Genomic DNA, 244558 nt, shown 5'->3' on the forward strand with positions numbered 1-244558 from the left:
CTGGTCTGCACATGCGCTCCTCGGTAAGACGCCAGGAAGGGTCTGTGGCCTCCACACATGCCTTTCGATTGCCTGTTACTCACCTGAAGCCTTTGATTACCTTAGGGTATCAGTGGTGCTTAGCTACAGGCAATCAATTCATTATATAGTTGCCGTTTCCTGGGACTTCTCAACTTCCGGAAACACTGGACCAGCTTGTGGGTATCCCTTCACTGGGACACCATCCAGTTCAAGTCCAGCGAGAGTGTTAACAGTTGGACCACCTCCTGGAGCCAGGGCCTGTGTGGCCTTTGCCTGCCCCCAGGGATGGGGTCTCCTTGCCACCACAGGTTGGGAGTGACCCAGCTCCGAGTCCCCATCATGTGCCTCCTCTCCTGGACCGCTCCCAGAACCGCCACACGCTGGATTCTCAGCAGTGGACATGCCACCTCTCCCTCCCTTCTTTCTTCCCTCCTTCTTTTCTTTTTTACTGCTTTGGCCCAGAAAGTTTAAGGCAGCTGATGAAAATAACTAGGTAATAATAATAAAATGAGTAGATTAAAAATCTAGGAAATTCAGAGTAATATAGCAAGAGGTCAAGTTAGCAGTGCACACTTTGTACAGGGTGAGACTGTACAGAGCTGAGCTTCCTAGCAGCCAAGTAAATATGAATACATGTTTAGTTCCATTAAATACATTGTCCACAATGTTGAAATCCTACTTTGTAGAGAAGACTTTCAGGGGGATTAGTTGTTTGTTGATTTTAAAGAGAGAGGGAGGGATGAGAGAGAGAGACAAACACATCATTTGGTTGCCTCTCCCATGCCCCCAACAGGGGACCCAGCACACAACGCAGGCATGTGCCCTGACCGGGAATTGAACCGGTGACCTTTCAGTTTGTAGGACGACACTCATCCCACTGAGCCACACCAGCCAAGGCTGTCATATGTTTTGACCTTCATTATGGAGAGTTTTCCATGTGAATGCAGAAATCTACCTCATCTTTCCTCATGCTTTCCCCAAATTTCAAACTATGGATATACTATTCCCCTATTAAAGCATACTTCGCCCTGGCTGGTGTGGCTCAGTGGATTGAGTGCCGGCCTATGAACCAAAGGGTTACAGGTTTGATTCCCACTCAGGGCACATGCCTGGGTTGTGGGCCAGGTGCCTAGCAGGGGGCATGTGAGAGGCAACCACACACTGATGTTTCTTTTCCTCTCTTTCTCCCTCCCTCCCTCCCTCCCCCTCTCTAAAAGCAAATAAATAAAATCTTTAAAGCATAATTTGATGGGTTTTAATACTTTGATACGACCATGACCAAAGGGGTACCTTCCACACTGATTTTTGAGTAACCGTGTGAGGGTGTTTTTGTCTGATTTTTGATCATCTGAGTGAAGTCACCAGGTCAGTGGATATGTACAGTTAAGTGTACGTGCGTTAGATTTTAAATTATTCTAAATCATCCTCAGTCAACATATGAGACTGCCCACTTTTAACAACTTCCTTGACCCTGACAACGAAAATTTAATAAATTTGCTCCAAATAACGGACGGCATAGCTTATGTTAAAATGTTCCATTTTAAAAACCAAGCCATACAATAATCAACAATGACGTGTTGTATTTGAGAGAAATAAATACTTCCACCGTCCCCAGGCCACTGCTCCCTAACGCCCTTCTGTCCCTCCCCTGTTCCATGCACTCATGCTTGGTCCTTGGGGGTAGACCAGATCTCCCACCAAGGAGAGCGGCTCATCCTGGAGGCTGAAAGACTGGTCCTGACCCTCACGCCTGTTTTTTCTTCCACAGTCTGTAGATCAGTCTTGGCATTCCTGAAGGGTCAGAGGTTATAGGATTCCTCAGCTGCCTGTCAAAACAAAGCCTTTCCCTGACCACTCTGGCCAGTGAAGAAGTGATTGCTCTTCACGTGGGCGACGCCTTTTCTCCAAACAAGGCGCAGCCAAAGCTCCATGGTGACCGATGCAGCGCTGGACGTGGTGGGGACCCAGCAGGGCATTTGTGGGGAAGAACTTGCATTCAAATCCAGGTCCTGGTGAATCGCTTCCAGTATACGGGGTCCGGCAGAAGTCCCGCCTGCTTGAGTGTGGTTGCTAGGGTGGTAAGATGGGTATAATAATTTATAGATTCCATTTGAACATTTCACCGAAAATGTCACATGATTGTTGTTACAGAATTTCACACTTATGATTTTGTAAAAAAAGGGGGGCGTTATTTGTGCCAGACCCTGTAGATAGTCTTTGGCAAGTCAACGAAATTCTCAGAGAAACTCAAGCTTCCCCTCATACATATAATCCTTAAAATTTCTAATTAAAGTACGATGTAGCCCTGGCTGGTGTGGCTGAGTAGATTGAGCGCTGGCCTGCAAACTGAAAGGTGGTCAGGTTAATTCCCAGTCAGGGCACGTGCCTGGGTTAGGGGCCAGGTCCCCAGTAGGGGGCGGGCGAGAGGCAACCGATTGATGTATTACTTACACATGGATGTTTCCCTCTTTCTCCCTCCCTTCCCGTCTCTCTAAAAATGAACAAATAAAATCTTTTTGAAAAGAATCTATGGTGCTCTGTGTACTGATGAGAGCTGTTATGAATGTCCTTACATTCCAGAAGGTAGGGAGCAGTTTGATGCCTTGTTTGACCTCTCAGAGGCCTGAACATTCTGTTCAGAGATGGGACTCTCTCTGCGCGGACCATTGAACGGCCCATCACGGTGCCCTGGGGGCGGACGACGGCCTCCGGCCTGGTCTCTGCTCCACTGGCTCCCTGCTCTGACGTTTGCGTGCACTCAGTCTCCCCGACAGGGGTACTCGCATATCCTGCAGGTGCTGGGGCGGGGCTGTTGGAGTAAAAATATCTGGATTTTTTTTCAGACTCAACAGTTTTGTGCTGTAAACATCAATATAAGCAGAGCCACTTTAACATGGAGCCAGAGCGGCCACCTTAGAGGAACAGGTCTTGTGCCTCAAACCTCTGGATGTTAAAACTGGGCAAAGCGACCTAGAACAGGGCCTGAAGCAAACAGTTCTTTGCAAAGGTAACAAGAAAGCAGATATTATGACTCCTGGACTGATGACTACTGGACTGAATATTTAAAACATTGTTTAGAAATAAGATCACTACACCCTGGCTGGTGTGGCTCAGTGGATTGAGTGCCAGCCTTCAAACCAAGGGGTCGCCGGTTCGATTCCCAGTCGGGGCACATGCCTGGGTTGTGGGCCAGGTCCCTAGTAGGGGGCACATGAGAGGCAACCACACATTGATGTTTCTCTCCCTCCCTTCCCCCTGTCTAAAAATAAATAAATAAAATCTTTAAAAAAATTAGCATCGCTTTTAGCTTATAGATGCCAAGAGATACCTCATTGTCTTTTGTCTCCTACTCAGAACACTTTTTTTGCCTTCTGCCTGAATCAACGCTTCCCCAGTAGCTATTCCTCTTTTTGTTCGTTTGATCTGAAATAAACGCTTGTTGGCCCTCACTTGGAAAGCCCTTTTGTTTTTAGGTTAATGGTGTGTTAGTTTTGTATGTGCGGTTTGAGGATCGTACGGAATAGAAGCTCTGAATTCTGCACTGAGAACTTGCTGTTCCTGGAGGATGTCCTTCCCTCCCAGCTCCTTACACAGCCTAGACTCCGAGACCTCCACCCGGGTCGTGTGAGATTCTGAGTGGTGTCAGCTTCGGCTCTGCATGTCGGAACTGATGGGCGTTACAGGGCGAGGAAGACGCCTGTAGCTCCGGAGGGAGCCATGTGGCGTGGGATCAGAGAGCACTGTGTCCGTGGCCAAGGCTGCTAGTACCAATCGACACAACCTTGGGGGCGTAAATCAACAGAAGCTTATTCTCTTACAGTGGTGGGGGCCGGAAGCCCAAATCAAGGTGCACGCATGTGTGTGCCCCCTCTGAAGGCCCGAGGGGAGGGTCTGTCCGTGTCTCTTCCAGCTTCTGGTGGCTGCAGGCATTCCGCGGCTTGTGAATGCAATCCCGGCCTCTGTCTCCACATGACTTTCTCCTCTGCATGTCTGTCTTTTCCTCTTCTGTCTCTCCCTTTTAAAAAAGGATTTTATGTATTTATTTTTAGAAGGAGGAAGGGAGAGAGAAAGAGAAGGAGAGAGACACTGCCTCTCGCATGCCCACAGCTGGGGACCTGGCCTGCAGCCCAGGCATCTGCCCCGACTGGATTCATGTGTCGTTGTCCTGATTTTGTTGAATTTTCTTCCTTAAGGATGTGGGTTCCATCCCCAGCTGGGGTGCATATGGGAAGCAACCAATGGGTGATTGTCTCTCACATCGATGTTTCTCTCTCTCTCTCTCAACAGCAGTAAAACATATCCTTGGGTGAGGACTTAAGTAAATAAATATCACCTCCTCTTGGCACTTCGCCTGTCTCCTAAGTCTTAGTGAGCTGCTCTTCCATGTGTTTTTATAGGTCCCTTCACTTTCACCTTCCTGGAAGTTAATACACTGTTAAATATCGTCTGGTTTCTTGTCTTTCTCCCTCAAAGGCCAAAAGGAGCCTAAGGAGACATAACAGACAACTTGATGTAATGTGGTGTCCTGCAGGGGATCCTGGGACAGAAAACTGACATTTGGTATAAGCTAGGGAATTCTGAGTAAAGTATAGATTATGCAAATTGTCTATACTATCTTTGCAATTTTTCTGCATATCTAAAACCGTTCTGCCCTGGCTGGTGTAGCTCAGTGGACTGAGCGCCAGCCGGTGAACCAAAGGGTCGCTGGTTCAATTCCCAGACAGGGCACATGCCTGGGTTGTGGGTTGGGTCCTCAGTGGGGGGCGCTCCAGAGGCAACCACATATTGATGTTTCTCTCCCTCTCTGTCTCTCTCCCTTCCCCTCTCTAAAAATAAATAAAATCTTTAAAAAAAAAAACCCTGTTCTACAAATAAATTCCATTAAAAATATTTTTAATTCGCCCACATTTCTACATCCTTGCTTGGGCTTGTTGAATTCCTGCTTCCGTCCCATGAATTCAAAGCCAGGTTACCCCATCATGATGTCTTCACACTTGCTCGATCTCATTGGCCTTGCGATCACCCCTCGTTACAATATCTGCTCCTCTTTATCATCAGGCAACTGCTCAACAAACCCGGGAGGTTAATGGTTATTTTCTCTTTACTATAAAACGTGATGTCTCGGCAGCTGCCGCAGGCTCTCACTGTGGCTACGGCTGGAACTCTGAACGCCAGTTTCAAAGAGCTCGCTGTAATGTCACACGGGTACACGTGGTTTGAAGGGACCCCTTCCCTGTTGTGGGTTACACAGGGGAGCACCCGAGAGCACTGCAGAATTCTGTGTTTAAGGATGAAGGTGTCTTAACACTGTCTTTCCCCAAATCAGGTGAGGGAGCGGATCAGACGCCGAGACAGGCCGTGGCTGCCTCCCCCATCCATTCGCAAGTGCTTTCTCTTCGTCAGCCCATGTGCAGGGCTTGGGGGGCGAAAGCTGGGCCCTAATACCAATCGCATTCAGACAAAAGGAGTTAGCGAGGCACTTACATGGTAGGAGGAGTGTTCAGAGGGGGTAATCGAAGGTGTTGGGGAACCCGGACGAGCAAATCCCAAGGCAGATCTGGGCGCTTGTGTGGAGAAGTGGAGGGCGATGACCAGCCAAGTCCCCACAGAAGAGACAGGAAAGGAAGTAATTACGTGGGATGATGGGTCTGTTCATTAGCTTGAGTGTGGTAATCATTTCACAACGTATACATACAAACACCAACTCACCGAACCGTACTCTTTAAATGTGTGCCATTTTCATTGGTCAGGTACCTCTGAATGAACCTGGGAGGAAGGGGTGAATGAAACACATCCACCAGAGCCAAAAAATAAGGAGTAGATTAAAAAAAAAAAAAAAAGCATCTCAGTCGAGATGAAAACAATGAATGTGACACTGTGTAGTGCAAAGAGGGATTTTCAGTAAAGGCTCAGCATGGACAATGGGCAGGAGCTGGAAACGAGCCTGGCCAATTCGAGGGCCTGAAAGGGTGTGGATCGTGTCTCTAGGAGAAGAATGGGGAGCAGGAAAAACTGCAAGATGGGCACGGACTGAGGCTGGAGACGCTGGAAGAGGCGCAGTAGTGGAAAGTCAAGGGTGATGGATTTAGGCAAATAGCCAAAAGGTGGGAGAAACCTAAATGTCCTTTGGCAGATGAACGGATGACCGAAACGTGGTGTATACACACAATGGAATACTATTCGGCCTGAAAAAGGAGCAAAGTCCTGACATAGACTTCAACATGGGTGAACTCCGAGGACATCAGCTAAGTGAAATACACTGGTCACAGGAGGAGAAATACCACCCGATCCACTTTCATGAGCTCTGGAGAATAATCACACGCTAAAGAGCAGGAGGGTGGAGGTTGCCAAGGCCTGAGGGGAGGGGAAAATGGAGAGTTGTTGTTTAACGGGTACAGAATTTCGGTTTTGCCAAATATAAAGTTTCTGGAGATCGGTCGTGCACCAGTGTGAACATGCTTAACACCCCTGGACTGTGTGCTCAAAAATGGTTAAGGAGGCAGTTTATGTTACATTTTATCATGATATTTTTTAAAAAGTCAGATTAGCTCTGGCTGGTGTGGCTCAGTGGATTCAGCTGCGAACCGAAGGGTCGCCGGTTCGATTCCCAGTCAGGGTACATGCCTGGGTTGCAGGCCAGGTCCCCCCCAGTAGGGGATGTGCAAGAGGCAACCCCACATTGACGTTTCTCTCCCTCTCTTTCTCCCTCCCTTCCCCTCTCTAAAATAAATCAATAAAATCTTTTTTTAAAAAAAAGTCAGATTCCAAAAATGAGTGACCATCCTTTTTTCTTCTTTATCCAGGAACAAACTGATTGATTGAAATTCTCTGCCTGATTCACTCCAAGGGGGTTTCCACATAGATCCCATCTGTGCCCATTTGGGAATGCTCTCCCTGGTTGGAGACCACGCACGGCTGCAAAGTCCTAAAGGACAAGGGAGGCCCGCGCCTCATCACCTCCCACGCCCCGTCCAACTCTTCCCCAAGTCTCTCTTCAAGTCCAAGACCAAGGTCAGTGCACAATGGTTAAGATATGTTTGATTAACGCTTTTCAAATGTTAATGAGCCTGGGAATCACCTGGGGGTCTGGCTGAGGTGCAATCTCACTCAGTAGGTCTGACGGGGGGGGGGGGGGGGGGGGGGGCGGGGCCCGCAGACCTCAGATTCTGCATCGGGCGACGCCACGGTCCAAACCAGAAGCAAAGCGAAATGGTAATGCCAGAGTCTTAGAAAACTATGTTTTAAACCCAAGCAGAATTTATAACGGTGTTACATACCAGATAACCCCCCTTTGTTGCTGTAAAAAATAATAATAATTAGCCTGTTTTAATTAAATAAATACCTCCTGCCTCTCAGGCAGATGAGGCAGGCATAGAGCTGGCCATTTGGGAAGCAGAAAATTCAAAAATCAAGACTGAATCCAGGGTGATTGCTTCTTCATCGTGACTGGTTTCACTCAGCACTGTGCTTTGTTTAGGGGACAAAGACAAGAAACTAGACCTAGCTGTTTGTTGAGCTTAGCAGCCCCATGAGCCTCTCCTGGGGCTGTGGATGCCCCCGGAAGGGATCTCGGAAATCTTAGCACATCTCAGATGCTGTTTAGAAGCACACTGCCCTGGAAGGTGCTAACTGGTTTGTGGGGTTTTTTAAAAAGTGTTTTGTGCTTCGATTAGATTGCCAAGCTTAGAATAATATTCTCTTCTCTTGGAAATTTCACAATATGTCACAGCACGGGGAAGATTTTTTGTCAATTTTATTTTTCAATTACAGTCGGTATTCAATATTGTATCAGTTTCAGGTGTACAGCCTAGTGCTAGACATTTGTGTAATTTATGACGTGATCCCCCAGTAAGTCTAGTACCCACCTGGCGCCATACATAGTTATCATAATACATTGACTAGACTCCCTAAGCTGTACTGCGCATCCCCAAAGAAATCCAAAACACGAATTTGAAAAGTTACGCAAATCGCTACGTTCACTGCGGCCAAGACAGGGAAGCAACCTGAGTGTCCTTCTATAGAAGATTGGATAAAGAAAATGGAGGGGTTTTTACAACCCATCGCTTCTCAAGCTTATTTATAACACACCTATTGTAGTGTTACTCGCATTCACATCATGATTCCTCCGTGCTCTTTTGAATCCCTGCGTGAGGAAACCGAGGCTTAGAGAGTTGAAGCCTAGGATCATGTCAGGAAGAAAGTTGGTGCAGAATCCAGGGTGTATCTTCAATGTTCAAATGCCGAGGTTCTTGCAGGTGTGTGTATATTTGCACTAATCTGGAGTATTAGGTTGTCGAATCTTTACGTGTGTGCACGACTGGGCAGCTCCCTTCCAGATGCTGGTTTAGGAGATTGTTGCCCCCCGACAACATTCCCTCGGCACCTTCCCAGTCAATGCTCACCCACAGAGGAGATTACTCCACTGACTTCTAACTCAACAGATTATTTTTCCGCATTCTTTTTTTTTAATCCTCACCAAAAAATATGTTCATTGATTTTTAAATGATTTTATTTATTTATTATTTTAGAGAGAGGGGAAGGGAGGAAGAAAGGGAGGGAGAGAAACATCAGTGTGTGGTTGCCTCACATGCATCCCCAACTGGGGACCTGGCCTGCAACCCAGGCATGTGCCCTGGGCTGGGAATCACACCTGCAACCCTTTGGTTTGCAGGCCGGGAGTCAACCCACTGAGCCACACCAGCTGGGGCCCATTTCTTACAATCATTCTCTTTACAACACTTGATTCTTCTCTCTCTCTCTCTCTCTCTCTCTCCCTCTCTCTCTCTCTCTCTCTCTCCGTGGATTCTGCAAAGGGATAACCTGATAAAGCAATTTTGAATTTTCTATTCACAAACTCCACTCTTGGTGTGGTCTTCATGCTGACAGCTCTGTGTCTACTGAGTCCATCTGCTCCTCAGCAGAGCAGTGACTGAGGTTTGCATGTAGGAAGGAATCCCTTCATTCTCACTCCCAGAGACCCTGCTGAACCGGCCTGGGGCATAAGAATATTAAAAAGACAGAGGACAAAGTCAAAGCCCATGGCATCTGAGATGAAGCAAATGGCTAAACCTGAAGGTCCCCTGTGGGGTGCATGTCCTCTAGGGAAGAGCCTGGCAGACTTGGAGCTTGGAGGTGCCAGGTAATACGTCTGCTTGGAAGGGGCACCTGTGAGCAGACTCCAGGTGAGGTGTCCAATGCCCACCTTCCCCCTCGCCAGGATGAGAAGCAAGCACCCCTGGGTTTCAGACAGTGATTCTGTCTACTTCAAACAGCTCTCCATCCTCGGCACCACTCAAGGACCCCACTTGTCACTGCTGGAAAAAGGCTTACCTCTTCAATTTTCTCCAGTTGCCATCTTTGCATCCGAGAAACACAAGCTAGAAGCTGATCATCTGCCTGCCTGGCCCTGCAGTCCCTCGGATCTGGCTGCCTTCTTACAGTCTGGTCCAGATTCATTCCATCTGGAGAGTGGGACACCCCCTATCTCCGGGTCCCAGTCCATACCACGCTGTTCCCTAGCTATTTCTGCTGACTCGGACCTGCTGAATTCAGAGACCCTTCTGGCCCCTTCTGCCCCCTCATTCCTGGGCTCTCCGGATTTCCCTTTGGCTTCCTCCTCCCCTCTCTGATCATCTGACCAGGCAAGGACCCTTCTACCCGCACCACTGCCCTCTCCACCCCACTCACCCAGAACGGCCTTAAGCTTGAACTTCACCCGTGCGTTCAAGGTACAATGAACTCTCTTCCTATACGCCCTGAGTCTAAAAGCTTCACTTTCTCCACAGCAAAACGCACAGATTCACATCTTTACCATGGATGCCATGGAGACCACCTATAGGTCTGCAAGGACTGCCATGGCTACCATCAGAGACGGACCTGTGTGGTGCGCAAGGTCCCCGGTAGGCGTCAGCAACTTCAACAGGGAGCCCATAGCCATGTGACTGAGGGCGCAATTTTTTTAAATTAATTAATTAATTTTGCTACAGCTAGACAAACAGAAATTCTTGCTCTGGCACTACCCTGGAAGACACAGCTATGGGGAACTTAAGACCTGAACTGAGGGAGAAGCCCAGCCATTGCTATTGGGAATGGTCGGGGCACAGCCTGGGCTTGTGAGGAGACCCAGGGTGGAGCTTCCTAGGAGTTGGTATTATCCCGCGTGCAGAAAAAGGGTGTGTGGGGGGGAGGAGGGTTGGGGAAGGAGGTGGAACGGAACTGAGAAGATGAGCAAGGGACGTACCCTGTTTCACTTAATCCACTCACTTTCTACTCGGTCAGTCCGGACTTCTGCAAACTCTATCTCCATTCTTTAGAAAATTAATCCGGTTTCCATCCACGCCTGGTCGTTGCCTATCTGCATCCAGCTGTGGGCTCTACCCTCCCTCCCCCACCCCCACCCCCGCCTCTGCCTAGGGTGCAAATCCGAAACTCAGATCCTACCTCCTGCCCTCAAGAACTTCCCCAAGGACTCCCCCACCTGAGCTCCCTCTAGAGGGATAGATGGGAAATTCTTAGATTTCTTCCTGCGCCTCCTACGATGTCACGGTCAAAATGGAGTTGTGGTTCTACTGGTGTGGGTGTGTGGGTGTGTGTCCTTGCGCGTGCGTCCGTGCGCGCTCCAGCGGAACCCTACCTGGGTCTCTCCGGGAAGCGGGAGGGGCTTTCATTGCATCCCGCCAGTCCGCCTGTCCCTCCCGCACCCCCAGCACTCCCCGCCGGCAGTGCGCCCGAGACCGGCCGCCAAATCTGATCTAATTGTCTCTGTGCTCCGACGAGGCTGGCCTGGCCTGAGAGGGTTGGAGCCTTTGCTGTGTGGGACCAGGACCGGGTCAGGGAACCGGCTGGGGGAGACGCAGGGGCCAGCACGGCCACAAGGAGGCGGCAGAGGAAGCGGGAGGTGAGGCAAAGGAGCAGAGAGAAGGGGTCAGGGGCGCTCCCACCCTGCTGGACTGGGGGTACCCGAGGAGGAGGCAAACTCGCAGTCCCTGCAGGAAACAGTGTTTACAAGGTAACCATGCACTTTATTAATTTTCAAATCACAAATCCCCCCACAATGTCCAGGTAAGCCATTAGCACTTGAACAATTGGAGTCAGGTCCCTGCCTCAAAATAATAGTATCAACTGATAACAAAGTCGGTCAACTGAGTCCTATAAATAGGGCGTATTTGAAAATACCTTCCAAAAAGTCAGGCAATAATACAGCGCTAGAACTGAACCCACATAAATCTGTGCCTAAGCCCCTGACGATTAAAATCAAAACACTTTGTAGGGAACCTTTGTAAAATTCTAATGAAGAAACAAACGATACACTTAGATTGGGTTTTAAATTATTTTTATGAATTTATTTACTTGCTTATACACACAGGGGAGGGAGGGAGAAGGAGCCAGAGGGATACATCCTTGTACAAGAAAACACGGGTGGGCTGCCTCCTGTACGCCCCCACGTGGCCCTCGACCCAGGCATGGGCCCTGACACTGAATCACACGGGCCACTCATCAGTTCCCAGGCAGGCTCTCAATCCACTGAGCCACACCAGCAAGAGCTGAGTGTGATACTTAGACTGTAAATCTCAGCAGCGGACCTCTAACTCCCAAAGTTAGAGAAATACAAGTGGATTCACGCTGCACCAGAGTAACCCACCACCAAGCCCCGCCAGCCCTGCTTCCCGCACCCGCCTGGGCCCACGGTGCTGGAACAGACACCCTGGTCACTTCTGGTCCCACGGGGTCTGGAGGACTTCGCTGGGACAGATGCCCCGTTAGATCCAGGGACATCCTGGGGTCAGAGTCCTTCCCATCCACAGAGTCCATTCCTGGGTGCCCGGACGGAGGAGGCGAGGAAGAGGGTCCCTTCAATTGGTTTACAGGGAAAGCAGATTCATGAGATCACGGTCTTGCCAGAGATCCCCGTCGTTTGAGTCCTCAGCACAGACTGGGACCTCGGCTGGAGCTGGAACTGGAGCTGGAGATACAGCTGGAGTGGATGCGGCAGGGACCGGAATCTGGGCGTCCTGGGCAGGAGCCCCCCAGGTCTGCAGGGGGCTAGAGGCACTGGTCTCTGCTGCTGCGACACCTCCCAAGGTGTTGTGGAAACCTGAGCCCCCAGGAAGCATAGAGCCCCCGGAGGACTCGGGATCCTCGGGAAACAAAAGGTCCAAAAGGGACTCCAAGTCCTCAGTGAACCCGGGACCTGAGGTCAATACCGGGTCCTCTGCAAACCCAGGACCCGAGAGCTGTACTGGGTCCTCAGCGAACCCAGGACCTGAGGGCAGTACCGGTTCCTCTGGGAACCCAGGACCCACAGCTGCAGGTGCGGGCCCGGGGACTCCTGGGCCCTGGGACGAGGTGGGGGCTTTGGAGCCTGGCTGCCTGGTTCTGGTTCCTCTCTGCAGCCTAGTCTGTTTGGCCCGGCGGTTCTTGAACCACACCTGGGGTGAGAGGGGACAGGAGCAGGTGTAAGAGGACAGGGCCTTGGAGGACCCTCTTGTGCCCAGGGGTGAGGTGGCCCAGGTGAGGAAGGCCATGTGGCCTCACACGTCTCCCTCCAACCCCAGACCCAGCATTTGGCTCTGGGTTTCAGTGGCCACAGGAGGGGACACCCAGGGGCCAGGATGAAGTCTGCCCCAGAGCACCCCGGGTTCAGAGAGGCCCTGAGGCCCAGGCATGGGGAGACTCCAGGGCATTGCTTTGGGGATAGTTGCGTTGGCCGGTTTGCACCACACAGGGTGAGGTGGGCTTGGGGCTGGGCCCTGGGTCCACACGGGTGATCCCTTGCTATCGGGGTGAGCCCGGGTGCACTGGGCTCTCTGGCCCCTCGTCCGCCCCACCTGCGGCCCAGAGGGAGGGCAGGCGGCCTGTGGTCTCCAAGCTCTGGGATTGGGTCGGGAGGTACCTGCACTTGCTGTTCCTGGAGGTTCAGCCTGGCCGCCAGGGTCTCGCGCTCTTCGTAGGACGGGTAATGGTTGTTCTGGAAGAAGCTCTCCAGCTCATCCCGCTGTACCACGCTGTACACCGAGCGCTGCTGTCGCCGCCGCTTTGGGGGCTTTAGGGGCAGCGAGAAGCCTGGAAGAAGCGGAAAACGGGGTCAAAGGAGCCTCACAGACAGTCCCCAGGCCACCCCACCTGGGCCAGCCCTCAACTGCAGGTGAGGATGCGAGTGGGGGCCGAGGCCAAGGTCGGGGCCGCACTGTGGTGCAGCCTGGCATCCAGACCAGCCGCCCAGACCCTCCACCTTCCTGACCCGGCCCTCACCCATCTACACCTCAGTCTCCACATCTTCAAAATGGGAGCAAGAACAGCGCTCGCAGCCCGCACAAGCATGCGGGGACCCAGGCTCACGCAGCCTGGCGCCAGGGGGTTCCTGCCTCAATCGCTTCACCACCCTCCACTCGCTGCAGGGAGCCTCCCGCACGTGCAGGAGGCCGCAGGATCCAGGCCCTATTCTCATCACGCTGCTCCCAAATATCCTTCCAGCCCCAAACTCACTAGGCCCTCCCAGACAAGGGGTCCTCTTCTGCACGCCCAAGAGCCCGCTGGCACAGCCTCGGCCCTCCGCCTCTTCTCCCTTCCTGCCTCGGTGGGTCCAGACTCACCCTCCCAAGACCTGGGTTCTTGCATCCTGGATGCTGCTGAGTCTGCCGTGTTTGATGCTCTGTCTTCCAGGTCTGGGCTTTAAATACCCCCGAGTGGGACCTCAGGGTCCTCGGAAACCACCTTCACCCTTGGCCACGCCCCCTCAGGAGACGCATTCCTGGACTAATCCTTTTATTGAGGACCTACTGTGTGTGGGGCCTATCTTGGGGAATGGAACCTGAGAGGCCAGATAGCCTGGGGCTGTAGCTCGGGAAGGGGGTGGAGTAAGGTAGGGTGGGGTCACGTGGGGTGAGGAGTCGCGGGGACTTAACCATTCCTTGGTGGGGGGTAGGCATTGCTGGAAACGTCCCTCCCCGGGTCCAGCCAGTGCCGCGGGCCCACCCTCTCCCTGGCCAGTCCTGGGCGTCCCACCTGCCCCACCACCCAGCAGCCTCCTCCCAGGTGCCCAGAGCCCACGGGCATTTCTCCACGCTGTTGTCCGGTGGTCCCCAGGCCCGGGAGACGGGCAGGGTTCAGACACACTGGCCCTGACCGTGGCGTGAATTCGTAGGGGCTGGTTTTCCTCCCCGGTGGTGGTGCGAGGGGGCCAGGTGGACAGTGAGCCGATGTCGGCCGTGAACGAATGAACCGGGTCTGCTCTGTGTGTCCCTGGTCACTGCATCCAGCCCTTGCGAGCGGTGCAGACCCGCGTGGAAACGTCAGGCCGGGCTCCTCTCCTGTCCAGGGTCTGCTGGGGACTCGGGTCAGGAGACAGTTCAACTCACAGCGCTCACCCCCTGGGGACTTTTACTATCCTCGGTGCGAGTGGCGGCTCACTAGGGCTCAAGTACCGAGAGAGACGCGGCGGAGCGATCTGGTGGCTGGGGTCACCTCCCGCGCCCAACCGCGGCTTCCCGGCTCAGGGCGGCTTTCCTAGGTCCTCCCACGGTTCTCCCGCTTCTCGGGAGCGCGCTGGTCGCCAGACCCGAGGCGGGCCCTGATGGCAACGCGGGAAAACCGAGCAATTTCCGTGGTCTGCAACGTGTGACGAGAGGCCCCCTCTCGCTGCTGTCGAAAGGAGATTAAGTGTAACGTTGTGCTGATTCGATGGGCAAAGATGAGGAGAGGGGTCCACCCTGGGCTTGGCGGCTGAGGGGGTGGGGAGGCGCCAGTAAACCTCCCTCTGTCATATTTGGAGGGTGGGTTGTTTCTGCGAGGGACTCGGTGGTATCTGTCCGCGTCCCTCCGCCAACGACTATCAGGAAGACAGCGGAGATGAATCTGTTCTGGCCAGACCCCTAGGCGACCTCATCTTGTGGCAGGACCCTGGTGGGGCCTAGGGGTCCATTGTCAGGCTAAGCCTGGCTCACAAGGCTCACCGTCGGCGAGCTACAAATTTCTCGGGAGATCAAATTCAAACTGAATATAACATACAGACATGTTCATTGAGATTTCGCTCCTAATTTTGGCCCGCTACCTCACGCTCTATGCTGGCAAATGCCGCAAGCCATGGCCAGTGCTCGTCAAACAGGTTGACACGCCTATGACCCTGTAACCAGGCTGGGGCGGGGGGAGGGGCGGGAAAGCCCTCGGGGATTCGGGAGTGCAGCCCTGTAATCGGCCAGGAAAGGTGTGGGTGGATGGACAAGTTGACAGTTCACAATCGCCAGAAAAGCAAAGACAAACCCAAACCACTATCAACTGGGGAAGGGAGAAACCAAGCCTCGTGTATTCGTGCAACGGAATATTATTCAGCCATGAAAAGGAACGAAATGCTGACCGATGCCGCAACGCGGGGGAGCCTTCCAACAGGCCACAAAAGGGCGTATAGTGTCGGCCTCATTTAGCAAAAAATCCCGGGACAACTCCCTAGTGGCGGGGGCGGCTGGGGGGGGAGGGGTAGTCGGGAGTAACTGGAGACAGGTGTGGTTGGGTTGGGTTTCTACCTGGGGTGATGGAAATGTCCTCCGGTTGCTGGTGGTGGTGGTGGATGGGAGACTCTGCGGGTGAACTGAAAAACTCTGAATTGCCTGCTTTAAACGGGTGGCTTTTGCGGCAGGGGCATGTAGCAATACCGAGGAAAAGCAGACGTCACGCTCGTTTTCTTGTCCACTGGGCTGATCCGGGCGAAAGCAATGGGTTGCCTGCAGACCCGGTGGGGTGCGGGAGGAGGGAGTGGCCTTCGCTTCCCATCCATGGAGTGTAGGCTGGTGGAGGAATTTTTTCAGGGATGTGGGAGCCTGCGTCGGTAAGGTGGGTTGAGGGATCAGCCCTGGATAGTATCTTTGCCCCAACAGATTTATCGTCAAAAGAAAAAATTGCTCTGGGAGAATTCCTGTCCACTGGGAACAGGCACAAATATACATTTTTCGACATATCAGTGAACTGCGTTCATTGAATTAATTCATGTCCGGGAGCAAGAGAAAAATTAAATCATGCTTGGCAACGCCAGACTAATGAAGGGTTAAAAGGCGTGAGAGGAGGGACTTTTAGCAACAACTGAAGATTTTCCGCGTGCTGTTTGGGCTGTGCGCCTGGCGGAGGAGGTCTGACTTCCTGTTTCCAGCGGGTTCTGGGTCCTTGGGAGACTTTTGCTCCCTAACTCCGTTGTTTAGAATGAGAAAAGCTCCAGGTGACGACTAATGATGAGTTGTTGCCAGCGAGTAATGTCTCATTTCTGAGAAGGGACACATTTAATTAGCACATGCAAAAACAAAAAGAAAAGCAAAAACGCATGTATGCAGACACACCTAAGGTATTTGTGCGCACTCCTGGATTCTGCCCCACCCCCATGGTTGACCCACCTCTTGCCCCCAAGATGCAAACCTCCAGGAAAAGAGCTAAGGGCAACGGAGATAAGCAATCTATCAGATGCAGAGTTTGAAACGCTGTTTATAAAGATTCTCCAGGAACTCAGTGAGGACCCCAGCAGCATAAAAAAGACCTAGTCAGAACCCAAGGATACACTAATTGAACTAAAGGACCATTTACAGGGAAACAACAGTAGAGTGGATGAAGCCAAGTATCAAATCAATGATTTGGAACATAAGGAAGAAAAAAAATCAACCAATCAGAACAACAAGAAGAAAAAAAGAATCCAAAAAAAAAAAAAAAATGAGGACAGTGTAAGCAGCCCCTGGGACACCTTTAAGAGGTCCAACATTTGCCTCATAGGAGTGCCAGAAAAGGAAGAGAAAGGGCAAGAAATTAGAAATCTCTCTGAAAAAAACAGTGAAAGAAAGCTTCCCTAAGTTGGTGAAGGGAATAGACATACAAGTCCAGGAAGCACAGAGAGTGCCAATTATGATGGATGCAAAGAGGCCCACTCCAAGACACATCATAGTTACAAAACCAAAGGTTAAAGAGAAAGAGGAACTCTTAAAAGCAGCAAGAGAAAAGAAGTTAGTTACTGGAAGGTTGCCAGCTGTGAGGGGGAAGGGGCAGAATGGGGGAAGAGGTGAGGAGATTAAGAACAGATAGGCAGTTACAGAAGAGCCAGTGGGAGTGTAAAGTGCAGTAGGAAATGGAGAAGCCAAAGAACTTCGATGCACGACCCAGGGACGTGAACAATGGTGGGGGGATTGCCTGAGGGAGTGGGAGGCACGGGGTAGAGGGAGGCAAGGAGGACAAGTCAGGACAACTTTAATGACATTATCAATAAAATATACTTTTAAAAAAGATCTCATAAACCTCCATTGGTATTCAAATGTTCCTTATGACGAACCATGTTCCTTGATGGGACATTCAGCATTTGAAATCAACCCTTTACGTCTTTGTCAAGTCCTCCCTAAACCTCCCCTCGCTTAACCCACCTCGTACTTGTCCAGACGACATTCTAAAAGTCTCGTAAGAAAACCTACGCCGCCCTATATTTTACTGGCAAGGTGTCCCGAATTCAGTTACACTGGGAAATTCATGTGGACTCGGCCTTTTCCATAGTTGTTCTCTTTCTGTTTCCCTTCTTCCCTTTCTCCCTCCTGGTCACGTCCAACTCCACACTTCTGTGCTCTCCCTCTCCTCCTCTCCCTCCTTCTGCTCCTCCTCCTGCCATTTCTCCTTCCCGTCTCCTTTCCTTCGCCCTTTCCCTTCCCTACCCTCTCTTTGGCATTTTCTTCTTCCAGGACACAAGAAGCACTCTACAGAACATCTGCCGATGCCTGGGCAAGACATTAGAACCAGAAGAAGTTAACTTAGTCCTCAAGAATAGCCCCTTCCTGGTCATGAAGGAAAAACAAGATATCCAGTTACTTTCTCCCGCCCAATTGGCTTTTAGATGGGAAGAAGGGATCACTTACTCGAAAAGGCCAATGAAAACGGCCCTCCTTCAGAAGGCAGCGGAGTACGCACAGGGCATTCTTGTGCTCAGAGTAGGGCACTAACAGTCGGGACCAGGGAGTGTTTGAACTTGTCAACTTTAACTGCTCATCCCCCCAGAGAATTCACGTGATTGTTTTAAAGATTGTATTATTCATTTATTTTTAGACAGAGAGGAAGGGGAGGGAGAGAAACATCAATGTGTGGTTGCCTCTCTCGTGAGCTCCCTGGAGACCCGGCCTGCAACCCATTTGCCCTGACTGGGGATCGAACCAGAAATTCTTTCCTTCTCAGGCCGGTGCTCAATCCACTGAGCTACGCCAGCCAGGGCTCTTCATATACTCTTATCAGGGGGTCTCTTTTCCAAGGACTGGTGTGACCTGCAGACATTTGGAGGGGGTTGATTAGACCTGGAGTGGTCACCTGACTTTGCAGGCCATTCAGATTCTGTCTCCTGTGATTCTGGCGTGGGGGTGTCCGCTGTACACAGTGTCCGGGTGAACTTGCCACACCTGCCGACTTGCCAGCTGGGATTGACCAGGGAGGCGAGGACAGGAGTGGGGATGGTCGTGTTGGTGCTGCCGCGTTGCTGAGTTAGCACAAAGTCCCAGCCTGCACAGGGACGTGTGTAAACAATGACTCAGCTGGACAAAGGAGAGAGGAGAGACCTTGCACGCAGCTGAGAGCCGGTGTTGCTGTCAGACACTGTGGTGAGCGATTACTCACATCCATGCCTCTGGGCTAAAGGTGAATGAAGAGTGTCCCCTGCACCGGATAGGAGGAGCCTGAAATTCCCAGAGCCCTGAAATTCAAGACTGTCCAGGATGACCCATGGAAGGAAGAATGTAAATGATTCAAGAGACCACAAATGGTGGGGGCTGCCCCTCAGGGCAGATGGGATGCGGGCCACCACCCCAGTGGGCCAGAAGGTCAGAGCAGCGGGACAAAAAGGCGAATTCCCGATCCTTAAAATCTAGAGGGAGCCCCAGCTGGTGTGGCTCGGTGGATTGAGTGCGGCCTGCAAACTGAAAGGTGGTCGGTTCGATTCCCAGTCAGGGCACACGCCTGGGTTGCAGGCCAGGTCAGGCCCCAGCTGGGGGCGTGTGAGAGGCAACTGCGGTATATCCAGTCCATCGACGTTTCTTTCCCTCTCCTCCCCCCTCCCTTCCCCTCCCTCCAAAAATACACAAACAACACCTTTAAGAGAAATCTAGAGGGTTACGGGACTTACCATGATCACTCCATAAGATATATAAATGTCTCACACCTGAAACAAATATAATATTACATGCTAACTACACTTTAATTTAAAAAAATTTTAATTTAATGGACGATGACCTGCTAGATTGGATTGGCTTGGGACCCACGATGCCTTTCTTCTTTCTGATTTCTCCCTTTTGCAGTGGGACTGTCTACCCTGTGCCTTTCATACCATCGCATTTTGGAAGCAGACAACTTGTTGGATTTCTCAGGTTCGCCTGCCCAGAATCGTTCTCTCGGCTGATGTTTCCTCCGGGGCAGCCATACTGAATTTTCCGAGATTCTGGTACCTCAAGAGCCGCTTGTGGCTTACGACAAGTCGGGCGTGTTATGGAGGACACGTGAGCATAGGAAATCGATTCTAATAAGAATTGTTCCAGTAACGATGTTGATGAGCCCGAGAGTGACAGCACATGTGTATAGGACAGCAATTATTTACTAGACATTCTGCTCAATTATTTCTATGCACATAAGTGTATAATTTATATTCCTAATTTATATATAAGTATATATTATTCTGTTGTATGTTAATTTAACTAACGTGTTAAATTAGTTACCATATTAATATAATGCCCAAGTATTCATTTATAGGACCTGCAAAATAATAATATGATCATAAATTAAGAGTACGGCTTCTGGTGTCAAAATCTTTTGCTTCAAATCCACATCTCTATCGCTTTCTACCTGTGCAGCCTCTCACGGCCTCCGTCTCCTCACCTGTGTGTGCAACGGGGTAATAATAGAACATCCCCGATTCTGCCGTCACCCTGCCAACAAACACTTGAGTACTCGCCGTGCGTCCGTGCCTCGGAACAGTAAGCCTTTGGCGATTCAGAAAGCAAAGTGTATGACTTCCTAAAACACACAGTGGAGATACGCGCCACCCACTGAGAAAACCGCAATGGAGCGAAGACTTGAAAGAAGCCAACGGGCACCACAGGACTATTCCCGGACGAGCCGCATCCCAGGAAGAAGGATGGGAACTGCAAACCGTCTGAGAAGGGAGCGGTGCCTAGCAGGTTGGGGGCCAAATCAGAAGACTCAGCGTGAGGGAGTGGCGTGAGCAAGTGGACTGTCATAAGAGGCGGAGTCAGAGAAATGAGAGGGACCGAGTCACCTTAAGCCACCTGGAAGCCGTGGCACTTTCTCCGACTGACCCCAGAAGTCCTCGGAGAACCTGAGCAGGAAGTGACTTGTTGCTCTGGAGGAATCAGATGGCCACCATGCTGAGAACGACTTAGAAAGGAGAAAGATCCTAAACGGAGAGACTCATTACAAGTCTAACACCCTCCTAGTCCAGGTGAGAAATGGTGCTGGCGTGGGCCATGGTGGTGGTGGAAAGAGAGGTGGTGAGAAATGGCCAGATTCTAGATGCGTCTGAATGAGAGCTGCATTACTGTCGGTGAGTGGTGCGTGTGCAGGGTAGGCTGGGAGAGAGGAGAATGGAGGAGATCGTTTCCAGATGGAGGGAAGTGGGAATGCACCGCACAGGTGTGGCTGCAGGCAGGAAGAGGCCCACCAGTGGCCCACTGGTCATTCTGCGACATTAACTACCGAGCAGATGCGTTGGGGACTTGAGACCTGCCCCTATTCTGATCTGAGTCTTGTTTTACATTTTTCAGGCACTGCTGGGGACTGGAAAAGTCACTTCACGGTGACCCAAGCTGAAGTCTTTGAGAAAAGATTCCAGGAGAAGACGGCAGGTCTTCCTCGAGAGCTGTTCCCATGGGAATAATGTTGAAGGACTTCTACGTCTCATAAAAATAAATATTTGTTCTCCTGCTGTGAAAGGCTGGCCAAATCTGCGGGAAACCAATTATTTCATCCCGGAGGCTTCAATGATGAAATCTCTGGACTTTGACAACTTGATTGTTAAAAATTAACAGGCCACCTCTAGTTCACTGTGTGACATCCAAGCTCTTAAAAAACATGTAATACATTTAGAAGGATACAAAATAATATACATATTACCAAAGCTATTCCCAAAATTATTTTATAAAAATGAGAAATAAAATTACAAAAGCAGCTAAGGCTCCTTTTCTCTCCATCGCCTGTATCTCCCCAGTTGTTCATTCCTGTGACCTTGCGGTCTGTAAGTCCCAGCCTCACGTGATTGGACCGGAACCGATATATAGTATCAGTGGAAGCCTTGGAAACTTACATAAATGGCGTACCGTATGGTGCTGTCACCAACCGGCATTTTTACCCCGTATTTTATACGTGCTTTGCACCATGTTGACTACGTAACTAGTTCAGTATTTACTATGGAGACGCGTTTCAGTGACCCATGCTCCCGTGGGTGAATCTGGGCTCCTTCCCCACCAGCTTTTCCCTGTTTAAAACACGGCTTTGGCCAAAACGTGGGCTGTCCCGGAAAATGTTCGAGAGACGGGTGGATAAAGGCCATGCAATGTACACACAAATGGAGGATTAAGGAGCCTTAAAGGAGGAAATTGTGCCATTTGCGGCAACATGGATGAAACTGGTGGACAGTAGGCTAAGTGCCAGGAGCCAGAGAGAAGGACACGTAGTGCACAGCTTCCCCTGGGTGAGGAATCTAAAATAGGCCAGCTGCTGGACAGAGGGGACAGTGGGGGCTGCCCAGGGCTGCGGGTACCAAGTTCCGGTTACACCAGGTGCGTAAGGTCCAGAGACCGGCTATAGAGTTGTACCCACAGGTAACGATACCGTATTGTCCATCTACGATTCGTTAAGGTGGCGGATCTCACGTTAAGTGCTTGTGCTCACAAACAGTATGTTACGGAGCGACTGGAGCAAAATTTACTTCATTCGTTAGATGGTTGATGGGCGATTGGGAAGTTTCCAATTTGGACTATAATCCCTCACGCGCCTCGGAATGTGTGTCTCCGTGTGTCCCTCGGCGGACACCCCCATTGGGCAGACGCCCAGGGCTGGGACTGTGGATTCCAAAGGCGTGCGTGCAACAGGTGGTTCCAATTCAAATTCCCGGGTGACAGGGTTCCCAATCCTTGCCAAATTAGCATCCTCTGGCTCTTTTCGTTTTAGCTTCACATTAGACTCACAGAAACAAATAGAATCTTATCTGCGTGTCTTTTCTCCCACTTGAATGTGGAGCGTCTCTCCCATCCCACCCAAGGTCCCCGGCTCCGGAGCAGTGGTGTGGCGATGCCCCCTAGTGGTCCAGAAGCATTACCACAGGTATGGGGACACCCGGTATCTCCCGGCCCTGTGGGTTCCCCTGAATGAACCACATCTTCATCTGACCCAGCTGTATCTCTCGCAATGTGTTCACGGCAACAACAATTTTGAAATTCCACTACTTCAGGGTTATTTTCTATTAGGCATTTTATTTAGCAGAATTTCCAGTACAGAGTCAAACAACGGTTTAAATTTCTTTTTACAAGCAAAATTATGGGCACATAGTGTACTCATTTACTACAAAAACAACGATGGCCATTTTTAAACATTTTATTTATTTATTTTTAGAGAGAGGGGACGTGAGGGAGAAAGAGAGGGAAAGAAACCAATGCGTGGTTGCTTCTCCAAAATCCCCTACTGGGGACCAGGCCCACAACCCAGGCATGTGCCCTGATTAGGAATCGAAGGAGCAACACTTTGGTTTGCAGGCCGGGAGTCAACCCACTGAGCCACACCAGCTGGGACCCATTTTTTAAAATCTTTCTTTTTTGGCATTTAATTTGTGTGTGTGCCTCTCTCTCCCTTTTTTTAAATTTTTTTGTGGGTGTGTGTGTGTGTGTGTGTGTGTGTGTGTGTGTGAATTCTGCACAAGGATAACCAGATACAGCAATTTTGAATTTTCTATTCACAAACTCCACTCTTGGTGTGGTCTTCATGCTGACAGCTCTGTGTCTACTGAGTCCATCTGCTCCTCAGCAGAGCAGTGACTGAGGTTTGCATGTAGGAATGAATCCCTTCATTCTCACTCCCAGAGACCCTGCTGCATAAAAATGTTAAAACGGCAGGAGACAAAGTTGAGGCCCACGGCATCTGAGATGAAGCAAATGGCTAAACGTGAAGGTCCCCCTGTGGGGTGCGCGTCCTCTAGGGAAGGGCCTGGCAGACTGGAGTTGGAGGTGCCAGGTAATACGTCTGCGTGGAAGGGGCAACAGAGAGCAGATTCCAGGTGAGGTGTCCAATGCCCACCTTCCCCCTCGCCAGGATGAGAGCCAGCACCCCTGGATTTCAAACAGTGATTCTGTCTACTTCAAATAGCTCTCTATCCTCGGCGCCACTCAAAGACTCCACTTGTCACTGCTGGAAATCGGCTTGCCTCTTCAATTTTCTCCAGTTGCCATCTTTGCATCCGAGAAACACAAGCTAGAAGCTGATCATCTGCCTGCCTGGCCCTGCAGTCCCTCGGATCTGGCTGCCTTCTTACAGTCTGGTCCAGATTCATTCCACCTGGAGAGTGGGACACCCCCTATCTCCGGGTCCCAGTCCATACCACGCTGTTCCCTAGCTATTTCTGCTGACTCGGACCTGCTGAATTCAGAGACCCTTCTGGCCCCTTCTGCCCCCTCATTCCTGGGCTCTCCGGATTTCCCTTTGGCTTCCTCCTCCCCTCTCTGATCGTCTGACCAGGCAAGGACCCTTCTGCCCGCACCACTGCCCTCTCCACCCCACTCACCCAGAACGGCCTTAAGCTTGAACTTCACCCGTGCGTTCAAGGTACAATGAACTCTCTTCCTATACGCCCTGAGTCTAAAAGCTTCACTTTCTCCACAGCAAAACGCACAGATTCACATCTTTACCACGGATGCCATGGAGACCACCAATAGGTCTGCAAGGACTGCCGTGGGTACCATCAGAGACGGACCTGTGTGGTGCGCAGGGTCCCCGGTAGGCGCCAGCAAGTTCAACGGGGAGCCCATAGCCATGTGACTGAGGGCGCAATTTTTTAAAATTAATTAATTAATTTTGCTACAGCTAGGCAAAGAGAAATTCTTGCTCTGGCACTACCCTGGAAGACACAGCTATGGGGAACTTAAGACCTGAACTGAGGGAGAAGCCCAGGCATTGCTATTGGGGATGGTCGGGGCACAGCCTGGGCTTGTGAGGAGACCTAGGGTGGAGCTTCCTAGGAGTTGGTATTATCCCGCGTGCAGAAAAAGGGTGTGTGGTGGGGAGGAGGGTTGGGGAAGGAGGTGGAAAGGAACTGAGAAGATGAGCAAGGGACGTACCCTGTGTCACTTAATCCACTCACTTTCTACTCGGTCAGTCCGGACTTGTGCAAACTCTGTCTCCATTCTTTAGAAAATGAATCCGGTTTCCATTCACGCCAGGTCCTTGCGTATCTGCAGCGCGACGTGGGCTCTGCCCTCCCTCCCCCCACCCCCACCCCCACCCCCACCCCCACCCCCGCCTCTGCCTAGGGTGCGAATCCGAAACTCATCTCCTACCTCCTGCCCTCAAGAACTTCCCCAAGGTCTCCCCCACCTGAGCTCCCTCTGCAGGGATAGGTGGGAAATTCTTGGATTTCTTCCTGCAGTTCCTACGATGTTAGGGTCTAAATGGAGTTTTGGTTCCAGTGGTGTGGGGGTGTGCGGGTGCGTCCTTGCGCGTGCGTCCGTTCGCGCGCTCGCGCGCAACCCTACCTGGGTCTCTCCGGGAAGCGGGAGGGGCTTTCATTGCATCCCGCCAGTCCGCCTGTCCCTCCCGCACCCCCAGCACTCCCCGCCCGCAGTGCGCCCGAGACCGGCCGCCAAAATCTGATCTAATTGTCTCTGTGCTCCGAAGAGGCTGGCCTGGCCTGAGAGGGTTGGAGCGTTTGCTGTGTGGGACCAGGACCGGGTCAGGGAACCGGCTCGGGGAGACGCAGGGGCCAGCACGGCCACAAGGAGGCGGCAGAGGAAGCGGGAGGTGAGGCAAAGGAGCAGAGAGAAGGGGTCAGGGGCGCTCCCCCCCTGCTGGACTGGGGGTACCCGAGGAGGAGGCAAACTCGCAGTCCCTGCAGGAAACAGTGTTTACAAGGTAACCATGCACTTTATTAATTTTCAAATCATAAATCCCCCCGCAATGTCCAGGTAAGCCATTAGCACTTGAACAATTGGAGTCAGGTCCCTGCCTCAAAATAATAGTATCAACTGATAACAAAGTCGGTCAACTGAGTCCTATAAATAGGGCGTATTTGAAAATACCTTCCAAAAAGTCAGGCAATAATCCAGCGCTAGAACTGAACCCACATAAATCTGTGCCTAAGCCCATGACGATTAAAATCAAAACACTTTGTAGGGAACCTTTGTAAAATTCTAATGAAGAAAGAAACGATAGACTTAGATTGGATTTTAATTTTTTTAAATTATTTCATTTACTTGGTTTTACACACAGGGTGAGGGAGGGAGAAGGAGCCAGAGGGATACATCCTTGTACAAGAGAAACACGGGTGGGCTGCCTCCTGTACGTCCCCACGTGGCTCTCGACCCAGGCATGGGCCCTGACACTGAATCGAACGGGCCACCCATCAGTTGGCAGGAAGGCTCTCAATCCGCTGAGCCACACCAGCAAGAGCTGAGTGTGATACTTAGACTGTAAATCTCAGCAGCGGATCTCTAACTCCCAAAGTTAGAGAAATAGAAGTGGATTCACGCTGCACCAGAGTAACCCACCACCAAGCCCCGCCAGCCCTGCTTCCCGCACCCGCCTGGGCCCACGGTGCTGGAACAGACACCCTGGTCACTTCTGGTCCCACGGGGTCTGGAGGACTTCGCTGGGACAGATGCCCCGTTAGATCCAGGGACATCCTGGGGTAGGAGTCCTTCCCTTCCACAGAGTCCATTCCTCGGTTCCCGGACGGAGGAGGCGAGGAAGAGGGTCCCTTCAATTGGTTTACAGGGAAAGCAGATTCATGAGATCAAGGTCTTGCCAGAGATCCCCGTCGTTTGAGTCCTCAGCACTGACTGGGACCTCGGCTGGAGCTGGAACTGGAGCTGGAGATGCAGCTGGAGTGGATGCGGCGGGGACCGGAATCTGGGCGTCCTGGGCAGGAGCCCCCCAGGTCTGCAGGGGGCTAGAGGCACTGGTCTCTGCTGCTGCGACACCTCCCAAGGTGTTGTGGAAACCTGAGCCCCCAGGAAGCATAGAGCCCCCGGAGGACTCGGGATCCTCGGGAAACAAAAGGTCCCAAAGGGACTCCAAGTCCTCAGTGAACCCAGGACCTGAGGGCAGTGCCGGTTCCTCTGGGAACCCAGGACCCACAGCTGCAGGTGCTGGCCCGGGGACTCCTGGGCCCTGGGACGAGGTGGGGGCTTTCGAGCCTGGCTGCCTGGTTCTGGTTCCTCCCTGCAGCCTAGTCTGTTTGGCCCGGCGGTTCTTGAACCACACCTGGGGTGAGAGGGGACAGGAGCAGGTGTAAGAGGACAGGACCTTGGAGGACCCACTTGTGCCCAGGGGTGAGGCGGCCCAGGTGAGGAGGGCCATGTGGCCTCACACGTCTCCCTCCAACCCCAGACCCAGCATTTGGCTCTGGGTTTCAGTGGCCACAGGCGGGGACACCCAGGGGCCAGGACGCGGTCTGCCCCAGAGCACCCCGGGTTCAGAGAGGCCCTGAGGCCCAGGCATGGGGAGACTCCGGGGCATCGCTTTGGGATAATTGCATTGGCCGGTTTGCACCACACAGGGTGAGGTGGGCTCGGGGCTGGGCCCTGGGTCCACACGGGTGATCCCTTGCTATCGGGGTGACCCCGGGCAGCACTGGGCTCTCTGGCCCCTCGTCCGCCCCACCTGCGGCCCAGAGGGAGGGCAGGCGGCCTGTGGTCTCCAAGCTCTGGGATTGGGTCGGGAGGTACCTGCACTTGCTGTTCCTGGAGGTTCAGCCTGGCCGCCAGGGTCTCGCGCTCTTCGTAGGACGGGTAATGGTTGTTCTGGAAGAACCTCTCCAGCTCATCCCGCTGTACCACGCTGTACACCGAGCGCTGCTGTCGCCGCCGCTTTGGGGGCTTTAGGGGCAGCGAGAAGCCTGGAAGAAGCGGAAAACGGGGTCAAAGGAGCCTCACAGACAGTCCCCAGGCCACCCCACCTGGGCCAGCCCTCAACTGCAGGTGAGGATGCGAGTGGGGGCCGAGGCCAAGGTCGGGGCCGCACTGTGGTGCAGCCTGGCATCCAGACCAGCCGCCCAGACCCTCCACCTTCCTGACCCGGCCCTCACCCATCTACACCTCAGTCTCCACATCTTCAAAATGGGAGCAAGAACAGCGCTCGCAGCCCGCACAAGCATGCGGGGACCCAGGCTCACGCAGCCTGGCGCCAGGGGGTTCCTGCCTCAATCGCTTCACCACCCTCCACTCGCTGCAGGGAGCCTCCCGCACGTGCAGGAGGCCGCAGGATCCAGGCCCTATTCTCATCACGCTGCTCCCAAATATCCTTCCAGCCCCAAACTCACTAGGCCCTCCCAGACAAGGGGTCCTCTTCTGCACATCCAAGAGCCCGCTGGCACAGCCTCGGCCCTCCGCCTCTTCTCCCTTCCTGCCTCGGTGGACCCAGACTCACCCTCCGAAGACGTGGGTTTTTGCATCCTGGATGCTGCTGAGTCTGCCGTGTTTGATGCTCTGTCTTCCAGGTCTGGGCTTTAAATACCCCCGAGTGGGACCTCAGGGTCCTCGGAAACCACCTTCACCCTTGGCCACGCCTCCTCAGGAGACGCATTCCTGGACTAATCCTTTTATTGAGGACCTACTGTGTGTGGGGCCTATCTTGGGGACTGGAACCTGAGAGGCCAGATAGCCTGGGGCTGTAGCTCCGGAACCGGGTGGAGTAAGGTAGGGTGGGGTCAGGTGGGGTGAGGAGTGGCGGGGACCTAACCATTCCCTGGTGGGGGGTAGGCATTGCTGGAAACGTCCCCCCCGGGGTCCAGCCAGGGCCGCGGGCTCACCCTCTCCCTGGCCAGTCCTGGGCGTCCCACCTGCCCCACCACCCAGCAGCCTCCTCCCAGGTGCCCAGAGCCCACGGGCATTTCTCCACGCTGGTGTCCGGTGGTCCCCAGGCCCGGGTTCAGACACACTGGCCCTGACCGTGGCGTGAATTCGTAGGGGCTGGTTTTCCTCCCCGGTGGCAGTGCGAGGGGGCCAGGTGGACAGTGAGCCGATGTCGGCCGTGAACGAATGAACCGGGTCTGGTCTGTGTGTCTCTGTTCACCGCTTCCAGCCCCTGCGAGCGGTGCAGACCCGCGTGGAAACGTCAGGCCGGGCTCCTCGCCTGTCCAGGGTCTGCTGGGGACTCGGGTCAGGAGACAGTTCAACTCACAGCGCTCACCCCCTGGGGACTTTTACTATCCTCGGTGCGAGTGGCGGCTCACTAGGGCTCAAGTACAGAGAGAGACGCGGCGGAGCGATCTGGTGGCTGGGGTCACCTCCCGCGCCCAACCGCGGCTTCCCGGCTCAGGGCGGCTTTCCTAAGTCCTCCCACGGTTCTCCCGCTTCTCGGGAGCGCGCTGGTCGCCAGACCCGAGGCGGGCCCTGATGGCAACGCGGGAAAACCAAGCAATTTCCGTGGTCTGCAACATGTGACGAGAGGCCCCCTCTCGCTGCTGTCGAAAGGAGATTAAGTGTAACGTCGTGCTGATTCGATGGGCAAAGATGAGGAGAGGGGTCCACCCTGGGCTTGGCGGCTGAGGGGGTGGGGAGGCGCCAGTAAACCTCCCTCTGTCATATTTGGAGGGTGGGTTGTTTCTGCGAGGGACTCGGTGGTATCTGTCTGCGTCCCTCCGCCAACGACTATCAGGAAGACAGCGGAGATGAATCTGTTCTGGCCAGACCCCTAGGCGACCTCATCTTGTGGCAGGACCCTGGTGGGGCCTAGGGGTCCTTTGTCAGGCTAAGCCTGGCTCACAAGGCTCGCCGTCGGCGAGCTACAGATCTCCCGGGAGATCAAATTCAAACTGAATAAACCATACAGACATGTTCATTGCGATTTAGCTCATAGTTTTGGCCTGCTACCTCACGCTCTATGCTGGCAAATGCCGCAAGCCATGGCCAGTGCTCGTCAAACAGGTTGACACGCCTATGACCCTGTAACCAGGCTGGGCGGGGGGAGGGGCGGGAAAGCCCTCGGGGATTCGGGAGTGCAGCCCTGTAATGGGCCAGGAAAGGTGTGGGTGGATGGACAAGTTGACAGTTCACAATCGCCAGAAAAGCAAAAACAAACCCAAACCACTATCAACTGGGGAAGGGAGAAACCAAGCCTCGTGTATTCGTGCAACGGAATATTAGTCAGCCATGAAAAGGAACGAAATGCTGACCGATTCCGCAAGGCGGGCGAGCCTTCCAACAGATCACAAAAGGGCGTATAGTGTACGGCTCTGTTCGCACAAAATCCTGGGACAACTCCCTAGAGGCGGGGGTGGAAATGGTTGCCGGAGGCTGGGGGGAGGGGAAGTGGAGAGTAACTGGTGACATGTGGTTGGTTTGGGTTTCTACCTGGGGTGACTGAAACGTCTTATCCTTGCTGGTGGTGGTGGATGGGAGACTCTGCGGGTGAACTGAAAAACTCTGAATTGCCTGCTTTAAACGGGTGGCTTTTGCGGCAGGGGCATGTAGCAATACCGAGGAAAAGCGGACGTCACGCTCCTTTTCCTGTCCACTGGGCTGATCGGGGCGAGAGCAATGGGTTGCGTGCAGACCCGGCGGGGTGCGGGAGGAGGGAGTGGCCTTCGCTTCCCATCCATGGAGTGTAGGCTGGTGGGGGAATTTCTTCAGGGATGTGGGAGCCTGCGTCGGTAAGGTGGGTTGAGGGATCAGCCCTGGATAGTATCTTTGCCCCAACAGATTTATCGTCAAAAGAAAAAATTGCTCTGGGAGAATTCCTGTCCACTGGGAACAGGCACAAATATACATTTTTCGACATATCAGTGAACTGCGTTCATTGAATTAATTCATGTCCGGGAGCAAGAGAAAAATTAAATCATGCTTGGCAACGCCAGACTAATGAAGGGTTAAAAGGCGTGAGAGGAGGGACTTTTAGCAACAACTGAAGATTTTCCGCGTGCTGTTTGGGCTGTGCGCCTGGTGGAGGAGGTCTGACTTCCTGTTTCCAGCGGGTTCTGGGTCCTTGGGAGACTTTTGCTCCCTAACTCCGTTGTTTAGAATGAGAAAAGCTCCAGGTGACGACTAATGATGAGTTGTTGCCAGCGAGTAATGTCTCATTTCTGAGAAGGGACACATTTAATTAGCACATGCAAAAACAAAAAGAAAAGCAAAAACGCATGTATGCAGACACACCTAAGGTATTTGTGCGCACTCCTGGATTCTGCCCCACCCCCATGGTTGACCCACCTCTTGCCCCCAAGATGCAAACCTCCAGGAAAAGAGCTAAGGGCAACGGAGATAAGCAATCTATCAGATGCAGAGTTTGAAACGCTGTTTATAAAGATTCTCCAGGAACTCAGTGAGGACCCCAGCAGCATAAAAAAGACCTAGTCAGAACCCAAGGATACACTAATTGAACTAAAGGACCATTTACAGGGAAACAACAGTAGAGTGGATGAAGCCAAGTATCAAATCAATGATTGGAACATAAGGAAGAAAAAAAATCAACCAATCAGAACAACAAGAAGAAAAAAAGAATCCAAAAAAAAAAAAAAAATGAGGACAGTGTAAGCAGCCCCTGGGACACCTTTAAGAGGTCCAACATTTGCCTCATAGGAGTGCCAGAAAAGGAAGAGAAAGGGCAAGAAATTAGAAATCTCTCTGAAAAAAACAGTGAAAGAAAGCTTCCCTAAGTTGGTGAAGGGAATAGACATACAAGTCCAGGAAGCACAGAGAGTGCCAATTATGATGGATGCAAAGAGGCCCACTCCAAGACACATCATAGTTACAAAACCAAAGGTTAAAGAGAAAGAGGAACTCTTAAAAGCAGCAAGAGAAAAGAAGTTAGTTACTGGAAGGTTGCCAGCTGCGAGGGGGAAGGGGCAGAATGGGGGAAGAGGTGAGGAGATTAAGAACAGATAGGCAGTTACAGAAGAGCCAGTGCAGTGTAAAGTGCAGTAGGAAATGGAGAAGCCAAAGAACTTCGATGCACGACCCACGGACGTGAACAATGGTGGGGGGATTGCCTGAGGGAGTGGGAGGCACTGGGTAGAGGGAGGCAAGGAGGACAAGTCAGGACAACTTTAATGACATTATCAATAAAATATACTTTTAAAAAAGATCTCATAAACCTCCATTGGTATTCAAATGTTCCTTATGACGAACCATGTTCCTTGATGGGACATTCAGCATTTGAAATCAACCCTTTACGTCTTTGTCAAGTCCTCCCTAAACCTCCCCTCGCTTAACCCACCTCGTACTTGTCCAGACGACGTTCTAAAAGTCTCGTAAGAAAACCTACGCCGCCCTATATTTTACTGGCAAGGTGTCCCGAATTCAGTTACACTGGGAAATTCATGTGGACTCGGCCTTTTCCATAGTTGTTCTCTTTCTGTTTCCCTTCTTCCCTTTCTCCCTCCTGGTCACGTCCAACTCCACACTTCTGTGCTCTCCCTCTCCTCCTCTCCCTCCTTCTGCTCCTCCTCCTGCCATTTCTCCTTCCCGTCTCCTTTCCTTCGCCCTTTCCCTTCCCTACCCTCTCTTTGGCATTTTCTTCTTCCAGGACACAAGAAGCACTCTACAGAACATCTGCCGATGCCTGGGCAAGACATTAGAACCAGAAGAAGTTAACTTAGTCCTCAAGAATAGCCCCTTCCTGGTCATGAAGGAAAAACAAGATATCCAGTTACTTTCTCCCGCCCAATTGGCTTTTAGATGGGAAGAAGGGATCACTTACTCGAAAGGGCCAATGAAAACGGCCCTCCTTCAGAAGGCAGCGGAGTACGCACAGGGCATTCTTGTGCTCAGAGTAGGGCACTAACAGTCGGGACCAGGGAGTGTTTGAACTTGTCAACTTTAACTGCTCATCCCCCCAGAGAATTCACGTGATTGTTTTAAAGATTGTATTATTCATTTATTTTTAGACAGAGAGGAAGGGGAGGGAGAGAAACATCAATGTGTGGTTGCCTCTCTCGTGAGCTCCCTGGAGACCCGGCCTGCAACCCATTTGCCCTGACTGGGGATCGAACCAGAAATTCTTTCCTTCTCAGGCCGGTGCTCAATCCACTGAGCTACGCCAGCCAGGGCTCTTCATATACTCTTATCAGGGGGTCTCTTTTCCAAGGACTGGTGTGACCTGCAGACATTTGGAGGGGGTTGATTAGACCTGGAGTGGTCACCTGACTTTCCAGGCCATTCAGATTCTGTCTCCTGTGATTCTGGCGTGGGGGTGTCCGCTGTACACAGTGTCCAGGTGAACTTGCCACACCTGCCGACTTGCCAGCTGGGATTGACCAGGGAGGCGAGGACAGGAGTGGGGATGGTCGTGTTGGTGCTGCCGCGTTGCTGAGTTAGCACAAAGTCCCAGCCTGCACAGGGACGTGTGTAAACAATGACTCAGCTGGACAAAGGAGAGAGGAGAGACCTTGCACGCAGCTGAGAGCCGGTGTTGCTGTCAGACACTGTGGTGAGCGATTACTCACATCCATGCCTCTGGGCTAAAGGTGAATGAAGAGTGTCCCCTGCACCGGATAGGAGGAGCCTGAAATTCCCAGAGCCCTGAAATTCAAGACTGTCCAGGATGACCCATGGAAGGAAGAATGTAAATGATTCAAGAGACCACAAATGGTGGGGGCTGCCCCTCAGGGCAGATGGGATGCGGGCCACCACCCCAGTGGGCCAGAAGGTCAGAGCAGCGGGACAAAAAGGCGAATTCCCGATCCTTAAAATCTAGAGGGAGCCCCAGCTGGTGTGGCTCGGTGGATTGAGTGCGGCCTGCAAACTGAAAGGTGGTCGGTTCGATTCCCAGTCAGAGCACACGCCTGGGTTGCAGGCCAGGTCAGGCCCCAGCTGGGGGCGTGTGAGAGGCAACTGCGGTATATCCAGTCCATCAACGTTTCTTTCCCTCTCCTCCCCCCTCCCTTCCCCTCCCTCCAAAAATACACAAACAACACCTTTAAGAGAAATCTAGAGGGTTACGGGACTTACCATGATCACTCCATAAGATATATAAATGTCTCACACCTGAAACAAATATAATATTACATGCTAACTACACTTTAATTTAAAAAAATTTTAATTTAATGGACGATGACCTGCTAGATTGGATTGGCTTGGGACCCACGATGCCTTTCTTCTTTCTGATTTCTCCCTTTTGCAGTGGGACTGTCTACCCTGTGCCTTTCATACCATCGCATTTTGGAAGCAGACAACTTGTTGGATTTCTCAGGTTCGCCTGCCGAGAATCGTTCTCTCGGCTGATGTTTCCTCCGGGGCAGCCATACTGAATTTTCCGAGATTCTGGTACCTCAAGAGCCGCTTGTGGCTTACGACAAGTCGGGCGTGTTATGGAGGACACGTGAGCATAGGAAATCGATTCTAATAAGAATTGTTCCAGTAACGATGTTGATGAGCCCGAGAGTGACAGCACATGTGTATAGGACAGCAATTATTTACTAGACATTCTGCTCAATTATTTCTATGCACATAAGTGTATAATTTATATTCCTAATTTATATATAAGTATATATTATTCTGTTGTATGTTAATTTAACTAACGTGTTAAATTAGTTACCATATTAATATAATGCCCAAGTATTCATTTATAGGACCTGCAAAGTAATAATATGATCATAAATTAAGAGTACGGCTTCTGGTGTCAAAATCTTTTGCTTCAAATCCACATCTCTATCGCTTTCTACCTGTGCAGCCTCTCACGGCCTCCGTCTCCTCACCTGTGCAACGGGGTAATAATAGAACATCCCCGATTCTGCCGTCACCCTGCCAACAAACATTGGAGTACACGCCGTGCGTCCGTGCCTCGGAACAGTAAGCCTTTGGCGATTCAGAAAGCAAAGTGTATGACTTCCTAAAACACACAGTGGAGATACGCGCCACCCACTGAGAAAACCGCAATGGAGCGAAGACTTGGAAGAAGCCAACGGGCACCACAGGGCTATTCCCGGACGAGCCGCACCCCAGGAAGAAGGATGGGAACTGCAAACCGTCTGAGAAGGGAGCGGTGCCTAGCAGGTTGGGGGCCAAATCAGAAGACTCAGCGTGAGGGAGTGGCGTGAGCAAGTGGACTGTCATAAGAGGCGGAGTCAGAGAAATGAGAGGGACCGAGTCACCTTAAGCCCCCTGGAAGCCGTGGCACTTTCTCCGACTGACCCCAGAAGTCCTCGGAGAACCTGAGCAGGAAGTGACTTGTTGCTCTGGAGGAATCAGATGGCCACCATGCTGAGAACGACTTAGAAAGGAGAAAGATCCTAAACGGAGAGACTCATTACAAGTCTAACACCCTCCTAGTCCAGGTGAGAAATGGTGCTGGCGTGGGCCATGGTGGTGGTGGAAAGAGAGGTGGTGAGAAATGGCCAGATTCTAGATGCGTCTGAATGAGAGCTGCATTACTGTCGGTGAGTGGTGCGTGTGCAGGGTAGGCTGGGAGAGAGGAGAATGGAGGAGATCGTTTCCAGATGGAGGGAAGTGGGAATGCACCGCACAGGTGTGGCTGCAGGCAGGAAGAGGCCCACCAGTGGCCCACTGGTCATTCTGCGACATTAACTACCGAGCAGATGCGTTGGGGACTTGAGACCTGCCCCTATTCTGATCTGAGTCTTGTTTTACATTTTTCAGGCACTGCTGGGGACTGGAAAAGTCACTTCACGGTGACCCAAGCTGAAGTCTTTGAGAAAAGATTCCAGGAGAAGACGGCAGGTCTTCCTCGAGAGCTGTTCCCATGGGAATAATGTTGAAGGACTTCTACGTCTCATAAAAATAAATATTTGTTCTCCTGCTGTGAAAGGCTGGCCAAATCTGCGGGAAACCAATTATTTCATCCCGGAGGCTTCAATGATGAAATCTCTGGACTTTGACAACTTGATTGTTAAAAATTAACAGGCCACCTCTAGTTCACTGTGTGACATCCAAGCTCTTAAAAAACATGTAATACATTTAGAAGGATACAAAATAATATACATATTACCAAAGCTATTCCCAAAATTATTTTATAAAAATGAGAAATAAAATTACAAAAGCAGCTAAGGCTCCTTTTCTCTCCATCGCCTGTATCTCCCCAGTTGTTCATTCCTGTGACCTTGCGGTCTGTAAGTCCCAGCCTCACGTGATTGGACCGGAACCGATATATAGTATCAGTGGAAGCCTTGGAAACTTACATAAATGGCGTACCGTATGGTGCTGTCACCAACCGGCATTTTTACCCCGTATTTTATACGTGCTTTGCACCATGTTGACTACGTAACTAGTTCAGTATTTACTATGGAGACGCGTTTCAGTGACCCATGCTCCCGTGGGTGAATCTGGGCTCCTTCCCCACCAGCTTTTCCCTGTTTAAAACACGGCTTTGGCCAAAACGTGGGCTGTCCCGGAAAATGTTCGAGAGACGGGTGGATAAAGGCCATGCAATGTACACACAAATGGAGGATTAAGGAGCCTCAAAGGAGGAAATTGTGCCATTTGCGGCAACATGGATGAAACTGGTGGACGGTAGGCTAAGTGCCAGGAGCCAGAGAGAAGGACACGTAGTGCACAGCTTCCCCTGGGTGAGGAATCTAAAATAGGCCAGCTGCTGGACAGAGGGGACAGTGGGGGCTGCCCAGGGCTGCGGGTACCAAGTTCCGGTTACACCAGGTGCGTAAGGTCCAGAGACCGGCTATAGAGTTGTACCCACAGGTAACGATACCGTATTGTCCATCTACGATTCGTTAAGGTGGCGGATCTCACGTTAAGTGCTTGTGCTCACAAACAGTATGTTACGGAGCGACTGGAGCAAAATTTACTTCATTCGTTAGATGGTTGATGGGCGATTGGGAAGTTTCCAATTTGGACTATAATCCCTCACGCGCCTCGGAATGTGTGTCTCCGTGTGTCCCTCGGCGGACACCCCCATTGGGCAGACGCCCAGGGCTGGGACTGTGGATTCCAAAGGCGTGCGTGCAACAGGTGGTTCCAATTCAAATTCCCGGGTGACAGGGTTCCCAATCCTTGCCAAATTAGCATCCTCTGGCTCTTTTCGTTTTAGCTTCACATTAGACTCACAGAAACAAATAGAATCTTATCTGCGTGTCTTTTCTCCCACTTGAATGTGGAGCGTCTCTCCCATCCCACCCAAGGTCCCCGGCTCCGGAGCAGTGGTGTGGCGATGCCCCCTAGTGGTCCAGAAGCATTACCACAGGTATGGGGACACCCGGTATCTCCCGGCCCTGTGGGTTCCCCTGAATGAACCACATCTTCATCTGACCCAGCTGTATCTCTCGCAATGTGTTCACGGCAACAACAATTTTGAAATTCCACTACTTCAGGGTTATTTTCTATTAGGCATTTTATTTAGCAGAATTTCCAGTACAGAGTCAAACAACGGTTTAAATTTCTTTTTACAAGCAAAATTATGGGCACATAGTGTACTCATTTACTACAAAAACAACGATGGCCATTTTTAAACATTTTATTTATTTATTTTTAGAGAGAGGGGACGTGAGGGAGAAAGAGAGGGAAAGAAACCAATGCGTGGTTGCTTCTCCAAAATCCCCTACTGGGGACCAGGCCCACAACCCAGGCATGTGCCCTGATTAGGAATCGAAGGAGCAACACTTTGGTTTGCAGGCCGGGAGTCAACCCACTGAGCCACACCAGCTGGGACCCATTTTTTAAAATCTTTCTTTTTTGGCATTTAATTTGTGTGTGTGCCTCTCTCTCCCTTTTTTTAAATTTTTTTGTGGGGTGTGTGTGTGTGTGTGTGTGTGTGTGTGTGTGAATTCTGCACAAGGATAACCAGATACAGCAATTTTGAATTTTCTATTCACAAACTCCACTCTTGGTGTGGTCTTCATGCTGACAGCTCTGTGTCTACTGAGTCCATCTGCTCCTCAGCAGAGCAGTGACTGAGGTTTGCATGTAGGAATGAATCCCTTCATTCTCACTCCCAGAGACCCTGCTGCATAAAAATGTTAAAACGGCAGGAGACAAAGTTGAGGCCCATGGCATCTGAGATGAAGCAAATGGCTAAACGTGAAGGTCCCCCTGTGGGGTGCGCGTCCTCTAGGGAAGGGCCTGGCAGACTGGAGTTGGAGGTGCCAGGTAATACGTCTGCGTGGAAGGGGCAACAGAGAGCAGATTCCAGGTGAGGTGTCCAATGCCCACCTTCCCCCTCGCCAGGATGAGAGCCAGCACCCCTGGATTTCAAACAGTGATTCTGTCTACTTCAAATAGCTCTCTATCCTCGGCGCCACTCAAAGACTCCACTTGTCACTGCTGGAAATCGGCTTGCCTCTTCAATTTTCTCCAGTTGCCATCTTTGCATCCGAGAAACACAAGCTAGAAGCTGATCATCTGCCTGCCTGGCCCTGCAGTCCCTCGGATCTGGCTGCCTTCTTACAGTCTGGTCCAGATTCATTCCACCTGGAGAGTGGGACACCCCCTATCTCCGGGTCCCAGTCCATACCACGCTGTTCCCTAGCTATTTCTGCTGACTCGGACCTGCTGAATTCAGAGACCCTTCTGGCCCCTTCTGCCCCCTCATTCCTGGGCTCTCCGGATTTCCCTTTGGCTTCCTCCTCCCCTCTCTGATCGTCTGACCAGGCAAGGACCCTTCTGCCCGCACCACTGCCCTCTCCACCCCACTCACCCAGAACGGCCTTAAGCTTGAACTTCACCCGTGCGTTCAAGGTACAATGAACTCTCTTCCTATACGCCCTGAGTCTAAAAGCTTCACTTTCTCCACAGCAAAACGCACAGATTCACATCTTTACCACGGATGCCATGGAGACCACCAATAGGTCTGCAAGGACTGCCGTGGGTACCATCAGAGACGGACCTGTGTGGTGCGCAGGGTCCCCGGTAGGCGCCAGCAAGTTCAACGGGGAGCCCATAGCCATGTGACTGAGGGCGCAATTTTTTAAAATTAATTAATTAATTTTGCTACAGCTAGGCAAAGAGAAATTCTTGCTCTGGCACTACCCTGGAAGACACAGCTATGGGGAACTTAAGACCTGAACTGAGGGAGAAGCCCAGGCATTGCTATTGGGGATGGTCGGGGCACAGCCTGGGCTTGTGAGGAGACCTAGGGTGGAGCTTCCTAGGAGTTGGTATTATCCCGCGTGCAGAAAAAGGGTGTGTGGTGGGGAGGAGGGTTGGGGAAGGAGGTGGAAAGGAACTGAGAAGATGAGCAAGGGACGTACCCTGTGTCACTTAATCCACTCACTTTCTACTCGGTCAGTCCGGACTTGTGCAAACTCTGTCTCCATTCTTTAGAAAATGAATCCGGTTTCCATTCACGCCAGGTCCTTGCGTATCTGCAGCGCGACGTGGGCTCTGCCCTCCCTCCCCCCACCCCCACCCCCACCCCCACCCCCACCCCCGCCTCTGCCTAGGGTGCGAATCCGAAACTCATCTCCTACCTCCTGCCCTCAAGAACTTCCCCAAGGTCTCCCCCACCTGAGCTCCCTCTGCAGGGATAGGTGGGAAATTCTTGGATTTCTTCCTGCAGTTCCTAAGATGTTAGGGTCTAAATGGAGTTTTGGTTCCAGTGGTGTGGGGGTGTGCGGGTGCGTCCTTGCGCGTGCGTCCGTTCGCGCGCTCGCGCGCAACCCTACCTGGGTCTCTCCGGGAAGCGGGAGGGGCTTTCATTGCATCCCGCCAGTCCGCCTGTCCCTCCCGCACCCCCAGCACTCCCCGCCCGCAGTGCGCCCGAGACCGGCCGCCAAAATCTGATCTAATTGTCTCTGTGCTCCGAAGAGGCTGGCCTGGCCTGAGAGGGTTGGAGCGTTTGCTGTGTGGGACCAGGACCGGGTCAGGGAACCGGCTCGGGGAGACGCAGGGGCCAGCACGGCCACAAGGAGGCGGCAGAGGAAGCGGGAGGTGAGGCAAAGGAGCAGAGAGAAGGGGTCAGGGGCGCTCCCCCCCTGCTGGACTGGGGGTACCCGAGGAGGAGGCAAACTCGCAGTCCCTGCAGGAAACAGTGTTTACAAGGTAACCATGCACTTTATTAATTTTCAAATCATAAATCCCCCCGCAATGTCCAGGTAAGCCATTAGCACTTGAACAATTGGAGTCAGGTCCCTGCCTCAAAATAATAGTATCAACTGATAACAAAGTCGGTCAACTGAGTCCTATAAATAGGGCGTATTTGAAAATACCTTCCAAAAAGTCAGGCAATAATCCAGCGCTAGAACTGAACCCACATAAATCTGTGCCTAAGCCCATGACGATTAAAATCAAAACACTTTGTAGGGAACCTTTGTAAAATTCTAATGAAGAAAGAAACGATAGACTTAGATTGGATTTTAATTTTTTTAAATTATTTCATTTACTTGGTTTTACACACAGGGTGAGGGAGGGAGAAGGAGCCAGAGGGATACATCCTTGTACAAGAGAAACACGGGTGGGCTGCCTCCTGTACGTCCCCACGTGGCTCTCGACCCAGGCATGGGCCCTGACACTGAATCGAACGGGCCACCCATCAGTTGGCAGGAAGGCTCTCAATCCGCTGAGCCACACCAGCAAGAGCTGAGTGTGATACTTAGACTGTAAATCTCAGCAGCGGATCTCTAACTCCCAAAGTTAGAGAAATAGAAGTGGATTCACGCTGCACCAGAGTAACCCACCACCAAGCCCCGCCAGCCCTGCTTCCCGCACCCGCCTGGGCCCACGGTGCTGGAACAGACACCCTGGTCACTTCTGGTCCCACGGGGTCTGGAGGACTTCGCTGGGACAGATGCCCCGTTAGATCCAGGGACATCCTGGGGTAGGAGTCCTTCCCTTCCACAGAGTCCATTCCTCGGTTCCCGGACGGAGGAGGCGAGGAAGAGGGTCCCTTCAATTGGTTTACAGGGAAAGCAGATTCATGAGATCAAGGTCTTGCCAGAGATCCCCGTCGTTTGAGTCCTCAGCACTGACTGGGACCTCGGCTGGAGCTGGAACTGGAGCTGGAGATGCAGCTGGAGTGGATGCGGCGGGGACCGGAATCTGGGCGTCCTGGGCAGGAGCCCCCCAGGTCTGCAGGGGGCTAGAGGCACTGGTCTCTGCTGCTGCGACACCTCCCAAGGTGTTGTGGAAACCTGAGCCCCCAGGAAGCATAGAGCCCCCGGAGGACTCGGGATCCTCGGGAAACAAAAGGTCCCAAAGGGACTCCAAGTCCTCAGTGAACCCAGGACCTGAGGGCAGTGCCGGTTCCTCTGGGAACCCAGGACCCACAGCTGCAGGTGCTGGCCCGGGGACTCCTGGGCCCTGGGACGAGGTGGGGGCTTTCGAGCCTGGCTGCCTGGTTCTGGTTCCTCCCTGCAGCCTAGTCTGTTTGGCCCGGCGGTTCTTGAACCACACCTGGGGTGAGAGGGGACAGGAGCAGGTGTAAGAGGACAGGACCTTGGAGGACCCACTTGTGCCCAGGGGTGAGGCGGCCCAGGTGAGGAGGGCCATGTGGCCTCACACGTCTCCCTCCAACCCCAGACCCAGCATTTGGCTCTGGGTTTCAGTGGCCACAGGCGGGGACACCCAGGGGCCAGGACGCGGTCTGCCCCAGAGCACCCCGGGTTCAGAGAGGCCCTGAGGCCCAGGCATGGGGAGACTCCGGGGCATCGCTTTGGGATAATTGCATTGGCCGGTTTGCACCACACAGGGTGAGGTGGGCTCGGGGCTGGGCCCTGGGTCCACACGGGTGATCCCTTGCTATCGGGGTGACCCCGGGCAGCACTGGGCTCTCTGGCCCCTCGTCCGCCCCACCTGCGGCCCAGAGGGAGGGCAGGCGGCCTGTGGTCTCCAAGCTCTGGGATTGGGTCGGGAGGTACCTGCACTTGCTGTTCCTGGAGGTTCAGCCTGGCCGCCAGGGTCTCGCGCTCTTCGTAGGACGGGTAATGGTTGTTCTGGAAGAACCTCTCCAGCTCATCCCGCTGTACCACGCTGTACACCGAGCGCTGCTGTCGCCGCCGCTTTGGGGGCTTTAGGGGCAGCGAGAAGCCTGGAAGAAGCGGAAAACGGGGTCAAAGGAGCCTCACAGACAGTCCCCAGGCCACCCCACCTGGGCCAGCCCTCAACTGCAGGTGAGGATGCGAGTGGGGGCCGAGGCCAAGGTCGGGGCCGCACTGTGGTGCAGCCTGGCATCCAGACCAGCCGCCCAGACCCTCCACCTTCCTGACCCGGCCCTCACCCATCTACACCTCAGTCTCCACATCTTCAAAATGGGAGCAAGAACAGCGCTCGCAGCCCGCACAAGCATGCGGGGACCCAGGCTCACGCAGCCTGGCGCCAGGGGGTTCCTGCCTCAATCGCTTCACCACCCTCCACTCGCTGCAGGGAGCCTCCCGCACGTGCAGGAGGCCGCAGGATCCAGGCCCTATTCTCATCACGCTGCTCCCAAATATCCTTCCAGCCCCAAACTCACTAGGCCCTCCCAGACAAGGGGTCCTCTTCTGCACATCCAAGAGCCCGCTGGCACAGCCTCGGCCCTCCGCCTCTTCTCCCTTCCTGCCTCGGTGGACCCAGACTCACCCTCCGAAGACGTGGGTTTTTGCATCCTGGATGCTGCTGAGTCTGCCGTGTTTGATGCTCTGTCTTCCAGGTCTGGGCTTTAAATACCCCCGAGTGGGACCTCAGGGTCCTCGGAAACCACCTTCACCCTTGGCCACGCCTCCTCAGGAGACGCATTCCTGGACTAATCCTTTTATTGAGGACCTACTGTGTGTGGGGCCTATCTTGGGGACTGGAACCTGAGAGGCCAGATAGCCTGGGGCTGTAGCTCCGGAACCGGGTGGAGTAAGGTAGGGTGGGGTCAGGTGGGGTGAGGAGTGGCGGGGACCTAACCATTCCCTGGTGGGGGGTAGGCATTGCTGGAAACGTCCCCCCCGGGGTCCAGCCAGGGCCGCGGGCTCACCCTCTCCCTGGCCAGTCCTGGGCGTCCCACCTGCCCCACCACCCAGCAGCCTCCTCCCAGGTGCCCAGAGCCCACGGGCATTTCTCCACGCTGGTGTCCGGTGGTCCCCAGGCCCGGGTTCAGACACACTGGCCCTGACCGTGGCGTGAATTCGTAGGGGCTGGTTTTCCTCCCCGGTGGCAGTGCGAGGGGGCCAGGTGGACAGTGAGCCGATGTCGGCCGTGAACGAATGAACCGGGTCTGGTCTGTGTGTCTCTGTTCACCGCTTCCAGCCCCTGCGAGCGGTGCAGACCCGCGTGGAAACGTCAGGCCGGGCTCCTCGCCTGTCCAGGGTCTGCTGGGGACTCGGGTCAGGAGACAGTTCAACTCACAGCGCTCACCCCCTGGGGACTTTTACTATCCTCGGTGCGAGTGGCGGCTCACTAGGGCTCAAGTACAGAGAGAGACGCGGCGGAGCGATCTGGTGGCTGGGGTCACCTCCCGCGCCCAACCGCGGCTTCCCGGCTCAGGGCGGCTTTCCTAAGTCCTCCCACGGTTCTCCCGCTTCTCGGGAGCGCGCTGGTCGCCAGACCCGAGGCGGGCCCTGATGGCAACGCGGGAAAACCAAGCAATTTCCGTGGTCTGCAACATGTGACGAGAGGCCCCCTCTCGCTGCTGTCGAAAGGAGATTAAGTGTAACGTCGTGCTGATTCGATGGGCAAAGATGAGGAGAGGGGTCCACCCTGGGCTTGGCGGCTGAGGGGGTGGGGAGGCGCCAGTAAACCTCCCTCTGTCATATTTGGAGGGTGGGTTGTTTCTGCGAGGGACTCGGTGGTATCTGTCTGCGTCCCTCCGCCAACGACTATCAGGAAGACAGCGGAGATGAATCTGTTCTGGCCAGACCCCTAGGCGACCTCATCTTGTGGCAGGACCCTGGTGGGGCCTAGGGGTCCTTTGTCAGGCTAAGCCTGGCTCACAAGGCTCGCCGTCGGCGAGCTACAGATCTCCCGGGAGATCAAATTCAAACTGAATAAACCATACAGACATGTTCATTGCGATTTAGCTCATAGTTTTGGCCTGCTACCTCACGCTCTATGCTGGCAAATGCCGCAAGCCATGGCCAGTGCTCGTCAAACAGGTTGACACGCCTATGACCCTGTAACCAGGCTGGGCGGGGGGAGGGGCGGGAAAGCCCTCGGGGATTCGGGAGTGCAGCCCTGTAATGGGCCAGGAAAGGTGTGGGTGGATGGACAAGTTGACAGTTCACAATCGCCAGAAAAGCAAAAACAAACCCAAACCACTATCAACTGGGGAAGGGAGAAACCAAGCCTCGTGTATTCGTGCAACGGAATATTAGTCAGCCATGAAAAGGAACGAAATGCTGACCGATTCCGCAAGGCGGGCGAGCCTTCCAACAGATCACAAAAGGGCGTATAGTGTACGGCTCTGTTCGCACAAAATCCTGGGACAACTCCCTAGAGGCGGGGGTGGAAATGGTTGCCGGAGGCTGGGGGGAGGGGAAGTGGAGAGTAACTGGTGACATGTGGTTGGTTTGGGTTTCTACCTGGGGTGACTGAAACGTCTTATCCTTGCTGGTGGTGGTGGATGGGAGACTCTGCGGGTGAACTGAAAAACTCTGAATTGCCTGCTTTAAACGGGTGGCTTTTGCGGCAGGGGCATGTAGCAATACCGAGGAAAAGCGGACGTCACGCTCCTTTTCCTGTCCACTGGGCTGATCGGGGCGAGAGCAATGGGTTGCGTGCAGACCCGGCGGGGTGCGGGAGGAGGGAGTGGCCTTCGCTTCCCATCCATGGAGTGTAGGCTGGTGGGGGAATTTCTTCAGGGATGTGGGAGCCTGCGTCGGTAAGGTGGGTTGAGGGATCAGCCCTGGATAGTATCTTTGCCCCAACAGATTTATCGTCAAAAGAAAAAATTGCTCTGGGAGAATTCCTGTCCACTGGGAACAGGCACAAATATACATTTTTCGACATATCAGTGAACTGCGTTCATTGAATTAATTCATGTCCGGGAGCAAGAGAAAAATTAAATCATGCTTGGCAACGCCAGACTAATGAAGGGTTAAAAGGCGTGAGAGGAGGGACTTTTAGCAACAACTGAAGATTTTCCGCGTGCTGTTTGGGCTGTGCGCCTGGTGGAGGAGGTCTGACTTCCTGTTTCCAGCGGGTTCTGGGTCCTTGGGAGACTTTTGCTCCCTAACTCCGTTGTTTAGAATGAGAAAAGCTCCAGGTGACGACTAATGATGAGTTGTTGCCAGCGAGTAATGTCTCATTTCTGAGAAGGGACACATTTAATTAGCACATGCAAAAACAAAAAGAAAAGCAAAAACGCATGTATGCAGACACACCTAAGGTATTTGTGCGCACTCCTGGATTCTGCCCCACCCCCATGGTTGACCCACCTCTTGCCCCCAAGATGCAAACCTCCAGGAAAAGAGCTAAGGGCAACGGAGATAAGCAATCTATCAGATGCAGAGTTTGAAACGCTGTTTATAAAGATTCTCCAGGAACTCAGTGAGGACCCCAGCAGCATAAAAAAGACCTAGTCAGAACCCAAGGATACACTAATTGAACTAAAGGACCATTTACAGGGAAACAACAGTAGAGTGGATGAAGCCAAGTATCAAATCAATGATTGGAACATAAGGAAGAAAAAAAATCAACCAATCAGAACAACAAGAAGAAAAAAAGAATCCAAAAAAAAAAAAAAAATGAGGACAGTGTAAGCAGCCCCTGGGACACCTTTAAGAGGTCCAACATTTGCCTCATAGGAGTGCCAGAAAAGGAAGAGAAAGGGCAAGAAATTAGAAATCTCTCTGAAAAAAACAGTGAAAGAAAGCTTCCCTAAGTTGGTGAAGGGAATAGACATACAAGTCCAGGAAGCACAGAGAGTGCCAATTATGATGGATGCAAAGAGGCCCACTCCAAGACACATCATAGTTACAAAACCAAAGGTTAAAGAGAAAGAGGAACTCTTAAAAGCAGCAAGAGAAAAGAAGTTAGTTACTGGAAGGTTGCCAGCTGCGAGGGGGAAGGGGCAGAATGGGGGAAGAGGTGAGGAGATTAAGAACAGATAGGCAGTTACAGAAGAGCCAGTGCAGTGTAAAGTGCAGTAGGAAATGGAGAAGCCAAAGAACTTCGATGCACGACCCAGGGACGTGAACAATGGTGGGGGGATTGCCTGAGGGAGTGGGAGGCACTGGGTAGAGGGAGGCAAGGAGGACAAGTCAGGACAACTTTAATGACATTATCAATAAAATATACTTTTAAAAAAGATCTCATAAACCTCCATTGGTATTCAAATGTTCCTTATGACGAACCATGTTCCTTGATGGGACATTCAGCATTTGAAATCAACCCTTTACGTCTTTGTCAAGTCCTCCCTAAACCTCCCCTCGCTTAACCCACCTCGTACTTGTCCAGACGACGTTCTAAAAGTCTCGTAAGAAAACCTACGCCGCCCTATATTTTACTGGCAAGGTGTCCCGAATTCAGTTACACTGGGAAATTCATGTGGACTCGGCCTTTTCCATAGTTGTTCTCTTTCTGTTTCCCTTCTTCCCTTTCTCCCTCCTGGTCACGTCCAACTCCACACTTCTGTGCTCTCCCTCTCCTCCTCTCCCTCCTTCTGCTCCTCCTCCTGCCATTTCTCCTTCCCGTCTCCTTTCCTTCGCCCTTTCCCTTCCCTACCCTCTCTTTGGCATTTTCTTCTTCCAGGACACAAGAAGCACTCTACAGAACATCTGCCGATGCCTGGGCAAGACATTAGAACCAGAAGAAGTTAACTTAGTCCTCAAGAATAGCCCCTTCCTGGTCATGAAGGAAAAACAAGATATCCAGTTACTTTCTCCCGCCCAATTGGCTTTTAGATGGGAAGAAGGGATCACTTACTCGAAAAGGCCAATGAAAACGGCCCTCCTTCAGAAGGCAGCGGAGTACGCACAGGGCATTCTTGTGCTCAGAGTAGGGCACTAACAGTCGGGACCAGGGAGTGTTTGAACTTGTCAACTTTAACTGCTCATCCCCCCAGAGAATTCACATGATTGTTTTAAAGATTGTATTATTCATTTATTTTTAGACAGAGAGGAAGGGGAGGGAGAGAAACATCAATGTGTGGTTGCCTCTCTCGTGAGCTCCCTGGAGACCCGGCCTGCAACCCATTTGCCCTGACTGGGGATCGAACCAGAAATTCTTTCCTTCTCAGGCCGGTGCTCAATCCACTGAGCTACGCCAGCCAGGGCTCTTCATATACTCTTATCAGGGGGTCTCTTTTCCAAGGACTGGTGTGACCTGCAGACACTTGGAGGGGGTTGATTAGACCTGGAGTGGTCACCTGACTTTGCAGGCCATTCAGATTCTGTCTCCTGTGATTCTGGCGTGGGGGTGTCCGCTGTACACAGTGTCCGGGTGAACTTGCCACACCTGCCGACTTGCCAGCTGGGATTGACCAGGGAGGCGAGGACAGGAGTGGGGATGGTCGTGTTGGTGCTGCCGCGTTGCTGAGTTAGCACAAAGTCCCAGCCTGCACAGGGACGTGTGTAAACAATGACTCAGCTGGACAAAGGAGAGAGGAGAGACCTTGCACGCAGCTGAGAGCCGGTGTTGCTGTCAGACACTGTGGTGAGCGATTACTCACATCCATGCCTCTGGGCTAAAGGTGAATGAAGAGTGTCCCCTGCACCGGATAGGAGGAGCCTGAAATTCCCAGAGCCCTGAAATTCAAGACCGTCCAGGATGACCCATGGAAGGAAGAATGTAAATGATTCAAGAGACCACAAATGGTGGGGGCTGCCCCTCAGGGCAGATGGGATGCGGGCCACCACCCCAGTGGGCCAGAAGGTCAGAGCAGCGGGACAAAAAGGCGAATTCCCGATCCTTAAAATCTAGAGGGAGCCCCAGCTGGTGTGGCTCGGTGGATTGAGTGCGGCCTGCAAACTGAAAGGTCGTCGGTTCGATTCCCAGTCAGGGCACACGCCTGGGTTGCAGGCCAGGTCAGGCCCCAGCTGGGGGCGTGTGAGAGGCAACTGCGGTATATCCAGTCCATCGACGTTTCTTTCCCTCTCCTCCCCCCTCCCTTCCCCTCCCTCCAAAAATACACAAACAACACCTTTAAGAGAAATCTAGAGGGTTACGGGACTTACCATGATCACTCCATAAGATATATAAATGTCTCACACCTGAAACAAATATAATATTACATGCTAACTACACTTTAATTTAAAAAATTTTTAATTTAATGGGCTATGACCTGCTAGATTGGATTGGCTTGGGACCCACGATGCCTTTCTTCTTTCTGATTTCTCCCTTTTGCAGTGGGACTGTCTACCCTGTGCCTTTCATACCATCGCATTTTGGAAGCAGACAACTTGTTGGATTTCTCAGGTTCGCCTGCCCAGAATCGTTCTCTCGGCTGATGTTTCCTCCGGGGCAGCCATACTGAATTTTCCGAGATTCTGGTACCTCAAGAGCTGCTTGTGGCTTACGACAAGTCGGGCGTGTTATGGAGGACACGTGAGCATAGGAAATCGATTCTAATAAGAATTGTTCCAGTAATGATGTTGATGAGCCCGAGAGTGGCAGCACATGCGTATAGGACAGCAATTATTTATCAGCGATTCTGCTCAATTATTTCTATGCACATAAGTGTATAATTTATATTCCTAATTTATATATAAGTATCTATCATTCTGTTGTATGTTAATTTAACTAACGTGTTAAATTAGTTACCATATTAATATAATGCCCAAGTATTCACTTATAGGACCTGCAAAATAATAATATGATCATAAATTAAGAGTACGGCTTCTGGTGTCAAATCTTTGGCTTCAAATCCACATCTCTATCGCTTTCTACCTGTGCAGCCTCTCACGGCCTCCGTCTCCTCACCTGTGTGTGCAACGGGGTAATAATAGAACATCCCCGATTCTGCCGTCACCCTGCCAACAAACATTGGAGTACACGCCGTGCGTCCGTGCCTCGGAACAGTAAGCCTTTGGCGATTCAGAAAGCAAAGTGTATGACTTCCTAAAACACACAGTGGAGATACGCGCCACCCACTGAGAAAACCGCAATGGAGCGAAGACTTGGAAGAAGCCAACGGGCACCACAGGGCTATTCCCGGACGAGCCGCACCCCAGGAAGAAGGATGGGAACTGCAAACCGTCTGAGAAGGGAGCGGTGCCTAGCAGGTTGGGGGCCAAATCAGAAGACTCAGCGTGAGGGAGTGGCGTGAGCAAGTGGACTGTCATAAGAGGCGGAGTGAGAGAAATGAGAGGGACCGAGTCACCTTAAGCCCCCTGGAAGCCGTGGCACTTTCTCCGACTGACCCCAGAAGTCCTCGGAGAACCTGAGCAGGAAGTGACTTGTTGCTCTGGAGGAATCAGATGGCCACCATGCTGAGAACGACTTAGAAAGGAGAAAGATCCTAAACGGAGAGACTCATTACAAGTCTAACACCCTCCTAGTCCAGGTGAGAAATGGTGCTGGCGTGGGCCATGGTGGTGGTGGAAAGAGAGGTGGTGAGAAATGGCCAGATTCTAGATGCGTCTGAATGAGAGCTGCATTACTGTCGGTGAGTGGTGCGTGTGCAGGGTAGGCTGGGAGAGAGGAGAATGGAGGAGATCGTTTCCAGATGGAGGGAAGTGGGAATGCACCGCACAGGTGTGGCTGCAGGCAGGAAGAGGCCCACCAGTGGCCCACTGGTCATTCTGCGACATTAACTACCGAGCAGATGCGTTGGGGACTTGAGACCTGCCCCTATTCTGATCTGAGTCTTGTTTTACATTTTTCAGGCACTGCTGGGGACTGGAAAAGTCACTTCACGGTGACCCAAGCTGAAGTCTTTGAGAAAAGATTCCAGGAGAAGACGGCAGGTCTTCCTCGAGAGCTGTTCCCATGGGAATAATGTTGAAGGACTTCTACGTCTCATAAAAATAAATATTTGTTCTCCTGCTGTGAAAGGCTGGCCAAATCTGCGGGAAACCAATTATTTCATCCCGGAGGCTTCAATGATGAAATCTCTGGACTTTGACAACTTGATTGTTAAAAATTAACAGGCCACCTCTAGTTCACTGTGTGACATCCAAGCTCTTAAAAAACATGTAATACATTTAGAAGGATACAAAATAATATACATATTACCAAAGCTATTCCCAAAATTATTTTATAAAAATGAGAAATAAAATTACAAAAGCAGCTAAGGCTCCTTTTCTCTCCATCGCCTGTATCTCCCCAGTTGTTCATTCCTGTGACCTTGCGGTCTGTAAGTTCCAGCCTCACGTGATTGGACCGGAACCGATATATAGTGTCAGTGGAAGCCTTGGAAACTTACATAAATGGCGTACCGTATGGTGCTGTCACCAACCGGCATTTTTACCCCGTGTTTTATACGTGCTTTGCACCATGTTGACTACGTAACTAGTTCAGTATTTACTATGGAGACGCGTTTCAGTGACCCATGCTCCCGTGGGTGAATCTGGGCTCCTTCCCCACCAGCTTTTCCCTGTTTAAAACACGGCTTTGGCCAAAACGTGGGCTGTCCCGGAAAATGTTCGAGAGACGGGTGGATAAAGGCCATGCAATGTACACACAAATGGAGGATTAAGGAGCCTCAAAGGAGGAAATTGTGCCATTTGCGGCAACATGGATGAAACTGGTGGACGGTAGGCTAAGTGCCAGGAGCCAGAGAGAAGGACACGTAGTGCACAGCTTCCCCTGGGTGAGGAATCTAAAATAGGCCAGCTGCTGGACAGAGGGGACAGTGGGGGCTGCCCAGGGCTGCGGGTACCAAGTTCCGGTTACACCAGGTGCGTAAGGTCCAGAGACCGGCTATAGAGTTGTACCCACAGGTAACGATACCGTATTGTCCATCTACGATTCGTTAAGGTGGCGGATCTCACGTTAAGTGCTTGTGCTCACAAACAGTATGTTACGGAGCGACTGGAGCAAAATTTACTTCATTCGTTAGATGGTTGATGGGCGATTGGGAAGTTTCCAATTTGGACTATAATCCCTCACGCGCCTCGGAATGTGTGTCTCCGTGTGTCCCTCGGCGGACACCCCCATTGGGCAGACGCCCAGGGCTGGGACTGTGGATTCCAAAGGCGTGCGTGCAACAGGTGGTTCCAATTCAAATTCCCGGGTGACAGGGTTCCCAATCCTTGCCAAATTAGCATCCTCTGGCTCTTTTCGTTTTAGCTTCACATTAGACTCACAGAAACAAATAGAATCTTATCTGCGTGTCTTTTCTCCCACTTGAATGTGGAGCGTCTCTCCCATCCCACCCAAGGTCCCCGGCTCCGGAGCAGTGGTGTGGCGATGCCCCCTAGTGGTCCAGAAGCATTACCACAGGTATGGGGACACCCGGTATCTCCCGGCCCTGTGGGTTCCCCTGAATGAACCACATCTTCATCTGACCCAGCTGTATCTCTCGCAATGTGTTCACGGCAACAACAATTTTGAAATTCCACTACTTCAGGGTTATTTTCTATTAGGCATTTTATTTAGCAGAATTTCCAGTACAGAGTCAAACAACGGTTTAAATTTCTTTTTACAAGCAAAATTATGGGCACATAGTGTACTCATTTACTACAAAAACAACGATGGCCATTTTTAAACATTTTATTTATTTATTTTTAGAGAGAGGGGACGTGAGGGAGAAAGAGAGGGAAAGAAACCAATGCGTGGTTGCTTCTCCAAAATCCCCTACTGGGGACCAGGCCCACAACCCAGGCATGTGCCCTGATTAGGAATCGAAGGAGCAACACTTTGGTTTGCAGGCCGGGAGTCAACCCACTGAGCCACACCAGCTGGGACCCATTTTTTAAAATCTTTCTTTTTTGGCATTTAATTTGTGTGTGTGCCTCTCTCTCCCTTTTTTTAAATTTTTTTGTGGGGTGTGTGTGTGTGTGTGTGTGTGTGTGTGTGTGTGTGTGAATTCTGCACAAGGATAACCAGATACAGCAATTTTGAATTTTCTATTCACAAACTCCACTCTTGGTGTGGTCTTCATGCTGACAGCTCTGTGTCTACTGAGTCCATCTGCTCCTCAGCAGAGCAGTGACTGAGGTTTGCATGTAGGAATGAATCCCTTCATTCTCACTCCCAGAGACCCTGCTGCATAAAAATGTTAAAACGGCAGGAGACAAAGTTGAGGCCCATGGCATCTGAGACGAAGCAAATGGCTAAACGTGAAGGTCCCCCTGTGGGGTGCGCGTCCTCTAGGGAAGGGCCTGGCAGACTGGAGTTGGAGGTGCCAGGTAATACGTCTGCGTGGAAGGGGCAACAGAGAGCAGATTCCAGGTGAGGTGTCCAATGCCCACCTTCCCCCTCGCCAGGATGAGAGCCAGCACCCCTGGATTTCAAACAGTGATTCTGTCTACTTCAAATAGCTCTCTATCCTCGGCGCCACTCAAAGACTCCACTTGTCACTGCTGGAAATCGGCTTGCCTCTTCAATTTTCTCCAGTTGCCATCTTTGCATCCGAGAAACACAAGCTAGAAGCTGATCATCTGCCTGCCTGGCCCTGCAGTCCCTCGGATCTGGCTGCCTTCTTACAGTCTGGTCCAGATTCATTCCACCTGGAGAGTGGGACACCCCCTATCTCCGGGTCCCAGTCCATACCACGCTGTTCCCTAGCTATTTCTGCTGACTCGGACCTGCTGAATTCAGAGACCCTTCTGGCCCCTTCTGCCCCCTCATTCCTGGGCTCTCCGGATTTCCCTTTGGCTTCCTCCTCCCCTCTCTGATCGTCTGACCAGGCAAGGACCCTTCTACCCGCACCACTGCCCTCTCCACCCCACTCACCCAGAACGGCCTTAAGCTTGAACTTCACCCGTGCGTTCAAGGTACAATGAACTCTCTTCCTATACGCCCTGAGTCTAAAAGCTTCACTTTCTCCACAGCAAAACGCACAGATTCACATCTTTACCACGGATGCCATGGAGACCACCAATAGGTCTGCAAGGACTGCCGTGGGTACCATCACAGACGGACCTGTGTGGTGCGCAGGGTCCCCGGTAGGCGTCAGCAACTTCAACAGGGAGCCCATAGCCATGTGACTGAGGGCGCAATTTTTTTAAATTAATTAATTAATTTTGCTACAGCTAGGCAAAGAGAAATTCTTGCTCTGGCACTACCCTGGAAGACACAGCTATGGGGAACTTAAGACCTGAACTGAGGGAGAAGCCCAGGCATTGCTATTGGGGATGGTCGGGGCACAGCCTGGGCTTGTGAGGAGACCTAGGGTGGAGCTTCCTAGGAGTTGGTATTATCCCGCGTGCAGAAAAAGGGTGTGTGGTGGGGAGGAGGGTTGGGGAAGGAGGTGGAAAGGAACTGAGAAGATGAGCAAGGGACGTACCCTGTGTCACTTAATCCACTCACTTTCTACTCGGTCAGTCCGGACTTGTGCAAACTCTGTCTCCATTCTTTAGAAAATGAATCCGGTTTCCATTCACGCCAGGTCCTTGCGTATCTGCAGCGCGACGTGGGCTCTGCCCTCCCTCCCCCCACCCCCACCCCCACCCCCGCCTCTGCCTAGGGTGCGAATCCGAAACTCATCTCCTACCTCCTGCCCTCAAGAACTTCCCCAAGGTCTCCCCCACCTGAGCTCCCTCTGCAGGGATAGGTGGGAAATTCTTGGATTTCTTCCTGCAGTTCCTACGATGTTAGGGTCTAAATGGAGTTTTGGTTCCAGTGGTGTGGGGGTGTGCGGGTGCGTCCTTGCGCGTGCGTCCGTTCGCGCGCTCGCGCGCAACCCTACCTGGGTCTCTCCGGGAAGCGGGAGGGGCTTTCATTGCATCCCGCCAGTCCGCCTGTCCCTCCCGCACCCCCAGCACTCCCCGCCGGCAGTGCGCCCGAGACCGGCCGCCAAATCTGATCTAATTGTCTCTGTGCTCCGACGAGGCTGGCCTGGCCTGAGAGGGTTGGAGCGTTTGCTGTGTGGGACCAGGATCCGGTCAGGGAACCGGCTGGGGGAGACGCAGGGGCCAGCACGGCCACAAGAGGCCGGCAGAGGAAGCGGGACGTGGAGACAAAGGAGCAGAGAGAAGGGGTCAGGGGCGCTCCCCCCCTGCTGGACTGGGGGTACCCGAGGAGGAGGCAAACTCGCAGTCCCTGCAGGAAACAGTGTTTACAAGGTAACCATGCACTTTATTAATTTTCAAATCATAAATCCCCCCGCAATGTCCAGGTAAGCCATTAGCACTTGAACAATTGGAGTCAGGTCCCTGCCTCAAAATAATAGTATCAACTGATAACAAAGTCGGTCAACTGAGTCCTATAAATAGGGCGTATTTGAAAATACCTTCCAAAAAGTCAGGCAATAATCCAGCGCTAGAACTGAACCCACATAAATCTGTGCCTAAGCCCATGACGATTAAAATCAAAACACTTTGTAGGGAACCTTTGTAAAATTCTCATGAAGAAAGAAACGATAGACTTAGATTGGATTTTAATTTTTTTTAATTATTTCATTTACTTGGTTTTACACACAGGGTGAGGGAGGGAGAAGGAGCCAGAGGGATACATCCTTGTACAAGAGAAACACCGGTGGGCTGCCTCCTGTACGCCCCCACGTGGCCCTCGACCCAGGCATGGGCCCTGACTGCGAATCAAACGGGCCACCCATCAGTTCCCAGGCAGGCTCTCAATCCACTGAGCCACACCAGCAAGAGCTGAGTGTGATACTTAGACTGTAAATCTCAGCAGCGGACCTCTAACTCCCAAAGTTAGAGAAATACAAGTGGATTCACGCTGCACCAGAGTAACCCACCACCAAGCCCCGCCAGCCCTGCTTCCCGCACCCGCCTGGGCCCACGGTGCTGGAACAGACACCCTGGTCGCCTCTGGTCCCACGGGGTCTGGAGGACTTCGCTGGGACAGATGCCCCGTTAGACCCAGGGACATCCTGGGGTCAGAGTCCTTCCCATCCACAGAGTCCATTCCTTGGTTCCCAGATGGAGGAGGCGAGGAGGAGGGTCCCTCTAACGGGTCTCACAGGGACAGCAGATCCAGGAGATCAATGTCTGGCCAGAGATCCCCGTCGTTTGAGTCCTCAAGACTGACTGGGACCTCGGCTGGAGCTGGAACCGGAGCTGGAGATGCAGCTGGAGCGGCTGCGCCGGGGACCGGATTCTGGGCGTCCTGGGCAGGAGCCCCCCAGGCCTGCAGGGGGCTGGAGGCACTGGATTCCGCTGCTGCAATGCCTCCCAAGGGGTTGTGGAAACCTGAGCCCCCAGGAAGCATAGAGCTGCCGGAGGACTCGGGATCCTCGGGAAACAATAGGTCCCAAAGGGACTCCAAGTCCTCAGTGAACCCAGGACCCGAGGGCAATACCGGGTCCTCGGCGAACCCAGGACCCAAGGACAATACCGGGTCCTCGACGAAACCAGGACCCGAGGGCTGTACTGGGTCCTCAGTGAACCAAGGTGGCGAGGGCAGTACCAGCTCATCTAGCAACCCAGGTCCCACTGCAGCAGGTGCGGCCCTGTGTTCTCCTGGGCTCAGGGACGAGGCGCAGGCTTTCGAGCCAGGCTGCCTGGTTCTGGTTCCTCCCTGCAGCCTAGTCTGTTTGGCCCGGCGGTTCTTGAACCACACCTGGGGTGAGAGGGGACGGGAGCAAGTGTAAGAGGACAGGAGCTTGCAGCACCCACTTTTGCCCAGGGGTGAGGCGGCCCAGGTGAGGAGGGCCACGTGGCCTCACACATCTCCCTCCCCCCACAACCCAGCTTTTGGCTCCTGGGTTCAGTGGCCACAGGCGGGGACACCCAGGGGCCAGGACGCGGTCTGCCCCAGAGCACCCCGGGTTCAGAGAGGCCCTGAGGCCCAGGCATGGGGAGACTCCGGGGCATCGCTTTGGGGATAATTGCGTTGGCCGGTTTGCACCACACAGGGTGAGGTGGGCTCGGGGCTGGGCCCTGGGTCCACACGGGTGATCCCTTGCTATCGGGGTGACCCCGGGCAGCACTGGGCTCTCTGGCCCCTCATCCGCCCCACCTGCGGCCCAGAGGGAGGGCAGGCGGCCTGTGGTCTCCAAGCCGTGGGATTGGGTTGGGAGGTACCTGCACTTGCTGTTCCTGGAGGTTCAGCCTGGCCGCCAGGGTCTCGCGCTCTTCGTAGGACGGGTAATGGTTGTTCTGGAAGAACCTCTCCAGCTCATCCCGCTGTACCACGCTGTACACCGAGCGCTGCCGTCGCTGCCGCTTTGGGGGCCTTAGGGGCAGCGAGAAGCCTGGAGGAAGAGGAAAATGGTGTCAAAAGAGCCTCACAGACAGTCCCCAGGTAACCCCACCTGGGCCAGGCCCTTGACAGCAGGCGAGGATGGGAGTGGGGGCCGAGGCCAAGGTCGGGGCCGCGCTGTGGGTGCAGCCTGGCATCCAGACCAGCCGCCCAGACCCTCCACCTTCCTGACCCGGCCCCTCACCCGTCTACGCCTCAGTCTCCACATCTTCAAAATGGGCACAAGAACAGCGCCCGCAGCCCGCACAAGCATGCGGGGACCCAGGCTCACGCAGCCTGGCGCCAGGTGGTTCCCGCCTCACCTGCTTCACCACCCTCCACTCGCTGCAGGGAGCCACCCGCACTTGCAGGAGGCTGCGGGTGCCAGGCCCTATTCTCATCACGCTGCTCCCAAATATCCTTCCAGCCCCAAACTCACTAGGCCCTCCCAGACAAGGGGTCCTCTTCTGCACGCCCAAGAGCCCGCTGGCACAGCCTCGGCCCTCCGCCTCTTCTCCCTTCCTGCCTCGGTGGGTCCAGACTCACCCTCCCAAGACCTGGGTTCTTGCATCCTGGATGCTGCTGAGTCTGCCGTGTTTGATGCTCTGTCTTCCAGGTCTGGGCTTTAAATACCCCCGAGTGGGACCTCCGGGTCCTCGGAAACCACCTTCACCCTTGGCCACGCCCCCTCAGGAGACGCATTCCTGGACTAATCCTTTTATTGAGGACCTACTGTGTGTGGGGCCTATCTTGGGGAATGGAACCTGAGAGGCCAGATAGCCTGGGGCTGTAGCTCGGGAAGGGGGTGGAGTAAGGTAGGGTGGGGTCACGTGGGGTGAGGAGTCGCGGGGACTTAACCATTCCTTGGTGGGGGGTAGGCATTGCTGGACACGTCCCTCCCCGGGTCCAGCCAGTGCCGCGGGCCCACCCTCTCCCTGGCCAGTCCTGGGCGTCCCACCTGCCCCACCACCCAGCAGCCTCCTCCCAGGTGCCCAGAGCCCACGGGCATTTCTCCACGCTGTTGTCCGGTGGTCCCCAGGCCCGGGAGACGGGCAGGGTTCAGACACACTGGCCCTGACCGTGGCGTGAATTCGTAGGGGCTGGTTTTCCTCCCCGGTGGTGGTGCGAGGGGGCCAGGTGGACAGTGAGCCGATGTCGGCCGCGAACGAATGAACCGGGTCTGCTCTGTGTGTCCCTGGTCACTGAGTCCAGCCCTTGCGAGCGGTGCAGACCCGCGTGGAAACGTCAGGCCGGGATCCTCTCCTGTCCAGGGTCTGCTGGGGACTCGGGTCAGGAGACAGTTCAACTCACAGCGCTCACCCCCTGGGGACTTTTATTATCATCGGTGCGAGTGGCGGCTCACTAGGGCTCAAGTACCGAGAGAGACGCGGCGGAGCGATCTGGTGGCTGGGGTCACCTCCCGCGCCCAACCGCGGCTTCCCGGCTCAGGGCGGCTTTCCTAGGTCCTCCCACGGTTCTCCCGCTTCTCGGGAGCGCGCTGGTCGCCAGACCCGAGGCGGGCCCTGATGGCAACGCGGGAAAACCGAGCAATTTCCGTGGTCTGCAACGTGTGACGAGAGGCCCCCTCTCGCTGCTGTCGAAAGGAGATTAAGTGTAACGTCGTGCTGATTCGATGGGCAAAGATGAGGAGAGGGGTCCACCCTGGGCTTGGCGGCTGAGGGGGTGGGGAGGCGCCAGTAAACCTCCCTTTGTCATATTTGGAGGGTGGGTTGTTTCTGCGAGGGACTCGGTGGTATCTGTCCGCGTCCCTCCGCCAACGACTATCAGGAAGACAGCGGAGATGAATCTGTTCTGGCCAGACCCCTAGGCGACCTCATCTTGTGGCAGGACCCTGGTGGGGCCTAGGGGTCCTTTGTCAGGCTAAAGCCTGGCTCACAAGGCTCACCGTCGGCGAGCTACAAATTTCTCGGGAGATCAAATTCAAACTGAATAAACCATACAGACATGTTCATTGAGATTTCGCTCCTAATTTTGGCCCGCTACCTCACGCTCTATGCTGGCAAATTCCGCAAGCCATGGCCAGTGCTCGTCAAACAGGTTGACACGCCTATGACCCTGTAACCAGGCTGGGGCGGGGGGAGGGGCGGGAAAGCCCTCGGGGATTCGGGAGTGCAGCCCTGTAATCGGCCAGGAAAGGTGTGGGTGGATGGACAAGTTGACAGTTCACAATCGCCAGAAAAGCAAAGACAAACCCAAACCACTATCAACTGGGGAAGGGAGAAACCAAGCCTCGTGTATTCGTGCAACGGAATATTATTCAGCCATGAAAAGGAACGAAATGCTGACCGATGCCGCAACGCGGGGGAGCCTTCCAACAGGCCACAAAAGGGCGTATAGTGTCGGCCTCATTTAGCAAAAAATCCCGGGACAACTCCCTAGTGGCGGGGGCGGCTGGGGGGGGAGGGGTAGTCGGGAGTAACTGGAGACAGGTGTGGTTGGGTTGGGTTTCTACCTGGGGTGATGGAAATGTCCTCCGGTTGCTGGTGGTGGTGGTGGATGGGAGACTCTGCGGGTGAACTGAAAAACTCTGAATTGCCTGCTTTAAACGGGTGGCTTTTGCGGCAGGGGCATGTAGCAATACCGAGGAAAAGCAGACGTCACGCTCGTTTTCTTGTCCACTGGGCTGATCCGGGCGAAAGCAATGGGTTGCCTGCAGACCCGGTGGGGTGCGGGAGGAGGGAGTGGCCTTCGCTTCCCATCCATGGAGTGTAGGCTGGTGGAGGAATTTTTTCAGGGATGTGGGAGCCTGCGTCGGTAAGGTGGGTTGAGGGATCAGCCCTGGATAGTATCTTTGCCCCAACAGATTTATCGTCAAAAGAAAAAATTGCTCTGGGAGAATTCCTGTCCACTGGGAACAGGCACAAATATACATTTTTCGACATATCAGTGAACTGCGTTCATTGAGTTAATTCATGTCCGGGAGCAAGAGAAAAATTAAATCATGCTTGGCAACGCCAGACTAATGAACGGTTAAAAGGCGTGAGAGGAGGGACTTTTAGCAACAACTGAAGATTTTCCGCGTGCTGTTTGGGCTGTGCGCCTGGCGGAGGAGGTCTGACTTCCTGTTTCCAGCGGGTTCTGGGTCCTTGGGAGACTTTTGCTCCCTAACTCCGTTGTTTAGAATGAGAAAAGCTCCAGGTGACGACTAATGATGAGTTGTTGCCAGCGAGTAATGTCTCATTTCTGAGAAGGGACACATTTAATTAGCACATGCAAAAACAAAAAGAAAAGCAAAAACGCATGTATGCAGACACACCTAAGGTATTTGTGCGCACTCCTGGATTCTGCCCCACCCCCATGGTTGACCCACCTCTTGCCCCCAAGATGCAAACCTCCAGGAAAAGAGCTAAGGGCAACGGAGATAAGCAATCTATCAGATGCAGAGTTTGAAACGCTGTTTATAAAGATTCTCCAGGAACTCAGTGAGGACCCCAGCAGCATAAAAAAGACCTAGTCAGAACCCAAGGATACACTAATTGAACTAACGGACCATTTACAGGGAAACAACAGTAGAGTGGATGAAGCCAAGTATCAAATCAATGATTTGGAACATAAGGAAGAAAAAAAATCAACCAATCAGAACAACAAGAAGAAAAAAAGAATCCAAAAAAAAAAAAAAAAATGAGGACAGTGTAAGCAGCCCCTGGGACACCTTTAAGAGGTCCAACATTTGCCTCATAGGAGTGCCAGAAAAGGAAGAGAAAGGGCAAGAAATTAGAAATCTCTCTGAAAAAAACAGTGAAAGAAAGCTTCCCTAAGTTGGTGAAGGGAATAGACATACAAGTCCAGGAAGCACAGAGATTGCCAATTATGATGGATGCAAAGAACCCACTCCAAGACACATCATAGTTACAAAACCAAAGGTTAAAGAGAAAGAGGAACTCTTAAAAGCAGCAAGAGAAAAGAAGTTAGTTACTGGAAGGTTGCCAGCTGTGAGGGGGAAGGGGCAGAATGGGGGAAGAGGTGAGGAGATTAAGAACAGATAGGCAGTTACAGAAGAGCCAGTGCAGTGTAAAGTGCAGTAGGAAATGGAGAAGCCAAAGAACTTCGATGCACGACCCAGGGACGTGAACAATGGTGGGGGGATTGCCTGAGGGAGTGGGAGGCACTGGGTAGAGGGAGGCAAGGAGGACAAGTCAGGACAACTTTAATGACATTATCAATAAAATATGAGATCTTTTAAAAAAGATCTCATAAACCTCCATTGGTATTCAAATATTCCTTATGACGAACCATGTTCCTTGATGGGACATTCAGCATTTGAAATCAACCCTTTACGTCTTTGTCAAGTCCTCCCTAAACCTCCCCTCGCTTAACCCACCTCGTACTTGTCCAGACGACGTTCTAAAAGTCTCGTAAGAAAACCTACGCCGCCCTATATTTTACTGGCAAGGTGTCCCGAATTCAGTTACACTGGGAAATTCATGTGGACTCGGCCTTTTCCATAGTTGTTCTCTTTCTGTTTCCCTTCTTCCCTTTCTCCCTCCTGGTCACGTCCAACTCCACACTTCTGTGCTCTCCCTCTCCTCCTCTCCCTCCTTCTGCTCCTCCTCCTGCCATTTCTCCTTCCCGTCTCCTTTCCTTCGCCCTTTCCCTTCCCTACCCTCTCTTTGGCATTTTCTTCTTCCAGGACACAAGAAGCACTCTACAGAACATCTGCCGATGCCTGGGCAAGACATTAGAACCAGAAGAAGTTAACTTAGTCCTCAAGAATAGCCCCTTCCTGGTCATGAAGGGAAAACAAGATATCCAGTTACTTTCTCCCGCCCAATTGGCTTTTAGATGGGAAGAAGGGATCACTTACTCGAAAAGGCCAATGAAAACGGCCCTCCTTCAGAAGGCAGCGGAGTACGCACAGGGCATTCTTGTGCTCAGAGTAGGGCACTAACAGTCGGGACCAGGGAGTGTTTGAACTTGTCAACTTTAACTGCTCATCCCCCCAGAGAATTCACATGATTGTTTTAAAGATTGTATTATTCATTTATTTTTAGACAGAGAGGAAGGGGAGGGAGAGAAACATCAATGTGTGGTTGCCTCTCTCGTGAGCTCCCTGGAGACCCGGCCTGCAACCCATTTGCCCTGACTGGGGATCGAACCAGAAATTCTTTCCTTCTCAGGCCGGTGCTCAATCCACTGAGCTACGCCAGCCAGGGCTCTTCATATACTCTTATCAGGGGGTCTCTTTTCCAAGGACTGGTGTGACCTGCAGACACTTGGAGGGGGTTGATTAGACCTGGAGTGGTCACCTGACTTTGCAGGCCATTCAGATTCTGTCTCCTGTGATTCTGGCGTGGGGGTGTCCGCTGTACACAGTGTCCGGGTGAACTTGCCACACCTGCCGACTTGCCAGCTGGGATTGACCAGGGAGGCGAGGACAGGAGTGGGGATGGTCGTGTTGGTGCTGCCGCGTTGCTGAGTTAGCACAAAGTCCCAGCCTGCACAGGGACGTGTGTAAACAATGATTCAGCTGGACAAAGGAGAGAGGAGAGACCTTGCACGCAGCTGAGAGCCGGTGTTGCTGTCAGACACTGTGGTGAGCGATTACTCACATCCATGCCTCTGGGCTAAAGGTGAATGAAGAGTGTCCCCTGCACCGGATAGGAGGAGCCTGAAATTCCCAGAGCCCTGAAATTCAAGACCGTCCAGGATGACCCATGGAAGGAAGAATGTAAATGATTCAAGAGACCACAAATGGTGGGGGCTGCCCCTCAGGGCAGATGGGATGCGGGCCACCACCCCAGTGGGCCAGAAGGTCAGAGCAGCGGGACAAAAAGGCGAATTCCTGATCCTTAAAATCTAGAGGGAGCCCCAGCTGGTGTGGCTCGGTGGATTGAGTGCGGCCTGCAAACTGAAAGGTCGTCGGTTCGATTCCCAGTCAGGGCACACGCCTGGGTTGCAGGCCAGGTCAGGCCCCAGCTGGGGGCGTGTGAGAGGCAACTGCGGTATATCCAGTCCATCGACGTTTCTTTCCCTCTCCTCCCCCCTCCCTTCCCCTCCCTCCAAAAATACACAAACAACACCTTTAAGAGAAATCTAGAGGGTTACGGGACTTACCATGATCACTCCATAAGATATATAAATGTCTCACACCTGAAACAAATATAATATTACATGCTAACTACACTTTAATTTAAAAAAATTTTAATTTAATGGACGATGACCTGCTAGATTGGATTGGCTTGGGACCCACGATGCCTTTCTTCTTTCTGATTTCTCCCTTTTGCAGTGGGACTGTCTACCCTGTGCCTTTCATACCATCGCATTTTGGAAGCAGACAACTTGTTGGATTTCTCAGGTTCGCCTGCCCAGAATCGTTCTCTCGGCTGATGTTTCCTCCGGGGCAGCCATACTGAATTTTCCGAGATTCTGGTACCTCAAGAGCTGCTTGTGGCTTACGACAAGTCGGGCGTGTTATGGAGGACACGTGAGCATAGGAAATCGATTCTAATAAGAATTGTTCCAGTAATGATGTTGATGAGCCCGACAGTGGCAGCACATGCGTATAGGACAGCAATTATTTATCAGCGATTCTGCTCAATTATTTCTATGCACATAAGTGTATAATTTATATTCCTAATTTATATATAAGTATCTATCATTCTGTTGTATGTTAATTTAACTAACGTGTTAAATTAGTTACCATATTAATATAATGCCCAAGTATTCACTTATAGGACCTGCAAAATAATAATATGATCATAAATTAAGAGTACGGCTTCTGGTGTCAAATCTTTGGCTTCAAATCCACATCTCTATCGCTTTCTACCTGTGCAGCCTCTCACGGCCTCCGTCTCCTCACCTGTGTGTGCAACGGGGTAATAATAGAACATCCCCGATTCTGCCGTCACCCTGCCAACAAACATTGGAGTACACGCCGTGCGTCCGTGCCTCGGAACAGTAAGCCTTTGGCGATTCAGAAAGCAAAGTGTATGACTTCCTAAAACACACAGTGGAGATACGCGCCACCCACTGAGAAAACCGCAATGGAGCGAAGACTTGGAAGAAGCCAACGGGCACCACAGGGCTATTCCCGGACGAGCCGCACCCCAGGAAGAAGGATGGGAACTGCAAACCGTCTGAGAAGGGAGCGGTGCCTAGCAGGTTGGGGGCCAAATCAGAAGACTCAGCGTGAGGGAGTGGCGTGAGCAAGTGGACTGTCATAAGAGGCGGAGTCAGAGAAATGAGAGGGACCGAGTCACCTTAAGCCACCTGGAAGCCGTGGCACTTTCTCCGACTGACCCCAGAAGTCCTCGGAGAACCTGAGCAGGAAGTGACTTGTTGCTCTGGAGGAATCAGATGGCCACCATGCTGAGAACGACTTAGAAAGGAGAAAGATCCTAAACGGAGAGACTCATTACAAGTCTAACACCCTCCTAGTCCAGGTGAGAAATGGTGCTGGCGTGGGCCATGGTGGTGGTGGAAAGAGAGGTGGTGAGAAATGGCCAGATTCTAGATGCGTCTGAATGAGAGCTGCATTACTGTCGGTGAGTGGTGCGTGTGCAGGGTAGGCTGGGAGAGAGGAGAATGGAGGAGATCGTTTCCAGATGGAGGGAAGTGGGAATGCACCGCACAGGTGTGGCTGCAGGCAGGAAGAGGCCCACCAGTGGCCCACTGGTCATTCTGCGACATTAACTACCGAGCAGATGCGTTGGGGACTTGAGACCTGCCCCTATTCTGATCTGAGTCTTGTTTTACATTTTTCAGGCACTGCTGGGGACTGGAAAAGTCACTTCACGGTGACCCAAGCTGAAGTCTTTGAGAAAAGATTCCAGGAGAAGACGGCAGGTCTTCCTCGAGAGCTGTTCCCATGGGAATAATGTTGAAGGACTTCTACGTCTCATAAAAATAAATATTTGTTCTCCTGCTGTGAAAGGCTGGCCAAATCTGCGGGAAACCAATTATTTCATCCCGGAGGCTTCAATGATGAAATCTCTGGACTTTGACAACTTGATTGTTAAAAATTAACAGGCCACCTCTAGTTCACTGTGTGACATCCAAGCTCTTAAAAAACATGTAATACATTTAGAAGGATACAAAATAATATAAATATTACCAAAGCTATTCCCAAAATTATTTTATAAAAATGAGAAATAAAATTACAAAAGCAGCTAAGGCTCCTTTTCTCTCCATCGCCTGTATCTCCCCAGTTGTTCATTCCTGTGACCTTGCGGTCTGTAAGTTCCAGCCTCACGTGATTGGACCGGAACCGATATATAGTATCAGTGGAAGCCTTGGAAACTTACATAAATGGCGTACCGTATGGTGCTGTCACCAACCGGCATTTTTACCCCGTATTTTATACGTGCTTTGCACCATGTTGACTACGTAACTAGTTCAGTATTTACTATGGAGACGCGTTTCAGTGACCCATGCTCCCGTGGGTGAATCTGGGCTCCTTCCCCACCAGCTTTTCCCTGTTTAAAACACGGCTTTGGCCAAAACGTGGGCTGTCCCGGAAAATGTTCGAGAGACGGGTGGATAAAGGCCATGCAATGTACACACAAATGGAGGATTAAGGAGCCTCAAAGGAGGAAATTGTGCCATTTGCGGCAACATGGATGAAACTGGTGGACGGTAGGCTAAGTGCCAGGAGCCAGAGAGAAGGACACGTAGTGCACAGCTTCCCCTGGGTGAGGAATCTAAAATAGGCCAGCTGCTGGACAGAGGGGACAGTGGGGGCTGCCCAGGGCTGCGGGTACCAAGTTCCGGTTACACCAGGTGCGTAAGGTCCAGAGACCGGCTATAGAGTTGTACCCACAGGTAACGATACCGTATTGTCCATCTACGATTCGTTAAGGTGGCGGATCTCACGTTAAGTGCTTGTGCTCACAAACAGTATGTTACGGAGCGACTGGAGCAAAATTTACTTCATTCGTTAGATGGTTGATGGGCGATTGGGAAGTTTCCAATTTGGACTATAATCCCTCACGCGCCTCGGAATGTGTGTCTCCGTGTGTCCCTCGGCGGACACCCCCATTGGGCAGACGCCCAGGGCTGGGACTGTGGATTCCAAAGGCGTGCGTGCAACAGGTGGTTCCAATTCAAATTCCCGGGTGACAGGGTTCCCAATCCTTGCCAAATTAGCATCCTCTGGCTCTTTTCGTTTTAGCTTCACATTAGACTCACAGAAACAAATAGAATCTTATCTGCGTGTCTTTTCTCCCACTTGAATGTGGAGCGTCTCTCCCATCCCACCCAAGGTCCCCGGCTCCGGAGCAGTGGTGTGGCGATGCCCCCTAGTGGTCCAGAAGCATTACCACAGGTATGGGGACACCCGGTATCTCCCGGCCCTGTGGGTTCCCCTGAATGAACCACATCTTCATCTGACCCAGCTGTATCTCTCGCAATGTGTTCACGGCAACAACAATTTTGAAATTCCACTACTTCAGGGTTATTTTCTATTAGGCATTTTATTTAGCAGAATTTCCAGTACAGAGTCAAACAACGGTTTAAATTTCTTTTTACAAGCAAAATTATGGGCACATAGTGTACTCATTTACTACAAAAACAACGATGGCCATTTTTAAACATTTTATTTATTTATTTTTAGAGAGAGGGGACGTGAGGGAGAAAGAGAGGGAAAGAAACCAATGCGTGGTTGCTTCTCCAAAATCCCCTACTGGGGACCAGGCCCACAACCCAGGCATGTGCCCTGATTAGGAATCGAAGGAGCAACACTTTGGTTTGCAGGCCGGGAGTCAACCCACTGAGCCACACCAGCTGGGACCCATTTTTTAAAATCTTTCTTTTTTGGCATTTAATTTGTGTGTGTGCCTCTCTCTCCCTTTTTTTAAATTTTTTTGTGGGGTGTGTGTGTGTGTGTGTGTGTGTGTGTGTGTGTGTGAATTCTGCACAAGGATAACCAGATACAGCAATTTTGAATTTTCTATTCACAAACTCCACTCTTGGTGTGGTCTTCATGCTGACAGCTCTGTGTCTACTGAGTCCATCTGCTCCTCAGCAGAGCAGTGACTGAGGTTTGCATGTAGGAATGAATCCCTTCATTCTCACTCCCAGAGACCCTGCTGCATAAAAATGTTAAAACGGCAGGAGACAAAGTTGAGGCCCACGGCATCTGAGACGAAGCAAATGGCTAAACGTGAAGGTCCCCCTGTGGGGTGCGCGTCCTCTAGGGAAGGGCCTGGCAGACTGGAGTTGGAGGTGCCAGGTAATACGTCTGCGTGGAAGGGGCAACAGAGAGCAGATTCCAGGTGAGGTGTCCAATGCCCACCTTCCCCCTCGCCAGGATGAGAGCCAGCACCCCTGGATTTCAAACAGTGATTCTGTCTACTTCAAATAGCTCTCTATCCTCGGCGCCACTCAAAGACTCCACTTGTCACTGCTGGAAATCGGCTTGCCTCTTCAATTTTCTCCAGTTGCCATCTTTGCATCCGAGAAACACAAGCTAGAAGCTGATCATCTGCCTGCCTGGCCCTGCAGTCCCTCGGATCTGGCTGCCTTCTTACAGTCTGGTCCAGATTCATTCCACCTGGAGAGTGGGACACCCCCTATCTCCGGGTCCCAGTCCATACCACGCTGTTCCCTAGCTATTTCTGCTGACTCGGACCTGCTGAATTCAGAGACCCTTCTGGCCCCTTCTGCCCCCTCATTCCTGGGCTCTCCGGATTTCCCTTTGGCTTCCTCCTCCCCTCTCTGATCGTCTGACCAGGCAAGGACCCTTCTACCCGCACCACTGCCCTCTCCACCCCACTCACCCAGAACGGCCTTAAGCTTGAACTTCACCCGTGCGTTCAAGGTACAATGAACTCTCTTCCTATACGCCCTGAGTCTAAAAGCTTCACTTTCTCCACAGCAAAACGCACAGATTCACATCTTTACCACGGATGCCATGGAGACCACCAATAGGTCTGCAAGGACTGCCGTGGGTACCATCACAGACGGACCTGTGTGGTGCGCAGGGTCCCCGGTAGGCGTCAGCAACTTCAACAGGGAGCCCATAGCCATGTGACTGAGGGCGCAATTTTTTTAAATTAATTAATTAATTTTGCTACAGCTAGGCAAAGAGAAATTCTTGCTCTGGCACTACCCTGGAAGACACAGCTATGGGGAACTTAAGACCTGAACTGAGGGAGAAGCCCAGGCATTGCTATTGGGGATGGTCGGGGCACAGCCTGGGCTTGTGAGGAGACCTAGGGTGGAGCTTCCTAGGAGTTGGTATTATCCCGCGTGCAGAAAAAGGGTGTGTGGTGGGGAGGAGGGTTGGGGAAGGAGGTGGAAAGGAACTGAGAAGATGAGCAAGGGACGTACCCTGTGTCACTTAATCCACTCACTTTCTACTCGGTCAGTCCGGACTTGTGCAAACTCTGTCTCCATTCTTTAGAAAATGAATCCGGTTTCCATTCACGCCAGGTCCTTGCGTATCTGCAGCGCGACGTGGGCTCTGCCCTCCCTCCCCCCACCCCCACCCCCACCCCCGCCTCTGCCTAGGGTGCGAATCCGAAACTCATCTCCTACCTCCTGCCCTCAAGAACTTCCCCAAGGTCTCCCCCACCTGAGCTCCCTCTGCAGGGATAGGTGGGAAATTCTTGGATTTCTTCCTGCAGTTCCTACGATGTTAGGGTCTAAATGGAGTTTTGGTTCCAGTGGTGTGGGGGTGTGCGGGTGCGTCCTTGCGCGTGCGTCCGTTCGCGCGCTCGCGCGCAACCCTACCTGGGTCTCTCCGGGAAGCGGGAGGGGCTTTCATTGCATCCCGCCAGTCCGCCTGTCCCTCGCGCACCCCCAGCACTCCCCGCCGGCAGTGCGCCCGAGACCGGCCGCCAAATCTGATCTAATTGTCTCTGTGCTCCGACGAGGCTGGCCTGGCCTGAGAGGGTTGGAGCGTTTGCTGTGTGGGACCAGGATCCGGTCAGGGAACCGGCTGGGGGAGACGCAGGGGCCAGCACGGCCACAAGAGGCCGGCAGAGGAAGCGGGACGTGGAGACAAAGGAGCAGAGAGAAGGGGTCAGGGGCGCTCCCACCCTGCTGGACTGGGGGTACCCGAGGAGGAGGCAAACTCGCAGTCCCTGCAGGAAACAGTGTTTACAAGGTAACCATGCACTTTATTAATTTTCAAATCATAAATCCCCCCGCAATGTCCAGGTAAGCCATTAGCACTTGAACAATTGGAGTCAGGTCCCTGCCTCAAAATAATAGTATCAACTGATAACAAAGTCGGTCAACTGAGTCCTATAAATAGGGCGTATTTGAAAATACCTTCCAAAAAGTCAGGCAATAATCCAGCGCTAGAACTGAACCCACATAAATCTGTGCCTAAGCCCATGACGATTAAAATCAAAACACTTTGTAGGGAACCTTTGTAAAATTCTCATGAAGAAAGAAACGATAGACTTAGATTGGATTTTAATTTTTTTTAATTATTTCATTTACTTGGTTTTACACACAGGGTGAGGGAGGGAGAAGGAGCCAGAGGGATACATCCTTGTACAAGAGAAACACGGGTGGGCTGCCTCCTGTACGCCCCCACGTGGCCCTCGACCCAGGCATGGGCCCTGACTGCGAATCAAACGGGCCACCCATCAGTTCCCAGGCAGGCTCTCAATCCACTGAGCCACACCAGCAAGAGCTGAGTGTGATACTTAGACTGTAAATCTCCGCAGCGGACCTCTAACTCCCAAAGTTAGAGAAATACAAGTGGATTCACGCTGCACCAGAGTAACCCACCACCAAGCCCCGCCAGCCCTGCTTCCCGCACCCGCCTGGGCCCACGGTGCTGGAACAGACACCCTGGTCGCCTCTGGTCCCACGGGGTCTGGAGGACTTCGCTGGGACAGATGCCCCGTTAGACCCAGGGACATCCTGGGGTCAGAGTCCTTCCCATCCACAGAGTCCATTCCTTGGTTCCCAGATGGAGGAGGCGAGGAGGAGGGTCCCTCTAACGGGTCTCACAGGGACAGCAGATCCAGGAGATCAATGTCTGGCCAGAGATCCCCGTCGTTTGAGTCCTCAAGACTGACTGGGACCTCGGCTGGAGCTGGAACCGGAGCTGGAGATGCAGCTGGAGCGGCTGCGCCGGGGACCGGATTCTGGGCGTCCTGGGCAGGAGCCCCCCAGGCCTGCAGGGGGCTGGAGGCACTGGATTCCGCTGCTGCAATGCCTCCCAAGGGGTTGTGGAAACCTGAGCCCCCAGGAAGCATAGAGCTGCCGGAGGACTCGGGATCCTCGGGAAACAATAGGTCCCAAAGGGACTCCAAGTCCTCAGTGAACCCAGGACCCGAGGGCAATACCGGGTCCTCGGCGAACCCAGGACCCAAGGACAATACCGGGTCCTCGACGAAACCAGGACCCGAGGGCTGTACTGGGTCCTCAGTGAACCAAGGAGGCGAGGGCAGTACCAGCTCGTCTAGCAACCCAGGTCCCACTGCAGCAGGTGCGGCCCTGTGGACTCCTGGGCCCAGGGACGAGGCGCAGGCTTTCGAGCCAGGCTGCCTGGTTCTGGTTCCTCCCTGCAGCCTAGTCTGTTTGGCCCGGCGGTTCTTGAACCACACCTGGGGTGAGAGGGGACGGGAGCAAGTGTAAGAGGACAGGAGCTTGCAGCACCCACTTTTGCCCAGGGGTGAGGCGGCCCAGGTGAGGAGGGCCACGTGGCCTCACACATCTCCCTCCCCCCACAACCCAGCTTTTGGCTCCTGGGTTCAGTGGCCACAGGCGGGGACACCCAGGGGCCAGGACGCGGTCTGCCCCAGAGCACCCCGGGTTCAGAGAGGCCCTGAGGCCCAGGCATGGGGAGACTCCGGGGCATCGCTTTGGGGATAATTGCGTTGGCCGGTTTGCACCACACAGGGTGAGGTGGGCTCGGGGCTGGGCCCTGGGTCCACACGGGTGATCCCTTGCTATCGGGGTGACCCCGGGCAGCACTGGGCTCTCTGGCCCCTCATCCGCCCCACCTGCGGCCCAGAGGGAGGGCAGGCGGCCTGTGGTCTCCAAGCCGTGGGATTGGGTTGGGAGGTACCTGCACTTGCTGTTCCTGGAGGTTCAGCCTGGCCGCCAGGGTCTCGCGCTCTTCGTAGGACGGGTAATGGTTGTTCTGGAAGAACCTCTCCAGCTCATCCCGCTGTACCACGCTGTACACCGAGCGCTGCCGTCGCTGCCGCTTTGGGGGCCTTAGGGGCAGCGAGAAGCCTGGAGGAAGAGGAAAATGGTGTCAAAAGAGCCTCACAGACAGTCCCCAGGTAACCCCACCTGGGCCAGGCCCTTGACAGCAGGCGAGGATGGGAGTGGGGGCCGAGGCCAAGGTCGGGGCCGCGCTGTGGGTGCAGCCTGGCATCCAGACCAGCCGCCCAGACCCTCCACCTTCCTGACCCGGCCCCTCACCCGTCTACGCCTCAGTCTCCACATCTTCAAAATGGGCACAAGAACAGCGCCCGCAGCCCGCACAAGCATGCGGGGACCCAGGCTCACGCAGCCTGGCGCCAGGTGGTTCCCGCCTCACCTGCTTCACCACCCTCCACTCGCTGCAGGGAGCCACCCGCACTTGCAGGAGGCTGCGGGTGCCAGGCCCTATTCTCATCACGCTGCTCCCAAATATCCTTCCAGCCCCAAACTCACTAGGCCCTCCCAGACAAGGGGTCCTCTTCTGCACGCCCAAGAGCCCGCTGGCACAGCCTCGGCCCTCCGCCTCTTCTCCCTTCCTGCCTCGGTGGGTCCAGACTCACCCTCCCAAGACCTGGGTTCTTGCATCCTGGATGCTGCTGAGTCTGCCGTGTTTGATGCTCTGTCTTCCAGGTCTGGGCTTTAAATACCCCCGAGTGGGACCTCCGGGTCCTCGGAAACCACCTTCACCCTTGGCCACGCCCCCTCAGGAGACGCATTCCTGGACTAATCCTTTTATTGAGGACCTACTGTGTGTGGGGCCTATCTTGGGGAATGGAACCTGAGAGGCCAGATAGCCTGGGGCTGTAGCTCGGGAAGGGGGTGGAGTAAGGTAGGGTGGGGTCACGTGGGGTGAGGAGTCGCGGGGACTTAACCATTCCTTGGTGGGGGGTAGGCATTGCTGGAAACGTCCCTCCCCGGGTCCAGCCAGTGCCGCGGGCCCACCCTCTCCCTGGCCAGTCCTGGGCGTCCCACCTGCCCCACCACCCAGCAGCCTCCTCCCAGGTGCCCAGAGCCCACGGGCATTTCTCCACGCTGTTGTCCGGTGGTCCCCAGGCCCGGGAGACGGGCAGGGTTCAGACACACTGGCCCTGACCGTGGCGTGAATTCGTAGGGGCTGGTTTTCCTCCCCGGTGGTGGTGCGAGGGGGCCAGGTGGACAGTGAGCCGATGTCGGCCGTGAACGAATGAACCGGGTCTGCTCTGTGTGTCCCTGGTCACTGCATCCAGCCCTTGCGAGCGGTGCAGACCCGCGTGGAAACGTCAGGCCGGGCTCCTCTCCTGTCCAGGGTCTGCTGGGGACTCGGGTCAGGAGACAGTTCAACTCACAGCGCTCACCCCCTGGGGACTTTTATTATCCTCGGTGCGAGTGGCGGCTCACTAGGGCTCAAGTACCGAGAGAGACGCGGCGGAGCGATCTGGTGGCTGGGGTCACCTCCCGCGCCCAACCGCGGCTTCCCGGCTCAGGGCGGCTTTCCTAGGTCCTCCCACGGTTCTCCCGCTTCTCGGGAGCGCGCTGGTCGCCAGACCCGAGGCGGGCCCTGATGGCAACGCGGGAAAACCGAGCAATTTCCGTGGTCTGCAACGTGTGACGAGAGGCCCCCTCTCGCTGCTGTCGAAAGGAGATTAAGTGTAACGTTGTGCTGATTCGATGGGCAAAGATGAGGAGAGGGGTCCACCCTGGGCTTGGCGGCTGAGGGGGTGGGGAGGCGCCAGTAAACCTCCCTCTGTCATATTTGGAGGGTGGGTTGTTTCTGCGAGGGACTCGGTGGTATCTGTCCGCGTCCCTCCGCCAACGACTATCAGGAAGACAGCGGAGATGAATCTGTTCTGGCCAGACCCCTAGGCGACCTCATCTTGTGGCAGGACCCTGGTGGGGCCTAGGGGTCCATTGTCAGGCTAAGCCTGGCTCACAAGGCTCACCGTCGGCGAGCTACAAATTTCTCGGGAGATCAAATTCAAACTGAATAAAACATACAGACATGTTCATTGAGATTTCGCTCCTAATTTTGGCCCGCTACCTCACGCTCTATGCTGGCAAATGCCGCAAGCCATGGCCAGTGCTCGTCAAACAGGTTGACACGCCTATGACCCTGTAACCAGGCTGGGGCGGGGGGAGGGGCGGGAAAGCCCTCGGGGATTCGGGAGTGCAGCCCTGTAATCGGCCAGGAAAGGTGTGGGTGGATGGACAAGTTGACAGTTCACAATCGCCAGAAAAGCAAAGACAAACCCAAACCACTATCAACTGGGGAAGGGAGAAACCAAGCCTCGTGTATTCGTGCAACGGAATATTATTCAGCCACGAAAAGGAACGAAATGCTGACCGATGCCGCAACGCGGGGGAGCCTTCCAACAGGCCACAAAAGGGCGTATAGTGTCGGCCTCATTTAGCAAAAAATCCCGGGACAACTCCCTAGTGGCGGGGGCGGCTGGGGGGGGAGGGGTAGTCGGGAGTAACTGGAGACAGGTGTGGTTGGGTTGGGTTTCTACCTGGGGTGATGGAAATGTCCTCCCGTTGCTGGTGGTGGTGGATGGGAGACTCTGCGGGTGAACTGAAAAACTCTGAATTGCGTGCTTTAAACGGGTGGCTTTTGCGGCAGGGGCATGTAGCAATACAGAGGAAAAGCGGACATCACGCTCCTTTTCTTGTCCACTGGGCTGATCGGGGCGAGAGCAATGGGTTGCCTGCAGACCCGGCGGGGTGCGGGAGGAGGGAGTGGCCTTCGCTTCCCATCCATGGAGTGTAGGCTGGTGGGGGAATTTCTTCAGGGATGTGGGAGCCTGAGTCGGTGACGGGGGATGAGGGATCAGCTGTGGATAGTATCTTTGTCCCAACAGATTTATCGTCAAAAGAAAAAATTGCTCTGGGAGAATTCCTGTCCACTGGGAACAGGCACAAATATACACTTTTTGACATATCGGTGAACTGCGTTCATTGAATTAATTCATGTCCGGGAGCAAGAGAACAATTAAATAATGCTTGGCAACGCCAGACTAATGAACGGTTAAAAGGCGTGAGAGGAGGGACTTTTAGCAACAACTGAAGATTTTCCGCGTGCTGTTTGGGCTGTGCGTCTGGCGGAGGAGGTCTGACTTCCTGTTTCCAGCGGGTTCTGGGTCCTTGGGAGACTTTTGCTCCCTAACTCCGTTGTTTAGAATGAGAAAAGCTCGAGGTGACCGCTAATGATGAGTTGTTGCCAGCGAGTAATGTCTCATTTCTGAGAAGGGACACAATATGCAAAAAAAAAAAAAAAAAAAAACCCAAAAACCGCATGTACGCACACACATAAGCTATTTTCCGCACTCCTGGATTCTGCATCACCCCCATGGTTGACCCACCTCTTGCCCCCAAGACGCACACAAGTGGCAGACGCCTCCCGCCCTCTCTGCAGTGAGAGGCGTCACTCCGTGGTGGGGGAGGGGGCGCTCTAACAGGGCGCAGGGGAGGGAGGTCAAGCTGGGCTTTGAAACAATGATGGGCTGCTGGAGAGATGGTAGTCGGCTTCTGGCCTGGCTTTGTCCATTGGGGTTCCTCCCGATGTCTGTAGACATTGCCCTCTGCCTCTTCTTTCACTCAGAAGTACGGCCGATCCCCCATATTTGTGGATGCCATACTGGGGTGTTCCCTGCTGCCAGGGGGCACGCAAATAGTCTGCCTTCCTGCACTGGAGACACGGGTCCTCTGGGTATATTCAGTGCTGAAATGTTTGCATTTCTGAGCCTTTAAAATCGAGGTAGTATATGCACTACGTAGGATTTATCATTTCAGCCTTTCGTAAGAATACAGCTGAGAGGCATTGCGTACACTCACGATGTGAGCGACTATCACCGCCATCTACACCCAAAAGCTTTTGCATCATCCCCAGCAGAGACTCCGCCCCGTTCAACACCGACACCCCCTCCGCCTTCCGCACGGCCCCTCGGAACCTCTGTTCCACTTTCCGTCTCTGTGAATTTGACCAAGTACCCCACATAATGGAACATCCGTGTTGTAGCATCTATAAAATTTTCATCCCTTTTCATGGCTGAGTCATATTCCATTGTCTGTAAATACTATCTCTTGTTTCTCCATTCGTCCGCTGGTGGGCACTGGACTGCTCCGGGCTGTGGTGAATAGTACAGATGTGAACCCAGGCCCGTAAACATCTGAGTCCCTGCTTTCAATTCTTTTGGATATAACCCAGGGTGCGGGGAATTTTTCTACATTTTGTTGGTTATTTCATTGCTTACAATGGTCCCCAGGCATAGCTCCAAAATGCGGTCTTCTGTCCCTAAGCATCAGAAGGCTCTGGTGTGCCTTACCGAGAAAGACAAAAGTACACGGATGAGCTTCCCTCAGGCACATCTTTGCGTGCTGCCGTCCGTGAGTTCAGGTGACAGAGCCCATCACTTATATGCCATAAGGTGTCTATACGCAGAACCACACAAAACCAGGGCACGTGCTGAGCCGTTGGTGAAAACACAACCAGAGGCTCACCAGAGGCTCGGCAGGGGCAGAAAGGAAGCTGCTATTTCGGAGTTTCAGGTGACTGTATAGAATATAACTCCTCAGCCCTGGCTGGGCAGCTAAGTGGATTGGGGGCGTCCTCCCGTACAGCAAAGATTTCAGGTTGGAGCAGCAGTTGGGGTGCACGTCTAAGTTGCTCTTTGATGCACAGTTGGGGCTCATGGGGAGGCAGTGGATGGATGCTTCTCTCTCACATCAATACTTGTTTCTCTCTCGCGCTGTCTCCCTTCCCCAAATCAGTAAACATATCAGCATATCCTCGGGTGAAGAATAAAAACAGAAAGAATGAAACAATGCAAAGAAGCACAAAGTGGGAAGGTGAGCTGAGGCTGGAGCTGGGGGCCCCACTGGGAATCAAGTAATGGGGCGCAATCTTTTCTTCAAATGTGAACTCTTCCAGAAAGCTGGATCTTTTCAGATTGGTGGCGCCCTTCTCATAGTCAGGGGTTCGATTCCTGCCACTTCGGAAAAGCCCAAAGCTGTGGTTGCTCACAGCAGTGCAGATCGTGGCTGGGCTCTGGCCTCTGCTGCTGCACTGGAAGGAGTTCCTGCTTAGGTTGTGTTGCCTCAGACAGCTCCCAGCTGTGAACAAGTGGGACGACAAGCCCATGGAGCCTCTGTAGTGCTCAGGGAACAGAGTGAGGAGTCCAGAGAAAAAGTTACAAAACCAATGGTGGAAGAGCCCTGGCTGGTGTAGTTCAGTAGATTGAGCGTGGGCTGCGAACCAAAGGGTCACTGGTTCGATTCCCAGTCAGGGTACATGCCTGGGTTGTAAGCCAGGTCCCTGGTGGGAGGTATGTGAAAGGCAACCACACATTGATGTTTCTCTCCCTCTCTTTCTCCCAACCAGGATCCCACAGTGATGGCTGGGCAAGGGACAATTGCCACGGAAGTGCTGAACCCCAGGTTCCCTTGGTAGATGCATTGGTGCTACCTGTAGGAGGGGGAAGTTGCTGGAAGAGCAATTACAGTTACGGCTCTTAGACCTTGTGTGAAGGTAGGTATGAGCTGCCGAACCCTTGACTGCTACCAATCCCAACTGAAAGGGGAACTGACCCTCAACCCAACCCGGACCTTCCATAGCAGTTGGTGTCAAATTCAGCATAGGCTTAACCACCTGGCCTATTAGAAGGGACCTCGGGGCGATGTCTGCACCATCAGAGAGGATGGAATTAAGTATGCGACCCGGCTGGTGTGGGAGAGGATGGAACTGCTTATTGCACCCACAGCTGGCATTGGGGAGCTGACGTTGGTGTGGCTGCTCTTCTGCCTTTTGCAAACAATTTCCCCACAGGTAAGGAACGTTTGTATTGTGCTCGGTGGTGGAAATGTGGGCTTCACCTCCGTCCATTGGATGAAGCAGCCTGAAAGGCCAGTGCTTCCCAATCTGTTCTTGTTTAATTTGCCCATAAGCAAGAAATGGGGTTTGGTGTCTCCAGACACTTGCTGATTTTGTTTCCCTGTCACCATTAACTTCCCATCTTACTGTCTTAAACAGCTTTCAAAATCCTAAAATAAATAAATAAAAATTACAGAGCGGGTCAAAAGGGAACTCAGATCGTTCGAGGCGGTGCTGGGGCGGCTGTGCGAAGACAGGGCGAGGTCTGGGCGCCAGTCCGGTGCGGAGGAGGTGGGAAAACTCCCGGCCAAGTGCAGGGGTGCTGGGAAGGGCTGGTTCCCTGGACAAATAGCTTTCTGCCTCGGCATCTTCCCCCTGCCCTGTTCGGAAGGGCCAGGAAGGAATGCCGTTCCTCAGATTGGAGTTCCTGGGGCCTTCTGCAGAGCGGCGCGCCTGGGGCGAGGCCCTGAGCTTTCATCAGATGCTGAAGACAAAACTGCCCTCAAGGGCCACCTGCTGCCCTGCCGTGGAAATCTCGCCACTAACCAGGGTCCACCTGCAGCAGGCGGAGATCTGGGTGTTCCTCAGGGCAGCTGCGGGGCAACTTCGCTGCATCTCTCAAGACTTGTGCTTCCTCCCCAAGACGCCCCCCGCTGTGCAGGGACCCAAGGAACTGCCAATATCTGTTCCATAGAGGCACGCATGCTGCCCTGCCTGGTGGGGCTCAGTGCATGGAGCCTCCGCCTGAGAACCGAAAGGTGGCGGGTCCCATAGCCAGTCAGGGCACTGGCCAGAGCTACATGCCAGGTCCCCAGTAGGGGGCGCTCGAGAGGCAACCATCATTGTATCTCGCACACCGATGTTTCTCTCCTTCTCTTTCTCCCTCCCTTCCCCTCTCTCTAAAAATAAATAAAATCTTTTTTTAAGAAGACATACATGCCAAGAGGCAATCATTCCGGAGGAGGAAATGGGGCCCGTAGAGGGAGGAGGGATGTTCTAAAAGAGCAGACAGAAACGTTAGGCTCTGGGGTGACCACGAATGGAAGTGGGAAACCACTTCCCAGGCGTTGGGAACAGGACATCTCGGCTCCCAGGGGCCCTCTCTGACCCTGGGTCTCCCCTCTCACTGCTGCCTCTGTCTCCTCCTGGGGTGTCAGTGTGGCAGAAGCCTCAGACCCCCTCCTATCATTTCAGATAAGCAGAAGTTTTCATTCTACCTCACAGCCTGTCTGCTCTCCCCCCTCACCCAGCACAACGCACGTAGCCTGTCACTTGTCTGTCTCCCAAATCTGATCTAATTCTCTCTCCGCTCTGCGGCGGCTGGCCTGGCCTAAGAGGATTGGAGCATTTGCTAAGTGGGACCAGAACAGGGTCAGAGAACCTGCTGGGGGAGACGCAGGTCCCAGGATGGCCACAAGGGGGCGACAGAGGACATGGAGCAGCGGAAGCAGAGGGAAGGGTGAGGGAACAGAGGTGTCGCTGTCCCCGCTGGGCAGGCAACATCATTTAAAGGGTTAGGAGGATGGGAATACTGTTGATTTTTTAAATTTTATTACGGGCCTAAATCCTGATTTCCTACCCACTCTCCCCTCTCTTTCCCTCTGGGGGCCACAGGCGGTTCTGGAGATGGGGGGAAATAAGGATCTGGGGGTGTCTGACCAGGGCCCTCAGAGATGACCTGGATGTTGGTGGCCTGGGAATGTTCTGGAAGAATCTGATCTGCCAGGAATCAGGGCAGAGCCCTGGGGTCTCTGACATGATCTTTCTTGCAGTTTTAGGGTGTCCAAGTAAAGCATTGAAGAGAAAAAAATATTCTTTAATCCTCACCCAAAGATATGTTTATGGTTTTTAGAGAGAGAGAGAAACATTGATCCGTTGCCTCCCGCAGGTGCACGGCAGGGCGTGGACCCCGAAACCTTTTGGTGCTGGGGTGACCTCTAATCCATTGCACCACCCACCAGCCAGGGAGAGAGAAAAATGTTAATGCACAATGTTCAATATATTCTTAATCAATTGAAATATATATATCTTAAATTCCTCCATTTTAACTTGTAGTGCAGTAAGCAGTGAGTGAGGCAACTGATACCAACAGAAATCCTCTGCGTCCTCCACAGCTTTGCAGAGCTGCAGAGGCCCCAGGTGTGTCTGTCCCAGAGAAAGTCCCCCTGCGGCCCTGGGCCGGTGAGGCAGGGCCGTCGAGGGCCCGGTTTGGACGGGCAGACAAGCCTAGGCCCAAATGCTGTTTCTTCCGTCATTAGCTGTGTGTCTCTGGAGGACACTCACTTCTCCGAGTCTCAGTTTCCTCCTGTGAAGACCGGGGTGATGATCCTCAGCTCCCGAGCTGACCGCCTGCCCAGTACCAGGACCACCTGCACGGAGGTTATGGTCTGTAGGTGTGTGGGAACGCGCCCCTGAGTTTGTCCCACTCCGGCGCCCTCCTGTCTCTGGGTTCCAGGCCCCAGGGATGTGGGACTTTGGGCCGGTCATATGGGACACTGCGTGTCCCCGTGGTCCGGTCACTGCAGCGTTGATGTCCCTAGGACCTGTTCCAGCCCCACAGGCTCCTTCAACCCTGGTGGGGCCCAGGAAGTGTTATCTATAATATATAAAAATAATAATATAATAACTATAACATGTATTAGGTATTATATGTAATGCACAATAACACATGTATGTGTACATCTCTCTGTCTGTATCTCTTTCATGTGTGAGAAGAAGTACATCATGATGAATCTTCACACGGTGAACACAATTTACCAGCACCTACAACAAGAAGCCAACAGGATCGGTGTCCCGGGAGCCCTTCTCAGGTCCCCTGACCTGCTCCTTCTGCCCCCACCAAAGGCAGCAGGGTCTTGACTTCTAATGCCAGAGGCAGGGGTGCTGGATTTTGTCATTTGGGTAAACTGGAGCATACCATGCCCCCCCCTCTCTCTCTGCCACATGCTCTTTTCTGTCTGGTGTCTTTTCTTCAGCATCGAGGGTGGGAAATCCTTTTGCATTTTGTGTGTCTCATTATTCATTTCTTCTTGTTGCAGAAAAGCAGCTAATCCTCAAAGGTGCTTTGACAGGTTCTTTTCTCCTGGGGCCTATCAAAACACAGAGCATTCCACCACCCAGAAAGTTCCCACAGGCCACTTTGCAGCCCATACCCCATCTCCTCTGCAGGCGATTAATTTGCCGATATCAAACATAGTACATATTGATGAACAACAATAAGAAGTGTGGAAAAATAAAAAAAGGAAAATTTTAAAAAGAAATTTAAAAAATAAATAAAGTAAAACACGTATCGCTTGAGAGCGCATACCATAGAATGCACCCCTGTAAAGTGCGCCGTTCACGGGCACTCAGCACATTCGCCGTGCTGCACAGCTGCCCCCTCTGTCTAACTCTGGAACACCTTTCCCTCCCCCAGAAGAAACCCTCGTCCATTCCTCGCTATTCTCCCCACTACCCCGGCCCCTGGCAACCATTTTCTTATTTAACTTTTTTTGATTATTAACTAGAGACAGAGAGAGAAACATTGATGTGAGAGAGAAACATAGATGGGATGTCGCCTGTACACACCTTGACCCAGGGGTCAAACCCGCAACCTAGCTGCGCGCCCCGGCTGGTAACAGAACCTGCAATTCGATTTTTGGTGTACAGGTCAACGCCCCAACCAACCGAGCCACCCAGCCAAGGACTTGTGTGTTCTTGAACTTGGGAAGTGTACAGTCTGCTCTGGGTTTTCCAACAACACCAAGCAGTTAACTCAGCTCCGACACCGTGTATGTGGAGACACTGTTAACTTGGACATCAAAAGTCTCCCCAAACCAAGAGGCAAATGAATGTTTATTGGAGAGCCATAAGAACAGCTATTCGGACGCACTGATTGGGGCAGAAGCCCAAATAGTGTTCCAATGTGGAGACAAAGGCGAGGCGGGTGCGTGGGAATGGCAAGGGGACAATTACAGCAATAGAAGGAAGGCATTTCTATTAGTGCAGGGGGCATGGTCCCGTCAATTCCAAACAGTGTTCTTAATTTTCAGTCCTGTAGTTATGGGTCTGGTGGCCAACTTGTTACCTTTGTAAGCAGACCATGCTTGGGGACCACAAGGCCGCTGAGGCCCAGGTCAAGGGTCATTTCGCCCTGCTTTTAACATCCCAGAGGTCTGGGGAATAAAATGCTCCAGGCAGTTCTCTGGAAGGGCCACTCAGGCTCCGTTTCCAAGTGGCTCTGTTTCTCTCTTTGTCTCCAGGAGCAACCTGTCTCACAGGTTTTATGGCTCAAGCCCACGAGACTGCCCCCCCCACACACACACCTGCAGAAAGCCTGGCAAGTCCTGGTCGTCACCTGTGGTCCTGAGCAACAGGCCATACACCGCCTGGTCCCATGACCTCCTCTTTGGTGCCGTCCACCTAAAACTCCTAGGAAGCAGTAAGCAGGCAAAAGTGTTTATTTGGGATCAAGGAATTGCAATCTGGAGTCACAGGTTTGGGCAGCAACCTGAAGAGTATCCCACTCAGGAGTAAAATCAGGGTGTTTTTTTGTTTTGTTTTGTTTTTTTAAGGAATGGGGGGGGAGGAATATTTGCATGAGTTGTTTAGAAAGAGGTTTGATTGCTGTGGGAGGCAGAAAGCTAGTCTGGGCGGAACGTGGGCAGTCCAGGTACTACAGCCAGTTGCAGGTGCTTTCTGCTGAGACCTTGACGTTTTTGTGGCTTGGCGCCAAGTTTAAAAGCTCACAGTCCCACCCTGTGAGGACGTGCAGGAGGCCCACTTCTTTCATGGCCTCCCCGCTCCACCTAAAATCCCTTGACACTAGAGACTGCATTTCACCATTCACAGGTTTGAGGGATTTACTTAGAGCATCTCACAGAACTCAAGATAACATTTACTAACAAGATTACCAGATTATTAGAAAAAGAGATTAAAGGATAAGAACAGCTAGTTGAATGCAGTACACTCCGCCAGGTGCCAAAGGGTCCCAAAGGTAGGAACTAACGAGCTGGGCAAATTGGGGCATGACACCCTCCAGGCAGGCAGACAATTGGGGCGTGACACCCTCCAGGCAGGCAGACAATTGGGGCGTGACACCCTCCAGGCAGGCAGACAGAGTTCTGGTTCACCCTCTGGAAGCTTTCGGAACCTCATCTTTTTGCTTTGTTCTGGCGGCTCCATTACATCCGCATGGTTGGTCAAATCATTGGCTGTTAGCAATTAAATGTTGCCGATAACAATCTCCAGTTCCTCTCCAATCTCCGGAGGTAGGGAATAGGAGGGACTAAAATTCGCACCCTCTAATCCTGTGTTGATTTCCCTGCAACCAGCCCACCGATAAGTCACTGGAGGCTTTCTCAAAATAATCTCATTAACGTAACAAAAGATACCTTCCTCACTCTCCTCCAAGAAAACTCCAAGGGCTTTCGAAACTCTGCCCAGGGCTGGTTCTGAGACAAAGGTGTGCTCCTTACTTATGAATCACAATGGGACCTGTGCCCTGTGCTCTGGACGCTGCCTGCAGTAAAGGGTTCCTTGTGCTTTTCTGAGGACTATTCCATTCTATGGCTGGGCCAAAATCTACTCCTTTCCCGCCTGATAAACACTGGAGTTCTCTCCCCATTGGGACTAGCATTTTTTTTTTTTAAAGGCTGCTATGAACTTTTCTGTCCAACTCTTATTGTGCACATAACTTTAATTCTCTGGGATAAATACAGTCGCGTCCCACTTAACAGTAGGGATGCATTGTGAGAAATGCCCCTTTGGGTGATTTGGTCCCTGTGTGCACATGGTGGACTGTACTCGCGCAAACCCAGTTGGTAGTGCTCGCCCAAGCTGTATGGCCTGGCTGGCCTGTCGCTCCTGAGCCACAAATCTGTTACCGCACAAAAGAAACAAACATTTCCATCAAGAGAGACGGTAAACACGAGATGTGGGAGGTTGCTGCTGGCGGAACACGGTGCACTGTCGTGCTGCACATTTTTTTTATAAGTATAAAGAGCACGCTCCAAAATCACGATAAGAAGACCCAGGCTGATATGGTTCAGCTGGTTGGCCATGAACTGAAAGGTCACTGGTTTGATTCCTGGTCCGGGCACGCGCCTGGGTTACGGGTTCGGTCCCCTGGGGTGTGGAGGAAAGGTAAACCCATCAATGTTTCTCTCTCACATGGATATTCCTCATGCTCTCTTTCTCCCTCCCTTCCCTTCTTTCTAAACCAAAAAATAAATAAATAAATATATATATACACACACACACACACACACTATGTAAAATCACGATAAAAAGTATAGCATAGTAAACACAAACAGGAACACTGTAACGTATTATCCAGCATCACGAACTGTACCTCACTGTACGTGCGAGACTTTGATGTGACCAAGAGAGGAGAAGGCGTGGGGACACCATGAGGAGGGAGCCAACCTACGACTTTAAGATGCTACAAGGTCGTTAGGCAATAGAATTTTTCAGCCCCTTTGTAATCCATGGGACCCTGTGGTACATGCAGTTCACTGTTGACCTTGTTGACCGAGACATCCTTCAGTGGCCCGGGCCTACACCCCGGGGTGAAGGAGCTACCGGACCCACCCCCGGGAAAATAGCTCCACTCTGTAGAGAACAGCTGAGCAGCTCTGCAGAGGGACTGCACCCCCGAATTCCCGCCAGCGGGGTGGGGGCGTTCCAGGCGCTCCACCACCCAACCAGCGTTCGCGATGGCACTTTTTTGTCTTAGCCGCTTTCCTGGGCATGTGGCGGCTTCTCATGCAGCGCGTTAATTTGCATTTCCCTAAGGACACATAATATTGAGTGGTTTGGTTTTTTGTTTGTTTGTTTTGAAATGGGCGAGTGTATTACGGATGCACTGGACGCGGGAGGTGAGTCACGGGTGTAGGTGAAAACAGAAAGCGGCTTGCCCCAGGGTGTCCACTGTGGATTTGGACTCACGGTAACTGACCTCAGGGCCCTGTGAAGGAGTTTCCAAAACCCACCCCTCCACCCCTCTCACCCAGGGACGGAGAGCCAACTAGAGCCCAGATTCCAGAAGAGGTAACATAGACCAGCTGAGTAGCTGACCCTTCTCCCGTGAGCCTGCAGGGGCCTCGCTGCTCTTCCCTCTTCCCGCCTGGCCACCTCTCCATCCCTGCTCTGGTGGCAGGCAGGGGCTGTTACAGGAAGCATTCTCCCAGCCAGTGGCCTCCTGACTGGCCTGAGGGTCAGACAGCCCCTCCCTCGCTCCCTGTCACCCCTGGCTCCTCAAGCTAATGAAACCTGCTCTGATTCCCCAGCCAGGCTGCTGGCCTTAATCTCTCCTAGCAGGGGGGGAGGGGGGGGAGACCAAGGAATAAAGGGCCCCTTATGGGGAGATACAAGGACCCAGCCACAGGGTGGGATTCCCGTGATCTCTTGCACGTCTGTATATGTCTGTGCTGCATATTCATGTATATGGGGAAGTAGAGCAGACCCACACCCACGTGGGGACCTGGGGCTCAGCGAGACAGAGAGAGGAAAACACAGAGTGAGAGGGATAAGCACCATCGGGAGTGCAGAGCAAGAGAGGTTTAAGATAGGGAGAAAGAAATGACGGGAAGGTTAGAAAGAACAAGAATCGGAGGAAGAAGCAGGGAAAAGAGAAAGCAACAGGGAGAGAGGTTGGAGCTTAACAGACTGGATGAGAAAGGACAGAGGTTCTGAGGGTAGCCTGAGTTACAGGGAGAGGCAGACAGACAAGGGGATGGGGACAGAGAGACACAGAGGCTGAGAGATACAGAGAGAGACTGAGTCACAGAGAAAGAATGAGACACAGAGACTAAGAGAGACCAAGAGGAGCACAGGTAAGTTGAATAGGACAGGAATAGAGACAGAGATAGAGAATGAGGGAGGGGCACACTGGCCCTGGTTGGTGTGGCTCAGTGGACTGAGCACTGGCCTGCGAACCAGAGGGTCTCTGGTTCAATTCCCAGTCGGGGCACATGCCTGGGTTGCAGGCCAGGTCCCCAGTAGGGGGCCACAAGAGGCAACCACACATTGATGTTTCTCTCCCTGTCTCTCTCCTTTCCCCTCTCTAAAAATAAATAAAATTTTTAAATAAATAAAAAGAGAGGGGCACACTGGCAAATTGGCAGAGGTGGTGTAATCTGAGGCCCAAAGAAAAAAGAAACTGAGGCACAGAGAACCCAAACAAAGACCAAGCATTGGAGGGAGGGAGGGAGGGATGGAGAGAGAGACAGAGGGAGGGAGAGAATGCAAGCAAGAGAGAAAAGAGGACGTATGAGAAGTTCATGTGCAAAGGGAGATTCAGGAAAGTCAGAGACGAGAGGGATGGAAGTTGAGGCTGAACAAAGGAAGCGAAGGGAAACAGAGGCAGGACAAGAGAACACCGGGACATAGCAGAGATGAACTCACTGGCACACGGACTGTGGGCACAGAAAGGTGACCCAGGAAGCCCTGCTTTCTTGTTTTTCAAGTGACCTCTCAGGAACACCCAGCGCGTTTGTCTTCCTCTTTCATGGGATAGTAGCCGAAGCTGGAAGGACAGCAGTTAGACCTAAGGAAGAACTTCCCTGAGGGGTGGGGGCCCCTGGTCACAGCAGGAGAGAGGGCCTCCCTTCCCCATCAGCCCTAATTGCCCAGATGGCACAGTGGGGAGAGAGGAGGATTAGGCAGATGGGTGCCCCTCCCCCTCCCAGCCAATGTCACCTCCCCATGCCCAGTCCAGTCCCCCACCCGGGGCCGGGATTACCCTTCGAGATCCAAGCCACACAGCAAATGACATCACTCCCGGCCAGGGCTTAAAATCTGCCCCTGTGAGGGGACCCGCTTCCTTCAGCCCCTGCCCTCAGACAAGTCTGCCCAGGACGCACTGCGGAAATAGGCTCCTTCCATTCAACACTGCCTTGGAGTCCGGCGCAGGGGCTGGTAAGGAGTGTGCGGTCTTTGCGGGACAATCCCACAGGGAACAGGGGCTCCATCCTGACCTTCAGGGGCACTGCTGGGCTGGGACCGCCGCAGGGGAGAATGAGGGTAGACGGGGGAACTGGCCCGTGGTATAGGGACACTGGAGGACTCAGGGGACATGAAGCAACCAAGCTGTCTCCGACTGGGGCTTCTTACCCCTTGGAAGGCACCTGGCTCAGCTCCCCACGGTATTTTCTTTAACGGTCATCGCAGCCAGAAATGGTCTCATCATTTGCACCCGGCTCCCTAGAAGTGACGTGACGCCCCCAGAGGGCCAGGTTTTGCGGCTGCAGCAGGAGGGAGGGGCGCCTGAGAGGTGCCCAAGGGGACTGGGAGTGGGGCGATTTGGGGATCGGGGTGCTGGTGGATTGAATCCGTGGGGGCCTCCCTGCTTCCAGAGGCTCTGGCTTTCCCCATGTTCCGTCTCTAGTAGGGGCACACGAGTCTCAGATCTTTGTCCCACTGGATGGAGGAGCCCATGGGGCCACCGAGGTCTGGCAAAGGAGGACCTTGAACGAGGGGAGGCTGGCCCAGGCTGATGTGCAGCCATATGAGTCTGCCCTTCCTCACTGCGCAGCCTTGGGCCCTTCTCGTGGTCTCTCTGGGCCTCGGTCTCCTCATCTGCAAAGCGGGGACAATGACAAGTTGCCACAGTGCTTCAGTCAGATGAGCCATGGCCAGCCCGTGTCTCAGTCGGGGGACGGGGCTGGCCTCGTCCTGCTTTGGGGGATCCCAGGTAGAGCTGAGGGTCAAGGACAGGGCTCTGGGGCCTGAGGCATCTGGGCTCTGTTTCTGGCTGTGCCACACACACCTGTGTGACCTTGAGAACCAACAGAACCACACTCAGCCTCCGTTTCCTCGTCTGAGAAATGGATGTCTGAGCTCTGGGGAGGCTGTGGTCAGCGTCCCTGAGAGGCCATGTCGCGCAGTGACCGGGAGGGCACAGGCCTAGGGCTCAGGGCTGGCTCAGCCCTGGCTCTGCCACTGACGTGCAGCTCAGGCCTAGGGACCCTCCTCCAAGCCTCCGTCCCCTCCTCTGGCAAGTGGGGCGATAACAGGAAGTTCTCACTGTATTATTGCTCCCCCAGACCTTGTTCCGGGGCCCTGCCCGCAGTGGTTGAGCAGCTGGGGATTTCAGCTGGAGGTCGTTCCTGTGCTCAGCTGCCTGACCTGGGGCGGGCACCTTCCTCCCCACCCTGAGCCTCAGTTTCCCCGCCTGTAGAATGGGGTGATCTCCATGAATACCCACCAGGTGGGTGTGAGGCTTCAGGCCTCACCTGTCCAAGCACCTGCCCAGGTGGGAACCCAGGCCCCACAGGCTGCTGAACCCCAGGAGCCCTGAACACCCTGCAGGTTGGCCCCCAGGGCAGGGACAGCGGTCTCCCTGCCCTGCTCTTCAGGACCATGAGCCATCATTTCTCCAACAGCACAGTCACAGGGCTGGGGTCAGGCCCGTCACAAAGTCCCCACAAGAGGCGAACGCTGCTGTTTTCTGTGACCCTTCAGGCCAGACTCCCAAAAAGCCTTTGGCAGGCACGCTGTCTGCCGAGGGGAGGAGACCTGAGGTTCTGGTGCCATCAGCTGCCTCATCATTTTTTTATTTATTGATCTTAGAAAGAGGAAGGGGGACAGAGAGTGGACCACTGATATGCTATTCCACTTATTGATGCATTCATTGGTTGATTCTTGTACGTGCCCTGACTGGGGATCGAACCCGCAACCTTGGCACATGGGGATGTTGCTCCAACCAAATGAGCTACCCAGCCAGGGCTCAGCAGCCTCATCTTATTGCCAAACCCAGAGACAGTTACTTTTGTAACTTTTTGTAACTTTTGTTACTATTCTTTGCTCAAATCTTACCCACTCTTATTGGAGGTCTCCTGTCTTGAAAGTCATTATCACTATCAGCTGCTTGGTCCAGCGCCAGCCAGTTCCTCCCCAAGGCTCAGATTCCCCAGCCATAGGTTGGAATCACTGGGGGTTGGGGGGCAAATTCTAGGCTTTCAGGAAGACCAGCGGCTTGGCAGGATAACCTGAGGCAGATTCCCCCACGAAGACTTTTGATCTGGGCCTGCAAACGGTCCTGAGCAGAACGTGTTCACGATCCTCTGCTTCCACTCTCTCCAGAGGTTCCGATGGGATGTCATTGCCCCCTGGAGAAGAGAGAGGGGATGTGGGCTAGCCCAGCTGGGGGCCGGGAGAACAGGGCCCCGGGGAATTCAGGGTTGGAATCCTACAGCCTGTGTGTGACCCTGGGCAAGTCACAGTGCTGGAGGCTGAAGGTGTTCTCATTTGTAAAATGGGAGCACAACAGTATAGCCCCCGCCTCCCTAGGCTGTGCACAGGACTCGGGGGCGCCCTGTGCCGGGAAGGCCTGGGTAGGGGCCATCTGTGTCTGTGTAGCAAACCAAAGGCAGTAACTGTTCACGATGTTGTACCGTTTCCGAGGGACCGGAATCCAGGAGCAGTGTGACTACAGGACCCTGGCTCAGCTCGGGGTGTCTCACGCCGCCCTGCCCAGAGGTCCGCCAGGGCCGCCGTCGCTGGGGGGCTCGCTCCCATGGCTGGTGGCCGGAGGCTTCAGTTCTTGGCCACGGAGACCTGTCCACAGGTCGGCTGGAGCATCCGCCAGCTGGAGAGCCAGCCTCGGGGGCCACACCGTCACTTCTGTGACATCCTATGAGTTGCACCTGTCAGCCCTGCTCAGTGGGAAGGACAATTCAAGGGTGTGAAGACCAATATCAGGCTCTGCCGGGGACATCAATAGATTCTCGTGGTCTGATGTTGTTTTTGTTTTTTTATTATCAGCACGGAGCCTCTCCGTTTTCCTCCTATCGGGTCCTACATAATCTTACTCCACTTTGCCCCGTGTTTACTCGTCCCAGTCACAGTGCCCTGGCTGGTGTGGCTCAGTGGATTGAGTGCTGGCCTCTGCATCAAAGGGTTGCCAGTTCGATTCCCAGTCAGGGCACATGCCTGGGTTGCAGGCCAGGACCCCAGCTGGGGGTGCACAAGAGGCAACTACACACTGATGTTCCTCTTCCTCTCTTTCTCCCTCCCTTTCCCTCTCTCTGGAAATAAATAAATAAAATCTTTTAAAAAGATAAAAGAAAAAAACATTTCAGACTCCAGGCCTTTCTACCTACTGTTCCCTCTGCCTGGAACACCCTGGACCTGAGACGGTGCCTTGGCTGCTACGGAGGCCTTCACCTGGCGAAGATCGCCCCATTGCCAAGGGCCCTTCTCTGATCTGAATTAGATACTCGCCCTCACCCCCACCCCGTCGTTATGCTCTTGCCCCCATTTCACTTTCCTGGGAGTTCTTGAAACTCTCAGAAGGCGTTTTGATTCTCTAAAAACCACCTTACTTCTTTGCTCACTGTCTGTCTCTCTGACTTGAACTTGGAAGTTCACTCCTGTGGGAACAGGGATGCTGCCTGTCTTATTTCTTGCTACGTCCCCTGTTCCTAGAGCGTGGTAAACTCTTGGAAAATATTTCCCGAAGGGACAGAAGAACCCCGATTTATAATAAATAGAACTCTCCCCTCAAGTGAGAGAGGAGAGGAACGGGACAGTGAGGGAAGGAAAGGGTGGAGCAGAAATAAATGTCCCTTTTTTATTCATGTACTTCTTTTTCAAAGATGTATTGGGGGTGCTGGGGACACAGCAGGGATGGAAACAGGCCCAGTCCCTGCACTTGGGTAGCTGGCAGAGCTGGGGAAGACAGGCAGGTAAAGAAACTTATACAGGTGTTCCATTTGAGATGTGCCAAGCCTTGAACAACAGGAGAGGGAAAATGAGTATGAGAGAGAGAGAGAGAGAACCAGAGACAGCTGAGGGTGGGGATGGCCACCCGGGAGGCTATGTGTGAGCTGACACCTGTACGAGGAGGGGTTCACTGGGGAGCGGGCACTTTGAATTGGGGGAACAGGCACTCCTGGCCCCAGGAACCGCTGGTACCACTGCCCCGAGAAGCTGCGAGGTTTCCCGAGGCACCTTAATGAGGGCAATAGGGGGCCATGGAAAGGTTCCTGTGTCTTTTGCTTTCCTTTTTTTTTTTTTTTTTAAATTTTTTTAGAATTTATTGTTGTCTTTGTTTTAGAAAAGACTACACATATTTATGGTTAAAAAGTTATCCAGCCCCGGTCAGTGTGTCTCAGTTGGTTGGGCATCACCCCGTAAACCAAAGTGTCGCTGGTTCAATTCCCAGTCAGGGAACATGCCTGAGTTTTGGGTTCAATCCCTGGTCAGGGTGCAGGCAGGAGGCATGGATTAGTGTTTATCACGTTGGTATTTTTCTCCCTCTCTTTCTCCTTCCCTTCTCCTCTAAAACCTCTCTCCCTTCCCCCCTCTCTAAAACCTCTCTCCCTTACCTTCTGTCTAAAACCCCTCTCTCCTCCTCTCTCTCTAAAAGCAATGGGGGAAAAAGTCACCAAAGGGCCGAAATAGTTTTCGGACTGTATCAGTGTAACTACTCCTTAACTGGTAAGGAGTTGAAATTACATTCGGCCCTTTGAAAGCAACCGCAGGCCGATGTGGCCCCCGGTGAACATGACTTTGACACCCCTGCCTTAGGGTCATCCACCAGCCCAGTTTGTCTGGGGCTCTCCCAGGTTTGGCCCTGAAATCCCACATCTTCAGAAAGCCCCTCTGTCCCAGCCCCACCGGGCCAGCTGGCCAGCCCGCTCTCCGTGTTTCTGCGTGAGGCTGAAGGTCCTCTCCAGGGTCAAAGAAGGAAAGGTTTTGGAGAGGGAAGGAATAGGATCAGATATTTTTTTAATCCTCACCTGAGGATATGTTTGGGGTTTTCTAGAGAGAGGAAGTGAAAGGAAGAGAGGAACCTCAGTGTGACAGAGAAACATCCATCGGTTGCCTCCCGTAAGCGCCCAACCAGGGATGGAACCCGTAGGCTAGGGATGTGCTCTGGCCCTGGAGCGTGCTCTCGACCCTTCGGTGCGTGCGCCATTCGGCCAGGGGAGGGTCAGGTCGTCTAAAGGACAGAGCAAGAAGAAGAGCTTTTCTTTACAGCGTCCATGGCAGCTTTGGCTCTGCTTTACAGAGTCTCGGTGAAACCTTGAGGACCCTGACCCCAGGGCCAGTTTTATAGGTGGGGAAACTGAGGCACCGAGGCCCAAGGCCGTGTATCTACAAAGAGACCGGGGCGGGATTTGAACCTAGGCCTTCCTGTCACCTCGAGGGTGTCAGGGGGGTGTCTGAGCCTTGTCTGCCCTTCTCTTGCAGGCCCGCTGGCCCGGGCCCCAGCGTCCCTGACGAACATGATGGCGTACATGAGCCAGGGGCCCCACTACTCTGTGAGCACCTTAGCCCTGGGCGGCCCCGGTGTGGATCTGGCGCACCAGGCTGTGTCCTATCCAAGTGAGTACAGCCCTTCTCCCCGCCAGCCCACTGGCCCCCGCCTCTGGGGGCCTCTGGGGGCCCTGGCCCCCGGGAAAAAGATGGGCACTTACAGGGGTGACAGCAGGGCTACACGCAAATGCAAAGCACCACTCTCTGTCACATGTGGAAAAGCATACGGACTTTCATAGAAAACAGGAAACTTGGGAGCAGGGGGAGTGATCTGGAAGCAGGACCCAGAGAAATTCCCGTCAGCAACGCTTTATTTCTAAGAGAAGGGAGCTCTCCTTTTTTTTTTTTTTTTTTTTTTTTTTTTTTTTTTTTTTTTTTTAGTGTGGCATTATTTTTTAGCTTTTTTTTTCCGTTACATGGAACATTACGGACCTGCCGCTTTGACAGGCTAGAAATGGTTGAAAGTCCACAATTCCTTCAGTGCCTAACACATTTTAGAAAGGGGCCAAAAAACAAATCCATGTACCTCCGTACAAGGCTCAAGCCAGGTGTCCATGGGGTGTGGCATGAGCCCTGGAATGACAGACAAAGAGGGGCCCACTCCCAGGGGGGCAGGGAGGGCCTGAAGGTCAGGGCAGATGAACACCTTCGGGGCCTCACACCAGCTGCAGAAGAGCACAGCAGGCCCAGGCCACCCACCAGTCCCTCTTTCCTGCCCCGACCCAGGCGCCCCAAGAAAGCAGCGACGGGAGCGGACCACCTTCACCCGGAGCCAGCTGGAGGAGCTGGAGGCCCTGTTTGCCAAGACCCAGTATCCGGATGTGTACGCCCGAGAGGAGGTGGCTCTGAAGATCAACCTGCCCGAGTCCAGGGTTCAGGTGAGATGTTCTGGTCCCCAGGCCCCTCCCAGCCCTTCCTGGGACCCAGAGCTGTGGGAGGAAGGAGAGGTCCCAGAGGGAACAGCTGCTGTCAGAAAGGACCCTTAAAAATTCCTCACTGGCCTTGTCTCTTACCACCCTACACTTCCCGCCACCCTCCCCAGCCAACTGCCCCCCACCACCGCTCTTCCTCTAACATGCCTGCCAAACACACTCCTGCCTCAGGACCTTTGCACTCTCTGTTCCCTCTACCTGGAAGGTTTATTCCCCATCACTCTGTTTAAGACCTCTACCGACCAATCAAGTCACCTTGCCAGTCAGTGAGACTTACACCAACAGTGGAATTTCAAGTTGCAATCTTGCCCTGACCGGCATGCTCAGTTGGTTGAGCGTCAACCCCCAAAGCGAAAGTTCACGGGTTCGATTCCCAGTCAGGGCATATGCCTGGGTTGCAGGCTGGTCCCTGGTTGGGAACCTGTGCAACAGATCATTGTTTCTCTCACAATCAGTGTTTCTCCTGTCCCCTGCCCTCCCCTCTCTCCAAAAATAAATGAAAAGAATCGTTAAAGTTGCCATCTTTCTCCACCCCGCCCCCCACTCTACTGCTCTCCCTTATCCCATGCAGCTGGGTCTTCTATAGTATTTATCACCTTCTAAGATACTGTGTGATTCACTTGCTTACTGTTTATTTATACTCGGTCTCTCTCAACTAGAATGTCAGCATCGCTGATGTGGAAGGCAGTGAATGTGTGTCTATTGACTGATTGCATGGATGTGTGAATGTGTGTGTGTGTGTGTGGATACGGATGACTGTATGTACGTATTGGATGAGTGCGCTTGTGTGTATGTGAACGATTGGGTGGATGGATGGATGGATGGATGGATGGATGATGGATGGATGAGTGGATGGACAGACGGACGGACTGCCCATAACTGACTGCAAAGTGGAGAGGTGTGACACTGGCGTGTCTCACCAATAAGCAGCATCCTTCCTGAGCCCCATGAGGGCTTCCCTTCGCTTCCTCCCCACTCAAGCACCCGCTCTCTCCTCTTGCCCCCCAGGTTTGGTTCAAGAACCGCAGGGCTAAGTGTCGGCAGCAGCGGCAGCAGCAGAAACAGCAACAGCAGCCCCCAGGGGCACAAGCCAAGGCCCGTCCTGCCAAGAAGAAGGCAGGCACATCCCCAAGGCCCTCCACTGATGTCTGTCCAGACCCACTGGGCATCTCGGATTCCTACAGCCCCCCTCTGCCCGGCCCCTCAGGCTCCCCCACCACAGCAGTGGCCACCGTGTCCATCTGGAGTCCAGCCTCGGAGTCCCCTCTGCCCGAGGCCCAGCGGGCTGGGCTAGTGGCCTCCGGGCCTTCTCTGACCTCGGCGCCCTACGCCATGACCTACGCCCCAGCCTCTGCTTTCTGCTCTTCCCCCTCAGCCTATGGGTCTCCCAGCTCCTTCTTCAGTGGCTTGGATCCCTACCTGTCTCCCATGGTGCCCCAGTTGGGGGGCCCGGCTCTCAGTCCCCTTTCAGGCCCCTCCGTGGGCCCCTCCCTGGCCCAGTCCCCCACCTCCCTGTCAGGCCAGAGCTACGGCTCCTACAGCCCAGTGGACAGCTTGGAGTTCAAGGACCCCACAGGCAGCTGGAAGTTCACCTACAACCCCATGGACCCTCTGGACTACAGAGACCAGAGTGCCTGGAAGTTTCAGATCTTGTAGAAGCAGCTCGTCTCCGTCCCTTGCTGGGGTCTGCCTCCCTGAAGCTTTGAGACTGGGACAACAGCTCTGAGAAAACAGCAGGAGCCAGCCGTGCTGCGGAAGGCTGTGGCCCCTGAGCAGCTTAACACAGCGGGGTCCACCCCTCTGCCCCCTGAGGTGGAGGCTCCTCCCGACCCCACCCGGGGCAGCTCAGTACTTCTCCCAGCCCACACCTGTTCTAACTGGTCCATGAGCCCCAGGCTGTCGACATGGGGCTGAGAACTTGTCCCAAAACCAAAGGAAACCAAGCTTGCTGTTGACTTGGGGGTCATATTTAGGTCGGAATCGAGATGCCATTGAACAAACAACTAGAGGGGCTCAATTCCTTAACTTTCCATGTGACGCACTTCTTTAGCATGGGGCTAGAGATCCTTCTAGAACTTCCAAAGGCAGACTTGAAGAGGCCCCCGTCATGGAAACTTGGGCCAATGATATACAGTTAAATAAAGAACATTTCCTCGGCAACTCGAGCAGACTCCACCAATGTCAGGTTTGCCGGGTAGGGTTAGGGGGCTGTTCACTGTGCATCAGGCATCTATTTCCTCTTAGTTTCTCCTTAAAGAGACTTCATCATTCAGCCGCTCATTCATTCGGACATTGGGCAAGGACACATTTGGTAGAACGGAAGGCAGGTTGCCTGTGCCATGTCTATTGGTTTTTCCTTTTGGTTCAGGCTGTGTTCAAGGTGAAGTTCCCCCAGACTTTGGAGGGATTGTGGTAGTTGCAAAGAACGTACCAGCTACAGTTGGGGGTGCTTCAGAAAAGAAGAGGAGGTAGACAGGCTTCCCACCCATAAATATACAAAAGCCAGAGGGGGGGCGGGGGGGAGGACAGATTTGGAGGAAGGCCCCTATGTCAAACAGACAATCCCTCTTTCAGATTTTTGCCTGAGGTTTCGATAGTGAGACTGGACCCCAGGGCTTGGCCTGAGGACGCTTTCTTGGGGCAGCAGCATGATTTTCAATACAATTTGACCCACAGCCACAGAGGGCACGGTGAGGGCTTTAGGAAGGAGTCCGGCATTGGGATACTCCTGGAAGTTTGGTGTTTTGGCTTCTGCCACCTCAGCCTGGCTTCTCCTTTCATTTCTGGTTTGGGGGAGTTTCAGTCATGGATGTCACGAGGCTCGAGGTGAAAGAGAGTGAGGTGGGAAGGCTGGGGGAAGCTGGTGCATGGCTAACGGCTGGCTCCCCAGGAAGAGGAAGGGCCCCGATTTGTAGTGCTTGCCAATTTCCGTGGTGTAAATACTCCTGTTAGGGCTGAGTTCACCAAACTCAGAGTTGGGAAGAGATGTGTATGAGCCTCGGAGCTCATGAGTGGGTAGGAGCTGGCTCCAGACCCCCAGAGTGGGAAGGGGTACCAGGAGGAAGCTGCAGTGTAAAGAGAGGCATCAGGTGATTTTTCTGGGTTCAGGCTAAGAGAGGTCCCCACACGCTGAACCCCCTGTGGGCACAGTGCTATCACTGGAGCCCACAGAGATGGTTTTACTCAACATGCCACTTGGTCATCTCTTGTAAGCCTGAGTCCTGCTGGGCTCTGTGACCTTAAACCTGGGAGAGGCACAGAGTCCAGCGTGGGCCACTGATACACAGGAGGATGGCACATGTTGGGGTGCAGGATGGGGGGGTCCAGACAAGATTCACAGGAGAGGGGCAGGCAGAGGTGAAACTGTGTTCTGGGTTGGGGCCAGAATGCATGGTTAGTTACTCATGTGGTAGACACTCCCGGGCTCTGTGGGGAGTGCAAAGTGGAGCTCCCCATCCACCGGGGAGGGCACGTCTGTGCAAGCGATTCAGAGGCAGCTCGATGAGGGGTCCAGGGAGGGCTTGGTGGATGGGCGTGATGTTCTGAAGGAGGCTGGAAGGCAGTAGAAGCTGGGAGACACAAGTGACCCCTATCTCGGAGTCTCCCAAGATTTCATGAGGAGTCGGAAAGAGCGAGGAGTGGAATCCTCTCAGGAGCTTTTTGGGCTAACCAAAGGGTCAAAGGGCTCACCTTCCAAGGCCCAGAAGAGCGACGAGGGAAGTGGGGACATAATGAAGGGGCCACCGTCCCTCAGTCGCCCCCCCCCTTTCCCACCCCCGGGGAACTCCAGGTGTCCCTTCCCTGGCCCCTCTCAGAGTAAAAATGATTAAAATGTTGAATCCCACTTAAAGTCTGGGTGATTTATTTTTATTTCCACAGCAGGGCAGACCTGAAGGGTAGAAACAGGAATTGCTCTGTCCCTTCCCTCTCCCCCCACATTCTGTCTCTGGAAGCATGAGCCATCCAGACACATCCTCTGTTTGGTCACTGTCTTTTCCTCCCGAAAGCCCGTGAAGCAGGGACAGGGGCCCAGACGGCTGGCCTCCACCCGCACTGGCCTCGCTGGGCGCCCCAAACTTCCTGTCTCCACAGCCCACGCAGGGATGAAGCCCTCCCCGCCAACCTCTGCGGCTTCACCCCACCGTCCTCCTCCTTCCGTCTCTTGTCCCTGGATCATTTCAAGCTATTTCTCACCATTTCTCTCTAATCTCTTCCTTTCTCTCTCTGACTCTGGACTGTCTCTCAGGCTCCCAGTCCCTGTTTCTTTTTGCTCTTTTTGTCTTTTTCCTTCTCCTCTCATTCCCTTTGTCTCCGACTTCCTGTTCCTCCACCTCTAAGTCACCTTTCTCTGCTTCTGTTCCTCTCGTCGCTGAGTCCCAAGGGGGTTGAACACAGGATTGATGGGGTCAGGCACACTTGCTGTCCAAGTCTGGTGCAGCCACGCTGGTCACGTGACCGTAGGGGATTCATTTTGCCCAGCCTCAGTTTCCCCACACAGGGCATCAAGAAGACCTACCCTGAGAGAATTAAATGAGATTGTTATATATTAGGTAGGTGGTCCTGAAGGCTGGTCCATGCTCATAGGCCAATATATATTGATTTCTTTTTGTGGTTAAAATAATATACATTCCCCCTGGCTGGGTAGCTCAGTTAGTTAGAATGCTGTCCTGATATGCCAAGTTTGTGGGTTCAATCCCCAGTCAGGGCACATACAAGACTGTATAAACCAATGCATGTAGAAGTGGAATGCAATAGGCAAATCCATAGGGACAGAAAGCAGATGCATGGTCCCTGGGGGCGAATGAGGTGAGATAAAGAGGGCCTGCTTCATGGGTACAGGTTTCTATTTGGGTGGCAAAAAAGATCTGAGATCAGATAGCGGCCCAGCAATTCCACCCCAAAGAACTGAAAACAGGCATTCAGACAAAAACTCCTACCCCTGTTCATGGCACCTCCAGTCACAAAAACCAAAAAAATGGAGCCCTGGCTGGGTGGCCCACACACCTCGAGGTTGCTGGTTCCACCCAAGGTCAGGGGGCGGAAGGGAGGCAACTGCACTTGTGTCTCACTCCCATTTCTGTGTTCCCTTCCCTCTTTCACTTCCTCTGTTTCTGAAATCCATGGCATGCCCTCAGGTGAGGATTAAAAGGACAAAAAAGCACAAGGAAGTGGCAAATAGAACAACAAGGGTGGAGAGACAGTACCGAGGGAAGGACTCCAGGCTCCAGGAGGTCCACACTGTGTGATCGAATATACGTGACTTTCCAGGAAGGGGGGTGTTATAGAGGCGGGAAGCCAACCCGGGTTGCCAGGAGCTGGGGGTCAGCAGGCAGGACTCACCACAAGGGAATCTGGGGAGCTAGAAATGTTCTGTATCTTGGTTATGGTGCGGTTCCGTGACTGTCTACAAACGCCCACACTGTACCCTTCAAACGGGTTCATTTTACAGTGTGTGTATTTTACCTCCGTACATCAATCGGCCAGAAAAGCGAAGAAAGACGAATTTACTGAGCAGGCACCATTCACCACACACTGGTGAAAGCCAGTCCTAACGCTCTGAATGCTCACAACAACCCAGCAGACACACGCTGTTATACTCAGGCAGGTGTTATTATTCCCCCCATTTCCCAGATGGGAACCTGAGGCAGGGAGGTCAGGGAACCTGCCCGAGTCCACAGCTAGGAAGAGGTAGCCCTGCGATTTCTGTGTGTCTTGTTGGGATGCACCCCCTGCGATTTCCCCCTGCCCCCATTTTTGGTCCCACCTTTCACATCTACGGCCCCCTTCCCAGTTCCTTCCTTCCTCGGCAAGAGCTCGGGCTGGCCAAAGAGTCTGTTCAGTTTGTTTCCATAAAAATAAAAGACACATTTTTCATTTTCACCAGTAGTAACTCTATTGCTTTGGATATTTTGAGTAGGTCAGCTGTCTCCCATGAGATAGAACGTTCATGGTTCTCAATAAATGTCTCGATTCGATCGCTACCAACTTCACTGGGTCCCCCCAACCAGAGAACCGCCCAGCGAGGAATCTCCAGCAGGAAACGTCGCAAACCACCTTTGACACGTTCGACCAGTCACAGCACCTTCTCCACACACTACACAAATCTTTTTTTTGAGTGTTGCAGTTATGTTTTTACCTTCCTTGAAATAATAAAGCATAATATGCCAAAAATAATGTGCATTTCCTGTATTTTCTTCCATCTTCAATGTTAAAATGGCTACCCCAAAATTCACCAGTGTTGACAAGGTTCTCTTAAACGCACGTTGATGTGACAGCTGCTACAATACACTCTAACAAAACGGTTTCGGAGGAAGTTGAAGACAACCAAGCGCTGCTAGACCATCTTCCGCAAAAAACCCAAACCAACTTTTTGGCCATCCCGATATGTCTCTGCTGTCTTCACCTCTCTCCGTCTCTCCTCACCCCCTTGGCTCCGTTCTCCCTCCTGTCCCTCCTGATCTCTGGACCCCTCCTGCTGTTTCCTCTGTCCCCGAACAGGACTAATTTAGCAAATGCTCCAATCCTCTTACCCAGAAGGCCCAGCCTCAGCAGAAGGGCAGGGGAATTAGTGGGGATTAGGTTCAGACTCCTGACCCACAGCGAAGGGGACTTCGTGGGGACATCCGAGTTTTCACTAGGGGGTGCCATCCCCACTCCCATCCCCTCCGTGTGAAGTCGTGCCTGCAACACATAATGACAACCGCATCACAGCTAAACTCTAGCAGGCCCTTACCCCGTGCCCAGCGCCCTTACACCTCCCTTGTGATTTTTCCCTCTTTGAGATAGGGGCCATATGGATTAGGGGGGCTCAGTGACTTTCCCAAGACAAACAGAATCCAGCCCCCGCTTTCCCGGGTGTCTCAGGTGAAGGATGAGGAAACAGAGGCTGGGAGATGAGAATGGGGTGACCCTGGGGCCACACAGCCTGGAGGGCAATTCCAGTTCCATGACTTCAGAGACAAGCTTTCAACCCTGGCCAGGTGGCTCAGTGGGTTGGAGCATGGTCCCATGCACCAAAAGGTTTGGAGTTCAACCCCCGGTCAGGGCACATGTGGGAGGCAACTGACTGATTTCTCTCTCTCTCTCTCAAATCAATAATTTAAAAAAAACCATATGCTCAGATAAAGATTAATGGTAATAAAAGCTTTCAGTGCTCTCAAGATAGAGAAGGGATGAGAGAGTGAGGGAAACTAGACTGAGCGAAAAACCGAGGAGAAACCATATCCCAAGAAGGAGAGGCAGGGAAGGAAGAGCCCAGACAGAGGGCGGGAGGGCGGTCTGCAGTAGGCAGTGTTTCTTCCTTAAGTACGTGACAGACTTCGCCAGCAGAACATCTGAGCCCCGAGCTGTTTGTAGCAAGGCTAAGTATGTATTTAATTGATTGACCAGATATACAATTGCTCATCTTTCACACTTTCCCCAGGAACTTGCATTTCTCAAGGAATTTGTCCCTCTCCTCTAAGGTGTATCGCATTCATTTGCTCATAATGTCCCGACCTCCATGCTGTTTTCCTCTAGCATTAAATGCTGTTATCAGATATCAGATAAGAACAAAGACTGAAGTTCACCTTTTGAAACATTATCAAGAGGCAGGACAGTAAGAAGCTAGAAAAATTCCTTGACTGTTGGAATAAGGAAACTAAGGCAGAGAGCTGAACACACTGGCTGAGCAATTTATAGCCAAAAGCACAAGCTCCCCTCCCTGGAGATAACATCTAAGCCTCAGCTGTATCATCTCCAGGCCCAGAAAAGCAGCAAAAGCAGACAAGCTGAGCTAAGACCAGCTACAGTGACAAGGGCCCCCTGGCCCTGGAGCTGACCCATCAGTGGAGACCAGGACCCTGAAACAGCACACCTGGAAAACTGATGAATGTTCTACTGAACCCTCCCCTGAGACCTCCCCTAAGATTCCACCTGCAAGAGAGAGAGAAAATCTCAAGACTAAGTACCCAGCATGCAGGCTCACTCTCTGGGGAGCAGCTCATGCCATTCCCTTCCCCCTCCTTCCCTCTCAGGCAGCATCTCCTAAACTCTGAGGGTCCCCAGAAGACTTGCAACCAGGGGAGCAGTGGGCAGTGGCAGTTCCACCCAGGTTAATCCGCTGCACCTGTCCCCAAGGCCCTCTTTTCTCTGACTTCCCAGTGAGCTAAGACAGCCCCGCCTGGGCTCTCCTGTTGCTTCTTCTATGCTAAGCCCCTCCCTGTTTCACTGTCCCCAGCTTTAACAAATGCACCCTCAAATTCACCTGGGCTGGTGCTGTGAAATCTTTCCTACCCAGACTCAAGAACCCACACACTGCCGGCTGGCCCTGGGCAGACCCGCTCAGGGCCAGGTCCCCTGTCTGGTGACAATGTCAACAAGTTAGAGCAGAGGGAAGAAGAAAATGAGAACAGAAACTGGTAAAATGGAAACATGTACAATAGAAAAAACAACAAAGGCATATTTTGTTTTAAAAAAACTAATAAAACCAATAGCTCCCATAAACACTAACAAAGAGAAAAGGGGAGAAACTACAATATCCAGAATGAAAACGAGGACATTACTAACAATCCTACGTTAAAGACACTAAGGATGGCAAGAGGATATTATGAACAATTTTATGCCAAGACATTTGAAAACTTACATGACAAATTCCAGCAAAATACAGGGAATGCAAACACAACTACCCAAAGCAAACACACACACAAAATAGGAAATCGACTAAAGAAGAATAATCCATCATTTGAAATTTTCACTGAAAAACACTCCTTGAGCATTTGGCTCCCTCAAAGGACGTCCCATAACAACTAAGAAAGGAGTTACAGTGGTCTTGTGCAAACTTTTGAGGTCTTGAAAGAGAGAAAAGCTTTCTCCTTTTATTTCAGGAGGCCTGCGTGGCCTCGCTATCAAAAACCTGGCAAGAACATTAAAATAAAGGAAAAGTACAGGCCGTGAGCTCAGAGAGCCAAGTCCTACGCAAAATGCCACGGCATGGGCCCCAGCGTGTGTGAGGGGGGAGCAGCACAGCTCCCCCTGACCAGGCTGAGTGTATCGCGGGAATAACATCTCAGGAACTCAGACCAAGGAAGGTAATTTGCCGCTTCATTACCATAAAGAGAACGTCCTAGCAGTTCAACATCCACAACAGAAGCATTTGATAAAACTCAAATCCCACTTTTTTCCTCTTTTTTTAAAGCTTGTGCTCTTTTTTATCTTCCTTTTTTCCCAAAGATTTTGTTTATTTACTTTTAGAGAGAGGAAGGGAAGGAGAAAAGAGAGAGAGAAACATCAATGTGTGGTTGCCTCCTGCACGCCCCATACAGGGGACCTGGCCCGCAACCCAGGCGTGTGCCCTGACTAGGAATCGAACTGGCAACGCTTTGGTTTGTAGGACAGCTCTCAATCCACTGAGCCAAACAGCTTCTTCAAAATCTTTTTTTTATTAAAGATAACAAACTCTTAGAAATAAAGACGAATAACGAATCCCTTAACTCGATGAAGGGCGCCCGCAGAATTATCCTACAGGAAGCACCGTGTTTGACACTGAAGGGCTGCAAGAGTTTCTTCTGTTCCTGGGAGCGAGACGGGACCGCCTGGTCCTCGCCACCTCTCTGCGCCGCCCTGACGGGCCACGCAGCGGGAAGTAAAGATGCAATCGAGGAAGGAAAGGAAATAAAGGGTCTTATGGTTTAGAAAGAAAGAAAGAAAACTACAATTTTTTAAAGGATATCACAGGTGTTTAGGTAGAGAAACCAGAAGAATCTATATATAATTATTTAACATTAATGTGAAAATGTCACGGGATTACTGGATACAAGTCAATAAAACATATTTAGTTTGCTCTGGCTGGTGCAGCTCAGTGGACTGAGTGCCCGCCTGAGAACTGAGAGGTTGTTAGTTCAATTCCCAGTCAGGGCACATCCCTGGGTTGCAATGGAGACTCAATCACGTGAATATCTCTCTTCCTCTCTTTTCCTCTCCCTCCCACTCCCTCTAAAAGTAAGTAAATAAAATCTAAAAACAAGATCACATTATTTTTCTATGCTCCAACCACAAACAATTAGGGAACAAATTTAAATAAACAAATACAATTTACAATAATATCAAATACTTTGGGTAGGAGGGAGAAATCTACTAAAATCTGGGTGTGATCTCTACATAGAGAACTCTACAAGAGAACAGAAAAAAAAAAAAAAAGATTTAAAATAGACCATAATGAAGGGAAAGGTGTTCAACTTCCATGCACTGGTCATGAGCAAATACAAAGTATAAGCACAGAGACCTCACACCCTATCACACAGAAAACCGCGAATGCGTGTGTGTGCGCTGTCCAGGGTGCTCAGCTGGTTGGCCGTCGTCCCATAAAGCAAAACATCACTGATTAGATTCCTGGTCCACCCTCTCTCTCTCTAAAAAGAAATAAGTAAAATCTTTAAAAAAAAAAAAAAAAAAGACAGACAAGACAATACTAAATTTTGATGGGAACATGAAGTAAAATAACTTTGGAAATCTGTTAAGCATTACCTACCAAATTGGAGCCAATGTCTCCTCTGTGGCCCAGAAATTCCACTCCAAGGAATATGCCCACAGAAATGCATGCATGCATGGGTGAGAAGACAGGCATGGAAGGGTCCAGGCATCCTTGTGTGTGATAACCCAAACCAGACCCAACCCAGATACCCATCACCCAGAGACCAGATGTGGAAATGGTGCTCTACCATGCAGGCCGAAGAACACCAGCACACAATTGCTTATCTGTCTTTTATTCTTTCTCCCTCTCTCTCTCTCTCTCTCTCTCTCTCTCTCTCTCTCTCTGTTTCCCGGGAATAACATCAGAGTTCCTCCACACTCCGGCCCTGGTCACCCCTTCACTGGTCCACTCTGTCTAGCTGGCCTCTTCCCACCCTGAAACAAGCCAAGCTCTAGGGCCAAGGCCAGGGACAGGGTGGAAGTGGTTCTCAGGGTGTATTCTCTGATCTGGAGCCTCAACCTTGAGCCTGCTAAATCTGGGGGTGAGGCCCAACCGATCTGGGTTTAAACAAACCCCCAGGGGGTTCCTGAGAGGCACTAGAATGTGGAAATTGCTGGCTCTGAGATAGTAGGTAGACAGGCTATGTTTGCAGGAACTAGGTTTGATCCTTTAATCCTATCCCCTGTAGAGTGCAGACCAGGCTGGCCATGCCTTTGACTGGGGGGCACTCCCTTTGGAGGCAAGAGTGAGTTCTCTCAGCTGGATGAATCCTTCAATCCCATCTCGTGGGTGGGGAAAACCAGGAGGGGCTGGGAGGGGAAGCAGCTGAGAGGACCTCAGGAATTCAGAGTTCAACAGACCCCATCACAAGAAAGACAAAAGCAGTCCTCACAGGACCCCCGCCTTGCCAACCCCCCACCCCGCCCCGAGCTTGAGCTTCTCTGGCCCCGCCTGGGTGCCCTCCTACTGAATAGAAATGCTTTCCCAGAACACAGGGACGCAGCCAGGCTTCCATCCCGCTGGAGCAACCTCTCAGTGATCTTCTCTGAACAGAGAGAAACATGAGTCTTGTCCAAACCACAAGTCAGCAATGTCACCCTCCCAGACTCACCTGAGTGACACTTTCTATACAAAACACACGGTGACCACACTCCATCCTTCTCAGCTTCTGCATAAGATACCCCACCCTGCAATTGCCTCAGGCCCCTGACGACATACTGCCCAGGGCTGGGCCACTCTGACTTCCTTTTAACTGGGGTGCAATGGACAGAACGTGAGAGGAACCACTTCAACCATCTGGAGGTGACGCTCAGTGGCGGTAAGCCCATTCACGCAGCTGGGCCACTGTCACCACCACCCACCTCCAGGGCTCTGGCCACCATCTCAAAATGAGACTCTGTCCCCACTAGACACTAATGCCCTCACCCTGATCATGTGGTGCAGTTGGTTGGAGGATCGTCCCCGTACACCAGTGTCAGGGGTTCAATCCCCAGTCGGGGTGCACGCAGCAGTGAATGGATAGATGTTTCTTTCTGATGTCGATTTTTTTTTCTCTCGCTATCTTCCTTCCTCTTTCTCTAAAATCAATATAAACTATGCTCATGTGAGGGCTAAACACTAAGTCCCTTTTTTTGCCCCACCCCAGGCCCTGGCAGCTTCAAACCTCCTTTCTGTCTCCCTGAATTTGCCTATTCTAGGTACTGCACAGAAGTGGCATTGCGCAATACTTGTCCTTTGCATCTGGTTTATTGCACTTACAGAGAAACTTCCAGGTGTCTCCCTGTGGCAGTATGTATCCGAACGCCCTTCCCCCCTAAGGCTGAACAGTGCCCGTTGTACAGATGGACCCCATTCTCTTCCTCCCTTCACCCGTCAGTGGAAACTGACACTGTTTCCACTTTCCAAAGACCCTCCGCTGAGACACCTCTGCAGCTTCTACGATGTGTGACTCTCCCCAGCCCACGTCACCGCCTTGAGACAATAAACCCAAATATGCTTAACGACTGGGGTCCTCCTAATGGTTGATGGCGGAGGGACGTGGACGGATGTCACCAAGTCCCTCGCAGACACAACCCACCCTCCAAATATGACAGAGGGAAGTTTACTGGCGCCTCCCCACCCCCTCAGCCGCCAAGCCCAGGGTGGAACCCTCTCCTCACCTTTGCCCATCAACTCAGCAAAACGTTACACTTAATCTCCTTTCGACAGCAGCGAGAGGGGGCCTCTCGTCACATGTTGCAGACCACGGAAATTGCTCGGTTTTCCCGCGTTGCCATCAGGGCCCACCACGGGCCTGGTGACCAGCTCACTCCCAAGAAGTGGGAGAACCGTGGAAGGACCTAGGATGGCCGCCCTGAGCCGCAAAGCCGCGGTTGGGCGCGGGAGGTGACCCCAACCACCAGATCGCTCCGCCGCGTCTCTCTCGGTACTTGAGCCCTAGTGAGCCGCCACTCGCACCGAGGATAATAAAAGTCCCCAGGGGGTGAGCGCTGTGAGTTGAACTGTTCCCTGACCCCAGTCCGCAGCAGACCCTGGACAGTCCAGTAGCCCAGCCTGACGTTTCCACATGGGTCTGCACCGCTCGCAGGGGCTGGACGCAGTGACCAGAGACACACAGACCAGACCCGGTTTATTCGTTCAAGGCCGACATCGGCTCACTCTCCACCTGCCCCCCTCGCACCGCCACCGGGGAGGAAAACCAGCCCCTACGAATTCACGCCACGGTCAGGGCCAGTGTGTCTGAACCCTGCCCGTCTCCCGGGCCTGGGGACCACCGGACAACAGCGTGGAGAAGTGCCCGTGGGCTCTGGGCACCTGGGAGGAGGCTGCTGGGTGGTGGGGCAGGTGGGACGCCCAGGACCAGGCAAGGAGAGGGTGAGCCCGCGGCACTGGCTGGACCCAGGGAGGGACATTTCCAGCGATGTGGACCCTGCACCAAGGCCACTCTTCACCCCACCCCACCCCACCCTACCCCACCCCCTTCCAGAACTCCAGCCCCAGGCTGTCTTGCCCTTGAGGTTTCCAGTCCCCAGGATAGACTACTTATGCAGTGTGTCCTCCATGAAAGGATTAGTAGAGAATTGTGCCTCCTATGGGGCGTGGCCAAGGACAAGCTTGGTTGGTCCCAGGACCCCTTAGATCCCCCCTGGGGGTATATAAAGCCCACACCTTGAACTCAGAGCCTCAAGCTCAGCAGACTCAGCAGCATCCAGGATGCAAGTACCCAGGTCTTCGGAGGGTGAGTCTGGACCCACCGAGGCAGGAAGGGAGAAGAGGCGGAGGGCCGAGGCTGTGCCAGCGGGCTCTTGGGCGTGCAGAAGAGGACCCCTTGTCTGGGAGGGCCTAGTGACTTTGGGGCTGGAAGGATATGTTGGAGCAGCGTGATGAGAATAGGGCCTGGCACCCGCGGCCTCCTGCAAGTGTGGGTGGCTCCCTGCAGCGAGTAGAGGGTGGTGAAGTGGGTGAGGCGGGAACCACCGGGCTCCAGCCTCGCTGAGCCTGGGTCCGCACCTGCTTTTGCGGGCTGCGAGCGCTGTTCTTGCTCCCATTTTGAAGATGTGGAGACTGAGGTGTAGACGGGTGAGGGGCAGGGGCAGGAAGGTGGAGGGTCCAGGCGGCTGGTCTGGATGCCAGGCTGCACCCACAGCGCGGCCCCGACCTTGGCCTCGGCCCCCACTCCCATCCTCACCTGCAGTCGAGGGCCTGGCCCAGGTGGGGTGGCCTGGGGACTGTCTGTGAGCCCCCTTCGACCCCATTTTCCTCTTCGTCCAGACTCCTCGCTGCCCCCAAGCATGCTGAGGGGACGGCAGCGGCAGCAGCGCTCAGTATATAGCGTGGAACAGCGGGATGAGCTGGAGAGGTTCTTCCAGAACAACCATTACCCGTCCTACGAGGAGCGCGAGACCCTGGCGGCCAGGCTGAACCTCCAGGAAAACCAAGTGCAGGTACCTCCCAACCCGCTCCCAGGGCATCGAGACCACAGGCCACCTGCCCTCCCTCTGGGCCGCAGGTGGGGCGGACGAGGGGCCAGTGGAGCCCAGTGCTGCCTGGTGTCACCTTGATAGCAAGGGATCACCCGTGTGGACCCAGGGCCCAGCCCCGAGCCCACCTCACCCTGTGTGGTGCAAACCGGCCAACGCAATTATCCCCAAAGCGATGCCCCGGAGTCTCCCCATGCCTGGGGCTCAGGGCCTCTCTGAACCCGGGTTGCTGTGGGGCAGACCCATCCTGGCCCCTGGGTGTCCCCGCCTGTGGCCACTGAACCCCAGAGCCAAGTGCTGGGTCTGGGGGCGGAGGGAGATGTGTGAGGCCACGTGGCCCTCCTCACCTGGGCCGCCTCACCCCTGGGCAGATGTGAGTTCTCCAAGGTCCTGTCCTCTTACACTTGCCCCCGTCCCCTCTCACCCCAGGTGTGGTTCAAGAACCGCAGGGCCAAATTCAGGAAGATGGAGGAACAAACCCCGCATCATGGCCAGGCTGACGGTGGTGGGATCCATGGCCACGGAGTCCGGGCGCGGGGGCGGCCGCGGGCGCTGGCTCCTGCGCCCGCACCTGCGACCGCTCCTGCGTCGGCTCCTCCGCCTGCAGCTGTGGGCCACGGGTTCCTTGACGACCTGGTATTGGACTCGGGTCCTGGATTTTCTGGGGGTGCTACGGCCCCTGGGGGAGCTGTGTTCCAGGGGGACCCGGGTTTCTACGGCCCGCCTCCGCCCAACCCCTTCGGAGGCGTTGCAGCAGCAGGAACCAGCGCCTCCAGCGACACGCAGGCCTGGTCGGGTCTCACTCAGGACACCCAGAATCCGGTCCCGGCCGCCGCCGCAGCTGCATCCGCAGCTTCGGCTCCAGCTGCGGACCCAGTCTGGCCTGAGGACCCCAACGCCTCGAGTTTCTGCCCAGATCTTTTTGAGACTCCTACTTTTGCAGACCTGCTCTCAGCCGAGTCCTTAGAGGGTCCCTCCTCCCTGCTGTCTGGGTTCCCAGAAGGAGAGGAATCTGGGGGTGAGGACGACTCGGGCCCCAAGGTGTTACAGGATCTTTAGGGCGTCTGCCCGAGCGCCTTGGGCCCGGGCTTGTGCGGGATGCAGGGCCCCCGGGTCTTGGTGGTGGGTTACTCTTGCGCAGCGTGAACGCACCTCTATTTCTCTGGCTTAGGGAGTGGTGTGCACTGTATTCATTGTGCTGTTCTGAAGCCACCGCCGCAGCGTTCGGGGGGCACGTGGTATTTCTAGGGGTTCTCAGGTCTGGGAGCGGGATTTGCTGCTCGCGGTGGATGCCCGGCTTTCTTGAGGCTGCCTGTGAACTTCCCGGCCTCGGCGCTTTCGCAGACATGTAGGACTGAGGAATCTTCTAATGTTTGCAGATCTGCTGACCGGGTGGGGAAGGCAGAGAGGTTGAGAAGTATAAATAGTCAGTTATGATATAGGCGTGGGCATGTCAAGCTCCGTGTAAGAAATATAGCCAATAACATTGGAACAGCAAGGGACGGTGTTAAGTAGGTACCAGACTCGTTGGAAGTTATGTAAATACGTAAATTCTATGTCGTGCACCTGGAGCTAATGCGCTGCCAATGAAAATCTTTAAATAAAGTGTTAAGTCAAGGGCCCAGCAATTTCGTGTCATGATGTCTATACTTTAGCCCTGAGTGGCGTGGGTTGGGTGCCGGCCTGCGAACGAAAGGGTTGGGGGTGATTCCCAGTCAGGGCGCCGCCAGCCTGGGGTGCGGGCCAGATCCCCAGTAGGGGGTCTGCGAGAGGCAACCACACATTGAGGTTCTCTCCCTCTCTTTCTCCTTCCCTTCCCCTCTCTCTAAAAATTAAAAAAAAACCTTAAAAAAGTAAAAAAAAAAAAAAAAAAAAAAAAAAACCCTGTCTACAATTTGGGTCTGTGGTCCCAACGAACTTGACCAACTACGTTCCCTCGGCCTCCTGTCTCCAGCTTCCTCTGCCGCCCCCTTGTGGCCATCGTGGGACCTGCGTCTCCCCCAGCCGGTTCTCTGACCCTGTCCTGGTCCCATTTACAAAAGCTCCAATCCTCTTAGGCCAGGCCAGCCTCAGCAAAATATAAGGAGTCTTAACAGGGATTTGGAGGGACATGTGATCGACGGTGGCTGAGGGGTGAACAAGATCGCAGGATATGTGAGACCCTTCCCACTTATATTAGAGAGCTCCCTGGAAAACATGTACAGGAAAACCCCCAGAAACCCCATAAAGACACAGAGGGGCAGAGAGGGGGGCACAGAGGAGCAGGCAGAAGGGGAAACATGGGGGCAGAGAGGGGGGAGGCAGGGGATAGGGAGAAGGGGAAACTGAGGCATTGGGATTTCTTGATCTCAAAACCAGAACGGGCAGATTGCCCCCAACAGGGGTCCCTTCCCATGTGACAAAAGCTCTGCTGTGTACTTAACATCCTCAGAAAACGTCCTTTAAGGCCAGCAGCCTAATCCCTTGCCTCCAGGAGGTCACGCCAAACATCAGAGCATTCGCATGCCCTTCTGAGAAGATGGGGCGGGGCATCTGCACTGGGCCTGAGCCAGGCTGCCTGGCTGCGGAGCCCAGCCTCTGCCCCTGCTCAGGCCAGCTGGGTGAACCCATCTGCCTCTTGGACTATTTGGAGAAAGACGTGTGGACAGCTGGATGTCCATGAGACTCTGGGTAATGACCCCACCTTCTCCACACGTGTGGGTGTGGATTACAGGGACTGTACCAATTGTCCCGCTCAGCACAGAGCTGAGCCGCAGGTGCTGAGTCCATGGGAGGCCTTACTATTCTGCCCTCCATATCTCCACCCTCCTCTGGCTCGCCCTCCTGCCCCTCTCCGTGCGTTTACTCCCATGCTTCCCCTTCCCTCTCCTTCTCTGGTCTCTCTCCCTCCTCCTCAGGCTCTGCGCTTCTCCCCAGCAGGCTTCCTTGGCCTATTAAGAGTGGTTTTTCTTAAAGTATGCCGGGTCCTGGCCGGGTAGCTCAGTTGGTTAGAGCATCACCCCGATTCACCAAGGTTACAGGTTCCATCCCTGGTCAGGGCACACACCAGAAGCAACCAATGAATGCATAAAAGAAATAGCCCTGGCTGGTGCAGCTCAGTGAATTGAGTTCAGGCTGCAAACTGAGAGGTCGCTGGTTCAATTCCCAGTCAGGGCACATGGCTGGGTTGTGGGCCAGGTCCCCAGTGGGGGCATGTGAGAGGCAACCACACATTGATGTTTCTCTCCTTCTCTTTCTCCCTCCCTTCCCCTCTCTCGAAAAATAAAATCTTTTAAAGTTTTTGAAAAAGTGAAATAACAAAGCAATGTTTCTCTGTGTGTTTCTGTCTCTCCCCTTCCCTCACTCCCTTCTTCTCTCTCTAAAATCAATATATAAAAATACATATATTTAAAAGAATCAACCAACGAATGCATAAATAAATAGAACAACAAATTGATATTTCTGAAAATACATATATGTGTATATATCAATAAAAAGAAATTTAAAAGCATGCCACCTTGCAGGCGGCCCAGCTGCAACACCTCAGCCTGAGTCGGACTCGTTTATGGTAAAGTAGTTTGAATTCATGTTCTCATTGCTTATCACTGACATTGGCTTTCATGTGCTTAAGCAGCTGCCCTTGGTTATTTATTAGGCTCCCCCCACTCCAAGTTGTCTTTTCCTTAAACAAAGTGTTTTGCTTCCAAGAAAATGTTTTGGGTTTTTTTTGGCTCCACTCAGCTCTCCACCCAGGTCTCTTCTCTGGGAATGGGGGTGGGAAGGAAATGTGTGTTGTGCTGTGTACATTTCCTTTTGTATATTTAACTTTCTTGCCAGAGCAGTGAGGCTGTTTAAAAACAAACAAAAAAGTCTCGTGAGTGAGGTCACACTATAATGCTTGTAGCTGAAATAGGAAAACCACACACCAACTGCGGAGACTAATAAATGACTTTTGCAAAGTCCCAGGATGCAAAATCAACCAACAAATATCTGTTGTATTTCTATATGACAGCAATGAAAAATGGGAAAAGGGTATCTTAAAAATAATGCTATTGAATGCAATCCCATGAAAAACCCCAGCAAACCCTTTCGAAGCAAGGATTAAATGGAGGCATGAAAGGTTTTACGGGAAAACCCCGTGTGCTTCTTTCAGCTCCCAGTGCCCTGGCATATTTGTACATACGAGGCTCGTGAGGAGTCAGCGGGACTCCGCCCGTGCGGTGCTCTGCGCAGTGACTAGCACATTTTAATTGTGTCCCTTGGTCCCTCCATCATGCGGTATTCATTGGTATCATTCACATTACTTCAGTATATTTTACCTTATTTTTTAAATGTACATCAGGCGACCAGGTAAATACTGTTAAAGGTCACAGCCAGGGAGCATGTTCCCTCCTTCACCGTCTCCCCGCTCCCTCTATCTCTCCCCCTCCAAGGCGGAAGCACCCCTCACACTTCTCTGCTCCTTTGTCTCCACCTCTCGTTTTCTCTGTCGCCCTCTTGTGGCCATCCTGGCCTCTGCGTCTCCCGACAGCAGGTTCTCTGACCAGCTCCAGGTCCCACTTAGCAAATGTTCCAATCCTCTTAGGCCAGGCCAGCCTCGTGGGAGCAGAGAGAGAATTAGATCGGACAACTGGGAGGGAAGGAGGAAGGGGGAACTGGTCAGATATAACGGTGGACAGCTCGGGTGGCTGCCAGGCTGTAACAAAAGCGCCCCCCACCCCACATCTGACGCCCTGGCCAGTGTGGCTCAGTTGGTTGAGTGTGGTCCAGCAAAGTGAAGGGCCATAGGTGTGATTCCTGATTAGGGCATGTGCCTGAGATGTGGGTTCACTGTCCTTCAGGATGAATGCGAGAGGCAACCTATGGAGGTTTTTCTCTCACATCGAAGTTTCTCCCCATCTCTGTCTCCTTCCCCCTCTATCTAAAATCAGTAAGCATGTCCTTGGGTAAGGATTAAAATTTTATTTTATTTTAAAAGTAAAACTTAGTTCTGGCTGGTGTGCCTGTGTGGATTGAGTGTGGGCCTGTGAAATGAAAGGTTGCTGGTTCGATTCCCAGTCAGGGCACATGCCTGGGTTGTGAGTCAGGTTCCTGGTTGGGGGCATGGGAGAGGCGGCCAATCAGTGTTTCTCTCTCTCATATCAATGTTTCTCTCCCTCTCTCCCCTCTCTCTAAAAAGAAATAAAATTTTCAAAAAAAGTTTTTAATAAAAATAAAAATAGCATTTAACCCCCCAAAAAGGAAACAGATGCTCAAACAAAAAAAATTGTCCACACATGTTCATAGTGGTCCTATTAACAATCACCAAAAGGTGGAGACAACCAGATGCCCTTCAGCCGATGAACAAATAAACAAACTGGGTTATCCACGTGATGGAATACTATTCAGCCACAAAAAGGAATGGAGTTCTAACATTGTCTACGACATGGATGAACACTGAAAAACATCATTCTAAGTGAAAGAGGCTAGGCAAAAAAGTGCACATGTTTGTGGTTTCATTTCAGTGACATTCCGGAGGAGACAATCTGCAGAGACAGAAAGTGGGTTAGCAGGCACCAGAGGCAGGAGGGAGGGGAGAGCAGAGAGTGGCAGTTCAAGGGCTTCGAGGTTTCTTTTTGGAGTGAAGAAATATTCTACAACCAGAAAGTGGTGATAGCTGGACATCCCTGGCAATTTACTGAAGCATATTAATTGTTCACTTTAAAGTGGTTCAAATGTAAGGGCTTTTTCAAGATTTTATTTATTTATGTTTAGAAAGAGGGGAAGGGAGGGAGAAAGAGAGGGAAATATCAATGTGGGAGAGATACATCAATTGGTTTCCTCTTGCACACGCCCCAACTGGGGACCTGACCTGCAACCCAGACATGTGCCCTGACTGGGAATCGAACCGATGACTCTTTGGTTCACAAGCCAGCATTCAACCCACTGTGCCACACCAACCAGGACCAAATGTAAGTTTTATGGTATGCGTATTTTACCTCGATAAAATAAAATGGCAGGAAGACAGGCACAAAAGGAGAGTGTGCTTGCAGTGTATTCTCCTCCTTGCTTTAAACACCGATGCAATGCCTGGAGCCACCACGAGGCAAGAGCAAGCAGATGATAACCCAACTGATCATCTCTAGCAGATGATAAGCTAAAGAAGGGTGAGAAAATCAAAAGATAGAAAAACTCTACAACTTTGATTACACTGTTGAGCTGATTACCAACCTTGAGATTCTTAACAACCGATGTCCTTAAAGTTTAAAATTTAAAAAAGAAGAAGAAGCAGCCCTGACTGGTGTGGTTCAGTTGGTTGGAACATTGTCCCGCAGACCAAAATGTCGTGGGTTTGATTCCCCATCAGGGCACATGCCCAGGTTGTGGGTTCAATCCCTGGTCAGGGCTCATGTGAGAAGAAGGAAATCAAAGTTTCTCTCACACTGATGTCTCTCTCTCTCTCTACCGCCCCCACCCTTGCCTCTTCCTCTCTCTCTAAAAGCAATGAAAAAAATGTCCTTGGGAGAAGATTTTTTTTTAAGATTAAAAATAAATAGATATTTCCGGCCAAGATGAAGGCATAGGTAGATACATTTTACCTCCTCACACAACCAAAAGAAGGACAAAAACAAATTTAAAAAAACAAAAACAAAAACAGAGGTGCCAGAAAATCTAACTGTATGGAAGTCTGACAACCAAGGAACTAAAGAAGCACCCATCCAGACTGGTAGGAGGGTAAGAGACAGGCAACCAGGGCAGAGAGGATGCACAGCAAGGCGAGGGCTTAAAGGACTGAGGCGGCAGCTGGCAGAGCAGGGGTCCCACATTTGCCTGAGCATAAACTGGGCGGAACAACTGGGGAGCGAGACAGACCAAGGGCGCAACCCAGGGTTCCAGAGCAGGGAAATAAAGCCTCAAAACCTCTGACCATAAAAAACCTGTGGGGGTTGCAGCGGCGGGAGAAACTCCCAGCCTCACAGAGAGTTCATTGGAGAGACCCACAGGGTCCTGGAACATACACAAACTCACCCTCCCAGGAATCAGCACCAGAAGGGCCCAATTTGCTTGTGGGTAGCAGGGGGGGAGGTGACTGAAAGCCAGTGGAGAGCCAAGCAAGCAGCATTTTTCCCTCTCAGACCCCTCCCCCACACACCAGTCCACAACGCAACAAAGTAGGTTGCCCCGCCCTGATGATACCTAAGGCTCCGCCCCTTAATACATAACAGGTGCACCTTATAGGCAAGAAGGGGCTGGAAAGGATTCCAAGTCATGAAAGGCAAGGACCTACATCCAAGATGACTCTATCCAGCAAAGCTACCATTTAGAATGGAAGGGCAGATCAAGTTCTTCCCAGATAAGGTCAAGTTAAAGGAGTTCATCATCACCAAGCCCTTATTATATGAAATGTTAAAGGGACTTATCTAAGAAAAAGAAGACGATCAAAAATATGAACAGTAAAAAGACAACAGACTCACAACTATCAACAACTGAACCTAAAAAAACAAAAACAAACTAAAAAACTAGAACAGGAACAGAATCACAGAAATGGAGATCACATGGAAGGTTATCAGCACGTTGGGGGAGGGGGGAGAATAGGGGAAAACGTACAGGGAATAAGAAGCATAAATGGTAGGTACAAAACAGACAGGGGGAGGTTAAGAATAGCATGGGAAATGGAGAGGCCAAAGAACTTGTACCACCCGTGGACATGAACTAAAGGGGGGAAAGTGGGTGGGAAGGGAGGTACAGGGCAGAGGGGAATAAAGGGGAGGAAAAAAATGGGACAGCTGTAATAGCATAATCAATAAAATATACTTTTAAAAATCTGCAATTCTGCAATAAAAACCCTAAAAAAGATTAAACATAAATACATAATTTTAAAAATTAAATTTCAAGAAAGTAGGAGGAGCTGCCTGTCACCAGGCAGTGCGAAGTCACCGTGGCTGAGAGGTTGGGCGAAGGGGAGAGGAGAGCGCAGTCTCCTCCCCGGATGGGGGTGTGAGGAGAGGCAGAGAGGCCTCAAAAGCCGTTTTCTGCGCCAAGGGGGGAGACACCTAGAGGATACAAAGGCACTGAGCCCTGGAGCGGGAAACGCGGGGCTTGACTCCTCCCACAGCCACAGCCAATTACAGCGCGATTAGGGAACGGTCACCCTGGAGAACCCTCGGGAAACTGGCTGAACAGAACTCCTGTCGGTGCAAAGCAGGCTGGTCCCACGCCCACGTGGGGCGGTTAAGACTCCGGAAGGGTGTCTTGGCTGCAGAGGTTCCCCCTGAAAAGCGAGGGTTGCCAAACGCATTGAGGGCAAAATCTCCCATTTTGCACATGAACCTGGCCATGCCCGACCCCAGTGTGGGGTTGCCCTGATCCCCTACCCTCATTCCCTTGCTTCCTCCCGCCACCAAACCTTCACCCGGAGAGGTGAGGTCCCTTCTCTGAGATCTCACAGACAGCAAGAAGTGAAAGAATTTGAGGAGGATGTATTTTTTTCCCTCACCCTTAATTTTTTGAACAGCGTCATGTCACCAAGCCAAAGATGGTGGCTCAGTTGACTATACTAAGTCTGAATGACCTGAAGTGACTCCACAGAGGTGCTCTGGGCCCCCCCCCCCCCCCGCCCCCAACACCCCTGGCTTCCCGGTGATGGACACGAAGGGATCCGGGAAGATGCAGTTCACCAGTTGGCTACGTGGTGACGCTGTTGGGAAAAAATTCACCATATCGCTGGGTTCAGGCCCTCAGGGTTCTAGCTGATGACTGTTAGATTGAAGGTGTGAATTAAGTCAAAATAGGCACTTTCTCTTTCTCCTCCGTGGATAAGATTAAAATTAAAAACGGTCGTAGATATTTCTAGAACTCTCCTCCCCACTTTATTTTTAAAAAACAGATTTTATTTATTTATTTTTAGAGAGAGGGGAAGGGAGGGAGAGAAACATTGATCAGTTGCCACCTGTACATGCCCTAACCCCTGACTGGGGATCGAACCCACAACCCAGCCATGTGCCCCTACCAACCAGTGATCCTTGCTTAGCAGAAAGATGCCCAACTAAGTGAGCCATACTGGTCAGGGCTCCTCCCCTTTCTGAACGCAGGATTTTATACAAACGGGGCTGCGACCCAGGTCCCCACTTGCGGCTGCGCAAGAAGCAACTGATGGATGTGTGTCTCTTACACATCGATGTTTCCCCCCCCCTTTCTCCCTCTGTCCCCTCTCTCTAAAAATAAATAAAAATTTTGAATTCTGTTGCTGTGTTTCAGTGATTTGAATGGACTTTTTCAGGATAGGCAGAAACCCATAAGATACAAATAGTCCTCAGAGAAACGACTTCTGAAAGATCTATTCCTAATTTTGAAATACCGTCACTTATTAATAGCCTCCAGGACCTGCCCTTTATTACATGGCTTACACCTGCGCGGCCCACATCATCCAGCATCGGCTGGGGTGGAGGAATATCCAAATGGAATTCTAAAAAGATGAACTGGCTGAGGTCTGAGGTCTGTTTGACCAGGAGGAGGACAGAAGAGGCCAGACGCCCAAAGCTCTTGCGGCCTTGCCACACGAAATATTAACAAGCGGGCCTGTGAGGCTTCAAGTCTGGAGTATCAATAAGGTAGCTGGTGGTGCATTCGATGACTCCGACACAGTGATGGGGGGCGTCCAAGCACCCCGCCCTCAGCGTGACTGGCCCTGGCAGCTGACCCAGAACACTGTGGCATGATGTGGCGGCCGATAACTCGGGTCCTCCTTCAGCTTCGTCAGTGGGCAACATTCCTTGATCTTGCTGGAGGGGGCTAATCAAACCCGCCCCATTTCTAATTTAGCCAGCAAGGTCTAAAGCCTCTTCCAGGATCCGAGTCCCCTTGACGTTGGGGTCAGCCTTGTGATTTGCTTACAGAGCAGGTGGAAGGCTAGGGGTGGTGCACACAGACACCTGCAAAGTGCTCTGTTGTGATTTCTCAGTGTGAGAGCACCCCGGGCCGCACCTGGTGGCCCCAGAGGCCTTATCAGACAGGGTGTTCAGAGGTCCAAGGACCTGTGCAGTGTCCTGTGTCTACCCTGGAGATTCTCCCCACGTCGTCCTTTCTCCCACATTCTGTCCATGGAACCACCAGCCCAGCTCCAGCTGGAGGTGGGAGGGACACTCCCAACCCCGTTCTCAGCGGGAACAGTCTCACTGTGGGACAAGTAAAGAAAGCCCCTTCTGCCACCAAGCCCTGACTGCCAAAAACTCAGAAGTGACAGTCTGGCCCTGGCCAGGTGGCTCAGTTGGTTGGAGGATTGTCCCATAAACTGAAGAGCCATGGGTTCGATTCCTGGTCAGGACACATACACGTTACAGGTTCCATCCCAATCAGGGCAAGTAGGAGAGGCAACCGATCAGTCTCTCATCAATGTTTCTTTTTCCCTCCCTTCCCTCTCAAAATCTTTTTTTCTTAAATGAGGCTGTTAAAGTGGGTTCTTATTCCAAACCAACCGGCGTCTTGTAAGAGGAAACTTAGACACAAATGGGGCACCAGGGCACATGTGCGATCATGTGAGGACACAGTGAGGAGGTGACCGCCTGCATGACAGGTAGCAGCCTCGGAAGCAAGCAAACCAGCTGCCAGCCCCACCTTGGTCTCAGCCCTCCAGCCTCCAGAGCGCTGAGAAACAGCTGTAGTTTGAGCCGCCCAGTCTGCGGTACGTTGTTCCAGCGGCCCTTGCAAACTAACACGGATCTGGGAGTCGGAGCCTCGTTTACATTCGTATCACGGGCTGCGCGTTTCCAACCGCGTGACCTCAGAGCTGCTATGAAGTGCTTGTTCATGAGCAAAGCGCCAGGCACCAGGGGGCACTCAGCGAGGGGGCTGGGGTCACTTTCCCGAACGGAGGCGGAACAGGCACGTTTCATTAAACTCATTCAACATTTATTGAACTGTGAACCGTTACAAACAGGGCTGAAACCTGAGCCTCACGCAACCGCATCCATCTGTGGGCTCCTCCTTGAGAAGGAAGCCTGGGCAGAAACACCAGCGGGGAGACGGGGAGACGGTGAACAGGGGGGACTGGGGAGGAGGGCCAGTGTGCAAAGCTAGATTCCAGGGAGACACACACACACACACACACAGAGGCAAAGACCAGGGGCGTCGATCTCTGCCCCGCCCGGCGGCCGCAGAACATCAGGGAAAGACCGGCGTCCAGGAGACATTTCAGTCCGACCCGTCATGAAGCGTCCACCGAGAGGGGCGGGGCCAAGGTCACTGCACTGTGCAGAGAGAAGAGGTGGGAGGTGGGGGGTCAGCTTGCAGGGAGAGAGGCCAGATTGGGGCCCATAATAAGGGAAGAGAGGTAAGAAGGAGATGCTGGACGTGCCACAGCAGGGAGAAAATGAGGCACAAGGAAAGCGGGACAACTGTGAGAGGAAAACTCTAACCCAACAAGGTAAGGTGAGCCCAGACTCAGTCCTCATGTGAGCTTGCCCTGAGAAACTCCAATGAGGAAAGGGGGGGCCCTGCCGTGGAAGTGGGTGGCTCTCGCCACTTACAGAAAGCCTGACACACAGCCCACCCCTGCCCCACCCCACCCTCCAAGGTCCAATTTCCAGAGAAGCCATCACAAGGAAAACTGGTTCCTCTGACCCCTCCCCCCAACCAGCCCACTCCAGCTCAAACCTCTTCCCTAGTCACACGGATTCCGTGGGGCTCACCTTGCCCAGAGACAGGCCAACTGGGAGTGACCTTAGAATGTCCTGCCTGGTGGGAGTGTCTTGGTCTGCCTGGGGCCACACTGGCTCCCCTACACTAACCAGGTGACTGACTTTGGGGGCCTTGGGCCGGAGGTGGCAGCTCTTGACCTCTGGAGGGGCTGGAACTAAGGTGGGCCATGCAGGCGGTCAGCTATGTCTACATGCCTGACCCCCAGGAAACAGCCGGGACACCAAGGCTCAAGTGACCTTCCCTGGCCAGTGACACTGTGTGCCTGCTGTCACACAACACCCCCGGGGATGCGGGGGGGCTGCTAAGCGCTGTCTGCACAACTGGACCCTGCCCACTGCCTCTTTCCTTCACCAACTTTAATCTCTATCGCTTCCCTGTAGTGAAGCGTAACCAGGTGTAACAGCTTCGCCCAGTTCTGTGAGTTGTCCTAGCAGATTGCCGAACCTGAGGCTGGTGTTGGACACCCCAAAACTGTGCTCACAAACCATGCAAACGAAGGCCACTCTCTCCCTCTCCCCTTTCTTGATTCAATGCCATTTTCACTTCCGTTGGCCGAAATCACCCACTAATGGACCTCTCTGGAATCCCAGTGAACCTCGCGCTGATTTAAGGGAACGCCTCTGAGTTACTGACAGTTAGGAGGTGGCACGCAGTGTGCGCGTGCACGCAGTGTGCGCATGCACACGGCGGGCTCCGTGTGAGTCATTAAGTGGTCAGGTGCCACGTGGGGGCACCCCCGTCCCACTCTCCTTAGAGCACCAGCCCCGTGCACGCAGCTCTGAAATCACACAATTCTTCCTTTGTTTTTTAAATCGGGGAGGCTCTCTTCATTCCAGACCCACACGCACGGCAGGACATGCGCACTGTTGCACTGCCCTGACTGACACCTGCAGGTCCAAATTCACTTTGAACGTGACCTCACTCTGTCCTAGCAAAGCACCCTAAGACGTGGAATCGGCATTGAAAGCATTTGAGAACCAGCGTGCTGGGGGCAGGTGCCAGGGTTTGCAGTATTTTGGGGTAGGATACTCAGTCCTAGACACGGGGTTGGGGGGCGCGGTATGGAGCCTGGCGCTCAGGTTTGGAGGGTGGTAGAAAGCACATGCGCTTCTAGGTTCTCCAGGGTCAGGAGCCAGAATTCGGTTCGGACTCAGCTAGTAACTGGTGCCCAGCTCCAGGGTAGGTGGGGTTTGGGGCTCATCTGAGACACACTGGCTTGCAAGCCGGGAACCAGGCTCAGAAGGCGCTGAAACACAGTTCTATGATCTCGAGAACTGGACAGGATGGCTGCCTGCTCTGGGGTGTGCCGGGTGGTACTCAGGTTCGGAGTGCATCGGGAACGAGGAGTCAGTTCTAGGGTCTAGCAGCTGGGCCCCCTCACCTCTGCCTTCAGGGCCCATTAGCCCTGAGCCAAGGCGGCTTTGATGGCGGCCACCAGCTTCAGAAACTTGCTCTCTGTGTCCACGTAGCCATCGCCTCTCTGGGGACGAAAGACAGAAGTGGTAAGCCAGGTCCAAGACACCAAGCCCACCCCCCAGCCCCCAACAGTCCAAAAATGAGGCAGGGCAGACAGACAGACCTTCTTGGAGTGAACCAACTTTCCTGCTACCGTTACTTCAAAGAACCCGGTAACCTGGGGAGTCCCCTCGCCGCACTGCAGGGAGAGAGACAGAGATGTTGAGGGGGCTGGGGTGCTCTCTTGGGGACACCTACCCCCTCCCAGAAAGTGGAGAGCCAGGGTGAAGGGTCAGGCTGCCCCACACTGCCGGAGAGATAGTGGGACCCGTGTTAGAGCCCTTCCCTCTGTCCCCAGGACTCACGATGTCCAGGCACCCAGGAAACTCATCTTCTAACTTCTTCTTGAGTTGAAGATACTGAAAGGGAGGGTCACAACAGGGGTCATCAGAGGCCATGCCAGCTAGCCCTCCCGCCCATCCTCCCGGAACGGCTGGCGGGCCGCTATGCTTACCTTGGGCTTGTAGCCTCAAGCGCCACTGGTGGGAGAGTCCGAGAGAGTGGAGACAGAGGGAGATGGTGGGAATCCACGGAGAGGTAGGCAGGGGGTGGGGTGCAGGGGGGCGGCAGCAGAAGATGGAGGAAAACAGGAGACAGAGGAGGAAAATGTGAAGAGGGGCAGGGAGAAAACCAAGCAGGGGACAGATGTCCTCAAGAAAGAGGAAAGAACAGAGGGTTGGGGAGTGGACAGAGAAGGGGGAACAAGGATAAAGGAAGGAGGCAGACAACCACGCAAAGAAACCCCACACAGAGCAAGGGAGCCAAGGACAGAAAGAGGGGTGCGGGGGAACGGGGGGCGGGGGGGGGGGGCGCGAAAACCAAAAGGAGGAGGAGGAGGAAGGGAAGGAGGAAGGAGGGAGGGAATGGAAGAAAACTGGGTTAGGATGAGAATGGCAGAAACACCACCCTGCCCACGCCCAGGAGCCCCCCCCCCCCCAACTGCCCGCCCAGCCTCGGAAGGCTCTGAGGGATCCCCAAGGCCCCGCCCCTCCCGAGGGTGAAATCTAACGCCTCCCCAGCCCCCACTGCAGGCTATTTCAGGCCCCAAGTCCCGGGCACAGGCCCGGGGAGGACCTTCATGTGTCATCCCACTCTAGGGCCTTGCTGAGACAGCGCCGATGATCCTCTCAAAAGCCGGGGCTGCCGCGGCGGGCATTTCACGGACCGGACGGCGGGCGGACTCGGACTGTGAGCTGCAGTCCGGGCCGCCAGCCACTGTCCTGACTGCCGCACTCCCAGCCTCAGTTTCCCCAGCTGTAAAATGGAGCTAAGATACTCCACCCTCAAGAGGTTGCTGGTAGGGGAGTTTCCCACAACACAAATTTGCTAAAAGACACAAGCCAGCCTGCCGGTGCACGCCAGCGCTGTACCACGTGCCAGAGAAACGCCCGGCCGTCCCGCACCCGGCCCGCCCCAGGCGTTTCCACTGCCCAGAGTCGGACCGCACCGTCAAACACGCAAGACTCCACCGCGGGGACTACTAAGATCCCGCCAGGTGGGGAAACCGAGCCACCAAAGGCGCACGATTAGTAGTGCGGTCCATCCGTTGTATTCCTTTCTAAACCACACCGAATATTCTCGAACATTCTTAACTCTCCGACCACACCCCACGACTGTTCGTGGTGCTGGGGGAGGGGACGCCCCAGCACTGGCGGAGGCTCCTCTCCCATTACCAACCGGACTCCGCCCGCCCCCAAACTGGGTCCTAGGCTGGGGAGGTTTCAAATGGCCAAACCCGTGTCTCAGGTCTACCTTTGTAACCTGAGGGGTCTAGGAGGTCACCACCTGGAGAAGGGTCAAGCCTCTCCGGTCTTCGCCCCGCTCACCCCCACCCCACCCACACGGAGTCCCTGTTCTCGCGGAGGGCCCCTGGGGCTCCCCCAGTCCCCGGCGCCCAGCCCCCCTGGGCCCGGGCGTGGAACTCAGGCGTCGTGCTCACCAATAAACGACTCGGACCGCGAGCCCCATCACGCGTGAGCGCAGCATCCACGGGAGAGCGGGCGACAACCGACCTGGGCCAAGGACTCGCTGGGTCTGAGGGCGTTGGGAAAAGCCCCGCACCCAGCCGCGGCCACAGCTGCCCACGGCGCGAACCAACGCCGGGGGAGTACGGAGAGAGGAACTGCCCACAGCGGGGGACGAGGGGCCCCACGGCCGGCCCCGCTGAGCGTTCCTCCCAAAAATCCCTTCTCCCCGCGGTGGGCCAAGGAGCGTAGGACAGAAGGAGTCCCCGGGAGTTGTCCTGCGCGTCCCCTCCCGGATCATCCCTCCAGGATCCCCCCTCCGGGTCTGAATGGTACGGCCCAGTGGGGGCGGGGCTCAGGGCCCACCCAGACTAGGGGGAAGCGAAATTGCTGAGGAGGTTGGCAGTTTCACCACGAGGTCCGTGAGGGGTTGGCTTTTGGGCCCCTCTCCCACCCGGGAGAGGGCGAGAGGGCCGGGTCCTAAAGGATTCGGGGCTCGAAGGGACCGGCCCACGCCACCGAGGTTTCCAGGGAGCGCGCCAGTGCCCCCAGCTGCCTTTTTAAGACCCGGGCGACGCCTGATCACCATAGCAACCCCTCTTTTCTGTGCCTTTCAGCTCCTGGAAACGTGGGGCTCCTGGAAGGTGCTGGGGCGCGGGCGCCTCTCTCTGATCCCCAGTTTCCCCGACTGGAAGATGGGCGCGAGGACCTCCGGGGACTATACAGCAGACTTACCTGCAGCCCTAGTTCTGGGGGCACAGTGGTGAGGCGGTGGGAATCGGGACAGAGGACAACCTGAAACCAGTACTTCTCTCCTGGGGCCGACGGGAGCCCCACAGGAGTGGAAGAAGTAGAGCAGTGGCTGGCCCGTGGGGACAGCTCAGTACAGACTAACTCTGCTGGGGAGTCCTCCTGTCCCAGTTTCTGTCTTCCTCTCACCTGCTGTAACCGTGACGTCTCAGGGCAGGTGGCAGGCAAGTTTCAAGTGCCACGCCACCCCTTGTTACTGTGTGACCTCTGATCCTAGTGGTCTCGGAAAGACGTGATGAGCTGTGACTTGGAACACTTAATGCAGGGCTGGGCGCAGTCCCTGTCCCAGGCGCAGTCCGTGTCCCAGGCACGGTCTCCTTCAGTGGCTTCCAGGGCGCTCAGAACAAAACCCCAAGCCTTAGACCATCTGCCCCTGCCTGGTCGCATGGGTCCCTTCTTGCCCCTACTCTCAGAGCCCCAGTAGCACGGAAGCACTGCTGTCTCATCAGGAACCTCACCCAGTGTTCTGCCTCAGGGCCTCTGCACATGCTGCTGCTACCCTCTCCTGCCCGTGCTCATCTGCTCCAGCATATTGGAGGGAAAGTTTGTCTTCAGTGGAAAACTATGTCTCGTCTACAGTGCATCTGTATTTGCAGCTGGGGCTGTGGTGACACAGTACGATTGTAAAACCTGAGTGGCCTGAACCACAGAAATGTACACACAGTTCCAGAGGCCTGAACTGAGACCAAGGTGTCGGCAAGGTTTCCTCTGAAGGCTGAGAAAGAATCTTCTCCCTGCTTCTGTCTCATTGCATCTGGCGTTTTGCTGGGAACCTTTGACACTTGCTGGTATGCAGATGCGTCACCCCAACCTTTAATGCATGTTTACTTTTACATCTGTGGGAGACATGATTTTCCCTTTTTCCCCCCCAAAATTATTCTTGTAACAATACCATTATAAACTGGGTCCGTGTCCCTCTGTGCTCTCACGTGACCTCCTGACATTCCCAGCGCATTCAGCAGGTGGCCAGGCACCACAGGGCAGAAGCTCAAAGGGTGTTTTGTGGACCAGCTGAGAACTTGCCAGGGGCCTCAAAAGAAGAAAGATGCCCCCTGCTGCTGCTGAGAACAAAGGGCTCCCTGTTGTCCCGAAGTGGGGAAGCTGGAGGAATTCGTGGGGACTTCAGGACTGGGTCTCTCTCTCCCCTCCCCCCCCCTCTCTCTCTCTCTCACACACACACAGACCAGTGGTAACACGCAATGTGCACCCTCACCTGGCTACACAATTGCACACCCAGGCAAACTACAACCCAGCCAGACACACAGCTGACAGCCCACGCCTCCGTTCTGCCTCAAGCTGACACGAAAGCACACCAGGCTCTTGCTAGGAAACCACAAAAGCTGGCGTTCGTGCCGCCTGTCACCTCCCAGACCTGAGGAGCAGAGGCGGATTGCATCTTTATGCGCGCTTTATTCAGGTGGCCGGCGACCCGAGAAGACGGCGGCATATACCCTAACAGACGGTCTTACATTTCTTTTCACGCCAGCCTTTTCATAAGGAGGACAAAGGGGAGGGGAGGGATTTGGAATTCGGGAAAGAGGTTCATCAGGTGAAAGCCGCAGTCGGCAATTCCCCTAACACCCTTCCATCCGCTGACTGTTGAGCAGTGATTTTCTGCCTGCGACCTGTGTCCTGTGTCCTTGGTGACTTTCTTTATCTGTGTCCTGGGCTGCGGGACGTCTCTCCCTGGAGCACAATGGCTCAGAAACCATCCTGACTGGCTTCCAGCCTTCCTGGGGCTCAAAGGTGGAACTGCTTTTGAGCAGTAGGGGGTGGGGGGATGGGGAGAGCCATGTACCTTCAGTTCCTGCAACAATAACTTTTTACACACATTAACTACAAAGCTTATTAACTATCACCTAAAACTAAAATTTCCCACCTCTTTTTTTTATAATGATATTGCTTCTTTCTTTAAAGATTTTATTTATTTATTTATTTTGAGAGAGAAGGGAAGGGAGGAAGAAAGAGAGGGAGAGAAACATCAATGTGTGGTTGCCTCTTGAGTACCCCCTACTGGGAACCTGGCCCACAACCCAGGCATGCACCCTGACTGGGAATCGAACAGGTGACCCTTTGCTTCACAGGTGTGCATTCAATCCACTGGGCCACACCAGCCAGGGCTTGTATGATCTTTTGATGCTGTTAGCTGTCTTCCCCTGTGAGAAGGTGCCCTCTGTGTTTTTCTGTTTTGTCCCCTCCCTGGTGTGTACCCAGCATCTAAAACACTGAGTGGCTCACAATGGACACTCCATAAACACTTGCCGTATCAATGCTCCTTGAAGAAAATATTCAGTGATTTCACTGTTGCATCGTTTATATCAATGGTTGCCATTGTGAATGCCATTTATTTACACAAAAAAAATCTTTAAAACACACGCCATGTATTTGAATGTTCACAAACATTCGAAACAATTGAGTCGTGTAAGAACCGTCTGTGAAACAGGAAAGGGAACTAAATTAAGTCATTTGTTAGCACCAGGAGAATGCCTATCTTCCTCTCCCCGCAATAATTCTTATCTCTTTCTAGGCAAGTACCAGACAGAGTGCAGGCAAGTCGGATGGGGTGGAGGTGAGGGTACATTTCCTTCCGGACTGGCCCTTAGCTGATAAGGAGCTAATATGCATCCTTAAAGGGAAAGGCGTATTTCTTTCTTTCTTTCTTTCTTTTTCCTTTAGATTTTATTTATTTATTTTTAGAGAGAGGGGAAAGGAAGGAGAAAGAAAGGGAGAGAAGCATCAATGTGTGGTTGCCTCTTACTGCGCCCCCTACTGGGTGCCCAGCCTGCAACCCAGGGATGTGCCCTGCCTGGGAATCCACCAGCAACGTCTCAGTTCTCAGGCGGGCACTCAGTCCACTGAGCCACACCAGCCAGAGCAAACTAAACTTGTTTTATTGACTTGTATCCAGTAATCTTGTGACATTTTCACATTAATGTTAAATAATTATCTATAGATTCTTCTGGGTTTTCTACCTAAACCCTCATGACATCCTTTAAAAAATTGTAGTTTTCTTTCTTTCTAAACCTCAAGACCCTTTATTTCCTTCCTCGATTGCATCTTTACTTCCCGCTGCGTGGCCCGTCAGGGCGGCGCAGAGAGGTGGCGAGGACCAGGCGGTCCCGTCTCGCTCCCAGGAACAGAAGAAACTCTTGCAGCCCTTCAGTGTCAAACACGGTGCTTCCTGTAGGGTAATTCTGCGGGCGCCCTTCATCGAGTTAAGGGATTCGTTATTCGTCTTTATTTCTAAGAGTTTGTTATCTTTAATAAAAAAAAGATTTTGAAGAAGCTGTTTGGCTCAGTGGATTGAGAGCTGTCCTACAAACCAAAGCGTCTCCAGTTCGATTCCTAGTCAGGGCACACGCCTGGGTTGCGGGCCAGGTCCCCTGTATGGGGCGTGCAGGAGGCAACCACACATTGATGTTTCTCTCTCTCTTTTCTCCTTCCCTTCCTCTCTCTAAAAGTAAATAAACAAAATCTTTGGGAAAAAAGGAAGATAAAAAAGAGCACAAGCTTTAAAAAAAGAGGGAAAAAGTGGGATTTGAGTTTTATCAAATGCTTCTCTTGTGGATGTCGATCTGCTACGATGTTCTCTTTATGGTAATGAAGCGTCAAATTACCTTCCTTGGTCTGAGTTCCTGAGATGTTATTCCCGAGATACACTCAGCCTGGTCAGGGGGAGCTGTGCTGCTCCCCCCTCACACACGCTGGGGCCCATGCAGTGGCATTTTGCGTAGGACTTGGCTCTCTGAGCTCACGGCCTGTACTTTTCCTTTATTTTAATGTTCTTGCCAGGTTTTTGATAGCGAGGCCATGCAGGCCTCCTGAAATAAAAGGAGAAAGCTTTTCTCTCTTTCAAGACCTCAAAAGTTTGCACAAGACCACTGTAACTCCTTTCTTAGTTGTTATGGGACGTCCTTTGAGGGAGCCAAATGCTCAAGGAGTGTTTTTCAGTGAAAATTTCAAATGATGGATTATTCTTCTTTAGTCGATTTCCTATTTTGTGTGTGTGTTTGCTTTGGGTAGTTGTGTTTGCATTCCCTGTATTTTGCTGGAATTTGTCATGTAAGTTTTCAAATGTCTTGGCATAAAATTGTTCATAATATCCTCTTGCCATCCTTAGTGTCTTTAACGTAGGATTGTTAGTAATGTCCTCGTTTTCATTCTGGATATTGTAGTTTCTCCCCTTTTCTCTTTGTTAGTGTTTATGGGAGCTATTGGTTTTATTAGTTTTTTTAAAACAAAATATGCCTTTGTTGTTTTTTCTATTGTACATGTTTCCATTTTACCAGTTTCTGTTCTCATTTTCTTCTTCCCTCTGCTCTAACTTGTTGACATTGTCACCAGACAGGGGACCTGGCCCTGAGCGGGTCTGCCCAGGGCCAGCCGGCAGTGTGTGGGTTCTTGAGTCTGGGTAGGAAAGATTTCACAGCACCAGCCCAGGTGAATTTGAGGGTGCATTTGTTAAAGTTGGAGACAGTGAAACAGGGAGGGGCTTAGCATAGAAGAAGCAACAGGAGAGCCCAGGTGGGGCTGCCTTAGCTCACTGGGAAGTCAGAGAAAAGGGGGCCTTGGGGACAGGTGCAGGGGAATCACTTGGGACGAGCCGCCACTGCCCACTGCTCCCCTGGTTGCAAGTCTTCTGGGGACCCTCAGAGTATAGAGAAAAGTGAATACAGATACACACCTGAGGGAGAAAGGCACGGCCCTCCTCCCGAGAGAGAACAGAGAGAGAGGGAGCACCTGTGAAGGGTCCTTTGTCTCAAGGCTTTTTATCTTTCTGTGGTCAGCGGGAATCCTGGAGGAGGTTCCAGGAGGGGCCTCAATGGAATATTCATCAGCTTTCCAGGTGTGTCCTTTAGTATGTTGGTTCATCAAAATGTGTGTATAAAGGGATTGGGATTATTTTCTACTTAGTTTCATTTTCAATTTTTTAAAAATCCTCACCTGAGAATATGTTTTTATGGATGTGAGAGAGGGAAACACCAATTGGCTGCCTCCTATACGCACCCCGACAGGGGATTGAACCCACAACCTTTTGGTGTACGGGAGGACGCCCCCATCAACTGAGCCACCTGGCTAGGGTGTTAGTGTTATTTTTAAAGAATCTCATCGAAGAAGGATGGGACCAAGGGGGGGTCTCCCCTGGCACGGTCTGGAGTGTGTAAACTGTTTGCTCCTGAGGGTCCTTCGGGAAGATAAAGCCTTGCGATTCGTTAGCTGGCTGTAAACTGCTCAAATTGTTTGGCCTTAATTATTATGTCTCAGTTTCCTTCATTTCATTTGCCAAGGAATTTCCCTAGCTTCCTATATCCTGCCTGGGATGGATTAGTGGGTGATGGGCGGACACGGGGCCAGGGGGCGGGGGGGGGGATCCGCTGAGGAATGAATGGGGTGAAATGATGCCCTGTGGGCCCTCAGGGATTCTGGGTAAGGTCAGCCTGGCACCCGGAGAAGGCACAGGTAAGGGGGTAAAGGGTGGAGTCAGGGGTGAGACCTGCCACCACTTGCCCACAGCAAAGTGGCAAAGACATGCAATGCAACTGTCTCCTCTCCGCACCTCTGGCCTCGTCCCCACGGAGATCTACAAATGACCCTCAGGAGCAGGGACCCCTGCCGGTCCTCCCCTCCCGTTGGCTCTCACCGTTAACTCCCCTCTCCACCTCTCTAGGTCTAGCACTCCTCCCGCCCCCGCCCCCACTCCCACTCCACCAGGCGAGGCCCTGGTCCAGGCTCCAGTTGACGGCGCCTGTAACCCCCGAAGGACAATACCAAGTCTCCCAGACGGAGCAGGGCCTTCAAGCCCCAACCCACAGCACCCAGGTCCCCAGAAGCCCCTCGGGGCAGGACCAGAGAGCGGTCTCCTCCGATCTGCACCCACCCGGTCTAGCTTTTATCCTGCCTGCCGCAGCGTGGCCTTTTGAGGGGTGGAGAGTAAAGGTGACAGGGCAGTTAGGGTCGCGCAGGCCGGTTCGGCGCGGGCTCTGAGCGCCCCCTGGCGGCCACTGCCTCTCATCGTACCGCTTCCCCTTGAACTTGGGAGATGCTGCATTTGACCGTCCACGAAGGGACACGCTGAGGGAGGGGGGCTTCTATGTTCACATAAGAGCACCGGCGGCGCCACCAGGCCGCTCCCACACAGTCCCGGGGGTGGGTCCCCGCCTTGGATCCCTCCCCTCCCCAGAGCAGTTGGCAGAAATCTATCCCCTGACCCGACCCCCAGGCCCCCTCTCCTCCCTCCTGGGGTTACTTCCAGTTTTGTGGGGTGGGGATGGCGGCCAGAGTGGTTCATCCGCCGCCCCGGCCCCCTCTCTTCACCTGTCCGGCCGCAACTGCTGTGCGCTCTTTGCTGCCGCCCTTCCCGCCACTACTCCCCCTCCTTCCTTCAACTTGACCTCCCTCTCTACCCTCCTCTCTGCTTTCGGCTACATCAGCTTCTAGTGTCCACTCTCGCTGCCTCGGACGCCCGCATCCCCACAGGCTCGCGCACCACGGGACTCCCTGACGGGTCCCTGAGCCCAGCCACTCCCCCCACTTCACCATTTACTAGCTTAACAGGCAGCTGAGGCTTAATCCGGCCAAAGTCGAATTTCTCTGCCCCAAACTCCTCTCACCTGAGTTGTCCTCATCTCAACTGTCTTGTTTTTAATTCATGCCACCTCATTCATGCATTCGGGTTCCGCTCACCCTCTGTCTCCCTCTGCGTCTCCCCGCCAGCCAGGAAGGAGTCAGGGCTTTACTTTCCCGAGCTTGTGTCCCACCTCAGCAGAGAATCCTTCGGTCCATCCACATGATCCCCCCAGAACATCCCTGGGGTCATCCTCGGTCTCCCTCCCACCCTCTCCCACCCACACGCAGCCTCTTTGCCAGTTTGGCTTCATCTCTTGCATCCTACAATCTGTTCGCCACTCAGGGCCGGAGGACTCTCACTGGCCCCAGATTGCATCATGGGCCTCGCCTGCCGCATTCTCTCCTTGGTTCACTTGGCTGTAGGCACCCAGGTCTCCTTGCCCTTCCTGAGGTTCCCAACCCCAGGGCCTTTGCACAGGAAAGGTTTTCCCTGTGACATCCACAGGGTGTCTGCCTCTCTGGTTTTATTCCTGTCTCTGCTCAAATGTCAGTTACCAGGAGAGAACTCCGTATTTTGGTTCAGCGGGTGGGGGTGGGGCGTGGGGACAAATGGAAGGACTATTTCAAAGGGAGAATGAACTTGACTCGGGTGGAATCACAAAACTCAACCAGTCACCCCCGTTGTCTGTGCTTCAGGTTGCTCAGCTGTAAAAAGGGGGTCACAATAGCATCTGTCTCACTGGGACCAGAACAAGGACCGGGGACAGAGACAGCTTTCTACTTTTGGAACAAGTATTAATTATTTAAATGACATATTATCAATTAAAAAAAAAGAGAGTAATCTGTAATGTTGCTGACCTGGGAGACTTATGTGAGTGTCCCTCCAGAGTTTGGGTCACAGGCTTTTATTTTATTTTTTTTATTTTTTAAATGATTTCCACTCTCCACACTCCACTTCTGCTAGTTTATTTTTTTAAAGATGTTGCTTATTTATTTTTAGAGAGATGGAAAGGGAGGGAGAAAAAGAGGGAGAGAAACATCAATGTGTGGTTGCCTCTTGAGTACCCTCCAACTGGAGACCTGGCCTGCCACCCAGGCATGTGCCCTGACCGGGAATCGAACTGGCGACCCTTTGGTTCACAGGCTGGCACTCAATCCACTGAGCCACACCAGCCAGGGCAGGTCCAGGATTTTAAATCGTCACTTCCTCCCCCCAACTCGAGAACACGTTGGGCAGGGAGGGCACAGAGGGGCAGAGCCATTCTCAGCTGTCTCTATGCGCTCCTGCCTCATTCCTGGAAGGCTGGGCTCTCTACGTGGAATGAAGGGAAGTCCTGGCTGGACCCTGGCTCTTGGCACATCTCTGTGGCCCTGGGTAAGTCCCTTGCCTTCTCTGAACCACCGTCTCTTTTGCTGGCAAATGAACACAGAAACTGCATTAATTTTTCACACTGGCTTTGTTTCATGCTTGCCTCGAAAAGCTCTTAGAATTTAAAAAACGAGCAGTGCATGATTGCCAAGGGCAGGGATCGAAACCTAACAAACCACTCCCGGTGTTTTAAATGAGAAGGTTCTCAATGCTGGGCACCAGGTGCACAGCCAGCCCTGGGAGGCTGGAGCAGTGGGCTCGGGGCCCAGCTCTTAGGGACAATGCCCAGAGTGACAGACTGCAGAACTCACGGACCAGGGAGCAGGGGCGCTGCTGCCTCTCAGGCCACCGCTGGCACCTCTGTGTTCAAGAACATTCAGTCCTAGCTGTGACCGTGGATCCCTTCTGCTGTCCACCTCTCTGGAGGGGCTCTAACGGCAGGCGCCATTCTGCATCCAGAATCCCGCTGCAAGAGTGCCAGGGAAATGCAGTGGCTGCTCCAGCCTCTGCAGTAACTAGGGCGGGTGGAGGTCAGCCAAGCCCACCAGTGTTCTCCCAACAGAAAGAACAGGGAGGAAGCAAAGAGGCAGAAAAGCAGATGTGAGGAAGACAGCAACGTCCACCAGGGTCGTTGGCGCCAATTCAACCCCGACAGGAATCCCAGTTTGGGGTGTGGTGGAAAAGGAAACTTTATTCAGTGCAAAACAGCTCAACTGCGTCCCAGCAGGGCTGTAAAAACAGCACAGCTGGGTAAAAACAGCACAGCTGGGAGGCGGCCCTGGGGCCAGGCCCCTCGCAGGCCTGCTCTGCTCTGTGCTGGGTTGGCTTTGTGCTGCTCTGCTTGTCCGCTCTCTCCAGCCAGACATCTTTGGGGTCTCAGCTCAGCCAGAGAGACACAGCCGTCCGTTTCCGTGGACAAGGAAAGTGTGCACCCACATTAAGAGGAGAGCTTATACAGATAGAAGTTCCCATCCCTGGGCCCTAATTGGTTCATCCCCATGCAAATAAGGATTCCAAATCCTCACAGTTGATTGGTTCAAAAAAAAAGCTGTCCTGATTGGTCAGAATGGAGTTCCTCTGGTTGTTCAGAGCTGTGCAGCTCCAGTAAAGCCTCAGTCCTATTGGTTGAAATAAGGTTCAAGGAACTCCTGTATAAGGGCTGGCTCAGTGACAGGCAGGCAGTGCAGTGCAGTGCAGAGCCAAGTAGTCCTATGCAGGCTTCTCCCCGAAACACTGTTTATGTGAGCACCCCATGTAGAAATGGCTGCTAGGCTCGGTTTTTTAAAATTTGAGCCCAGTTAGCCACCAGGAGCCCTTCTGCATAGGGACCTTTTTCCCCAGGGGCCGCAGTGACAATCCGTCATCGTTCACCATCCCAAGTGTGGTCCCTGTTAACACCAGTGTACATCCTCCCTGGTGCCTCCTCTGCGTGTGTGTTCATTCACGTTTCAAGCTAGTCGGGGTCGTAGTGTGCCCCTTCCACACCTAGCAGTTCTGAGTCAGATCATAGGTAAAAATTCTCCCAAAAGCTTACATTTTTTAAAAGATTTCATTTATTTATTTTTAGACAGAGGGGAAGGGAGGGTGAAAAGAGAGAAACACCAGTGTGTGGTTGCCTCTCACATGCTCCCCACTGGGGACCTGTCTTGCAACCCAGGCATGTGCCCTGACTGGGACTCGAACCAGCGACCCTTTGGTTCGCGGGCCAGCACTCAATCCACCGAGCCACAGGAGCCAGGGCTACAAGCTGATATTTTTCTTTAAATGGTAGTGAAATAACCCAAGTGTATACATCCTTGTCATAACAGCCCATTTCTTATTGTTCCACACTGGGACTATTTATTTCCGATCTTCCAAATAGCACGGATAGCAAAACAGCACAGCAGCACATTTTTGCGTACACTGAGAAATCTTTGTCCACGCTTTGAGCTCCTACTTTTAAGTTTTCTCTATTACAGAAAAGTTGGAGATGCTGGAAAAAGTCACAGGAAGGAGAAAGCAGCCCCTGGAATTGCCCTCTGCCCCACACCCAGAGGCCTGGGGCCCGGGGTCAGGTTGATGAGCCCCGCTGTGAAAGGTGCCAGGTCCGGTTTGCTTTCCCCACAAAGCATCAGGACGCAAACAAGTCCCGGTAATTACACGTGCACCCCGCCCCTGGGTTAGTGGCCACAGAGGTCTCCCTGCCTGGAGTGGCCGGGCCTGCCCAAGTCCATCACCACGTTTCCTTCCATTCTGCACAGGCCTCTGCTGGACCTGCCTCTGCATTCCGCTTTCCCCCACACTTCCGGCCACTTCCTTAGGGCGCGTGCCCAGGAGGGCACTCACTGGGCCGAAAGGAGGAAGTCTTTGTGAGGGGCCTTTGGCACATATCCTAAGTTTCCATGTTTTTTGTTTTTTGGTTTTTAAGCCATTTTTGTTTTTTTCTTGACATTGTTGCCATAGCACTCCTTGAGGGCTTACCCTGTGCCAGGCCTCGCTCTAAGCGCCCTCCTGCCCAGACTCCCCTAACCCTTGTCACAAACCAGGTGCTACCATGGTGTCCACTTTGCAGATGGGGACCCTGAAACAGAGAGGGTAGGTAACCTTCACAGGGTCACACAGCTGCTCCGCGGCAGAGCTGGAGCTTGAAACCAGGACACTGGCTGCCAAACCATGCCCTTAACAATTCTAGGCTGCTGCCTGCAGATGACCTCCAATCGTTTTTGTTGTTTTCTAGAGAAAGGAAGTTGAGGAGTGAGGAAGAGAGGGAGAGGCATTATTTTGTGGTTCCACTTACTCATGCAGTCACTGGCTGCTTCCGTATGTGCCCTGACCAGGGATCAAACCCGCAACCTTGGCACATCAGGATGCCGCTCTAACCCACTCAGCAACCCGGCCAGGGCCGCCCTTTCAAATAGTCGAGTTGTGTTCATTCTGCAGTATAGATTACCCCAGTGGTGGGCAGTCCTTTCCGTTTCTTTTATATCAGAGGCAGGTCCAGATTTCGTGGTGCACGAAGCTTTATGGTTTGGGGAAGCTGCTTTAGGAAAAATCAGTTACAGATTCAAAAAGAGGCATAAGGCCTTGGAAGAAACCAGCACAAGAGGCTGAAACTTAAAAGCTGCATTATTAGCATCTCACTAAATCCCAAAGTGCCATTCTCCCTGTGATTATTAGGGACATTTCCAAACACAGGAGTTCGAGCTTTCCACATACCCCACCGCCTGGATTCCACCATTCCCGTTTCACTGTACATGGCTTTTGGCGCATCTGGGCACCTGTCCACCACCCCCCCCATCCGTCCATTCATCCCCTTCTATTTTTATACTCTTTGCAAATCATTTAACTAGAGTTCAGCATTTCCAAGTTTTCCTTTTGCTGTAAAATTCAAATGTGAAAGGTAATGGACATGCAATAAAACACATGTCTTTGTCACAGAACGCTTTTGTTTTTGGCACACAGAGGAAGACAATTTCCCCGGCAATAAAGCGCGTGCATTTCCTGCAGACTCGGCTTCACGTCCAGGCTGCAGAATTTGCCGGAGTAGCTGTGACCACCTCGCCCCACCCATTAATTTGGCGGACGCGCCGATGGCCACCTCTGGACATGCAGTTTCCTCCCCTCGTCCAGCAGGTTCCTCCAGGCTCACTCCCCAGGATGGATTTACTGGGTCACAGGTCAAGGCTGCAGGTCCTTCAAGTCGTGATATTTCACAGGACATGGGGGACGCTCTGATGCCAGACGCCCCCTCATTAATTTTTTATAAATACTTGATCTATTTTTATAAATATCTGGTCCTGGAAAAACCTTTCCAAGTGACCACAATAAAAAATAGGAGAAGATAATAGAAAAACTAAAAACACTCAGCGCTTCTGACAAAAGATACCTTACACGAAGCCCCAGGGCACAGCCTGGGGGAAATGTTTGCAACATGTACTACAGGTTTCAGATCTGTGATGAATGAAGAGCAACTACAAAGGAATAAGAAAATGACAAACGGCCCAGGAGGAAAATGGTCGGAAGGTTGGAGCCCGCGCAGAAGAGGAAATTGCCAGGGACCCTATGAAGATCTCTTCGTGGCAACCAGCCCCACGAAGGTGGCCCAGCCATGTGGCAGTGAAGCCACAATGGAAGCCAGTGTGCTCCAGGGCAGCTGGGGGTAAGAACCAGCACGTCTGCACAGCTGACTCCATCGAATGACCCCTTAGAGGTGCCCCCCATTTAGCCCCAAGGTTCACTTCCAGGCTCTTTTCCCACAGACACACGTGAAATGGTCCATGTACAGGTCTCCATTCCAGCGTCACCAGTGCCTATAGCGGCCCATTTGAGTGAAATCATGAGTCCACACAGGTGTGGAAAAAAACGAGGAAGCACCTTGCACACCTGCAGACACCTGCAGTTCTCTAAGATGCACTAAAAAGCAAGTTAGAGCCCTGGCTGGTGTGGCTTGGCGGATTGAACACTGGCCTGTGAACCAAAGGGCCACCGGTTCCATTCCCAGTCAGGGCACGTGCCTGGGTTGCAGGCCAGGTTCCCAGTGGGGGGTGCTCAACAGGCAACCACACATTGATGTTTCTCTCCCTTTCTCCCTCCCTTCCCCCCTCCCTTCCCCTCTAAAACTAAATAAAATCTTTAAAAAGCAAGCTAGCAACCACGGATGGTGTGACTCTATCCAAGACACAGAAAAATAAAAACTGATTCTATTTTCACCCTGACCAGTGTGGCTCAGCCAGTTGGGAATCTTCCCACAAAGCAGTTCACTGGTTCAATTCCTGCTCAGGGCACACGCCTGGGCTACGGGTTCAGTCCCAGCCAGGGAGTGTGCAAGAGACAAATGAGTGATGTTTCTTTCTCACACATCGATGTTCGTCTCCCTCTCCCCACCCTTCCCCTCTAAAAATAAACAAAATCTTTAAAAAATAATACAAACACAGCGGCACCCGTCCCCCAAACTGCAGTGACAGCCACCTCTGCAGAGAGGGTCTGAACAGAGGGCAGAGGTCAAAGATGACAGCGTGGTCCTTTACCGCTTGTAGAATTGTTTTGAAAAATAGCAAATAGGTGTATGGGGGCGAATTACACCCTTTGATGTGTTTCTGTCCCCTCACCTTTACAAGGGGGTAAGTGTAGCCCTCCTTAGCGGGGTGGCTGTGAGGTCTGGGGAGTGTCTCCAGCACAGTAGGCTCTGGGCAACTGTCGCCACCAGCCCCACGTGACAGGGCTGTCCTCCAGACCCGCCTCCCGTCCCCTGGGGTGGACAGCAGGGGCTCCCCGCCTCAGGCAGAAATCCAGGAGTGGACCTGCCCTCCCCTGCCCTGCACACCCAACCAGCCCGCCCTCCCCGTCTTCTCTAAGATCTTCCTCACTCTGGGAACACCTGCCCACCTGGCCCCGAGGGATGGACACTCTGCCAGGTCCTGGGTCCCCACCAGGCTGGGTGCCAGCAGGGGACAGAGATGCTGCCCCCAGCAGGAGACAAGTAGCACACAAGGCCCAGGATGGTGGTCAGAAGGTGCTTTATTGAAGGGTGAGGGCTCCAGCATCCGGCATCAGCTACAACCTAGGGACAGAGTGGGAGGCTGAGGGTGGACAAGGCGAGCAGGGTCCCCACGCTCTCGCCCACTCAACACCCTTCTCGGGTTTGGACCCTTCTGCTTCCCTTTGGGGACCCTCCTGCCCCAACTCAGGTTCAGGTGCATCTGGTGGGCTGCCCCTCAACCACTGACCACAAGGACTGGGTTTGGGATGGGCCAGGACCCAGTGGACGTCACTGAGAAGGGGGTGTCTGTCACTCACTGGATCTCTCGGAACGCCCGTTTCTCCACAAGCTTCACTTTGTACTTGCGCTTGAACCTGGAGAAGGAAAAAGAGCGGTTGGTGATGGGCAAGCCCAGCGAGCACTGGTGGCTCTGACGCCTCCCCCGAGGTGGCCCGGTCCTCACTTGGCTCTCTCCCGAGGCTCGATCATGTTTCTCTTCTGGAAGCTCTTGAACCTGTCTCGGAGGATGTTGCCCTCGGGCTGCGGACACAGAGGAGGAGGCCTCAGCGGGCGCCTGGCAGGAACCCAAGGGCCTGTGACTTCTCCCCCAGGGTCCATCCAGGGCTCCAGTGGAGGCTCAGGCCTGTAGTCTCCCCGTGAGCAAAGGCGCACAGCTCGCCACAGGCACCAGGGGCTCAGCAGGCCCTGAGCTAGAGGGGTGACGGGTACCGACTCGCGGCTGCCTCTGAGCTGCGCTTGGAGGAACCGCAGGAAGGAGGCCAGTGCAGTGGAAAAGGGCGCGCAGGCCGAGGCAGCAGAGAAGCAAAGGCCAGGGGTCAGAGAATGGGGCACGGTCGGCCCTCGGCAGGCCAGCCCACACAGGCCTGTGGCCAGGTGAGGACCTGGGCTTCCTCCTGAGGCACTGGGAGCCATGGAAGGTTCTGAGTGGGGGAGGGACAGGGTCCGCTCTGAGCTTTAGGCTGACCCCTCTGGGACTGGAGAGGGCGAGGGCGGGAAGCAGGGGCTGTAATGGGAGAAGGGCCCTCTGAGGGTCACAGGTCTGAACCAACACATCACCCAGCCCGGGGGGGGCCGCAATCTCAGGGCTCCGTGCCCTCAGCCCCCAGGCCTCAGCCCAACCGGCCCAGCCTGGGGCAGCCATGGTGTCGCCCACAGCCCCTGGGGGCACGGGGAGCAAGGATGCGTGTCATCACTGGGCACGGGCTCTCCCCACGGCACTTCCCCACCCCGACGGCATGTACCTTCAGGGTCCGCAGTGAGCCCGACAACTCCGAGCTGAGCTGCACGTCGATGTCAGGCGCCTGGTACCTGGGGACAAGGGCAGGGCGTTCAGGGGCCTGGACCAGGGCACAGAGTCCAAACCCCCTCCTGGGAATGAGTGGGCTGGGCAGGGGCCTTTGAGACCACGGGGCTTCCGGGGAAAGACGCAGCCTTCCAGGAGGGCCAGGCTGAGCACCAGGACAGGGACCAGCACCCCTCCCAGCCTCCCCAGGACCCCCTAGCCCAGGCCTCACTTGAGCCGACCCAGCCTGCGGGGCTTGTCAGCCTCCGCCAGCCGCTTTGCCCGCCGCCACTCCCGCCGCCGTGCCAGCTCCGCCAGCCGCTGCGCCACCTGGGCCTTGATCCCTCGCAGCCTGAAGAGCTCCTGGTGCCGCAGCCGGGCGGCCCGCGCAGAGGCCTGCTGCGCCCGCTGCAGGGACAGCTGGAGTCAGGGCTCCACCCAGCGCTGGCTGCCCTGCAGGGCGTCTCCCCCCGGGGCCCCTCCCACAGGACAGCTTTCCTGGCCACCGAGCCCAGGTTGCAACAGGCCCCTGCTCCAGTTTCTTCACAGCGGTGGTCTCGGGAAACCACCGTCCTCCCCCATTTGGCTGTCAGTAGCCCATAAACCCCCCCACCCCCCCTCAATGAGCAGCGGGACCCAGCCTACCCCCGCTGTTTCCCCTAAACCCAGAGCCATGCCGGCAGGTGCTGGGGAAACAGTCTCGGCTGCCAGAGCAGCGGCGAGGATCGGAGAAGGCAGGCTATGCACAGGACAGAGAGCAGGCTGAAGGCAGAAGAAACCAGGCCTCGGGCGGGAGTGGGGAACACAGACCTGAGCCGGCAGTGCTCACCAGTATCCGGGCGGCCTTTTCCCGCCGACGCTGCTGCTCCGTCTTCTTCTCCACCGCAGCCAGGAGGGCAGGCGGGGCCGAGGCCTGGGCATCTCCATCTGGGTCTTCTCCAGCCGCCTCAGGGCTCCCTTCCTGGCCCTCGCCCGGCTCCCCCTCCCCGTCGGATTCCTCCAACAGCCCCTGGCACATCTCCTTGAAGGTAGACTCCTGGGTGACAACAGGGAGGGTGTCAGGGAGGGTGGAAGCCAGGGAAGGAGGGGAGGGCTGGCAGGTGTGGGCTCACCTGGGTGGCGACCTGCTCTGCGGGGGGCAGGGCCAGCTGCCGCTCCAGCTTCTCTGCTTCCTTCTGCCGCTGCAGCTCGACCTCATGGGCTTCCCAGAGCAGGGTCTGGGGGAACAGGGCTAGAGTTCAAACTGAGCCCCCAGGGGCTTCTCCTGGGAGTTCCAGACCCGACCCTGCCCTCCTCTCCCTGATCCCCCGGTCACAGGCTCACCCTGCCCCCCAACAGGGGCCAGAGGGGGCTCCCTAACCCTTAACCTTCCCGCTGCTCTGCCAGATCCCTTCAAGGGCAGTCTGGTTTCATCTACACACAACACTCAGAAATGCCAAGTCCACATGCAGGAAGAGCATGGTGGCTGCCTAAGACGGAGAGACGGGACTTGGGGGTGACAGCCAGTGGGCCTGAGGTTTCTCTCTGGGGTGGTAAGAATGTTCTAGAATTATGGCGATGACTAGGCGGCTCAGTGAAAACGCTGAAAATCACTGAGCTGTGCCTGTGAGCAAATCATACGGCCCAGGAATTACATCCCTACAAGGCAGTTACATGACTTTTAAAAAATGACGCCTGTCTGATCTGTCTTCCCCAGCAGTCACACCGCCCCTGGTATGGCCACACCCACCCTCCTGCACCCGGGTGCCAGCGCCTGCCTCTGTAGACCCCATAATCGGGTAAGGACGCCCGGATCCACTCCTGTCGCCGAGACAGCGTCTAATCTGAACGACGCACAACAGCAGTCACGCGTGTCCCACGGCTACTCAATGACCCGGGTTTCTCTTTGGGAAGACGTGCTCCCCAAGGGCAGGGCTGTGTCCCCACCGTCCCTGACACCTGTGCTCCACAAGCGTCTGTGACATGAACACAGGGACTCTCTCACTGCCACGTCTGCCCGTTCCCGACCTGTCTCCGGCCGTGGCCAAACCCCACCCGGACACACAGCACGGGTGTTCAGTTCACTGAGGACTTCGGCACCAACGTCCGGTGAACTTCCTGAAAGGCGCCAAGGACTCGCTCACCTCCAGGCCTCTGTGCATGCTGGCCCCCTGCCTGAAGTTCCCATTCCCCTCTCCCCACAGCCAGCTCCCACTCAGGCTCAGCAGCTGTCCCCTCCTCCAGGAAGCCCTCCTGACCCCTGAGGCTGGACTAGACAACCCCTCTAGGTTCCATAGCCCTGTCCACTCTGGGTCGTCACCGGGAACAGCTGTCTCTCCCACTGGACTGTGAGCCCCAGGAGGGCAGGCCCAGGACTATCTTGATCACTGCTGAGCCCTGGGCTCCCAGTGGGCACAGAGAAAGCGCTGGGCAGGGGACCACAGGGCCAGCAGCTAGGCACCAACTGGGGAGAGGGATGAGTACCTGGTGGTCCTCAAAGGTTGGGTTGTAGGAGGCTCCGGCAGGTGTCACCTCCACAGCAGGCACCCGGGACGGCTTGGTGTAGAGATGTGATGGCCGCTGGAGGACAAAAACCAAAGCAGGCTGAGGCCCAGGGCCCAGGACTCGCGGTTCTCACGGACTCCAGAGCGGGGACTCCAGCCCGGAAGCAGCCACTGCCTCGGCACAGCCCACAGCCTCCCAGCTAAGCAGTGCTGCGGGGTCAGGTCCTGGAACCAGGGACGGCTGGTAGCCCAGGAGTGGCATATCCCCAGGACCAGCGAGCACACTGCAGGCAGGGGCTCTGTCCACGTTTACTGAGACAAGTCCCTATAACTCCACCACAGGCGGGGGTGGGTGAGGCCTGTGTGAACACTCGGTCCAGCACATGACTTCCGGCCCCACTGCGTGTCTGTCAGGGCAGGCGTGGCCTACGGAGACGCACAGCGCAGCCCGCCACCCCCACCCCAGGGCTGTGGGACAGACAAACGATCCGGGCCCGCCCGGAACCGCTGACTCTTCACAAGTCCTCGGGGACGGGGGCGCTGGCTCAGGCCTGAGCGGCACCCTCAGCAGCCCCTCTGCTCCCGGACTTTCCTCATCCCTGCCCATCAGGCCTCCACTCGTCTCCAGCAGAAGCCGGGGTCACCCTGGACGCCCCTGCCCTCGTCTTCTCCCCCCAACCCCACCTCCTCAGAACAGCCTGCCGATGGGCTCTCACAGCTCTCCTACGCAAACCATCTCGGGAATAAACCCAGAAACCAGACCTGCACTCCCTCCAGCCTTCTCCCCCACCCACACCCCTACCCCGACAGCTCCTCCTCCTCCTCCCCGCCGGCTGGCCACCATTCCCTTTGCAGCAAGTGGTTTCCCTGACCTTCCCCACTCGCCATACAGCTGTCACAGGACAGAGCGGCTCTGAGACCCAGGCTCCATGGTCCAGGTGCCAGGCGGTCCCCACTGCTCCCAGCCCGTCCTCCAAGATCCATCACCCAGGACACCCCCACCCCAAAATGCAGTCTCACCTTCGCGCCCTTCTTCTTGGTCTGCTCCAGGAAGAACGTGTCCTGGCCAGCCAGGGGCTGCTCCAGAGGGTCTGTGGAGGCAGGGAGGGTGGTTGCTGGGGGTTCCCTCTGACCCCACCCCTTCGCACAAAGATGGCACTGAAGCCGGGCCAGGGAAGAATTGATTTGCAGACTCCGAGGGGCTTCGAAAGCCAGGCAACAAAAGCACCTGGTTGCGCTCCAGAAGGCAGGAGACCCAGGGCTGAGGGGCAGGAGCCGGCCCCCAGGACAGCCTACCTGGGAAAGGGAAGCACTAACGGGCAAAGGGCCACTTCAAGGTGCCAGACCCTGCTGCACGTGGTGGAGACGACACCCGCAGGGCACACCCTCAGCCAGTGTCCCCGCCCCCAGGTAACAGCAGGGGCACTCACTATCTTTGGCCCAGAGATCGTAGAACGGCCGCTCCACAGTATCCTGGGGCCTGGGCTTGGCCTTGGCCACAGGAGGGTTGAGAAGTCTCGCCTGCGCCCTGCGCACGTCTCGGGGCACCTCGCCCTGCTTTGCCAGCTTCTCCCATAACTGCTCCTTGCGCTTGAGCTTCTTGGCGTTGGGGGCCTGGTGGGCGAGGATGCTGGGACGGGAGAAGCCACAAGGTGAGGTGGGTGCGGCAGAGGCCTCCTCCAGCAGGGGCCCCCCACCCCTCCCCGGGCAGCTCCTCCTCCAGCAGCTCCCCACTCAAAAGGCAAGCTTCCCCCTAGCTCCATCCACTCTGCCACCTGCTTCCCCAGGTCTGTCTCCAGCCCAGGCCTGTCCTCACACAACAATGGCCCCTGGGTCCCTTGCTCTGGATGTCTCCCAGGCACCACACAATACCGATCTCCCATCTCGGGGGGCAGCCCCACCCACCACCCACCACATCAGCCCCTTCAGGGGACTGCCTGACCCTCCTCCTGACAATGGCTCCCAGCCGTCCCCTCCTCTCCCCATCCCCGTGGTCCCTGGGCAGGTCCAGGCCCCATCCCCGCCTACTTCAGCCACAGCACCCAGCCCCTGCCTCGCTCCCTCCAATCCATGCTCCAAAGCCCGGGTCTGACCCCATCGCTGCCCTCCAAGTGACCCTCACCTCTCCCCCTCCCTCCCCAGCAATTCCTTTAGGGCCAGGGAGTGGGGCTGCCGCAGGGAAGGCAGGACGTCCAGCTCTAGTGGGAAAGGAGGGTCCAAGGGCGGTGGGACACTCACTCTTTGGGGGCAGGGACCTTGGATGTGTTCTCTAAAACGAGGTCAACCCGGAGGGGCTTCTTGAGCAGCAGTGATCTCTTCCGGTCTCTGGTCCTCTTTTTGCTCAGCTCTGAGAGTGGGAGAAAGGACAGGAGTTGAGGCCTCGGGCCTCCTCAAGTCCCAACATCAGCTTCCCACCCACCCCACTGCAGTTCCATGGGGCCTGCACCCCAGCAGACATGGGGGCCCCAGGCTGAATCCAGGCCCCCACCTGAGGAAGGAGGCCCGCAAGGGCAGGGCCCAAGGTGCCCAAGCTCTGTCCCCGCCCCCCAACCACACCCATTTCCCCCGGCCTGCTGCGCGCAGCCCTATGCTGGGGACAGAGGGAGTCAGACGCACAGCCCCGCACACGGGAGGCTTCCCAGCACAGCAGGGACATGGCCATAGAACTGGAAACTATAACAAGAAGGAAAACAGGTGGCCAGGTGACACTGAGGCCCAGGAAGCTGGACTCAGGACCCAGTGTGACCGATTATCAGCACAGGGAAGGTTTTCTGCCTTTTACTTCTAAAACCTCATAGTAACTGTGGCTGGTGTGGCTCAGCGGGTTGGGTGTCGCCCTCCAAACCAAAAGGTCGTGGGTTTGATTCCCAGTCATGCCACACGCCTGGGTTGCAGGTTTGGTCCTGGTCGGGGTGTGTCCAAGAGGCAACCAATCGATGTTTCCCTCTCACATCCATTGTTTCTCTCCCTCTCTTTCTCCCTCCCTATCCCTCTCTTTAGAATCAGTAAACGAAGAAAATTTTAAAAACATAAAAATAAAACCTAACAGTAAAAAACAAGATCTCTAGGAGAAAACACACTAGGGTAAATACGTGGCCTTCCGTTTACCATGGGACCGCATGAAAATGACTTTGCTCCCCTGGGCTTTCAAAGTGCAAACGTTAACACCCACCTCACAGGGCTGCACAGGGAGCCCCTGGGAAAATGCACAATCACTATCGTCTTTCTACCTTCTTTTTCACCCAAAGCGGAATCTTTAAACTGCCCCTCCTCCATTCCTCAAGGAGACTTCCTACCAGCCAAAGCAGTGTTCACTACCTCCTCCCCGGTTCACTGGGGTGGGTCCCGACCTACCCTTTCTGTCCACAGCCCACATCTAGCACTTCCGTGAAAGTCGCCCTCAACAGCCCTTTCTCACCTGCCCACTGCAAGTCTCCCTTCCAGAGAGCAAGCCCTCACTTTGGTCAGGACAGGTCCCTTGACTGATCTCGAACATGACCATTACGGGGGTCCCGCTGTTAAAGCGCCTTGCCATTTGCCCATTAAAGCCATCAGCGGAAGCACACCCTACAGCTCGACCTCCATCCCACCAGGAAGCAGACTGCCTGTTCCTAGTGGTGTTTCCAGGTATTGACATACACCCTAACAACCCCTAACTCACTTCTCCGCTTGTTCCAGCACTTCCCGACCCTGCATTCTGGCAAAGCATGACTAGCAGGTGAAGACAAGTTTCTCACCCATTCATTAAAGTGGACCCTCTATTTCCTAAAGCACATGTCAACTAACACTGATCTGACTCATTACAGCAGGTCCTTGACTTGCTTTTCAGCAAATGTACGGGCCTCACGGTTTTCTGTCTCATCTACTCATCGAGGCAGACCCCTGCCGGCTCTTTAGCGCATTGAGATCTGATACTTAAAAAGGAAAACCTGACTTCTTTAAGTTAGTGTCTAGCCGGCTTCCTGTTCATTCCAGGTCCTCTTGTTTACAGTGAAGCCCCTTTTCGGAAGGTGTTTGCCATCCAAGCCACGGCATCAGCTCAGATACTCTCTCAGAGGCTGCGGTGGGCTAGAGAGACAACGACCAATCACTGCCTTGGAACACACAAAGCCCTTCCTCACCTCTTTCCTTGGAGCCGGTGTCCACGAAGAAGAGTTTTTCATCCGGGGCCTCTGATACCAAGCCACTGGGAGATGGAAATACAGAACGTCAGCCACAGACGTCGGGGAGGCAGCAAGACGCTGCGAAAGGTGTAGGTTTAACCTCGCAGGCGGGGCCCAGCTCTCCGCTTATGCTCATTAAAGCATCCTCTTGCTGGCACGGGGCCCCTCCAGGCTAAGCTTTCTCCCGTCAGTTTACAGAACCTAATACTTACAACTCACTATGCAAGGATGGCTACACCGGGCATACAAGGACTAAGAAATTACAGTACTTGTTTACCTGATTTCTAATGTAACTGCGAGTCCTCTATCTGGTAACACTACCAAGTCCCCCAGCCACCGTCTCAGGGTCCCCAGCCCCTGCGCTCGGCTTCCCCAGGGATACCCGGGACGGGTGATCCCAGCACCCCGGAAGCCCCGGCACCCTCGCCCTCACGCCGGATCACACAGAACTTGGTCCGCCTGGCAGAAGGCCCGCCCCACGCACCCACTCGTGCGTTCCTGCAGCCGCACGTCCTCTAGGAACTGATCAATTTCAAGCCCCAGCGGCTCCTGGGCGAGCCGCCGCCAGCCCCGCTTCCTATTTCTGGGGCCTCGCCGCCTCCGTCTCAACGCTGGGTCCACCGAAGTGGGCCTCAGCCCCAAGAAGCCGGAATCGGCCTCGCTTTTCGAGCGATGGCGGCCGCTCCCGCCACTGCTTCCTGCCGCCATCTTGTTAAAGGAAGAAGCCAGGCGCCCGCAGCGGATATCCGGTTTGGGGCGTGTGCGCGCGCAACTGTCCCGTTCACTCCCCAGGGCCACTTCGGCGGCCGCCATCTTGGTAAAGGGGCTGAAGCGGCCGAGGAGCTGGAGGCAGCCATCTTGGGTAAGGGTGCACGGCTCCTCCCTTCTCTGCAGACTCCTGTCCGTCATGCGTCTTAGGGTCTTGGCTCTCACCCTAGCCAAACATCTTTCCTGGCCGCCCAGGGATATTTCTAAATCTGAGTATTATTTTTTAATCTATTTTTCTTAGAAAAGAAAAATCGGAGCCAACCAATGCCGAGTCGGAACAAGATACGTCCCAATCTCAGAACGTTTAGCCGGTCTGCATACCAATCGTGGAATCCTGGAAATCAAAGCGCGTTCGGAATGCGGAGGTTGGAAGCAGAGAAGTTTATATGGGAGGAATGTTAGAAACATACACTATTAGAACCCTAGACGCGCGCACTCAGTTTCCGCCTCTGTAACATGGGGATAATAGTACTTCCGCCTCAGATTATTCCGAAGATTAAATAAGACAATATATATATTTATACAAAGCGCTTGAGGTTGTGCCTGGCATCTAAATGTTAGCTCTTGTTACCGTCTCGCCCCTGAACTTCATCCTGGAATCAACTAAATCTTAACTGTTTACAAATAAGGAAGGAAGCTCAGAGGCCCTCGGGCCTGGGCAACCATCCAAGGGATCCAGGGCCTCATAAAGGCTGCTCCAGACTCAAAAAGGAAAAAGGCACAGAGAGGGAGGGAGCCAGGCGGGGAGTCCCGCAGCCCAACTCAGCGCAGGCCTGGCGCGGAGCGTGAGGCAGGTGACAGGCCCTGGATGGTGGCTCTGGACACCCCGGCACCCCCCACCTCTGGGCGATGGATTCCGCCACCGCCCGCGCAGCTCCCGAGTGGCCGCCAGGGGGCGCTGGGAGCCGCGAGAACGGGCGCGCGTAGGCGGGCAGAGCGCGGGGCCGCCGCGCCTCGGCCGCCGTGGGTGGGGTCCTGGGTGTGTGTCCGCTGCTCTGGGCGGGAGCGCGCGCACCCGTGGTGGTCCTGCGGGCAGCGCCCACTGCTCCGCGCCTGGAGCCCGTTAGTCCGGGAGTGACGGGTCAGGAGCTGTGTGCCCCGGGTTGATGGGCGGACGCTGGCGGACAGGGAGGGGGCGGGTTGTGCCCAAGCTCGCGCGCACACAGCCCCACGTCCCAGGGCTCGGTTCCCAGGCCCCACAGCAGGCGGTGGGAGGGAGGGCTGTCCCGGAGGGAGGGCCCCAGTGTAACTTTTCTTCGGAAAATATGTCGTTCTGGCCCCCAGCCCAGGCTGAGTCATTAGGCTCCGCAGCATTTGAGTCATGGCCTCCACCCCAGCCCCTGAAAGCTTGGAGGGGCGACCCCCCACCCTCAGGCCCTACCCTGGGCTCTCTCCTTCCCTGGGGGTCGGGAGCAGAGCGATTCCCCCACAGCCCGACCCGAGACAGCCTGACTCCCACATGGAAAGAAGCCTTGGCTTTATTCGCTCAGTGGGGCCGCTATTCCGTTCCCAGGCCCCTCCCAGATGTGGGGTGGGGTGGGTAGTGAGCGTGGGAATCCCATCCAGCGCTCTGTTTTCCTCTTCCCCGTCTTTTCCATGGGGTTCCCACCAAGATGAAGCACTAATGTGGGGTGATGGCAGGAAAGGGGGTACAAGGTCCCAACAGGAAAGAGGAGGAGGGGGCTGTAGCACCAAGAGCCTGTACCCCCATGACATCCCTGAAAGGGGACTAAAATAAAGCCCTGGGGTCTTTTATACCTCCATATGGACTGATGGGCCCTGAGGCTGGGCCCCAGCAGTCTCAAATTATGACCACCAGCTGGAGGGGCCAGGCCGGGCTTTCAACCCAAGGCAGGCGGGCAGAGGACAGAAATACCCCCCAGTGGGCACAGTCTGGTAGGAGCAAAAATCGGAGGGGCTTTTGCATCCCCTAAAGATCCTTGTTAAAGTAGGCTGTGTCCAGAGCTGGGGGGAGGGGCTAAGAGGAGTCCACCTGAGGAAGCAGGAGGTTGTGTCTCCCCTCGGAACCCCCAGTGGCCCCAAGGCCTGAGGATATGATGGGGTGGTGGGAGGGCCTCGCCTGGGTGGGCAAGAGGAAGTAGAGCAGGGGGCCTGTTAGTCATTTCAACCAAGTGGCTGCTCATTTACGGGGGGAGGTGAGGGGTCCTACCCGGAACCCAGGATGGTACTGGTCAGGGCTGGTGTGTGTGTGCGTGTGTGTGTGTGTGTGTGTGTGTGTGTGTGTGTGACCTGTAGCATCTCTCTCCCAAGAACGTCAGCTCCGTGAGGGCAGACACTGTGTCTTCTTTGTTCTCTGGAATCCCCAGTGCCTAGAACGAGCCCCCATCACTGAATGTAGTAGGTGCTCAATAAATACTTGAATGGTTGATGAATGGATAGATGTGTGTGTGTGTGTGTGTGTGTGTATCGGTGTGATGTGCCTAAATGGATGGGTGGGTAGGGGTGTGAAGGATGAGCAGAGAAGTCTTGCCCCTCCCCTGGTCCCCTCTGTCAGGCGGTGGGGTAGAGAGACCCCCATCCTTACGGCCGGGAAAGTGGGCAGGCAGGGTGCACGTGGGCCAGGGATGTGCGTGCAGCTGACCGAAGCTGGGGAGCCGCAGCGGGGCGAGGGGGTGGGAGGGCCAGCAGGCAGCACCGGCTCACTCCGCAGAGCCCTTGTGGCGCCGCTTGGAGGGCGGCACGAGGCGGCGGGGCAGGTTGGCGGGCAGCCCGTGGCCCTCAAGCTTGGCCTCGATGAGATGGCTGGCCAGGGCGAACTCCTCGTCGTCCAGCATGCCGTCCCGGTCCACGTCGCTCAGCTTCCAGATGCGCCCCAGCACCGAGTTGGGGAGCTTGGTGCCCACCATCCAGGTCTTGGCCTTGGTGCCACTCAGCTTGCCGTCAGCCGGCGCCAGGTTGTAGAAGATCTCGTCATATTTGGACTTGTCCTTGGTCACCACCCACTCGGTCTCGTCATCTGAGCCCTCCTCGCCGTCCTCCAGGGCCTCGTCGGGCCCCCGCTCCACGAAGGGGCCCATGTGGGTGCCCTCGAAAGCGCCCCCCTGCACGCCCACCTCGGTGCTCTCCAGCTCCTCCTGCCGCAGCAGGGGCATCAGCTTGGCGATGTCGTGCGTCAGCATCTCGTCCAGAACTTCCAGCAGCTTCGGCTTCAGCGAGTGGAACTTGGTGAAGTCGTGGGCCATCAGCAGCTCCTGTGAGGCGGGGCAGGAGGGCACCAAGGAGTCAGGGGCACCACCCCCAAGGCCCCCAGCCCCCTGGTGGCACCAGGATACCTGAGCAGCTCAGGTGGCAGCTCTTTACAGAGAGGAAAGACGTGTTTGAATATCTGCTTGTCACCCACCACTCAGAAAGGACTTGGGCAACAGGGTCCCAGTGGTACCACCCCCCGCCCCGTGCCAGGCACGCCCTGGAATCACTGGACAGTACAGAGCTCGGGGGACCTCCGATGACTCAGAGCAGCAGCCATTTGCCAGCTGGTCGAGGAGGATTTCGACATTTCGACATCAGCTCCAGCTTTGCCAGAGCCCTGGAGAGTCGGCCTCTGCCCAGCCAGCGCCTCCAACGCGACACAAGTTGAGAAAAGTCAATCCATGCCACCCTGTTAGCTCTGTCACTCCACAACATGGGGGGCTGGGGCGCTCGCCGCCACAAGTGGAGGTAAGCTTTGGGATGGACAGATCCTTAAGGGATCCTGGACCCTCCCCCTAGTCCCCCCAGCCCCCCCCCCCAGCAGTCTTCTTCCGCTAGAGCAGCTGAGGGGCTGGGTTTGTGGTCACACAGCTTCTCAGCTCGGCAGCTCTCCGTCACCCACCTTGGGGGAGTGACAACACAGGCTGACCCGTGTTATGGCACCACATTAATTTCCAAAGCCAAGGCAGAGTGACCCACTGGTCTTGACCATAGAGAGATGGGGGTGCGAGCCCTGGCTGGTGCGGCTCAGTGGATGGAGCTCCAGCCTGTGAACCGTAAGTTCACCCCAGTTCAACCCAGGGCACATGCCTGGGTTGTGAGCCATGTCCCCAGTTAGGGGCGTGGGAGAGGCAACGGATGGATACATCTCTCACACTTCGACGTTTCTCTCCCTCTCTTTCTCCTTCCCTTCCCCTCTCTAGAAATAAATTAATGACATCTTTACAAAAGAAAAAGAGATGGGAGTATGAACGGTGAAATGGGTGGGGGCAGGACTCCAAGGCCAAGCTGTGGGGGTCCCACCCAGCTCTGCCACTTAGCAGCTGTGTGTCTACAGGCAGGTGGCTTCTCCTTTCTGGGCCTCAGTTTCCACATGGGTAAGACAGGTTAACAATGAGCACTCCCCTCACTTGGGGGTAGGAAAGGCTTGATGAATTTATCTGGATAAAAATGTCAGCGTAATAGCAACAGCTGCTATTTACCTAGCCCAGCGGTTCTCAACCAGGGGTGATGGTGCCCCCTCCCTGCCAGGGGACAGTTGGCAAGGTCCAGAGACACTTTTTATTGCCTCTAGACAGGCCAGGAATGCCACTAACCATCGTGCAACGACAAATTCTCTGGCCCCAAATGTCAGTAGTGCTAAGGGTGAAGAATCTTCATCCAGTGCAAACTCTGAGCCAGGCACGGTTCCAAGGGGTTGGCAAGCATTAGCTGATTCAGTACTCACGGCAACAGGTAGATACCGGCAGGATGCCCATTTTCCAGTTGAAGAAACCGAGGCTCAGAAAACGAAGTGACTTATGCAAGTTCACGGCACTAGTAAGCGGCCAAAGTAAAAATTCACCCTACCATAATTCCTCAGTCTGGGCTTGGACACCCCGCAGGCCCAAAGGTCACAGACTTTGAGGATCAGCCTCAGAACAGGCTCAGCCTGGGCAGGGATGAGGCCCCGCCTCCGTGCCTGAGCCTGGACTTCTGTGTCCACGCTGATTTGGTCACGCCTGCTCCATTACCTGGGTTCTGGGCCACCTAAGGGAAAGACTACACTTCCCAGCATCCCTTGCAGTTGGCTGTGGCCCCCTGACGAAGTACTGGCCAACCGAATGTCAGCACAAGTCACAAGTGCAACTTTAGTAGAATCCCCCTGTTCAATACAGGAGCCACATGTGGTTATTTAAATTGACATGAGATGAAATTAAATAAAACCTAAAATGTCAGTTCTAATGTGGCTAGTGGTTACCATATTGGCCAGCACAGCGTAAAACACTTTCATCATTGTAGAAAGTCCTATTGGACAGCACTGTTGTATAAAGAGACAGACTGTCCCACTAGCTTCCCTTCTCCATCTCCTTCTTGCTGGCTGGAGTGCAGACACGAGGGCTGGAGTTTCCACAGCCATTTTGTACCATGAGGGGTTCTTGGGCCGGGAGGCCAGGCATGGAGGGGAACTAAGAAAAGTTGGGTCCCTGGCTCTGGGAAGCACCAAACCAGTCCTAAATCATCTTCCAGGACATTTATGAAAGAGAGAAATACACTTCTATCTTAATTAAGCCACAGTTATTTCGGGGGTGGGGACGGTTCCTTCACTCCTTTATCTTAACTTATAAAACTCAAATGGTTCCCATGGAACCATTTGCAGAAGGTGCTTTCCAGAACCTGCCACCCAGCCCTCTCGTTTTCCAGGTCCATCCCAGAGCCACAGAAGCCCACCTTCCCCACACCCCTCCACCCCATCCCGGGAGGCCTCCCACCTGCATCTTCTGGCAGTCAGGAAAGTCGCCAGGGGAGATGTGATGCTCCAGCTGAATCTTAGCGAAGATGACGGGCAGCTTGAGGATCAGCTGCTTCTTCTTGTTTTCCTTCCCAAACACGGAGGGCATCTCCTTCTTCAGGTAGCTGATGATGTACGTGTGAACCTGTAGGGAGAGAGTGCTCACCTGAGCCTGCCTCACAGTCCCCTGGTGGGCCCATTAAAACACAGGTTTCCACCCTGCCTGGCATCGCTCAGTGGATTGAGCACTGGCCTGTGAACCAAAGGGTCCTCTGTTCAATTCCCAGTCAGGGCACATGCCTGGGTTGCAGGCCAGGGTGCACAAGAGGCAATCATACGTTGGTGTTTCTCTCCCTCTCTCCCTCCTTTCCCCTCTCCCTCTCTCTAAAAATAAATAAAATCTTTTTTTTTAAAGTTTTCTCAGCTGTCAATTCTAGCACGGCCAACACAGACAGATGTAGCCCAGACAAATTCTGTGGGGTCACAATAATTTTAAGGCCCTGAGACAGAAAGGTTTGGGAAACACTGCTCTATATGATTTAGCTCCTGCCGCCTCATCCAACAGTATCTCCCCCCAGTCACTGCTCCAGCTTCCTCCCCTGCACTCCTGGGTTTACCAGATGCCAACCCCTTTCCCACCTCAGGGCCTTTGCACATGCTGCTGGCTCCCTCAGCCTCCTGTGGAGGCCGCCTCCTCACACAGGCCATCCAATGGCAAGCAGGTGCCCCAGCCGCCACCATCCAATGGTTTTCTAGCTTCACTGCTATTCTGTTCACAACATTGATCGCCATTCATCATTATTTGATTTATCTGGTGGTTTATGTATTCTGTCTCTTTCCATCAGAATGTGAGCTCCAGGAGGGCTGGGACCTTAATTGTTCTCTCTGCCCTCAGCTCCAGCACAATGTGCCCGGAAAACACTCAAGAAATATTTGTAGAATAAACTAATGCACTAGGAAACCTCTGAGCCACAGTCTCATACGTTATCAAAAAACAAACAAGGGGGGGGGAGTAACGAGTATACTATGTCCCATGTTAAGCAGAAAGCTAAATAATTAAATGCATACGGTTACATAAAAGCATTATCCCTCGGGAAAGGCACAAGAAACTGCTTCCGGAGCTGCCTCTAGGGAAGAGGACTAGAGAACTGGGAGGGTCAGGGGTGGGAGGGAGGCTCTTTGGCCTGGCATGAATGATCTTAAGTGTTCAATTAAAAATACTTATTAAATGAATCATATATCTAGAATGCTAAAAATTTCGGTGACTCTGGCTGGTTCTGAATCTTCACCCCTGCCTACCTCCACAGCCTGTCTCCTCCAGCCACCCTGGCTCCTGGTTCAAACCTGTTCTTTCCTCAGGGCCTTTGCACTTGCCGCCCCCTCTGCCTGGTTTGGTCTCCCCCACATCTCCACTCAGCTGCCCCTTCCCCTCCTTCAGGCTGCTGCTCAAATACCTCCTCGGGGACATCCTCCCTGACGTCCCTAAAATAGCTGCTCACCAGTCTCTCTTTCCTCTGCTTCATTTTTCTTCATAATCCTTGTCATGTACAATATGGTATTATAGATTACTTAATATCCACTCCCCATTATAAAGCAATTGGCTCCCTGCTGCACCTCCAGGACTTGGAACAGCAAAGGGGCACGTGGCAGGCACTCCCTGTTTGTTAAATGAATGTCCCTGGGCCGCTCGGAGAGACGCTCAGCATGAAGGTTGAGGGCATTTGGCCTCTGGAGATGCGGACCCTCCTGAGACCGTGGCCTCAGGTATCCCAGCCCAGCGAAATCCCCTCCTGGCAGCTCTGGCTTCAGCGGAAGGGCAGAGCCAAAAGGCTCATCCACACTCGACCTCGTGAAGAGAGGTGGCTCCCAGGAGTCCAGAAAGGCCTTGTATCCTTGGGGGAGAGCGCGTTTGACGGTGGGACCAACGGAGGCAGAATCATACGTGGGGAGAGGGGGAATCATGAGCAGAATCAAGAGCCGGTGACTTGGGGCAGGGTCTTGGTCACAGTGTGCCCTGCGCTCCGTGCAGCCTTGGGGAGCTACTGGAGGATCTGCAGGAAGAACTGTCTATAGGTGTCCGAGGGGCCTATCAGGGAAGGGGTGTGGGCGGGTGGTGGGCGTGGCCTGTGAGAGCGGGCCAATGGAAGCGGGTGAGAGGGCGGGGCCTAAGGGCGGCTACTCGGGGACCCTGAAGGGGCGAGGCGGGAGGGAGCTGATGGCTTTTCCAGAGAGGAAGCAGGGGAAGGTGCCAGGAAGAGATAAGGTGGGAGGGAGGGGTGGGCCCGGGCTTGGGTCCCGGACTCGGACTCCGGGGTTTGTCCAGGTTTCCGGAGTCGCCTCCTGTCCAGCGGGGGCACCAGGTGTCCCGCCCGACCCTGCCCCTCGGCCCTGGGACCCTGGGCTCCAGCTCCTGCGCTGCCTCCGTGAAGGGGCCTGGGGCCTGGAGTCCTTGGGTCAGGGGGGAAGAGCGAACCACGGGAGGGAAGGCAGAGAGGGGGATAGATAGGTGGATACATAGATGATTGATAGGATGAGGGAGAGAGAGGAGAGAGAGGAAGAGAATAAGACAGAGGGGGAGAGGAGAGGACAGAGGAAAAGAGAGGCAGAGAATGAATGAGAGATTCAGGGAGAGGAGGAGAGACAGAGAGGGGAGAGAAAGGGAGAGGGAAGGAGGGAAGAAGAATAAAAAGCTAGACAAAGAAGAGAGAGAGAAACTGAGAACAAGGTGGAAACAAGGATTGTACAGGCAGAGACAGAAACAGAGAGACGGGAGGAGATAGGCCGCAGCCTGGGCGGAGAAGGAAAGAAAGGTGGATTCTGAAGGCCCAGTCCACACCGGGCCACTCCCTCCCGGGGAGGATTCCTGGGGTGGGGGCAGGGGCTCTGACTCACCTCTCTGCTGCTCCTTAAACCAACACCTCTGGCTCCTCCACTCTCCACCACCCCCCATAACCTTCTGGGCCGCCCTGCTCGCCCAGCTTCCTGCCCCACCTCCATCCTGGCAACCTCCCCCATGAATGTTCCATCTGGCCTCCAAAATCGCTCCGAAAACAGTGCTCTCTGCCACCTCCCCAGGCCCTGTCCCCGATCCAGGCTCCGCCTTGTTCCTTAGTGCCCAGCCTCCCCCTGGTCTGTGCCCCGGCCTCACCACCCTTGAATCCACCCTCCAGAAGGCAGCTGGAGTCTGATGCTGTCCCTCTCTTGCTCTGAACCCTGCCATGGCTCCCCAGTGCCCTTGGGACAAAATGCACGTTCCTGGCCACAGCTCTGGGTGCTCCACTCCCACAGTCCCCAACCCCCCCACCCCCAGCTTCAGATGCAGTTACTGCTACCACCTGCACTGTATCCAGCTGGCATTTTCCCTCTTCCTTGAACTTGCCATGTTCTCAACGGCGGTCCATATGCTTGCTGCTCCCACTGTCTTGAATCCCTTCTCCTTGTCCTCCTCATCCTCCAGTTTGCAGCTCAGGTGCCCTTTCCTCCAAGCAGCCTTCTCTGATTCCCCCTGGGCTTCCCCAGTCCCAGCCCCGACCACGCTGGGTCTTTACTGTCTGGGGCCAGGACTGCCCTGCACCACCTGGCACAGGGCCAGGCATGGAAGAGATTTTGTTCACTGCGAATGCTTGTTCAATGTCATTTGTTCAATAAATATTTACTGAGCACCAACTCCGTTCCAGGGGCTCGGGATACAGCAGGGAACAAATTCAAAGAAAGAAAGAGCCCTGCTTCTGTGGAGCTGAAATGCAAGTGGAGGAGAGACGGCAGGAAACACCGAACCCCAATGAATGGATAACATAGGGCCAGGTAGTAATGACCACTATGAAAAAAAACTGCAACCGGTGGTCCTGGCTGGTGCGGCTCAGTGGACTGGGCACCAGCCTGCAAACCAAAAAGTTGCCAGTTCAATTCCCAGTCAGGGCACGTGCCTGGGTGAGGACATGCAAGAGGCAACAGATCGATGCATTTCTTGCACATGATGTTTTTTTCCCTCTCTTTGTCCTTCCCTTCCCTCTCTCTAAATAAATACATAAATTAAACAAAATAAAGCAGGGCAGGGGTGGGTAGTTATTTTTATAAAAAGGGAGGGCAGGCAGGGAAAACTTCCTGAGAGGTGACACTTGAGTAAAGACAAGAAAGAGGTGACAAATGAACCAGGTGGGAGAGGGGTGGGGATGGGGACGTCTCCTGGAAGAGGAAAAGGCAAGTGCAAAGGCCCTGAGGTAGGACTGAGGAGGCCAGTGAGGAGTACAATGAGTGGTAGGAAGGGAGGGAGCAGAAGATGAGGACAGAGAGGGATGGGAGTGGGGATGGAGGGTGGAAGGGGTGGTCTGTGGACCACAGGGAGGGCTTGGCTTTTGCTGAGTGACCCAGGAGTCCTGGGTGGGACATGGTACGTTTTGGCTGTAGGTGATAAATGAAGGAACAATAGAAGAGAGAAGAGACAGGGAGACATGGAAAGAGACAGAGAGACCTGAACGCACTGGGAGAGGAACAAGTCTCCATGCAGTCGGCTTCCCCCAGTCCACCGTGCACCAGAATGGCCCAACCTGGAGGACCGTCTCAGATTAGACAACGAACCCATCAGAGAGTTGATTGGTATGTCCACGATTAGCAGCCAAGTAGAGGTGGGTCAGAGGAAAGCCTGGAGATGCCCCTGCCTCCCCGCCCCTCACTACTGCCACCTGTCGGTCCCCCCAGGACTGCTCACCCGCACCAGCCGGGCCCTCTTCACCAGGTCATTGAGCTTGCGCAGGGCAGCGTGGCGCGGCAGGCCCTGGATGTCGCGGAAGAGGTCCTGCTCCTCCAGCTCGAAGAGGCGCCGGTTGTCGGGCACCAGGAGGGGCTGGGACCAGAAGGAGCCGATGTAGACGCGCAGCACCTCGGGCGTGCCCACCACCTTGCCCAGCGCCCACATGAGCGCCCCATAGACGCGCATCAGCTGCTGCGTCTCCACCATGTCGGCCTTGTTGAGCACCACGCGGATCTTGTCCTCGTGGCCGCGCAGGGCGCCGATGGCCTCGGAGAACTCGTCGGAGATCTCCAGCTTGTGCGCGTCGAACAGCAGGATGATGAGGTCCACGCGCTCGGCGAACCAGCGCAGCACCGCGGGGAAGTCATAGCCTGGGGGAGGGCACCGAGATCAGGCCCCACCTCTGGCCGTGCGGAGGCGCCCGCTCCTCCGGGTCGATATCGGGCTGTCCAGTCAAAATCCTTGTCTTTATGATACAGCCCAGGTCCCCAGAGTATCCCCAGAGTATCCCACTGCTCTGCCTCCACAGGTCCCCCAAGTTCCCCCTCACTCTGGCCCCAGTCCCTCAAGCCACCTAGCTACAGGGGGCAATCACCCCCATTCATTCATTCATTCATGCATCCATCCATCCATCCATCCATCAATGCACTCAGCAGATATTAGCGGTGTGCATTGGCCCCAATGTACAAGTTGTTAATACATGAAGTGTTTTCTAACGACTTTGCTTCTGTGGAATCCCTCCCCAGTCCCCCAAGTACCTCCATCACCCTGGCCCCACCCCAGACCTGTCAATCTCCCCACAATCCAGCAACTAGAGTTCATGTGGGCAAGATTTAACATCTTGCCATGGCAGATGTTAAATATACTTTTTTAAAGATTTTATTTGTTTATTTTTAGAGAGAGGAGAAAGGAGGGAGAAAGAGGGAGAGAAACATCAATGTGTGGTTGTCTCTCAGGTGTCCCCTAATGGGGACCTGGCCTGAAACCCAGGCCTGTGCCCTGACTGGGAATCGAACCGGTGACCCTTTGATTCACAGGCTGGCGCTCAACCCACTGGGCCACACCAGCCAGGGCTAAATATTTTTTAATTTATTTAACACTACTTACTGAGTCTTGGTGTGGGCCAGGTCCTGACACCACAGAGGACACACAGACAAGGCCCTTGCCTTAGTGGAGCGCCCATCCCGACAATGGCTGCATTCATTCCTACCTTTCCCCACTCACTCACTCATTTGCACCGGTCGCTCCCATGCTTTGCTCGGGAGCATAAGACCTGGGTTTGAATCCCAGCTCTGCCCCATCAACTGTGTGGCCTTAAGCAAATAGGAAACCTCTCTGAGCCTCTCCTCTTCTGTAAAATGGAAATCATAATAAAACAGACCTCATAGGGCTCTTGTGAAGATTAAAAGAATATAAATGAGCCCTGGCTGGTGTGGCTCAGTGGAAATAGTGCTGGCTTGTGAACCAAAGGGTCACCGGTTCGATTCCCAGTCAGGGCACATGCCTGGGTTGCGGGCCAGGCATGTGCCCCAATAAGGGGCGTGCTAGAGGCAACCACACATTGATGTTTCTCTCTCTCTTTTTCTCTCTCCCTTCCCCTCTGCCCAAAATAAATAAATAAAATCTTTTAAAAAATAAAAACAAATCAAATCTTCAAAAAAAAAAAAAAAAAAGAAGAAGAAGAAGAAGAAGAATATGAATGAGCTAATGTATCTAAAGAGCTTAAAACAGTACCTGGCACTGAACTATACACTTACAATGGGTGAGTTTTAGGCAAGTAAATCAGAGCCCAATAAAACTGTTAAAAGAACAAAAAACAGCACTGAGCGCATGGTAAGGTGCTCCACAGCTATTAGTCATATCAGGCACTGTGGGGGGGGGGGGTCATCAGGGACTGTCCCCAGAGATGCCTGCTCTGTGCTGAGGGTACAGCTTGCTCAGGCAGCCCCGTCCTATCCCTACTGGGCTCACAGTCCCCCGGGGACACAGACCTGTCCCCAGAGTGGTCAGGCCAGGATGGGGGAGCCCAGGGAGCTGCAGGGGCCCAGAGGGGGTGCCTGATCCAGGCTGGAGGATCAGGGAGGGCTTTTGGAGGAGGGAGGAGGGAGGAGGGACCTCGGAGTGGAGGGGTTTGGGAGGGGGCAGGAAGGAGGATGAGGAGTTAACTGGCTGAACAGGAGCCAGAGCTGACTCGCCTGACACCACTTCATGTTTTTCCTGATTCCTCACAAAACAACCCTGGGAAGGCAGACATGTTTATGATGCCCATTTTCCAGATGAGGACATTGAGGCACAGAGACATTAAGGGATTTCCTCAAGACACACAGGAAGGAGGCCACCAGAGCCCTCACTGGCCTCCCTGCTCAGCTGGGGAGCTGGTGCCGAGCCCATCCTCCCAAGGAGGAAGCAGACTCCTGGTGGCTGCTGGGGACTGGATGGGACAGTGGGGGACATTGTTTGGGGGGAGGAAGGGCCGGGTCACCAGAGGGACGGCAGCTGGGCCCCCCTCCTCCCCAGTGTCTACACAGACACACACACCAGCCCGGATTTGGAAAGTATGTCTCATATAGGAGGGAAGGAGGAGGAAGATTGAGTCAGCGTGGGAATAGGAGACGTGGCAGAGAGGAGCCGGGCCCATGTGCACTCACACCGGGAAAGTCCCTTCCAGAGCACCTACTGTGTGCCACAGACGGGTTTTCAGTGCTCTGCACATTTCGACACTTAATTTTAACCCACGGTGCAACCTAGGGGCCGATACCATTATTAGTCCCATTTTACAGATGAGGAAACTGAGGCACAGAGTGGTTAAGTCGCTTGCCCAAGGTCCCATCACTTAAAAATAACAGAGCCCCGGTTGGACCCCGCCAGGGGGCTCCATTACGCTGCAGTCACGCACGTGCGCGCTCACAGATATTACACACAGAGGCAGCCCCCCGATGCTCACGCAGGCGCACGCCCAGCACACACGTGTTCACATGCTGCAAGGTGCAGACTCCCAGACACACTCTTGCACACAATCTAGTACCTACACAGGCATCCGTGGTCATGCCATCCCAAAGACGCCGAGACTCCCACAAAGTAACCGCGTGCACACCAGCATGCACGCACAGGCACCGCCACACTCACAACGTACACACACAACCCCCCCACACACACCCTTCCAGACCCACAGGCAGCCCCACAGACGCGAGTACACACAGTTCCACGGAACACACGCGCCTGCACACACGCCCCTCACTTGCACACACAAGCACAAGACTGTACACAGAGAGGCCATCACGTACATAGTCACACACAGTCCCTGAAGTCCCCCACGGTTCTTCAGAGGCACACGAAGTCACAGTCAGCCAGTCACAGGCGCAGACGCCCAGACAGACACACACAGGCAGACAGACTCTCCTCTTCCTCTACCCTCACTGCCGCGGAGAAGCAGACCCCGTTCTCTACTCTCCCCCCTCCCCACTGCCTTGGGGGTCCCCACCCAGCACCCCTGCATTGGCTGGAGACCCCACTCCGTTCCATTATCCCAGGAATCCCCCCCCGCCCTCCTGCCTCCCCCGCCCGCTGGCAAGGCGCCCACCCAATCGCTTCTGCAGCTGCCCCTGCCTTTCTCCCCGGGGACACGCGCCCGCTGGGCCGCAGCCAGGGACACAGTAACCCTCCGCGCCCTCGCCCTCGCCCTGCCCCGCGGCCCACCCTCCCGGTCCCCTCTGGCCGGCACTGCAGCCTCCTTTGCCCCAGTTCCTGGCCTCCGGAGCGCGGGGAGGGAGAGAGACGCGCCGGGCTAGGGGTGCGGGGCGCAGATGCTGAGCGGCGCTGGGCAGCGGTGGGGGCCGGGCCCTGCAGGCCCCGCTGGAATTCGCCTCCCGCCGCTCCCCCTGCACAGCTGTTTATAAATTCCAGGCCCGGCCTTGGCCCCCGCCCAGATTCCCCCTCCCAGGCCCTGCTCAGCCCCGTCTGTGGCCCAGACCCAGCCAGGGGCGCCCAGCGCCCAGGGCCTCCCCGCGGGGCCTCTCGTCTTGCTGTCTCTGACTTTGTGTCTCTCTCCGTCTCTCTTTTCGTCCTCCCGCCCGCCCGGACCTGCAGCTGCAGCCTGTTCACACTTGCACACCCACCCGCTTCCCCCACCGGCAACGGGCGCCAACGCCGGGGAATCGCAGCCTCCCTTCCACCAGCTACCCCTCCCTTCGCAGCCAGCTCAAGGCCAGCTGACACAGGGGCAAGTCCTAGCAGAGACCCGGCGCCCTCCTCCCTCAGACCCGGGAGTCCCAGCTCCACTCACCACGGCTCACTCTCTGTTTGGCGCCCGACAGGATGCCGGGAGTGTCAATGATACTAATGCTCTCCAGGACCTGATTGGGGAGGTGGGCGCACATGAACCTGGCGTGGAAAGAAGGGCAGGGGTCAGTCGCTGCAGAGAGAGACAGGAGGAAAGGACGGCTCAGAGAGGTCCAATCAGGTTCCGAGAAGAGAAGACTTAAAGAGGAAAGGAAGATCAGGACAGAGAGAAGTAACTATTAAAAAGTTTGAGCTGTGCCCTGACCCGTGTGGCTCAGTTGGCTGGGCATCTTCCCGCAAAGCAAAGGGTCGCCAGCTCGATTCCCTGTCAGGCCACATGCCTGGGTTGCCGGTTGGGTCCCCCTGGGTCAGGGTGGATTTGAGAGAAAACCGATTGAGGTTCTATCACGTCGATGTTTCTCTCCCTCTCTTTATCCCTCCCTTCCCCTCTCTCTAAACATAAATAAAATCTCTTTCTAAAAACTAGAGCTGATGTTTCCTGAGCACTTCCTTTGTGCTAGGTGCTTTTCTCAGCACTTGTATGCATTGTAATTCCTTTAGTCCTCCAAACACTCCTGTAGAATGGGGACCACGGTCATGCCCATTTTCCAGATGAGGATAAGGGAGGCACCAGGAGGTCAAGTCATTTGCCCAAAGCAACCCAGCCAGGCAGGGGTGCGACCCCAACAGGCTGGCTTCCCTGGCTGAGCTGCTGCCTTAGGGAAGGCGGAAGAGCAGAGCAGGAAGGGGACGGGTTGGGTGGGGACAAGGGAACTGGGGCTGAGAAAGGAAAAGCAGAGACAAGGAAGGGACCGAGATGGGGACGAGGGACAAGAAGATGCCCCTGCTCTCGGCTGCACACCTACCTGTTGAGGAAGGTGTTTCCGAAGGGGTTGAGTTTTCGGAAGGGCTTCTCTGGGTCAACAACGAGGGCATTGCCCGGCACGATGCCCTCGGTTTCGCCGTGCATGACGGCCACAAAGCAGTCGGTGGTGGGCTCAGGCCCCACGCGCGAGCCCGGCACCTCCTGCTCCAGCAGGTACTGGATGAAGCTGGTCTTGCCTGTGCTGTACTGGCCGGCCACCAGCACCATGGGCTTGCCGTCGAAGTCAGCGTCCTCCAGGGCAGGCGAGTGGAAGTCTCCGAAGCGGTAATGCTCCTCCAGGGGCAGCAGCTTGGTGCGGTACAGCTCCTTGAGGGACGAGGTCACCGTGCGGATGGCCTCGGGCTGCTGGCCCCGCGCCCCACTCCGCTTCAGCCAGCTGAACATGGCGGCTGCGCGCTACCCACTGAGCTTGCCGGCTGACGGATGCGCAGGGGGAGAGCTGCCTGCAGGAGGAGAGGGTGTGGATGGGGGGCTGCCTGGTGGAGGAAGAGGAGAAGGAAGGGAGCTGCAAGGTGGACCGGGGAGAGGAGGAGGATGGAATGGGCAGAGCGGGAGAAGCAGCTAGCACTGAGGAGGCCATGGCCGAAGGAGGAAGAGAGATTAACTGGAGAAGGGGAATTGGTGGTGGAAGACCAAGGGGCAAAGGGAAGGCGGCAGAAGCTGCTTAGAAGCAATACGTTCCTTCATTCCTTCATTCCCTCCTTCCTCCCCTCCCATCATTTCACACATTGTTGCTGAAATCACTCCGCATGTCACTCCAGGAGCCATGGACCCAGAAATAAGCCAGAGAGCAGCTCCCACCCACTCAGAGCCCCCAGTGGGGGGGAGGGTGGCGGGTCTGGGCACCAAGCAGTCAGTGATGCTGGGAAGTGCCAGGCAGTGGACTTGTGGGCACCAGAAGGGGCCGCGATGAACTGGCCCCAGGGTCCACACGCTCTGGCTGGGCTGACTTTTGAGCTGCTCCCTGCAGAGGGGGGTGTGACAAGGGCATTTAGGCGGAGAGGATGGTGTGTGGAAAGGCCTGAGCTGTGAAATGTAGGGACGGGGTGGCTGGACACCCGGAAGAGGGGTGAGAAATGAACCTGAGAAACTGCCCAGGTGCACCCAGGTGCGCCCAGGTGACCAGGGCCCTTGGGCATTCACAAGAATAACAGCATGCATGATCACTGAATGCCAGGCACAGCTCTATGTAATCTTCATAACAGCCTCATAAGGTAGGGCTATTATTATCCTCACTTTTCTGACCAGGAAATGGAGGCTTGGAAAGACAACAATAACTTGCCCAACGGGCTAGAAAGTGCTAACACTGGGACTCCAAGCAGCCTGACCCTGCAGCCTGCACTCCTCTCCGTAGGTCTAAAGAGTTCCAGAGAGAACGAATTACCACCCCAGCAGCAGTGAGCACCCCCAGCGCTCAGGCTGTGTTCTCTATGCCCTTCCCAGCCCTTCATTTTCTGTGGGATCTGTAGTGATGTCCTCTCTTTCATTCTTGCTACCAGTCATTTGTGTCTTTGCTTTTGTTTGTCTGTTTTGTTCTGATCAGTCTAAGTAGATGCTTATAATCTTACTAGTCTGTTCACAGAACCAGCTTTTGCTCATATCTCTAAATATCATTTTCCACTACAAGAAACCGGGGCTCCTTAGAGAAGTGGCTGACTCTGGAGTTGTTGCATGGAAAGAAGTGAGCCCGGATGGGAGAGAGGGGAAGTGCTCCAAGAAGGGTGGGGGGACACAGGACCCCGCCTAAAGGGGCCCCACTGGCCAACGGTGGGACAATTTGAGCATCAGAAATAATTGCAAATGAAGTATGTTAAAACTTCAGAAAATCATAGTGATTTTCAAAAAAAGGAGGGGAGGGGAAGAGTCTGGGAAGAAAAGGTAAAGAAGAGGCAGCAGCTGAGAGCTGGGATGGCAGCAGAGGAGAGGGGCCTGGGTAGTGTCCTAAGGAGGGAGGGGTCTGGGGGTTGTGCTGGAAGGACGCTTGGGGTGGCTGGACCGCGATGGGGCTGGTGAGGTGGGAGAACAACTCTTGGGTGGGAGGAGGACCAAGGAGGACAAGGATGGATGAAGGCGGTGGGGAGACACCGAGGAGGGGATCTCCTCTAGCTGGGAGGATTTGGGCAAAGTTGAGAGCAACTGGTGGAGGCTGGGGGAGGAGTTGGGGGGGGGCTGGGCAAGACTGGGAGGGACCCGGAGAGTGGGGGACACTGTTACAGACTGGAAGGGGCTGGGAGAGGAGAAGAGCCAGGTTTTAGGAGGGACTGGGGACTCGGGGGAGACCGTTACACAGGGTGGGGTGGGGACTGAGGGTCTTGGGCCAGCAGGGCACTAATCGGGTACCAGGGCTGACTCCAGAGCTCCCTGGGCGGGGGCTGGGTGGCGACAGCCGCGGTCGGGGGCCACTCACCGATGGGGCGCGCCGGCGGCTGGACAGGACGGGCGGACTGGGTGGGGGTCCCGCGGGGATCAGAGAAGCCCGCGGAGCGGCTTGTGCTCGCGGTCCCGTCCGGAGCTGTCTGAGCCGGGTGGGGCCTGGAGCCAGGAGGAGGGCAGGGAGGGGCGGAGTGGGGGGGGCGGGCGGGACGAGGCACCCCCCCTCCCCAAACCCCGCGCCCAGCCTCTAGCGCCCCCTGGTGGGCAGCGGGAGGGTGCCTTTGCCAAGTGGGTGAGACTCTACCTTAACATGGGAATAAAAAGAACAGTAACCGCAGCAACAATAATGATGATGAGAGACTTCAGTGAGTTCAGGAAACTCCCCTGCTCACAACTCTCCCTGGCTCCTGTCTCACTCAAAGTAAAAGCCAAACCGGGTGGCCCGCAAGACCCTGCAGGATCCGCAAGTCCCTCGGCCCCTCGGCCCTCACCTCCCTCCCTCCCTCCCTGTCCCCCTTGCTCACTCAGCTCCAGTCACTGTGGCCTCCTGGCTGTTCCTCCCACACACCAAAACCCCTCCAACCGCAGGGCCTTTGCACTTGCTGATCCCTCCACCTGGAAGGAATGGCTGGCTCCCTCCTCTTCTTCAGGCGTCTGCTGAAAGGCCACCTCCTGAAAGAAGCCCTCTCTGATCTCTTTGTTCTATGCAGCACCCACCATGTAGCCATTACGGCTGCTTTATTTTTCTCCACAGTTGTTATCACCCCGCATACCCCCCATTTCTCTGCGTAAGTGACTGTCTTCTTCACAGCATCAGGAGCCCCGCGAGGGCAGGGAGTTCCAGCTGGGTGGTTCCCTGCCATGTCCCCAGCCTAGCACAGGGCCTGACACCCCGGAGGGGCTCTATAAATATTTGTCGAGTGAATCCCTAACGTTTACTGAGCGCTCCTTATGTGTAAGCGCCACTCTAAGCCCTTTGAATTCTCAGAACGTCCCCGAGAAGCAGGTGTTATTATCCCCATTTGACAGGTGAGGCATCGGAGTCCCCGAGAAGTGCATTCGGAAGCCCCAGAGAGATCGTTCAGGGCTGAGCGTCGCGCCTGGTCCATAGCAGATGTTTCAAAACCATCCGCTCTAGTAATCCAAGCCCAGAGCTGGGTTTTCCTCCCGGTGTGGGGCTCAGAGCATCCTCGGCCTTCGGCCCCCGTCAAATCTCAGCCCTGCTACTTGCTGGCTGGACAACGGCGGGAAAGAGACTTTGCCTCTCTGAGCCTCAGTTTCCACAACTGTCTTGCTTCACAGAATCCTTGTCCTCGCGTCTCTGCTCCTTCCCAGTGCCCTGTTAACGCCACGCCCACCCCTCCCGGTCCCGCCCCACCAGGCCCCACCCCTCAAATCCCCATTCCGGGCCTCCTACTCCTTCTTAGCTCTTATCGCCATTGGTCGGTTACTTATTTTACTTCATTTTTTTAATTGATTTTTATTTATTTTTAAATTTTTATTTATTTATTTTTAGAGAGAGGGGAAGGGCGGGAGATAGAGATGGAGAGAAACATCCGTGTGTGGTTGCCTCTCAAGTGACCCCCACAGGGGACCTGGCCTGCAACCCAGGCCTGTGCCCTGTCTGGGAATCGAACCGTCAACCATTTGGTTCGCAGGCCCGTGCTCAATCCACTGAGCCACACCAGTTGAGGTTATTTATTTATTCTTAATGTTACTTATTTTTAATTTCCCCCATGCAAGAATGTCAGCTCCCTGAGGAAGTGAAGGCAGGGATTTTGGTCTGTGATTTTGATGTGGGGTTTTTTTCACTCTCTCTCTTTCTTTTAATCCTCACCTGAGGATATGTTTAGTGATTTCAGAGAGAGAGGAAGGGGGACAGAGAGAGGGGAGGGAGAAACATCATTGTGAGAAAGGAACATGGACGAGTTGCCTGCCGTTCGCTCCCCAACAGGAACCTGCAACCTTTTGGCGTACAGGATGGTGCTCCAACCAACTGAGCCACCCAGCCAGCGCTCTTGTGTTCACTCTCGTTGCCTCAGCACCTGGAACAGTGCCTGGCACACAGCGTAACTATTTAATTGGCTAAATAACGTCCATCACTGGGGTGGATACGTGTAAATCAAAAGCCTGAAACTTTGCAGTAACTAACGTCACTACTGCTAGGAGCCAGGCCCAATGCTGGACGCTCGGCAGGGACCATCTCCCTCCCTCCCCGCTAGGAGGCGAGGTCCTGTCTTAAATATACTATTGTTAGTAGTCCTGTTTCTGAGATGGGGAAGTTGAGGTGCAAGGAGGCAGTCTCTCTTAGCCCAAGGAGTGAAATGAGAAGTCCAGCCAGCTTGCCTGGTGCAGAGCCCTGCTTTCATCTCTACACCACGGCTTCTCAGCCTCAGTTTCCCCATCTGTCCTCAGGTGATATTCGGGAGAGTCTGTGAACTTGGCCTAAGAAAAATAACGACATGTGGACTTTCCACTGAAATTCAGGGTTCCCTTCTCTACTGATTGTGAGCCACAAGACACGGTGTCATCAGCAGGACCTGTGTGACTGTCACCGGGAGGAGTCACGATGTTTTCATCACATTTCTGTTGCTTCAAAGATTTCCGGTAACCGTTTACACATCGCCGCCCAGACCCACCGCTAGTTCTATGTAATTACCGTGTAATTAACAGCGGCCCCTATTAGCATGTCACAGATTTGTGGGTTTCTTAGTAAATGGGTAACTGTACTTCAGTACCATTGCTTCTCTTGTAATCCTGAGAGTTTTATTTCATGCATTTGCACGTTATTCTAGGAAGGGGTCAGCGGAGTGAAAAGCCCCCAGTGGACGCTACCCTGCCTCCTTAAATATTCTTTGAGCCCTTAATAGCTGGCGCTACTGTCTCATCTAGCTGTCTCCCTGCTCTCTGAATCAGGGATGCTCTGAGATCTATCCCAGGTGCCGTCCTGATGTCCTTGCAGCCTCTGGAGCCACTTCCCCCAGGCAGAAGCTCAACATTTTTTTCTATCTCCCCTTTTCCCCATCTGTCAAAACTGGATGGAGAAATTCTGGCACATTCTGCAACACGGATGGACCTGGGAGACCTTATGCCAAGTGTAATAATAAGCCAGTCCTGAAAAAACAAATACCGCATGAGCTCACGCATGTGAGGTGCTTAAAGCAGTCAGATTCATAGAGATAGAAAGTAGAAGAGGGGTGGCCAGGGCTGGGGCGGGGCAGAGGAATGAGCGGCACTGTTTAAAGGGGCAGAGTCTCAGTTTTGCAAGACAAAACAAGTAATGCGAATGGGGGTGGTGATGGTTACACAATGTGAATGTATTTCATGCCACTGAACTGTATACTTAAAAGTGGCTCAAAGTGCACCCTGACTGCTGTGGCTCAGTGGATTGGGTGTGGTCCAGAAAACCGAAAGTTTGTTGGTTCGATTCCCAGTCAGGGCCCATGCCTGGGTTGCGGGCCAGGTCCCTGGCTGGGGGGGTGTGTGTGCAAGAGGCAACTGATCGGTGTTTCTCTCACACTGATGTTTCTCTCCCTCTTTCTCTCTCCCTTCCCCTCTATCTAAAAATAAAATAAATAAAATCTTTTAAAAATGGCTAAAATGGTAAATTTTATGTTATGGAGAAGGCAGCCAGTGAACCTTGGAGTTACTTGGTGAATTTTGGACTCCTGTCCATCTTGGGTTCCAATCCCATCCTGGGTCCAGGTTAAGTGCACCCTGAGGTAACCTTTCTGGGCCTCTCTTTCCAGATGAGTCGGCTGTGGGAAAGGGGACCCCACAGACACTCGCCGAACTGCTCCCAGGACCTTGGAACAGGATCTAACAGGTCTGGTCCCCAAGGCTCACTTGGTAGGAACTAAGATCAGTTTGGGTCCCCTTCCCAGGGGCTGGGGAGGGGGTCTCTGTCCCCTGTACAGCCCCATGCAGAAGCCTTGCTGTTGTCCCTTCTCTGCTCCCTGGGACCTGGGTGTGCAGAGGTGAGGATGGTGGGATCTCGTCACCCAGCCTGCTACTTTCCGCAGCCCTCGGGGCCTCGGTTTCCTCACTTGCAAGGTGGGTCTATGGGTTCCCCCACACAACGGCCAAGTAAGATACAGCGAAGGGCTTGCAGCACGCCCGCTGGGGGCGCTCCGCAAACATCAGTCTCCACGTTCCTGTGCTCCGGCTGCATGAAGCCAGCCTCCTCCCAGAACTGAGGCCCCAGAGCCCGTGGAAATCACCGGCAAGCTTCTTTTGCGTGGTCACACAGGATCTTCCCGGAGTGTACAGGGGTCCAAAGATGTTAAGAAGTGCCACTCTTGCTCTGGCTGGTGTGGCTCAGTGGATTCAGTGCCAGCCTGAGATCCAAGGATCACTGGTTCGATTCCCCCAGTCAGGGCACATGCCTGGGTTGCGGGCCGGGTCCCCAGTTGTGGGTGTATGAAAGGTAACCCATCTATGTATCTCACACACATTGATGCTTTTCTCCCTCCCTTCTCATCTCTAAAAATAAATAAAATCTTAAAAAAAAAAAACCAAACTGCCGCTCTCCTTCATTGCATCATTTTGCACGTGGGGGAAGTAGGTGTCCAGCTAGGCGGAGGAGGGTCATCTCTAGGAGACCGCATGTATCAGCTTTCCCACCACAAACACCCCCAGGGGCTTGCAGAGAACGTGCGCATTAAAGGTAGGGGCCAGCTGCCACGGCCCACCTGGACTACGGCAGGGATCTCGCTGCGCGGATCCTGCCCTCGCGTATGTTCCCAATGGGGCCACCAGAGGGCGCCTGGGAACCCTGTCAGCTCACAGCCCTGCGCTCAGAACCCTCCCTGGCTCCCGCGTCAGAGTGAGAGCAGAGTCATCACCTGGCCGCCCAAGGTCCTACACGATGAACTTCCTTTGTACCCTATGATCCTGCCTCTTGCCCCCCCCCCCGCCCCGGTCCCCAGGCGTGGTGGTGCTAAACGCTGGCTGGCATTCCTCAGCACAACAACGCTCTGCTGGGCCTCACAGAGATAACAGGTATATTATTGGATGAACTACTTCCAGGTGCAAGTTACAGCGCCGTTGGCCGGGAGCTCAGTGTCAACGAATCAACAATACAGGTGTACGAATAAGGTGTCTTTGGACAGAGACACCCATAAAACAAGGCAATAGATTGATCATTTGACAAAAAATGGGACCAGAGGCTCGAAGTATTCGCTAAGTTCATCTTCCAGACCTCAGAATGTTAGCGTGATTAAAAATCGCGGAGAAAACAAAATAAGCGAATAGACAAAACAGAGAGAGACCCAGAGATAAAGAGAGTAAGCTGATGTTTGCCAAAGGGGAGGGGGTGGGGAGATGGGAATTTTTTTTTTTAATCGCCTGTTTGAGCTGGTCACTGTCTTCCTCCTCCAGTAAGTCCGCCCCCCCCCCCCCCCCCCCCCCCGGCCAGGGCAGGGGTTCCTGTCTGCCTGGTTCATGCTGCACCCCTGTGCCGGGAACAGGGCCTGGCACCCAGTAGGTGCTTAACAGATACACGTGGAATAAGCCCCCCACCCCCTTCCCCACCCAGGTCTCAGCCCAACCCCCAGACTCCAAACCGCCTAAAGACCCAAAAGCAAAGGGGCTGAGCGGGCGTCAGTAGTTTTAAAAAAAGGATCGGCTTTTAATTTACAAGAGTTCTAAATGTACAGAATTCTCCTTTAAAAAAATTGTTATACACAATAAATACAGTACAAAAAAATTTATCTTACAGTACTAGTTTTGTCTCCGAGATTTCAAAATCTGGCGCGGGTGGCTGGCGGCAGGAAGAACAGAGGGAAGACTGGCTGGGGAGGGGTGGGAGGAAGACCTCGGTTTCCTGTTCTGGAGGTGCTCGGATTTCAGTCGAGGGACAGGAGGGTTCGAAATCTCTCTCTCTCTCTTGCTCACTCCAGCACATACACAGGGACACAGGACAAGGACTTGGACGCACACACAGGGATGTGGCAGGTGCCCTATGTTAGTTCCTGCGACTCTGGCTCACACGGCCCCTTCCCTGCGTTTCCTTTTACGGCCTGTTGGGGGCGGTGTTGAGGGGCAGAGTGGGCCTCCGAGGGCCCCCCCAGTTCTGAGCGCCCTCCAGGCATGGATGCCTGAAGCCACACAGACAAGCCTGGTACCCGGACACGCATGAGCAGTGGGAGCAACCAGGGTGCCCCCATACCTGGCAAACACACGCGTGTCCCCGGAAAGAGGGGTGGAGTGTAGCAGGAGGTGGGAAGAAGTGGGAAGTGACACACCAGGTTTACCGCTCCTTTGGCAGGGGACATTGTACATTTACAGCCCCCTCCCCTCAAATCCACGACCCCCGCCCAACAACCCGGCTGAAGCAGGTGGTGGGGGAGGAGGCCTTTGTGACTCAAATAACTTAGGCAAGAAAAACTCAGGGGATCCCCGGCTCGTGTCCCCCAGGAGGCTGAGGTCAGGGGCCCAGCTGCCCCGTGTCTGCGCGGAGCGAGGGGACGGGGAAGGGGAGACCAGCCCGGTGTTATCTGTTCAACGTCCTGGCGCCGAGGCCCCCGTTATGACTGGAGGGTGGGTAGGCCTCCGGCCTGTGCAGGGGGGAGGGGCAGGCGGCCGCCGGGGGTGCGTGGGGGTATGGGGGCGCGGCTGTCCGGCCGGGGGCCTGCTGGAGGTTCAGGATGCTGTCGATGGCGCTCTGGAGGTGCTCGGTGAGCGTGTCGTCCTGCGGGCTGTCGCTGGAGAAGCTGGCCTGGTCCACGTCGGGCGACTCGGACTTGCGCCGCTTGGTGGGCGGCAGCGGGGGCGCCTCCCAGCCGGGGTCCCTGCTGCCGCTGCCCTGCCCCCCACTGGCTGCAGCCTCGGGTGGCGCCCCCTTCAGCATGCGCTGGTACAGCTCGTCCTCCACCGCAGCCAGCTCGCGGATCAGCCCACTGGTGGCTTCGTCCACTTTGGTGGGCAGTGGCGCTGGACTGCTGCCCCGGGCCCTGCCCGTCACGGCCCCCTCGGCCGCACCGCTGCCCAGGGCCTCTACGTTCTCGCGGTACGTCTTCCGCAGGGGCAGGCGGTGGCAGTGCGGGGCCGGGGCCGGTGGCTTGTGGTCTGTGGCGGCGGGCGGTGGGTGGTCCACAGTGCCGTTCATCTGGCCGGTGGTCTGGGGTGGTGGCGGGGGCCGGGGTGGGGGCTCGGCCACCTTGAGGGCGGCGTGGGGCGGCGGTGGGGGCTGGTGCACCGGATCCAGGGCCGTGTTGTGCACAACCTTGCTGAGCCCAGCTTCCTGCTTGATCTTGAGCTTGAGGCCGATGCGGCTTCGGGCCTCGTAGGTCTTTATGGGCGGGCGACTGCGGGAGGGCATGGGGCCATCCTCGTCAGCATCCAGGGAGGAGGCGGCGGAGGACGAGGAGGACGAGGAGGACAGGCAGGAGGATGCACGAGCCCAGGTCACGGACGGGGAGCCACCTGCCCCGCCATGCCGGATCACCAGCTTAGTGGGCAGGTGCAGAGGGGTTTGGGCGGGCGCCCCGGACGCTGAGGAGGGTGGCGGGCCCTGGCTGGGAAGCCGATGTCCCTCAGAAGAGGCTGTGACAGGGAGGCCGAGAGACCGGGAGGAAGACATGTACTCATCTGTAGAACGAGAGGCCGGGGTTAGACAATGCACGGCCGCCTGTGCAGAACAGAGCGCAGGGGAGCTGGTGTGCACTGAGTCCCTACTATCGCCCAGGCCCTGGGCTAAGCCCCTGCTTGCTGCGACCCTTCTCAGCAGTTCCCAAATCCCAGCAGGGGAGAGAGACACAGTACCTTAGCCTGGATACCACCTTATGTTTTGCAACCTGGGTACCTTGTTTGCTTCCCTCTAGTCCTGGCTCTGCTCCCCTGCTTCTCTACGCACCCCCCCCCCCCGCCCAGGGTGGAAGAATGTTCCCTCCACGCGAGGTCCGAGAGGGTGAGGAGCCATTGTGATAGAGGAAGAGGAACTCAGTTCCGTGGAGCACAGCCCCAGTGAGAAGGCCGGCTCTGGCGCCACCTAGTGGCGGAGCGAGGCGAGGCCACGCCCCCTCCCGTCCCCAGTCTCGTTCTGCAGCAGTGGAATGAGTGGGGGATACGCTCCCGTTCCTTCTGTCCTCTCGGCTCTCACCAGGCTTCTCCTTGGCCAGCTGCTTGTCCAAGGCGAGGGTGGTCTTCTCCTCCTGAATGAACATTCGGTCGATCATCACCATCTCTGCCGAGGGGCTCACCCTCTGAGGGGAGAAGATGGACAAGTGAAGAAGCCGGGAGGGAGGGAGGGGATGCGAGTAACCGGGGTGGGGGTGGGGATGGGGATGGGGGACGCATTCCCAACTGTCCCCCTTGTGATCTGACTGCCAGCCTCCCTGCCTCCCTCCCTCTTTGAGAGGGGAACACCAGGGTGGGGGGAGGAGGCGACAGCCACCCTACCCGGGACTCCTCCAGGAGCAGGAGGCGGTATTTGTTGAGCATGGCCTGGGTGCGTTTCAAAAGCTGCGTGGAGACGGTCTCAAACTCCTCGTCCACTGCAGGGAAGAGCAGAGGGCCAGGGGTGCAGGCGTTGTGGGCAGACTGAGGAGCAGGTGCTGTCCCTCTCCCCCCTAACTCCAGCGTTGGGGTGGTCCCAGGAGGCTTTACCTTTGTGGTAGTCATTGGGGGAGGGGAGGGCGCCCTGGTAGACGTGGTAGGGCAGGAGGCGGTGCAGGGCATCCTCGAAGGAGGGGAAGGCCGTCTTGTAGTCCGGATGCAGGACGGAGCCCTGATGTTTGTGCAAATGCTCCAGGAAACTGGGGGTGGGTGGGGACAGACCACAGGGTCAGAGCTGCTGGTGAGGCCAGGGGAGACTGGGACCCCGAGCCCCAGGCCCCAGAAGCTGACTACAGCATGGCACTGGGAAGCCGGCGCTAGCATCAGCTGCCTGTGCTCGATCTGTCTCATGGAACCTCTAGTGACACTCCTTGAATGGAGGTGCTACCATTATCCCCATTTCACAGATGAGGAAACCCCGGCCCAGAGAGGGGAAGTGCATCCCCTCAAAACACAGAGCCAGGACGCGCGGCAGAGCTGGGAGTCAGACACCAGAGCCTGAAACTCATCCTGCATGCTATGCTGTCTCCCGCCACCAGGGGTCAGCATGGCCCCACACTGCCGTGGTCCGACAGGTCCCGGGATTGGTCCCTAAAACCCTCTTCTCTCACAGGGCTTTCTAGCACAGATGACAGGGACTTAAGTCTCTTTATCGTGTGATAGTCCCCACCCTGTACTGATGAGCAGCGCCCCCCCCACACACACACACACCACAGGGGCAGGACCTGGTCTGTCTTGCATTTCCAGAACCCAGCACAGGACGGGCAGTGAGGGAGTGTGTGATGATCAATACTCTCGGTGGGAGGAGGACAGAAGGCAGGCAAGCATCTACCGTTTACCCACCCCCACCTGAAACATCCATCGCTCCACCCACCTGTAGCTCCATCTATCCACCCAAACTCCAACCCCTCCACCTACTCATCCAGTCCTCTCTGAGGTCCTGAGGGTGCAGCAGGGACCAGGGCCCACCGGTGCCTCCCCCTGGAAGTCACCAGCCTAGTGGTGTCAGAGGAGTGCTCTCGGCACAGTCTCGCCGAATCCTCACCCATCTGCCTGCCAGCCTGTTGTGATGACTGTCACCACCCCCATTCTCCAGAGGGGACACAGAGGGCACATGAGGGAAACCACAGGCGGACAGAGGATGAGTGGGGATTCTGCTGCCTCCCCCCTCTTCGGGGTGGTCCTCATGCTCCCTCCCAGGTCTCTGGGAAGATGGAGGCGGTGGCATGGGCAGAAACACAGGACAAGGTCGGCTCTGCCACTCACCAGGCTTCTTTGCTGGGCTGAAGTGGGGGTGGTTTCTTCAGGCCACTCAACTTGCTTTCATACTGTGGGGAGAAAGGCAAGTGAGGGGCACCGCACGGGCAAGCCTTCCCTCCCTCTGCACCCTGGCCCCCTGTCTTCCCCATGGGCACCTGGCCCTGCCCATCACACTCAGCCTGCGGGGCAGACCTGGGCCGGGTGCAGGTGGGGATGTGGCGAGGAGAGGGTGACAAGCAGGCCTGAGCCCTGGCAGCCTCTGCCAGGGGCCCCTGCAGCCCCTTCTCCTGCGTGGGTCTCTGCCTTCGCCTGCCTGCTGTGGGGACACCAGGGGCAGTGCGGCGCTTCCCTCCCTGCTCCTCACAGGGCCTCTCCAATCTGCAGCCTCTCTCCCCAGCCAACCTCCTCTCGTTTTGCCTCAGGCCTCTGTACCTTGACCTCTGCCCTCTTCCCGCTGGGCCTCTGGTAAATCTTGTCTTCAAGACTCTCCAAACCCTTGGGTCGGGTCCCACCACCTGTGCTGCCCCTCTTGTTTCTGCAGATGCATCCCTGTGTCCCCGCCCCGCCCCACCACTTCTGACAGGTGGCCTCTGTCTCAGTTGCCCCCACCCACCCCGTTCCTGTATCTACAAGCCTTTCTCTGGGGTTCTCATCCACCTGTGCAGAGCTGACATCTGACCATCCCACCTGTCCCTCCTTCAGCCTCAGCCTCTCTCACCTGCTCCCACCCCCAGGGACCACATCGAGGTCTCGGGCCATCTGTCCTACCATCGCCCTGTTGTCGTGGTGTCTGTGGGTCTCTGTCCAATGGTCTCGGTCTCTCACATGCCCGCTGCCCCCACTGTCCTGCCATTTCACCCACCGTCTCGAGTTGTCTCGCCTGCCTGTCAGCCTCCCCTGACCCGCTGCCCCAGCCTTCCACTCCGGAGGCCCCTTACCTGCAGCCCGGAGGACTTCCCTGTCCCGGACACAGCGGCCTTGGCCACACTCAGGGCTGGGAGGTTGCTGGCAAAAGCTTTGCTCTCGGCAGGAAGCAGAGGAGGGAGGCCTGGGGGCAGGGATGGGAGCAAACAGGGCTCAGAGGTCACTGGATTCGGCCCCTTCCTCACACATGACCCCCTCAAGCCTGCACCCTACTCTGCTCTGGTTTTTTGGCTTAGGCGGTCCCACCAGCCCTCGGAGGTGGGAGCCAGCCCTTCCTCCTCCACCTTTCCTGGCCTATGAGGTCTGAGCGACCCCCTGGTTCCACAGCCCAGTCCCCCCACCTTTCCTTTGTGGGCTACACCTCCCCTACCTGCAGTGGCCACGGGTGCCGAGGCAGGGGGGTGGCTGGGGGCGGCGGCGGTCCCAGACGGGGCCGGCCCGCTGACCAGCACAGAGGCAGTGGAGCTGGTGAGGGGCCCCAGGCTGGCGGAGGTCTGTGGGGCGGCGGGGGGTCCCCCAGCCTTGCTCTGGAGAATGATTCCGGACGGCACCTGAGGAGGGGACAGGTGGTTGAGAGGTGGAGGACACCTGTGAGGAGTGGGGGCAGCCAGGCGCCAGGGCGAAGCAGGAGGGGCTCCCATCAGACTGCAGTGGGGAGGGCTGGGGGCTGGGGGAGCAAGCGCCAGGGCCAGTCCCCTCCTGCATTACCTGGTGAAATCTGTCCAGAAGAGCCTTCTGCTGGGGCAGCGCTGGGAAGGGGGTGGTCACCATCTGGAAGGTCCGGGGAGGCGGTGGGGGAGGTGCAGCGGGCTCGGAGACCAGATGGAGGGCTGCAGGGGGCGTGGGGGACTTGTGGGGTCCTTGGCCGGGCGGGAACTGGAGCTGGAAGTCGGGTGGCGTGGGGGCTGGCAGCCTGGCAGACGTCTCGGTGGAGGCCACGACGGAGGAGGTGGAGGCAGGAGGGAGGTGGGGGGTTGGGGGCAGTGGCCCCTCTGGGGGCTGGGAAGGGGGTCGCAAGGGGGCCTGGGGTGGGCCTGGGGCGGTGGGGACAGGGGCGCTGGCAGGTGCAGGGACACCCAGCTGGTTCTGGATGACAAAGATGCCAGGCAGAGTGGGGGGGGCCTGGGACGGGGGGCAAGGGTGTAGAGTGGGCTCTGAGGGTGGGCGGGACAGGCTCTGGGGCTGGGAGGGCGGACGGGAGTGGGGGCGGGAGGGTGGGCGCGAAGGGGGCCGGGTGGGGTGTGGGGACGGCAGGTGAGGGCTGTCTCCCAGAGGGGCCTGGTGAGGTAGTGACGGGGACGAGGAGGGGCCTGGGCCCTTCAGTGGAGCCGCTGCTGGGATCTGGGCGGGGAGGGAGGCAGAGTGCGGGGGCAGGGTCAGAACCAACCTTGGCTCCCACTGCTCCCAGGACACTGGGGACCCCGCCACTCCCACCAGCAACCACCCTTCTCAGCAACCCCTTGTCCTGGAAACCACCACGGTAACAGGTGTCCTTCCCGCCTCTGCACCTGTCCCCCACCTCCTCCCCTACCTCACCCCTGCACCTGTCCCCACCTCCTCCCCCACCCCACCCCTATACCTGCCCCTCACCTCCTCTCCCACCCCACCCCTGCACCCATGCCCCACCTCATCCCCTTCACACTTCTACCCTCTGATCTCCCACCACATGCCCGCCTCCCCACTTCCCCAGACAAAGGCGAGCTCTGCAGGGTTTGGGGGCAGCAGCAGAGGAAGCAGCAGGCCACACCACACCAGCTGCCCAGCAGAGAGGCGGGGGCCAAGGAGCGTGAGCACAAGCAGCGAGGGGGAAGGAGGCGACTGGGCAGGGCAGCGTCCCAGCATCCAACCCTGGCCTGACTGTCTAGTTAACCCAGGAAAGCCGACCTCTTGGGCTGTGTCCCAGGGTGGGGGCTGATGGCCACAGAGGGCACAGTGGGGCCTGGGGGACCCATGCAGCCGAGGTAAGGAAGGCAACTGGGGGGCAGGGCCTGTGTGTGCCCACGTGAGTGTGGTGGTGCGCACGTGTGTGTGACATTCACACACGAGATCTGGCACAGTTCTGTTACACGGACAGAGACACCGGGTCCGAAACATGCCTCAGCCACAGCACCTCGCCCTGCACTCTGCTGCCCCAGAGGTCACGGCCCCAAGAATCACCACCAAGGCAGCCGGCTAACCGGTGAGTGCCAGCAATGTATTGGCACAGTCGCAGAACCCGCCCCCTGGTGACCACTCACACCAACCCAACAAGTATGACTGGCCCCCTGGGCCCACGTGTGTGGCCTCCATGGCCCCAGGAGCTGTGGTCACACTGGACCGAGCTCACAGAGGAGACCCTGGAGCCAGGCGCCAAAAGGACAGGTCCAGGGTCTCCACCCAGGACTTCAAGGCCAACCAAGGAAGACTCAGGACTTTCCCAGGGCCCCCAGTGCCACGGAGCTCCGAAGCTGGGCTCTCTGCTTCCAGCTCCCAAAGTGGGCTGACTCATGATGTCTGAGTCCTGACTTAAGGCTCCGAACCTCTGGACCCTCCCAAGCTTGGCCCAGCATAACTTCAATTCAAAACACACACCAGTCGGTCGCTCAATCTGTCCATTCCCAAAGGCTTGCCCCCCTACGGAGGGATCACGGGGCAGCCCCTGGCTCCCACAAGGGGCTGGTTGAGACTGGAAGCTGGATTAACCCCTCTGGAAGGCAGTTTGGTATGGTGACTTGGAAAAGGCCCCGACCTCTGACCTGGCAGCCCCCCTCCAGGCGTCTGTCGTTAGGAGGAGTCGGGCCCTTGCTCAAGGGGCTATCTACTGTGGGAGTATTTACAAGAGAGAAAATAGGAAACCAACCCAAAGGGCCCCAGACAGGTGAGGGGCTGAGTGAGGCAGGAGAAGAGCGCCGGCCCACTGCGCCTCCCTGCACACAGGGCCCACACAGAGCGCTAGAATGAAGTAAGTGGAATGATACAACAGCATTGTCCCCGTGCTGAATTTGCTGAATTTTAATATACCTCCTGTAGCCGAGTAAGAGAATGCTCTTGTTCCTAAGGGCTGAAATACTCTACTAAAATATTAAACGGTAAAGGAGGCTGATGTCTGCAATTCGTTCTCAAGTGGCTGGGGGGAGGGGCGGAAAATGTTTTTGAGAGAGCTAAGAATAAAGGGAATGTAGCAAAGTATTTATAATGGCTACATCAGGTGTGGCAGGCAGCTTCCAAGCTGTCTGCCAGAGATCCCACCTCCTCACACTCAGTCTCCTCTGATATTGGAGCTGGTTGGTCTCCGTGACCAATAGAATTTGGCCAAAGTGATCATATGCTACTTCCAAGGTTAGGTTATCCAAAAGGCTGTGGCTTCCATTCTGGGCACAGTCTCGCCCTCGGTTGGATCACTGACTTTGGTGGAAGCCACCGTGCAGCGTGTTACGAGCCACCCCTTAGAGAGGCCCCCGCAGAAAGGAGCTGAGCCCCCCTGCCAAGAGCCAGCACCATCTTAGCAGCCAGTGCTCCAGGAAAGGGCAGCCCTCGCTCACATTTTGACCTCACACGAGATGGCGAGCCAGCACCTTCCAGCTACTCCTCCTGGATTCCTGCTTCTTTGAAACTGTCTGAGATACGTTAATGTTGGTTGTTGCAAGCAGCTAAGTTTCAGGGTGATTTGTTACACAGCAGTACATAACTAATACATCTGGCTAAAGAGTAAAGAACTCTCATGAGTGCTTAGTGCTATTTTTGCAACTTTGCATCTGTTTAAAATGAAGTTTAAACATACCCAAATTAAAAAATAAATTTAAATCTCTCACTAAACATGCAGAGAAATACACACACACACACACACACACACACACATATCACAAACAAAATTAAAAAAACAAATTATACACTGAGCGAAATATCTGCAATTCATAGCACAAAGTTACCTCTCTCATATGCAAAGAGTCTCTAGAAATCACTAAGAAAAAAAAAAGAGGACAAAGGCTAGGACCAGACATTGTCAAGAAAGGAAACACAAAAGGCTTAAGTATTTAAAGAGATGCTAGGGCCACCTGTAATAAGAGAAACGCAATCGCCCTGCAGAACCATTTCCACTCAACGTGTGGGGAACAGCCGCACGGCCCACAGGGCACCCCCTCACGCCGCCTGCGGGTCCACACTGATCCGGCTGCTACAACGCCCGCGGGACGCCAGGCGGCGGTATAGCTGCCCAAATCCTGCGCGCATCCGCTTTGATCCCGCACCCGGGCTTCCGGGAAGTGGCCGGACTGACGCGCCGGCTCCTGTGGAAAACGACACGCGAACGGGCTGCTCGCTGCAACTCTGCGGGGCGCGCCAACGCCTGGACACAGCGTACTGTGAATCGGCACCCCACTGACTGGGGAAACGGGGACCGGTTACAGGACACCCCAGACGCCCCGAGCCACAACGCTCAAGTCCCTAATATCGTAGTGTTTGTGTATAACCTACACAGACCCTCCCACATCACGTTAACTCATCTCTACATTACCTATAACGTCTGATATAATGTAAGTGCTGTGGGAATAGTTGTTACACTGTCATTTAGGGATCAACTTTCCGGGAAAATTCCCCCGCGAATATTTTCCATCGGCGGGTGAATTCGTGGACACTGCCGATAGGGAGGGCCGACTGCAACTCACTAGCTTCCGGGCAGAAAGAAACGGGACGGAAATGTTAGCCCATACGTGTCCTGGGCTGAATATGTACAAAAATGTACACCAATAAGTTACCATGCTTATCTGGAGGGATCGTGGGCTAGGCATGTAGGCACGAGGTGCGACATATTCCCCCGTACTTCAAATGTAAAAACAAACCGACCACCATAGCTCAGTGGATTGTGCACAGACCTACAAACTAAAGGACCGCTGGTTCGAGTCCCAGTTAAGGTACAAGCCTAGGTTGCCGGCCAGGCCCTCAGTCTGGGGGACACAGGAAAGGCAACACACACATTTGTGTTTCTTTCCTCCTTTCTCTTTCTCTAAAGATAAATAAAATACTGAAAAAAATTTTTTTTCACGAATTGGAAGAAAAAAAAAGGCTGAAAACATCAAAAACATTTCCGTATGGTGGGATTATGGGAGATTTCTTCTGTTATTCTGTATATTTTCTAAATTCTCTAAGCATGAGCTTATTTTTATATTTTTTAAAAAACTACCACACAAGTGGATTGTTTACTAAGAGATTCCAACTGCCCGTGTGTGGATGGCAAGATGCTGAGCGGCACACAGAATCAGAGAAACACACAGGAGGTGTCTGCAGGCCCGGCCCGGGGCAAGCCGGCTGGGATCCGGGGCGATGGAGCTGCTGCTGGGGGGAAGTCCCCACAGGCACAAACTTGCGCGGGAGCAGCCGGGTGAGTGCTTCCTATAGAAGGTTTGGAAAGCGTGCATACCCTCTGATCAGCAATTCCATTTCTAGAAATTTACCCTACAGTTATTCTCATACGTGTGTGCAAAGCCTGGGTGAAGAATATCTGTAACTATTGGCCCTGGCTGGGTGGCTCAGTTGGTTGGAGCACCGTCCCGTACACCAAAAGGTTGTGGGTTTGTGGGTTCGATCCCGGGTCAGGGTGCGTATGGGAGGCAACTGATCGACGTTTCACATCGATGTTTCTCTCTCCCGTCCTCTCTCTAAAATCAATAAACATATCCTCGGGTGAGGATTTAAAAAAAAAAAAAGAATATCCGTTGTGAGTTGTTGATTGTTAACAATCATACCGGAAACCACCTTAAGTCGTCATTAATAGGGGACCGAAAGAAATCACGAAATGCTACGTAATACATAAAAGGCCAGCAAACCACGCCCACTCCCTCCCACCCCCGCCCCGGGGAACCTGGCCTGCTCCCTGCTGGGCCTATCATTTTTGTATGGCCCACGAGCTAACAATAGTTTTATTTTTAAATGGTTAAAAAAAAAAATCAAAAGAAAAATAGTATTTCGTGACTCGTGAAAAGGATATGAAAAGCAAGTTTCAGTGTCTGTCAATAAAGTTTTATTGGAACATGCCCACGCTCGTTCATTTAATGTACGGTCTGTAGGTGCTGTTGCGATATCCAGCTGTCTCCCTTATCTGTGGTTTTGCTTTCCACAATTTTGGTTAGCCGTGGCTAACCAGTCAGAAAATATTACATGAAAAATTCCAGAAATAAACGATTCCTAACTTTAAGTTGAGGAATGTGGTAAGTCTCATTCTGTCCCGCTCTGTCTGGCCTGGGATGTCAATCATGCCTTTGCTCGTGGTGTCCACGCTGTTCCTGCTCCCTGCCCACCTGCCACGGAGCGGCCCTCGGGTACCAGAGGGATTGTCTGCAGTATCACAGTGCTTGCGTTCCAGGTGCTGTATTTGACTTAATGCCACATGCATATAACTTATATGTTATTGTCGTTAGTCACTTACTCTGTCTACTTTATAAATCAAACTTGATTGTAGGTATGTGTATATAAGAAAAAACTAAATAGACAGGGTCCAGCAGAAGTAAGGCCTGCTTCAGTGGTTGGTAGGGTAATAACATGGGTGTAGTAACTTATTAATTTGAGCATTTCACCTAAAATGTCCTAGGGGGTACTTGAGTGGGATATGTTTATGTTGTAGAATGACATGCTTATGATTTTGTAATAAAATAAAAAGGGCGTTATTTGTGCCAGGCTCTGTGAATGTATCATATATTTACATACTCTCCGTGGTTTCAGTCATCCACGGTGACAGTACCTGGGAAAGTGTCACCTGAAGATAAAAGAGGACAACTGCGACAACGGGGACCCTCTGAGCCTGAAATGCTGCCCCTGGCCCCTCAGAGGCAGTGGCCGGTCTTCCACACCACAGGACTTTCACACATGCCGACCCCGTGCAAGCCCTTCACTTACTACACTTGCCCCTCACCACAACCCTGTGATGCCGATACTATTATCGCCATCCTCACTTGATGGGTAAGGAAACTGAGGCACAGAGCCTGTAGTGGCAGGGCTGGGGTTCCAGAGTCCCCGCTCCTGACAGCCACCCACGATTCTCCAGGACAGTGGGTTTCGAACTCCACACAGGGCCCCACAGCATGCTCTCCCTCTGATCTCATGGGGGGGCGGGGGGTGGGGGCGGACGCACAGGGCAGTGGTGGGCAGGGCTCCCTCCCCCATTCCTTTATTTAATGAATGCTCACCAAGGATCCGCTGTGTGCCAGGCCCTGGGGACACAGCAGGGACGAAAGAGACAAAACTCTGCCCTCGTGGAGTTTATTGACACTGCCTTTGTTTTAATGTCGGAAGTCCTTTATCTCGAGAACCCCTCAGCCCTGGTGGACTGGGATGCTTGGGCTCCCGAGGGGGGTCTAGACAAGCACCCACCAACAGCGGCGGTCTGCAGGCAACATGCCCAAACGGCAGGAGACAAATGTGCCCTGGCCCGGCTCTCCACCACGGCGCTCGGAAGAAGGGACTGTCCCAGCCCTACGTCACAGATGAGGAGGGAGGCTTGAAGAGAGGAACCCTCTTACGGGGGGGGGGGGGGGGGGGGGGGGGGGGGGGGGGACACGGACTCAGGACTGCGCGTGATCCACTCTAGAAACAGTGCTTCCAACTCGGTCTCTCACAGGCTAGGCGTCCCTGTCCCTCCCCTGCTCCTTCCTGCCAGATTCTCCTCCCTGCACAGAGGTGACCTGATGCCCTTGTGACCCCACGTCCCTCTGGGCGGGACCCAGACTCTGCCCTGTAAAAACAACAGCTAAAATAACAAGAACAGCAAATATAATATCAAGCGCTTGCTCTGTGCGAAGCACACGTGAACTTGTTCACCCCGACAGATCCGTAAGAAACTACTATTCCCGTTTTCCAGGTGAGAAAGCCAAGGTTCAGCTGTCCCCGAGACTCGCTCAGGGTCAGCACGAGGCCTGGCACGTACCAAACATCCCACCCTCCCCAGACACCTGTTGACAAGATGAAGACTGGCTGCTTAAAGTCACATGGCACCAAAATCACACGGGAGTGAAATCGCAGCTGTTGAAGTCCAGCTGATTTCTGCCACCCCGGACCTCAAAGATGCTATTCCCTCCTCTTCTTTCCTGTCCCAACCGACCCACCCACCAGTCCTTTTGCATGAGTCATAACAATGTCCAGAATAAAAGGTGCCTGGTTCTCCCTAACCTGTCATGCTTATGACCCATGAGACAACAGCGAAATTTTCTAATATGTAAAGAGTTTCTATAAATCAACAAGAAAATAACCAGTAACCCAAATGTTAAAATGGCAAAGGGAATGAACGGACAATTCCACGAAAACACACAAATAGCTCTATGACTGTGAAAGCCACCCCCAGCCTCACTCACAGCAGAAGTGGTGCAAATAACATGACACAATGTCTCATCTATTAGATTGGCCAAGTTCAATTCACGGCTGAGGCTGCAGGAAAACAGCCTCACTCATGTTTTGGTGACAAAGGAGAAACCGATTTACACGCATGGAGAGTGATTGGGCCACACCTGTCAAAACTACAGATACACAGATGCTGTGCACTTAGATGCAGCATCTCCTTTTTGAGAACGTATCCTACAAAGAGGTGGATGTACATACAGTCATTCTTGGCAGCCTTGCTTATAACAGGTAAAGACTGAAGTAACCATAATGCCCACAACTTGGGCCCTGGCTGGTGTGGCTCCGTGGATTAAGCACTGGCCTACAAACAAAGGGTCGCTGGTTCGATTCCCAGTCAGGGCACATGCCTGGGCTGTGGGTCAAGCCCACAGTAGGGGGCGCTCAAGAGGCAACCACACATTGATGCTTCTCTCCCTCACCCTCTGTCTAAAAATAAGTAAATAAATAAAATCTTTAAAAAAGAAAGAAAATGATGGCCTCTTAAAAAAAATGCCCACACCATGGACTGCCCAATGGTTCAATAAGCAGTAGATCCACACAGTGGAATACTATGCAATCATATAAAAGAACAAAGTACCTCCATGACGAATTTTTAAGTGGTAAAAGCCAGGCGCAACCCTGCATGAAGAGTATGCTATATCATTTTTGTAAAAATGGAAGGAAAGGAATCCAGATCTCATTTTGCTTGTCTGCGCCCAGAAAGGGAGGGGCAGCAGCAGGCTGAGGTTCGGGAGACGGGGCTTCTCTTCTCTGACTTCTGACACGGGAACTACCCGAATGCTTATTTACCCAGACACGAAAATGATAGTTTGAGGAAATCATCGATGCCCTGCTGGGTGTAGTAACTTCCTGCCTAGAGGGTGGGCTTCCCAGGGCTGGCCCTGGTCTCAGGCGTCCCTAACTGTGAGGAGCCCCTTGGACATGTCTGGGGAGCAAAGGAGAGCGCCATTCCCCAAGCCAGCGAGACAGAGAGGCAGGCAGGGCAGCAGGGGGAGGTATGGCAGCGGAGGGGGCGCAGGGGCAGAGCTGGCTGGGCTAGGGTGGAGGCTGCTGGGTTTATCTACCTGGGGGGTTGGCGCCGGGGAGGCCTGGCCGTCGGGGGCCTGAGGGCCAAGGCCAGCTCCATGGGCGGCGGGGGTGCTCGGGGCTGGGTCTTGGGTGGGAGCCGGGGCGCTGACTATTACCGAGGCTGGCACGGAGAGGTGGGGGCTCTCGGCAGAGAGGGGCTGCTGGCTCCTCTCCTGCAAGGGGCAGCCCAGACAGGGTCACCAGGCCGCCCCTCAGGCCTGCGGCCTCCCCACCCTGAGGCCCCGCCCCCAGCAAAGCTCCAGACAAGGAAATTTGGGAACCAGGCACCAGGAGCACCGAGAAGCCAGCCCAGGGAGGCCACAGTCCTGGCAGCTCCTGCCACCGGGTCCCTGGGGTCTGTCATCTTCCAGCTCTACCTCTCCCTCTGTCTGACCTGTCTGTCCATCCACATCCCTGTGACCCACCCCCAGCCCTCCAGCAGGAGGCAGTCTCTCTGCCAGTCAGTCAGTTGCTCTCCTTGTCAATCAATCTTCCTGTTGTCGTTCACTGCCTGTGTCCGTCTATCTTTCTGTCAGTCAGCCAGTCCCTCTCCCTGTCTGCCTGTCCCTCTCTGATGTCAAACCCATTCCTCTCCTTGTGGCCAGTTGGTCCCTTTCTTTATCTGTCACCTGTTAGCTTCTCTCTGTGTCTGTCTTCCTGTCAGCCAGTCTGTCTGTCACCCTTGGGCCTCTGCCTGGTGGACACGATGGCCCAGTGCAAGGTTGCAACCTCTGAGACGCTCTCCTGGCCCACAAGACCCCCTCAGCTGCTACTCTCAGCCCCTCCCTGCAGCAGAGCCCCTGCCCTCGCTGCCTCTCCTCTGTCCCTCAGCACCCTGCCCACAGAGAAAGCCCTCCTGTCCTGCCCCATCCGGCCCTGGTTACCTGGGGCAGGAACATCTGCAGGGAGTCCTGAGTGAGGATGGCCGTGGCGGCGGCAGAGGGGGGCAGCACGATCTTTTCCGGGCTGGACGCCAGGACCGGGCTGGGCTGGGGGGTGGTGGCCTGAGGCGGGTTGGCAGCCTGGGGCGCGGGGGCCTGCGTGGGGGGCTGCTGCTGTGCCTGCGGCTGCTGGAGACCCAAAGGCAATGGGGTGCTGACCGTGGGGGGTGCCTGGGGGGCCGTCTGCACTGTGAGCACAGGTGCGGCCTCCCCGGCAGTGGCGGGGGTGGCCGGCTGCACCAGACCGTCAGGGGTGTTGAGCATGGCCACGGCGCTGGGGGGCAGAGTGACCCCCTGGAGGACGGTGGTGGCAGTGGGGCCGGTGGGGGCCGGCTGGCTCTGCGTGGGCAGGCTTCCTGCGGCCAGGGACACGGGCATCTGGAAGAGGGCTGGCTGGCCCACCTGGATGGGGGCCGCCGAGAGAATGTGGGCCGCGCTGTGGGCCCCGGAGTGAGGGGCCAGCACGGGGCCCAGGCTCAGTGGGCCCGCCAGGTTCTGGTTGGTGAGGATGGGGTTGGCGATGAGCTGGCCGCTCGCGTGGGGGGCGGCGGCAGCTGCCAGGATCTGCCCACCCACGTTGGCGGGCAGGGCGGAGAGCGACTGGGGTAGCTGGACGGCGGACGCGCCGGGCAGCAGGAACTGGTTCTGGCCGGGCAGCATGTGCTGTGCAGGGATGACGATGCTGCTGCCCTGGTTCAGGAGGTGGACGCTCATGGGCTTGCTCAGGGCCCCGGGCGGCTGAGGCGGGGCCGCCCCGGTGGTGGTGGCCGGAGGCTGCTTGAAGACATTCGCCTGCAGGGCGGGTGCCGGGAAGCCCGACAGCACCACGTTCTGGCCGGCCTTGCCAGCCGCCATGAAAGTCAGGTTCTGCGGGGCCTTGGGCTGCTGCGGGAGCCCCCCCGCCTCGCCCTGGATGGTGAGCGTGGCGCCCGCGGGGGCGAAAGGCTTGGGTGTCAGCTGGTAGAGCTTGGGGGGCAGCACGCCGGCCGGCTTGGGCTGGATCGGCGTGGGCGTGCGGTGCAGGATCACGTTGGGGGCTGGAACCAGCGGAGAGGTGCCGAGGCCCGGCGCCACGGCCAGCTGCTGCCCTGAGGGCGCCCCCGTGGCGGCAGTGGCAGCTCCTGCTCCTCCAAACACCGAGTTTCCGTTCAGTGTGGTGGCCACGGCGGCTGAGAGGTTCTTCTGGATGACCAGGCCAGCCCCCTGGGGCGACACACCGGCCGACGCCAAGGTCACTGGTTCTGAGGGGCCGGCCGCGGAGGCCAGATAGCCACTGACAGGCACCTGCTTGGCCAGGAGCTGGGAGGTGGGCGGGTTGAGCGCCATGACTGGCTGGCCCACCACCTGAATGGGGGCCAGGCCAAGGGTGGCCGCCGTGGCATTCCCAGGGCTGCCGTTGGGCAGGCCCTGGAGGCCTGGGATGGGCTGTAGGGTCACGTTGCCCAGGCCTACGGGCTGCAGGAAGGGCTGGACGCTCAGGGCCTTGTTGACCACATCCTGGGGTGGCACCAGGGCCTGGTGGGTCAGCACAGTGGGCGGGGCCTGTAGTCCCAGCAGGTCTGTGGCCCCAGGGAAGAGGGCCTGGGGCCCTGGGGCCACGGCAGCAGCCCCTCCAGCACCGGCCGAGCCTGCCCCACCATCTGCGGGCTGCAGGGTGGGCAGCTGGAAGGCGCCCAGGTCCAGCTCAGCCTCGGCTTCCAGAGTCTGTTCGGTGATGTTGGCCTCTTGTAGGCTCTGCTGGAGGATGTCGCAGGGCTGGTCTGCGCCCCCGCCGCCCCCGCCACCACCCCCGGTCGCGGGGGAGCCCAGGATGTCATCTTCCAGGAAGTCTAGGTCCACGCTGGGGGCTGGCTGGCTGGGCTCCGGGTTCAAGTGGTTGCCAGGAGCTTCTTGCACGTGGAGCTGAAGGCCAAATAAGGTGGGAAGGAAAGACCTGAGATTAGTGAGGGGCCGAACTCAGGGCAAGGCTGGAACAGGGGACTCTCGGGGTCGGGGTGGCATGGTCAGAAAGAACATTCTATCTGGAAGCGGCTGGACCCGGGTTCAAATCCTGGCTCCACTGGGGCTTCGCTGTGGAGCTTGCTTCACCTGGCCTCTTCCCCTATCTGTACACATCAGGAGAACGTTAAGAAAAACCACTTAACGAACAGTCCCACAGGCCCTTAATTCTTCCCCGCGACCCCGAAGCCCCAAAGCCTCTGGAAACCACGACTGTTTTCATACCGCTTTGGAAGCAAAACCTGACCAGAACCAATGCGGCGCTCTTGGGGAAAGGCGTAACCTGTCACGCCACGTGACCCCTCTTCAGTCTGACCAGGGAAAGGTGAATGAGCGTGCCCTGACATGCAGCACACACCCTCCCGGCCTCACCTTTCCAGAGTCAGAAAAATCCTCAATTCGAAACATACCTGGCACCAAGGGTTTGGGGTAAAAGACCGCGGTTCTATTAAACATAACAGCACCAGCCACTCCTGCACCTGAACCTTACTTTGTGCCAAGGGCGCGGTGAGTCTGACCTTCCTTAACTACTCCCCACGCACGGTCCAGGCCACACGGGCACAAATGGGGGCGTGCGTACTTGAGCAAATATTCTACGAGCAATAATCACGCTCCCAGCATGGGATCCCCGCTGATATCTGACCCCCGGAGAGCCTCCTGGGAGGGTGGTGACTTTCAGTGACGTCACACACTGGGCGTGCAGACAGCCCCAGCAGGGACCGAGGGGGCACGGAAAACTGACAGCAGCCGGGAGAATAACGACCCTGAAGGAAGAAGGCAGGCTCAGCGCCGTTGCTGGGTCTACAAAGGCAACGACGTGAGGTGCGCTCATTGGCTGGGATCTGGACTTCCTCATTTATATTACGGAAGAAATATTATTGAGAATATGTTATTATAGTTATAAAGACTAAATGAAAAGTACTGTAAAGGGCCTGGCGTACAAGAAGTGTCCAGTAACCGACAGTTACGATGAAGAGGAGGGAGGAGGGGAAGGGAGAGAAAAGAGGGGGCGAGGAGGGAGGAGGAGAAGGGGCAGCAGAGAGAAAGGAGAGGACGCTGGCATTCAGTCATGGGTCCAGCACAGCCAGGGCATACAGGAGGTGCTCAATCATCACCCTGCCTTCACCTTCCAGATGGAGCCTGAGGTCTGCCTCAGTTGATGCCCTCCCCCCCCCCCAGGCCACCCCCCAACAGCTGAGCAAAGATGGGACCGCAGAACCCCTGCACCCCCTTTTCCTGGGAGTAGTGTGCCAGAGCTGGCATCTGCCTCAACGCCCCAGAACAGCTGTGCACCAGCGGAGCACCCCCCCCAAGGTCCCCAGGCCAGGGTCCAGTTGAGGGGTCCGGCAGCAGAGTCCCGCCTCCACCCACACTGCTCCTGGTGACTGCCCCTGCCCTCCACCCAGCAAAGCACATCACGGGGACTGGCATGACCCCGCCCCAGGCCCCGGGGCCACTTACCCCAGGACCTTCATAGAAGGCACTTTGGGCCTCCACGGGGTTATCCAGGAGGTCATCGCTGTCGAGCTGCAACAAGACCCGCCCCCACCCAAGGTCATAGGTCAGCTGGGCAGTGAGCCAGCCCCTGCTCTAGAACAGAAACCAAATTAGGGTTACATGGGACAAAAAGGCAAAGACGAGGTGGGGGGGCCTCAGCCTGGCTTCCACGGTGCTCTCGACACTGTGGCCACCCCGGCGCGAGAATCCTTTGCCCAGGCTGTGCCCGTCTTTCATCCCCCATCCCTTTGGTAGCGCCTCCTGCAGGGCTTGTCACAGATGCCACCTCCTCCCAACAACTTTTTGTCCCTTCTCACAAAGTCACTCCAAGCATCCGGCATGACCCACCCCCCAGGCGCCCAGCTCTCGGTGCTGCGCCTGCCTCTGGGAGCCAGAGACCTGGCTGGTTTCCAGGAGTACCTTCAGCACCTAGGACAGAGCCCGGCACCACGTGAGCGCCTGGGGAGCATCTGTCCAGGGCTGCGGTGGCCTCGCTGGTTTCTCTCTCCAGAGTCCCAGACCGGGACAGCCACCAGCCCCTCGTGGATTTCCGGAATCCACCCCAAATTCCCAATCGCACAAAACAGCACCACAACCCACTCAAGCCAGAATTCAGGAGGCCTCCTAGACACACTCTTTCTTGACAGCAAGTCTAGTTGACTCTGCCTCCCAGAGACCCCAAGGCTGGCGCCAGGCCCCTCCTCACCGCCTGCCCCCAGGGGCCCAGGCCACCCTCATCCCGCTGTGCTCGCCCCCCTCTCCACCAATCAACGCGTCTCCTTTCCAGAACTAGAGCTCCCCGCCCCTCCCTGTGAGTGTGGGATGGCTCAGAGACTCGCATCAAGTGAATCAAGTGAATCTGATCTGACAGAAGCAACAACGTGTGACTCCGGAGACTAGGTCATAACAGGCACTGAGCTCCTCCCTGGCTCTCTCCCTTGGGTCACTCGCTCTGGGTGAAGAGCTGCCCTGGCGGGAGGACACTGAAGCTGCCCCAAGGAGATGTCCTCGAGGTGAGGAGTGGAGGCCTCCCGCCAGCACCGTGGGAATGAGTTGTGGTGGAAACACGTCTTCCAGCCTCGGCCGACATCTGTGACTCCGGGAGAGACGCTGACCCAGGCGGCCCAACTAAGCCGCTCCGATTCCCGACCCTCACTGAGCTCTTACAGGTATTCTCCATCTCTGAGTGTTGGGACAGCTTGTTACACAGCCCAGATGACTGATTCAACACCTCGTGGCTCACAGACTTCCCCTGTCCCCTGCTCTGTCCCTCTCTCTGGGGGGGGAGGCCCGAATACAGCATCCCCCCACTTAATAACCCGTCAGAGCTGCCTGTCATGTGCAAAATAAAACCCAAACTCTTCGATCTAGGTCTTCCCGGCCCTGTGAAACCTGGTGACTTTTGTCATTTCCAGCCTCACCTCCTACTAGTCTCCCCTTCAGTCTGGCCCCACCAGCCTTCGTTCTGTTCCTCACACATGCCAACTTTCCCCGCCGCTGTACCTGCTCTTGGCCTGCCCGGAGCACTGTGGCCCCTCCCTTTGACCCTTCAGGTTCACCTTCAATGTCACCTCCTCGGAGTGACCCTTTCCTGACTAGCTAAAGAAGCCCCTGCCTCCAACCCCCCATTCATTTTCTTTTTAAAAAAATTTATTTATTTATTTATTTTCAGAGACGGGAGGGAGAAAGAGAGGGAAACATCAATGTGTGGTTGCCTGTTGCACGCCCCCTACTGGGGACCTGGCCCACAACCCAGGCATGTGCCCTGACTGGGAATCGAACTGGTGACCCTTTGATTCACAGGCTGGTGCTCCATCCACTGAGCCACACCAGCCAGGGCCCCCTTCATTTTCTTTAAAGCCTCTTTTGTTGTGCAAGTGACACCATTATTTCTCATCCTACCCTGCGTGGTGCTTTCCACTGTCCCCTTATTGGTGACCAGTTACTTTGCTGGCCAAGGCAGTGTGTATGGAGCGAGGACAAGAACTGGCCATCTCTCCTGCTCCCCACCACAACCCCACTGCCCGGCTCACAGGGTCAAGGGGCAGATGTCTACCGACCCAGTGGACGCGCCAGCCCCTGCCCTGGGAACGACCCCAGCCCTGCACGAACTCACCTTCTCGGATCCATGAAGGAAGTCGTTGAGGGCCTGAGGGTCACTGGAAGACAGAAGGGACGAGGCACTGAGGAGCTGAGGGGTGGGCAGGGGAGGGGAGGGGAGGGGGGGCGGGGGGAGCCTGTTACTCACCAAATCACGTCCAGTAAGCATCTCCCATCCTCATCATCCATCGCCACTGGACAGGGCGGGGGGAGGGCAGGGAGACAGGTTAGAGTTCGGCAGTATGCCAGGACCCTCCCTTCGAGGACCGTTCCCCGGGGTCAAGGCCCCTGGAGGGGCCAGGGTCTCTGTTCCCATGTGTCTGTGGGCATGGGAGGGGTGGGAGGAGCTCTGGGGCCTCCCTGCAGAGGCTCCAGACTGGCCGCAGCTGCCTCTTCCTCCTTCCGTCCCTCCCTGTCCCCCGGATCTGAAAACGGCGATGCTGACATCACCCCAGACGAATCGAGCGTTGGTCACGCACAGCACACACTCTAGCTCATCCTCACAGTACCCCCCAAGGTGGGCGCTGACGCCCCCACAGTGCGGGTGAGGAAATGGAGGCATGGAGACCCTCACTCCCCACCTCCCAGCCGGCAGGTGGCAGAGCCAGGCCCTGAGCCCCGGAAGCCAGGCCCCGGAGGCCAGCCCTTCACTGCCAGGCTGCCCTGCCTGCCGGACCAAGGGCCTGGCCGGGAGTGTGCTATGGTAGGGGTCCGTCAGGCAAATGAATGGAAGACGGAGGGAGGGGGTGCAGGCAGCACAGAGGGCCTCTTGGCCCAGGCTCTGGGTCGCCCTTGAAGACAGATGCAGAGTGGTCCTCACGGAAGGGCAGATGGGGAGAAGAGAGGAGCCCCGGGGGCCGGGCTGAGCCCACCAGCGTGACGACAGCAAGGACGCCTAAGGCGCGCTGAGCATTTACACAGCTCCAGGCCCCGGGCCAAGGGCTGCACGAAGGAGAGCTTGTTCCAGCCCCGGGGACGGGGAGGCATGTCGCTGGCCCCGTCCTACAGGTGAAGGGGCCAAGGTTCTCTGCACTGTCCGTCCACCCCCAGCCCACCTACCCTTCCGTCGCTCCGAGTGCTTCTCCACCCCTCCCAGCTCCCACCTGCCCCTCTCGCCAAACTGCCATCCAAACATCCGTCTCTCCCTTCTTCCCACACACATGATCCCCCTCCACCCGCTCACCCTCTCCTCCCAGGGGTGCTCAGGGGACACAGAGACACCCTGCCCCGTCCTGCAGGGGTGCGGCCCAGGGCCGTGGGATCCTTGCCCTCACTTTTTGGAGGGGGACATCCTGAACCTCACTGAGGATGCCGTGATGGTCAGAGACCCCCTCCCCCCACCACACACATACAGCATCGCACAGCTGGCTCACAGCCCCTCCCTCCACCAGCACTATCTGAGCAGCCCTGAGACCCCCTGGCTGCCATCCCAGCTCCTGGAACCCTCTGTGATACAAAAAAAAGCTGGCTGGGGACCTCTGAGGGCTGGGGGAGGGTCTCCTCCAAACGGTGTGTGGGAGGAGCTGCTGACGGAAAAGGCACTCTGGCCAGAAGCATGCCGGTGGCCTGGGAAGTACAGGCGCTTCCCAGGGCTCGTGGTACACACGTGTGTTTGTATGTCCTCACACGCACCCCTCACGTGAACAAGCCCAGGTCTAGGACAGCCCAGGCAGCCTGCTGTGGGCATGGAGGCAGGGGAACGGCCCGAGTGACCCAGGGGGCCCCGGCTGGAGAGAGAGCCTCTGCCAATGAGGAATGGTCCTCCCAGCCCAGGGGCCTAGGGGGGCCCAGGCAGCTGAACTGAGGAACAGCCCCTCCGGGGACACACAGGGATCCTCCGCTGGTTACCTGTGCTACAAACGAATCATGAAGGGAAGGAGGGGGTGTCCGCTCCAGGTCTACGCGGGGCCCCCAGCCGGGGACTTGGGGAGTGTCCTTTCAGGGGCCAGCTGTGGGGAGAGAACGAGACAGAGGCTGTGAGCGAGAAAGTCCAGGAAAGGAGAAAGGGGCAGCCAGAGGGGGTGGGCGGAGTAAGAACAGGCAGAACGGGAGAGAGGGGACGGGTGTTCAAAGAAGAGGCCAAATACAAATTTAAAACCACATAAAACACCACCTTACGTTACCATATACAAAGTATACTGTACCGCATGTGCAATGTGTAGTCCACATCGCAGATACGCACACCTACTACGCAATAGCATGAAACTTCGTTCAAGCACACCGATCTAACAGAATACAGTCAGTTCTGGCTATCCGTGGTACTTAGGTTCTACCAAGTCGCGGGGGAGCGCTGAATGGGCGAAAACCGAACCACCTCCCTTGGGGGAAATGCAGGGACTAGGTCCCCACAAGTGCCTCCCAGTGGCACCCACCAGGCGGTGGTTTCTCTGCGCTCCCGTTTTAGGGCACCTTCTGTACTAGAAGCTGTTGCTGTATCAACCTCCACCGCGCAGCCGACAGGCAGGCCTCTAACTTGAGCCTGTACGGAGCTTCTGTAACACCGGAAGGCGCGTCCCTGCCTTCCCGATCTCAGGGTCCCTAGGCTTCAGCCCCGCAGTGCGGGGGCACGACAGTGACCTCCGCTGGGCCCGCGCGTACCTGTGTTCTCCACGGCTCTGCACACGCCTGCCAGTGACCGGCAACGCAGCCCGAGGGTTGAGAGCCTGGGGGCGCCGCCGTCAAGCCTCCGCCGCGGCGCCGCCGTAATGAGGCCGGCAGGGCGCCGGGATGGCGGGCCCGCCGTGTGCTGGCCCTGGTTTCCAGCACCCTGTACATACTAACCCATTCCACCGTCTCTAACTCGCCCCATTCTGCAGATGAGAGAACCGAGGCTCACAACAGTTCCCAACGTGCCCAAGATCCCTCAGCGGGCAGGGGCCAGGCTGGGGCTTGAGCCAAGGCAGGCTCGCTCCAGCGTCCCTTCCCCGCCGTCACACAGAGAATGCTCACTGCACTCTTTCTCTTCTAAGATCTGAAGCAAATATGGCAAAAATGTGGAGATAAGCCGGAGGTGAGTTACCTGCTCCTGCGGGCTTCTGTTTTCATTTCAGGAAAACCCGGGATGGTCAGATTCCAAGGGATAAAAAAGAGATAAAGAGAGGAACAAGGGTGTGGGCCGGCTTCCCCTCCTCCTACCCCAGAAAGATCTATCTAGAAAGCCGCTGTCACAAGACGCCACCATGTCCCACCTAGATTCCAGGTGCCCGGCCCTGGCCTGGAGGAAGGCACAGCTCCCAGGGTTCCTGGACACTCCCCCCTACCCCCACCCGGGCCTTGGGTGTGGCCAGGCGTCTCCTCCAGAACTTCTGATCCCAGGCGGGACATCAGAGACACACGCCAGGGCAGGGAACTGACCCACACCAGGATGAGGTGTTGGGGGCCTGAAAGCTCCAATTTGAGCACCACAACACATGTAAACATCACCTTTAAGAACTAACAAACAGCCGTGGATGGCGTGGCTCAGTGGATTGAGCGCAGGCCTGCGAAACCAAAGGGTTGAGGGTTCAATTCCCATGCCTGGGTTGTGGGTCAGGTTCCCCGCCCCCTACAGGGGCACACAAGAGGCAAACACGCATTGTTTGTTTTTCTTTCTCCCTTCCCTTCCCTTCTCTCTAGAAATAAATAAATATTTTTTTTTAAAAGGCAGTAGCAGGTGGAAGGAGAGATGAGGCATGAAGAGCAGTGACCGGTTGACAGCTGGGTGGAAGGCAGCTGGGGACTTCGGCATACGGTCTAGTTACTCTGAGTGTTTTTGAGACTTTCCATAATAAAGAGAACACTATGTTGCTGTTTAGCAGGCCTGGGCTCCTCTGAGATTTGGGTGCCCAGGGTGGCATCTGTCTCCCACTGGGTTGATGCTGACAGGTCCAGCATGGGGTGCCAGTTCTGGGGTTGGTGTTGGGGAGGAGGGTGTTAAAGTCCCTGCTCCACCACCCACAGGCTGGGTGACCTAGGGCCACTGACTGCTCCTCTCTGGGCCTCAGTGCCCCCACGTGTAAAACAGCGGGACCTAGGCCACACCTCTCCCATGGCAGTGGAGGACGGGGCTCTCAGCACAGGTGCTGATATGGATGCTATTGGTCTGGATATTAGTATTTTGTGAGTGCCAGTAAACGAGAAAAGGTCAGAGGTGCAGAGGCCTCCAGCTTCTGCCCTCTGCCCCCGAGTCTCCTCTGCACGTGGTCTCATGCTGACTTCAGGCCGCACCCTGACCCAGGCTGTCAGACAGCAGGAGGGGGGCCAGAGCTGCGGCCTTTTTAACTAAGGGCCCAGACTCAAAGCGGCCGGCTTCTACAAGGCTGCTGTGCGTGCACCGCCGGCCTTGTGTCTCCCTGAGCTTTGCTGGAGAGCCGGGTCGGGTGGTGTGTGGACCAGAGGAGGCCTGGGTTCCCATCCCGGCAAGGCCACTCACCAATGGCGTGCCCAGTGACAAGTTACGTGGCCCGCCTGTGCCTTCGTGCCCCTCTGGAAAATGCAGACAACATCACGTCCCCCGTGAGATCACTTTATGTGAACACTGTTAAATCTGTATAACGCAGTTTGTAAGTGGCACACACGCGTTACACAGGCGCACCGCAGAGATACTGCGGGTGTAGCTCCAGAACCCCGCAAAGAAGTATCGCGATAAAGCACGGGAGTCATAGTCTTTTTGCTCGCGGAGGCCTCGCCTTCAATTTGTAACCAAAACGCAGTATCTGTGAAGTGCCATAAAGGCAGGTATGCCTGCAATCGTTTTAACTGCCACGGTGAATATCATGCACTCTGGCCGCGCCCACAGCTTTCTGGCCAACAGCCCAGTCTCGAGGACAGAAGCCCCAGGCCCCAGATTTGCTACCTGGAGGGTTTATATGTCATACACATCAGCCGTGGGCGAGGCACACGGTCTGATTGAGACTGCTGGGCACCGAGTCTCGAATCCATCCAACCCCACCATTGCCCCCATTTCTCAGATGGGATCATCAAGGCTAAACGCAGCAGTTATGGGGAACGTAGGGGCCACACACACGGAAGACATGTGCCTGCCCCCCGCGTGGCTCGGGGCTTAGCAGGCATCCTGTAGCTCTCAAACAGCGGGCAGAGGGAGCCTCTAAGCACACAGCTGTTGAAAAAGAGAATTTGAGGTGCCTAGATATTTGCTGATACTGAGGAATTATGATTAAGATTCTAGGTGTAGCCCTGGCCAGGTGGGGTGGCTCAGCTGGTTGAAGTGCTGTTCTGTACACCAAAGGGTTGCAGGTTCAATCCCCAGTCAGGGCACATCCACAGGTTGCGGGTTCGATCCCTGGTCTGGGCGTGTATGGGAGGCAGCCTATCGATGTTTCTCTCTCACCTCAGTGTTCCTCTCTCTTAAATCAATACACATATCCTCGGGTGAGGATTTAGAAAAGAAATTCTAGGTGTAACAATGATACCAAGTTCTTTTTTTCCCCCCTTTAGCGTCCCTATATTTTAGAAATACATCCTGAAATATCCTGAAAATGATAGAATGTCTGTGATCTACTGCAAAATAGTCCAGCTGTGGGTGTGCAGGGGGGGGTACACAGACCTACGCTGCCCGAGACGGAAGCCACTAGCCACACATGACTATGTCCTATTTAGCTCAAGTTAACTAAAAGAATTAGGGCAAAGGACTTCAACAGACATTTGTCCAAAGGAGATACACAAGCAGCCATAAGCACGTGAAAATATGATCAACATCACTAATCATTAGGGAAATGCAACCCTGGCTGGTATGGCTCAGTGGATTAAGCACTGGCTGGTATGGCTCAGTGGATTAAGCACCGGCCTGTGAACCAAAGGGTCTCCAGTTCGATTCCCTGTCAGGGCCCATGCCCGGGTTGCAGGTCAGGTCCCCAGTAGGGGGTGCATGTTTCTCTCCCTCTCCTTCTCCCTCCCTTCCCCTCTCTCTAAAAGTAAATAAATAAAATCTTAAAAAAAAAAAAAAAACCCAACACAGACACCACTCACACCCGTTCGGTCGGATGGCCACTATCCATGAACAGAAAATCCCGAGGGTGGACGAGGATGAGGAGAGATTGGAACCCTTGGAACCCTTGTGCACTGTCAGTGGGAACACGAAATGGTGCAGCTGCCGTGCAGAACGGCGGCTTGGCGGTTCCTCAAAAATTTAAAAATAGAACCAGCACATGATCCAGCGATTCCACTTCTGGGTGTCCATCCAAAAGGGTTGGAAGCAGGGTCTCGAGGAGACATGTGTGTGTGCCGTGTTCACAGTGGCTTAGTCATAACATTCAAGGCGCGGAGACAGCCCAAGCGCTGTCAGCAGACTAACGGGGAACCACATGTGGCACTCAGAGGGCGGAGCGCTATTTGAGGAGATTCTAACAGCGACTCAACACAGCTAAGCGAGACGAGCCAGTTACAAAGAGACAAATGCTATGCAATTCTACTTCTGAGGTACACACATGCACAGAGAGGAAGTAGAATAGAGCCTGCCAGGGGCGTGGCCGGGAAGGGGGCTTGGCGAGTCACGTTCATGCGTGCCGTTTCGGTTCTGCATAATGCAAAGACTCTGGGGGTGGACAGTGGTGACGGTTGCACAACATCGTGACTGTCCTTAGTGCCACTGAACTGCACACTGTAAAATGCCCGACACGGTAAGTTTTGTAAATTTTATGTCTGTGGGTATTGCGCCACAATTTAAAAATGGAAAAAAAGGACAATTAGGAGCATTAGAGTTTAAATACAGATATTTCTATGAAAACGTTAGTGAAATTAAGCATTGAGTTGTCACATAAGTGACATTCCAAGGGCTCAATAACAGCCACAGGTTGGCTGGTGGCAGCAGCAGGGGAGGGTACAGAGGCCAAACACGTCCACAGGGGCAGAAGTTCCCTGGACAGTACTGGTCGGTGGGAATGGAGGAAAAGCCGGGCTGGTGTGGCTCATCTGGTTGCGCTCCTCCCACAAAGCAAAAGGTCACTGGTTCGATTCCTGATCAGGGCACATGCCTGGGTTGCAGGTTTGATCCCTGGTCAAGGCAAAAGGCAGGCAATCGATGTTTCTCTCTCTCTCCCTCTCCCCCGCAACCTTCCCCTCTCCCTTAAAAAAAAAAAAAAGAAAAAGAAAGGTCCTGGCTCCTGTGGCTCAGTGAACTGAGCTCCGACTTGCAAACCAAAGGGTCGCCAGTTCGATTCCCAGTCAGGGCACATGCCTGGGTTGTGGGCCAGGTCCCCAGTAGGGGGCACGTGAGAGGCAACCACACACTGATGTTTTCCTATCTCCTTTCCTTGCCCTCTCTAAAAATACATACATTAAATCTTAAAAAAAAAAAATTCCATAGTGCAAAACTTTTAACTACAAAAATACTTTAATATCAAGTATCGCATGTCTATGTATTTGGGTGTTTACTGTACGCCGCCCCGCCCCACACACAGATGTTTGCCTGTTGTGCCCCCTGTGCCTGCACAGGGCACGGCACACAGTAGGAGGCCCGGTAAGTATTTATTAAATGAAGCTGCAGACATAAAACAAACCCATTCGTTCATTCGAGGAGCAGCCTGGTGGAAAAGGCATGTATGAAGCGCCCACTATGCGTCCAGCACGAGAGTACTGAGGATGCCATAATGACGCCGCCCTTGGCCTTGGGGAGCACACCCGGGGGTTCTCAACCAGGGCTGGCATTAGATGCCCCTCACCTCGAAACATACATACTCAAAAGCTTCCGGAAAAGAGACTCACAGGGGACACAATTAGAGCGCAAAGGTGCCGACCCAACATCATCCACGGGGGAGCAGAAGCTTTAAGAGCCACTGCGGCTCTTGTCCCCGGTCCCAGAAAGGAGCGGACACACGGAGAGAGGTGCCGCCACCCTACTAAGGGTGCACGTGCGACGGGAGTGATATTTCACTGCTGTAAGGTCCCTGAGATCTGAGGCTCGCTTGTTACTGCACATCGCTCAGCCAAAGCTGATGGATGCAACTTGCAAAGCCAGCTTGGCCCCCGCTCTTCCTCAGTCTCGGGCCTTGCGATAACTCCATACCCACTGATCCCTCCGGGGCCCCGAGGACGCTGACTCACGTTTCACAGCTCAGGAAACAGAGGGATCAGGACGCTTGCCTCAAACCACACTATGGGGCAGACCTCGAACTTGGACCCTGTGACTCCGAAGAGCCTCTTTCCTCACCATCTGCTATAAAAAGCAGGCAAAGCCAGGCCTGGAAACCATAAGCAGCTCAAGAGAACAGCCGTGACGCATCAATGACAAAGTGTCCTTCCAGAAACTCGTGTGAATTCCTCCAGCACTTGTAATGCGATTGGAGTTCTGCGTTGTCATCGGGAGCTGTGCAGAAGCCAGACGGCTTAGCGGGATAGGAATTCAAAGGCCCCGGTTAGCGCCAGACACAGGCGAATTTTAATTTCCCAGGACGAACTTCAGTAACCCTCGGGTGATTTGCAAGCCATACAAATGAAAAGTCGACAGAACTCTACTGCTGCCTGATGGGACAGGGGGCAGAACAAGAAAGTAAGTGGCAAACTCTGGGGGCTGCTTTGCCCGACGACACCAGTATCCCAGCCCTCCTCCCAGAAACCTGGTGAGCTCAGTAAAACGCTCGCCAATTCCAAGCTGTAAACCAAGGCTGTTCTGAGCCAATCTTTCTCAAACAATGGGACATGCCTTTGAGGGCTGTGAAATCCAATGAGCAGGTTGTGACCAGGATTTTTTTTTTTTTTTAATGAAATGGTAGAGAGTATAAAACAGAATGGGATAGGGCAGAAAATATTAAAATGCACCACACACGTTAAGCATTAAGTATCTGTTTGTGACACCGGTTTCAATTGTGTTTGTTTGTACGGGTGCGCATTTCCTACTGTGGCCCAAACAGCTTGCCTATACCCCTTATCAGTCATTCACTTTCCCAGGCTTCCTTGCAGCTAGATTAGCCATCGTTTTCTGCAAAGAGTAACAGCCAAAGTGTATAGAGTTGGGTGTAGCTCAATGAGAATTTTGGGTAAGACTGTAGCAGACTTTGGGAAAGTTTCTCTGAATGTAAAGACGGAGAAAAAGTATTTTCTTGAAAGAAAAAGTGTTTTGCTCCACACTCCCAGCTTGGAATACAGTTGAGACAACTGGGGCTGCGGTAGCCATTTTGCAACCACGAGACAACAAACTTGAGGCTGATAGGGTCCTCTGCAAAGAATGACTGTTGAGAGGAGAGAAAAAGGCTGGGCTCTTAGCAACTCCTCACGGGCTGCCTGCCTCCAGACTTCCTAATCCTGACAGTTTAAGCCCCTATTACGTTTTCCTTTATTTGCAGGTAGACACAACCTGACAAAAAGGAGCTTGCGCTTCTGATGGCTTTGCAAGAAGGCCAGACTAGCCTGCTGGAGGACAGGAGACACACACCCGTCACCTCCATCATCAGAGCTCACAGCCAGCCAAGCACCAGAGGCAGAGCTACCTCGCTGACCTACAGCTGACCATAGATACCCAGGTAGGACTGGAAGCACCCAGCCGCGCCCAGTCCCAAGTCCCACCATCAGGATCCCGGGTTTGTTTCCAGCCACTGGGGCGCATTCCAAAGGTGGCTGCAGCAATGTCTCTGTCCCTGGGAACTTCCCCAGTGCCATCTTGCCACTCCCCTTGAATGGAGGGAAGTGTGTGACTACTTCAGCTGGGATGGTGCGACAGAACTGCCGCTGTGTGACTTTGGAGGCTAGGTCGCTAAAGGCAATTCAGTTTCTGCCTGGCCCGCTGGGACGCTGAACCCGAAAGCCATCAGAAAGTCGTCTGGCTACTCTGAGGCCACCACGCGAGGGGGACGTCAAAGCGAGGACCTGAACAGGCCACCAGCAGGCACTGTGGATGACATTCGCATCCTAAGTCAGTGCGTGCACACGCCTTCTGCCCCGGCCTCTGAGTCTTTCCGGCCCAGACCCCAGACGTCAGGAGCAGAGACCCACTGAGTCAAATTCCATGTGAAATTCTTTTTTTGTTGTTTTCAGCCACCAGAACAGCCTCTACATTGGGGACACAGCCCTCTGCAGACCAAGGGCCTGGCGAGGTGTAGAAGGAGGCATGCTGACTCCCTGCGCTGCCGGGTGGCTTTCTACAGTGGCCGGGTCATGGGGGGGTCTCCAGCGGTCCTGAGCAGTCGGGCGGGGTGCTGGGGGCTTAAAGCAACATTCCTTTAGCTGTCAGTAGGGAAGTGCTTGAGTATTGGAACAGTGGGAGCAGCAGGGCGGAGCAAGGAGTGTTAGCTGGGTGGGTGGACAGGTGAGGAGAGGGAGGGCGAGGCCTAGGGTTGGGCAGGAATAGTGGTCCTGGATGGGAGAGATTAGGGAGGCAGGATGGGTAAGACCCAGTGAATCGGAGTGTGAGGTCAAGGTTGGCCCTTGGTCTCTAGGGGGCTGTACCTGCCTCTGCTCCACCACAGCCCCAGCACTTGGAGGCCCTGCTAAGTGACACTAGCTTGCAGCAGAGGCAACATTTACAATTCAGGGGAATTTTAGCCCCAGCTGGTGTGGCTTAGTGCATTGAGCGAGCGCCTGCCTACGAGCCAAAGGCTCACAGGTTCAATTCCCAGTCAGGGCACATACGTGGGTTGCAGGCCAGGTCCCCAGTAAGGGGCGTGTGAGAGGCAACCACACATGGATGTTTCTCTCCCTCTCTTTCTCCCTCCCTCTGTCTAAAAATAAATAAAATCTTTAAAAATAAATAAATAAAAATAAAATTCACACGAATTTTAAATACTGCCTCCTCTGCATGCACCCATTCACCCACGGATCCGCAGGGGTCACTCAGTACCTCCTGTGTTCCTGCCCCCGCTGGGCGCAGAGGCTCTGGTGGGCAAACACGGCCACACCTTCCCAGAGCTCAGGTCCGCCGGCAAGAACATCAATCACACCTCGCACAAAAGACCCTGCAAAGCCCGCCAGGATCCCTGTGGCCTCTGCTCCTCCGTGCCGACCCACTTCCTCACTGGCCACCAGCTGGCCTGCCCAAGCACAGGGCCGATCCCAGCCTAGGAGCCCCCCTCAGATGGCTGGAGTCTGGAAGGCCAGGCGTTGGAGGTGGTGAAGCCGACCCTCTCGGATGCCACCACTTCCTGCTTCGCCATCTTCATCGTCACAGCCAAGGTTCCCTGAGCACACTGGCGCCAGGTGCTGTGCTAAGTGCCTCTTCCTATTTCACTTGATGCTCACGACAGCCCTGTGTGGCCTGTGCCATTCCTCTCACACCCACTTCACAGAGGAGAAAACTGAGGCAGAGAAAAGGGTTTGGGGTAAGTTGCCCATGGTCACCAGTTGGCAGACTGGCAGAGCCGGGATTTGAACCCCGGCGCACCAGCTCCCAAGTTCATGGGAACTACACAATGCAGCTAGCCGGGCTAGCTCCCCCACCAAACCCCAACCAGTGACTTTCTGCAGCACCCTGGCAGGTCCCCACCATCCTCCCATAACCCGCTCGGGCCCTCTCCCCTTCCACTGTCCTGAAATGCCACAGAGAAGTCAGTTCATCTCCCGCCCAGCTCGGCCACACGGGCGAATCTGGTGAGACACGGTGGGCTGGACTTGGCGTACCACAGTGCCTGCAAGCTACGCTCTGAGGATGTATTCATTTCTCAGGCGTCTGTGGTCCATCGGATGGTGGCCCCCCAAAAAGGTATGGCCACAACCCAGAATCTGAATGTGGCCTTCCTTATTTTTTGGGGGAAAAAAATCTTAGCAGATACCATTAAGTTAAGGATCTCGAAATGAGATCACCCTGAATTATCTGGGTGAGCCCTATGTTCAATGACCTGTAAACACAAGAGAAGACACAGAGGAGAAAGCATGTGAAGACGGAGGCCGAGGGTAGAAGGAGGCAGTCAAGAGCCAATGACCGCTGGAGCCACCAGAAGCTGGAAAAAGCCAGGCAGGATTCTCCCCCAGCTCCCTCGGCCCTGCTGGCCCCGCCCATGCCTTCGTTCTGGACGTCTGCCTGCAGACCTGAGAGGGAATACACTTCTATTATTTTAAGCCACCATGGCCGTTGTACTTAAGGCAGCCCCAAGACACTACTGCAGGATGTAAGTGTATGAGACAGACTCATATCTCTGTACTGGGCATGGAACAGGCGTAGAACATATAGACCAAGCGTCGCACACCCTTGTCCAGGCTGTTCACTGCACAAAGGAACCCAGACCCAGGGACACATCCAGCTGAGGTCCTGAGGACACCAGGGGGACCCAGATAGACGCCCGCTGGGCTGGTGCCCTCCCCAGGGCAGCACCGAGTCAGTTCTGTGCAAAGGCCCGGGGGGAGCTGGCTGGGCCTGGGTATGGAGCTGCCAGCAGACTGTGTCTATTTCAAAGCCCTAAAAGGGAAACAGGGAAAAAAATGTTGATTCCTGGCCCGCTCCCAGCCCTTTAGGGGAAGGAAGAGAAAGAGCCATTTGAAGAGCAATTAAAACCTACACCATCTTTCTTCCGAGTGACCTTCAGAGCCCTGGAACCAGTGAGTGAGTTGAACAATGGGAAAGCGTGCCTGTGAAACATGGATGGCAAATAAAAGGCCTGGTGTCTACTCCTGAAAGCCCAGGTACACACCGGCAATGTTTTGTGTGTTCTTTCCTTTCCCTTTCGGCCATTCGCAGAGATTCGAAAGGCAGGTACGAAGCTGCAGGCCTGCCAAGAAAATCAGGTAGCTCCAAAGGTTCTCGAGTTTTCTCTTAGTACCCGTGTAGAAAAGCCAGGGAAACTGAGAACGGCTGAAAACAGGCAAGCGGGTGGAGAGAGGGGAACGAAGGGAGTGGTTCCTTTGGCTGGACGAGCACAGGGTCTTCGAGGCATCAGGCCGCAGAGAAAGCTTCAGGATGTGTGTGTGCGGGTAGAGGGCGGTGGAGTGAAGAGAGGCAAAGGGGAAACAGCAGCCCCAACAACATCCCACACGTGCCTCGGACAGCTCGTTCCTAGACTTGAGCCAGAATCACCCGGAAGGCTTTTTTAAATATATATATATTTTATTTATTTATTTTTAGAGAGAGGGAAGGGAAGGAGAAAGAGAGGGAGAGAAACATCAATGTGAGGTTGCCTTTCACACGCCCCCAACTGGCCCCACAACCTAGGCATGTGCCCTGACTGAGAATCGAACCAGTGACCTTTCCATTCATAGGCCAGCACTCGATCCCCTGGGCCACACCAGCCAGGGCCTGGGAGGCTTTTAAAATAAAGACTGGGCTCTGCCCAGCATAGCTCATTTGGTTGGGCATCGTCCTGCAAAGTGAAAGGTTGTTGGTTCGATTCCCAGTTTGGACACATGCTTGGGTTGCAGGTTAGGTCCCCAGTACAGGCGTGTGTGAGAGAGGTGACTGATCGATGTTTCTTTCCCTCTTTCTCCCTTCCCTCCTCTCTCCCTCTCTAAATAAATAAATAACCTTTTAAAAAGTAAAAAAATAAAGATTAGGTCTTAGAATCAGCAGGTCTGGGGTGGGGACAGAGAATGTACATTTCTAACAAGTTCCCGGGGGGAGCTGAAGCTGCTGATCTGGGGGCCACACCTGGAGAACTGCTGCTCCAGAAGCTTCTGTCTCTTTAGTCTTCTTTCTGGGCCTCTTGCTCTCCTGTTGGACACAAGCCACCAGTTCCCAGCCAGTGTCCAGGCCCCTGACCGAGTGGCCTCAGAGGGTCACCTCCCAAGGTTCAGGAGGGTCCGACAGCCATTCCCAGACTGATGTCCTAATAAACAGAACTTGAATTTGCTTCGTTCATCAACACACCCTCCCAAGAGGATGAATCACGGGTGGAGGCCTTTGCGCCTTTGCCAGAAACGACTTTCTCAGCCTCCTTTGCAGCCAAGTGTGGACATGGGAAAGATTTTTACACTTGGACAAAAAGACGGAGCCGTAATTCAGGAAGATTATTCATCCCTGCTCCCTCTTCCTACTTGAAAGACTGATGAGAAGCCTGACGACAACGACTGGTGCTATGGCAGCGACTTTGCGCTCCTGAGGGGAAGGGCAAGAGCGTAAGAGACACACCTAGTGGCCCGGCAACACCGAGCTGCCAGCCATCCCCGGAATGGCCTTCTGCTAGAAAGTCCCATTCCAGAAGAAAATTAAAAGCCTGGATTAAACACACACCTAACTCCATGGCCCAGCTATTCCACTCCAAGGTACTTACTTAGCCAAAGTGAAAAGTATGCCCACAAAAACATTTGTACAAACATTTCCGTGGCAGCCTCGTTCACAACAGCCCCAAACTGAAAACAGCCCAGGTGCCCACGGACAGGTAAATGGATGAACAACCCGTGTTTTCTATCCACACAATGGAACACAGCTTAACACTAAACAATAATACACTACTGATACATGTAACAGGCATGGAGACTCTGACATGAACCATACTGAGCAAAGGAAACCAGACACAAGAGACTACCCAGGGTGTGGTCCCCTTTAAGTAGAGGTCTAGTGCAACTGATAGGAAAAAATCAGAGGTATTGTTGTCTATGGGGTGGGAGGAGAGGAGGAGCGGGCAACCGGTACTGGCTAGAAAAGTCCACAAAGGGGTCTTCTGGGACGATGGAGCCAAGATTTTATTTATGTATTTTCTTAGAGAGAGGGGAAAGGAGGGAGAGAGAGAAGGAGAGAAACATCGATGTGCAAGAGAAACATCCATCAGCCACCTCTTGCTCACCCCCAGCGGGGGGGCCTGGCCTGTAACCCAGACATGTGCCCTGACAGGGAATCGAACCAGTGACCTTTTGGTTTGCAGGACAACGTCCAACCCACTGAGCCACAGCAGTCAGGAGCTGAAGGGAACGTTCTGTGTCTAGATCTGCGTGCCTGTTACACAGGAACTGTGTGTCAGACTCATCGAGCTGTGCACTTAAAATCCATGCATCTTGTTGGACACAATTCTACAACGTCTCGGTAAAGTGCAGCTAGTGTGCAAAAAGAAAGAAAGCCCACATGAACCAATGCTTGTTATCTGGGGCAGTTATGTTGGGTAATTTCCACGAACGCCGAACGAGGGACTAATGAGCTGTATTGATCCCGGGGGAAACATGGGTTCCTGGGAGCCTCTGGTCACAACATTTTCGTCAACCGATCAATACATCCCCGTGTTTTATGTGTGTTTCTGTTTGAAGACACGCTATTTAATATATATTGCTGACCCGTTCGCACTGAGCTCCCAGCCAACAGCGCTATGACTCACACCTGAAGGAAGCTTCTCGAACAGACATATTTTCTCCATGAGGCACGTCGGAGAGCCTTACTGAGCGAAGGCAGGCCAGCCAGCACTTCAGCATTGTACTCGAGAGGCATTTCAGACAGCTAAGTCACCACCAAAAAAACTCCATAAAAATGTGAAAACATGGCCCTAAATAAACCGAGACAAAAGTCCTTGTTCCCAGCGTGAGAGCTGGAAGGAGCATGCCCAGCGCCCCCTCTGACCTTGGCTGGGGGCAGACACGCGGGGATCCCCAGCAAGTGGCCAGGACGGCACCGTGACTGGGGGATTACAAAGAACTTTTAGCAGGGAGGTGAATTCTCAAAAAGGGCCCATGCCAATAATGAGAATCGGCTGTCTAGGGCTATGCCCATCCAGAGGATAATGCATTTACCCTTTCCCCGGTGATTTCACTTACAGGAATGTATCATACAGACACAGCCTGACACATCCAGACACTGGGAATGACCGACTGGCCACCAGTAAAAAACAGGTTAAATAAACGACAGCCCGCCAATCCAGGGAATACTATGTAGCCATGAAAAGGACTGCAGCACACAAACAGCCAAGCAGCAGGTGAGGAGATGCTCAACATCGCCAGCCATCGGGGAAATGCGTCCACACCACATACACCAGCGGGTGCTGACAAGGAGGCCGGGGAACGGGGATGCTCCTACGCTGTTGGCACTGTAACAGGGCGTGGCTGCTGTGCAAAAGTCTGGGCTGTTCCTTAAACGGTTAAACACAGAGTTACCATGGGACCCAGCCATTTCACTCCTATACAGACTCCCGCGAGAAGTGAGTACGTTCACACCAAAATTCATGCACAAATGCGCACAGATGCACATTCATAACAGCCAAGAGGTCGAAGCAACCCAAACGCCCATCGGCGGGGTTGGCACGTCCCCGCAGCGGGGTCGTTCTTCAGCCGTATGGAGCAAGGCGGTGCTGGGGCATTGCGGGGCGGTGGGCGGACCTCGGGCACGTGATGCCGCATGAAAGAAGGCAGACACAGTGGACCGCGAATTGCAGGGCTCCGTGTTAGGAAGTGTCCGGAACAGACAACTCCATGGAGATGGAAGGCAGGTGGGTGGTTGCCAGGGGCTGCGGCGGAGTCGCTCCTCGGCCTCCTGCTTCCTCTCCAGTCCCTTCTAAACTAGCCCCGCTAAGCAGCCCAGCGATCATTTTATTATAGGTCGCACGTTCCCCTTCACAGGACTCTTCACCGACCTCCTACTGCCCCACAATGAAAGCCAAATGCTGCCCGGAGGTGCTGGGGAGATGGTGGGGAGGCAACAGATGTCCCTGCTCTCCTGGAGGTCATGTTCTAGGGGCAGGAGTCAGACCTTGACGGACAACATACTGCAGAGCAGATGCCGGGGAGGATGACACAGAAAGGTGGAATGGGAGGGGGCAGGCAGGACTGGGAGCGTTTTTAGCTAAAGTGGCGAGGACCACCTCCTGGAGAAGGTGAGTTTGAGCAGATACGCAGGAGGGAAGGAAAGGAGCGATGTGAACACATGGAGGAGGGCATCCCCAGCAGAGGGAGCAGCACATGCAAAGGTCCTGGGGCCCAAGCATGCTGGGGGTGCTTGAACAACAGCAAGGAGGTAAAGAGGGGTGGAGGAGGCCTAGGGGGCCCTGGCGAGGACCTGAGCTTCATTGTGGGTCCCGAGCCACAGAGGGTCCGAAGTGGGTTTTCACGGGATCCCTCTGGAAGCTGAGTGGAGAATGCACTGCAGCAGGCGAGAACAGGAGCAAGGAGCCCAGGCAGGCGGCGGTGGTGACAAGGGAAGAGGTGAAAAGCGGCTGGACTCCAGGTACAATGGCGGAGCAACGGGGTCTGCAGGTCCCCTGGGCAGTGGTGTGAGGGGAAGAGTCCAAGGACCCCCTAGGACTTGGGACGGGTGGGAGGCCAGGCAAGATGTAAAGGGCAGATGCCTGTTTACATAAGCTCTCTTGCTTGATCTAGCACCTCCCTCAGGGAAAGCTGTTTCTCAGTAAGGTACTGTGACGGTCCCAAAGCCACTGACTGCCTTATTAAAAGAGGGAATGCCGACTCCCTCACACCTCCCCCTGCCCACCGGCAGCCCAGGGCAGAGCAGGGGGAGGGGCTGCTTGGAGGAGGAGAAACAGCTGCAGGGCCGTCAACCCAGAAGCGGGCCAGGCCTCCAAGTCTTCCTCTCGTAGCAATACTTCTAGTGCCTTGTCTCAGCATCTCTCCTGACCCCAAAGTCTGAACACACAGTTTCAAAATTTATATTTGACTTTGAATCCTTCAACTCTCTTGGGGATATGGTGTGAGGCAGGGGTCCAGTTTCATCTCTTTCCACAGAGATGACGCCCGGCCCTCCACCCCCAGTCTGGCCCGCAGCCATTTCGGCCCCATACCACCCGCCCACATGCGCCTGGCTTCTGTTTGGGCTCCCTGTTCTATTCCACGGGTAGAACATCAATTTCTACTTATTCCCGGACTTTAGAAATAGGGCAGATTCAGCTGGACGGGTAATCAATTAGGCACTGAAGCCACAGAAGGTGACTGACTGATGGCCAAGGAAGCGAGCTGCCTTCGAAAGGGACCACGGTGTCCCTCTGCCTAAGGATCCAGTCCCGTTTTTTCATGTCCAAGTAAGTGGACTGGTAGAGATTATATCATCAACTTTTAACTTAAATCCTCACAAAAGAGACAGAGGGCACAAAAAAGTGCTTACAAAGAAACCAAACAATTACAAATAATAACTGTACAGACACAAAAGGTCGTGTATCATATGATTCCATTTATGTGGCATGTCCAGAAAAGGTAAATTTATAAAGAGAGGAGGCAAATTAGAAATGAGGAGGAGGCCCTGGCTGGTATGGCTGAGTGAATTGAGCGCCAGCCTGTGAACCAAAGGGTCATGGGTTCGATTCCCAGTCAGGGCACATGCCTGGGTTGCAGGCTGGGTCCCTGGTAGGGGGTGTGGGAGAGGCAACCACACATTCATGTTTCCCTACCTCTCTCTCTCCCTTGTCCTCTGTCTAAAAATGAATAAAATCTTAAAAATAAAAAAAAAAAAGAATTGGGGAACGACTGCCTAAGGGTGTGGAGTCGCCTTTTGGGCAGTGGAAATGGCCTGGATATATAGGTAGAGAGAAAACTAGACAAGGCCGTGTGACTGTGCTAAAAGCCTCTGAATTGGACCCTTGAAAAATGGTTATTTTTATGTAATGTGAATTTTGCCTCAAAAAAATAAAGTTAACATAAGCAGAAAATAAATAGCTTTATTCCCAGGATAGGCTCTTTCTAAACCACTTTACAACGCACAGTCTGTGAAATTTGCACAGAACTGGTAAAAAAGTTGGCTTAAACTTTTAATCATCAAGGAATTATTCCACGTGCCCTGGCTGGTGTGGCTCAGTGTACTGAACATGGGCTGCGAACCAGCAGGTCGCCAGTTCGATTCCCAGTCAGGGCACATGCCTGGGTTGGGGGCCAGGTCCCCAGTAGGGGGTGTGTGAGAGGCAACCACACATGGATGTTTCTCTCCCTCTCTTTCTCCCTCCCTTCTCCCCTCTCTCAGCATGGCCTCAGGTGAGGATAAAAAAAAATTTTTTTTTAAAAGCACAGAAGATGCTCTAGTCTGCATACACCGAGAGGCCTGGGCTGGCAGTCATGGTCTGTGTGATGAGTAAGTAGACGCATCCCTGAGGGATCCGCCTGTCCGTCATAGCTCCAAACTGGCCATGGAGCCCTTTGCCTTCCTTGTTCTCTTACAGTCTCAGCTCCACACACCAGCCGCTCAGGTCCCTCTGCTCACAGCCCTCCCTGGCTCCCGCCTCACTCAGAGTAAAAGCCCAAGCCCTCAGCACAGCTCACCTAGCCCCACACCATCTGTCCCCATTCCTGCTTTCTCCTCCTCTCCCACCCTCTCTCCCCATTCACTCCCTCCAGCCACACCAGCCTCCTCAAAATTCCTCCAACATACCAGGCACAGCCTCAGGACCTTTGCACCAGCCACTCCCTCTGCCCATAGGCTTTTGCCTTTACCTCCTATTCTCCACTGGACCAGGGGACTGAAACGCGTGTGTCTACAATCGCAGTCCCTGCCCCCACCAGCACTTCCATCTCCTGCTCCTGTTTTACTTTTCTCCAAAGGGCTGATTGCTATCTGAAGTGCTGTAAACTTGATTTATCTTATCTGCTGCCTGCCTCCACCAGATTGCTGCTGTTTCTGCTTTGTGTGCTTTGTGTAAACACTGAGTGAATGACTGAGGGGCCTGGCTCTGGTGCCCACAGCTGACAATGAACCCACAGCTGATGCCGAACCCACAGCTGATGCCCAACTGTGCAGGCGCCTGACCCAAGATGGACCGGGATTGGGGGGGGGGGGGGGGCGGGGTTAGGCGCTCGGGGAGGAAGACACATCCACAGGCTGAGCAGAGACTCATGGGGTCTGGGCTCCAAAGGGGGTGGGGGGCGCTGGGTGGGAGTGAGGTGCTGGGACCTGGACCCAGAGGACACCTGGCGGTGGGAGGTGGGAGAGTGGGTGAAAGGTCTCGGGGGTAGGATTGAAATTGGGCCTCAGCACAGAAAGCCGGGCAGAGAAAGGAGAACTGGGCAGAAGCGCTGACACGGTGTGGGGAAGAGCAGTGCGGACAGAGGGACCGAGAGGCTGGCGCATCTCTACAGGACTTACCCGCCCCCCACCCCCCCACCAGCCCCCAGGCAATGAATCCGGTCAGTCTACACCACAGGTCCCCCCACTTAGTGCCAGGAGCCACCCCAGTCACACGACAACTGAAAGTCTGGGCAAAAGTAAAGAATGTCCCCTAGGGGGTGACACTGCCCCTGTGAGCCCCATCAAGCCCAACAGGCACCCCCACACGGGACGGGACCTCCCAGACAGCCACCTCCACAGCTGCACGGGCTACCTGGACATCCGGTTCATGGGCGCTGTGCAAGAGCACAAGCAGGAGCTGAAGAGCTAAAACCAGCAGCAGGGACTGAGACAGTGGCGTTCCATCCCCCCACCCCCCGGAAGGGTTCTAGCACACGCAGCCGGGGCGCACCTCTGTCAGTGTCTATCTGGCACCACACGGAGCCTGGGGCTACTCTCTCTATAATCCCACCCCTATGAACAACAGCAAATGCAGGCCAAAGGACATGCTCTAGCCCTGGCTGGTGTGGCTCTGTGGATTGAGCGTGGGCTGTGAACCAAAAGGTCGCTGGTTCAATCCTCAGTTAGGGCACATGCCTGGGTTGCCAGGGAGAGTACGGGAGGCAACTGAGCGATATCTATCTCTCTCTCTTTCACCGCCTTATTCGCTCTCTAAAATAAAGGCCGCGCTACCCCAGTGCCAGGATTTCCAGCCACCTTGGGTGATGATGACTTAAAATTATAAGAAAAATAAAAGTACGTGTCTACTCATTTAAAAAATAAAAAGAAAAACATAGCAAATATGTACTGACCACGGCAAGACACTCGATCATCCCCATTTTACAGAGTGGGAACCAAGGCGACAGCACCCCCACTCCCCGCTTGCTGTGTGTGCCCAGAAGCCCGGCGGTGTTGCTGCAGGGTCCTCCTGAGACCCTGCTTCCACCTGGGAGGCGGTGGCGGGAGGGACGGACCTTCGAGCCCTTCCCCAGTGCCTCTGCTTCAGGAAACAGCTTGCCCAGCTTTGCCAAAATCATCCTTGCATTCATTCCAAATTAACAAATATTTCCCGAGCCTGCATTATGCCTGAATCTCTCTCCAGCAGCCTCCTCACCCATCGCCCTGCCTCCATCACGCTCGGGTCTTCACAGGGACCTGGTTAGAACCTGAGTCAGCTCAGGTCCCTCTCTGCTCCGAACCCTACCCAGGTTCCTGTCGCACTCACACAGAAGCCAAGTCCTCATTGTGGCGCACAAGGCCCCACAAGATCTGCCGCTGTTCCTTCTGCCCCCCCCCCCCCCCCCCCCCCCGCTCCCGCTGCTACAGCAGCTCCCTTCATCAAGTGCACCAGGCATGGCGCTGCCTCAGGGCCTTTGCACTGGCCACCCCGTCTGTAGAAGGCTCTTCTCTAAATCCCTACACGACTCACCCCTCATCCCCTTCAGGTCTCTATTCAAACGTCACCTCCAAAGGTGGCCCCCAGCCTCCTGCACCCTGACCTCCCTTTTATCTGCTTTATTTTTTTTAGGCACACTCACCATTATCTGACACAGTAAATATTTTACTGCCTTATCTTGTTTATTGTCTGTCTGAGGCAGCTGCTGGAGAAATGTTTAGTAAACATCGGGCAACCGTGCACAGCTGTGTGGTTGCCCCCAACACAGCCCCAGGGGTCGCTGTCCCCATTCACGACGCTGTGGACTTGGGTACATACGTGACCACAACTTGCTGGCAGATGGCATTCAAGGGCCGTGAAAGAGGGGCATCTGTTTGCAGTTCCACAAAAGTGCCACACTTTGTACACAGGGAGGCCGTGGTTAAGTAAACAGGCAAACTGCTTCTTCGGATGAGGCCAGGATGGCCAGGGGTTCAGGTCCCACTGACACCAAGCGCTTCTCTGACCTTGGGCAAGTCACTTGTCTCTGCACCTCCGTGTCTTCTTCTGACTGACAGGAACCACGCCACCTCGTGGGGCGGGGCGGGGGTGGGGGGGGGGTGGCCGGAGGATGAAATGAATCGGTTTGTGTAAAGTCCCCGGCCTGGGGCACACAGAACGCCAGCCCTATTATCCAAAGTGGCTATTGTTCCCAAATCCCCAGGCTCAGGTTTCAAAAACTAAAACCACGGGGAAAACTGTTTTCAAGCACAAAGCACTTCAGTTTGCAAAGTGTTGGGCTGAGTCGACCCCGTTGGCTTTGGGTACGGAGCTCTGGAGATCTAGGGACAGACCCAGCCCTGCTCGTCCGGAAGGACCCAGGCTCCGTGTCCTTCCCAGGGCCATTGGGGGCCCCTGGTATCTCCACACTGCGGGGCAGAAACCCCAGCTCCGGGGCACAGGCCTCAGTGGGCATTCCCCACTCCCGACGCACCCGCCTGGCCAGGCCCCTCAACGGCCCTAGACTGAGCTTGACCTCTTGGATTCTCCTCTTGCCTTCAGCTCTCAAAATCCATCAGTCTTGTCAACTGCCAGGAGGGCTAGGGCCGAGCTACCTGGGCGCCAGGATCTCCAGGCACTCCTGTGTTCTCAGCTGTTCTGGAACTCTGCGTATTCCAGTTTCACCCCCGCCCTCTTCCTCTTTTGTCCCTGCTATCGAACTGGTATTTTTTATATATATATATATATATATATATATTATGGCAAGAGACGGTTTTTCTTTAACTTAATATTGAAATCACAGGCCTCCCCAAATGCACATGCTATAACTGCAACAGATTGTCGCAAACGACACGCCAGCCGCGGGAATGGAAACGAGAAGGTGACCGCCTGCCAGACTGTGTGCGCCTCTGAAAGGAAGAACCTCGCTGCAAGGTCAAGAGCGAGGGATCTGAAAAGCCCAGCAGGGATGCGTCACCTGAATCCCTGACTGTCGCAGAGAGGAAACCGCAGTTAAATCCCCTTGTAGGGACCTTTCCAAAAAGCCAGTGTCGCAAAACACAAGGAAAGGCTGAGAAAACACTCCAGACAGAAGGAAACAAACAAACGAAAAACAGTGAAATGCAGCACGGGATGCCGAACCGAGGGCAGAGAGGTGTAGCTATAACAAACTATATTAGGCCCTGGCTGGTGTGGCTCCAGTGGACTGAGCACTGGGTTCGATTCACAGTCAGGGCGCATGCCTTGGTTGTGGGCTAGGTCCCCAGTAGGGGGCATGCGAGAGGCAACCACACATTGATGTTTCTCTCCCTCTCCTCCCTCCCTTCCCCTCTCTCTAAGAAGTAAATAAATAAAAACTTAAAAAAAAAAAAGGCGGATATCAGGAATATCAGGATAAGCACCTCACAGGCCGATGGTGTTCTGCCTGGACCACCCGCGGGTGTGTCACAGCAGACCTGGGTTCGGACAGGGCTTAAATATTCCCTACATCACTTCTGCTTGCAGGGCTATTTCAGGATCCAGTGAGTCCACGCACCTGACACATCAAATGCTCAACCAAGGTCAGCTGTCACAAACGAGGACGCTGAAACGATGCGAATTTATGCCCCAATCTCCCAGCTAACACACAGGCTGCACGAAGCCAAGAACATGGCTTCTCCTTGGCCTGTCTGTCAAAGGCCTCCCAGGAGGAGGGCTGGTCCCCAGTCCCTTGTCACAGCCTGTTGGTGCCAGGGGCCCTGGTGACCTCACCGTGAGGGGCCCCGGGGACCCTGAGATAGGGCCCTCCGCCAAGGAAGCGGGTGTCCCTCCAGGGCCAGACAGAGCCCCTGTGGAACAGCGAGAGCCACGTTCACATCTGTCGCGTTGACAGCTGCAGGCAACAAACCGGAACCCCAGGTTCATTTGGGCTGGTTTACAGAGTTACTTTTGTGGGCTAGGTTTTACAAACTGGGAAGAATGTTTTTTAAAAAATAATCCGGACTTCTGGCTTTTCTTTTAAGATTTTACTTACTTATTTTTAGAGAGAGGAGAAGGGAGGGAGAAGGAGAGGGAGAGAAACATCGATCAGTTGCCTTACACACCCCAGTCAACCCAGGCGAGTACCCTGACCGGGAATTGGACCAGGAACCTCTCACTTTGCGGAACGACGCCCAGCCCACTGAGCCACACCGGTCAGGGTGGGCTTTTCTTGAAAAACTGGAATATCTGACCCACAATAAGAAATGAACTGCAACTGACCCATTTTGATGGGGAGGGGGCTTCTTGGCTGCCCTGGACGCACCCTCCTCTCTAGAAGCCTAACTGCTCACACTATACACAGCGTCCGTGTGTGGGCCCCCAGGGACATCTGGGTCAGTGGCTCCGACTTTCTGCTCAGTTGTGGGACCTTGAGCCAGTGGTTTCCCTTCGGAGAGACTCAGCTTCCTCATGTGGGCAATGGGCCAGTTGCACCTGAGCCCTCAGAGGGGTGGAGGGAGGAGTACCCAGGGGGGCCCTGTCATCCCTAGTCCCCACCCACTGTGCACTGGAGGCACGTGTTATTTCTAGAAAGAGAAGAGCGGCCAAGGCCCTTCTGTCACTGTGTAAGACCAGAGTCCGAGCGCACGGGGCAACGGGGGAACGGGTAAACAAAATGTGGCCTGGCCAGCATAATGGAATCTCATTCGGCGGAAAGAAGGAGCAGAACACCGGACACATGAGGCAGCGTGGGTGAGCCTCGAACAGCTGCCGCTGAGTGGAAGAGGCCGACACAAAGACCACACAGAGGATGATGCCATTTACACGAAACTCCCAGAACAGGCAAATCCAAGGGCTCAGAAAGCCTAGAGGCCGTCAGTGACCGGGCGCAGAAAGTGGGCATTGGGGGCGATGACTGAGAAGTATGGGGTTTCTTTTTGGGGATGGTGAAAATGTTCTAAAATGGACTGTGGCGATGGCATTCAACCCTGCTGAGATACTAAGAACCACTGAACTGCACCCTTTACACCGGTGAATCGTATGGGACGCGAGTTACATCTCATAAAGCTGTTCTAAGGAAAGCATCACTGGAGGAAGAAAGTGGGAGCAGGGAAGTCGGGGTGCATGCAGAAGGGGCAGGGCGGCATGGAGAGATGTCTGGGTTGGGATGCAGGCCGGTGGGGGGCATCACCGCGGCGTCACATTGCCCGGGGCCTCGGTCGCTGCCTGCCCCTTGGAAAGCCAGCAAGATCCCTGAAAAGTCCCCAGTGTGGTGCCTCTGCCGACTTTCCAGAACTTATCTATCTTCTGTGAATAACAAGAATCAACTATAAATTGGCCCATCGGAGGCTGGGAGAAAATGTTCACATCACATCACAAACATCGGACAAAGGTCGTGGACCCACAATACATACAGAAATCCTACCACTCAGTCAGAAGACGACAAACAACTCAATTTAAAAACAAACAGAAAAAAAGATCTACAAACGGCCCACAAGCCAATGAGATGCCCAACCTCTTCCGTCATCAGGAAAATTAAAATGAAGACCAGAAAGAGACGTCACAACATACCCACTCAAAGGTCTAACATTAAAAAGGCTGACCATAGCAGGTGGCGATGGGGGTGGGGAGCACGCTGGAATGATGGCAAATCCTGGGGGAAACTTAAAACCACTCTTAAAAGCCACGCTGAAAAATGGTTTGCAAGTTTCTGATCACATTAAACACGCCCTCGGCAGACGCAGGCATTCCACTCCTACATATTTACCCGAGAGAATCAACACCACGCGTCCACGCAAAGATCCGCCCGTGAACGTTCCCGCGGCTTCCTTTGTAAGGCCCAGACACACCGGAAACAACCCACCGCTCCACCAGCGGGCTCGAACGGACACGGTGGAGTGACAGACCAGCGGCAGAAGGAAACGAGCCACTGATAATCTGCGGCACAGATGAATCTCAAGAACCAGCCACCAACACCGTGCAGGCTGAGCGATGCTCTTTATGTCAAATTCTAAAGACCCATCGAACCTACAGTTGCAGAAAGCAGATGACACCGCCTGAGGCCAGGACGCAGGGAGGGCTGACTGCAAAAGGGCGTGAGGGGCCCTCATCTGGGCGATGGAAATGCTCTGTGCTTTGGACTAAGGTGGCGGTCAAAATACACCCAACAGAACTCTTAAAATAGATGTATCACATTGTAAGTAAAGTATGTGTCAATACAGTTCATTATTTAAAAAAAAAAAACCAAACCCACACCGACTCCAGACTGCTGGGTTCAAATTGCGGCTCCAGCACTTACTGGCTGTGACTTACAGGGCCAGTGTTTTCATTTTCCTGCCTCAGGGCTTTTGCACTTGCTGCTGTCTCCGCCAGAACATCCTTCTGCAGACAGCAACAGGGCTTGCCGCTCACCTTCTGCAGGTCTTTGCTCAAACGCCATCTTTTCAGCGACGACTGGTTAAAGCGCCCACAGGTACCAGCAGCCCTCTCCATCCGAGTTCCTCTTTCTTTTTCTCCACAGCCCTCAGCTCTCAGTCCTATCCTGGGTCCCCCCACCACCAGCCAGCCAGCTCCCGGAGGGCAGAGAGTTTTGTCTTCTTGCCCTATTCCCTCTCCTAGAACAGAGCCTGGCGCACAGTATACGCCAAATAACCGCTGAGTAAGTGAACAAGCCCTGCCTGCTGTGGCTCAGTGGGGTGGGTGTTGCCCCACAAACCAAAATGTCGCCAGTTCAATGCACAGGGTGTGCGCCTGGGCTGCGGGCCAGGTCCCCGGTTGTGGACATGGAGAGGCAACTGATGGATCACTGTTTCTCTGGCACATCGATGTTTCTCTCCCTCTCTTCCTTCCTCCCTTCCCCTTTCTCTAAAAATAAATAAATAAAACCTTAAAAAAAAAAAAAGTGGTCCTAGTCCCCGTTTGGAAACACAGATCGGAATTTAAAATACACATTCTCCAAGAAAAGATGCTCCACATCATTAGGGATACACAAATCAGAGCCATAATGAGAGACGGCCGCACGCCTAGTACTGCGGTGGTAATATAAAGGAGAGACCAGAGTCCTCGTGCATTGCTGGTGGGAAAGAAACACGCTGCAGCCGCTGCAGGAAGTCACCACCTGGCCCAGAAATTCCACTCCCAGGTCCATACACAAAAGAAAGAAAGATGCACGTCCGCGCAAAAGCTTGCTCATCAATGTCCACAGCAGCAGTTATTCGTAAGAGTCAGGAAGCGGAAATAGCATAAATGCTCACTAACTGAGGAATGGCTAAACGGAACGTGGCCCATCCATCCAACGCCGTTTTACTCAGGCGTAAAAAGTTACGAAATTCCAACCCACGCTGCAACACGGGTGAACCTTGAGAACATCACACTGAGTGAAAGACGCCAGACACAAAAGGTCCCCATACTGCAGGGCTCCATTTATCCGAGACACCCAGAACAGGCAAATCCAGAGACAGGAAGTGGATCGGTGGCTGCCAGGGGCTTGGAGTGGGGAAGGCAGGCGGGGGGAGTCGGGAAACTGAGAGCTGAAATGGGTACGGATTTCTCCGTGGGGTGGTGACGATATTCTGGAATCAGAGAGGCGTGATGGCTGCGCAACCCTGTGACTATATAAACACCCGTGAATGGTACCCTTTGAGAGGGCAAATTTTACGGTATATGAATTACATCTCAACACAAAAAGCTAATGAAAAAGCACACCCCTCGGTGATACCGAACAGCTGAGACTTTTCTTAGGTTGGATAATGCCGTGGTGGTTCTATAGGAAGATGTTTATTTTTGTTTTTTAAATACATACTTAAGTGTACAATTAAAATACAAAAGATCGGGGCTTGCTTTAAACGATTTCAACAACAACAGAAAAGAGACCAATAGAGCGAGGGTGGCCAAAGCTCCATCTACGTGGAGCTTGCGGATAACTAACGGGGGTCATTCTGCTGTTCTCTCTACTTTTGTGCACATTTGGAAATTTTCGTAATTTTTTTTAACACACACACACCCTCTGTCCCAGCAATTCCACCGCTGGGATTTTAACTTAGAGCTCTACTCGCATTCCCACAATCAACAGTTGCTCGTGGTTACCCGCTATAGCCTTGTCTGTGAAAGCCTGGAACTAACCTGAGTGTCCAACGAAGGGGGACTCGCTCAGTAAGTTAGGGCCCTGCGATGGAGTACTATGCCGTCCATCTACATGCAGCTGTGAAAGACACTGAACTTGATACGCTAGACCCCCCTGGATATATTACTAAAAGTAACAGGCAAAGGGCAGAAGGGAGTTAGAAGCTATTTGCTTCATTATAATTTCCAACTTTCAATGCAATTCCCACTTTATTTCATGTTCACCTAAATACACGATAGCTTCTTAAATTAAAACCTACTGCCAGCACTTACAATTTCAATGTTTCTTTTGTTTATTTAATGTATCTCTGTGGTGGTTGATGAAATTTTAGCCAAGTCACTGGCAATTCTTTTACTGTTGATGTGTAGGAACCTTTGTAAAAACTTTATTTTTACAGACTAAACTAAAGCAAACATTAAAAAAAAGGAATATCTTGTCATTAGTGCCTTATTGTGTGTGTGTGTGTGTGTGTGTGTGTGGCTCACAGGTGCACACAGCATCTCTTTGGAAAGAGGCTCAAGAACTGTAACTGAGTTACCTCTGGGCACAGGACCTGAGCGTGGATGGTGGGGGAGTCGGGGGAGGGAGGGAGATTTTTCACTAGAAATCTTTGATACCATTTGCGTTTTGGGTATGTGCTCTCTATTCCAATAAAATAAAATAAAACAAAATAAAATACATTCAAGCCCCAAAGAAAAGCTGTTCCCTCAGTGTGGCCCTGGCCCCCCACTTCTCCCCTGGGGCTGGATTAGAAGGATCAGGTTTCAATTTCCCAGGGGTGGGCAGCCAGGCACCCCTGCAGGGAGAGCACTAACGGTCCCTGGGCCTGCCCAGGGCTCCCTGGAAATGATTTGCAGACTCCTACTCCCTTGCTGAGGCTGGGGGGAGGGGGAGATACCACACCCACAGAACAGGAGGGAGGAAGAGAAAGGAAAAAGGGGGGGGGGGGGCGGGGAGAAGGGAGAAGGGGGAGGAGGCTCCTGTGCTTCAGGAGCAAAAGCAGCACAGGACTGAGGCGGGAGTGGCTGGAAACGCCACTTCCGGGGAAGAGACATACACCCAGTAGCTTTTTCCACAACTGACAAAAAGTGGGAACAACCCAAACGCCCACCCACCGAAGAATGGATAAACGAAATGTGGTACATCTGTACGCCGGAGTATTATTCAGCCATAAAAAGGAATGAAACACTGCCATTTGCTTGTATTACATTAAGTGAAAGAAGCCAGACACAAAATACCACATACTGCAAGAGTCCATCTCTATATGAAGTGCCCAGAAAAGGCAAATCCTATTACAGACAATGTAAGTGGATTAGCGGTTGCCAGGGGCAGGGGGAAGTACAGTACAGGGTTTCCTTTTAAGGTGATGAAAATATTCTAAAACTAGGCTGAGGTGAGGAGGGCCCAACCCCGTAACTACTAAAAACCACAGAAATAAACACTTTCAAAGGGAGAAAATTGTGGCCTGCAAATGATCTCGATTTTTTAAGAGAATGAAGGGAAAAAGGGAATGAAGTAGTGATAGGTGGTATCACATGGATGGACCTCGAGAACATGTCGTGCGTGACAGAGGCCAGACAGGACAGGTCGCAGATCGGATGATTCCATTTATATGAAATAGCCAGAACGGGCAAATCCACAGGGACAGAAAGCAGGGGCCACCGTGCGCTGGGGGAGCAGATGGAGGGGGTGACTGCTCACGGGGTACAGGGTTTCTTTGTGGGGTGATAACAATGTTCTGAGACTACACTCGATAGAGGTAATGGTCGCACAACCCGGTGAATATACTAAAACCCACCGAACTGTATCTTTTCAGTGGGTAGATTTGATGGTATGTGAATTATATTTCAATAAGGCTGTTTAAAAGTTTAAGCAAGAAAAAAAGCAACGAGTCACAGCAGCCCACCCTACCAACTCCACTTTCCCGTCCGTTTGTTCACGCCCCAAGGTAGCTACCCAGCAAACACCGAGCGGACCCAGGGCCCCGCCTCCTCCTGGGTGTACTTCCTGGGTCCCCACAGGCACTTCCGGGTCAGTCCATGAGTCCTTCAGGTCGGTCAGTGAGTCGTCCAGCGAGTCGTCCAGGTCGGTCCGCGCGTCATTGAGGTCAGTCCGTGCGTCATTGAGGTCAGTCCACGCGTCATCGGGGTGGGTCCACGCGTCACCCGGGTCGGTCCACGCGTCACCCGGGTCAGTCCACGCGTCACCCGGGTCAGTCCATGCGTCACCCAGGTCGGTCCACGCGTCATCGGGGTCGGTCCACGCGTCATCGGGGTCGGTCCACGCGTCATCTGGGTTGCCACCCGCCTGTCCCCGCTGTGGGCCAGGGACAGGAGTGCCACGAGGGTAGGCACGAGGTTTTTGGCCTCACATTCCACCCACCATTTGCCCTCCCCCCAGGCCAAAAACGGGCAAGAAGACAGAAATGACAAAGGAACGTGAAATGGGCTGGGTTTGTAGAATTTCCTAAGTATGCCTAGTGTTGATTTCGGAAGCATCAATTCCTTTACACGTCCCAACTAAATAAAACATAGGAACCGTCCGCGGGGTGGAGAGGACGAAGAGAGGAAAGGGGGTCCAATACACTGCGTCGTGGGGACGGAAGGAGACTAGACTTCCGGTGGGAGCGCACAGATGTCCTAATGCAGACGTGGAAGTCATGCGCCTGAAATTTACCTGGCTATTAACCAATATTACCCTAACAAAGTTAACAAAACAAACAAAACCACAGAAATGTTTATACTTCAATGAAAATTAAACACACGCACGAGAGTCACACACACAGAAAACCGGACCCTCGGGACTTGAGGGAAAGGACGGGAGGGGACCCGCTCGCGCCGCCCGGTGCCTCAGAAAGTTGAGCAGATTCCGAGATGAGATTTAGGACTGATGTGAAGCAGGGAGGAGGGGAAACCTTGCATTGCTTTAAGCAATTCGTTTATGAAAAATCATCTATAGACATATGTTCTTGCTTCAAGTATCCAAGCTGTTGATGCCATAGATTTCCTGGAAATGGCTTTCGCCGTGCCAGTGTCTGTCCTTGCTGCCCACCCCCACACAGCCCCCTCCATACCTCACCGGGGTCCTTGATCTGAGGAAACAGCCTTCCCGCTGAGGAGGGGAAAAACCCAAGCCAAAACACTGATTCGTTCATGCAGCAAATATTCAGTGAGTACCTAGTATGGCACAGGCCCTGGGAGGCTCCTCGGGAAGCTAAACTCTGGTACAAGGAGCGCACCATACTCACAGTAAATAAGTCAACTGACAACAATCTGGTTAATGATAGTAGTGGTAAGTGGCTGGGAGGTGATTATAATGCAGGATAAGGGGTGATAGCGAAGGGGAGGTTTCCATTTTAAAACAGAGTGGTCAATACAGGTACATTGAAGCGGAGACCCAAGTCACGCAGCTATGTGGGGGAGGGCACACCAGGCTGCAGGGACAGTAAGTGCAAAGGCCCGGGGGCAGGAACGTGTCTGGGCGGCTCCCAGAACAACTAGATCATTGTGAATGAAGTGGGTGAAGAGCATGGGAACGCTGTCAGAGAGGTAGTTAAAGGGTGAAGGGCCTGGGAGGCGAGTGGATTTTGTTCTGAGCGTTCTAACCTTCCGTGCTTCTGAAACTGGGGTTGGGACGGGGGAACTGAGGTGGTACTCTTAGAAGTCCAGAAGGTGCCCACTGCTGTTCACATTTTCTCAGTTCCATTTTTAATGTCAGTGTTTTTCACATTGTGGGTTGCAGTACTTGAGCAGTAATGAAATCAATGTAATGGACGGGTCTCCACCACCATTTAAATGAATGGAACAAGAGAATTTAAAAATGTATTGCTGAATGACTCAAAGGTAGTCAGGCTAAGTGTTCCGTAAAACTTTGGTTTCACCTGGCCAGTGTGGCTCAGGGGACTGAGTGCCGGCCTGCGAACCAAAGGGCCACTGGTTCAATCTCCAGGCAGGGCACATGCCTGGGTTGCCTGCCAGGTCCCCAGTTGGGGACACACGAGAGGCAGTCACACACTGCCGTTTCTCTCCCTTTTTTTCTCCCTCCTTTCCCCTCTCTCTACAAATACATAAAATCTTTTTAAAAATCTAACCAAAAAAAAAATTTTTTTTAAAGAAAAACTTTGGTTTTAGATGTGTGTGTCTGTCCATCTGTCCTGGGTCATAGTGTAAAATATGCCTTATTGGGAATTGCTAGTAAAAAGTGAGGAAAACTGTTAATCTGGGTGCCACTTCCCCCAGAACTCAGTCCTTCCCACCCACTCCACTGGCCACGCCAACATCTATGAACCTGCCACATCAAAGATGTTCGTGTGTGCCCCAAAACCATCTCTTTTCCTCCTAGGCCAGACTACATTTCCCAGCACCCCTTGTAGCTAGTCTCCATGTGACAAAATTCTGGCCAATAGAATAGAAGTGGAGTGACACTCGTTTCCCAGGCCTGTCACATGAAACATTCCTCCGCTACTCATATACAGTAGACTTCAGCCTCAGAGGAGGGCAGAGCCACAAGAGGAAAGAAGTCTGGTGTCCTTAGTGAGTTCACAAGAGGCCACCCAACCAGAAACACCCTCATTGGTCTTTGATGTGCAAGAAAGACACTTTTATGGCATATGTTAAGCCTCTGAGAGCCCACAGCTTGCTTGTTACAGTAGCTAGCATAATCCCTGCTAACTCACACACCCGCCAGATGAAGGCTTGTGGACACAGCAGCCTGCTGAATGAAAAACCTTTGCAGAAATTCCAGACAGAATACAGGAGAGGGAATGGAGTCTCTGCATGCCTTGGGGTGCAGTAGGTGTGCCCCACTGAGAAGAGCCTGCAGCAAAACATCAGGGCCACGTCCAAGGCCAGGGACTTAGTGCCCACAAAATGTTCTAAGCCATATCAAGTTCCTGTTTGGAAAAGAAACTTAAGGTCCACAATCGGGGCCAACCTGTGTCTCCAGCCCAACACCACAGCAGTGACGAGACCCCTCCCCCCCATTTATAAATCACCTTTATCACAAACGAGGTCCTAGGCTTTCACGAGCGCCTGGCACAGTAGGTGCCTTTATCCCCACCGGACAGATGGGGAAGGCGGAAGCCTACAGCGAACCGACAGCAGGAGCCGTGGCTGACTGGGGGGCCTGCTGGGCAGGTAAGTGCTTCATTCACACACAGGCCCGGAGGTGGGAGCCTACAGCAGAAGCTCAGTGGGGCCAAGGACGTTGCCTCCTTCATTACCACAGGCAGTGCCTGGCGCACACTAGGCATGCAGGAAATCCCTGCTGAATAAACAAACAGCTGCTCTTTTCCTTTTTTACAGATAAGGCTCAGAGAGGGCATGTCACTGACTCGAGATCCCGCAGCAAATGAGTGAGGGAACCGGGTTTCGGGTCAAGAGAGGAGCCCCCACCCCCTGCCAAGCATCACCCTGCCTACTCTGCCAGCCTGTTCCTTGTGCCCCTCACACCCACCCAGGGCCTGATCACACCACCTTTAAGCCTTGAGGCCTTTCCCCCAACTTCCTCTCCCCTCCACCCCCAGTACATTTTCTTGTGGCTTATTCACCTCCTCCTCAGTTCCTCATTCACTAGATACTCATCCATTTAGCAATTAAGGACTGGGAGACGAGCCTCTGTTCTAGAAGCTGGGGGGACAGCCTCGAACAAAACAAGGGTCCCTGTTCACTTAGAGCTTACACTTTGGAGGAGGAAAAGGACGGAGACAAAAATAATAATATATTACGCTAAGTATTTACAAATACTTAACTTACTTACATGTATTTGATATGTATTGAATAAAATTTTAATAGATGTTTTAAGTTACATTTATAAATATTAAAATGGAAATGCTATGTTATATACAGAATTATTTATAAATATTAAATATTAAAAGTACGGCCCTGGCTAGTGTGGCTCACTGGATTGAGTGCCAGCCCGAGAACCACGGGTTGCCGGTTCAATTCCCAGTCAGGGCACATGCCTGCATTGCAGGCCAGGACCCTGGGGAGAGGCAGCCACACATTGATGTTTCTCTCCCTCTCTTTCTCCCTCCCTTCCCCTCTCTAAAAAACAAAATAAATGAAATCTTAAAAAAAGAAAACATATGTAGTGATATAACTCCCTTCCTCCCAACACCCCGCTGTGCTCTGTGCACAGCCTGCTATCCCCCCCCACCCCCACCACGGGATGTCCCTGGCCGCTACCGCCCCGATGAGCCAGGATGGACTCTGTGTTCAGCTGGTGGCAGTGATTCTGCACCAGGACCCTCCGAGGCAGGTGGCCTTGACCCACTCGGGCAATGTCCTTCTGTTTGACCAATACAAGGTCACCCCGCCCTACACGGACAGTACGCTTTGGTGGATGAGAGCTGGTCACCCAGGGTTCTTCCTGGCTCCTTGGGCCAAAGGCGCTGCCACACAGGCAAGAGGTCAATTTCTAACACTAGGTGACCAGGGCGGGGGAGGGGCACCTTTGTCCCAGGAACGTGGACTCTGGACTTTGAAATGATCCCTGTCCCCACCCCAACAGGACGGCCTTCACAGCAATGTGACGGCTTCTCCTAACACGAGGGTACGAACGGAGCTGCTCTCCGCCCGACTCTCATTATTTGTTTATTAATTGCTTATGACCCTCTGACTTTACAAGGGGTTTGTGGTAGCTCACTCATAGGGAGCACATGGCAAACTATTCATAAAACTGCACCAGAGAAAACTCCAAAGAACAAAAATACTGTATTATAAAATATTGACATAAATCCATGGAAATGTAAAATAGATGGTATGTCAGAAATTGGTAAGTGCTGTAGAGGAAAAGCCGTGAAGGAGAAAGGCAAGGGGTTCCAATTAGGCAGGCTCAACTGAGGCAGGGGGACAGCAAGTGCAAAGGCCCTGAGGTGCGCCTGTGTCTGCATCGAGAAAGGCAGCCAGCGTGGCTGAAGCAGACTGAGCAAGGGGAGACTAGTCAGCAGGAGATGAGGTTGGTAAGAAAAACAGGGTGCAGATCGTGTATTAAAAATAGTATTAGCCATGCCCTGGCTGGTGTGGCTCAGTGGATTGAGTTCTGGCCTGTGAACCCGAGGGTCACCAGATCAATTCCCAGTGAGGGCATATGCCCGAGGGTGCAGGCCATGTCCCCATTTGGGGCATATCAGGGGCAACCACACATTGATGTTTCTCTCCCTCTCTTTCTCCCATACCCTGTCTCTAAAAATAAATAAAATCTTTAAAGATAGTAATAATACTAGCTATCCCTGACCGCAGGGCTCGGTTGGTTAGGGTGTCCTCCGGACACACCAGGGTTGCAGGTTCAATCTCCAGTCAGGGCACATGCAAGAATCAACCAATGAATGCACCAATGGGTGGAACAACAAATCAATGTGTTTCTCTCTCTCTCTCTCTCCCCTTTCCTCTCTCTCTTTATAATTACGAAATAAAAACCATTTTTTAAGATAATAACAGCAGCCAAAAGGTAGAAACAAGCCAGGCGCCCACCACCTGGTAAGCAGACAAACAGAACGCCTTGCAGCTGGGGAGCAGCGATGCTCAAGCCCACTGCAGGCCCTGTGCTCAGCAATATGACCCAGACACGGATGACCGTCCCTACCGCCTCCGCTCCTACCAGGAGCGACACCAGGCAAGTTTACAGGCACAGAAGGCGAATTCGAGGTTAGCAGGGGGTGGCAGGAGACGGGGAATAGGCTATTAATCATCGGGTACGGAGTTTCCATCGGGGGTGGTGAAAAAGTTCCAGCCATGGGCGGAGGGGACAGTCGCCCATCATTATGGATGTCGCAGTGCCACTGCAGCGCACACTTAAAAGTGGTAAAAATGGCAAATTTTGGGTTGTGCACATCTTACTGCAATAAAATATAACTACTTGTGTTGTGTCTGATGTATCAGGAACAGTTCTGCAAGATTTGCCTATGTAAAGTCATTTGTCCTCCCACCACCGTGCAGGGGAGGGACCTTCTGACCCAGTGCTATCCCAAGGAAACATGACGTGAGCCTTTTCTGGTGGAAAGAACGGTGGCTTTATAGACATGAATTTTAATAATATATTTTATGTAACCTGATATATGCAAACACAATCATTTCCACATGCGAGCAATATTACAAAAATATTATGCTTTTATTAATGTAAAAATATTATTGAGATTAGTTTACATTTCCTTCCCCCCTTCATTCTTTCTTTTTTTTCTTTTATTGATCTAGAGGGAGGAGAAGGGAGGGAGAAATAAAGGGAGAGAAACATCGATCGGTTGCCTCTCATTCGCTCCCCGAATGGGGACTGAACCTGCAACCCAGACATGTGCCCTGACCAGGAATCGAACCAGCAACCTTTCGCTTTGTGGGATGACACCCAACCCACTGAGCCACACCAGCTGGGGCTCTCCCTCATCCCAGGTGTTTGAAATCCAGTGGGCACTTCACACTCACAGCTCACTCGGTGTCCAAGGGCCACAGGTGGCCAGTGGCCACTCTACTGGACAGCAGAATTCTGGACCTCTGTAAGGGCTCTGCTTTTATGCTGAGTGACAGGCCGTGCGGGAGGGCTCTGAGCGGAGGAGAGACTGTGAGCTGACTGCGGTTACACGGGAGTCCCTCCTGCTTCATGAGAGGCGCAGACCATGCTCCAGGAGGAGGAGATGGCCGTGGTCGGACCAAGGTGGGGAGCAGTGGAGGTGGGGACATAAGGCCATATTCTGGAGACATTCTCTAGGCAGAGGTGAGGGGCACCCAGGGGAGAAACAGAGGCCTCCAACTCAACAACGTGCACCTACTTCGCACTGCGGTTCTCTGCGCCTCGGAAGGGTTAAGATGGTCAATGTTACGTCTGTGTTGTTCACAGTAAGAAAAAGTCAAATTTAAATTAAACAAGACAGAAGTCGAGGATGACATAAAAGTGTCCATGTAGCCCTGGTCCTGGGCGGATGGAGCTGGAAGAAGCAGACTCGGCTTTGCTTTTAGGGGTTGGGCACACAAAGTGTGAGCAGCCTATTGGACAGCCCAGTGGGGAGGTCAGCACAGTGACACAGGCTGGAGGCACCACGCCCATAGCCAGGGGGAAGTGAGCAGAATCTCCCCCTTGGCCCGCCCACCCCTAATTCCTCTACCTGACCCTCCTCAGGGCCCAGCCTCCCTTTGGTTCCCATGCCACTCTCCTGGCCCATCAGCACGGTCCGCCTTCCTCCCTCATCACCAGCCTCAGCCGGCACAGACTCCAGGCTCCCAGCTTCTGGGGAACAGCTTTCTAGAAGGAGCCCCGCTGCCCACTCCTACCGCCCAACCTGCTTCCTTGCCCAGGGTTGACGCTGCTGCAGTGTAGCGAGGGGTGGAGAATCCGAGTGGAAAACACAACCCGTTAAGGTGCTGCTAACCAGCGCGTGCGACAAGCAGCCTGGGGTGCGGGAAAGGGGGAGACAGACTCTCCACGCACGTGGGCCCCCACTCCTTGATTCCAGTCCCTCGAGCTGTCCCCAAACACAGACTTCTTCCCAGACTGCGCGGTGATGGTGCACACGTGTCTACTACAAAACAGCCACCGCGGGTTCTGCGGAGGCGCCCTACAGTCAAAGGCGAATATTTCTGCCGCCAAACAGGAACATTCACTTGGAATGCGATCCAGACAGACTATAAATAGTCCGGGCTACAGGTCGGGTCTTGTTGCCCAAGTCACCGCTGTACCACTAGTGACGCTGGTGATGTATGGTTGAGGTTGATAGCATGTCTCGCTCACTGGCTGCTCTGCGAGGGGCAGAGTCTTTGTGTGCTATGCCTGGAGGCTCTCCAGGGGCCTGGAAAGGGGGCACCCGTGAGCTCTGATCAGACAAACCCGGCTTCAAATCCCGGCTCTGCAATTTTATGACCCTGAGCAATTGACTTCATTTCTCTGGGGTCTCGGCCCTGGGGACAAGGAAGGACCCGGCTGTTGTCTGTAGGCCTTGGATGAATAATAATGAGAACCAAAGGCAACACAAGCCCTAACGACAATAATTGCGCGAACCTGTACAGGGCTTCCCTACGGGGCAGGAGGGCACCATGCTCGGTGCTGCCACCCCATCCTCACCTGAGGCCAAGCCACCTCTGCGACTCTGCTGCTGCTGTCCCTGACCCTCCATTCCCAGAGGCCGGAGTGGCGTGTCCAGGAAGTTCATCTGACACAGGCCTTCTGTCCACAACGGGGGTCTGGCGGACCCTTCCTGGCGCCGATCCCCTCCCACCGTGGTGGCAATTAAATCAAATGACTGGTGTGCTGCCTTCCCTCCCGTGGAACCCTCCCCAAACCAGCCCAGAGGGAGGCGGTCATTGTCCTCCCCTGCACGTGTCCTGCCCCGAAGGGGAGCCCACACACACGGTCCCCAGCCCTGTGCTGTCCGCCTCCTGGTCCAGTCAGCTCTCATGCTACTCGGGCGGCTGCCAAGCTCCTTCCACCACCTAGAATATCCTCTCACCTCTCCTTTTGCGGTCCCTCGCCTTCCTTTGAGTTCAGAGGCCACTCCGCGGCTGCCCCGGGGCCTCAGGGACCGAGAGGTATTTAAGCAGCAGGCCCCAGGCTGACTCTCGCCAGTGTCTCTAGGGTCGAGCGGAGGCCTGGCATGGAGCAGCCCCACCATAAATCCTGGCTGCTGTTGGCGAGGGGTGAGAATGGTGAAGCCTTTGTGGAATGCCATTTGGCAGGGCCTACCCACATCTAAATGCGCGCTTCCCTTTGCCTTAGCAAGTCCTCTTCCAGGAACGAGCTGGTAAGACGCGCTCTTGCATAAGCCACTGAAGGTGTGGCTACAAGAATGTCAGGTGGGGCCACTCCCCAGCTCAAAGCAAACCGCCCCCCCCCCCACCATGGCTCCCAGCTCACTGAGACTCGAAGGCCAAGTTCTAGTCCAAGAAGCAGAAGGGAACCTCCAGAGCAACAAAGAGGCAGTGTGAATCAGCTAAGAGTGGGGGTAAGAGAGGACACTAAATTACTCAATTCATCTGAAGGAGGCCGGAAACGAGAAAAAAGGAACAAAGAACACGGGCAGTAAACAGAAAACAAAAAACAAAATGGAAGATTTAAGTCCAGCCAGGTCAGTAATGACCGTGAACAGAAAGAAAGTGGTCTAAACCAGCGCTGCCCACCATGCAACTGGGCACCTGGAACCGGCCAGTCCAAACCGAGATGCACTGGGAGTGTAAAATACACGCCGGATTTGGAAAACTTGGTTGGGGGGCGGAGGGGGGGAGGAGAAACAATCGTATAGCAAGTGTTGGTGAAGATGTAGAGAACAGGAGCCCCTGTGCGCTGCTCGGGGGGAATGTGAAATGGTGCGGCCACTGTGGAAAAGTAGGTCTTCACAGAGGTTCCAGCAGAGTTCACCCTGCAACGATCCCACTCCGAGGTTGCAGCCAAAGGGACGGGAAGCAGGGCCTCAGGTCCTTGGACGCCAGTGTTAACAGCAGCATTGTTGGCAACAGCCAAAAGGCAGAAACAACCCAAGCGTCCATCAGGGGATAACTGTACGAACAACATGTGGTGTATACAGCCCTGGCTGCTGTGGCTCAGTGGATGGAGCATCTGCCTGCGAACCAAAGGGTTGCTGGTTCGATTCCCAGTCAGGGCACATGCCTGGGTTGCAAGCCGGGTCCCCAATAAGGGGCGAGCAAGAGGCAACCACACATTAATGTTTCTTTCCCTTTTTCCCTCCCTTCCCCTCTGTCTAAAAGTAAAGAAATAAAATCTTTTTAAAAAAATGTGCTATATACAGACAGCAGAATACTACTCGGCCGTGAAAAGGAACGAAGCAGGGACACATGCTACCACACAGATGAGCCTTGAAGACTTACGCTCTGTGAAACACGCCAGACACAAAAGGATGGATACTGCTTGGGACCACGTGTGTGAGGTACCTAGAGTAGGCAAATTCCTAAAGACAGGAAGTACAACAGAGGTTACTGGCAGGGAAGGGCGAGGGGACATTTAGTGGGTAGAGAGTTACACAACACTGCGAATACACTTGTCACTGAACTGTACACTGAAAAATGGTCAAAATACTACATTTCAGGTTATGTGTATTTAACCACAATAAAAGTCTATAAAACTTCTCATTAATGATTTTTATACTGGTCACAGGTTAAAATGATAGTATTTGGAGTATATTAGATTACATAAAATATATTCACATTAATTTTCCCTCTTCTGTGGCTACTACAAAATTTAAAATATGCCTTTGTTTTTAATTGATTTGTTTTTTAAGAGAGAGAGGAAGAGAGACACAATGATTTGTTGGCCCACTTATTTTCATTGGTTGATTCTTTTATGTGCCCTGACCAGGAATCGAACCCACAACGTTGGCGTATCGGGACGACGCTCTACCCAACTGAGCAACCTGGCCAGGGCTAAAATAACATGCAAGTGGCTAGCATTTATTTCTACCAGACGGCAATGATCTTACTATGGAAATCGATGGATGGAAATGGTCAGACTATATGCTATCTGCAAGAGGTAACACTTTAACTATAAAGACACATATAGGCTCACAGCAAAAATTGGAACTAAACTAAAAAAAATCCTTAAGATGGAGGTTAAATAAATTCCAGACGACTCCTCAGTGGCTGAAAGAAGAGGTTCTAGATTGCTGACAAGGAAATAATTCTTCTAAGACATTTGTACAAGTTAAAAAGTCAGGGTAAGCCCTGGCAGGGTGCTCAGTTGGTTGGAGCATTGTCCCTTAACCCAAAAGGTTGTGGGTTCGATACCAGGTCAGGGCACATAGCTAGGGTGCGGGTTCGATCCCCAGTTGGGATGCGTATGGGAGGCAACCAATCAATGGTTTTCTCTCTCACATGGATGTTTCTCTCTCTCTCTCTCTCTCAAATCAATAAGGGTGAGGATTTAAAAAAAAAAAAAAAAAGAAAGAAAGAAAAGGGGCGAAAGATGACAGCCCAAACTCCCCACAGAGGTCCCCTCTCCAGGAGGAAAGGGGGGCGAGGGGCAGGGTAAAGACTTACAGTGTTATATGAGTTTTTCCCTGCAGACTAATTCACACAGACCTGCCCCCAGTTGAGCAAACTGGAAGGCAGAGAGCTAAGGAATCTTATTCTAGCCTGGCGTCCTGTGTGTCTCAGATCTGCAGACCGCTTGAAGCAACTCCAAACGGTGGGGAAACCACTCTCCACGCAACCACATTTGCGATTCAAACGTGTGGTCTGGGAGCAGCAGCGGCCGCACCTGAGGGCCGGTCAGAAACGCGCGGAGCCGCAGACCCGCTGAATCAGAACCCACGTTGAGCAGGCTCCCCAAGGAATCCGCGGGCAGTCAAGTTTGAGGAACCGGCGAAGTGTGAGAAACCGTTGGCGTGCGAGCAGCCCCCTCGGTCCGCACCAGTGCGTACAAGCGACAGGCTGGCTGGTGGTAATAATAGCAACGATGGTGAGAGTGATCAGCTCACCTCACCAGGGGCTTCGGTGCCAGGCACCCAATGGCACGTTCTGTGAAGCGAGGCTGCACGCCGGTCCCAACAGGAGATAATTTACATCAATCTAGACCCCGTATCTGCTATCCCAACCTCGAACAGTCTGTACAATCCATTCTCTCCCCGCCCTCCAGACGCGGGAAAAACCCCCGAGGTGCAATGACCATGCTGGAGTGTCCCTCCCAGGCCAACAGCCACAGACGTGTCAGCAGCAAAAATGCCCTTTGCTGCGGAAATCTGAGTCTATTCTGCGATGGGAGCTGCCCGCCTCTCGAGGGGTAACCCCCTTTGTCTGCCGTGAGCTCCAGTCTGAGATGCTCTGAATTGTGAAGCACTTATGACACCGGTTAGGGCCATACACACAGCCCTTCTGTGGACACGTGATGTCACCAAGAGGCGGGGATGGGGCCCCTTGCACTGATGGGGAAACTGAGGCCGAGAGAGGTGCTCCAAGCCCCACAGCCGGCTACAAGCCAGACAGATGTGCCTTCAGAGGCCTGACCCCTCCACCTCGCCCCTTCTGTCTTGCTGACTCATCCCAGCTCGTCACCCGCCCAGGCCCGCTTACACGCTCACAGACTCACAAACGGATCCGCTCTCTGGAGGAAGCTGGGGCAGCCACGGTTCTGTTCATGAAGACACCGGGCTTCCCGTGGGTCTCCGAGACAATGCGGGATCCCAAACCAACGGTGGGGGTGGAGGGGCGGAGCAGCTCCCCGGCAGTGGGCTTTCTCAGGCTGGCCCCGGTAACAAGGAAGCAAGGAAGCATGGCGCCTTCATGGGGAAAATTCCGGGTTCTGGGCCCAGACCACCAGTTAGCAGCTGTGTGACCCTGGGCAAGTCATGTTACCGCTTGGGCCCGGGTTTCTTCATCTGTAAAATGGGGCGCTCCCTGCACCTGCCCTCGAGGGTCCCTCTGTGAGTGAATGAGTCAGTGCTTGGGGCGGGGGGTGGGGGGGGCGGTCTAGAGGAGAGTAGGTGGCACTGGCTGTTACTACTGTCGCTGCTATGGCCACAATCTGTGTGAAGCCCTTAACCTGACTCACAAGCGCCCCGAAACCCTCTGCCAGAGGGTGGGAGGGCCAAGCGCACCTTTCTCTGCCTCTGAGCAGATTCCCAAAAGGACCTCAGACCTCCTTCCCCCAAACCGAACCACCACAAATGCTTAAGACCCCAGCCTCCCAAACAAGGTGGGCCAGGTAGGCAGGGCTGCCAAAGCTGTCCGCACCAGCTGGGCCCCCCACAGACCCCCCACTGGCCTCCCTCTCTCCACCGCTCCCAAGCAGGTCCACACTGGCCCCCTGCACTCCTTCCCGGCCGCGCAAACATCTTTCTCCACCTCCACACCGCTCCCCTCCTGGCCTCCTCACCTGTGAGGAAACACTCCTGAGGCCAATCCGGCACCACCTCCTCCTGCCTCACCCAGAACTCTCCTTCACTCCTTTGCTTTGCTCTCCCCAGACTCTAAGCCCGCTCAGGTGCTAAGACGCCAATGCCATGTGCTCCTCTCCTCCCAATCTGCGTCTGCGTCCAGGTCGCCCGGCCCCTCACTGACGCCCTCAGGCCCCACTACCAGGTTTTTCAGAGTCAGGTCCTGGGGGTGAATCCTACCACTGGGAATGAACCGAGTGCTGTGAAGGAAGCTTGACGGGGGCAACAAGGAGGGCTTCCCTGAGGAGGGGGTATTTACACAGGCAAGACAGGAAGGACTTGGAGAACAAGGACGTCTGGGCAGGCAGAGGGCACAGCAAGGACAGAAGCGGGGAGGGAGGGCCAAGCTCCATGGCGGGAGCGGTGGGGTCAAGGAGGCAAGCCCAGGCCAGGCTTGGAGGGGCTCTGTCTGGGGTTAGGGTGAGGGTCAGAGGTTTACCTGAGCACACTAAGGAGCCATAGAAGATAGAAGGATTTTTTCCTTCCCTCCCTCCTGTCCTTCCGTCCTCCCTCCCATCCGTCCTTCCTCCCTTCCGTCCATGAAACCAGCCTTCCCCTCCTCATGGCTCCTCACCATACTCCAGTCTGGCTCCCGCCCCTACCTGCCCTTCAAACCCAGAACCTCTTTGCTTCGAGAACAGCTGCATCCAACCCAGGAGGCCCAACCTCAAGTCCAGGTGAGCGAAAACCTTCCTAGAAACTCCTCCACATCGGTCCCGAGACGCTGACCAGCCTGACCCCGATCCTCCTCCCTCTTTTTCTCTGGTCGGGTCAGAGATGCTCCTGCTCTACCCGGGGGGCAGCCACCCAGGTAGATTCTCCACATCCTCCTGTCCTCTCCTTAGGGACTCATCCCCGTCCCCGGGACTTCTGGTATCACTCAGTGTCCCCCCAGTCTCTCCCCTCTCTGCGTTCCTCCACCAGCCAAGAGGGCGTCAGAGCTTTCCTCTCGGGGGGCCCCAAACTACCAACACTCAACCTCGGCTCAGGCAAAGGCAGCTGCACCCACCCAATAGTTCGGGCCAATGACATTGGGCCACCCTGAACTTCCTCTTTCTCTTACCCTCCCATCAACAAGACCGCTGTGCCCCAGATCCCAGCCCCAGTACCCCAGGCCCGCCTTCCCCGTGAAGCTTCAACTGGCCTTTGTGCAAAGCTTCCCACGTTCCTCTGCTGGGAATGGCACCGAATCCAAAGCACGTCCCCCAGAAGCCCCCTCTTCCTTCTCCAATTGCCCCAACATACCCCAGAAGTCACCTCTCCTTCCAGCCTCCGGTGAGTATCTCGCCGACTGAGATACTGATCTCACCTTGCAGGGAGGGTGGGTGTGTTCCTGGCTTATCTCCCTCCCCTGTGCCTGAGGGCAGAGCTCTGAGGCCAGGCACACAGAGGGCTGGCTGTGCGGGTCTGAATTAACCAGCAGGAGGATTTGCCTGGATTCACAGCCCTGCCCTGCCAGCAGCTAGCTGTGTGACCCTGGACAAGTCAGTTTCTCTCTCACTGCCTCTGTAACAGGGAGATGGTGGTAACCTGGAGGTCGAGCCCTGGGGGGCGATTTTAAGCAAACAGTGACGACTGTACCACATGGACAAGTAGCAACATGGGCGCCTAAAAGCAAGGCACTGGGGCCCTGGCCACATAGCTCAGTTGGTTAGCACATCATCCTGATACTGCAAAGTTGCAGGTTTGATCCCTAGTCAGGGCACATGCAAGAATCAACCAAGGAATGCATCAAAAAATGGAACGACAAATTGATGTTTCTCTCTCTGTTTCTCCCTTTTGCTTGCTCTCTCTCTCTAAAAATCAATAAATAAAAAGAAATAAAAGCAAAGAGCTGGGCGGAAAAGACACAAAAGGAGAAATAAAGCAGGATCCTCTACAGAAAGCAAAACCCCACCACACAAAGCAAACTGCCTCCAGGCACAGGAGAACAAAAAGATGCACCTTAAGTACCACGGGAGGGTGCCTGGGAGGGTGCCTGGGAGGCCAGGGACGCAGACTCTGTGGCAAGAGCTTGCTGAGCCCAGGGGAGCCTGGCGTGAGAGGGTAAAGAGCCGAGATCTCTGCCAGCGGGAGGCCCCTCACCTAGCCTGGGGCGGGGGGCTCCATGTTCGAGGCCAGGTGAGGTGCTGTGAATGGGAGGGAGGAGGTTACAGTCCAACCAAACTGTCACAACCACGGCATGAGGCAGGAGCTACGCGGTCCGCCTCATCAGCACTGCACAGCGGACCACAGGCAGCACCCAACCTGTAGAGAGGGGGCCCTGGGGAGCTTTGATCTGCGGCTGTCCTGGGGGAAAGGGCCACCTTAGCCTCCAAGCTGTGGAGCCCAGCAGAGGCTCCCTCCAGGCCCCTGGGGTCATTAGCAGGGGTCCGCAGCCACAGACATCCCCCCTTCGCTGTGCTCCCAAGGCTGCCAGGTGGGGACCCAGGGAACATGGAGGTTGCGGAGGGGGTCACCTAAAGTCAGCAGCCCCCTCCAGCCCCTCCAAACACGAGAAACGTTTCCAAGGGGAACTACTGGGAGCTGACTGGGTACTCGGGGCCACGAACCCCTTCTCTGACCCTCCAAAGCCCAGCAAGAGTGCCCCCTGAAGCACACACAGGAACGAGAAGTAACAGTGGTGTCGACACCAGCAGCACCGAGGCTCCCGAGAGAAGCATCTGTTTTCATTCCTGTACTTCTGGTTCCCTAACCTGGGAGGGGGAGAAGGCACGTCACCTGCCCCCGAGCCACAAGGTTAGAAGGAGTACAGAGAGGACTCGAACCTGAGCAGCTGGCCCAATTATCCCTCACCTCCGGGGTCATTGAGTCCACCCCCCTGCCATTGGACTAGCCCTTCACAGGGACAGCTCCCGCCCAGGACATCACAACTTACACCCACACGGACCCCACCCAGGCCCTGATCCTCAAACCCGTGATCAGAAATAGCCCCCGGGGCTCGAGCCCGAGCACTGCAGTGGCCAAGACAGAGACCTCACCAAGAAAAGGGAACACCCAGATAAAGAACAACCTCGCCCAAGCCCACTCCCTGCTGCCTTGGTTTCCCCAAGCTGTGACATAGGCGTGTCTCCTTCTTCCCGGAGCAGAACAGGCCCTGGAGGCGGTGAATCTCATTCTGGACACTGGAAGCAGTAATACCATTAGTAACACTAACAGTCCAGCTGAAAGGATAAGAAGTCTGGAATCTGCTTAAAAGAACTCCAGATTTATAAAAAAAAAAAAAAAAAAAAAAAAAAAAAAAAAAAAAGCAGCCTTGCAGGGAATGAACCAGAAAAGATTAACAGAAAATTGCTGAAGCCGGCAATGGGCCCTACGGGCTTAAGTATGCTATTCTCTGAACTCCTGGTGGGTGCTTTAAAATTTCCATGACTTGGATTGAGCACGGGCCTGCAAACCAAAGAGTTGCTGGTTCGATTCCCAGTCGGGTTGCAGGCCAGGTGCCCAGTAGGGGGTGCACGACAAGCAACCACACATTGATGTTTCTCTCCCTCTCTTTCTCCCTCCCTTCCCCTCTCTCTGAAAATAAATAAATAAAATCTTAAAAAAAAAATCCACAACAAAAAGTTAAAATGCTGCTTTTATTATATTAATAATTAATAGATAATAAACTCAACCTTCATCGTGCATTCCGAGTCAGTCCCTGTCTTAAAAACACCTTCAACCCCGTCACTCCTTTAAGCCTCCTGTCGAGCCCAGGAAGGAAGTTCTGTCACACAGGAGGGAACTGAGACCCAAAGGGCACTGGGTTGCCTGGGACCTCACCCTCCACTTAAAACACCAACACTGGTTGCCTCGGGTTTTGGGGGGAAGGGAATAAGGACTTGGGTCTGACCTCATGGGAGACTGCTACTTCCCTTAATAACAATAAGACCTTGGCTGGGTAGCTAAGATGGTTAGAGCATCATCCCCATACGCCAAGGTTGTGGGTTCAACCTCCAGTCAGGGCACATACAAGAATCACCCAATGAATGTGTCAGTAAGTGGAACAAAAGTTGCTCTCTCTCTCTCTCTCTCTTTTCCCAACCCCAGACACTAACATTTTTTGAGCACTTGCTATACGCCAGGCACTGAACATCCCTGAGCACACCTGAGGTAGGTCTCCTGTCTTCCCCATTCTTCCAGATGAGGAAACTGAGGCACGCATAGGGCGGGGAAGCCCCGTCTGTTCCCAGAGTCACGCCGCCATGCCTGATGCCGCAGCAGCCTGCTGTCTGGCGACTGGTTTAGAATGCCAACATTGTTCCCATGTGCCTTTGGGGAAGACAATGGGGACCTTTCAGAGTGGAGAAGTCAGCCTGGGGCCCACGGGAGAACAGTAATCACAGTGGAAATAGCAGCGACCTCAGCGGCTAGCTCTTGAAAGCCCACCGCATGCGTGGCCGGGAGGAGCGCTGCCTCGAGAGGCCCTCCCAGCAGGCCATGCAAGGGCACCCTCGTGGGCCCATTCTACAGACAAGGAAACCCAGGCCCAAAAAAGGGATCACTTGCCCCGGGGCCATGCCACAGGGAAGTGGAAGAGCCAGCATTACTTCCCATGCCAGCCAATGTCGGGGGTTCAAGGCTCCACTGGGAGGAAAAGGCCCCAGGAGAAAGAAGTTACAGAGCATAACAGACGGCATTGCCACTGACTGTACCGGCTACCGGTGAACTTTTTAGGGACTTTACTTAATCCTCTCAATAACCTTTCAGAGGTAGGTACTGAGATGAACCCATTTACTAGAAGGAAAAACCGAGGCCCAGAGGAGGCAAGCCTCTTGGCTGCAGCCATTCAGCCAGCAAGTGGCAGAGCCAAGATTCAAATCAACAGACAGTTGGCAGCCAGAGCCCACGCTCTTGACCTCCACCCTGACCGGCAAGCACACGATGCTGGCCGTGGGCAGGAGGAAGAGGCAAGGAGGTCCCAACACACAAAGATCCCAGAGCCTGACAGGTTGGATGAACTGAACAGGAGGGAAAGCGACTTCCTTCAAGATGTGGCTGCAAAGGGACCAAGTGACGAACGGCAGGCTCTGGATCCAGCCATCCCACTGCCGAGGGATTATCCCCCAGCCTTACCCACTCCCCAGTAAGACATGTCTTACTGCGCACAGAAACTTCTGGAAACACCAGAAGTTTGGCAGGTCAAGCCAAGGAGGGCTCACCCACTCCGCAGAATACCACACAGCCAAGAAAAAGTGGGAGGGAACCCTCCTGCCACTACTGTGCAGCTGGGTCTCCCGGGGAGGTGAAGAGAAGAGAGTCCCGTGCAGAGCAATGGGAAGAGCGTGCTACCACCTGTGCACGATAAATATTTTTACAGACACATACACAGATGTAAACGTGTGTGCACGGAACATTAGGCCTGAGGAGTGCCCTGTGGGGAGGCGAGCTGGAGCTGGGGTCCCTGGCCTGCCAGGGAGGGTGGAGAGGGGGCCTCCCCCTGGGCAGCATGACTTAGAAGAAAAGAGAAAGAAGTGACTTCCTCCTTGGAGACTTGGCAGACCACCCAGACAGAACACATCAAACCCCATCCAGCTTGTCCAGCCCTGAAAACAACCCTTACCTCCTCCTGGACTGGGTCCCAGTATCATAACCGAGCCCCGGGGCCCTGGCACACAGTAGGCCCTCAAGGAAGTTTCGCTGGGAACAATTAAACAAAGGCGTGCTCTCTCTCTCTCTCTCTCTCCTGCTTCTCCTGCCAACAGAGCTTCACCACCATAAACACACAAACTGTACACAAAACTAATTGTCACCAAACTAGAAATGTCTTGGAAAACACTCTCTCTCTCTCTCCCTGTTGGGAGATGGGCATGTCACCGAGACACAAAGGCTTCAGTGGATGGGGACGAAACTCCAATGGTGGTACTCCAGGCAGGGGAGAATTCTAGAGCAGGAATGAAGAGGGACTCCTTGGGGACCATTCGACGGAACATTTCCCATGTGCCTCCAGGGTGACGCATCCTATGCTGGGGTGCCAGCTCTCAGGCAGGCCCTCCGCCCTCAAACAGAGGGAATGAACGCGATATGAACAGTGACTAACTGGGGGGGGGGGGAGCCATTCCTTCCGATGGGGGGGAACACTTCACGTCGTGGATGTGTAGTTCAGGAATGCCTCTGTCTACTAACAGTGAGGGTGCCTGGTGGGGGGAAGGCCCAGAGGAGACCAGGGCGAGAGCGCCATGCCCCCCACCCCTCTCCCCTGCAGGGCGGGAGAGGGAAAAAGGCAGCCCCTCGGTTGCTTTCCAAGCCCAGGCCGGCTGGAAAGGAATGCCATGTTTTCCTGTTTCCAATTAACTTCCCCCACCAGCAGCCCTCTGCATTCTTGAGACCAGGAGTCAAGGCAGCTACAGGGGAGAGCTGGGAAGGCTGGCAGGGACTCTGCGGGTGGCTGGACCTGGACAACCCTACCCACACCTCGAGGATCCCTCCCACCAGGCCCCAGGGCTTGGCGCTGCCCCCGTGGCCCTGCCACAGCCACTTGGAGGGGAGAAGGGGAAGAAGACCCCACATCCCCAGGGAACGCTGGGCAAAGCCCCACAGGCCTCTGGGAAGGAAGTCAGCAGAAAGGGGGGCGGGGCATCGGTCTGTCCCTCTTGGGCCTTACTCATGCTCCCCCCACCCCCCAAAAAATCCTTTCTTACTTTTGGAAACATTCAGCCTAGAGAGGCCTACAACCCCCCTCTTCCTACCCACCCAGGACTTACTATTATGCCTGTCATCTCAGGAAGGAAGATATTTGCACATCAGGAGAGCACAGCAGTTGGGGGGCAGGGGCTCCCTCAAAATGTCATCTCCCCAGCTCTGCTGACAGACACAGTGTCCCGCTCCCACCCAGCCCCAGACAGGGAGCAGGCTTCCCCTGACCTCAGTTTCTTCATCTGTAAAATGGAAAGACCACCTGTGTCACTGGGTATGCTGGGGACCCCCGGCCCCTTTCCCTCAGCCCAACCCCCCAAAAGTGGATTCAGCACCAGTGACTGATAGAGGGGTAGGGTCCCCAGCCAGAGAGGTGGAAGGGGTGCGGTGAGGTGGAAGGTGTCACCTAGGGGGACAGGGCAATCCTCAGGGGTGGAAGCCTTCTGCTACCACCCTAAAATGCCCTGCACCCTACCCCCCCCCCCCCCCGGCCACCTCCGGGTGCTGAATAAGAAACAAACGCGTTCAGATAACACTTTCACCCACCTCCAGGTCAGCTGAGGGAACTATCATAATCCCCATCTACGAATGAGGAAACCGAGGACAAGGGAATTAAATGACCTCTCCCTAAGGTCCCAGAGTGGCATTGGTGGTGGTGGGAGCGTGACACCCAAGCCAAGTGAGGAGCGAGCAGGAAAGTTCTCCCCCAGCTGCATCAGGCACCATGGAGGGAGGCCACAGGGCAGAGTGACGACCAGGTCCCCAACAGCTCAGCACCCCTCCCTGCAGGGTTGAGGAGCACCAAGCCAGGGCAAGTCCCAGCTCAAGGAGAGGAGGAGGATAACAGTGGGGCTGGCTCCCGGGCGCCCCCCAGCCAGGCCTGGGACCCCCCTTTCCCCTGATTCATACACCTCCAGTGCTCTGTATTAACTATAGGTGAGACCCAGGGCAACTGAAATCAAAGGGGCCAAGTGTCAAAGAGGGGTACAGGAGAACCTAACAGTTTTAAGCATCTCGGGGGAAACCTGAGAGGGTTACAGACTGGGGCTGTGTGGCCCCAGGCAAGCTAATTAACCTCTCTGAGCCTCCATTAGCCTGTTCGCAAAATGGACTGATAACACTCCCTACTTCCTCCTCCAGTTATGGCGAGTGCATAATACAGCGGCCATAATGTTCCCTGGGTAGGGAGATGAGGTTACTTCCAACTTCTAAGAGTGGGGGAGCTATGGGGAATGGCGGGAGAGGTCAATGAACCCCTTCAGTCCCACCTGACACTCGCACATGGGAAGGGGGGGTATAGTTCCCGAGCTGTCACCTGCACTGTTCTCCCACTACCCCTGAGAGCAGACTTGACTCAGCCCCCACCACTAACCCCACCCCAGGTGAGAATTTGAAAGCACTCGCAACTCATCATAAATCTCAGGCCTTTGGTGTCTTGGGTGTTTCTACAAACTGTTTCCCAGGCAAGCGCCCTCAGAAAGGAGGTGCGAGAGAAGTGCAAACGTTCAGTACAAGCCCAGATCCTCGTTATACTGTCGGAGGAGGGCTGTGTCCCCAAAGGGGCCGCTTGTCCGGGATGGAGGCTGGGCACAGACGGCAGCCCCCTGCCCCAGACCACCAGAGGGCCAGGACCTGTCACCCCCCGCCTCCGGGGAGAGCTGACACCGCGGCCTCTGACCCCACCTCCCGGGGAGCTCAGCTGCTCGGAACCACAAAGCAAAACAAAGGGGCGCAGAGAGGAAGGAGCCACAGTGCCTTCCAATCACCGTCGGCGCCCGCGCCCCGGCCCGAGCCCTCCTGCCGCTCCTCGCCCGCTTCTCCGCTGGCCGCCGACCAAGGCCCGGGCAGCTCCGGTCCCTTGTCTGCGCGCGGCCGCCGGTGACAGCAGCCGAGGAAGCAGCCGAGGGGCAGCCAGGGATGGGAAAACCAGATGGCTCCATCCCTCCTCCCTCCTCCATCCCTCCCTCCCGGTGCCCGCGGCCTGGCCGCCCTCCGCAGGGGCCCGACTCGCCCGGGCTCACCCCAGGGAAAGGGTTGCCTTTGTCTAAAGGTCACCACCCGAGCGCCGTGCCCGGGCTGGGCCTGGTGCCTCCCATTCCCGGGCCGAGGGGGGTGGCGATAGGGGGCCGCCCCAAATCCCGGGAGATGACAGGGGTAAGGCTCATCGCCCTCCTCACTCCCCCAGTAACGGCCCCCCTCCGGGACCAACCAGTCCGCAGGGGAGGGGGTCAACTCCTTTCACTGCTGGGGGGTGGAGGACCAAGTCAAGTCCTTTCATTGTTTAGGGGCGATGGGGAGGGGGAGACCCGGTGGCCTCCTTCCACATCCATCCCTCCCCTAATCGCCGGAGGCCCCATTCCTCCCTGGCACCCCCGGGAGGCATTTGGGGAGGGGGCGCAGGAGACGGGCGAGAGGAGGAGGCGAAGGCTCGCCGCCTCCGGCCGGGAAATCACCATCCGCTGCCCCGTTGCCCTCTTCTTCCCCGAAAGGCGGGGAGCAGGGCGAGGGGAGGGAGCCCCGAGGCCGGGGGAGGGGGTCTCCCCGCCCCTCCCCCCGTGGAACGTTAGGTCTCGTTTCTCCGCCGCTCCATTGTATCCCCGGCAGCCGGCGGGAGGGCCGGGGAGGCACCGGGCGCCGGGTTTGGGCAGGGGAGCCGGGCGGGGGGGCCCCGCAGGATCGGGGCGGCGGTGATGGTGGGAGAGACGCGGGGGGTGGGGGGCTCCCGGGGGCAGTGGGCGCCGAGCAAAAAAAGGAGGCAGCGGGCGCTGAGCCCCGGTTGGGGGGCTGAGTGTGTGAGTGTCGGGGGGGGTGGGTTCGGCCCCGGCTCCGGCTCCCCCCACACACACCCTCGCCTCCAACCCCCACTCCCCCCTCGCTTTTGCGCCCTGTCACAGCCCCGACTCGCAGGTAGAGAGAGTTAAGAGATTTAAAGAGAAATTGCTACATTGTGAGAAACTCACCCTGATGTTTGAGCAGCCGTCGGCGCGGGGTCTCCGAGACGGCCCTGCACGGGCTGCACAGGGAGGACCCAGAAGGGGCCGACCGGCCGGGCCGGTCAGCGCACTGCCTGATCGCATGGCGGCCGCCCGGCAGCCTCCGCCGGGTCCCCGCCGCCGCCCCGCGCCGCGGCCCGGGCGCCCCGGCCCCGCGCCCGCTCTGGGGAGGACCCCTCGGGTTTGCAAAAAAATATATATTTTTAATTAAATGCAAAAGAAAAAAAAAACCTTTACTGGTTTTTGTGTTCCGCCCCCCCTTCTCCTCCTCCTCCTCCCTCCGCCCGCGCCGGAGGAGGGGCTTGGGAAGCCCCGCCCGCGCCCGGCTAACCGGCCCGGGCTCCCGGCGTCGAGCGGCGGGCGGCCAGCGAATGGCAGACTGCGGCCGCCCTGGGAGGAGTCCCGTCACTCCAGTACCGCCCCCTCCCCAGCCCCAGTCCCGGGGGTTTGGGGGCGCGCTTTCCCAGACTTCGGTGGAGTCCTGCGATTGCTTCGAACGACGCTCCGGGATGTGGGGGAAAGCTAAAGGGATTCGCGCTTCCAGACCCCGGACGCCGAGCCTGGCTGGGGAGGGGTCGCCGTGCGCCCTGGGCGCACCCTCGATTCCGGGGATGGTCGCCGGGCGGGAGGACGCGGTGGTTTGAAAAGGTAGCGGGAGTCGCTGAGGGAGGAGGAAAGGTCTCGCAGGTGCAACCAACCAAGGAGCCGGGAGTCTGAGCCCTAGAGGGTGGAAGGCGGCTGGCGCTTTGGGATGACTGGCCCGGACGCCCGGCTGACTTGATCACTCACCCCAGTTGGGCCTTTGCCGAGCTGCAACGGCCTCGCGGAGGGCTCCGGAGACGCGGGTGCGTCCTGCTGCAGATCCTCCTCGAGGCCTCTCGAGCCGCGCTGGTGGGATTCCCAGAAGCCCCAAGTTGCTGCGGTGCTGGGTCCGTTTCCGCCCCACCTGGCCGTGAAAGCCTCGCGGGCGAGACACAGAGATTCACGCGTTCATTCAGAGAATGCATGGTGAGCGCTTACTGTGTGTCCGGTGCCGGGCTGAGGACCCAGCGGGGACTCAACCCGGGCGCATAGGCTGGGGGACTTAGGGTCTTTTAGTCCTTTCTGTTTCCCCGGGGCCTAGAAAAGCTCTATGCACGCAGAAGCTGCTCGACAAATATGTGGAATAATGAGTGACTGAGACAGATCTGTATTTTTTAAGCTTCAGCATTTATCCTAGTACTTTTGTGGTACTACTCATATTTAATTTTTTTTTTTGCTTTTTAAAAATAAATTTTGTTAAGAGACCACAGTGGTTAAGGGCCCTACCTCAAGCCAATGAGCCCTTGGTTGACATCCTGCCTCTGTCACTTCCTTGCTGTGTGACCTTGAGCAAATTACTTCACCTTCTTGTGCCTCCATTTCCTCATCTTTAAATAATAGACCTCACTTAATAGGGTCATTAGGAGGAAATGAGCTGTCGTGGAGAGAGCAGCAGGAAGTGCCAGATAAGCGCTGGCTGTTGTTATTATATAAGAAACAAACTATCAATTCCAAAAGTGAACTCGTCCTGGGTTGCCCCAAACGTAAGAGTGGGAAAATCTCTAGCAGTGGTCATACACTGGGGTTATGTGACCCTTAGGGGAACAGCAATAGACACACTTACACTTTATTTTTGTGTCGCCTGCCCTTCCATTGGCCATGACTGAACGACACCTGGAGTATTTGTTAGTGCCAAGCACAATATTACTTACCAGGAAGAGACCTCTGATAACCCCTCATGTGGAGGCTTTTACTTTTCCCAGCCTTATAGTGCGTAAAACCAAACTGGCTAGGAGGGGAAGTGTTTTGGCCTGAGGTCCCACAACCAGGAAATGGGAACTGATCTGAGCTGGGTGGCACTTGTGTGTCACAGCTGCCAGCCCCAGGGTACTCAGAACTTGAGGACTGGCTCAAACTTGCCAGACTTGAGGCATGAGGGGGTGACTGTCCCGGTTTATTCATGTGGGAAATATTGTTTAAGTATGTAATATGTAGCTGCGATAAAGTAGTGACCAAGAGCACCCTGGTTCCTGTCCCCTCTCCCCCAACACACAGTCTACTGGGGGGACACAGACAATGAGTAAGTAAATAGGTCATTTGGCCTTGGTTTCTCTCCACCCTCCATGGTAGGTCCCAGGTTTTTTGGGTGCATTATGGTATTCTTCACTCCTAGAATGGTGCCTGGTACTCGGCGTTCAAGAAAGTTCTAGCCCTGGCTGGGGTGTCTCACTGGATTGAGTGCCTGGCCTGCGAACCAAGGGGTCACTGGTTCGATTCCCAGTCAGGGCATTTGCCTGGGTTGCGGCCAGGTCCCCAGTAGGGGATGTGCTAGAGGCAACCACACCTCGATGTTTCCCTCTCTCCCTCTCTCTCTGAAAAGGAATACATAAAATCTCTAAAGAAAAGAAAGCTCTAGGTCCACTTAATAAAGAGATAAACAATACCCACCCTCCCAGAGGCACACCTGATTTCTTGGGGAGATGGTCTTGAGGCCATGCTACTGGGCCTTGGCCTGGCTGGATGTGAAGGAAGCCAACAAATAGCCAGCCCCAAACCTTGGCTCTCAAAGCCCTGGGAGATTAAATGTCCAAGGCCAGTGTAGGGTCATTAGGGACTCAAATGGAAAGAGAACTGATGTCTTTTGGGGATGACACACCCCTTCCCTTTAGAGGCAAGTTGTGAGTTTCAGGTTAACTGGGTTGGCGGTGAGACACAGGTTAATCCACTTGCTCCAGGGCTACCTAGCCAGGGTGGGGACTAATCCAGTATGCTTAGGTGTTGTCACCAACTGTGTCCCTGAGTCACCAAATGAATCTGAGGCAGGTCATTTCTTCAGCTCTTCCAGTTCTCATCTATCCAATGGGAATGTGTAGTCAGACACTAACATCTGCCCCCAAGCATTTTATTATGAAAATTTTGAAACATGGAAAAGTGGAAGAAATTCAGTGAAACCTAAATACCCACCACCCAGGTTCACCTGCTACACGGCTCACTTTATCACATCTGCATCTGTCCATTCATTAAATCCATCTTTTCTGATGCCTTTAAAAGTAAGTGGCAGACATCTGTTTACCTTCCCCGATGATATCACTAACCAGGTAACCCTAACTCCTTGCTCTGAGAAACTCTGGGGACTGTAATAACAACCCCCTGGGCTGGGCACTGGCCTTCATTTCAATCTCACTTCTATCCCCTTTTTGTCAAAGAGAAAAAAGGGAGAAACCACATCAAGGTCACACAGCTTGGGGATTCAAACCCAGCTCTGTCAGTCCTCAGGGTCCAGACTTTGAAGGCTACATAGAGGATGAAATGGGGCAATGGACATGGAAGTTCTCTGGGGACAGGGACAAAGCAATATATCAGGACCAGAGAAGATGCATCCACCCTTCCTCAACCAGCAATTATGCTGCGACCCTGGGCTCCTGGTACAGGGTCCTTGTCTGCCAGTTTGGGACTGAATCCCATGAGTCACAATATTTCCTAACATAAGGCTGGGCAGGTAACAAACCCATCACACATGTTTGTTGATTGAAGAGGGCGTTCCAAAACACAGTTTGCTTTGAGGCAAAGGGCTTGCTTCTCCTATAGGCCCTTGCAGCCATTCAACAAACATAGCTCTAGGCATTGGGCCTGGGATTATGAAAACCCTGTGTCTCAACATGACCTTGGATTGCTGGGTCCCTCATCTCAACCTTAAATGGATTGTTTTAACTATAACCGTACAGCTAAAAAGGAATATCAGGAAAACCCCCATTTGCTGTGGAAGGATCCAGTACATTGGAGAACTAACTGCCCTTTCCCAGGGGCCTGATGTCGTTTTCCATATCCAGCGCACTGCCTCCAAGCCCCTCTTCCCTCCCAATGCAGGAGCGCTCCCCCTTTCCCCAAAGCGCCACAGCGTTCTCTATCCTATCCACTCTCACTTCCAGCCCTTCCGCACCCCACCGCCAGCTCTCCCAACCAGATCCCCTTTACTTCTAACCGTGTCTTGCACCTCATACCCGCCCAGCAGCCCAGCTCCTACGGTGCAGGGCCCTGATCAATATCTAGCCTGACCGCCCTCGCTTTACAAAGAAGAGTGGTTTTTCTTTTTTTAAAAATAAATGCTTTGCGCCTCTGAAAGTCTAAACTATGCTCATCGCGGTCCTCCCTTACACTGGCAGCTGCAGGGTTGAAAACTCTGCCAACCCAAGTACTGTTTCTTGACCTGGGAGGGTGCTGGTGCCACGGGCGTTTTTAGTTTTCAGTCGAGCCGCATTCTTATGATCCGTGTTTTTCTGTATGTATGTGCGTAACACTTCAATAACAAGGGCGAACAAAACAAAAAGAGCCTTGCCCAATCCCAAAATACTCCTGCCGCCCTTCCAGACTTCGTTCAATGTGGAATGAGAAAAGAAACTTTCCATAGGAGACTTTTCAGGATCCGGGTTTTAGCCCCTGGAGGGGGAAGGGAGGGCGAATCAGAGGGCACTGATTCCGGGATGACCTCCGCCCTCTGACCGCGCCCTTTAAATATGGCTGGTACAGCAGGAGTGCTCAGCCCGGACTCTCAGCCCCGCCGCGAGAACCGGGACCCATGAACCGGCGCGGCGACCAAATCAGGCAGCTGCGAGCCCAGCCTGGTCTCGGGTCCTCAGCGCTGCAAGTGCGGTGGGCGGGGCATGCCTGCTCATTGGCTTAAACCTGGGG

General features: G+C 54.3%; 10 protein-coding genes, 1 non-coding gene and 1 pseudogene across 17 annotated transcripts; 3 read left to right on the plus strand and 9 right to left on the minus strand.

Moving 5' to 3' along the window:
• Positions 1–25995: 25995 nt before the first annotated feature.
• On the minus strand, positions 25996–27679 carry LOC139440468 (tetrapeptide repeat homeobox protein 2-like). Its single transcript, XM_071220094.1, has 3 exons — positions 27655–27679; positions 26955–27124; positions 25996–26490 (listed from the first exon to the last, which is right to left on the minus strand). Exons 1-3 carry the CDS (start codon positions 27677–27679, stop codon positions 25996–25998), a joined length of 690 nt encoding a protein of 229 aa, XP_071076195.1.
• Positions 27680–40025: 12346 nt separating this feature from the next.
• LOC139440469 (tetrapeptide repeat homeobox protein 2-like) lies at positions 40026–41709 on the minus strand. Its single transcript, XM_071220095.1, has 3 exons — positions 41685–41709; positions 40985–41154; positions 40026–40520 (listed from the first exon to the last, which is right to left on the minus strand). The coding sequence occupies exons 1-3, from the start codon at positions 41707–41709 to the stop codon at positions 40026–40028; spliced, it is 690 nt and encodes a 229-aa protein (XP_071076196.1).
• Positions 41710–54053: 12344 nt separating this feature from the next.
• On the minus strand, positions 54054–55678 carry LOC139440470 (tetrapeptide repeat homeobox protein 2-like). The gene is made up of 3 exons (XM_071220096.1): positions 55570–55678; positions 55121–55290; positions 54054–54656 (listed from the first exon to the last, which is right to left on the minus strand). The coding sequence occupies exons 1-3, from the start codon at positions 55676–55678 to the stop codon at positions 54054–54056; spliced, it is 882 nt and encodes a 293-aa protein (XP_071076197.1).
• Positions 55679–68200: 12522 nt separating this feature from the next.
• LOC139440471 (tetrapeptide repeat homeobox protein 2-like) lies at positions 68201–69825 on the minus strand. Its single transcript, XM_071220097.1, has 3 exons — positions 69717–69825; positions 69268–69437; positions 68201–68803 (listed from the first exon to the last, which is right to left on the minus strand). Exons 1-3 carry the CDS (start codon positions 69823–69825, stop codon positions 68201–68203), a joined length of 882 nt encoding a protein of 293 aa, XP_071076198.1.
• A 1563-nt stretch (positions 69826–71388) lies between these two features.
• On the plus strand, positions 71389–75946 carry LOC112312828 (serine racemase-like; annotated as a pseudogene).
• An 8044-nt stretch (positions 75947–83990) lies between these two features.
• LOC112312813 (cone-rod homeobox protein) lies at positions 83991–92935 on the plus strand. Its single transcript, XM_024569382.3, has 4 exons — positions 83991–84150; positions 89431–89565; positions 90223–90374; positions 91437–92935. The coding sequence occupies exons 2-4, from the start codon at positions 89466–89468 to the stop codon at positions 92082–92084; spliced, it is 900 nt and encodes a 299-aa protein (XP_024425150.1). The 5' UTR covers positions 83991–84150; positions 89431–89465; the 3' UTR covers positions 92085–92935.
• Positions 92936–104245: 11310 nt separating this feature from the next.
• Positions 104246–105917, plus strand: LOC128779748 (cone-rod homeobox protein-like). The gene is made up of 3 exons (XM_053915864.1): positions 104246–104339; positions 104650–104822; positions 105288–105917. Exons 1-3 carry the CDS (start codon positions 104246–104248, stop codon positions 105915–105917), a joined length of 897 nt encoding a protein of 298 aa, XP_053771839.1.
• Positions 105918–115702: 9785 nt separating this feature from the next.
• On the minus strand, positions 115703–120182 carry SELENOW (selenoprotein W). Its single transcript, XM_024569447.4, has 6 exons — positions 119968–120182; positions 118483–118507; positions 118334–118387; positions 118093–118167; positions 117895–117993; positions 115703–116062 (listed from the first exon to the last, which is right to left on the minus strand). Exons 1-5 carry the CDS (start codon positions 120012–120014, stop codon positions 117913–117915), a joined length of 282 nt encoding a protein of 93 aa, XP_024425215.1. The 5' UTR covers positions 120015–120182; the 3' UTR covers positions 115703–116062; positions 117895–117912.
• A 14034-nt stretch (positions 120183–134216) lies between these two features.
• On the minus strand, positions 134217–142870 carry NOP53 (NOP53 ribosome biogenesis factor). 2 transcript variants are annotated; one of them, XM_053915331.2, is made up of 13 exons: positions 142630–142870; positions 142104–142168; positions 140221–140329; positions 139413–139612; positions 139003–139073; positions 137963–138058; positions 136612–136716; positions 136329–136535; positions 135732–135907; positions 135459–135525; positions 134660–134736; positions 134514–134570; positions 134217–134277 (listed from the first exon to the last, which is right to left on the minus strand). In XM_053915331.2, exons 1-13 carry the CDS (start codon positions 142851–142853, stop codon positions 134271–134273), a joined length of 1461 nt encoding a protein of 486 aa, XP_053771306.1. In that variant the 5' UTR covers positions 142854–142870; the 3' UTR covers positions 134217–134270. The 2 variants fall into 2 exon arrangements, with proteins under 2 accessions (XP_053771306.1, XP_053771307.1); XM_053915332.2 differs by lacking the exon at positions 134217–134277 and having other exon boundaries at positions 134510–134570.
• Positions 135308–135416, minus strand: LOC112312967 (small nucleolar RNA SNORD23). Its single transcript, XR_002975642.1, has one exon. It is a non-coding gene; the product is annotated as a small nucleolar RNA SNORD23 (small nucleolar RNA).
• Positions 142871–143735: 865 nt separating the features above from the next.
• Positions 143736–161068, minus strand: EHD2 (EH domain containing 2). 2 transcript variants are annotated; one of them, XM_024569450.3, is made up of 6 exons: positions 160936–161068; positions 158509–158971; positions 157647–157744; positions 153323–153735; positions 148595–148759; positions 143736–146125 (listed from the first exon to the last, which is right to left on the minus strand). In XM_024569450.3, the coding sequence occupies exons 2-6, from the start codon at positions 158910–158912 to the stop codon at positions 145574–145576; spliced, it is 1632 nt and encodes a 543-aa protein (XP_024425218.1). In that variant the 5' UTR covers positions 158913–158971; positions 160936–161068; the 3' UTR covers positions 143736–145573. The 2 variants fall into 2 exon arrangements, with proteins under 2 accessions (XP_024425218.1, XP_045058853.1); XM_045202918.3 differs by having other exon boundaries at positions 158509–159004; positions 160936–161057.
• Positions 161069–166507: 5439 nt separating this feature from the next.
• On the minus strand, positions 166508–241791 carry BICRA (BRD4 interacting chromatin remodeling complex associated protein). 5 transcript variants are annotated; one of them, XM_053914673.2, is made up of 16 exons: positions 241157–241791; positions 240638–240808; positions 189458–189558; positions 187758–187803; positions 187626–187668; positions 185474–185539; positions 181958–183916; positions 181070–181246; positions 172350–172982; positions 172012–172192; positions 171656–171765; positions 170724–170785; positions 169509–169657; positions 169302–169396; positions 169003–169105; positions 166508–168491 (listed from the first exon to the last, which is right to left on the minus strand). In XM_053914673.2, exons 4-16 carry the CDS (start codon positions 187796–187798, stop codon positions 167395–167397), a joined length of 4716 nt encoding a protein of 1571 aa, XP_053770648.1. In that variant the 5' UTR covers positions 187799–187803; positions 189458–189558; positions 240638–240808; positions 241157–241791; the 3' UTR covers positions 166508–167394. The 5 variants fall into 5 exon arrangements, with proteins under 5 accessions (XP_053770648.1, XP_053770647.1, XP_053770649.1 ...); XM_053914672.1 differs by lacking the exons at positions 240638–240808; positions 241157–241791 and adding an exon at positions 239816–240087; XM_053914674.2 differs by lacking the exons at positions 240638–240808; positions 241157–241791 and adding an exon at positions 225807–227000.
• Positions 241792–244558: the final 2767 nt, after the last annotated feature.

Source organism: Desmodus rotundus, chromosome 12, assembly GCF_022682495.2.
Source record: "Desmodus rotundus isolate HL8 chromosome 12, HLdesRot8A.1, whole genome shotgun sequence".
Lineage (NCBI taxonomy): Eukaryota > Metazoa > Chordata > Mammalia > Chiroptera > Phyllostomidae > Desmodus > Desmodus rotundus.

Coding starts and splice junctions, on each gene's coding strand:
- NOP53 (XM_053915331.2), bottom strand. CDS start 142,853: ATGGCGGCAGGAAGCAGTGGCGGGAGCGGCCGCCATCGCTCGAAAAGC. Junction 139,074..139,412: donor CGATCTCTGGGCCAAAGATA/GTGAGTGCCCCT, acceptor CTGCCTCCACAG/ACCCTCTGGAGCAGCCCCTG. Junction 136,717..137,962: donor CAACCTTTGAGGACCACCAG/GTACTCATCCCT, acceptor CTGTTCCCCCAG/ACCCTGCTCTGGGAAGCCCA.
- LOC139440468 (XM_071220094.1), bottom strand. CDS start 27,679: ATGCAAAAACCCACGTCTTCGGAGG. Junction 27,125..27,654: donor AAAACCCACGTCTTCGGAGG/GTGAGTCTGGGT, acceptor CGCTTCTTCCAG/GCTTCTCGCTGCCCCTAAAG. Junction 26,491..26,954: donor TCCAGGAACAGCAAGTGCAG/GTACCTCCCGAC, acceptor CTCTCACCCCAG/GTGTGGTTCAAGAACCGCCG.
- EHD2 (XM_024569450.3), bottom strand. CDS start 158,912: ATGTTCAGCTGGCTGAAGCGGAGTGGGGCGCGGGGCCAGCAGCCCGAG. Junction 153,736..157,646: donor CAAACAGAGAGTGAGCCGTG/GTGAGTGGAGCT, acceptor GCCCTCCCCCAG/GCTATGACTTCCCCGCGGTG. Junction 146,126..148,594: donor CTGACTGCCAGAAGATGCAG/GTGGGAGGCCTC, acceptor CCCGCCTCACAG/GAGCTGCTGATGGCCCACGA.
- LOC139440469 (XM_071220095.1), bottom strand. CDS start 41,709: ATGCAAAAACCCACGTCTTCGGAGG. Junction 41,155..41,684: donor AAAACCCACGTCTTCGGAGG/GTGAGTCTGGGT, acceptor CGCTTCTTCCAG/GCTTCTCGCTGCCCCTAAAG. Junction 40,521..40,984: donor TCCAGGAACAGCAAGTGCAG/GTACCTCCCGAC, acceptor CTCTCACCCCAG/GTGTGGTTCAAGAACCGCCG.
- BICRA (XM_053914673.2), bottom strand. CDS start 187,798: ATGGATGATGAGGATGGGAGATGCTTACTGGACGTGATTTG. Junction 169,658..170,723: donor CAGCCCAGCAAAGAAGCCTG/GTGAGTGGCAGA, acceptor ACCCACCCCCAG/TTTCCTGGAGCATTTGCACA. Junction 169,106..169,301: donor TGCTCCTGGAGGAGTCCCGG/GTAGGGTGGCTG, acceptor TTCTCCCCTCAG/AGGGTGAGCCCCTCGGCAGA.
- LOC112312813 (XM_024569382.3), top strand. CDS start 89,466: ATGATGGCGTACATGAGCCAGGGGCCCCACTACTCTGTGAGCACCTTA. Junction 89,566..90,222: donor CCAGGCTGTGTCCTATCCAA/GTGAGTACAGCC, acceptor GCCCCGACCCAG/GCGCCCCAAGAAAGCAGCGA. Junction 90,375..91,436: donor TGCCCGAGTCCAGGGTTCAG/GTGAGATGTTCT, acceptor CTTGCCCCCCAG/GTTTGGTTCAAGAACCGCAG.
- LOC128779748 (XM_053915864.1), top strand. CDS start 104,246: ATGTTGGAGCAGCGTGATGAGAATAGGGCCTGGCACCCGCGGCCTCCT. Junction 104,340..104,649: donor AGTAGAGGGTGGTGAAGTGG/GTGAGGCGGGAA, acceptor CTCTTCGTCCAG/ACTCCTCGCTGCCCCCAAGC. Junction 104,823..105,287: donor TCCAGGAAAACCAAGTGCAG/GTACCTCCCAAC, acceptor CTCTCACCCCAG/GTGTGGTTCAAGAACCGCAG.
- LOC139440471 (XM_071220097.1), bottom strand. CDS start 69,825: ATGAGAATAGGGCCTGGCACCCGCAGCCTCCTGCAAGTGCGGGTGGCT. Junction 69,438..69,716: donor ACCACCTGGCGCCAGGCTGC/GTGAGCCTGGGT, acceptor CTCTTCCTCCAG/GCTTCTCGCTGCCCCTAAGG. Junction 68,804..69,267: donor TCCAGGAACAGCAAGTGCAG/GTACCTCCCAAC, acceptor CTCTCACCCCAG/GTGTGGTTCAAGAACCGCCG.
- LOC139440470 (XM_071220096.1), bottom strand. CDS start 55,678: ATGAGAATAGGGCCTGGCACCCGCAGCCTCCTGCAAGTGCGGGTGGCT. Junction 55,291..55,569: donor ACCACCTGGCGCCAGGCTGC/GTGAGCCTGGGT, acceptor CTCTTCCTCCAG/GCTTCTCGCTGCCCCTAAGG. Junction 54,657..55,120: donor TCCAGGAACAGCAAGTGCAG/GTACCTCCCAAC, acceptor CTCTCACCCCAG/GTGTGGTTCAAGAACCGCCG.